Source organism: Polyodon spathula, chromosome 28 (genome assembly GCF_017654505.1).
Source record: "Polyodon spathula isolate WHYD16114869_AA chromosome 28, ASM1765450v1, whole genome shotgun sequence".
In the NCBI taxonomy this organism is placed as follows: domain Eukaryota; kingdom Metazoa; phylum Chordata; class Actinopteri; order Acipenseriformes; family Polyodontidae; genus Polyodon; species Polyodon spathula.
The window spans coordinates 5,538,030-5,826,387 of NC_054561.1; the positions used below are offsets into that span (position 1 = coordinate 5,538,030).

The 288,358-nt window shown below is 38.3% G+C and overlaps 8 protein-coding genes across 10 annotated transcripts; 4 read left to right on the top strand and 4 right to left on the bottom strand.

The window, feature by feature from the left end:
- The first annotated feature begins 296 nt into the window (after nucleotides 1-296).
- Nucleotides 297-5,347, top strand: LOC121301762. The gene is made up of 5 exons (XM_041231360.1): nucleotides 297-400; nucleotides 765-913; nucleotides 1,603-1,751; nucleotides 4,690-4,815; nucleotides 5,033-5,347. The coding sequence occupies exons 1-5, from the start codon at nucleotides 351-353 to the stop codon at nucleotides 5,345-5,347; spliced, it is 789 nt and encodes a 262-aa protein (XP_041087294.1). The 5' UTR covers nucleotides 297-350.
- Nucleotides 5,348-7,267: 1,920 nt separating this feature from the next.
- Nucleotides 7,268-58,262, top strand: mylk5 (myosin, light chain kinase 5). Its single transcript, XM_041231647.1, is given in 27 exon segments — nucleotides 7,268-7,350; nucleotides 7,461-7,629; nucleotides 13,072-13,203; nucleotides 14,250-14,457; nucleotides 14,695-14,734; nucleotides 15,931-16,066; nucleotides 21,690-21,855; nucleotides 26,966-27,008; nucleotides 31,713-31,837; nucleotides 41,785-41,901; nucleotides 42,936-43,088; nucleotides 43,895-44,041; nucleotides 44,323-44,484; nucleotides 45,328-45,366; nucleotides 46,686-46,813; nucleotides 47,298-47,451; nucleotides 47,732-48,057; nucleotides 49,476-49,532; nucleotides 49,534-49,553; nucleotides 49,968-50,171; nucleotides 50,703-50,920; nucleotides 51,328-51,451; nucleotides 52,027-52,179; nucleotides 52,595-52,724; nucleotides 53,475-53,571; nucleotides 54,334-54,474; nucleotides 57,152-58,262. Coding segments are annotated over 25 exon segments (3,468 nt in total). The 5' UTR covers nucleotides 7,268-7,350; nucleotides 7,461-7,629; nucleotides 13,072-13,086; the 3' UTR covers nucleotides 57,415-58,262.
- A 7,415-nt stretch (nucleotides 58,263-65,677) lies between these two features.
- On the top strand, nucleotides 65,678-123,349 carry LOC121301763 (formin-like protein 1). Its single transcript, XM_041231361.1, has 27 exons — nucleotides 65,678-66,576; nucleotides 85,175-85,258; nucleotides 90,937-91,020; nucleotides 92,059-92,132; nucleotides 93,302-93,385; nucleotides 95,445-95,588; nucleotides 96,491-96,599; nucleotides 96,903-96,979; nucleotides 97,205-97,298; nucleotides 102,281-102,355; nucleotides 103,963-104,073; nucleotides 104,772-104,921; nucleotides 105,310-105,411; nucleotides 108,011-108,224; nucleotides 109,275-109,418; nucleotides 109,600-109,713; nucleotides 112,732-112,853; nucleotides 113,924-114,126; nucleotides 114,487-114,721; nucleotides 115,003-115,071; nucleotides 115,683-115,763; nucleotides 116,114-116,243; nucleotides 117,152-117,315; nucleotides 117,421-117,522; nucleotides 119,784-119,888; nucleotides 120,008-120,122; nucleotides 121,552-123,349. The coding sequence occupies exons 1-27, from the start codon at nucleotides 66,415-66,417 to the stop codon at nucleotides 121,653-121,655; spliced, it is 3,252 nt and encodes a 1,083-aa protein (XP_041087295.1). The 5' UTR covers nucleotides 65,678-66,414; the 3' UTR covers nucleotides 121,656-123,349.
- A 3,649-nt stretch (nucleotides 123,350-126,998) lies between these two features.
- zgc:161969 (uncharacterized protein LOC569044 homolog) lies at nucleotides 126,999-147,695 on the bottom strand. 2 transcript variants are annotated; one of them, XM_041231776.1, is made up of 5 exons: nucleotides 147,449-147,695; nucleotides 142,468-142,525; nucleotides 141,605-141,835; nucleotides 132,216-132,367; nucleotides 127,000-131,145 (listed from the first exon to the last, which is right to left on the bottom strand). In XM_041231776.1, the coding sequence occupies exons 2-5, from the start codon at nucleotides 142,514-142,516 to the stop codon at nucleotides 129,427-129,429; spliced, it is 2,151 nt and encodes a 716-aa protein (XP_041087710.1). In that variant the 5' UTR covers nucleotides 142,517-142,525; nucleotides 147,449-147,695; the 3' UTR covers nucleotides 127,000-129,426. The 2 variants fall into 2 exon arrangements, with proteins under 2 accessions (XP_041087711.1, XP_041087710.1); XM_041231777.1 differs by lacking the exons at nucleotides 142,468-142,525; nucleotides 147,449-147,695 and having other exon boundaries at nucleotides 126,999-131,145; nucleotides 132,216-132,528; nucleotides 141,605-141,686.
- Nucleotides 136,994-139,267, bottom strand: LOC121302004 (myb-related transcription factor, partner of profilin-like). The gene is made up of 2 exons (XM_041231778.1): nucleotides 137,886-139,267; nucleotides 136,994-137,491 (listed from the first exon to the last, which is right to left on the bottom strand). Exons 1-2 carry the CDS (start codon nucleotides 138,388-138,390, stop codon nucleotides 137,037-137,039), a joined length of 960 nt encoding a protein of 319 aa, XP_041087712.1. The 5' UTR covers nucleotides 138,391-139,267; the 3' UTR covers nucleotides 136,994-137,036.
- Nucleotides 147,696-150,654: 2,959 nt separating the features above from the next.
- On the top strand, nucleotides 150,655-159,638 carry si:busm1-163l24.3. Of its 2 annotated transcripts, none has more exons than XM_041231725.1 (6): nucleotides 150,655-150,739; nucleotides 152,745-152,928; nucleotides 153,910-154,013; nucleotides 154,398-157,151; nucleotides 157,627-157,835; nucleotides 158,969-159,638. In XM_041231725.1, exons 2-6 carry the CDS (start codon nucleotides 152,745-152,747, stop codon nucleotides 159,036-159,038), a joined length of 3,321 nt encoding a protein of 1,106 aa, XP_041087659.1. In that variant the 5' UTR covers nucleotides 150,655-150,739; the 3' UTR covers nucleotides 159,039-159,638. The 2 variants fall into 2 exon arrangements, with proteins under 2 accessions (XP_041087659.1, XP_041087658.1); XM_041231724.1 differs by lacking the exon at nucleotides 150,655-150,739 and adding an exon at nucleotides 152,059-152,171.
- Nucleotides 159,639-160,525: 887 nt separating this feature from the next.
- On the bottom strand, nucleotides 160,526-212,362 carry vat1 (vesicle amine transport 1). The gene is made up of 6 exons (XM_041231519.1): nucleotides 211,785-212,362; nucleotides 201,370-201,577; nucleotides 192,777-192,947; nucleotides 182,319-182,408; nucleotides 174,291-174,532; nucleotides 160,526-164,870 (listed from the first exon to the last, which is right to left on the bottom strand). The coding sequence occupies exons 1-6, from the start codon at nucleotides 212,163-212,165 to the stop codon at nucleotides 164,775-164,777; spliced, it is 1,188 nt and encodes a 395-aa protein (XP_041087453.1). The 5' UTR covers nucleotides 212,166-212,362; the 3' UTR covers nucleotides 160,526-164,774.
- An 18,158-nt stretch (nucleotides 212,363-230,520) lies between these two features.
- On the bottom strand, nucleotides 230,521-258,704 carry rnd2 (Rho family GTPase 2). Its single transcript, XM_041231309.1, has 5 exons — nucleotides 258,367-258,704; nucleotides 257,798-257,885; nucleotides 240,739-240,848; nucleotides 233,540-233,674; nucleotides 230,521-230,864 (listed from the first exon to the last, which is right to left on the bottom strand). The coding sequence occupies exons 1-5, from the start codon at nucleotides 258,508-258,510 to the stop codon at nucleotides 230,616-230,618; spliced, it is 726 nt and encodes a 241-aa protein (XP_041087243.1). The 5' UTR covers nucleotides 258,511-258,704; the 3' UTR covers nucleotides 230,521-230,615.
- Nucleotides 258,705-288,358: the final 29,654 nt, after the last annotated feature.

A 288,358-nucleotide genomic window follows, 5' to 3' on the forward strand; every position in this document is an offset into this window, starting at 1 on the left:
CCAGATCAAGATGAATGTCTGTGACACAGTAACTGGTGCGTCTTCATATAGCAGTCAACAGAATCCTTTTGTAGATTTTCTTCAGCGAAATGTTTAAATTGAATTAAAAGTGGGGTTGAATAGTAAAGGCTAACTTTGTTATACTGAAAGCAATGCCTCCCTCCTCTTCTCATCTCTCTCCCTGCATGGCTTCACAAAACAAGCCACTTGAAAGTACAATATATTGTTTTGTTTTTTTTATGTATGTTGCAGTTTGTATCTTTTCTTTGTTTTTAGTTTCCTCTGACTTTGCCAAAGATGTTAATTCCAAAGATGTTGTAGACACAGTGTTCTACACTGTGATAACCAAAATGGTTGGAATGGGAGCGCTTTCTCACAAGCAAACAGGGGAGATTGTCAGGTGAGCTAGAAACTGTTCTGTTTTATTTCTTGCTGCCATAATATATAAACTATTAGGGACTGTGTTTAATGTTGGTTGATATTTTAGTAATTCAGCTAAAACTCTACTATTACAGTAATGTTGCAGTAATGTTTATTGTATACAATTACCATGGCAGTAGGCAATTTTTACTAAATTATGTTTTAATGTTGTCTAAAAATACAAAAATAAAACATATCTAAAACTGATAGGCTTGAGTTAATTTTTTGCAGATTCTCTCAGCCCTCCCTTCCTAGCGACTGCATGCTTCTAGATGTTAAAAGGTACTGCGCTGGTCTTATCACGATAATAAACCTATTTTCTTTGTTTTCTTTAACCCTATTAGATATTACCATGCAATGTTCATGAGAACACTAAAGAAGAAGCTGATGAAAATCGAGGGAGACCACGTTATTGGAGACTACTCTAAAGGGGCCAGCCTCTTGGGATTGACTGACAAGCAGCTGCTTAAATACCTAAAGCCGCTGTGTAGTAGTAAGGGACCTTTACATTTCCATAGCAACCTGATTCCCCGTGATTGACTTCCACTGGGTACATGGCCATACAAACCCCTTATCCAATTCAGACAAAACTCGCGCGGAGGCACTGTTAGATATTACTGTGATACAGTTCATTACCAGCCACAATTTCATATAAATCACCTCTTTTATATAGTTTCTAAGCAGATTTATTGGCAGTGCTCTATATGACGCTGTGTTTCACCATTACTTCTTACTGTGCATTCCCACATTCCCAGATTGTTCTTAGATAGTTGTGGTAGGCCCTTCACTCAACTACACTGGTTCTTGAGCACTGACACCTGAGAAAGTATGGGGGCTCCCTGCCTGTCAATGTATAGAGGGCGTCTTGTCTGTCTACCTGTATATGGGGCACCCTGACTATCTATCTGTATATGATCATGACTGCAATTTTAACATTTGGCCCAAAAGAATATATGCATGGATATCTGTATGTAATGTTGGTAACCACCCAGGTAACCCATAACAAGATAGAATTTAACATACATTACTAAAATATGAATATGTAGCACACCAATGTGTATATGGCTAGAATAAGAATACTCACTATATATAAGGCCACCATCTGCAGTATATTTCCCATGTATATTTGTGATAGAGTTGAAATGTGATGGCTGAGTTTGTTACCTGTTGTGTGTGTGTTAGGTAAATCACGCAGCCCGTACTCAGTGTTGCCGTGTCTGACAGCAGAGGCACGGCCCAAGAGGCTGCTGAGGAAACCTGGGTCCAGGCACCCCGCCTTGGATCCAGAGGGTGAGCCTGGGGGCCATATCTCACTCCACAGGAAAAACACGGTAGGTCACCAGACTAGCAATGGTAGCAGTGCCACCCAGCACTATCCCACCTAGAAACATTTCTGTGCAAATTAAAGCCCCCCTCAAATGTGTTGCTGTGTTTTCTTTGTTACAGCTGTAGATACACTGGCGGTCACCTTAATAATTCCACCTCTTACTAACAGCAAGCAATCAATCAATCATTAATTTTATATAGCAGCTTTCATGATAAATTGCCCCAGAGCGCTTTACATAGACAAAAACGTGACTAATATTAAAAGTAACAGTAAACAATAAATGTGAACAATGAACAATCATTTTATGATGATTATAAAAAAGTATTTTAATCTAGTTTTAAAAGATAGCACTGAATAGCTAATCATGCCCTCTTTAAACATATGCAAACGATTTTAGTGAAGCTATCTCACAAGCGCAATCTTGCTTCAAAATATGATCAATTTTTGTCAGTGGGGCCCAGTTTTTCCCACTCAAGCACACTGCTCACGAAATATCTCGGTATCCCTGAGTAGATCATTGTCTCCTCTTTAAATATATACAAATTATTTTAATCAAAAAACTGGTCCCACAGCTGCAGTGGTATCCACAATATTATCAGTTTACTAGCCAGGTGGAATGACTGTGTGGGAGGGAATAATGAAGAACAATTGTCACACATAGTCAGTCTGCATTGGCTGCAAATTGATTTTTATATATATTTGTGGTAACACTTTACCTGGTAATGAATTGGCAGCTCAGCCCATTGAATAGAATGGAAAGGCAAGGGGTGGATGTGAACCCCAAGCCATACATTTCCAAGACAAATGTCTTTCCATTCAACTGAAGAGCAAGCTCTGTTGTCAGGCGGTGAGTATATACCTGATCGCAGTGTTACCAACCGCTAGGAGGAGGTCCATGACAACCTGTAGGGTTGAATATATTTCAAGAGAAGATGATTAGCTGGTCAGGAATTCCAAGATATTTAGTTATTAAAGGATCTGGGTGGGATAAAAGAAGCAACACATAAAGCAACACACTCAGTCCGACCCCCAGTCATTCTGTTTTAAGGCAGATGACACCATCATTTTACGTGCATTATCAATTCACTACGTTCATTCTTATTCCCTCTGGGAGTTGTCTTGAATTGCATTATACACAGACTAGTCAAACAAGTAGAGACCTGCTACTGAAGTCCGCAATGTGTAGCTCCTGGAGCACTCTTTGAGTGGTAATGTGTCTTGTCCATTAGTGAAGGCTTCAGTGCTTTGGGCCAGTGTAGAATGTCTGGTGCTTGTCACAATATTTTGCACTGGATCCACCATGACTGAAGAACCCTGGCATGTCGGTAAATGCAGCCACTGCGTTAAGGGTCAACGCTCCTTGTACAGATCCTTCTGCTCTCATGCAGCTTATATAGGTCTAGATGATAACGTGACGTGCCACATGACCGCATACATACAGACTGTGCTATTTTCATTATGTTGCTGCAACAAAATGTTTGAAAAGTTGTTAGTGTATTTGTGCTGTATTTTTGGTCCCTTAATTGATCCTTTGGACTGTACATTTTTGAGAGGGTTACTGAACACACTACATTTTTTTTTTGTTTAGTTATATATATATAATATTATAATATAATATAAAATTATTCAGAACCATCAGGACCGAGTTTAAAATATTGCTGAATGTATCTTGCAGGTGGCTCTATCAGCTTTAACAGTCCACGTTTGTTGAGTAACCCAAGAGATGTTGAATAATATTAGAACTGATATAGAGATCCCTGCACTGACCCACTAAGACCACGGTCTGTGATTGTCAGCCCTGCTCTGTGTTTTGTTGTGCTTTTACTTGTTTGTACAGTCCTGCTGGCTCGGCCCCACTGACCTATCTGTGCTCCAGAGTGGTAGCAACACAGTCATTCTTATTAAAATATTACATTACACGACTACGTTGGCTGTCTACATTAATTATGCAGCATTTATTCACAACATCTTCTCGTTCTGGCATGATTCTAACATATGCAGGGAGGTAATAAATTATCTTACAACATTAGAAATTGTAGAAAAGTCGTTTCTTTTGCTGTTTTCATTGCATTGTATCATGATTGAACCATGGGACTGATTAACCTTTTTTCTATCACCGTTGCAAGTCGAGCAGTTGGCAGATTCTGCCACGAGGGGTCTCCCTTCTCCCAGGAGTGAAATTCTCCATTTGTGAGCCAGTTTCTTACAGATTTTGACAATCATAGTTGTTGTAATATATATATATATATATATTTATTTTTATTTCTTTTTTTCTGTTTTGGGCAGTACCTTATCAGATATCAATCTCTCTGATATCTATTCGGCCAAACAGAATATTGCTTGTATGCCATGATCGTCACTAATTAACCTATGTTTCTTTACTAACCCTTCTTTTTTTTGTGTTAATTTTTTTTTCCATTGGTGGCACAGATGCAAGTTCTTCGAGAGCCAGAGGGGACCCCCGGCCAAATCTATCTTAACATCTCTATCATTTCATGCTTCCCCTGGGTGCAGCACACATGCACCCTGGGCTTGGAGGCCGATTGATTTGGTCTTGCTTTCATCGATGCCAGTTCTTCTCTGTCTGGCCGTGCCGATCTCCCGAAGCGTAGGCGTTCCTTATTAGTCAGGGCAACTTATTCTAGTTTTCCCAAATGTATCCTCTATCCTTCTCTTCATTTTCCCCTTGGGGGACGTAACGCTTGGGCCCTAGCCTTGGAGACCGATCGGTGCGGTCTCACCTCCGTGAGGGCGGGTCTCCGCGAGTCAAGGGGCAAGCATGTCATCTTCCAAAAGTCACAAGCACATAATTCCTAGTTCAAGTCCCAGGGCTTACTCCTCACAGCCCTTGCTTCTGTTCCATCAATTAATACAAAAATCATTAAGTATTTATTAATTGATTTTCTGCACTGTTTTTATTGGCAAAGTTGTTTTGCTTTCAGGTTATTGCGATGAGACCAGGACCCAAAACGAAAAACATGATTAGCCCAGTGCAGGTCAAATTAAGAATATCTAAGAAAACTAGAAATACAATGAGGTACGACAGCATGGCTCTAATAAGGAAAAGGGTAAGTTATGTGAAAAAAAAATAATAATATTGGCCATATTTAATAGGATATTATGATTTTCGTTGTTTTTGATTCCGATTAACAGTGATTTAAGTAAGTTACAGAAACTTTTTTTTAAATGCAATGACACTGGTAAGCAGTAACTTTATTATTTATAAAAAAAGACTGCATACAGAGACATTACCTTGTCTGAGCTCTCTCTCTCTCTGCCCGGCAGGTCAAGGAGGGCAGTAACCAATACCTGAATGAGCTGTTTCAGAGCAAGCAGAGGGACACCTCGAAATTGTGGGATGAACTGGGAAAGTGGAACGCCCCTGAGGCACTGGAAAGCTTTCAACAGAACTTCTCCACCTACAGCTGGAGTTGGACTGGCTGCCGTAACCTTCTGGAGATTGAAGACCTTAGTCAAAAGCTCTTCCTCCCATTCCACACCCAAATGAGCAGCCCTTCACCTAGCACTGCCTCACACAGCCGCCCTCTGAACCCTGCGCGCTCCACGGACCAGGTGGAGGAGATCAGACAAGTGGACTGAAGACTGTCATCTTTGTTAAAACGTAGATATTTAACATTCGATAAAACATGCACAAAAAACTAAAATTAGCCATGGCATTTTATTTAGTTACGGTAGGGTATAAAAAAAGGCTTGAATGTTTTGTTTAAAGTCATTTTCTGCACCACCCCCCTTCTGAATTGTGACATCCAATACTTAAGAGTTCACAAAATGCTGAATTTACTAATTTACCTTTCTTGTTGTTTATAAATACTTTGAATATAATTTTTGCCTCTGTCATCAAATCCTTGTGTGGTGCTATAGAGCTCTGAAACATGTCTTATCTCTAGTGATCTTCTAGTTGTGGTGCTATAGAGCAGGGGTTCTCATATGTTTCATGTTGTGACCCCCCTCCCCACACACACACACACGCACAGTACATTATCATATGAAATTACTGTACATACTATATATAGAGAGAAGACATGTTAGAGAAGGTCTTTGGGGCCATGGCGGGGGTTAAACATTATGTTGAAGAAGATCATCCAGGAGAAGACGAATACAATGAACCAGAAGATACAGAGACAAGGGCTAATTTTTAATTGAACAAAATGTAGAGGACATCAATAAAGCTACATACACCCTGTACAGCCAGAGGATTGTATCCACAACCTTGGAACAGAAATGGCCTCTTAATTATTTAAATAATGGTAATTCTCTGCTCTAGTGGTACCAATAGAACCACCTGCTGTAATCTCTTCCTCCAGCTCTTGGGTCTTTCTCTTCTGCAGATTGTGCCTTTTGTGTTACAAGGTTTTGTTTTGATGTCTGTGAGTTTTGTAACCAGTCTTCTGGTATAACTGGTTGCTAAAACTCTCTTTGAATGGAAAGTCAGTGCCACAGCAGCACTTTGTAAAGTGTAAATTCTCATGGATAGATGTGTTCCTAGTAAAGGTGAAACCCTCTCTTGGCTGCTGCTCCCTGACACTGCTGAGGCATTGCAGCCTGAGTAGAGTGCTAGCTATGCTGTGTATTAAACTTTCCAATGCTCAATTTACTTGAGGTTTTAAATTAAAAAGCAGGTACAATCTCAGAGAGAACTGCAGAGTAGCACTAATGTTTAGCTGTACAGTAGTAGTCTGAACATGAGGTATTTGTACGCTGTCTTGTGATTGGCTGGGTGGACAATTGAAATTCAGTATACTGTGGGTGGAGGTCATTTGGCTTGTCATTAAATCCACTTGTAGAGTACACAAAGCCGAATGTAGTCAAATAAACCCTAAAGATAGCAAGGAAATGTTACCTTTTGAATCTTTCATTTTGACCCACTCTGACAATTAAGTGGATACTGTTTAATATCTCCAATACAAATCTAGGACAGTTATTTGAGCTGCAAATTAAAGCCATAATTGGTACCTTGTGACCCAGTTTTTATGACTGAGAATTATAGATATCTACTAAATGCAGTTTTATTATCTCTAACAGTACAACATCCCATTAATACAACTCAAAGGTTTTTTGAATACATTTATTAAATATGGAGGAATTTATATTAACATAGAGGAATTAATATTAACTGTAAATACAATGTTAAGAATAGCTTGTTTTTTTGATTTTGGTAATGGTAATCTTTAAATATATTTTGTGATCTTTAAATAATTGTGTTTGTTTATGTTACATGTTTGCATTTGTATCACTTGTAATATTGGCACTAAATTATACTGTAGTGCAATCCCTGTAGAAATACATGAAATCAATCCTTCTTGTAGGAAGAAATTGGCCAAACAAAGAATTTAATCATATGTTCTCTAAACACTTTGGCAAATCAGAAGCAGCAGGTCTTGTGCTCTGAATTGTCTGTGCTGTAGGGTGTGTTAGGCTCCTTGTTGTTAAATTCCAATAATTTCATAAGGCTCAGAAGACCATACCTATCTCTTGAGAAATACCCTCTTCTCTGAAGCAGTTTTGTGCATGCATGTGAAACAGCTCAGCTGTCAATGCCAATGCATGCACATAGTCTCACTCTCTGATTTCCTTCCCAGTAGGTGGGTTTCTATTGGAGGATTGAATGCAAATGTAAACAAGTTTAAAAACACTAAAGCAATTGTATTGTGTGCTAAAGCCCTGCCTGTTTTTTTTTTATTGCATTATTTAGCGAACTTTGAACAACATGCCTTTGTGCGCGGAAAGAGGTGGGAATGGAACAGACTCTGAATGAGGACAAAAAGTGGGATCAAGGAGAATCCTGATTTCCTACCTGTGTTAGAGGAAAATAATCATTTTCATCACTAAAGTGCCAGCAGAACCAGCAGCTCCTTCTGAATGTAAGTGTGGCTTTAATCTATTTTGTCCTATTTTCTATTGCTCTTTTTTGCTTATTTAATAGTTTATAACATGCAAACAACCAACATGTGCTTTATAAGTATTTAACCTCAGTGTGCCAACATTTGTAAGGCTCATATAACAGTATGATAACATATATGTGATATTAACTATGTATTGTGTTGAATATATTGTATTTTCTAACGAAACAGGTTTAATAAAACAAATGCATTACAACTTTATCTTATAGATATTCTAGTATATATATTATATATATTATATATATATATAATATATTTATATATATAATATATAATATAATATATATAATATATATATATATATATATATCCTAATCATATGATGACCTACTATACATGTTGAAAAACTAACTAGTTGGGTGGGAACTAAAATCTGATGGCTAGCTAATATGTAGCTTAATTAGTTATTAGTCACCACATTTTCCATAGAAATGTGTGTTGTCATGGAATGCTTCGGTGTATACAAGGCGTGCATGGAGGGCAAAGTGAAAATATGCCTCATTCCAATAGGGTGGCTATGCAGTATGCTGTTCTTCATATGTTCACATGCCCGTACTATGATATGGCTTTTTATTAAATAATCTTTCCCCTATAAAAGTTTCCCATATCAATAGCATGGCGAAGTGCATAGCATAGCATAGCAATAGCATTTTATAGGTATTGTAAAGCATAAAAAAACCACAAAAATCATGGTAAGCTATGGTAAATGCATATTATAACAATGGGGAAATCACAGGGAAACTGCTAAATTACTGTACAAATTTACCATGGGGAACTTTGTATGGGTTAAAAAAAAGATAGTTATGAATGTGAGACATTAAAAAGGGACACCGTGACAATGCTCTCCACAATCACAGCTCCCAGTCTCATTGTATTGCAGACTGTAATAAACTGCAGCATTTTCACTTGCTTTCTTCTTCCTGGTCCCTGAACTCTGCTTTGACTTTTATTGATGTTTGCTAGGCTTTTCCTGTCTTTTTGGAGGTGCGTTCATAGATGTATGGTACCTTTCTTTCTTTCTTTCTTTCTTTCTTTCTTTCTTTCTTTCTTTCTTTCTTTCTTTCTTTCTCTTTTAAAATGCACTGTCGATTATTAAGCCTTCCAAAATAAACAGGCTTTTTGTACTTTTAAAAGATCAGTAAACATTGTATTAAGCCAAGTTCAAATGAGAATTCTAGTTTATATATAAAATAACAAGTAGAGCGAATAATCCTAGGAGGAGTGCATTCTAGATGTTGTATTGTTGCTGGATGAGAGATGTTCTGGGGTGTGACAGCTGGACATGCACCTGCATAGAGCATGCACTCCCAACACATCAAAACGAGGGCTTTCACTTTCACTCAATAACAACATACAACATTTTGAAATATATAAAAAAAAGAACTTCCCGTTCAAATTTATTTTATACTGGTTTGCTATATCGTTAAAGTTATTTTAGTTTCCACTAAATAGACACTATCTGAATGTCACTGCCACACAAAATGACGGTACAGTAGTTTTCAGAAATATTGGGACATCCCTGCTGGTTTGTGGAGCTGGGGGTGGGACATTTGCAGCCTGTTTTACACAGCTTAATCTGCAGACTAAGAGCATTCCTGAATAAGGTTAGAAGTACAGAAGAAAATGCATTCACGAGAGGAGGCTCGTCTATGTTCCTAGTAGATGATTGATCTCAAAATGTTGTCAAGTTGGGTCCAAGTGACTAGGTAACCCATTCCATCCCCTCACTACTCTGTGTGGACGTGTCTCCTACCCTCTGTCTGAAGTCTTTCCACCTAATTTTCAGTTGCGTCCTCTGGTCCTGGTTTCTGTTCTGTGCTTTAAGTGTTTCAAGACTTCAATGAGCCCCTTCCCCAATTATTCTTGTTCTAGGCGCAATAGATTCAATTCTTTCAGCCTATCTTCATAGCTCTTTTCTCTCTGGCATTAGTCTGGTTGCTGTTCGTTGAATTCTCTCCAGAACCACGCCATCTGCTTTTCAAATGATGTTAATGAGCAAAGCATCTCTCAAGAGCAATACCCCAAAATTGTATACATTTTCTAGGAATGATGAACAACTATGTTTTCCATAGTGATGGCAATGCATTGATATTGTACAGATGTGCCAAAAGTTTGACATTACCTATGACACTGTGTAACATTTTTTTTTTTTTTTTTTTTTGGTTCCTGGGTAGTAAGTGTTATTTCCTAATTGCTTATGCCTCAAAAGTATAGAAAATGGCTATTATTCCCCACAAACTTTGCTTTTGTGACCAGGACAGTGATATTTTGAAATTTACCTATTTTCCAGAACATTCCAGATAGATTCAGTTCTGAGTAAACTTGAAGTAACTTCTAGAACTTTCTAGAACTTTCCAGTAATATAAATAGTAGTATAAATACAGGGGCCTTAAGCCCACCAGTTCAGTTTAGTTCCAGCTGCCTAAGTGGATACATATCTGCATTTTTCTGAGATGGCATAAAGAGGCTGCAATGGTGGCATTCCTGATGGGTCTCCAAGGCGGTTTTACCAAGTTTCCCTGCTATCTTTGCCTTTGGGACAGCAAGGACACCAAGGCGCACTACCACAGGCGGGACTGGCCACAGCGGACCGAGTTCTCTGTGGGGAGGAACAACGTCAAGTGGGAGCCACTGGTGGACCCCAGGAAGGTGCTGATGCCACCACTGCACATCAAATTGGGCCTTATGAAACAATTTGTCAGAGCTCTAGATAAGGAGTCGGCAGCCTTCAAGTACCTTCAAGACTTCTTCCCTAAGCTGTCTGAGGCATAGGTCAAAGCCAGTGTCTTCGTCGGACCACAGATAAAGAAGATCCTGGAGTGCAATGAATTCCCCAAGAAGCTCACTAGTAAGGAGAAAGCTGCTTGGAAGAGCTTTGTTGCAGTGGTTCGGGGCTTCCTGGGCAATCACAAGGCCGAAAACTATTTGGAGCTGGTTGAAACTCTGGTGAAGAACTACGGCACAATGGGCTGTAGGATGTCCCGCAATGTCCATATCCTTGATGCTCATCTTGAGAAATTCAAGGAGAACATGGGAGAGTACTCGGAGGAGCAAGGCGAGCGCTTCCACCAGGATATACTGGACTTTGAACGCCGCTACCAAGGACAGTATAACGAGAACATGAGGGGAGACTACATTTGGGGGCTGATTCGTGAAAGTGATTTACAGTATAATCGTAAATCCTGAAAAACTACTCACTTCTAAATCTGTTGTAGTCATTTTTGTATTACTTTAGTATAAATACATGTTAATTTGGATTCATATGTTGTTTTTTTCGGACTTTATGTGAATGAAAAGACCGTTTTCTCATTGGAAATAGGTACATTTCAAAATATCACTGTCCTGGTCACAAAAGCAAAGTTTGTAGGGAATAATAGCCATTTTCTATACTTTTGAGGCATAAGCAATTAGGAAATAACACTTACTACCCAGGAACAAAAATTGTGTTACATAGTGTAATTGTAGGATTGAGACATAATTTAAATAAAAACACTGTCTGAACATAATTTAGATATTTTATTTAACATCATGTAATCCAATAAACTACAAAATGATGTTGCAAAGGTCTAACGGAGGCCATAACAGTAGTACAGTGTTTCATGTTAGATTTCAAAATGTCACATTTTTCGTTAAGTACTATGGAAAACTACAAAGCATTATGTAATTTGATATGTTAACATAACATTATTCAGCAGGTTTCATTTGACTTTATGAAGCAAAATTTGTTAATTCTATAGCAAAACTTTTGGCTGCGATCTCACTGCGATATGGACACCACGGGATACAGTAATGATAAAGTAACGTGCTTCTGGTAAACACTGCAGTAGTTTGCCTCCACTTTCACTCAAACAGTTTTTTTTTTTTCCCCATTGGGGTCTGTCCTAATTGATGAGCTGTGTTTTGAATGGTAATTGCTAATGGGGTGTAAGTGTACGGCACATTTCATAACATTACTGGATATAGCAATTTTATTAATATTATAAAACCTAATATTGGCTTTGGCTTGCCCTTACAAAGTAGAAATTAGAGCATGCTTGGAGGGTTTGGGCATGTGCTAGCTTCTCATGCGAATAGACCTGTTTCCATTGATTTTATAGGCTTTAAGGCAACTTGAAGGTATTTGAAGTTTATTGGGTTGTAGACTCAAGTAGACGTTTCTTTTTTTACTCCACTTTACTACTTGCCAATGCTTTCCCAGTGTGCTGTGCTTTACTGTTTGCCAATGCTTTCCCAGTGTGCTGTGCTTTACTGTTTGCCAATGCTTTCCCAGTGTGCTGTGCTTTACTGTTTGCCAATGCTTTCCCAGTGTGCTGTGCTTTACTGTTTGCCAATGCTTTCCCAGTGTGCTGTGCTTTACTGTTTGCCAATGCTTTTCCAGTGTGCTGTGCTTTACTGTTTGCCAATGCTTTCCCAGTGTGCTGTGCTTTACTGTTTGCCAATGCTTTCCCAGTGTGCTGTGCTTTACTGTTTGCCAATGCTTTCCCAGTGTGCTGTGCTTTACTGTTTGCCAATGCTTTTCCAGTGTGCTGTGCTTTACTGTTTGCCAATGCTTTCCCAGTGTGCTGTGCTTTACTGTTTGCCAATGCTTTTCCAGTGTGCTGTGCTTTACTGTTTGCCAATGCTTTCCCAGTGTGCTGTGCTTTACTGTTTGCCAATGCTTTCCCAGTGTGCTGTGCTTTACTGTTTGCCAATGCTTTCCCAGTGTGCTGTGCTTTACTGTTTGCCAATGCTTTCCCAGTGTGCTGTGCTTTACTGTTTGCCAATGCTTTCCCAGTGTGCTGTGCTTTACTGTTTGCCAATGTGTGCTGTGCTTTACTGTTTGCCAATGCTTTCCCAGTGTGCTGTGCTTTACTGTTTGCCAATGCTTTCCCAGTGTGCTGTGCTTTACTGTTTGCCAATGCTTTCCCAGTGTGCTGTGCTTTACTGTTTGCCAATGCTTTCCCAGTGTGCTGTGCTTTACTGTTTGCCAATGCTTTCCCAGTGTGCTGTGCTTTACTGTTTGCCAATGCTTTCCCAGTGTGCTGTGCTTTACTGTTTGCCAATGCTTTCCCAGTGTGCTGTGCTTTACTGTTTGCCAATGCTTTCCCAGTGTGCTGTGCTTTACTGTTTGCCAATGCTTTCCCAGTGTGCTGTGCTTTACTGTTTGCCAATGCTTCCCCAGTGTGCTGTGCTTTACTGTTTGCCAATGCTTCCCCAGTGTGCTGTGCTTTACTGTTTGCCAATGCTTTCCCAGTGTGCTGTGCTTTACTGTTTGCCAATGCTTTCCCAGTGTGCTGTGCTTTACTGTTTGCCAATGCTTTTCCAATGTGCTGTGCTTTCCTACACTTTGCTTTGACCTTGCTATCCTTTTGGATGGCTCAGCTGGTCAACCCCCTTCAGTGTAATCTTGTCCTGTTTCGTTAGGCACCTCTCGAGACAATGTATAGAATCAGGAGGACGCAGAGCTTCGCTGCTTGTCCAGAGGCACCTTTTTTCCTTCTGCCTCCTCGGAACGCATCAGTTCACAAAGGAGAGAATGCAACTTTCTATGTTAAGGTAGGGTGAATCACTATGCAAGTCATTATTAACTGGAAAGCTTGTGAAATTGGCAGACGGCACATGGTACCCTCACATAGTTAAATATGTCTTTTAATATAAAGTCTTTAAGGGAGGATTTTAACCCCCTCCCTGCCAACCCTATATTCCCAACACACACACACACACAATTTACATTTAGGGCTTTCTGCTACCGCTCACAGACACAGAACTCCTAGATGGTTTCGAAACTGGTGGTTTTAAATGAAATGGTGTGAAGTTCAGGTTTGATGGTTGTGAAGGATACATCCTGCCATCCTCCTTATTAATTGTAATGTAATTCAATTAGCATTTGAGGGGTGTCATGGAAAAACTTGATAACCCACAATTTCACCTAATTTCCTTAAAATTGCAGCTCATGTACATTTCAGATTTTAGAAAGGGTTGTATTTGTTTTTTAATAAGCAATGGTAGATCATCTAAATAAAATGATATACTGGGTTATCAAGTTGTTTTTTTCTTGGAATAATTTGAAATGTTTTCCTTACCTCTGCATATTATAGTTCATATTATAAATAAAGTCAAAACTGGGAGGCATGGTCAACCGGCCAGGTCAGAAGAGAGGAAATTAGGGTATTGGATTGCCACAGCTAACCCAGTTGTTTCTGTTTGATTATTTTGTTTTTTTTATTGTTTAGTTTTGATATATAAAATAAAAGAGAACTCTGAGAAGACAGCTCTGCCTCATGGTTTAAATCACTGAGGTCATGCCTCAGACACACCTGGATAATTGAGTTTAAATCCCAGCAGTGCTTTTTAAAATGTTTTTAAAAGAAGTGATATCTGTTCAAAATTATTTCACATGTACTGTACATAAGTGGTGACCCTGCATATCACTTGGACATTTGTTTTAGATACCACATGTTTATATGGCTGGTCCCTTTACTTTGTCCTTGTGAAATGTTGTTTACAGATGCAGCTCCTATCATTGCTTGAGGTTACAATTTGCGTTGCGTAGGTAGAATGAGGGCTCTTGTAGAATGACCCTGTGTGCTGTTCTGATTCAGGTCAAGGGTCACCCAGAGCCCGAGCTGTGCTGGTATAGAGAGGAGGAGGCTGTGCCTCAGGCAGGGCGATTCCATCTCGAGAGAGTTGGCCAAGGAGCCTACATCTTCACCATCACTGAGGTCACCGCTGCGGATGCGGGGAGATACCGCTGTGAAGTGAAGAACTGTGCTGGTTCCCAACAGAACACAGTCAGACTGGACTTAAAAGGTGAGATTGGAAAGTACAGGCTGAATGATCTAGAACTGAGGAACTGGGAAGTACTGTGGTCACTCTGGTAAAGTGGTTAGAGATGAGAGAGGCTGTATGGTTTGTATGGACACTTTACTAAGTGTGGTATATACAATGATTGAACTGTGATTCATTCTTTTGCTTTGCTTTTCCCATACACAATAGAGAACTTATGTGAGAAAAGTATGTTGATATCTGATTTTCTCAATTTTTCAGACCAAGCGAGCACGACAAGAATGTTTCAAAGCAAGCTGAGGTATGTGTGCTTGAAAAAGAATATGGATACATGATTGGTGTTTATTTTTATTTTCACTCTGCCGAGATTAGTAATGCATATAACAAGTGATGTTAAATGTGCACCTATGCTGCTAATATAAAAGTTTTTAACATTGAAAACATCTGAATAACAATGACCCGATCTGAACAGTAGCCTGTCCTGTTGTGAGTAATGATCTTCTGCCCCGTTATCACAGAACATGTGCCGTGTATCTTTGGTTTTACAGAACACTGCAATACTGTATGTTATATATGTAGGTAAAGAGGTTGAATTATATCTTTTTAGGAGATTTCTTGATTGGGAAACTCATTTAACCAATTTTACAGTTGTAATTCAATTACCCATTGGTCCCTGTAACAGGGCCAGGAGCCCTGTACATGAAATTGTATATTTGTTTTGTATTATTATTATTATTTATTATTATTATTATTATTATTATTATGTTTAAATATGAAGGAGAAAAGCCGTAGTTTTTCTGGTTTGGCAAGGACGAGTGAGGTGCCGTCCGCCATGATGAGTTGTGTTTTAAAATACCTTGTGTGAATGCATGACTGTCAGCTAGTAATTATTGAATTAGCTGGCAGTCATGCATAATAATTCCACCTGTGCAGACTATAGCCAAAGGGGTAATGAGAGAATGAATAGCCAGTTAACCCTTCGGGCATGATATAAAAGACCTGCAGCTTTGGCTGAAAGCCGTGGGTGTTCGAGAGGAGGAACGAGAGCGAGCAAGCAGAAAAAAAGAGTTTAAAAGTAAAACTACTGAAATATAGGGGTAGTGAAGCCCAGCCTGACCTATGTGGTTTTTGTGTTTGAGATTTGCATTATTTAAAACCTCTATTTTGCTCTGTGAGCAAGTGTTTTTGTTTCAACCTTTTATTTTATTTCTGTTTGAAAATAAATGGCGCCGCAGTGCCATTGTTCCGCTGTACTTGTTTGTTTTCCTTCCTGCTTCTGGCCTGACGTCACCACACTGCCATCCTTGCCGCAGTCCCAATTAGAGATTTTACTGTAATCTAAGCCTAAGGATTTTTAAAAATTAAATTAGTGCAACCTCGCACTGGTCTATTTCATTGTAATGAAACATTTGCTTGTTTTTACGGTCATCTAGTTTGCGAATGGTTGTGTTTTCTTTTGCCGTAAGTATTGTTTGCATTGTTTTTCCATACTGACAGACGGATACAGAGCTGGGGAGAGAGCCATCCCCGATTCGTCACAAAGCCGTCCGGTCAGGCTGTGAGTGAGGGGGAATGCGCCGTCTTCAGAGCCAGGGTCACTGGGAGACCCCCACCACAGGTTACATGGCTAAAGGTAGAATCCACACTCTGGTCAAATCATTCCTTAACAAGAGCTTGCTGGTGCTTGCAGGAGAGCGAGCTTGATGTTTAGTAGGGCTGTGTAGAGGATTCAGCACAGCCCCAGTGGCTTTCTTCAATTACACCTACGGTCAAAAGTTATGCATCACCCTATAGAATTAACTCATTTTGCATTACGAAGTCGAATGAAACCTGATGAATAATGTTACGTTAATATATTGAGTTAAATTGTCTCAATCCTAAAATTCTAGTTTTTGCCAAACTTTTGGCTATACTTTGAATTAAATGAATAAAACTGTGTTATGACACTGTAAATCCTGTGTTATTAGTGCACCATTAATTTAATTAATCTTTCATGTTTCAGTCCATTTTATTATGAGGTTAATCACCTTGTAGAATTGTATTTGCTGGATACAGTATTTTTCATGTAGGAGCTGTATGGGAATTAGTTCAGTTTGAACCATTTAATCTTGCAAATTTGTACTTTTGTGTGATGGCAGAATATTCACCCTTCAGTATCTCCTGTGACCTAAGCTGTTCTAGGATTATGTGAGTCTTTATTTTCCAGATCATAAAGACCTAACACTTTGAGATATTGTCTTCATATTATTATTTTGGCTATAGATAAGGGAGGGTTGCCAAAGAGAGTGTTTCAATGGAGATAATTTGCTACAACAAGCATCCCCGACTAGGACCAAAGTTTTAAACAGATACCTACCCTAAGATGTCCTGTCTGGTTGGGATAGTAGACAGAGAGAGTGGTTCATTTAAAAACATAAGTACATTTACGAATGACAGGTGACCATTCAACCCATCTAAGTTTGTCTACTTCCTAGTAGCTGATTGATCTCAAAACTTTGTCAAGCTCAACAACATGACTAGGTAAATTGTTCTAATCCCTCAACACTCTGTGTGAAGAAGTTTCTCCTTCTCTCTGTCCTACGTCAGCCTCCACCTAGACAGATGTTAGATAGAGAATAGAGATTTATGTTAACGAAAGACGGTGGTGTTCTGTGTTCTTTGTTATTTTCCTCTGCTTGTGTGGTATTCAAAGTAGTCATGTGCTTCTACAGACAAGTGTCACTGTTGTCCAATGAAGAGAATAAACAGTAGTTGTACTGTATCTATAGATGTGCACAGCGAAATGTATTATGCAGAATTATTTTAATTTAAAATGTATCCTTCAGCTAAAAGTGGAAGTTCAGCTATCACTCAGTAAGGGGCATATCTACAGCATAAACCTTTACATAAATTAAGAAATAATAATTAAAATAACATGTTAAGGCTATGTTGATACATAATATGTGTACTCCAAAATGGTAATTTTGTCTTTACTAAATTATAAGGTTTTAGATATGTGCTCTATTCACCTATATATACTCTGTTAGTTTTGTGTTTATTGGTTTGAGAAGTGTGCAGTTTTGATAACAGTAGTTATAACTCTGGGTGGAATACATCCAGGCTATAAAAGGGAAGGGGTTTCAGATGTTCTACTTTTGGTCAGGCTCACTTAAAGCCACGCTCCCTCCAGATTTCAATGTGCCAGTTGCTTTCTTCTTGTCAAAGAAAAATGTAGATGATTAGATTGCAATTTGTTGACATTCCTGTTTCTACACTGGCTGTACCCTGTGTGTGTAGTTAATGCTCTCTATGGCTATGTTTCCATGAACAAGACGAACACATTTCTAGCGATATTTCTCACAGAAATATATGCAAATATTATTGTACAAAAACAGATTTCCATCATTCTAGCAACAACAAAAAAAAAATGGTTATCGCATAAATTATATTTATCGGAACAGAAAAAAAACATTTGCTCACTAGACTAGTGTATAAACTCTAGCGAATAACCAACCTCGCTGAGCATTCTGATCATACTGTCTCCAGATATATTTTTTTATAATATTTGTTAGTGCAAGAATACACATGCTTTCACTGTAGTAACCACAAAAAAAAAGTTGCATACATTTTGAACCTCATGAAAATTAACCTAGAAGAAACATATATTGACTTTATCATTCAAACAAAAACAGAAAATATGCTAAACTATTAGCTTTGATAATATCTAAGTTTTCTATACATTTTTTTTTCTCAAGAAAATTGCCCCATCTGGCTGTTCTTTGGGGGATTTTTCACAAATGTAGTTGATCAGTAAATAAAAAAAAAAAAGTTTACACGGCAACTGAGCGCAACCCGCGGTGCTCTGCGGTGTCAGGTACCTCACCCTCCACGGTACAGAACCCCCTGATATGTGGGGGGTGCAGGGACAGCAAAAAGTTATCAACAATAATTATTGGATACATACAAACTCACAATCAACTTTACAAATGCAGTCTCTATTACTGAGAAATTATTGCAATAAACCCTAGCCACTTTTTTCTTAAATATGATGAAACTGTTCTCTATAAGCTATAGTTTGTTTAATTTGTTATTTGCTGGGGATTCCAGAGTGAGCATCTCATTGACTGATGCTCCCCAGGTTAGGGAGGCAAAATTGTCAGGGACTGTTTCTCATCATCTCGGTACAGCCAGCCCTGTCTAGGTGCAGGTTGAACTCAAGCAGACACCTTCATGGCTGGACTTTTGTCCTCCAGAGGGCAGTAGCTCGCTGACATCAAATGTGTAAAGTAGCAATGGAAAAAACAGGCCAAGACATTTTCCAAGATGGTCATTAAAAAAAGAAAATACTGTAGGACAGCAGCCTATAACCTAGAACAAACATGTTTAAACTGTACTTTAATCTAAACAAGAGGCTACCCATAACGAAGAAGAAAGTGCTTCTATACAAGAGGCTACTCATAATGAATAAAGTGCTTCTATGAGGTCGTCATACATATATTCATCCAAAAGTACAGCAACCTGATACGCAGAATGCAATACAATGGCTATTCTGTAGTGTGACTTTCAGACTGGATTAACATAGCCTTTCATTCCTATTTACAAATCATCTAGAAATGTGATGCACTCTTATTCATGTAAAGGGCCTGATTGAGACAGATTGTTTTATTCTAACAATACAATGAAAGACAAGCAAAGTACACACTACGGAGAGACATAGAAGATCGTCTGTGTGTTTTTATTAATTAGGATAGCTAAGCGACAGGCTTAGGGTTAGAATTTCAATTGCACTTGCTTGTGTACAGGGTATTTGGAAAGTCAAACCATTTCCAAACCATTTAAAATCTTCTTAACAGATGACTCAGATTTTCAAGCTTTTCTTTTCTCTATCTCTGTGTCATATCACACTTACTTAGTGGGAAGTTTCAGTGTAAAAAATACAAAATACTTCATCTGAAATGGCCAAGTAGACACATCTAATCTATCAAACAAAACACCAAACCTTGTAACTGCAAGAGAAAAAGTAATTAATACTTTCTATTAAATTAAATAGGCTTTTAAAACACCATACAGTTCCTTTGTATATTAATCATTGCTACCTCATAATAACATTGTTCAAAAAAAGATTCAAAGAGGCAGGAATAATGTATGTATATGTTACATTTCTGTGTATTTCATCAAAAAACTCTGCTTTTGTAACACAGAGAGTTGGAATTTCTTTTTCTTTGCACTTTGGTGGACCCTTGATAAGATAGTTTAAAGCAATCATCCATGATAGCAGTAAGGCATCAGTGTATTATCTCCTCTGTATTTACAATTCTTGTACATACAGACTTCTATCAAACGTACCGGCAAGAACAACCTTTTTTTTATGTCTACAGTATAATGTAAAACTGCATCATGGGAAATTGATAAGCTCTGCAAGATGGTCTTGAGCAGTTGTCAGTATGCCTGTTCAGTAGTCGCTTCCCTCTGGAACATTGGCTGTTGTTTTAGGTCGGCCTAGTCTGGTAGCGGCAGTTGTGTGGCTCCTGACTATCATGCATACCTCATTCCAAGTCCGATACCTCCTTCCTCTAGACGCTGGGACCTCTCATACATGATACTATCTATGATTGACAAATTAGCTACACCTGACAGGTGATGAATCATGTAAACCCCTAGGGGGTGCTGTTTGTTCCAGGATGCTGTACATGCTGTGGGTCATGAAGACATTTACATCTGTGGAAGGGTTACGTGTGTCTTTCAAAATTTCAAAACACTGCTGTATAGAGTGCAGTTGTGTAGCACCCACATGCTTTGGTGCCAGTGAATTGTAATTGGTTTGTAATTGGGCTGATTTCTGGGAAATCTTGTAGTAATTAGCAGGTTCCAATTCCTGGCACTCATTATCCTTTCTTCCTGTTTTGAATTCCTGTTGCATTATTTGGCACAATCTGACTTTCTTTGGTCTCCTGCATTAGTGGGAAATTACTCATTCTTGATGACCCTTACTTAATAGCTGGGAACCAGACCTTCCATACTTTCTTATCAGTGATGTGATGATGCATGTTTTTGTGTGTTTGTGTGTAGGGATGCTTCCTCTATTGCAGTCCCAGCATAGTGTATGCTTGTGTATGTGTATGTGTGTTTTTGGTGGGAATACAGTTTCCCTCAATGTGCCAGTTAGATTGCTCTATTCCAACACTCCAGCACAGTGTGTGGGTCTGCTTGTGCTGTTGAGAAGTATCTTGGCTAAAGTTCTCCACCTCTAAATAATGTACCATCATTTTATTCCCAAAAGAAAGGTACTGGGAAATTTTGACTGGAACGCATACTTTTAACGTCTTTAAATTACATTGATAAATTTGAACTATACAAAATTGCTGTATCTCGAATGGCTGAATAGATTCCTCTGAACATGTGGGTTGCTGTGTGTAGTGAGAGGGTGATGCAGGTGCTCCAAACAAGGACAGACACAGAGTTCACGGTTCACGGTTTAATCCTCCAACCACTTTCACCGTTCAAAAATAATAAAGCTGGCTCTACCCGACAATGGGTATCGCCAGCCCAAAACGAGAGGTTACAGTCCCGAAATATTAATACACAAACACAGACACAACACAGACAGACACGTCTCCAGATAGTGCTCTTAGTGTAGGTGCGGTGCTTGAACAGTGATGTTGGTTAAGTGCAGGTGCAGTGAAGTCCAAGTGAATCGCTGGCCCCAAGGCTGCAGCTCCCAGCTCCATGCTCGATCACTCTGCCAACAGAAAACACACACGGTTGCAAAACAAACACCCACTTAACTCGGTCTCTCAAAACACAGTCCTCGTTTCCTCCCATCAACCACAACAAAGGAACTGATCACGACGTCACTTCCCCCTAAAGTACCCATAGCCCCGCCCCCTCTGACAGCTAGTTCAATCACGTGTCCTCTAATTCTTGAATGAAACTTCGCTCACCGTACTAGAGTGATGACTCCTGGTACTGTGACATCGTCCCTTTCCTTAATGGCTGGCTTCCGACTACCCCCGGAATGAACTGCCCAACCATGCAGTACAGGGCAAGTAATTCCTGGTGTGCAGTACTCTCACAGGTCAAGAGGGAGATTGTTGATCCAGATTAATTTGCTCTTTGTCACAATTCCACACCTATATGTTGGTGTCAACTTACTAGTGATTGTGTTGCACTATGTCAATTGGAGGCACATTGACATAGCAGATCCCCATTGTTAGACTGATAAAATCAGTATATGCTTGTGTCAGATCACTGAGCTGCACTGTCTTCTTCTCTGGCAGGACTCTACCCTGCTGGGCACCTCCCCTCGTGTGCGGCTCTTCCATTCAGCAGGCTTCTTCGTGCTGGAGGTGCTGGAGGTGCAGAGAGAAGATGCAGGACTGTACACTTGTGAGCTATCGAGCCCCACAGGCAGGGCCAGCACTACAGCACAGCTAAGAGTCTTAGGTATGGAGGGAGCATTGGCACCCTACACTTAATATAAGATCATGTTTAACAAACACAAGTATTTGTTCATGACAAAATGTGGCAAAGTGCCCTGTCCCTGTGTGTATTTTGTGGTGTATGTTGTGTGTTAATGTTGATGTATAGTCATTGGTACACAGGATATAAACGGGTCTGTGTAACACAAGTGTTTAAAATGTATATTTGTATTTAGGCACGAGGATTGCACAACACTTCACTTGCAAGTAAAATGTATTAAAATGTGAGCACGGGGAATTGCACTTTATTAATTCACGTGCAGTTGTACCGCAACTCCAATTGAATGATTGATTAGCAATCAAGTCTCGGTACAGCTGCATAAAAGCAACATGTTTTCACTCACTCGGGGTTGTGTGTTCGGTGAGTGGAGAACAGGACTGGAGACAGAGGTAATTGTAATAATAATAATAATATTAATAATTTAAAATAGAAGCTCACTATGTTTTGTCTGTATAGTCCGTTTTGTTTGTCTTTTTGTTTTGGCTACAAGTGCCGTGTCCTGAGTCTTGTTTGTCTTACAACTTTTTATTTTCTGTCTGGCTGTTCATTATTAAATGCTGAGCGAGACCATTCACTCAGCTTCACCAAACTCCACCTCTGTTGCTTATTTCCTGGTTCCTGGTTTCTGGCCTGACGTCACCCACTGCAGCCATCTTTGTGACACAAAAGTATTGTCATCTTTACGTTAAAAGTTGGTAAAAATGTAATAGAACTAATTCAGAGGTATTTGTTTCCAACATCTGTTGAAAAAAAATGTTTTGCCAACACAGCAGATGATGGTCAAGACAAAGGAGTTGGATTCACTTTTGAGAAAAGCACTTTTTGCAAACTACAACAAAGGACATGGCTACAGAATAGTTTCAAAGAAATATAGACTACCAATCCACAATCAGAGCAATAATTAACCTCAGAAAAATTTCAAGTGAAATGCTTGAAAGATGTGGCTGTCCAAAGAAAACTACGTGGACAGCAGTTAGAAGAATTGTCAGATCAGCTAAAAAAAAATCCAAGATTAACAGCCAGGACTTAAAGAAAGATTTAGAACCATCAGGTATAATAGTGCACGCAGGAACTGTACAAAGGACAGAGATCACAGAATAATATTCACGTAGACCTCACTGCAAGCCACTTTTTAAAAAGTTCATAAAACAAACCATCTACAATTTGCCAAGAAATATGAACAGAAATCTGAAGCATTTTTCAACAGAATTCTCTGGTCCAATGAGACTAAACTATAACTTTTTCCCACAAAACTGGTGACAGTATGTTTGGAGAAAAATGATTGAAATTCTTCAATTAAGAAAACCTGGTACTTACAGTTTATCTTCCAACATGACAACGACCTAAAGTTTATGGCTAAGTCAACTAATAGAAATGCTTTTGGACTGATCTGAAAAAAGCTGTAGCCAAACATTGTACATCCAGTCTGGATGAGCTGAAGGAAATATGCAAGACAGAATAGGCCCAGATTTCACCAAGATGTAACATACTCGTTAATAATTATTATAAATATCTGAAAGCCTGTGAGAGGGTATCCCACCCCTGTGTGTATTATACATTGTTTTGTATTTGTGTTGTATTATTATTTAAATGTATTGTTTAGTTTGTAAAAACACAATGTTTTTATTATTGTTATTTTGCAGCATGGATGTGGTTAAAATTCCCTATCCATGCTAAACTCATGTAGAATGTGAAGGTCTCCAGATTGATTAGTTTGTTGCTAATTTGGAGACGGTCACATGTATAAAAACCAGAAGCTTTGGCTGAGTGGTGTTGGAGTGTTCAGGAGTGGACAACAGAGATGGTGTTTGAGAGATCTATCTATATAAATACAGAAAGCAACTGCTGCCTACCTGATCGCTGTACCAGCACAGTATTTGTTTTGTGTTCTGTTTATAGGGTTTGTTTATTTAGGCCCTTGGGTCGTTTGTTTTGAGTTCAATGTTTGTTCCTGTTTTGTTAAAAAAAAAAAAAAACTTTATTTGTAACTAAATCTCGCAAGCAGTGCATTCATACTCCAGAGAGCTGTTTGTGTCTGTCTTCCTGGCCTGACGTCACCACCCAAAACTATCCGTGACAAAGCCATAATAAAAGCAAAAGGAAGACACACAAAACTAAGGGTAGCAATACTTTGGTGATTAACTAATTGTTTTTTGATGTGTATTTTGCTTTTTGTTTTTAAAAAAAGTGGTTAAAATTTACTGTATAAGCATAGGGTGCCAATGCTTTTGTCAGCAACTGTTTCACTCAGTTGTGAGGCAGAGTAATGAACTGTACGGGATGAACTTGGAATGAAGATGACTTTTAATTGCACAGATTACAGGCTCAGATTACATTCTCGGTCACAAAATGCTGTTTGTGTTTATGCTTGCTTTTTTGTCCCCAGCTTGCAACGCTCAAAGACCTCCCAAAATGTTCCCTGTTAGGCGACTCACACATTTCTCTTGAGAACGGGAAAAAACCCAAGTGTATGGAAAGACATAGAAGTCTCTGGCCCCAGCAATTTGATGGCACATAATAGCCCTGAAACAGCCTTGTGGTTAAAATGGCATTTGTTGTGTGAGTTCAAGTGTGGAATTCGCTGCTCTAGCTTAAGAGTGCAATGATGTATCATTCCTTAATATATTCAATAATGTCATACAACTGCTGTGCACTTCCATTCACTGTTAAGTACTTAAGTAGAAAACATTTAATTTAAAACAATTATAGCTGGTACTATTCTGGTTTAAACTTGCACGCCTAAGCTTTCTGTTACATTTGCAGTTCCTAAATGATTCCTCCATGTTGCGGGGCAGAAGATAAGCCCTGCACATAATTAGAGGGGACGGGGCTAAGCCCTGCATGTAAATTAAATATGTTGCGTTTATTGTATTATGATTTAAATGTATTTTGGGTTTATTTAGAATGATGTTTTGGTTTGTTATTGATTGGTTTAAATGTGGTCTGGCAGAGGCAGTGTTAGCAGCTCCTCTCTGCCAGACCGCCCATGCAAACAAAAACCCGGTGCAGAAGGTGACCGTTTCCAGAGTAATTAATTGATTAATTTATTGCTAATCCAGAGATGGTCTCTGGTTTAAAAACCAGCAGCTTTAGCTGGTCGGAGTGGGTGTTCAAAGAGGAGGATGTGTGTGTGAGAGCCAGTGAGAACAAGGAGAAAACAAAAGTAAAACAGACTGCATGGTAGGATCAGTGAAGGGTACTGCCCAGCCTGACCTACATGTTGTGTTTGTTATATGTAGTCGTGACTTGTTTTTGGTTAAACTTTTATTTTGGGTTTGTGAGCGTTGTTTTTGTCTAAATATTACCTTTTTTTTTTTTTTTTTTTTTTCAAAAGTACCTGTCTCTGTCAGCTTTCTGGTCTGAGAACGTGGCAGTCATTGGGGAAGCATCTTGTTGGTTTATGGCAGAAATGATGGTGTTGATGGAGTGAAGAGAAACTCACTTACCCAAGAAGTACAAATGAAACAGACTACCAAAAACTAAAGATTGCAAACCGAGCCTTCGTTAACCTAGAGTAGCGTAAAGCAGCAAGGCTACACAAGGCAAGGTCGCTGTGTGGGAGCAACAAGCTTTTATTTAGTTGTAAATATATATTGGTTGTAGTCCAACTATGCCAGCTCTAAAATAACAGGACTAAAATGTAGAGTTTCCAATTTTTACTGACACAGGTTATCTTAATTTTGTTCACTGGAAACAAGGGGGAAAGTACAAGTCATGGAATAATTGACAGAGAAAACTATTAAGTGATAAAGAGGTGATTTACAATTTATTTAAAACAGAGAAGGTAAAATAGTAAAAACCCTAACTGTGACCCCAAGCTAACTTGGAGAAGGCTCCTGATTAAACCGTCCTTTTAGTCTGGAGATTCTTTCTTACAGGAGGCAGATCTTATTTCCCACCCCTACAGGAGGTGGACCCCAGAACACACCCTTTAAATGTCTGGAATATGTCTTACTATTTCCCTTATGCCTACTGTATCTTTAAAATCGCACTAGTAAATTACAGCAGGATAAAAAAAAAGGTTAAAAAGAAATAAAGATTAAAAGAATAAAAATACTAAAATCAGTTAAAACTAAAACAAGCTGCACATAAATACAAGACCCCACTGTCCTTGTAAAAACGTAGCTAAACAGTTGTCTTTAAAAGCTGCTGGTTGCCTTAACAAAAAAACAGTACACACACACAGTTTTACTTCTTCCTATTTCACAATTCTGAGCGGTTACTTTAAAAAGTCCTTCAAAGTTACAAGCAGTACGGGCTACGAGGACTTGTCCACAGCTCTTCTTACAAACTCAAAGCAGGCATCAGTAACTCCATAGCTGGGGCAGACAGACAAGCACAGATTAGTAGCTTCTCTAAAAACAACAAATAAATACATTAAAATACTAATCGTCTTTTCGTCTCTAATTTTAATAATTTCATGCTTCTATATTTAGACATCACCTTTTTATAAAAAGTTTTTATTTCTATAAAAAGGTGATGTCTAAATATAGAAGCATGCAATTATTAAAACGAGAGGTAGTTCCGAAAAAAGACGAAGCCTGAGTAAGTTTGCTCACCCACCTTAAAAAGCAAACAGACAAGCAGCACAAATCGGCAGCGAATGCACCTCATTTGAGCCTGAGTACATGGTCGGTCTCCTTTTCACAGTAATAACGAGTGTAGTGTGGTGAGGCATCATGCTGAAAATCACTACTGTTGTTCGTGTGTTGATTGCTTACTGTTTTCATAGATAAACAGTATAGACTTTTGCTCTTATATAGTATTGTGATAAGTACATTGCATACTCAGCATAGACTCAGCATAGGCTTATGATATAGTATAAACACAGTTTGGTCATACTAAGTATTATTTGCTTTATTCCTGTGCTTTCAGCATACCAGCAGAACACATTATAAAGGGTGTGTGAGATATGCATGTTAAATAAAGTTGCTCAATGCATGGGGAGGGCAATGCACAATGTGCTTGTTATACTGTGAGATTATGTTACTGTAAAAAGAGTGTACAATCCAAGACCAATCCTAGACACTAAGACCACAATCTCTCAGCTTTATCTTTAATTATTGTCTTTCAGATCCTAGCACCTCAAGCACGAATCCCAACAGTGTCCGGAAACAGTAAGTGTGATTTCAAAGCACTAACACACATCAGGGGGGTTGTGAGGCATAGGAAGATTTACATTTTGCCAGTTTAAATAGCCCCATTGTATTTGACTTTTCAGATATTCATAATTATATCTTTTTTTTTTTTTAATTTACTTTTCTTTATTTTAAAGCTGCAAATTATTTTAACATCGTAGTGTGGTAGAACGAGAGCTCTGCCTATAAATAATTGGTGTTTTTTTGTTTGTGTTTTGGTGGTGGTGGTTGGCAGGGGTGGGGTTAATTCCTGTCCCTGCCAAAAACACGTGAGAATGTGGCTGCTCCTTAACAGAATAATTAGAATTGAGAGCAGCCAATTCTAGAGGGAGTTTGGTGAGTTTTTGTTCTGTGTGTTTCTGTTTGTTTGAAGATCAGTTCAGTGAAGGCGAATTCCCAGCCTGACAGCAGTTTCTTGTTTAAACCTTTTGTTTTGGCCCTTGTGCCCTTTTGTTTGATGTTATTTTTGTTTATTAAAATGCATATCAGCTCTTAAACTTAGTCTTCCCTGTGTCCGAGTTTCTTTTCCTGCTGATAACACCTGGGCCCACAGTGCTATCCTGTGGATGCTTGGCCTCCCCCCTCACGTGCTGGTGGAGATGCGGGCTTACCCATCATGGGCTGGGGACCCTCGGGCTCCCTCCTTTCTGGGCGCTGGACCCTTGGGCTCCCCCCTTCTGTGCTCTGGACACTCAGGCTCTTCCCACACCTGCTCTTTGGGCTTTGCATGCCAGGAACTTAGTTTTTTTTCTCCAACGTGTGCGACTCTGGGCATTCACACCATCCATGCCCAAACCACTCAAAGTCCACACCAATCTGGTGGGACAATGGAGCAGTCCAGTCAATGGTGATGCTCATCCCTGCAGTACACACATCAATCCAGGGCTCCGATGTTGGGAGGAGTGTAGGGTGCTTCTGCTCCTTCGCCCGGGAGTCCTTTTCCCTCTCCTTTGGGCAGCAGGCAACGCCGGGCAAATAATCTTTACACAAGCGGCACCATCCGTCTTGGTTCTCCCAAGAGTCAACAAAGGTATCCAAGTCATTCTGTCACAGTGCTTGAGATGGCATGGTGCAGCCAGACGACGAGATCTTGTCTTGCAGCTGGGGCTCTTTTCCCTAGTTTTTTATTTTAACAAACAAGTGCACAGAGCAAAAACTCACCAAACTCCCTCCTTCTTAATAGAGCCCTGGGCTCTCCTTTTATAGAATGGGGCTGCTCCCAATTAGCACCAATTACTCAATTAAGGAACAACCACATTCTTGCATGTTTTTGGCAGGGACAGGAATTAACCCCATCCCTGCCAACCACCACCAAAACACAAACACAAAAACACCAAATATTTACAGGCAGAGCGAGAATACATAGTTAATTTTTTCTTTTTTTTATTTCATTGCCTCATTGCCTGCGTTTGTGTATCACCATCCATTCATGCTTTGCCTATTCTCCAGTTTGAACAAAACTGTTCTTTTAAACACAGTCCTTGTTTTGTCTCCAGCGAGATCATTGTCAGGTGACCAGAGATAAAAGACAGGGGTTAGGTAGCAGTCCTAAATGTTTTTTTATTTGAAAAAATGTTTATTTGAATAAATAAAACATTTGAAAATTTGAGTATGAGGCTCACAACAAGCAATCACATCTGAAACAACACAACAATAAAGCAAGAATGGGGTGCAATAAAGTAAAACCAATGGCCAGCACAACACAGCAAGGATTACAGTCTGTGCAAGGAATTTGAGGAGGTAATAGTGCTCCTGACATTATTATTAATTTTGGATGATTTTTTTACGCAACATTTTTTTTCTATGAGGAGAGTAAGGGGACGCTTTGCCCTGAGTCTGCAGGAAGCTCTAAGGAAGCCCTCCAGAGAGAGATATTTGCCCAGCATCATGTTTATATTGCACACAATTCCCCCTCTGCACTCTGGCACCACCCTGTCATTAAGAAAGTGTGCATTATACAGTAATATGATCTGTTCCTCATCTTCAACAGAGAACAAAGAACAAAGAAAGGAACCAGTCTCTACTCACAGTCATAAACATAAGAACATTTTCTGACCTTCAGTGCCTAATAGCTGATCATTACATACATTAGATAAAAAAATAAAATTGAGCAAGAATGTTACAGGTAGTAGAGGTCCTCACAACCCCTATATGCGGGTTACAACAACCCAGTTAGGCTCAGGTGGAGCCCTCTCACCTCTAAATAAGGGAATATTCTTCATTGACTGTGGCAGGGCAAAGGGATAAAAGTGAAAAATAAAGTCTGGAGAATTAATCAACAGTAAAAGTATTTCAGTAGCACACACCCCACTCCGGGGCTGTACATTGAACAAATCTATCATTATGATGAAAATGTTGTATCAACAGTATGTACAGAATAGTATAGATAAATTAGCTAAATGTAATGAACGGCCGGCTCCCTTACCTTACCAAAATAATATTAGGCAGTCCAAGATGAATGTTAATCTGTGAAAGAGCCTGTGAAACCACACACAATCTCGCAATTTGAATCTCCAGATAAATGCAAAGAAGTGTGACATAGAGCAGGGTGCAGGAATGGACAGACAGACACCTCCATATATACCCACAATCTGATACGTTCAATAACTTATATTAAATAATGTTAATACCAAGTTTAATGACAATTGGATAGGCGGTTCTCCAGATATAAGCACGTACTGCCACCTCCACTGCATACTTACCTGTGAGTCCAGGAGGAAGTACAATATGAGTTAAAGGTTGTTTAGGGGGAAACCCTGAAACAACGCATCAAGTACAGTACCAGGAAATCATGAGACACAGTATGGACAAGCTTGATGCAGTTCCTTCAAGTTCAGTGAAGTGCAGTTCTTTCATAAGCAAGATTTTGAGAAATGGTTTAGTTCTAAGGGCTGCTAAGAAGTGGTTTTAGTTCTAAAGGCTGATAACAGCTCTTCATGCTGCAGTTTGGGCACCATTTTCCGTTACCTTTTTCTGATCTTCACCTGCCATTGCTTCCCTTGTAAAAGGTTAGCAGTTTACCATAATTTTGCTATTACTTTGCGTTAGCTTTTTATAGGTTGGGGCACATGTACTGTACTGTCCTAGCGGCTCTGTCTGCAGAGAGAGGTCAAACACTGTTTACTGGCTTGCTGACAAGGTCTGGATTATTGAACTTTCTGCTGTTACCACAGTGACATTGACCCACACACACAGCTATGTTTCAGATAGCACAACAGAAAACTTAAAGAACACAATGTGGTAATGTGGTCGGCAAGCCGAAAAGCGAGGTTAATAATTTACTGCAACCTCATACTGTGAAGGCTTCAGGGGCTGCACTATACCAGTCCCTGTCAAACCACTGCAGCCAATGTCAACTAGCATTAGTTTTACAGACAGATTTAATGTGATGGTTGTGCTTGTTTCTGAACCGATAACCCTTATATGCTAACTTTGCATTTAACACCTGATTTCCTCAGCCAAATTCACTTTACCTCTGGCATTTACAATACTTTAGTACTATAGTAGCACATGCCTATACTTTCACTAAAACATACTATCCTGATGTGCTGTATACCACAACTTTGAAAAGGCATCTATATCAGAAATACTTGGAAGCTAAGGGATAAAGTAGTGTAATACTTTTTTTTTTTTGCTGCTTCCCCAATTATTGTAAAGGCAAATATTATATTTTACAGTAGAATTAATTTGTTTATAAGGTTTTGAAAATACAGGTCATGCTAAGGGAAGTGTGTGTGTGTGTGTGTGTGTGTGTGTGTGCGTGCGTGCGCGCAGAGTATACAGGGCAGTGTTGAACCAATGGTGTGAAAACAATACCACATGATAAAAAGGCTATTAAAATGCTAGTAAGCACAGGTTGAAAGGCATTCGATCTGTGAGCAGTCTCTGACAACACAGCCATGGGAATGATTACAGGGCTGAATTTACTGAGCTTTGCTCGGTCCAAAGGTGAAACACCTTTATGTAAATAGAATAAAAAATATTTAAAAGTTTGAAAACTAGAAATAATATTGCCGCTTCTTTATTTTGCTATCTGACTATATATTGGGCGTACTGCAGTGTAAATAGAAAGAAACACATCTGTGTGAATGTTAACAGTGCATTATTTACAGTTGTACGTGTTCTACCATCTCCCTTATTACCTAAGAATGGTACAAATATAAGATAGTACAAAGCAGAACTAATGGATTGCACATTGTCTTTTTTCCTAGTCTTTTTAGCAAAAAAAAGTGTAGTGTGGATCACAGGCATAGTAAATCTTGCCCTGCAATAAAACCTTAACCAACTAGTACAAGGGGACACTCGGAAGCTGTTAGCTAGAAATCTAGAATATGGGTATTGGGCTGTATTCTTGAAAAAAACAAACCATGTGTTCATGATTACTGGACTGTAGTTGGTGGCTGAGTATTCTCTGGTTTGCTCTCTCCCTCCTCCCCTTCTGCTGTTGTCAGAAACAAGTCTCATCTGGAACAGGCTCAGAGATTTTCTTAACGCCCCACAGGGGTTTATAAATATGAATGGTTTCCTGTGACAACTTCAAGTATGAAAGCTAATGAGAACTACATAGTGGTGTGAACATCTATGGAGGGTAACTAATGCTACAACGTGAAGCACTGAAACAGAAACGCGTTTTTACTGGAAACCTTTCTGTTAATGAGAAATGAGTTTTGTGTCCACTTTCAGGATCGTTTTGAAAAGTCCCACACACCCTGCAAGGGACCAACGGGACAGAAACTCTCTGGATGATAATAATGGTACCATCTCAACAAATACACAACACAAGGCAAAAGAGGACAATGCTCAGCCAGGTAGGAGACTCAAGCAATTATGTTATTAGCTGTGTGTTTAAAACTATAGAGACTGGGACACTTCTAATGTAATAATTAAACTAGTGCTCCTAATTACTGAAAGAGTTTACCACAGTATGCTTGCAGTTTTACAGTGCTTTCACAGTATTTCGCATTTAGCATAGTTTACACTGGTTCGCCATGTTATTAATTAAGAGGAATGGTAGTTCCTTGCATCAAGTTATCAGCGAAATGCAAGAACTGCCTGACTGTATATACAGCAAGGGTAGTTCACGTGTTTTCAGGGTACTGGCACAGCAAAAGTAAGTCAGCCAAAAGCACCATTTCACTTTTAATTTGTAGTTCCCAACACTCTTACAGTACCTGTATGACAGGGTAGCCGAGATGGTGACGTCAGGCCAGGGAGACACACAGTCAAAGTACAGCAGTTGTAATATATATATATATATATATATATATATATATATATTATATATATATATATATATATATATATATATATATATATATTAAACAAAAACAGTGCTCACAGAGCAAAAATAAAAGTTTAAATGAAACAAATCACGAAAACCATACAGGTCAAGCTGGGCAATCACCTTCACTGTTCCTATATTTAGTTTTATTTTTAAACTCCTCTCTCGCTCGCTCGCTCCCTTCTCTCCTCCGAATAACCCACCCAGAGCAACGAGAACTGCAGGGTTTTATATTAGCAACCGAGGGATTAACTAGCTAGCAATTATCTGATAATCCCTTGGCCACATTCTGCACGGGTTTTCAAATTATTACTGTTAGAGGATGAGCTGTTGACCTCTCCTCTACCAGAACACACTTAACAATAACAAAACAATAACGCACGGCTACGCCATCATATATAAAAGTACATAAATTATAATAAAACAGATACAAAATAACACACACTAAACATGGGCAGATGGGTACTCCATTCTAAAATAAATAAACTATCCATTTTTAAATCATAATACAAAACAAATACATTTTACAGCAGGGCTTTGCCCCACCCCCTTTTCATGTGCAGGACGTCCAGCCCTACCTACCTGTCATGCAGTAAGAGAAATAAGTCACCAAAGTAAAGTAAAAATGTCTTTCTCCTCACAACTTATTTTTTTGCAGACCTCAGGCACTTATGTCCATGCATATGTATATTACAGGACATCCAAGTTTAATGACAATTAACTTGTTTTGTCAACATGGAAATATACTAGAGAACGCACTTATAGTGTTGTATATGTATATTAAATGATTTATTTCTGTTTTATAATTAAACATTTACCTCAAAATAAAAATCTGTCTTTATGTAAACATAACAAAAAGTCTGGCATACGTGGGATTTGAACCTTTAAACTTCAGTTTGTAAGCATGCTGTGTTACTGTCATCAGTGCTACATGATTAATTGAGACAAGCAGTATTTTGAAACATGAAGTTAGCCAGCTGAGAATTCTCGGGACTTCATTATATTTTTGAGATTTTTCGAGTCATCATTCATCATCATCATCATCCTCATTCTGAGATTCTGATCATGAGCTCTGAAAATTTTTGGTTGTCTGTTAGTGTAACGCTCATTGTGGTCCCTATTGGTGCAAGGAAGTACGGTTTCCTCTCTCGATAATGGTTGATGAGAGTAACGCTATTTGTGGTCCCTGCTGGAGAAAAAGGAACATAATTTCTGAGAATTAGCTATGCTGAAGGATAGGTTATATATTTGGTAAAAGTAAAGCATAAATAAATAAATACATTAATATAAGTATTGAAATAAATGGATACATGTACATTTATGTATTTATCTTGATATGTATTTATTATATTGTATAAACAATGTAATTTAATACTGTATGAAATGAAAATAAATATTCAACAGGTCTTGTTCAATTGTATATTCTTGAAAATTTTTGTACGTTATCAGAACTGGAGCAATTTTCCAGTGAAGAGTAGGCAAAAATGTCACCATCCTACTGTTTAAAGCTAGTAGAGGCCCATCCAAAAAGACTCACAGTAGTAATTGCTGCAGAAGGTGTTTCTACCAAATACTGACTTAAGGGGCTGAATACTTATGCAACCAGTAAATTTCATTTTGTACATGTTCTTTGCAAGTTTTGATGATATTTAATCTCCATATAACAGCGTTCAGTTTAGCCACTGCAGCTTTGAATAAAAAAAAAAGTTTGTTTTAAAAGCTGTGCATAAATTATTTGTAATTCAACAAAATGTGGCATTATTGGTAGGGGGTGAATACTTGTGCAAACCACTTCTTAGGAAACACTTCTTAGATGTTGCCACCGCCTATGAGAAAGGACGTCAAATCCCAAACGTGTCGTTCAATTATTCATACTTTATTCATTAAAACAACGTAAAAACAGGTACGCTGACATGTTTTGACATGTTGTCTTCATCAGAGCGTATTGAAAGCAGGACTCATTAGATCTATTAAATGCACCTGGTACACGTTGTCATTTAACACCTTATCCCATTACTAGAAATAGTAATCTAGCAATCAAGGCATTCAATTCACATTGCATATACTTAACAATCATATTAATCATTATTATTGATTCAACATCATGCAGTTGTCATATTACACTAATTCTCTCAGAAGACCTGTTGTCGCAGGTATAGGTTCAGTTATGGAACCACTATGTCAATATACTGACTTTTATTTACAACCTTTTGTCCATAAACTCCATTCATTTGTTTCTGATACATGTGATGTTCTTAGGGTGACCAGAAGTCCCAATAAAATCAGGATTGTTCCGATATTAGGGGCTTTGTCCCATGTCCCGATTGAGGTACTGTCGGGATGCCGACCCGGTGAAAAATGTGAACTTTTGATTTTCTCATTAGGAAATTCTGTATGTGTCTCGCGGTGCAACAGCATACTAGTTTAGGGCGTGTTATTTGATTGAGTTGGTTGCATCTATGCAGCTATCCAATCACGTTAACCTGCAGTCATATGATGCTGGATGTGTCTGGGGTACAGACATGCGTATACATGTGCTTCAGCGCGGTTCTACTGGTGTAGTGTCCTGATGGCTGGTGTTGTTGATGGACCTGTCACTTAAAAGCAAAAAAGAAGTACTGAATGGAGTGAGAAAAAAATGGATTCAATCATATGACTGTGTTGCAAAGGCATTTTGTAAATTGTGTAACAAAGAATGTGGCATCAGACACGGAGGCAGGTCGGATGTGAAGCATCACACCGGTGGGATACAACGTTATTATTATTATTATTATTATTATTATTATTATTATTATTATTATTTATTAGCAGATGCCCTTATCCAGGGTGACTTACAGTTGTTACAAAATATCACAATTCAAAGTATCGCATTGCAAAATATCACATCATGAAATATCACATTACAGATAAGAACAGTTATAAAATGCAATAAAGTCAGTACATATGAGTGTGACAAAGTGGTTAACAGTGTGCAGGTGATCAGTGAACAGACAGAAAATTATAATCCAGGTGCAAAATTGTTTTAATGATTTGTATGTCCAGTGCCTGATGGTAAAACAAACATTAAACAATAAATTATTTTAAGGAGCACATCGGCTTGTATTACTTAATTTGTAATCCCCAGGTTTGTACTGAAATAAAGTCCTGTTTATTATACACCCACACAAAACACATACACAAGTCAGTTTAGTGCATGAATTAGTGCTTGTGGTGCAAATACTGTTTCTTCGTGATACAAGTACAGTGGTATTCTGGGTTTGTGCTGGCCCTTGGCGACAGCTCCGGAACGTGTTAGCTGTCTAATAATAAGACGACACAATTAGACAAACAAACAAAACACTCACGATACGTCTAGACAAATCCTCAGGTCCTTCCGGGTTCTTTTCCAATTACCAAAATGAAGGAACAGATTATCATGACCCCTTAGTAAACGATTGCAGCCGCTCCTCCAATCCGCGGCTACCACATCATTTCCCGTCTAGGTCGATTAGTTAATGTACCAGAACTCCGCCCCTTTTCTAAATGACCGACTTCCTTTTAACCCTAGGAACAAAGTGTCAAGCCAAGCAGTCCAGGGTACTCTGTTCCCGTTACTTAGTAAGCAAACTTGTTAAATTCGCAGATGACACAAAAATAGGAGGCATGGCAAACACTGATGCAGCAGCAAAGGTCATTCAAAATGATCTAGACAAGATTCAGAACTGGGCAGACACATGACAAATTACATTTAATAGAGAAAAGTGTAAGGTACTGCATGCAGGAAATAAAAATGTGCTTTTTAAATATCATATGGGAGATACTGGGAAGTAATGTTAAAACTGTAAATGCATTAGTAAGACCTCATCTTGAATATTGTGTTCAGTTCTGGTCACCTCGCTACAAAAAAGACATTGCTGGTCTAGAAAGAGTGCAAAGAAGAGCGACCAGAATTATTCCGGGTTTAAAAGGCATGTCATATGCAGACAGGCTAAAAGAATTGTTTTGAACAAAGAAGACTATGCGCGACCTAATTCAAGCATTCAAAATTCCAAAAGATATTGACAATATTGACCTAAGGGACTTTTTCGACCTGGAAAAAGAAACAAAGACCAGGGGACACAAATGGAGATTAGACAAAGGGGCATTCAGAACAGAAAATAGGAGGCACTTTCTTACACAGAGAATTGTAAGGGTCTGGAATCAACTCCCCAGTAATATTGTTGAAGGTGACACCCTGGGATCCTTCAAGAAGCTGCTTGATGAGATTCTGGGATCAATAAGCTACTAACAACCAAATGAGCAAGATGAGACGAATGGCCTCCTCTCATTAATAAACTTTCTTATGTTCTTATATACTTAGCACCCTCACAGATCGGGAGGGAGATTTACCACCAAGAATCATTGTCTTTCTGTCAAATAGTACATATTTGCTTATAAGAGTAAAGTCCATTAAGAGCAAGTAGTAAATGCAATAAATGGATAAGAACGATTTCAAATAAGAGCAATTACAAAGCATGTGAATACGGTTACTTTTAGTGCCATACAGTCCCATATAGTTGAGAGTTGTGAGGTTTACAGATGCTGTCTGAAAGGTGTGTCTTGAAGGTGGTCAGGGACTGAGCAAAAGTTGCAAAACTGCAAAACTGCAAAACACAGTACCCTTGTGTGACAGGGATGGCTTTGTGGTGACATCAGGCCAGATGCAGCAACAAGACAGAGAGACACTCTAGGTACGCTACAAAAATAAAAATAAAAAGGTCACAGAGAAAAATTTAAGTTTCCACATCTGAGCAACTGCTTGTGCAACAAGGTTCCCGCATCTACAAGTTTAATTTTTTTATGATAACTGAGGTGACATGTTTTTTTTTTTTACATTTTTATTCCATCTACAAGGTGAATCATTTTTTTTTTTGGTTTTGACAACTGAGTTTTATTTTATTTTTTTCCCTGTGTCTACAAGTTTAGAGTTGTGTATATTTTATTTATTTTTTGACAACTGAGGTGATATTTAATTAAGTCGTTCAGGAGGTTGCTTGGGAAGTAGAGCCCGGCTCTACTTCAAGCAACTGGTTGCAGGGACGTCCACATATATGGTCTTAGGCTGATCTTAGTACCATCGTAATTTAAATAATGAAAAGAACAATACTTTTTAGAAAACTAACAGTATGTGTGAGTCTGTTAAGTGTATTTTTTATATTTAAATTAAACTAAAGGTTTAAACTGGGACACAGTGTGGATCAATTAAATAGACTTCAGCATCTTTCCAGACACAAACCAACAGACCCAGCAGTAAAACATACTGCAGAGCTTGTCTAAAAAACACCAAAACAACTGGAGTTATTTATTAACGCAGGCCTGTAATAAAGCAGGTTTTGAGTCTGCTGTTTACTTTTTTCTGGAATGTTCATTTAACCCTTTCCTGCCTAAATCTGATCAGGGGCAGATTCTGCCTTCGTAAACTTGAACTTCAACAAGCTGGACATTGTCAGACATCATCATCTCTCTGCCACTTTTTAACTTGAGATCTGGTGGGAAATTCAGGTGAGCGACTGGGACCAGATGAAAAGGAGCACTGAAGTGATACCAGTAATGATAACATTACTTTTGACTGGACCATGCAATACTCCCTGTGTAATGGATATCCTCCTAGCAGCTGGAATAATAATTGCATCAGCCTAAGACATTTCCTTACCTCTCGATTACAGAACTTTTTAGTTGATTGGTAAGAAGTTAATCTTCGAACCGTGAGTTAAAAAGTACCAGCATCTGTGTCTTTTCACCTGGACTGATATCATTGAGGCACTTACTCATCAAGTTTTAAAACCACAAAGCTTGTTTCTGTCTTTTTTTTTGTAACAGTTGCCTGTTTTCTAAGTGCAATAAGACCCTCCAGGGTGGGCAGGAGTCAGGCTTCATTACGCCCTTGGGCGGTCTGGTATTGCCCAATAGCACCCACCCTGTTGGGTCTCATAGCTTTAAAGCACTTGACTCGAGTGATGCAGCTACCCTCTTTCACCAAGATGGCGCCCCCCCAAAAAAGTGACTCGTATCACGGTCATGTGATCTTAGTAAAATAACCCTTAAGTTAGCTCAGTGCCTTCTAACTGATGGGAGGCTGAATTCCAGACCAAAACCGCCTTGACTCATCACATGGCTGAACTTGTTAACTTAATAGATAACCAGCTGATTGATGAGAGACATTTCCTGGTGGTGCACACGCATTGGAAGCAGTGCCTGTTGGGTGCCTTCTTGTCAGAGTGGCAGTCGTATACCTTTGAGTTTGTTTTCTTTTAGTCAAATTCGTGGTACAGGTTTTATCTGCAAGCAATAAATTCATGGCTACTTCGCCCCAGACAAATGTGTTTTTATTATTGTTTTTGCCACTGTATGTTTACATTTTGAAAGTAGATTGGGGTTCTTCGATGCTATGGAATTATTTAGCCATTTCATGTTAAAACTGCCACTAAGATACTAAAGCAATGCTTCAGAAGAAAGAGAAAACTTGAACAAAGCAAATGTAAACAAATCAAAGATTAAACTTGCAGACATATCAATAAACACTTAAGGAATATTTGTTGGGTGAATTATAAACAATTTGGGAGGAATTCCCACATTGAAAAAAGGGCATTGTTTTTGAACAGCATTCACAAGCTATGGTTAGGAAGCACTGCTAGTTCCATAAACAATATAATTATTTGCTGCTCAAAGCAAGGCTAGGAATTAACCATTTCACTGCCACGTGTGTTTTATTCCATCTCCGACACCATTTGAACTATTTTTTGGTATTCATGATTTGTTAACTGTATTTACAGTTGGGAAATGTTATCACTGAAATACTGTAGGCCTTTGCAGGGTTAAATAGCTGCTCAACAGCCATCTCATGCAGCTAGAGCAGGGAACCCTATTGTTGCAATGTTGGTAAAATATGTTAAGGCACAATTGCATCTTGCAAATACATTGCCTGCTAATCATTGCTGATGAAGGTCAGGGAAGAATGACATACCACAAGTGAAACTGCTTACAGGTACAGTTCAAACACATTCTATCACAAAGCCACCTGGCAAGAGAATAAGGATCACTGATACAGCGGTACAAAAAGGGTTTGGCTAATGCAATGTTTAAACAAGTCAAGACTTGTATTCTTGAATTCCAAACTGGTTATACATTCTGAAAGAGGCCTTATCAAATCTGTGTGTGAGAGGGGCCCTGAGCAAGAGAAAATGCCTTGTCTAGACGAATGTACAGTACAACATCGGAATGGCTTCACCTCTTATCAGTAGTTCACTGACGAAGCACAAAGTTAAAATCATCTGCTATTCATTGTGATGTCTTGTCATGGTACACTATACCTATAAAAGCTGTGTGGTAGAGGCAGGGTATGTAGTTTCTCTAAACTAATAACATGAATCACTTTAAATTGACTTTATCCAGCATTTAGGTTCAATTCAATTAACCTTTTTTTATGAAAAGATGCATTCAGTCTGTACACATGCCGAAGTTCCACAGAAACGATAGCAAGAGTCTTGGACTACGTTACCTGAATTCACATTGGCTAGTCCAAGATTAGCACTAATCTGGGTCTGTGAAAGCAGCCATAAATGGAGCAAACAAGGTGTAAAATGAGTTGAAACTCTCCCCGAAGCTGTCACTTAATGATTATCAATTACCAAGGACATTGGGGTCTAATTTAGAAATATAAGCTTCTTAATACCGCTGTCCTGAAATTTAAAAGCCGGTATAATGAAACACTTTATAAAAGTTTACCAAGGTAAATTTGCATGGTAACTTTGCAGTTTTTCCATGCATTTATCATAGTTTATCACGGTTTTACCTATGATTTACCATACTTTACCTCTTTACAATACTAAACTGTACTTTATTACACTTTGCAATGCTTTTACTAAGGGATTGAAGTTTATTGTGTTCAATTGCGGGGTTAAGCACAGGGTTGGAAGAGAGACCTTGTCATCTGGGTTAGATCATTACGACAAACCCCATTGTGACAGAATGGAGCTGTAGAATACCCTGTAGCAGGCTTGGCAGGGAAAAGGCTAATGCCAAGGCTTTTCAAAGTGGAACTGTGTGTGAATCATTCCCCTTAATTGGAAGGTCCTTTTACTGATGAACACGTCCATGTAATTACCACTACAGTAAAGTGTCTTGAGAGATCAGTCACTGGGAGAGCTTGGTGTTTATTCATTTGTTATAAATAAACATGTACAGAACCACTTAACCTCCAAGTCTTTTTGAAGCTGACATTCTTATCTTGATGATTTTTCTATTGCTGTATCTGTGATTTTGTTTGTGTTGTTTACTCCAAGGTAAACAAATGGACTGAGAGCTTTCTGGGTAGTTTGTGAAATACTTGAGCCCTGCTCCTGCGTCACAGCAGTGCACAAAAGAATAACTTACAGTGACCAAAAAACAGCAGTTTAACTGTGATAAAAAAACATGAGAGAGAGAGAGAGAGAGAGAGAGAGAGAGAGAGAGAGAGAGAGAGAGAGAGAGAGAGAGATGTTGACATTGACATTACAGTTTCACTGAGACTATATAGATAACAATACAAAATATAGAGGGTACTGTCACGGCCTAGGCTGGCTACTGGCAGGAATTAGACCCAGAGACAGAAACCTGCTGTTTACGTGCGTATGCGCATGTTTATTAAACACCAAAACAAGCAGGAACAAACAAAATACGGCACGGGGGCCAAAATAAAAGGTTTAAACAAAAGGTTGGGCATTAACTTTCACTACCACATTGCAAAACGTTTCAAAACAAAATCACTATCACTATCACTATCACTATCACTATCACTATCACTATCACTATCACTCAAAAACTCCTCCAACAAACAAAGGATTTTGCTTCATTTTTATATATGTGGCCACTCCCCAGTTAGCACTCAGTTGCCTAACTGGGGAATGGCCACACCTGTGATTGCTGGTAGGGACAGATTTAACCCCATCCCTGCCAACCTTGCATCCCCAACACACTATTTACACCATCAGGGCTTCTGCCCTGCCGCACTAAGCTATATCGGTATTTACATATTTATATTCACATATCTTTGCTCATAAATCAGTTTTAACCAGTGATCGGGTGCACATCTGGTCTTCCTGTGAACATTTATTTTCAACACTACAGCGTCCAAAAGGTGAATCAAAGTAAAACAGAAGTGACTAAAGATTGTAAACACATTTCTATAATCTATTGTAGTTCCACATATGTTTTAAAATGAAAATAAATGGTTGCTTCAACATTATTATTTAGTCATTTAGCAGACGTTTTATCCAAAGCGACTTACAGACTTGAAGTGAACTATGTATCACAACTGCTGGTGCACAGTCACTTCCAACAGGACATCAATCTTACATTTCTTCATGTGTTTCTTTCCAAACTCCACATTAGACCTTTATATAAATCAATATATTAATGGCTACTGTAACATGGCTTCTGATTATCTAAAACTCCTTCATTCTTGGTGCCCCCTTTCAGAACCCCCGGTGTTCACTCAGCCTCTTGCAGACTGTACTGTGGACGAAGGAAGTGACATCGCTCTTCAGGGTATTATCACAGGAACGCAACCCATTCACATTTCCTGGCTTCATAATGGTGAGAAGAGCCTCTGAAACCATGTTAATGTTATACTGTCATCCTCACACTCAGGGCTCTCTTTGCTAACATTGCCTGATGTCTGTCTTCTGTTATACTTACCATCAAGGGTCTCTGTTAAAACACTAAAGCCTTAACTAAAAACATACTCGCAATACTGTTCATCCATGAATCTAAAAAGAAGTAGCCTCAGATTACATTTTCAAAATGTCCAGGGCAGGCCAGACCTCTAATGCACAGACCCCTATATGTCTTTGAGATACATTTCATACTGAACTCTGTGCAGAGCTAAATGCTAACATTTTTCCAATTGCTACTACCATCTAGACCAGAGGTGGTCAACCCTGGTCCATTAGTAACCCTTAATCATCAATTTCTAAAGACTTGGAACAATTTCATTTTGACAAGTTAAGCAGTATATTTTTTCAATTTAATTCAATTTGTTCAATTAAGTAATTAAGATCATTTGTGACAAAAACCTGAACACCCTGCAGCTCTCCTGGACCAGAGCTGACCGTGCCTGATTTAATTGACAAATGAACTTGCTAAATTGATCAACAACTTACATTCTTCAGAAACTGATGATTTAAGGGTTACCTATACAACCTGCTGGAATGTGGCTGTCCAGGACCAGGGTGGACCACCCCTGTTCTATACTACGGAGATGCATTAACAAGATCTGAGAGAAGGAGAAAGAAAGTACTTTTAAAACCATGTGGCTATTTGTAAATCAGCGAAGTGGGCTGGATAATTACTTTCTGAAACTTCAGCCAGCTTCAGCAGAAACATTGCTTGGTGTCATTTTTTAATTTTGAGCTTGGATGGTCATTGTCATTTGAGAAATATAGCTGCTGTAGGCTACAATTTGTGTTCATCTACTGACCCGTGCTCTGGTGTCTTCGGGAATTGCTTAAAGTAACTCCCTTCTTCATACTAGCAGACTTCAGTTGGTAAAAAAACACTTCAGTTGGTCAAAATGAATGCAAAACCAATATTACCCATTGAAATAAATTAGTTACACATCCTTTCTCCAGGTGAAACTGTCCAGTTTGGCAAACCCTTCTTCCAGGGAAATGAGGCACGCCTGGTGGTGAAGGAATGCCTGCCTGAAGATGCTGGTGCCTACACCTGTGTGGCAGAGAACAGAGCGGGGAAAACATCGAGCAGTGCGGCTGTGTGTGTGAGAGGTACATCTACAAAAATACTGGAAGAAGGGGAGCCCATTCGGCCATTCAGTACTCGTCTGGTTCCTAGGAGCTGATTGATCTCAAAACCTAGTCTAATCGGGTCATTAAGAATCCCAAAGATTCAGCATGAACAACTGACTAGGTATCCCATTCCATACCCTCGCCCCTCTGTGTGAAGTATTGTTTCTTTTGTTGAATCTTATGTTCCTTTTTGATTCTGCCTCAACAATATGAATAGGTAACCCGTTCTATACCCCCATCAGCTCCCTGTGTGAAGTGTCTCATATGCTCTGTCCAAAGTCTGTCTGCACTTAATTTCCAGCTGTGCCCCCTGGTCCTGGTTTCTGTGCTGCGCCTAAAGTATGATTTAGGCTTAACTTTGTCAATTCCTTTGAAGACTGTAAAGACTTCACTCACCCTCCATTCTTCATTGTTCCAGGCTAAATAAATGTGGTTCTTGAAACCTGTCTTTGTAGCGCATCCTTTAAGCCTTGAGTCTGTTTGCTCTTCATTGGACTCTTTCCAGGACCACAATGTCCTTCTGGTAATGTGATGCCCAGAACTGAAAACAGAGGCTGAATTCCATTCTGATCACCATCTTACAATGTTTCCCAGCTAAAATGAAAACTGAATCTAATAAGAAAAGAAAAACAGGAAATGTCAGCACCTGCGAAGGAACCTCCTGCACATCAAAAGAACAAAAGACAACACGAAGAAATAAACAACATATTGAGAACTAATTGATATGAGCTGTTTTCTCGTTCTGAACTCCTTCCTAAATCATACATTTTTTCATTTAACGGCAGACTTTGAAAGTATCTGCATGGACCGAAGCATGAAAATAAAGTGTGCGGCCGTGAACGGCAGGTCAAAGGACAGCAGCCCGGTCTCGGCAGCATTGCCCCAGGCCTCTGGGCGCAGCAGGGGAGATAGGAGCCACAAGCACAGCAAAGGTAAGAGATGGTTTAGAAGAAGCAAACTGATTACAAATTAGTCATTTTTTTTGATTAGGCTTTTGATTAGCCTGCCAACACTTTGAACACCTGTTTACCTGAATATAAAACCTGGAGTATTCACATCTCGTAAGACTATCCTGTGAAGGGTATTGTATTTGTTCAGCCTCTGGATCTGAAATGCTATTTGGTGTTATTAATGCTGGCTTTCATAAGCACCTCTAACTATTGTGCTAGTATTTAGATCCTTGATATTCTGAAGAAAATGTGTTTACATGCAGACTTTGAAAACGTTGGCATGGACAGAAGCAGAAAGATACAGGCATCTGCTGTAGACTGCATCACAGAACAGAGAGGCAGGTCAAAGGCCTCAGCAGCACCGCCCCAGGCCCTCGAGAACAGCAGAGTGCGCAGTGGCGAGCCAGGCCTCTGCCTCAGGACAGGTGGGACAAGGTTTAGTCTGAACTATATCCCATAATCTAATGTTTACCATACTTCATAATCATCAGATAGATACCATTTATTACAAATTCTGTGTTGTGGACATTGTTCCTGAATTACATAATACTTTACATTACTTTAAACCCTGCAGTTCACCTGGAGGCAAGGAGTGCGGCTTGTTATGTTGAGGACAATCATCCTCCCCCATATCTGCAAATACAAAACTTCACCCACGTACTTCCAGATTGACATTTTGACATACAAACAGGTTGATTGTGGTTATGATGGCCGTGTTCACAAACCATTTAGTTTGCAATTACAAAAAATCTAACATTGCAAAACTAGATGCATATGTGAGCTCTTATATTAATCGTCTGAATTATTATTTGAAGATTTTAAAGGGCATGTTTTCATTTTAGAAAAAACAAATAGTAAATGCTTTATGAGTCTTGGTACTCCTAATAACTATAGAATGTCCCAACCAAATCTCAGTTTGTATTACATTTTTGTTTCCAGATGATACTTGTATCTATTTCTTTTCAACTATCGTGTCATTTACATACCCAAATTAACTTGGTTACAATGCAGAGGATACAACAGTGGAATTCTGTAGATCAAGAATCATAATTTTATACTAAAAATAGCAGCATGTTTCAGTCAAAGAAGTCTCAGGATGAGAGCTGTCAGCTGGGGGATCTATTAGCACATGCTTACATTGTTAACAACTTTGTCCAAGCAGCAATTAGCCTACCACATCCTCAGCCAAAGATTATTCAATAATAGCCAGCTTCTGCCCAACCCCCATTCAACTGGTTTCAGTATTACTGTGAGGTCTGTTTTCACAGGTTCTGTCACACCAAAGAGGAAACCAACTTCAAGTTCAGGTAATTGTGACTTTGTTTTCTTAAATGTTTTTTTAAACAAAGCCTGAGTGGAAATGTGAATACCAGCTGCTGTTTTCAAGATGAAGCAGATTGAATAAGTTAATGTTGTTTCATTGATAAGTGTGGAAAAGTAACAGCCTGCCATTTTCAGGGGAAATTTAAACCTGGACCAGAAGGTATGTAACATTACGCTCAAGTAAAAACAAGATTTCATTAGAACAATGAAAGAAGCAAAAGTGAAAATAAAAACAGTCAAGTAAAATTAAAGTCTGAATTTGTACATGCTTGAAGTAATCCTGCTTGCAAGAAAACTGAGAAGCATGTTAGATTTTAAAAGACAGTTTTCAAAAAACATAATGGAATGTTGCTTTTGGATAAACCATTCCAAGTATGTAAACATAAAACATATAGCGCTTATCAGAGACTGATGTACAAGCTCTGGTTTCAGTTTAGGTTTAGTATCAGTTTGACTGCTTGGTTGCTGTTATAAATGGTGTCCTCTGTCTGCAACACCATGCCATTACCTGAGTTCTTTGTTTTGGTTGAATCACCCCCAGTTGTCAGGCAGGTTTTATTGTTAACTACATGAATCCATATTTTTATGCGGAGACCCGCAGGCCCAAACAACATAACATAAATATATTTGCGGTTATGTATCCTGATATTTTCTCCCTTAGCTGCATTTACCTGATTGTTAATATTAGTTTTTTGTTAGTTGATTGACACATACATGGGTTTAAAATTGTTTATAGGCATTGTTTATGTCAACATTACTTTAATAGATTACCATAAATTAACTAACCAATGTCAAAAAAACAAACAAAAAACAGCGTTTTCTACAAACACATGCTCCATTGAGAACGCCAACTAGGGTCACTGTCTTAACAAATGGTAGTTGTGACTTGGAAGACTGGTGTTCTCTATTGGAAAATTGAAAACATCAACAACTAACCCAGAATGTTTATCTGCTCATGTAGGTTTTACAAAGAGTTGTGAATCTGCTCTGTAAGGTAGCATGCATACTGTAGGAGTTACTTCATGTACAACAGAATGTATAGGAACTAGAAGAATATGAATGACCGTATTATTCCTAATTGTTCATTTTGAGATGCCGCCTAAAATATTTCCAACAGACATGCACTGCAATCCTGGAGTATTTCTTAAGAACTAAAGCTGTGCAATGTACTAGCTGGTACTCGCAGTTTCTGCATCCGTGCCATGTGTTTAATCTATTTCGGTGTCATTTTATTTGACATGTTGGAGTACAGTTTGACATGATCCGAGAGTGCCCTCTAATGCTGGGGGTCCTTGTTTCCCAGATTCTCCTCTGCGGTTGCTGGACCTGCAGACTCAGGTGGAGGTAAGGGTCGGAGAGCAAGCAGAGCTGAGTTGTCGGTTTGACGCTAGACTCCCTGTCGCCGCCTGCTGGATACAACAGAAAAAAAAGGTACAACAAGTGATCGCAGACAAAACATTCACATGTTCAGTATTGAATAAATATTGTAAATGCTGTGTTCTTTTTTTTCTTTTCTTTTTTTTTTTTTTTTTAAATCTTGCTTAATATATAAATAATTAAATGACAGTCTTTTTCACTGTCTTCAAGCCAAGACTTCTAGTCGAACGTTTGTCATTAATTTTTATCAAGTTTCCTTTTTGAAATATTTTTATTTCGACATTAATTGCATTAGTGCATTAATTGCATTTGTGCTATTGTTTTGCTTTTGTATTATACAATACATTTCTTTTCTGCATCCACTTTGAATGCACCATACAATTTTACAAACAACTTACTTTTATACACAGACCACAAGGACAGGGAGATTTGGGATTTTCCCAGGAGAAAGACACATACTGTCTTATGGGAACATAGTGGAAAGAAGACATTTGATGCGCTGGTTTGCTGGTATTGAATGCAGTGTCCTGTCTCCCAGATCAGCGATGGCCCCCGCACACGGGTAGAGACGTCAGAGCGGAGGAGCAGGCTGCTGATCAGGGACGTGCGGCCGGACGACTCTGGCCGTTACACACTGCTTGTGCGAGACCGCAGCGGCCACGCACAGCACCACATTACACTCACAGTCATTGGTAAGGCACGGGCTAAGGATGGCATTTCTAATGAACAGATTGTGTAAGTCGACAATATGCAGAACTGTAAAACGTTCAATAGTGTTAAATTGGGAAATACTAAAAGACACTTCAATGACAAAAACCTTTCTCCCTGACATATATTTTTCATTATAGACAAATCACAGGCACATTGTCCCAGCCATAGTGATTGTATTACATGGGTAGTTTGCCCACAGTGGAAAATCTATCCCATTATCAATTTGAAGATTCTAAGTATTGCATGTTTGTTTTGTCTCAGATCGCCCCCAGCCCCCCGCGGGCCAGCCCTACATCTCTCAGGTGAGCTCGGGCTCCCTGACCCTGTCCTGGTCTGGCCCCTGCTACGACGGGGGTAGTGCGGTCACCCGCTACAGAGTGGAGGTGAGGAAGGAGGGTCCGGACGGCAAGGGGGACTGGACGGAGCTGACTGCCTCCTGTAGTAGCACTTCGTACCACGTGCGCACTGGCCTGGAGCCCCATGCTGAGTACCGCTTCAGAGTGCGAGCCAGCAACAAGGTCGGAGAGAGTGAGCCCAGCCAGGAGTCGGACACCATCAGGATGGACAATGTGGAAGGTATAGAGGCTGTGTACTGTATTGCATACTGGCAAAGTGGTGCGCAGAGTGGGGAGTCGGTAAGTGGGGCACAACTATGACTAAAGGGGCAGTTCTGTAAACTTTAAAAGATAGACCATTTTAAATCGATACATAAATGACTGATTAGTCCAAGTTCTTACATTAGCCAGATTTAGCTTAATACATAAATGTTAACAAACACATTCTTAAGACAGAGTGCAAGCGCAGCTCTGCATCATACAATTCCAAATGAAACGCATCAATGGGCGTGGGCTTGCATGTTTAAAGGGCTGTGCACACCAGATGTGAACGACGCGAGTGATTTCAAAATACTTAACTGTTTATTTAAATGGAGTAATGCACGCCGCAAGCGTGAGGGGGGTGCACAACAAAATGTATGCCAAAAAAGGGGGCTGGCATTTAAACAGTGTGCGCACCATTGTACTAGCACACTATAAAGCTTGGATATGTCTCAGTTATTTGGTCACTCCATTTGTGTTCCTGATGCCTCCCCCCATGTAGGGTACATACAAATCTGCCAAACATTTTTTCCCAATTTGTGACTGATGGCTAGTTCAGGTATACTGATGGAACAAACCCACGTTCTCGATCCACTGGCACTCCATTGTACTCCTTCCAGGTTAAACTGTTTGAACGCATAGCACAGTTTTTATAGTCCATGGTTACAGCTTGGACTATAAAACGTTTTACAGCTATCTATCCTGTAGCCTGTGATTGCTGTGAAGGCTGGGCTACTGTCCTATTTTTGCCATGTTATTGACCCCACTCCTTTTCAAGCACAGCATTGGTTAAGTAGAGAAGTGTTCCTTTAGCTTTTCATAAAAGATGGTTAGGAGCTGAGGGACAAAGCCCTCCATTTTGTTTTATTTGTTAATTGCTAGAAGGCTTCGGAGGAGCTTCCCACTCCTCCACAGGTACAACTGGGGGCTACTTGATTAACAGGGAGCCACCATCTTCCCATGTAGGCAGCTCTGTGGCTGATTGACACTTGTTAGGTCTGTCACAGACATGAGAGTTGGAGCTTGTGTGAGAGGAGAGAGACTGGAGCCCAGAATCAGCTCCAGTGTGGTGCTGACACAAGCTAACAAAGAAAGCTAAGAGCTGTGTAAAAGGAAGACAGGAGGCTTGCCCTCATTGTTGTATTAATTCGGCTCATGAGCCTAGGCTTTTGTTTATTTTACAAAAGTGTTCTTTTGTTTTATTTAGCCTTTCTCGGCCAGCCTGGATTTAAACGTACAAAATCACTTAAAGCTCATATGTGGTGCTGTGTGATCTCTGCCTGCCTTCTGAAACACATGTCTGGTTCATGTGTCATCACTTCCTGCTCGGTCCTGTTTGTGTGGAAGACATCTTGTTTCTCCTAATATGTCCTGTGTGCCTTGTTTCAGAGAAGCATGGAGAGCCTCAGCAATACAGCTGGATCTCTATCAACACCACTCAGAAGGTGACAGACCTGTATGACCCAGCACTTGGAAAGGCTTGGCGTGTGAGTAATACCAGAGCAGGGCTTTTCAGTGTGAGGAATGCAGTCTCCCTCCCACATTCCCCCCCCACCCCCCCCCCCCCCCCCCCCACCCCCACCTAAAGTAAAAGTTTTTGGGAATGTAAATAAATGATACTTTAGTACATGAAGATGAAGTCCTGATTGAAAGCTGCTGCAGAAGTAGTCGAGGAAACTAAACTTGGGTTTCACACGATACATCCATTCCCAAACTTTCCGTCATTTCAAAATCGTTTAGTTTGTTCAGCAAGCAGAGAACCGTGAAAACCGGATTCCATTTCTCAAACCCCAAGTGGCTACATGTGCTAGATGGAAGATGCAGCGGTATGATTTGTATGTTTTATCTTCAGTAAACGTCCTGTGTCTGAGTTGCTGATTGCTGTGTCTTTGACTCTTCAGAGGGAAGTTCGGACAGGTCTTCAAGCTCCTGCACAAGGAGACTGGGAAGGTCAGTGCTGGGAAGTTCTACAAGGCACGCACCTCCAAGGAGAAGGCGAGCGCCCGGCGGGAGATTGAGCTCATGAACAGCCTCCACCACCCAAAACTAGTGCAGTGCCAGGCTGCTTTCGAGAACCGCAGCGACATTGTCATGGTGATGGAGTAGTGAGTAGAAACTGGTGCAGTGCCAGTCTGCCTTCGAGAACTGCAGCCACAGTCATGGTGTTGGAGTAGTGAGTGTCAGGCTGGCAGGAAGGCAGCAGTAAATGTTGTATTTGAGCTTTGAGTATTGAGTGTATGGGGCTGCCTGTCCCTCTGTATGTCACTTTAATTTTTTTTTTCATCTAGAGAACCCCTTATAAAATTCTGCTGAGGCTTGTTTAGTAAACTCTCTTTTTTTTTTTTAAGCAAAGTTACTTTTTTTTTTTTACATCTGGAAAAGCAATTATAAGGAAATGTGATCTGGATGTACTTTAGCACAAATTATTGTGAGTATCAGAATCTGACAGTAAATGAAAGTGTCTGTCCATCTATCTTTTCAAATTTTTTGCACATGCATATTTTTGTATGGTTCAGTAATGGAACCCAACTTGCTTTGAGAGTTGAGGTGGTTGAGGGATAAGAGGGAAGTTACAAAGAAGCATTTGTAGTTGAGCTGCATCTCCTGGTCCGTGTCTCCTGTCTGTTTCTCGACAGCATTGCTGGGGGGGAGCTGTTTGAACGGATTGTGGATGACAACTTTGAGCACACGGAACCCACCAGTGCATGCTACATGCGTCAGATCCTGGAGGGGGTACAGTACATGCACCACAGGAACATCGTGCATCTGGACCTAAAACCTGAGAACATCGTCTGTGTCAACCGCACCGGAACACTCATCAAAATCATAGATTTCGGTCTGGCCAGCAAGCTGGGTAAGACCGCCTTGTTGACGCATCATCAATTGCATTGCCCATAAAAAGATGGAGAATTAATTCCTCTTGTGCCTTTTTGTTTGTTTGTTTGTTATAACCACCACGGTGGATGTATTGTCACTCTGTAGCATTTGGCACATGTCTAGAGAACTGCTAACTTGTTTAACACAAGTGTATAATAATCTGGAGGTGTATGGAGGCCGTTTGCCTGTTTTTTTTTTTTTTCATTTATCGAGAGAACTCCTTGTCTAATTGTGATCAAACCAGGAGGGACAAGCCTTAGAGCTTCTTGCTAGTTTGTGCTTTTTGGAGTCTGTTCAGTAAAGGAATGTTATTCACTATGACACGATATTTCATAGCTGCTTTATAAAAGTATTTTAATGTACTTTGTAATGCACTGCTTCCAGACCCCAAGACCCCCCTGAAGGTGATGCATGGGACCCCTGAGTTTGTAGCTCCAGAGGTGATTGCTTTTGAGCCAGTGGGTCTGGTCACAGACATGTGGAGCATTGGAGTGATCTGTTACATCCTGTAAGTGAATAACCACGATTGGGTAGAGCTACAGTATTCTTTTCATTCAATTCCTTTTCCTTTGAGAAGAACTTTTGGTTTGTTTGATGCTGACAATACCTCTGCTTGACCCGGACTGAACACAGTTTACTGCTAGGTTACAATTTGAGAGGATTTGTAAAAGCAAAGCCTGTGGGGGATGTGGTTAGTTTGTGTGTGAGACGGAGTTTATATTTATATGCTGAGGAGTTGCAGAAAGATTATTGTTTTTTTATAAAAGGTAGCTGCTGTTGTAGGAGATTCCCATTTTCGTGAAAGAGACATATATATAAATTAGGTGTTCATGTGCTTTGATCTTGTACTGGGAAGCAAAGGGATACAGCAAAGGTAAAGTAACTTGTTTCTTGTAAGCACTGCAGGGGGTTCTGTAACGTTTTAACTGTAAAACTAGAAATAAACACTGCTGGGGGCTGCTTTTTAATGCTATCGTCTGGTGGCATTTTGCCCCTAAACCGTCCCTAAAATCCTCAGCATTCATGTTTGTACCAGGGAGGTACAGAGACTGAGCTTCTCACTCTCTGCCTCTCCACCTCCAGTCTGAGTGGGGAGTCTCCATTCCAGGGGAGCACTGATTCCGAGACACTGGCACTCGTGACAGAGGCACAGTGGGAGTTTGAGGAGGAGAGCTTTGAGGCAATCACAGATCAGGCCAAAGATTTCATCAGCCACATGTTGAAGAAGAACATGAAGTGAGTCCCAGTGTGAATACAATCTGTAGTATCTCAAACAAGCACGATTCGAACTACAGCAAAGTCACAATGAAAATACTTGCATCACTGTTGCAAAGCCTAGATTCATTGCTCCTAAAGACTGTACCACAACAGGACAGACCTGATAATTACAGTAGCAGTGTTTGATTCTGTACACTTAGGACAGAGGGAAGGAGACACTCCTTCGCACAGAGAGGGGTATAGAATGGGCTATCTATAGAAGCTGAATTAAAAAGAAAGTAAACAGAACTATTTAAATGGTATCTGTTGGCTTATTTTTGTCGTCTTTAGTGTTTTGAGAATTCCTCCTGTCACTAATAACTTGTTAGAATTGTTCAAAGTCTTAGCAATGTGACTGGGATTCGGACCACCTGTTTGTCTCCTTTGTCCCCAGACACAGACTGACCTGTGACCAGGCACTGGCTCACCCCTGGATGGAGACCGTCAAGACCATGGACCCACGAGCCACCAAGAGCCTGTCCAAGATGAAGATGAAGAAGTTCCTGGCTCGGCAGAAGTGGCAGGTATCAGAGTGCAGCACCAGTCCTCCGTGAAACAACATGAAGCTAAAACTGCAGCCAGTCTAGTGCCTTCCATGTTGGAGCATAAGAGAGAGGAAATGCATTTCAAATACATAGATTACTAGTATAGTTTTTTTCCCTATGATCCTAGCCAGGGCAAAATTCTGAGCTATTTACTCCAATCAGTACTTTTAATTCTCACAATAATTTCATAAAGGAAAAGTCCAATAAAGTTGTCAAATTGCAATAAACAACTGATGTTTAATGTAGGGGCTTATAAATGCAGCATACAAAATTCTTGCCTACGAATCATTCACGTTGTTTACTTTCCAGTTATTGTTTTGTTTAAGTCTTTTCATTACATCCTTGAAATGTATGTAGTTTAGTTTTTTAGAATTATTGTCGACTAAAACCATTACAAGATATTTCTAGTTTGTTCCCCGCAGAGACTTTTTGCATTATCAATGTGACACTAAGGGTAAGAGAGTGAGACCAATTGTATGGCCTTTGGCCTTCAAACCTTGATCATGCAGGGATGATTGAACAAGGGTAGAAGAGAAGACTAAATTCAATTTAAGCGTTCTTTGCAATGAGGGGATATATCATTATTTTCTTAATATCTTAAGGTGTAACTTGTGTTTTTTGGTTTCTACATCTCCCTTTTTGGTGTGCAATCCAAAAATAAACCTGTAAGTCACTGTCAGCACCTCAGCTGGGTGGGACACTAATAATGTGCACCTCACGCTCTCTCAGAAAACAGGAAAGGCTGTGCTCGCTCTGAAGAGGATGTCTCTACTCTCCAACAAACAAGAGGGTGCAACATCACACTGCCCCCCTGTGGAGAAAGACGGTACGGCAGTGTCTTGGTATTCATTCCTCGTTCTGATTAACTGTATGCAGTGATCGCTGTAATGGTGACTTCCAGGACTGGTGCAAAATTCAATGTGATATCATTTGAATGCTTTGGGGTGAAATAAAGAAAAGTTGTGCCAGACAGTCCTTCTATATTGGTAATATCTGGGGTACCTCTGCATCTGTGGGATGGAGTCTGATTACAATATTTTAAGATTATCAATTCATGGATACCAAGATATTTCATGAGCAAGGGGCCTGAGTGGGAAACATGGGCATTGAAAGTTCAACCCCTAGTTGTTTTGCTGTATTTCCCTAGAAATTGATAGCATGTTGGGCTACCGCTGGCAAAGAGCATCTCCTGTGTTGAGGTGAAAGTGCTTTAACAGACTTGTTCTAGTAATTTTAAAAACAATGTTTGGAATAAGAACTAATCAGAATGATCGCAAAAACATCACAGTGACAAACGCAGTAAAAACAATATAAGAGCATTACACGTGAAGTGCTTTAAAGCAATAGGAATACTCCTTGGTTCAATTTGAATTGGTAGCTCAGGAGTAAGGTTGAGCGTGATTTGTGCTGATTCCCTTTTATAAAGGTTTCCCATAGTAAAAGTAAGCATTGTAAAGCCCAGGCACAGTAAAGTGTATTTAAAAGCATGGCGGACTATAGTAAATGCAAAGTGTAACCATGGAAAAAGCAAGGTGGGGGGAGTGCAAATGTAAACGTTTCTAAGGATGGCCCTGTCTCTGTCTTTCAGAGCTGCAGCTGAGCCTGGAGGAGGAGCGTGCCCTGCACTCTCTGGAGCAGCAGCTTCGCTCCGAGCCACGGTTCCTCACTCGTATGCAAGACCTCAGCAAGCCCGAAGGCTCCAGCGTCTGTCTGCAGTGCCATATCCAAGGTAGCCCTGCCTCAGCATTTCGTTTGGTTTCATTTTACTGGCAGTTATATGAGCATTGTTCAGTGTAACTCACTTTGTGGGTATACCATTTTAAATGCATTTTTTTAAGCTTCTTTTTCTTATTTTTAAGCTTCCATTAAAAAAAAAAAAAAAAAAAAAAAAAAACTTTTTTTTTAAATTTCATTGGTGATATATGTACATAAGAATGTAAATTAATTAAATCTAGAACCAACTAATCTCTCAAATATCACACTGTACACACTGCATGGAAAGTGACCTGTGCAACTACACTTAAAATATACACAATCAGCACTTTTGTAGTTCAGAGATTGATCTAGTCAGAGCCAACTCATTCTGTCAATGGTTATTAGGTTTTAATAAATACATTTGAAAGAGGATAGTTTGACATAACCAGATTGTCACTTAGATGATTATGGAAATATAATTTTAATTGAGGTAGAAAATGGGGTTGCAAATGCAATTAACTTTTTCTGGTACAGGCGTGGAAATGACTCTGATACGAGCAAAGACTAGAGATTCTATATTATTGGATGGTGTCTCGGGTGATAAGAAGAACATAGTTTACAAATGAGAGAAGGCCATTCGGCCCATCTTGCTCGTTTTGGTTGTTAGTAGCTTATTGATCCCAGAATCTCATCAAGCAGCTTCTTGAAGGATCCCAGGGTGTCGGCTTCAACATTACTGGGGAGTTGGTTCCAGAACCTCAATTCCCTGATGACAGCAGTGTCACAGTACAGCCTAATAAGCTTTTGTTTTTCATTTTAAAAGCAGGTAAATCTGACCGCAGAACATATTGCAGCAGTAATTTCCCCAGAGCTGCTGCAGCACTGTCACATGTTTTACTGACACTGTACTGTATGCTAGAGAGGTCTGTGAGCTTGGCTTTGATCCCCTGACTCAGTGTGGCTTCTATGTTGAGGTCATGTGAATTTCTGCCTGATGAACACACTTTCATATATCCATTATAGAAATGTGTTCCAGTAAACATTAACCATATCGCTGCCACACTTTGGCCATATCCATGATGCAAACGATGGCTTCTTTCGACTGCTCATATCTCAAACATTTTGAGATACCTACTTCATATTCAATGTTCTGGGAACTCCTCGGGTGAAATCCAGTCCAATTCAATTTGACCACTTGGAAATGTACCGGGACGTTTCGTCAGTTTGTATAGCCACAGTAAAATTTTGTCTGAACATTCCAACAGTTAACGACATAAATGCCCACTAGCTTCTTTGTGAATGAAAGCTGAGAGGTTTTTAAATCCACATTTAAGCTTTTTAAATGATAATCAAAGCCAACATTGACAAGTTCACCTCATTTGACCCCTGTGTTTGGAATTTCTGACAGGAAATATGATTCTTGTTCATATCTTCATGACTGTTAAAATAAAACACTCCATCGCTTGTTCTTTTTATGCAAGAGGGCATAAAACATTAGAAGGATTTGTACTGGCACCTATTTTAAGATGGAAGACAGACAAATCTAAAATAAATATATTTATATAGTGCATAACTGATTATGCCCTGAATTGATTCTAAACATACAACTACTTTTAAAGAGGAAGTATTTTCACATGGTATTTTAATAGATTTTACAGTTCCTTCATTCTGAATGAATCTGGTTGTGTTGCTCCAATACCCATCGTATCTGATCCTGCAAGATACCATTCTGTTAACTGAGGGACCTCTAGCATGTGCCATTTATACAGGCTGCTACCAACTGAAAGGTACAGATGGAAAGTGATCAATGCACATTTTATGTGTCTTAAGTAGTAAATTCAGCTATTTGCAGGTCAGAATAGATTGAGTTGCAGACAAAAAAACAGGTGTTGAAGACGAGTGGGGTATTGCTGCAGACCAGAAGGCAGTTAAAGACGCTTTAACATGCTAGCTGTCGCGAAGTTAACTTAAAACAGAAAGAAAACAAGGGATTCGTATAATTACTTTACACTTAAAAAAAAAAAAAAATTAAGCCATTTCTGTCTTGGTTTAAGATGAACTTGTATGCAAAAAGAGGGCCCCTTGTGGCATATCCAGTAAAGGCGCTTCGCATGGGGTGCAGGATGCACCCTACAGCTTGGATGTCACCGGTTCGAGTCCACGGGAGCTGCCCGAGGACGGCGCACAATTGGTCGAGCGTCGCCAGAAGGCGGGAGGATTTAGGTCGTCCAGGGTGTCCTCGTCGCACCAGCACCCCTGTAGTCTGGCCAGGCACATGCAGGCTTGCCTGTAAGCTGCCCAGAGCTGCATTGTCCTCTGGCGCTGTAGCTCCTGGGTGGCTGCATGGTGAGTCTGGAGTGTGGGGGGGGGGAAGCGGTTGGCTATGACACACGCTTCAGAGAACAGCGTGTGTTTTCCTTCGCCGCTTCTAAGTCAGCGCAGGGCTGGTAAGAGTGAGCTGAGCCTAAAAATAATTGGACATATAAAAATTGGGAGAAAATAATAAAAATAATTGGCAACGACTCAATTTCTATTTAAAAAAAAAAAAAAAAAAAAAAAAAAAAACACAAACCTGTCGGATAACTATGGCATGGAGTGAGAAAGCACAGTAAGAACCGTTTTTGTGTATAGCCAGTGAAAGTAGATGGGGCTGGCTGAGTTGGAAGGCTGTACTGTGTTGCTCTCTCTAATGTACCACCCATTCAATCCAGGCTACCCTGATCCAGAGGTGCTGTGGTTTCGGGGTGAGGAGCCATTGAGAGAATCCTCCACAATAAAGATGGAGTATGAAGAGGACGGAAGTTGCTCTCTGCTCCTATCCAACACCTCTCCAGAGGACACTGGGCTGTACTCCTGCAAGGCCACCAACAGCCAGGGGGAGGCAGTGTGCTCAGCTAGACTTACCATCTCCCCCCTGAAAAGCACCAAAAACAGGTATAGCCCCAACGAGCCCCAAAGAAGTACACGTCCATAGTATATAATATTTAATATAAGCTCTTGAATGCATTTATAATTCAGCACATGTCTGGTCTTGGGAATTGGAAATTCTGCATGTTACTGAAATCAGTATAAAAAAAATATATCCTGCCACTTAACCTGTATGACACTATATGATTGACGTAGTAGTAATAGTATGGTTTGGCTCTGGACAGTCAACAATGTCAAAGTAGTGAAGGCATTAATCTTGTCCCTGTAGTTCTATGTATGCATCCTCAGGACAGGTACAATGTGGAAGAAGAAAAAAAAACTTATTAACCAAACTGTATGTGGTTTAGTTCCTTTTGCTAGCACCAAATTCAATACAGCAGCTATTTATATATTGAATGAACAATACTGTATGTAATGCGATGCACAGATTAAAGGCTTCCTTGACTTTCATGAGCACTTAATTTACCCCAAAGGTTTCTTCCCCGACCCAGTACTCTCCACACCTGCTTTACATGCTCTGACCACTGAGCCACTCCATTCCATTGTCTAGCAAACTACTTTGCAGCACTGCAGTATAACTATTGAGTCACAGAATTGTCTTGTGTCTGCCCAGCAGCTGACCCGAACATCCCTTCACCTAAAATTGCAAAACAAATTAAAATCCTCATGCCCATTTTTATTATATTAGAATGGCAATAATAACTCCTAGACACTCATGTTATCGGTGGTATTTTCCTGTCTCTGGTGTCTGTTGGAGGACTGTGAAGGACCAAGTGCAATGTGATTTGTTGCTGCAATGTGATGGAAAGGTTGTAGAAACCACATGTTTACTTATTTTTATTCAATAATCAAATATATAATTGTATGGGGAAAAAATGTAACAAATGGTATAAGGATAAAAATAAAATATTATTTACAACTCCAACTTGTTTTTGTTTTTTATTTCTCATACAAGATAAAAACCTGCATTTTAATATTTTTCTAAGGTTGATTTACAGTCTGGGGTTGATTATCGTGTATAGCCTTACACAGTATGTACAGGTTTATTGTGTTTCATTTCTTCTAAGAATTTACAACTTCAGGTATGTCGCTGGCAATGCACTTTCTGCATCATCCTTGCTTGTAATTTTTAATATATTTTGAAAGCAAAAGAGTGAACAGCCCTATAACGGATAAGAGATGGGACAAACTGAACAACAACTTCAATTAATATATAGAATCTTATGTGCAGACCTGCACATCTCAAGGCGCTGAGCAACAGTAAGATATGTGACTGCTGATTGGAAATTCACCATGTACATAACAAATAAGTTACTACAAACAAATGATTATATATACACTTTACCCAGAGTGTGCAACAAATGCATTTTGCAATATTGTTCTATTTGCAGAATGTTCTGTTTGCTTCCTGACCAGTGCATGCTCCTTTTGCAATGATAAGGTAAAAAGTATCAAAGTGCTTTGCAGTTAACAAATTGCATTATGTGTGAATCACTGCTCACGTGACGTTTAGCAACGCAGTAACTGACATTGAACTGAAGAGTCCCAGAGAGTTTGCTTTATGACTGCCCAATGTCCTCTGTAATGGAGGTATTCTAGACAGACATAGAATTTAGTAAGTTAATAATTGTGTTCAATTCCGATCTCCAGCCAGGAATCAAATACAAATCAGAATTTTGCCTGTATCACACTGACTGGCACGATTACTAACCTATTATTGCCTTCATGTTTAATAATACATCTTACCCTTTTGAAAAAAAAAAGGTATGCATTGGGACTTGTGCAAGTATTTGAAAAGCATGAAGTTAGTTTAATTACAGTGCTGTGTATAATTAGACTGACAGTATTGGGGAACATAGTAGTTGGCGTGACAACGAATGTGTTGCCCTTTCTGCTAAGTTGTTGCACAAGTTTGTATTTTCAAAACGTATGGTACGTTGAGAGTGTCTTTTAGATAATATTGTCATGTAAATAGTTCTGTTTTCACCCAGAGTAAATGTTTGTTACCCACTGTGTTAGGTCATTTGACAGCACAAATCACATACTACAGATTAATAAGTAAAATCTTTTCATAAAAAGTCTGCTTAGCTTATTCTAAAATGATCTGCCCCACATCCTACCGTTTTAAAATGGTTTCCCTAGCGTTGCATTCTTCTGTAGGATAATGTTAAGCAAGAAAAATGTCAATTGCAATATCAAAGGAACATTAATGTTTTGTTTTTTTTTCCAAAACATACATTTTCAACCAGGAAAATTTCTTTACACCTTCCGACTTCGCCTGTCTTAATTGTTCCTTGGTGTCGGACTGACCTATGGCACACCCGGTCCGCTCTGTGGAGAAACGCAGCTGCTTTCTGGCTGGAAGAAGCTTCAAGGAACTGCCTTAATCCACAGTTTAGTGTTGCTTTTCCTTTAGCACAATACGTCTACAACTGACACCCTGCTGCTCTCAAAATTCAAATGCAACATTCCAGAAGCGGTGATTCCCAGAATACAGAAATTATTTTCTGTGCACATATCTATCAATTTCATTTTGAAAAAAAAAAAAAAAAAGTACAATGTCTATCACATGCCTCTCCTCTACTCTACTGGCCAACAATGCAACAGGGTGTAGGGAGACACAAGGGATTGGGGGTAGGAGGGGGCAGTGTGGGGAAGAGAATGGTAGGCTCTTTACAAGGGTCTTGTATTGAATGCGAGCGGAGATAGGTAACCAGTGGAAAGCGCGAAGCAGAGGGGTAGCATGAGAATAGTTCAGAATGTTGAATGAGCTGAAGGGGGTGGATAGCTGAAGCAGAGAGACCAGCATGGAGAGAGTTACAGTAGTCCAATTGGGAGAGTACAAAGAATTTGGACGAGAAGTCGAGTGGAATAAGCAGTGAGAAAATGACAGATTCAGTAGATGTTGCTAGAAAAAAAGCGGCAAGTGCGTGACAGGGAGGAGATATGTTGAGAGTAGGAGTCAGAGGGGTCAAGAATAACACCTATGTTTTTAGTAGGAGATGGAGAAAGAGGAATAGTCAAGCGAGACTGAAATGGAGAGGTCAGAGGAGGGAGAGATCAGATTTGTTTGAGGTGATGTAAATGTGTCTAAGTTGAGGTGAGAGAGGAAGATTGCCATGGTGGGCAAGTCTGCTGAAAACTGGGAGAATGAGTCCATAGGGGGAAGCAGCGAGAGAACAGAGGTGAATGGCTGGGTAAATGAATAAGTTTTCAGGTCCCGGTAATGTATAAACTATCTGCAGTAATATACCAAAAACGTTTTTATTCACTGGTATGTAAATATATTCATAGGTATTGTGAGGGTGGAAACCATGGGGGGTGAGGAAAGGATACCAGGAGTGTGGGGTTCCTGATAAAATAAGAACATAAGAAAGTTTACCAACAAGAGGAGGCCATTCGGCCCGTCTTGCTCGTTTGGTTGTTAGTAGCTTATTGATCCCAGAATCTCATCAAGCAGCTTCTTGAAGAGTCCAAGGGTGTCAGTTTCAACAACATTACTGGGGAGTTGGTTCCAGATTCCCATGATTGTCTCCCAGGATACTGTCACTATATAGGTAATTTTCCATTTTGGATCTTATTATAGTTTCCATAAGTTTACATATAATAGAAGTCAGGCTTATTGGTCTGTAGTTACCTGGTTCGGTTTTGTTTCTCTTTTTGTGAAGAGGTATTACATTTGCAATTCTCCAGTCTGTCAGTACAAGCCCTGTGTCAAGAGACTGTTGCATGATCTTGGTTAGTGGTTTGTAAAGAATCTTTTTTCATTTCTTTGAGTACTATTGGGAGGATCTCACCCTGACCAGGGGATTTGTTTATTTTAAGGTTGGTCTGGGGAGAAAGAAACAGATAATGATGAAACATTAAAGTGAAATATCGCCTGAGACCATAGCCTGTTATACTTACCCAGTCTTGTGAAGCGCTTCCTCTGCAGGACTCCTGAAGGAACAGAGTCCACCCTGTGAATTTACTGTGACAGCACCAGACGATTTACATGGGGAAGGAAAAACAAAGCAACAGAGTTACCAGAACTTCAAGGGGAATGCAATGGACAGACTTGGAATGTACAGCCCTACCAACCCTGAGGTCTTGTGAACCAGATTGTGCACGCAGATACTGGACTGTGTACAGCCCTACCAACCCTGAGGTCTTGTGAACCAGACCATCCACCCACATAGTGGACTTTTACTAGTAATTTTACTACAATATACTACACCCTGCAGTATATAAAATAAAAATATGGTTTTTACCGGTTCTAAGGCAAGCTTCAGCAGAATTAACTAGGGACAAAAGAAAAAGTGAAGCTAGAACCCAGAGGGCAGGTTTTCGTTTGTTTATTATTTTGTTTATTTTTCTTTCAAATAAAAACGTACCTTTTGATTCTGCTGTTCCGTCTCCTCTCTGCAAAGGCAAATCCTGGCTACCACGCCAATTATAGAACTCATAACTAACAGTATTTAAATAGAAGAAAAAAGTACCTGCAATAGGAGTTGAATTTCACTAATGAGAAGAATGTTCTCTATAAAGCCAGACTATGCTACATTTGTTATGATTTTTCAGCTGTGACAGAAAGAGACACTTATTGCAAAGAGGGAATTTTTTATTATTTTTTTAACTAGGGGAAGTCAGGAAGTAATTGGGGCAGTGCGCAAACAAATTAGAAGCTGATAAAAGCCTGGTGTGTTAATACAAAAATAAATGTAAAAAAAAAAAGTAAACGTCAAAAATAATAAAGACAAACTTGCGTTAAAAAAATAATCTTCAATGAAATGAAAGCTTTAATCACTTAAATGCTATTAATTGACAGTCGTAATTTATCATATATATATAGATATATATATATACACACACAACACCACACATACACTATCATATAATATATATATATATATATATATATATATATATATATATATATATATATATATATATATATGGTATTGCTCAATTCTATAGCAGTGTTTTCTTTTACTTATGGTTAATTAAAACCACCATCTGTTGGAAGACTAAGGCGTTGTGCATAAAGTATTTAATTAGGTGTAGATCTACAGTATTGTACACATTTTCACATCTCCACCCTCAAGAAATAAGCTTAATACGATTCCATTACCAATAAAAAATAACCCATTCCACATTGTTTAGTCCATGTGTCGTGGATAGGCTTCGTGGTGACGTCAGACCAGGGAGGAGACAGACACAGTACAGGGATATGGAAGCGCTGAAACACACGTTTAATAAATGAACACAATAAAAGATTTAAACAAACCAAACAAAACAATTTTACAAAACGGCACAGTGGCCAAAACAAACAGACATAAAACCAAACAAGTATCGTGCTAGTCTAAACTAGCACGAGTAGCATTTGTACTGATCGAAAACCATGTACTCTCAAAGCAATCTCTAAGTAACAAAGCTCTTCTCTCCTATTATCAATTCTAGAGGTTCTCCTCCATGCAGCCCTTGCTAATGTCCTATGAACTGCCACTGGTCATATCATAGTCATAGTGTACTCACTGTACAAACCATTCCATTAGAAAAGCCATTCCCCTTACCTTATACTCACAGGGATTATTTTGTTGTTGTTGTTGTTGTTGTTGTTGTTGTTGTTATACTGATTTAAAAACAATGGCATTCTTATAAATTGGACTATTCTTTTGTTTTGTTTAGTCATTGCATAATATAACTCAAGGTGTGAGTTTTTAATGAAGCCAAATGGCAAGCACTAAAACAACAGTACTACAGTACTTTAAAATCAAAAAGTGATATTGTAGGGCTGAATTTAAAACTCCAATTGTTCAGCAACATTGAGTTGTAACATTTCTGGTTTATAATCTTCGGTGTAAATCTACATTTATGAAATGGCTGACTCAAATTACCAGTGCAGGTTCCTCTTACTGTCTCCGCTCATTGTTAAAGTTTATGCAGGTTTCAGTGTTGCATGACACACCTGTCGAGAACATGGTCCTGCTACTTCTCATATGGTAATGGTACCTAGGAATCAATTCTGTTTTATTAATCTAAAACGAATTCTGTGGTTTGTATTAGTCAATAAAGCAAGAGGGAGACAGCACTAGAGTGCTGAAAATTGAGTGTTTCAGTGATCGCTGTTCAGGTGCATGCCAGAGTGACAGAGCTGAATGGAGTGTTCTGTTATCCTGGACAAGTGCTTCTGAAGTGTGTTGGCTTCAAATGTAGTTTTTTTTTTTTTTTTAAATACATTTTGACATCTTCATTGTTTAATTACAGGTATAGAATTATCTCTTAATCATGATATTTTAAAACTAAGCTTACCTGGTAAAAGCAGAGCCATGTGGTATGCAGGTCATACTGCGCAGGTCTTGGCTGTGCGGAGTTGCCAGTCTTCCCTGGGGATTCTGAAGAGAGCATCACTTTGGCTCTGGTGCTCCCGTGGGTTAGGGAGGAAAAACCGACAGGGACTGTTTCTCCTCATTGTGCTACAGCGAACCCTACTGGGTAGGTGCTCAATGAGCTCAAAAGAGGACACCCGCAGGGCTGTCCTTTGTCCTCCAGAGGTCGGTAGCTCATTGACATCCTATGTTTGGGTTATTATGTAGCACAGGTGATTTAATATGTATACTTGTATTTAGTCATGGGTGTTTCACAAATAGTTCACATGCAGACTGTGCCTGGACTCAACTGAATGATTGATTAGCAATCGAGTCCCAGCACAGTTGAATAAAACAGGCACAAATCTCTCACTTGGGGTTGGGTGTTCAGAGGAGAGAGTGTGAGACGGGAGAAATAAATATAAGGAAAGTAAAATTGCTACTTATGCTGGAAGGACCAGCACAATAGTATTCACTGGGTTTTTGTTTGTGTTTCTTTTGGCCAACATGCCATTTATTTTGTATCAGTGTTTTGTTTTGTGTTTAGACCGTTTATTTGAAATAAACATGCACAGCAGCACTTCACTCGCAGCACTGTGTGTGTGTGGATCCATTCACTTCCTGATCTGATATCACCCACACACCATCCTTGCCACATACAGTATGGTGTCAGTGTGTGGGATAACTGCACCTCTACACAGGCCAGGAACAGTACTGCGGGAGGAATTTTTTTTTTTTAAATATCCACTCTCGAGTTCATGAGTGTAAAAGAGGGAGCTGGCTCAGTTGTGAGATCGGAGGATGCCCACTGAACCTTCAATTCTCCTGAGCTGTGTGGGCAATTGATGTGGCGAGGGGAAATAATGATTGGACATTCCAAAATGGGGTAAAATAATTGGGCACACATAAGATGGATCTTGATGAATCCCAGGATACTTGTGCGGCTTCTGATGAGCTAGGGAATGCAATTGGATTTATGTTTTATTTATTTATTTATTTATTTTAGCTAAGTACCAACGTGGCCCTAGGAGTTATCAGACCATATCAGCAGGACCTAGTTTAGCCAAGTCTTTCCTGGCTTGGGTTTTACAGTATGAGCAATCCAAAAATGTGAATGTCTCCAAGGGAGAAAATGTATACAGTTATATGTCCACAAATTTTAAGAATTGAAAAGTTTCAATTTCTGCAGTGCCCATCCTTGAAGGGGTTAAGACTGCGCTTATGAAGAATGGGCTGCACAACCAGCTCCATAGTGCTCAATATTACATAACTTATTAGAACATTTACTGGGTCAATTGCATCATCAGTGTTCTCATCAAATGCCTTTGGACTTGCAAGACACAATTACACAATGTCAGTTTTACTTTTCTCATATTATTTCAACCATTCACAGACTTGACAAAATGAACTGCACCTCGAGTTAACTCATACCGATGCTATAAATTGTAATGCACTGCAATAAAACATAGAGAATATACTTGGTGAATGCACAGATAAAATCCCTGGATTAATTGCTGCTGTAGTGCAAAACTGCCACTATAGCTTCAGTTGCCACTGCATGTGGCTTAAATAATAACTTTAAAATCAACACAAATGCTCATACATGATGAATATACTGAACTAAACAATCTCATCAGAGGCAAGAACTGTGAAATAAATGAACTAGGAAAAAAGTACTAATTAAAGGACCAAGCGCATTATCAGCTCTCAGTTATGTTGACAGTGCTGGAGAGCTGAGTCAGAGAAGCTCGTCACTTACTGTTCTTTCAAATCTCCCCCAGATTCAACCAGCAGCACATAGCTCTGTCGAATCCAAAGGGAATACATCCTGCAGCATCACACAGACACCCTGCAGGCACTAAGACCCAGAAGACACCTGCTCACCTAGTTCCACTGTCCCTGCTCATGTTGCCTGTGCTGCAGCTTAGTTCCCATTTCCATTAGATGGCTGTGTCTGTACTGTACATCCCTGTCTGTCTCTGACACTCTCTCGCTACCAGTGAATTCCCTTTGACCATGGATCGTGGAGCTGCATGTCAGGCTGCCTTCCCTGCTGCTGCTCCATCCCTTCTTCCTGGTGCAGTAGCAGGCCTCCCTGAAGCATGCAGCCCCCTTGCAAAAGTCTGCAAAGAGACAGCAGATGAAGTGGCTGAAGCCTATGTTTGCATTTGAGCTTGTGGTAACACACAGGAAGCAAGCTTTTTTTTTTTTTTTTGCTGCTTAGTTGGATATATGTTTTCAACTGCTATTTCAACGTCCTTAGAGTGTGTAGAAAGAAGACTTCCTCTTTGCGTATCGGATCTGTTGCAGTCTTCATGATCTATCATTGACAATTGGAGTTCAGAAGCCCAGGGAAGGTGATATTGAGAGACAGTGTTGGGTGGACATCTGTTAAAAAGATGCATGTTTCAGGATTAGGAGACAGCCACCTGCAGATGGGAGATAAAGCACAAAGAGTTTAAAATGAGTAGAGCTACAGCAGTTATGACTTATGCAGCTTCTTACAAACTGTTTTGAAATACACCACAACATTTATTTTGTTCAACCTAATTGATTTTTTTTTTTTTCATAAGTTGTTTGGCTGATAAAAAAAAAAAATTACTCAAGCTTTCTCGTTTTTTTTTTCATTTTTTTAACGGACAGCTCAACTTTAAGAGCAAGTTTAAACTTTGGATTTCGGTGCTCTAAAGAAACTCAGAATGGGCAACGCAGCTGGGAGTATAGAAGCTTTCTCTCAGGGTAAGGAGGTCAAAACCCCACCAGCCGCGTCAGTGGCTTCTCCTCCACAGAAGCAGCCAGCACCCCCCAAACTGCCCATGCCTGCTGTGGGCGAGCTGGAGGAGAGGTTCAACGTTGTCTTGGTGAGTCCAGGCCCCACGGGGGGGGGGGGGGGGGGGGGGGGGGGGGTTGCAAGACTTGAAGATACTATGAGCTCTGAAAATAGGTTGAAGGGACTGAATTTAGCCTATTACAAAGATGAACTGGAGGCGACTTGATTGAAGTCTTAAAAGTTAATCTTTACAATACTTTAAGCGTAGTGGACCCATTTGGAAATTAAGTGGAGTCTTAGGGCAGAGGGTAGGTGACACTGGTGAGGTTATAAAATGGGTTGTTGTTGATGCTGAATCTTTTAAGACTTAACTTGGCAAAGTTTTGAGATCAATCAGCTACTAGGAAGTGGATAAGCACTGATGGGCCGAACGGCTTCCTTTCATTTGTAATCTTTTTTATGTACTTACTTGCTTAGTTAGAGAAGTACAGTGTGTGTGTGTGTGTGTGTGTATATATATATATATATATATATATATATATATATATATATATATATATATAGTGTACTCATAGTAAACCTACAGCACATGTTTTATTCTGCTTGTAGCAGTGGATTTCTATCTAGAAAAAATCAGTAACAGTTGTTTTCTGTTCTCTGAAGCCCTAGCAGGTGTGTGTTGGGTGTGTGGTTTGTATATTTATATCTACAGAAATTCTGAACTCAGAAACTTAAGCTCAGAGACCAAAAGATGGCACATTGACAGGACAGAGACATTTTAGGGATATCCTTCAAATTAATTTATAACCCTCAAATGTTCATGCAGTTTCAACAATGATATGTGCAAAGGTGTTGGATATACGGTACTCATGAGGTTATAATGATTCATTACTGTTTCATAATGTCTATCTTGTTCAAGGTTCTTAGCAGTGGTATGGAAATGTGTAACATATTTATACTAAAACAACTTTTGTAATCAAACTGCAAAACCATAATTTTACATATTTAATACTCTTTTTAAATGTTGCTGTTTTGGGTAACACTTTAAAATAAGTGTCTGTAATCCCAATGTAACTAACATAAGATTTCCTACTGACTTCAAAATTAATAAATAAATTCCTGAATTTAAGTGTCACAAGCATGAATTCATGACATACTTTTCATGACATCATAACATTTCCTCTAATATACATGAATAATCACTAATAGACATTATTTAAAAGTGTTACCCTGCTTTGTTAATAGCTGTACTCAGCACAAGCAGTTCTATAACTGAATTGGAAAATTACACTTGTATACCTTTTGTGCATGTTAAGTGCACAGTACTGTACGCCATTTAAAAAAAAAAAAAACTTATTTCAACTAGGTGTGGCAACATCCTGTAAATGACAGTTGAACTCTGTCTGTCAGTACTATTCAGTTGCATACATATTTTTTAAAAACATTTAATTTAATTATATGTTAAATATAAACAGCATATGTTAAGCAGAATATATCATTCACAGTACAATAGTTTATAGTACCATAATATTTATTGAACAATACAGGAGGGTAGCCCACAATAGTTATGATTATTGATCTGCTTGGGACTGGACAGGAATAACTTGTGACCATGTGGTGTCCCTTTTGGAATGTATCTAGTTAGGCAGCAAGAATGTACAGACAGGATAGTGGTACCCCCTAGAAATGGAATGTACCATCTGTGTACTTAATTCAGTTTATGTGCATTAAATAGGAATATCTTAAAGAATGTATTCACATTTTCTATTCTTATAGCTTGAAAATAATGGCAACAAAAAGGCCAATTGTTCAAGTAGAAAAAGGTGTGTCTGCTCTAGTTTTTCAGTGCTTTGGGCCACTGGCCGTTTTTTGCTTCTTGCCATAAATTGCATACGTCTGTAGGCTCAATCACGCCAAGCTTGGCACTGGAGTTGTGCTTTCAAGTTGATGGTTTTATGGAAATGTTACCATTCTAGATTCTATGAGAGACTGCCTGAATACACATTCAGTGAAGGAGGAACAGTTACACTGTTCCATTGGAATGGGAAGATCATTTGTTAGATTCTCAAAGCTGTTAACTGCAAATTGTCATAGTGTTATTTTTGTCTAAAAAGAATAAAACATGATTTACAATTCTGAAACAAATAATGAATTTCAGACTACTCAGAAATCCTTAAATGAATGTTGAGTTCTTTATTTATGACTTGGGAGCATTTGTGCTATTTTTAACATACACAAAAAACAATGTTGATTTTGATACCTTTGTGTGACCAATGCTAAGCTTACATATTTGTGAAATAAAGACATCAAAATCATTGTTTTTCATTTCTTTACTCTGTACATCTGGACAGCTACCATGCATTTTTAAAATGTATAACTAACTAAATGAGAGAGGCGCTGGTTGAGAATTATTGCAAAAAGATGGTTTTACAACATGGCAACAGTTGCTTGACAGACTGACAATTTGGCTTTAAAGTATAACTCTTGACCGATGTGAATGAGTGGTGTACGACTGCTGGGATACAGAGCAGCTGTTGATGAACTTGTCTAGTCAGTTCTTAAAGGATCACGATCCAGCAGCACAGTGAGGCTTGGTAACTCATGCAGTGTCTCCTACTCTGGGTACTAAGTCTTTCTCTTCTCTGTGGTGCGCCTGAAAAACTGACTAGAGTTTGCCTTGTCAGCCTCAATTCAGTTTCCCCTAAAGAGACAGTCCTGTGTTATTATAATCTTGGACAGGCTCGGAGGAAAGCAGCATGTCTAGGGCGGCAAATTCAGGGGGGCGGCAAAAACATTAATAAAATGAAAGCAAGGAATCTCCATGATGTGCAAGCACCGCTCCTGTGACATTTAGCTCCTTGGTAAATGGCATTGCACTGAAGAAGCCTATCCAAACACGCTCTTTCGCCTGGTATGGAGTGATCGATAGTAAATTGCATTGATTTTCACTGTTTTTCACAGACATTGATTTTCACTGTTGGAACCAAAATTTGGTCCGTTAATAATTTAAACCTATGGTTATTTCCAGATATCTTAAAATGATTTAGAGATATCTCTAAATGAACGGGAAGTTATGTCGAGATATCTCTAAGTGACAGTTTGGCGTACCATACTGGCAAAACATTATTTAGAGATATCTGTAAATCAAATGGAGACATCTTTTTTCATTTTTAGATATCTGAAAATGAAATTAAGATATTCTATCTTCAAAAGGGATTATTTACATATATATCATATCCATTTAAATATATCTGCAAATGATTTACAGATATCTCTAAATATTTCAAGATATTTTAAAATGCAATTTGAGATATCTCTGAATGATAATTTGTCTTGCCATAGCAAACTGCTTCTAGATGGTAATTGATGTTGTATTTTTGTAAAAGCATATTTATTTGATGTTTTAGTTTTTCCTCAAAATGACAGTAGGAAATTTGGGCTGCATATTAAATTCAAAGGAATATGGTATTTAAAGTGAGACTTATAATGGCTTGTGCCATTCAAAACCCCAAATCAAGTCCATGGGAAGCTTACTACACAACTGGAGTTAGTGGTTTTGATCGGTTTGTGTCTGCCATGTTTATAATGACCCTTAAACTAATATCATTGCTGTAGATATCTGTAATATAGTAAGCATACTAAAACACTGGTCTTTCATAACACCCCCCTCACAGTTTATACGCAGATCATTCTGAAACCTCTAGGAACGGTGCAAACACTGCAGACAGATTTGTGAACTTGCTGGGCGTGGGACATGGAGAAAATGAATAGCTGTGAGCTTTCACTTTGAAATCATGTCTACTGCAAAGCACACTGTCAATTAACTCACTAAGTGAATGTACCCTCTCTATTTCTTCTACAGATATTTTAGCATACATACATTCCTTAATGCATGAGGCTTGAGGCAAACCAAAAAATCTCTTTCTGAAATAAAATATACATTATCACGCCGAGGTCACACATATAATAGGATTTGACACATGCGAACAGACTGAAATCTCTAGCGCTGGTCTGAATTCTCTTTTTGTTTTCCTGCAAGTTGGTAAAACTGGATATGACAGAGAAATACATTCAGGCATACTTTACTCATTTGAGTCAGCAACAGTTACACCACCAGCACTTCCTGTGTGATGGGGAGTGAAGCTACTAAGAATACCCCTTAGCTTTACCATCCATTCCGTTCTCAGAAGGAAGCATCCTCACAGATGTTCTTATGCTACTCCCTGTAGTGCAGTCTTGTATCAGCTACCCTGTATAGAAATGTGGAGATTGCATCTTCAGAATGGGGTCAGATCTTTGCTCAAAAGAGAAAGCTTCATTTCCACTGCCAGACATATTTCTGGTAACCTTTAGTAATGAGCTATGCCAAGGATTGTCCTTCCTTTCATCACCCAGTGAGAATACAGTCTGACTGACCACGGCTCAAAAAGGAAAAATCTACAGTATATGTGACACAGTAACGTTGTATAGGTGTGTACTGCTTTAGAGATGGAAATACTACTTTTTACAGGGGTATTGCTATTGAAATATACTTACCTCTTGTTCATTTCCATTTGCTGTGGCACATATGTAGTTTTCTTTTTGTTGTGTAGTCTTAACATAGGCAACGACTATTATAGCGCAGTTCGGTAGACCTTCAAAGAAACCTCTTTTTCTACATAACAAAATTAACAGAACTTTCAAGTTTTTTCATAACAAACGCTATTATTTTCAAATAGCCTGTTATATCAAATTAATATTAAGGCTGCTTTGTGATGTTTGCCCATCTCCTGTACTGTAGTGTTGATTTTAAGATCCAATACCTTAAGTGCAGTACATAAACCAGGGACACATTGGAAATTCTGTGGAGAAAGACTTAGGACAGTGGAAAGGAGATACTTTTTCACACAGAAAGTGGTGAATGTATTGAAAGGGTTACCAAGAATCATCTAAGTCCTTTAAGACCAAACTTGACAATGTTTTCAGATCAATCAGCAACTAGAAACTGGAGTGGCTGTGATGGGCGGCATGCTGCCTCTCGTTTGTAAAAGTTCTGTGCTCTTAAGAGTTTTGAGGAATAGAAATTGGGTATTGAGAGTAGGGAACTGAGCTGGCCTGGACTGAAGAAGGGCTGTTGCAATGTTATGAGCCATTGGTAGAATGGAAACATCTTTATATTTAACAATTGTATCACAGTTATCTGAACCAATACACCTACAGTATCTGTGAGCTATGTATTAAGAACTCTGTGCAAGATTTTATAAAACTGTATACGTTCAATAAGTGTGGAAGTATGGTCATCTTGATGGGCCCTTTATTAATATTTATTGGGAAAATTAATATAATAATTAATTTATTTGTGATTTAACAACAGACTTTTGTAAAATGAAAAGCTTAAAGAACAGGACCAAATTGTATACAATATCTGGTTACCTTTGCTGGTCAATACTAAAGTGCATTTTATCAAAGTGGAAGTCACAAATATTATCAGGAGCCAGGTTAATCAGATAGTTTGTTTTTAAATCAGCTATTCCCTTATAAAAGTTTACCACAGTAAATTTGCATGGTCATTTTTCTCTTTCCTGTGCTGTTCCTGTGGTTCTAAGAGGCATTTACATTGTTTACCCTGGTCTGGTTATTAATATGGCTTCTTTGTCAAGTGTCTTAAAAAGCCTCAGTACGGGTAATACACTGACTCACACAGCCCAGCCCCTCCCCTGTATTGCCAAGGGTTCGGACTCACACAGAAAATGCAGCTGGTTCTCATCTCTGCTTGTAAACAATTACATCATGTGCTTCTGCTTTCCTGGGTACATGCAGCTCAGTGGTTAGTGTCGGGCTGCAATGCGGATGGTAGTGGGTTTGAGTAGCTCATTGGTTATGTTGGGCTGCAGTGTGGAAGATAGTGGGTTTGAGTAGCTCAGTGGTTAGAGTTTTGGGCTGTAGTTTGGATGGCAGTGGGTTTGAGTAGCTCAGCGGTTAGAGTTTTGGGCTGTAGTTTGGATGGCAGTAGGTTTGAGTAGCTCAGTGGTTAGAGTTTTGGGCTGTAGTTTGGATGGCAGTGGGTTTGAGTAGCTCAGTGGTTAGAGTTTTGGGCTGTAGTTTGGATGGCAGTGGGTTCGAGTAGCTCAGTGGTTAGAGTTTTGGGCTGTAGTTTGGATGGCAGTGGGTTTGCGTAGCTCAGCGGTTAAAGTTTTGGGAACGGTGTGGAAGGTAGTGGGTTTGAGTAGCTGTGAAGGTTTATTTGTTTTATTTTTTTATTTTTTTTTAGCACCTCACTTATTTAAGAGAATCATAGAAGTGAGCTCTGGATTTATTGAAGTATGCCTGTTATATTTAACTGGCACTCCCCTATAAGAATCTGTGTCTTCATAGGAGGTATTTCCAGTCGCTGCACAGGCCTTCGTTTGCTCTCCCCTCCACACTGCAGCAGGCTCCAATGTGACAGGCTTTGATCTCTGAGTGGCTCTGTGTTGTAAACTGAAAGCTGCCCTCAGTGCATCATCAACACTCACATGCCTGTATTTACCAGTGAGGTCACCAAAACACAGTTTATTAGGTTGTTCTTTAGATTATACACTGCTTTTTCAGTCTGTAATGAATTTTGTTTCCACAAGGTGCTAGATTTGAAGCTCTTAAGTATTTGCAATCAGAAAGCAGTGGCTGAGGCCTCTTAGAGATAATATCAGAGTGCAGTCTCCATCCAGTCCTTGGGGTAACACTTTACATTGTGTCTCTAATTACTGTGTATTTGCATAGTAGTTACATTGTAATTGTGTAAGTATGCATGTATTTGCTATGTTATTATGCATAGTTACAATGTACTTAACCTGTACATCTTTTTGCACGCTATATGTAAGTACACAATTATATTAGAAAAGAGTTAATGGGATTATGGTTTGGGCTAGGGTTAATAGCGTATTCCTTCGAATTTAAGACACTGTCGAAATTAAGACGCAGCCCAAATTTACCACCCTCAATTTGAGGAAAAAGTAAAATATCAAATAATTGTGCATTTACAAAGATACAACCTATGTTATGCTGTTGTAGCTTACAAAACTGACACGAAACAGTTTTGCTGTAGATTAACCACAGAGTTTGTTTATTGTGCTGCGCACTGTATAATACTTAAGATGGCGTCTCTGTCGTACACACACCACCACTCACTTACGACATCACACATCCTGGCAACAGCAAGCATGACATCACAGAACATGTAACCCAGCAACCACAACAGCATTGAACATTGCTTGGTATGTCTAAAAATACAGGGGTCTGATCAGAATTTCCGATCTGTCCAGGCCGGTACTATTTGTTAAAAATGCTGAAATTATAAATGTTTCCCTTGGAATTCCTCAGGAAGCGTGGTTTGTTTTTTCTCAACAGTTTGTCACGTGGCTGCTTGTGTATTCAGGCAGGCGTCTTTGTTGACTTTTCTCGGCAGTCAGTGACGTTGCTGTTTGTGTAGTCTGGTAGTCCCGTCTTTTGTTGGCGATTTTAATAGACGCATCACTATACTGTACTCAAATTTAAGACTAGGTTATTTTTGTTAAAAAAGCATGTCTGAAATTCGAATATGGTAGTTAGGGTTAGCGCTAGGATTAGAGTTGTACACATTAAGTACATTGTAACTATGTCACATTGAACTGAGTGATGTAAACTATTGTCCACTGATAGCTCATTGTGCAGTTCTGAATGAATGAATAAAGTGCGTTTTCATTTTAAGAATTGATATCTGGTGCCATACTACAGCTATGGCCAATAGTTTTGCAGCATCGAAACCATCACACTTAGCCTCAAGAACATTGCTATAACATCAATATATAAACCACCACCAAAGTACCATAGTGGAACAATTTACTTGACTGCTGTACACGCACAGGGATATAATTAAAATAATAATGACGGCATCATAATGGAACCTGATGCTGGTACCTGATGCTAAACAGCTCAGATCATTTAACAGTAGCTGCTGGAGAACAGGATACAACCCAAACATTTGTTTCGCGAGCAGTGGAATTAGCCAGATGTGCAAGAAAGCAGTACTAGAGTTCCTACCTCATAGCGGTCACCAACAACAGTGCAAAATACTCCCGCAGACGTTTCAACCTGAAAAAAGCCAATTGGATAGCCTTCACAGAGGCATTAGAGGAATCAATCAGGGACATCACACCCAGCCGTGACAATTACAACAGTTCTGTGAGGGCTGTGACAAGAAGTGCCTGCCACTTTATTCCAAGGGGCTGCCGCACAAGATATATCCCAGGCACATCGAGCATAACATCTGACCTGTATGCTCTCTTTGAGAGAGAATACCAGCTCGACCCCTTCTCATAATCCACCACTAACATTAACACTAACAGCAGCCGTCTTTTCTGTTTACATGTTAATGTACGCTTAGAACCTAAATAACTTACATTATTTATCTTTCAACTAAAGCCTCCCTTGGTTATATGTTTGTAAGTTAACACATCACATTATGTCAACCAAATGTAAATTTGATTCTGTCTGCCAGCACACCCTGTTGTTTGTTTCAATAACGTGAATGCCTTCAAATCCTTCATCAGCTAAAACAGAGTGAAGAGACAGAAGTGGCATCTTGACTCACACCCCCCCCCCTCCTCCTTTTTTTTTTAGTCTTGCACAATTAATCAAGTGTGTCTCTGAACTGGTGACAGGAAACTGAAACTTGAGGGGAGGAGGAAGAACACTGTGCAGCAAGGTAACCACAAACCCCTCCTTCATCTGTTGAAACAACATAGGGCCAAGCTTCCTTCCGTGAGATCACAACCTGTGACATCCCCACCCAACCCCACATTGGCAATGTGATAAAAAAAAAAAAAAAAGCAGTTAGGAAAATCAGATGGGCTCTGCACATGTTCTTTTATATATGTTGCACCCTTATAAAGTGTATATATCCTAATCCCAGGGGTTAAAGGATTGAGTTATGAAGGTACAGTATATTAAGAGAATGTAGTTAATCTAGGACAAAGAACAATGGGTGGGGGGTTGGGTGCTGGTGGGGGGGTCTTGATTGTAGTCTTTATATCTTAAAAGCAGTTGACAAAGTTAAGCCAATACTTGAAGAGCAGCACATCAACCAGGACCAACGAGCACGGTTGCAAATTAATCAGAGAGAGATTTAGTATAGAGGGTAGCCTAGGAGACACTTCTTTACACAGAGAGTGGTTTGGATATAGAATGGGTTACCAAGACATGATAGTGATGCTGAACCATTACGATCCATTAAGATACAATTAACCAGCTACTAGGAATTAGACAAGCACTGATGGGCTAAATGGTCTCCTCTCGTTCTTAAATTTTCTTTAAATTCTTTGTTCTTAAAAATGACATTCCTGTGTATTATGTAATATAAAAAAGCAAAGTTAACACTAACTAATACTTTAAGTGCAGTACAATTAAGTAAAGATAGACTTAGGACAGAAGGAAGGAAAACCTTCGTCAAACAGAGTGGTAAGGGTATAGAATGGGTTATCAAGTCAGGTTGAATCATTGGGATTCTAAAGACCAGATTAGATTAGATCAATCAGCTACTACAAACTGGATAAGCTCTGATGGTCTCCTCTCATTTTTAAATATATGTTTGCTTTTTTTCTTAAAAATGGCCTTCAATCATGCACTAAAGACATCAGATCTGATGCTTTGACAGAGGGCCGATAGTAGATGCTTTGTTGAAAGGTGCTTCCAAGCGGGATTTGTCAAATTACTGATACTTCACAAAAATGATGACTCGTCTAGAAAAGACTGTGCTGCAGATGTGTACTGACACTTCAGTGTTTCACAGAAAGAGTGATCCACTACTGCTGCATTTTTCATCTTCTAAGGCAAGGGTGTCACTCAGTTTGATCAAGAGCCTTATTCTTATCTGATATTTGATTTGCTGGACTGTTACTATTGATGATAATTGGAGGTTTAATGGTGCTAGTCAAATACATACCCAGGAGACTTACAGTAATGTGGGGTGTTTGGGGTGTTGTCTTCAGGGTTGTTAAATGACTGGTATTTACCATTATACTGTTAGATTATGAGACTCTCCCTACTGAAGTGGCCATAGTTAAATAGTTATAGTAATTGTTAGATAATCAATCAGTCAATCAATCTTTATTTTATAAAGTGCCTTTCATACTGGACCACCATCACAAGATGCAGTAACTAAAAAAATAATAATAATCCATAATACAGAGAAATACACTTTAAATACAGAGAAATGCATAATACATGATATACAGCAAAACAAAAAAAAATGCATAATACATAATCCCTGCAAGGGCCATAAGCTGTGATGTGCAGCCAGCACAAGACGATGTAGTTTGTTCTAGTTAGTAATTATTCTGACTTGAACAATAAATGCTATGGTAGATTTTCTTATACATTATCACAGTACCGTGTGTTACAATCATGTGTCACCTGTACAACATGATAAACCCATGCATGGCAATTCAATTAGCCACGCACCTTTAAAGACACACCCGTAACATCAGACACAGATTTCGAGGAACAATATTTTCTTGTGGAACTAAAACTTTAAATCTGAACCAGCAGAAGTAAAAAATAAAAATACAATGCCACCAGTCACTAATTTGTACCTCAACATTGTCCCATTTAGAAACAGATCTTAGTATGTAACTGAACCCTGCCAGGCCGCTCCTCATTTTAACCACTGCTTCAAATGTACGAGAAGAGACCACTCAGTCCATCTACAGTAAGCTTGTGCGGTTTCTAGGAGCTGATTGATCTCAAAACTTTGACAGTTGGGTCTTAAAGGATCCCAGTGATTCAGCATCAAAACATTAGGTATTGATTAGGGTTAGGGTTAGGGTTTTGTCAAGTCCTTCTAAGATTTTAAAGACTTCAATCATGCCCCCCCCCCCCCCCCCCCCCCCCCACCACCCCCCCCCCCCCCCCCCCCCCCCCCCCCCCCCCCCCCCCCCACACCCCCCCCCCCCCCCCCCCCCACCTTTGTTTTCTTTGTTCTTGGTTAAATTCATTCAATTATTTTAGCCCATGTGTTTCGTGATTCATCTGTCATTATTAAGCATCCCTGTGAGTAGAGCTTATATGTAAATCCATTAAAATTAACTGATAATTTCTAATATTGCCCAAGGAATTTCTAAAATTCCTTGGGCAAAATCAATGCCATATTTGAGTCATGTCACTTTTGGTTTCTAGTTGATGAAGACCTAATGCTTTGAGATATTGACTTCATACTCAGTGTCCAGTAGAAAGGAAACGTTTCACTGCTACATGTTGGCCATATCACTAATATCCACATTTTAACATATCCATTTTACTTCATCTTCACAAACTATTATATCTGATGTGACTTTCTTAGATTATGCCCTGAGAGGGATGCTTTATTTCTCTACACAATTATTATCTTTTTATCTGTTCTGAAAGCAGAATTATTTAAATCTCACACCATAACTCAAAAGACGCACACTTAAGATATGGTTCCTCCGTTTTTCAACCATCTATTTATCCATGCGTTCGGTTTATGAGAGTTGCCATTCTCCTTACTCTATGCCCTCAGGGATGCTTTGTTTTGTTAGAACATAAGAACATAAGAAAGTATACAAATGAGAGGAGGCCATTCGGCCCATCTTGCTCGTTTGGTTGTTAGTAGCTTATTGATCCCAGAATCTCATCAAACAGCTTCTTGAAGGATCCCAGGGTGTCGGCTTCAACAACATTATCGGGGAGTTGGTTTTTTTTGTTCATCCATGTCTAGTATTCATCAGTTCCCTATTTGTACTGTTAGAATCAAGGTGTATTCCAATCATATGTCAGTAATGTTTTTGCATAGGAGTGTCAGAAACAGTCAAAGCTGAAATTGTGTATCAGATATGTCAAGTGATAGCCTAAGAAAAAGGTAATGCATTACTGTAGGTTGGGAGTCAGGCTCTACAGGGCATGAACTGGATTAAGACAGTCATTTGACAAGCTAAGGTTACATTTAAATGTGAATATTATTTCGGCAGAGTGTGGATACAACCAAGATGACAACCCATTGGTCCAGAGCAAGGGTTAAAAAATCTGAGCTTCAAGGTCCTGAGGCCTCCTGGGGTTTTTGGGTAATATTAATTAATTACCCAACGAAGAGCTGGAAGGAGCTTAAATTGGTTCAATTGTAAATAAGGATGTGCAAAAAAAAACCTGGAAGGCCCCAGAATTGTGTAGCCCTGGTCTAATGGGACCTGGTTCATTGCGCACCACACCAGAAGGGTGGTGTAACCATGGTGTTTGAATAAAGAAGACATCAGTAGTTGGTCTGCATATAATAACTCATTTCCCCCCACAAGTGAATGGGACTCCTTCCTTGTTAGAGAATTGCAGTATGGCATCCCTTTATGAGGGGCTAAACGTCATACCGCATATAAATGAATATACTTCTGCTGTACACAGTCTCACAAGGCTGTTGATAAACCTTTTCAATTCGCAAATTAATATTACATTCTATAAAGGTACTACTTACAAACATAGGGATTGGATATTTCACTTGTGGATGCTCAATAATCCTGGCCAGGTAAGCTTTAAAAAAAGTGACCCACCTTATCCCTTTCATTAGCTTGGATACAAGTCACAATCCTTCACACAGGTTCTAGCTGTTATTATTTATTTTATCGTCTGCCATTAGTTCTCGTTTCGCATTCAAATATATTTTTGTTGTAACCTACTATACCCCCACATTTTCCAGATTTCCTTTTTTTTTTGCCAGTTTCCTGGTCAAAATGTTTAATCAGTATTAGCGAAAAGGCTGTTGTAATTGAGTGCTTTAAAAAAACAGTGTGTGTCATTACATTCTTAGAATATATCTGTTGCCTTTTGTAAGCAAAAAAAATAAAAAAAGAAGTAGTGGTGCATGCTTTTGTGCTGTTAATTTTTGTGCCGAAATACCTGAAAAAAAATCCATGTCAGGATCTCACCTTGACAAGCACCCGACAACTGATTTTCAATAGCAATGCAATAGTTCTGTATTAAGAGGAAATGGTACTATGGGCAATCCTGTAGCTATAATATGTATGAACCAGAAGGACAACAGTATCACTGTTTGGCACTGTCAAGAGGCTGGCTGAGTGGTGACGCCAGACCCGGAACAATAACACACAGGACAGAGACGTGGAGTTTTGGTGAAGCTGTAAATAGACAAACAAAATGAACAGACACTAACAGACAGGGCACGAGCACTAAACAAACAGACACTAACAAACAGGGCACGAGCACTAAACAAACAGACACTAATAAACAGGGCACGAACACTAAACAAACAAGTACCGTGCTGGGCCTCCAGCATGACGTAGCAATTGCTTCCTTTTTCTCTCCATCTCTCTCCCGTTCTTTCACCCTGAACACACAACCCCGAGCGAGTGAAAACGAGTGTTCCTATTTTGTAAGTCGTTGATGAGTCTCTTCAACAGAGTGCACCTCATTAACTTTTTGCTGTTCCAATATGAGAAGGTCTTCATTGGACAATTCCTCAGAATGTGATGCCAGCAACTCATCAACATCCTCTGGTTCCACTTCTAAGTGGTGTTCTCTACCCATATCTACAATCAACTCTGCTACAGTTTCTGTAGAGCCTTGGAAGTCAGAAACAAAATAAGAGCACAGTTTTCTCCACATACCATTCAAATTTGATTGATTCACTTCATTCCAGGAGTCACCAATGTTTTTCACTGCATAGTAGATGTTGAAGCCTTTCCAGAATTCTTTAAGAGTTGGCCCACCTTCAACGTCAGTTCCCCTGATGGCCTGGGCAAATGCTTGCCTAAGGTAATAGGCTTTGAAGGAGGCAATTACCCCCTAATCCATAGGCTGTAGCAATGAGGTGGTGTTGGGGGGCAGATAGACCGCTTTTATGTTTGGGTGCAAGTCATCACTCTTGCTTGCATTGGGGCAGAGCCCTTAACATGTTCCTTAACCCTTATCTTATCTTTTATGATTGTCACCACCGACGTACGAGGGGATATCCGAGGCTCGATCAATTTCGGTAGCCGTGTCACCTTTTTCAGAATGCTTGATAATGTTCAACTTTGTTTCCACTGTAATGGTTCTACGTTTATTAGAACCTGAACTATCTCCCACAATTAATTTCCTCTTATCAGGCATTGTTAAGGGCAAATATATTCTAAAAAAACAGTTACATGCATAAAAAAAAATAAAAAAAACGCTACGTGACTGAATCAGGGCGACCACGACAGGTACTGCGGTTCGGACACTGAGTATGCTCACATGATGCATGGCTCATGTCTCGCCGTGTCGTAAATGCCGTATCGATGGTGTAACATCAAAGCAGGGTAACAATGATAAAGAGTCATAAGTGTCGTGCGTCGAAGTGTTGTAAGTCGAAGAGCGCCTGTAATAGTTCTGAAACCTGAGATGCAAATTATAACCTAAAGTCGCTACAAATTTATGTTTAATATATGGAACATGGTAGTAAAACATGTAAATCCCAGTCAGATACATATAGTAATTATGAAGTCTTTATAGAGTAGATCACGGTATTTGGTTACAGAAATCAAAACCCAGTACTGGCTAACAGGGTTATATCTTTACATACTGTATGTTCAGTCCATTCTGATATAAAGCTACAGTTGTAGAAAGTTTACAAAGTAAGTAGGGTGCATAGTTGTCCTTGAATTCAAGTCTCTTGTTGCCTATCCCAGTTTCGCAATAGGAAGAAATGTAAGAGCAAAGCTAAATGCAGGAACGTGCGGGTGCCTGTGCTTATTTTGGGAACAGAAAAGGGCCTCAGGCTGTTGAAATGCAGTTGGTTTTTTAAAGCTGTAATATATAGGACAGATTCTCTGTATTAATATAGAACGTTTGAGTCTGTGCCACTGGGACTGAGACTGCAGTCCCTGATCAAACACTGGGCTGGGCACTTCTGTACAGAAAGTTCAGTACAACAAAGCTGGAAATTCACAAGGGCAAAGCAGACAATAGTGATACAGAGCGTATAGAAACTATAACACCAGTCCTGTGTGCAATGTGTCTGATCCAGTAAGAACCTACAGCAACCGTTGTATTATTAGCAATTTGATAGATTGAATATATATTGATAATATATTGTTTTATCATCCAGAACCCACTCATGGAATTGCATCATTATAATATACTGTCTATTCAGCTGTAGCTTATTCTACGTGATTAAGACATCATGCAGTACTGCGCTGGCAAATTATCTACTGCAGCGTGTTTTAAGTGGCTGTATGGAAATTTAAACAGAACGGGAATTGGTTTGGAGGGCAAAATGATAGTCAATTATATTTAAATATTGTTGGCCACAGAAGTTAATGAAGTAGGACGGTAACTATTGTATCGCATTACAAAGCAGAGTGTATTAGTGTAGGGGGGGTAGGGTGTCAAGTGGATTCAAACAAGTATAGGGGGGAGCTGAGCTACAGTGGGGGCAACTACGCTCAGGCTAAGCCACCACCACGCCTGCAGTATTCCAGAGCAAACTTAAAGAGCAACTCAAATGTAATGTTCCCAATGTTGCCCTAGTTTAACAGCACATGTTCTTTCATTGGGAAAGAGTAATGCATGAACCACAAGAAAAGCAGAGGGCAAGCAAAAATGGAGTTCAGCGTTTTTATTTATAAGATCAAACATGCTTTTTGCATTTACAACCAGTGATTTATATCAAATTGATCATTTTGCAGGGCTTCGTAAAAACAGAGGCATATTAGTTAACAACAGCTACACAAATTACAGACACCGTCGTTCACAAGTCACAGGTTATAAAGCACTGCAGGGCACCTCAGCAGAATAAAACAATACAGACTTAGTTACACCGATGAATTGGAGGTGCTGTTGAGGACTCGATCAACAAAATGTATTCAGATCAAAATAAATCGGAGTTCCAATTTAACAAAGAACAAAACCTAGGGAGTCCTCAATCATCTCCATTGGTTAAATAATCCTATTCTCACAGCTGTTAAAGGAACTGGATTTTCAATTTACAGGCTAAACAATCACATAGGGGCCATTCTAGATCTCCCCCTACCCTTCTCACTACAGTCAAAGTCGATGCTGGGCTAAGAATGTAGCAGCAGTGGCAACACATGAGCTACAATTGCTATATGCAGATACGCACCACTGCCAGTATACACTACAGTTCATAAACTTCACACACGGCTCATATGAGATGCATTTTGGGACATAATTCACCCACTGATATTCACATACACTGTATACTAAAATGCACACAGAACATATTGAGACATATGCACTGTATACTGAGACGTATAGACTATATAGTGAGACTGCTTGGTACTGAGATTGAGCATCAAAAAAACAAAGCTGGCAACCTTTATTTAGCTTTTGTGCGGACTGGACTGAGATGACGTAACTGGAAAACCAAAGGCATTTATTTCAGTGTATACTTCCCTTAAAATCCACCTTTACTCAATCTGCAAAGAAGAAAAAGGAAATTATGTCATAACGGACTGTGTTCAACAGGAAGTGATACCAGAGGCCACAGCCTCTGCAGGCCAAGAGATAATGGCCACCTAACAGGGGGGAGTAGGGATGAGACTGGATTTCTTTAAACTGTAATTGTGATTCATATTTACTGAATGAAGCATTCCATACGTCGTTCCAGGGCCAGCGTTAGGTTTTTGTGGGCCGTGGACCTCCAGTGGACTCCTCACCATCACCCCCAAATGAAAAATAAAAAAGGTTTTCATAATCAGTAGTCCCTCGCTAAACTGGACAAATAGAATATTAATTTTTTAATACATACAGTAATAAAATCAAATGAATACCTGTAGCACACTTTCTTTTTACTTTATCCTACCGGTAACACAAAATAAATCATGCTGCTGCATTTTACACATCACTGTACTGTACGTGAATGTAGTAAAAGATTATTTTAAATTAAAACTAAATGATTTTAGTGTATTTTCTTTTTTACAGTAGCATACTTACTGCACAATTAACAGAAAAAAGAACAGACCATTTACAAAAAAAATCTTTTTTAAATTTACATATAAAATTTGAGTGTGCTTATTGCAGTTTTTTTTTTTAGATTTTTTTCTTTTCTTTCCGTTTTTCACATCCAGTTTTGTGTTTCTTTTTATTTGAAGGATCCAGAGATTTGGCAGCTTTCATTTTTGATGGTTTTAAATCGTATAATTGTAATAGGTGTTTAGGCGATTTGATAATATAATACGTTATGATAATGAGGCTCGACAAAATGCTTGTCAAATGAAAGTCTTGATTGTTAGAATGTAAATGTGTCACATTTGTATAATTGTATGTTGAGATCATGCTTTCGGCTTTAAGAAAGAAGTGGGGAGGACAAAGCCAATAGGGAGTGAGAAGATGTGGGACTAAGGGAACAGAACTCTAGCAGGAAAAGAAAAGAGAAAAGGGGAGAACCGAAAGGTTTCACTGCACTGCAGGCATACAGTTTATTCTAATGAAAACGAAATGCTTCTAGCCCCAAAGGCTGCTTGAGTAGGATAGCTGGCAAACAAATAGTACATTTACTTATATTTGCAATTTCATTTCTGTATGTATGTGAGCCTCCCACTGGCATCGGGGCCCCTGGCACTTGATCGGGTTGCCCGGGTGATGATACCGACCCTGTGTGATTTATATTAATGAAACCATAGCTATTTCTGGTAAGTAGTAGGGCTTGTAATTTTCGGGTTTTATTTTTAATTAGATGACTTCCCTTTAAACAAACTGAGCTGATTCTGTTTCATAACTAAACCCAGAAAAAAAAAGCTGTTAATTACAAAACAATCTTTGTTTTTACCTTCATATCTTGCCTGCGTCTAATTCTGGTCCCCTTAAATTTTATTTGAAACAGAGCTGACAAATTAACGATCCTACTTTTAACTCGCATTTTTGCAGTCACCTAATTTAAAGTTGTGCTTTTGTTATTTGCCCCACTAGTTTAACAGAGATTTTTAATCATAAAAATGAATACCCTTTGAAGAGTGTACACCAATAGCAAGTCCTTCAGTATTTCACCAAACATATCATAAAGTATTTTGTACAAAAAATGTATTTCTGTATTACAGCGTCCACACTTCTGACAAACCACACTACCTGATGAGATTTAATTAGAACCAGGTTCTCCGGTTCTTGAGTATGGTATTAAATGTTGTGTAGTGTGAGCGCTAACCATACAGAACTTTTAAACCGGTTTAAAGGCAACTAATATGGTTTAACGCAGGGGTGGGTTCTTCCAGTCCTGGAGGGCCAGTGTCCCTCCTGGCTTTTTTTCCAACTTTGCCCTAAATTACTTAATTGGATCAATTATTACCAATTATTGGTTAATATAATTAATTTAGAGCACAGTTATTCAATAAATAGTATTGAGAATCATAAACAGAGTCATTAAGCAGCAATTTATTAATTTATCAAGATATTAATATGTACAATACTAGTTTTACAAATATAACCCTAAAATAACTAATACAATAGGTCCATTTTCATACTGAAAAATAAATTAAAATAAAAAAAAATAATAAAAAGCAACCAGTTTGGTTTGTGTAGTCTTCCCATATGTCAAGTAGGTAGTGGAGGAAGGAGATGAGTGTCACTGGATTGCATTTAACTACAGTATTTTTGGGGGGAAATTACCTTGACATCAGAAATCTTATAGTTCTCCTATTGGAGAGAGAAAATGGGTTTCTTTTTAATAATGTCCATATTTTTCTGTTTTATTTTTCCAGAATTCAATGAATTTGCCTCCAGACAAGATGAAACTCCTCAGCCAGTATGACAATGAGAAGAAATGGGAGCTGGTTTGTGATCAGGTAAGATTTGTCGATGTGTGTACACAGGATGCGCCTTAAAACAAGAACAGTTATTATAGGAGGATCTTTCAGCCAATCGGAGTGAATGTTTCATCAGCTCATCAGCTGTATTCTACATCACAGAGAAACCCAATTCATGACATCAGCCATAGCATTTTACATTGTATTCTTAATATCGGTACAGTTGACGTCACATGCTTTGAAAAGTCAATACCTGAGTCACCACTCGGAATTCCATACAACTGCAAGGTCCATTCAAAGTGGTGACATCACAATCAATTGCATACCTCAACCACTTAACAGTATTATTAACAATAACGCAGTATATGAGTTCTAGGACTACGAGTGTCTGTGTACCGGGATATACACATTCCCTTTCAGCCTCAGTCCTTAAACTCTACTGTCCATTCCACGTTTAACAATATTTAGGTTTAAAAAAATGTAGGGGTTGTTTGTGACAGGAAGAGTTGTAATTAGTTTTCTGAGCATGTAGACATTTCCAAGAAGGGCCCTTGACATTTATCTTCACTTCCCACCTGTTCGCCCTCTAAAGTGTGTCAACAGGAGCTATTCTGGATGTTATTCACTTGATTTCTAAATGTATTGGATTGTAAGACATTCATTGAATCAATGTAATGTAAAGAAAAAACTGGAATGTAGTCATATTTTGATGGTAGAAGCCTTAAAACTAGGCATGGGAATAAAATACGACAATTTAAGTAATATATACTTCTTGTTTAAATCACTTTGTATATCTTTTGTTTAGTTTTTTTTTAAATAATGTTTCTCTCTGTCTTCTCTCTGAAGTGTGTATCATTAACCTTACACTCTGTTCAAGCAGAGATGTGTGAGAGCGACAGGTAGTGCTGGGTGTTACACTGCCGTTATGGATTCAGTTCTGTCCCCTGTCAGTTAGATAAGATGAGGTTAAAATCTAAAACCACAAATGACGCACAAGAAACCATCTCTTTTGCACTGTAGTTTAGACACTCTGTGCGCTCTATAGAGGCCTCAGAGACACTTAATATCTCTGAGTTTTAAAAAGTCACTTGGATGTAAATGCAACAGAGAATGATGCACAACATCTTCCAAGACCACACTGGCTTGAATAATTGAGATATTCAAACCCAGAGCAAGTTGTTCTTGAGAATAGCTTTTAGATTTAAGTATGACTTCTAAGCAAACAGTTTTTTTTTTGTTTTTGTTTTTTACCATGGTAACAGATATCACCTGTAAACAAACTGGTTTGTACCATGGTAACGGATATCACCTTGAAATAACACAACTCTGTCACTTCCTCCTGATTCTTGTCTGTGATAGAAACAGATGATGACACTGGGGAAGTTTCCACTGGTTATTTCTGTAGTTTACAAAACAAAGTGTTCTTATTAAAAATTAGAATGTAATGCTTTCCTGTTAATATCATAATCTACCGCATTAATGGCACTATAGACGTAAGACATCTTTATTTTTTGTTGGGTTAATTAACAGTAATGTATAAAATACTTTAATTCAATGACAACAGTTTGATTTAAAACGGTTTGAGATTCACTACATATACGAGAGTGTGGACTCCACCCCTGAAAGCTAGAATGGTCTCTTAATGGCCACATTTAGAGGAGTGCGCGTTTGCTAATTATCCATGAATGAGAATTGCGCTTGCAGAGGTGTGAGTGGCAAATTAGTCGCATAGGCAAGAAGCAAATAAACAAATAGAAATAAATAACATAAAATAAAGACATTTACAACTTATGTTCAACCATAAGAAATACTCTTAATATGACATTACATTGTTATACTGGGTTAAAGCAGTTAAATACTTATAATGATCTTGCAGTACATACAGTTATTATACTGTTTCATTCTTTTGCCTTGTGGTTGGGTAGCTTGACAGACAAGGCTGGCTCTCAGCGTACCCAGGAGACAGGAGATTGCAGCTTTTTTAGTTAAAAAATCATGCAAAATAAAGTACTGGAGCTGAAACAATCACAGGGCTGAACCATGCAGAGCACAACCTGTTGTTCCAGCATGTATCGTGAACAAGAGCCCAGGACAAAGCCACTGGCTCCAATCATTTATCCCATGTGAGTGCGACCACAATCTTCACATGGATTCTGCAAGGATGGGAATTTAACACCAAATGTACCAAACTTATATTCGAATGTGACTAACTTTATTTACAACACACTGACACTAGGGGTGGCCAAAATGGGCCGTTCCACTCCTGGTTTTTGTTCCAAGCTTGTTCTGTTGTTTAACTGAACCCATTAAAACTCCATCCAGACCCTATATTTTTACATGTACAGGGCTTCAGCCCTGCCCCAGGACCCTATAGTAAAAATAAAGTAAGCCATTGGAAAGAAGTGAAAGTCATCGTAACTAACATAACGCAATACATTTCCCATGCACGCTTTTTGTTTAATTTTCCAGTAGAATGACACAGGAGATCAGTATTAACCCATATTCATATTTACCACAGTAAATCTGCACAGTAATATGACAGTTTTCCCATGCTATTCCCATGAATTTATCATTGTGTACCATGGTTTTCCATGATTTTCCATGGTTTTCCATGATTTTCCATGGTTTTCCATGGTTTTTAACCTCTCTGGGCTTTACAGTGCTTATCAATGCCTTGCTGTGTTTTTGTTGTGCTTTATTACACTTTGATATGCTTTTACTATGGTAAACTTTTTATAAGGGAATTATTACTTTTGAAATTCTACAAATAACACAATTTCTAAGAATGCTTCTTAATTTTATGTAAAGCTGCTTACCATATTTAAATACACATTTTGTACAGCAGAGAAAAACTAAAAATATACATTCTGCACTGAAGCGTAGCAGATTGAGCAGCTGTCAGTCTGGTGTCATCTGACTGGACCACAATATGTTAAAACATGAATATATAAATATAATTCACAGCATGGTACAAAAAATCAAATGAACAGCAAACTGGTTTTAATCATGCTCCAAAAAAAAAGAATGTATTATTTTTCTGAAGGAGATAATGTGTGCATAAGCTGCAATATTGTATCTTTTTATATGACTGTCATTTTAAATAGGAAACATTTAGAAAACCAGAAGCCCTGGTCCATATTGTTTTATAACGAGATGTAGTTTACATTTATGTATTTATATCTTGTGGATTTCAATAAAGGACTCTGGCAGATACAGGCATTGCATAAATATGAACATTTTCTTTCCTGAATGACTAACAGCAAAACTATATTATTGTAAAGCTTTTTATTTAAATACTCCATTAATATAATCCAAATTAGTGTGAAAATTTAAAAAAATGGTACATCTTAATATATTGACATAAATAACTAATGTATGGGTTCCATCAAAGTCTGAGTGGCCTCAGTGTTCATTTTGTACCTGCAAAATGCTTGTCTATGCAGCCCACTCCATATTAATTATGACTGCATAGGAACACAACATTTTAATAGTTTGCTCTCATCTCTAGATGCCATGTATGTGTCACTAATGTGTAGGTATTACTGTTCCGAAGGCAGCTATGTAAATGATGTGTCACAGACAAGAGGAAAATCCTCTCTGAAAAAAGAAGGCGTTCAAGTATTACTTCTTTACAGGAGGTTGTCACTGACAGAAAACAATGGAGTCAGGTTTAAGCACTTGATTATGGTTGACAATGAGCCAGAGGGAGGGGTGGGGGTTCTAAAATTTCCCCACACTTAGTGTTGTAAAACTTGAACACTCCCAAATACAGACTCAAGAGTTTACTACTGAGACTAATACCTTTCATATACTGACCCACGGCCCCCAACTTAGCAGCATTAGCCACATCATCATAATGTTAATAGTCTAAAAGGCCGAGACTGTACCTCTGCAAAGACTAAAACATTCACAAAAAAGTCTAAAATTGATGTATCTGTCAGAGAGGAGAGATTAAAAATACCTCAACCCCACCTGGATTTCCTTTGCTATTGTTAGATCTTTTTCTTCAGAGACCTATATGAATTTTGAGCAGCTTTCAGGATCAGGTGTTTGTTGCTAGGTAACCTGAAGCCTGTGTTTTTATTAAGGCCATTTTGACGTATTGAAAGCTACGCTGTTAGAGACAGTTCTTAATTTCCTTTTTAATTAGTTTTTAGAGAAATGTCATATGCTTGTGTCTTTTATTTTCACAATTACCTGCAGAATTTACCCGTCTTATTATCTTTCAGTAGATTTGCTATACTCAACGATAATAAGATGTTTAGTTGACCGACACCATCTTTTTTTGGGTTAATCTGATCATCCTCTACCTTGTCTGGATAAGCTGGATGTTTTAGGGCATCTTACGTTACTGGGGAATTGCCCTTGAGTTCATCAAGACACCTATCCACAGTTAGCCCTCCTATTAGGTTTCAGGTCTATTTGACCCGAGACTAGTTTCCAATTAGCTTAAATGCTATTTTTCTTTTAATTTTCTGTATAATATTTTATAACTTTTTCTAAGTTGTGGTCATGAACTTATACACAGAAAACAGAACCTTTGAGATGTTTATTTTTTTTAGAACAAGTCATATGTACAAATAAGATGTTTCGGGTCATTGTGACCGGTGGCATTTATCTATGTATATTTGTGTGCAGGAATAAAACAAACTTCTTTAATTTGTTATTTGATTATTATTATATTTGTATTATTATCTCTGGAAATGGCTGCACCATTCTGGAGATATTTATAAACAAAAAAACAAACAATATATATCTACAATTTTAGATACAGTATTCTACAGTATTGCAACAGCATCTCACTGGTAAAGACACTCCAAAATGAGGAGCTCCCAGGCTGGCAGTCAAAGAAGTTTGATCTCAGCTCCTGGACTAAAAGAGCATACAAGAGTAAAACCTTTGCAAATAAAAACAGTTAATCAATTTAAGGTTGTTTAAATTAGTTTGAAATTGCATCGGGTCAATATGACCCAAAACATAACAGATGTATCTAAATTCTGAATATAACAGGAAGGTTAAGCCAGAATAAAACTTACAAAAATGATCAAGCTGTCCTTTATCCCAGCAGGTATAGGTTTATCAAATCAAGCAACATTTCAGATAGTGCACTCTGATCCATTATAGAAGTGGTACCTTTGTGTCTGACAGGCGAGAATTGCAGTTTGAAAATGATGACGCTTATTACAAATAAAGAAAAGGTTTTTTAATTTTTTTTGTTGCTGTTCCATGAATTGAATGACAAAAAATGTACTGTAACGGTATATTTTAGGGTGCGACATCTACTGCAGGTGTAAGAAAAATTCACGTTTTTTTTTTTTTACACCTTAAATGACAAAACACCAAAAAACGAGCACTCTGAACAACAACAGGGTCGTCACTCCTGTTCATGAACTTAGGTGGCCCACCACTGGTATTGTTCAGGCCTGAAGATTATGTTAAAACATGGCTGGGCAAAGGTCAGAGGCAGCTATCATAGCAATAAGACATGAAACCCACAAACAGATGAAAACTTGAAGCGCATAGATGGAAGCTATTGTAAATCAATGTCAGTACATTAGGTCTAGAAATTAAAATGCTGTCCCCTTAATTTTAAGATCTGGTACCTCTGATGCCACTGATCTCCATAGCAGGCTCTCTTGGGGAGGGGAGTTGACTCCTTCTCAGGGCGTGTGGAGGAGAGCAGGTCTCTCACACTGACTGTGTCCTCTTGTTCTCAGGAGCGCTTTCAGGTGAAGAACCCCCCTTCTGCCTACATCTACAAACTGAAGAGTTACCTGGACCAGGGGGTGCTTGGCCGCAAGGTGGGTTGTAATCTGTACTGTACTGATCTCACTTATAAAACATAGCAGAACCTGATGTGGTGCTGCTGTCTGAAATGTCTTTGTATCAGATAGTGTCATTAAAATTGGCTATACTGTGTAATTGTTCTTGCTTAACAATATATTATAAAAAATACATTAGAGGGTGCTGTGTAAGATATAGGCTGATTTTCAGCCATTTAAGATCTTGGGTAGCCACACCCTATTGTGGAGTGGATATCAGCTTGTATCATGCAGCCCCTATACAATATTCTCTCTCTCTCTCTCTCTCTCTCTCTCTCTCTCTCTCTCTCTCTCTCTCTCTCTCTCTCTCTCTCTCTCTCTCTCTCTCTCTCTCTCTATATATATATATATATATATATATATATATATATATATAGTGGTAGATAATATTATATATATTATAATGCATGGTATGCATGCATTATGCACAGTACAATAATTCCTGCTTTATAAACCAAAAGCAACTCTACTGTAGTAAATAAGCAAAATACCCTACTGTCCCTAGTGCACTGTGAATATTACACTAGGAAGGGAATTCCAGACATAATGGCTAAATGTTGTGACTAAACTGTAATCCTAATGGTAATCTTAGACGGCTTAAAGAGGTGGCTGTAAGAATGTGAACATAAATGGCAACACATGATCGGAAAAAATGCCCCAAGTTTATGGTATTTTAAGCAGGTGTGTTATGTTTGTTTTCCTATATTAATAGAGAGGTAGAAATTGCATATAGTAACTTTTCATAAGGGTGTTCATACCATCCTTTTAGTTTTAGTGGTAATGCCTTGATAACCACAGCTAGGTGGCTAATCTGTAGCTATTCCCCAAGCAGTGACATAGCAGGGTATAGATTGATTAAATGCTGCATGTCACTTCCGAGGTACTGCAGAAGTAAAGGAAAGCTGTCAGTGTGCCTGCCAGCGCCTGACTGCAAACAGTGCTACTGTCCCTCACCTTTTCATGGTAGCTACATTACCAAAAGAACAAACACAGAACAAACCCTTTCCTCTGTTTCAGTTTAAGAGACTGGTGCAGGAATCAACACAGGTTCTTCGAGAGCTGGAAATCTCCCTTCGAACTAACCATATTGGGTGAGTAGTGGACACTGAACTGGACAGAGATTCCCAAAGCTCTTTACTCCAGATTGCCTAGCAGGATTAGTTTTCCTTAGAAAAAAAACAACCCAATCAAGTAATTTGATTTTAGGGCTTGTAAGTAGTTCCTGTCCCACTCAGACTTACAGCTCTGGCCAGACGTTTTGTATCACTGTATAGAATTAACTGATTTAGCTTCATGAAGTTGAATGAAACCTGCTGAATGATGTTACGTTAACATATTGAATTACATACCGTGTTGTAGTTTTTCAAAATCTAACATGAAATACCGTACTACTGTTATGGCTTCCAGCTATCACTTTTGTGATATAATTTGGTAATTTCTTTTATTACGTGATTATAAGTAAAATATCTAAATTATATTCATATCTGTTTTTTTTTTGTTTTGTTTTGTTTTCCTAATTATATCTCAGTCCTAAAATTCCAGGTGGTGCAAAACTTTTGTCCATAGCTGTAATTTAAATAGTCCTGTACTACCTTATCAATTCTCTCCCCTAATATGCTGAAAACCCCTTTTTGCTCCCAACTGGTTCATTAACCCAGCCGGACCCTCAACAAAGAGGCAGACTAGTGTCATATAAACAAAACTTACACATGTCAACATTTTGCTTCAAATCTGTGGTCTTTGTATGACCAGGAAATGTGCTTGTCTATTGTTATTCCACCACGTTTACTGTACACTGCATTAGTAAGATTAAAACCCAGGATAAAGAAAATGATCAAAACATAAAAAAAGAATTATCAACTGTATCAACAACAACACTTTGTTGAGCAAATTTTTGTGAATTGGCCTGTCGGACTGTTTCCCTAAACTCTACAATGCTTTTTCATAATATCACACTTTAAGATCCACTCATGTGTAAAATATGTACAGCAGTTCTGACAAAATAATGCTTTCTAGTGCCCCCTTTTCCAATGCCCCTTGCTTTGGCTTCCTGCAATGGCTGATCCCTTACAGCCCCCTTTTCTAATGCCCCTTGCTTTGGCCTCCTGCACTGGCTGATCCCTTACAGCCCCCTTTTCCAATGCACCTTGCTTTGGCATCCTGCACTGGCTGATCCCTTACAGCCCCCTTTTCCAATGCCTCTTGTTTTGGCCTCCTGCAGTGGCTGATCCCTAACAGCTGTCCCTCCCTCTTTCCCCAGGTGGGCTCAGGAGTTCCTCAATGAAGAGAACAGAGGCCTCGATGTGCTGGTGGACTACCTGTCCTTCGCTCAGTGCTCTGTCACGTGAGTATACTGCAGCTATTATGTTCATCCTCAAGAAGCAATGGGCAGGCAGAACAAGGTGCTGGGTCAATGGGATCATTTTAGCCTCATGAACCGTATTAATTAAATAATGAATAACATTAGCATGTAAAAAGTAAAATGTAGTCTTATGCATTTACCGGTCTGCAGAAATCACAGGACAATATTGATGACTGTATGCTAGCGGTCTTGATGTTCCTATGCATCATATTCTATTGGGTTTCCAGTACACAAAAACAGAATTCATAATCCTTCTAGGTATGTGATTATATTCAGAATATTTTGTAAGCCATACATGCAGCACAAGTGACAAGTATTCTGTGGTTAGTGCCTGTGTCTAACTGTATGTTCTCTCACTGCTAACCACTTTTTTAAACTGTAAGGAACAAAAGCATTACTGAAACAAATTGACTTGAGTTTCAAAGTTTTAAATGATAATATTATAAAAGGAAATAATAGTCAATTATCCTTCATGTGTCTAGTTTTATAGCTTACTGTCTTTTATGTACCTGTAAAACTCAGAGAAGTATGGTAAAGCATATTAAACGACATTGAAAATCATGGTAAACTATAGAAAATGCATAGTACAACCAGTGGTAAACTTTTTAAGGGAGTCAGCACTGTCTTAAAAGCAGTGCTGATCAGTTCAAGAATCATGTTTCAGAGTCTGCATTCTGTGGCCCCGATAGAATGCAATATCTGCTGAAAATCATGGCAGCTGTCATTTGTTGTGACGGAGGCTTTTTGTAAACAACATTACACTGCAGTGCTGCACAGGAGTTATTGATAAGAGAGATCGGTGATAGTCAATGCCGTGCCTGTCACAGCAGGGACACTGGCACACTCTGCACATTTAAACTATGCACAGTAAAGATTGCACTGTTAAACTGCTTTAGTAATTGATTGTATACAACTGCTTTTATTTTGATATTTTCATGTGTGCTTTAGTGCCAGATAACACATTGCCACTGTGTGTCTAAGACCACATTTTACTGTTTTAAAGACCACATTTCTATGTGTAAGATTCAGTAAGAAAGCCTGTGCTTGAAAGGCAGGGTAACGTGTACATTTGTGTGTCTTTCACACTGAAATCATGAGACTTGACAAGTGTGTGATGTATAACTAACACAAAATTGTATATTACCAAGTGCTGATAATAAGATAAGAACAAAGTTAAATAAATTGATTCATTGAAAAACACATTTATGGTCTTTTAAAGTGCTTGGTAGTAATTTGAGTGAAAGAATGCAAAGCAGACAATGATCAATGAACATAGAGGCAATATTTTAAATATTCATTCCTTGAACAGTTTTGGCACGACCCTTCCATGCAGAGCTAGCTTCAACGGCACTATATATCAGTGGTTCACTGAATGACTTTCTATTGCATTTTCTTTCATTTAATTGGCTGCATGACAGCCTTTAGTTCTGCACCTACTTCATCTTTTTTGTTTCACTTTGCTCAATAGCTTGCTGGCACCTTTACAGTTAAAATATATTAATGGAGTCTCCACATCAAAATGCTAGCCAGTAACGAATTACTACAGGCAATACACCTTCCATGTGCGCAGACCTTCACATTCATTGGTAGCACTCATTGTAACCTTGTCAGCCTTGCCAGCTGACTGCAGATCTCTAGGTTGACTCCCAAAGTTTAAGATGGGACACATCTCCCAGTTTAAGTGATTGTCGAACACAAAATAATTCCCTAAATCTTTCCAGTCATGCGCTTCAGCTGCTTCCCCTATTAACTGAGGAAGTGTAAGCGCAACAGACTCCCTCATGAAAACAGAACTAGTGTAGCACCAGACATCATGTTTTCAAATTGAAATATGTGTTTGCATAACATTCAAAACTACACATTTGAGAACTGTTTAGCAAACGGAAGTGCTAACCAGATAATATTTACTAAATCGTTTTTTAAGCTACAATCACTTTAAAAAGAAATTGCAACCGTTTGTATAGAATAGGAGGCATAGATCCTCTTGTGTTCTGTATACTCTGTTTTTGTTTATTTCCTTGCCTCATATGCGTCTCTGCAGATTTGACATTGAGAGTGTGGATAACGGTGGCCCGATTCCTGAAAAGGGAAAGCCCCTGGACAGATCAGTTGAAGACCTGAGCAAGAGTGCCGGCAATTCCCCCACCCACACCTCGTCCAAATCTCCCCGGCAACTCACCATCAGGTGAGTCAGGGCATGAGGGTTCGGTACTCGTTGCAATATCACTATTTAATACAGTAGAGCCCTGTTAATCCATACAGACTGGGATCAAATTAGTATAAAACACGGAATAACCGCAATTGAGTTTACTGCTTGGGAAATCCAGGCGCTATTAATTGAAAACTCAAAAAAAATGCAATAATACAAATAAAATATAAAGTCCCAATAATGGTCAAAATATATACTGCATTGCTTGGAGACAGAAAAAGCTGGTTTAAAAAGGCACTGATCTTGCTCTGAGTCTTTAATTGTCGTAACTGCTCTTCATATTCAGACTGCCAGGCTAAGATAGTTTTAAGTCTGCTTTCTGATCGCTTGTCATTGGTTTCAGTAACTACAATCCAGTACTGCCCGTTGGTTTGCACACAATTGAATTGAATTAAATTAAATGATGACCATCCACATCCACACTGATACGCTGATTCCTGCATGAATAAAGAACGTGAATACCCGCTTCTGCATAGAGCATGTGATTTCTGCACTAATACATTTTGATAATGTACTGTATTAAATCGCACAGATTATCAGAATACAAATTATTGAAACACAGGTTAACAGGAGTCAACGGCATTAGTTTGGATTAAAGGGTTTCAGAACTGTCGTTCTGTCTGGTGTTTTGGATTTTAGCAAGTCATCCTGCAAATCCCCTTCAATGAAAAATGGAATAGGAAGTCAATTACAAATGTGTGTCTGTTATTTTAAATGCTATTCAAATTATCCTCAAAATACTTTCTTGAAAAGACAAAGAGTATACAAAAATTCCAATTGAATCCCCGCCCAGGTGCCAGCAGAGCTCAGTGGAATACAGCTCAGGTGTGTTTAATATAGTTCTGTTTTGACGAGTCTCCTTCTCTTCCTCCCCTCAGGATTAACTCAATGCACAGCAGGAAGGCCCTGCGCAACTCTCGAATTGTCAGCCAAAAGGACGACGTCCATGTTTGCATCATGTGCCTACGCGCCATCATGAACTACCAGGTATACCACAACTAATGGAGGGGCAGCAGCCTTGGTTTCTAGTTAGAATAGCCTACATATCTTAGAATATCTACACATGCTGTAAACAGCATTAACTAGTGCTGTACATATGAAAAATACACACCCTGTTAAATCCATGATACTAAACTTAATTTAGTATAATATTATTCTGGAATCATTAATATGATTGCCAGTTGTTTAAATGTAAGAGGTGCTGTCTGGCGTCGATGGGAAATTTGGGATAGCTGATGGATTTGGGTTGCAACTTGTAAGCAGTAAGAATGTGTTCTCCCCCCTCCCCAGTCAGGATTCACCCTGGTGATGACCCACCCCCGCTGCGTGAACGAGATTACGCTGAGCCTCAACAACAAGAACGCCAGGTCAGTGAGCACATTCAAACAATGCGAGTTTCAGTCTGATGTGACAAGAAAGTCCAAGTTTGGGTGCTTAGAACAGAGGTCTCATTCCAGGAACTTGCAACAGGTCAGCTTTGACTGAGTGCCAGTTTAGAGTGGGTGCATAAGGGGAGAGAAACGTCATACAAGGAAGGAAAGAGCATTAAATATTGTCTTCTAGTCTGCAGATGGTTTGTCTTTGTTTTCCAGGACGAAAGCGCTGGTGCTGGAGCTCCTTGCGGCGGTGTGTCTGGTACGAGGTGGACATGACATTATTCTGTCCGCCTTCGATAATTTCAAGGAGGTGAGTGACAATTTTCAATCATCTGTATTCATAAAAAAAAAAGTACAGACAATATCAAGTTACATTTTTTAAATACAGCATTTATTTTATATATATCAGCATGAGATCCCCAATATCAGCGACACAGCATTTGCTCCAGAACATTATGACCATTTCAAAATAAGGTTGAATAGCAGACCAAATTAATCTTTTGGAGTACGTGCTTTTGAAATGCAAACTTAGTACCTGGACCGCACAGCTTTTAAGCTTTCACAAGCTACATTCCCTGCCCAGATCCTTAGATCTAAGACACGCCTCGCAGTCCTAAGATCTAGGTACTAGGCCAGTCTTGGTGCTAAGACGAATGTGTGGACTAATGCATGCAAAGAATGAGGTGGTTAAGATTCTAGCCATTCCTCACAAGTGTGGTGGTTCTCCCAGTGGGGTGAGCTGACCTCCCTCAGCTGTTCCTCAGGCATACACAGTGGCAGCACCAGGACTGCTCCGATAACACACAACCAACTTCTTGTCCCTCTCCCTGTAGAAGTGAACAGGTGTGGAGCTTCACTAGCCACTTCCCCTCTCATGCACATGCGCTTTCATGAATGGATCTATTTTTATTTCTATGACCGAATTACATTCTGTAGCGGAACTAAATTCTGCTATTCCGTCCTGGGCTTGTGTACTCTCTCAAAGTGAAGCAAGCAAAGGATACTTGGCCTATATTTTCCTTTATGAGCAAATTACAGGCAATATGATCTCTTGAGGTATAATATAGTATAGCATTGAACTGTCTGAAGGGAGCGATCGATAATTGTTTTTCATTAATAGCAGAGAAACATATCAAATTCGCCTTTATCAAAATAAGAAAAGACGAGAATGATTACAATACATATTAGATTTACTTGAATTATTTTGTTTCCTTATAGTTTACAATTTTCCACCCTTACTGGAAAGATAGCTTGAAAGCTGGCGGTTGTAATCCTAGATATAAACTGTATGTAACCTCACACAAGCTGTTATTGAGTGAAGTGGTACAAATGAATTGATTCTTTTTCAATCCAATTACACTTATGGCACACAGCCAGCTTTCAGATTGTATTAGATTCCCAGTGTTGCACAGCAGACATCTTTGAATGCTTCTGCGCATTGTAGCAAAGCTATTCATTTTAATTACGATCCTAAACAGGAATATAATGCAGCACATTCAAACAGATTAAACTACCCAAATATTCTTTCTTAGTAGGTAGGGGTATGATGTGTAATATGATACGTGGCGCAATATGCGGGTCAGGACACAATTGGCATTGCGGTACATGCGATGGTCCTGATGGGCTGCTTGTGTGATACATAATAAGATCATTTCTATCTTAGGGTCTAGGAAGAGTAGACGATGTACCACCATGTCAGCAGTACAAAAAGAATAAGGAAATGCCAAGATATGATGCTATGCATGTAAGAATAGACAGTCCCCATAGCTCCTTCTTGGAAGTTTGAAGCTCCTGGAAGAAACGGTTAATTTGGGAATGTTTGAGTCATTTTGAGATGGTTTATACATTTTTAGGTGATTGTTCTTGAAGACAGTCACATTCCATAAGAGAGGGGATTGTCTGAATCCCAGTGCGTGGTGGATAGCCTGCAGATGAGGTGTGGGCAGATGCCAGTGCAGGGCTCAGGTTTTAGTAAGTGAAGACGGGCGCTCTGGGGTATTGTGCTGGGCTACAGCTGGCAGGTGACACATCTGCATTATTTAGTGTGAGGAGGTGAGCTACCAATAAGGGTGCAGGAAGGGAAGGGGGCTATTGGACAGCTCTGATTTTTTTTATTGGGCAGGCAGGGTGGGGGCAGACTGTCAGAATGTCTCAGTCCTTTGGATTTAGTTTCACATTAAACACACATTCATCAAATTACAGGGAGTATTAGCTTTGTGGATAAAGTGCTAATTATAGTATATAATAATGTACTCCTCAAGTTTTACCTTGGGCTTTTCAGACCTCCTGGAGACATTCAAGTTTAAATTGCAAAAAAGATCAAGTCACCTCGGTGATGCAGTGCTTTTGAATATTCAAAGTTTTGCACTTGCTAAATTGATGATTAAAGACTGGGGCGACCCCGTCACTGAAGGTGAATTTTACTCTCTAGTCGTGATTTTATGCAGCCCTAGTTTTTGTTGCTAATGAATACCAACATTTATCTCAATATTCGATAGTTGACAGCAAACACTGTTAGCCATTTTTTTTTTTTACTTTATTTGATATAGTAAAGTGAAATAGACAGATTGATTGAAAGCATAGGACAGCAGGAAGCAGGCTTAGTCTACATTTAACAGACAGCATTCAAAGGGTGTGTATGCATATTTTCTTTCATCAAGCAGAAATAAAGGGTAAAATACATAAATTAACACTGTATTTATGCAATTTCTGGTGGATTGATTGAAACAGAGTTTGAATGATAACATTCAATGTCCTTTACAAGAGATTAGGGACCCCATATTGACCAATCAGGTTAAGGGAAAGCTCTGATCTATTTTCTAATTAATCAATAGTGCCTGTCTGTGAAGGCTCTCCCACGTGGTAGTTGACTGGGGCTGGAGTTATATGTACAAGGTCAACATCCATGCGGTACAGCCTTCATCAGGAGAGCACTGTCACTATTAGAAAATGATTTTCTCATTATTTTCTTTAAAGAAACACTTTAACCCTACATTTACCTTGAACTTGTAATGATTAGTTGGGTACCCTTCCTTTGAAAAATGTTTAAGGAAAATAGACCCCAAAATTTTCATAAAGGATCACATACATAATTAGAGGGAAAAAAATTACTATATTAAACAAATAACTGCTTATTCAATCCCAGATACCTGAATGGAGCAATATTACTGAATTGACTTTGTCGCTGTTTAGTATTTGCAGTCCAGTAAATGTTAACTTTCAATATGGCAAATCAAAATGAAAAAGTGTGGATTGATTTGATTCACAGTTGATGCCGTGATGTTCCAGCGGGCATCTACTGTCTGATAGAACTGATAGAGCTGGAAGCTGATTGGCTGATGATACTGAGTCGTTTTCAAATTGTTTTTAAGACCAGCTTTACAAAGTGTTGCATTCCGTACATGCTTCCACGGGCACTGTAATGAGAAGTAAAGGAAGATGGATACTTTATTTACCTCCATTTTAAGTTTTCTCTGTATAGAAGATTTAAAGTGAAAAGTGAAAAAAAAAATTATCCTGTAATGACTCAATGACACAATCCTTCACAATTTGCAGTTCAAGGACAACTAAGCAATGTTTTAAAATTCATTCAGTTTTTAACGATGTAACCTTGGAAGTGATGTATAGTTCATAGTAACCTTTCAAAGAGAGCTCTCGGAACGACACTAGTGATTGAAATCTTAATATATATATATATATATATATATATATATATATATATATATATATATATATATATATATATATATATAGGATTTGTGATCATGCAGCCCTGCAATATGGTGTAGCCAGTTTTATCTGAAACCAACAGGGTGATATACAATAGAATGACCCTTTGTGCTTTTTTTTGTTAGAGTCTAATTCTTAGAGCTGAGGGACTGGGAGATAAACAGTGTAATCTAGTGGTTAGAGCTGAGGGACTGGGAGGCAGGTAGTGCAGTCTAGTGGTTAGAGCTGAGGGACTGGGAGATAAACAGTGTGGTTTAGTGGTTAGAGCTGAGGGACTGGCAGGTAAGCAGTGTGGTTTAGTGGTTAGAGCTGAGAGACTGGGAGATGAACAGTGTGGTCACGTGGTTAGAGCTGAGGGATTGGGAGATAAGCAGTGTACTCTAGTGGTTAGAGCTGAAGGACTTAGACAAAAATAGCATGGTCTAGTGGTTAGAACAGAGGGACTGGGAGGAAAGCCAGTAAAAACAGCCCAACAGCACAGTCCTGCATCAAACTCTAGTACTGGTCTGACTGCATAGGTATCAATGGGAGTTTGCCCCTCCACAGTTCCCGTGGAGTTATGAAGAAGCTGATGCATTCATTACTCAACGCTGCCTGTGGGCCTGGCTGGTGCAATGGTCTTAATCTCACTAAGCCATTCGGACAAACCACTTGCTTCAACAGCTGCTGATTCAAGCTTATTGAGAAATCAAAGAGCAGTGAGTGGAAAGTGTTCTTCGCAAGGGCAGAGCACAGGAAAGTGCAATAAAACTCTGTTACATCCCTGCAGCCTCCTTTTTTAATTCTGTAATGTTAGTGTATTTAGAAGATACTGCAAGGTTTAGCAAAGATTGACTAACAACATTAACAATAGCAGGATTTTAAAGGAAAACATCAAAAGGCAACCTGCTGCAACATTACCTGCTTATGGTTTGTCTTCTTTTGCTAAGACTATAGTATAGGGTCAATTCAATTGATTTAAACTGTGGCAAATCTAAATCCTGCAGTCCTTTGAATCACTTCATAGGACCCTAACATTTTGCTATTTTTAGACCTCTATATCCAAAACATTCAGCGTGTACAAAAACCGTAATAATAAAAGATGCATCATTAAAGTATTGTTGTTCAACGTTAGTGGACTTCACTTAAAATACATTTTCAAACAAGATTCATATTGCTAGTGATAAAGCATGAGAAGACATATTAGGAGATCTAAAAGCAGCCAATATGCCACCTTGTGGCGAACTGTGGTATAGCAACTCAGGGTAATACTAAAGTTTTTGTTTTCCCAAGCAGAGTGGATTGACTGTGATGTCAGCACACCCGAAGAATCAATGAAAGCTGATACTGAATACACAGTATTTAGCTCAGAAATCACAACAACAATATAAACAAAAAAACTGTTTAACATTAAAACTGTCCAAGTGGTGATGACTTGTCCCCTCATGTGAGTGCACTGGTTTAAGTAAACAAGCAGCTGTTGCTATGGAATTAAATCTTGCAGGCAGGAGTTCTAGCCAGTATAAGACCCGGTCTGCCTATATGCAGCAGTGCACTGGCCCATCTCTGTCTGTGTCTCGACAGGTGTGCGGCGAGAAGAACCGATTCGAGAAGCTGATGGAGTACTTTCGTAATGAGGACAGCAACATTGACTTTATGGTGAGTGGTCACATACTGGCCAGATATCACTATGCACCCATGGCAGGTCCTTCACAACTAATTACTTGCTCTAGTGCACTGATGCTAGTGTAAGGATTATTGTCAAACAGATAACAAAACAATAATGATCCATGATGTGAAATGTAACAGAAAAGCCACAGCACATGTTGTTATGTCTTTTTTTCTTTTTAATCGCTCTTCCTGCAGTGATTTAGAGGAGAGATCTCAAACCCCAGTGCACTAGAGCGGACATTTTGAAAAGAGCTTTGAAACAGACTTTAAAGTTTTAAGTGTAAAAAGTTGTCAGAATGTTAACAATGAAAAGAAAAATTACAGGTACGTTATTTAAAGTTGTGGCAACACGTGGGGACGTTATATTTTTCGGAATCCTGCTACTTTATCTTTAAGTACACAGTTTCAATTGTTTGCATGCCCTTATTAAAGTTTACTGTAGAAAAAGCACAGCAAAGTGTAATAAAGCTAATGAAAGCATAGGTAAGCATTGTAAAGAACAGAGAGGTATGGTAAAGCATGTTAATAAACATGGCAAACCAGGGTAAGTGCATAGTATAATCATGGTAAAAGCATGTTAACCTGAAAAAAATACAGCGGTAAGCTTTTTTAAGGGTGTGTTTGTCAACTTGGATTGTCCTCCCCAATATGTTAGAACATTCACTCCCTTTCATGTTAAACAGACAATGGTAAAAAAAGAAAAAAAAAATGAAAAAGGGAACTTTTTTTTATTCAGAGTACTTCCAAAATGACCCTAGAAGGGAGTGGCACAGTTTCACACATTACGAAACAATAATCCAATACAACTGTGGCAGAGCAAGAGCTCTGCCTAATAAGTGTAGTTCTGGGAGCTAAGATGGCTGTCCAGGACAAAAACTACATTTCCCAGCAGGCTGCACTCGGCCGATCTGTCCAGCAGTTAGCTGGGATTTAGTTCACCTGATGCTAATCAGGTGAGATATTTAAGGCACTGCAATGGTGTCTCTTTGTCTGTGCTAAGGCTCAGGTTTAGGCTCAGGCTTAGGCTTAGGTTTAGGCTTAGGTTGAGGCTTAGGTTTAGATGTTAAAGTAGGTATATTGTGTTTTTCTTAAAGAAGTGTGTTTTGTGGTACTGGTAAGCAACTTATCTGCCCGGTTATAGTTAGGAACCTTTTTTTAAGTATAGTTAGTGCTCATGAAAAGAGCTAGGATTTTGTTTGTGTTTTGTTTGTTTTGTCATCATTTATAAAAGTGCGCTTTAGCGCTTAAACCTGCCATCTCTAACCTGGTCACAAAAACCCATCGCATATTACAAATCTAAATGAAAAACAGACAACATACTGCAAGCCTCAGGATTCAATTATAGCAGATCTAAAATAAAGTTGGAGAAGGAGTTTGATGCTGCAGGGGTGGCCAAACTTGTCCCTTCCAGTCCTGCTCCTTGTTCCAACCCTGTTCTGAATTGTATAACCAATATATCCACATCCTACTGTAGTAATGTATCTCATTTTACCTGTTAAACCTGGAGTGGAATGGCTCTCCAGGACTATGATTGGACAGCCCCGCTCGGCTGTACCACGTTGATTCAGTCTCCTAGCCTGCTGTCTCCTCCCCAGGTCGCCTGCATGCAGTTCATCAACATCGTGGTCCATTCTGTGGAAAACATGAACTTCCGGGTGCATCTGCAGTATCAGTTCAGTCAGCACGGGCTGGATGAGTACCTGGAGGTGAGCTCAATTCATATGGGTTCTGTTTGTTTGAAAACAGATCACAATCTGTTGGGCTTTTTTCACATTTAGTGATGAATGATTTTGCCCCATCAGCTGTGCCCCATGCTTCAGTATTTTCTGCTTCCTGAGATGACCTCTTACAGATTAACCCAACTGTGTCAACAGGCATATTAAAAAAACATACAAACATGTAATTCTTACTACCATGGGGAACTGTGTTGAAATAAAAGGGTTAAACTACCTTTTTACCTTTTGTAAGGGTGAGAATCTAGCCCTGCGAGTTTTCTGGTGTGAGACTAGTTCCTATTACTCACCTAGAAGAATCTAAAGAACAAAATGCTCTGTTGACAGTTTATCCTATCAAACCAGCAGGGGCAGGGAAAGCAGGTCACTGTGACATTCTCAGCTTGTATCAGCAAGGAAACAAAGCTTCAAGCTGACATGATTTGAGTTTTCTTTTTAATTTGAAAAAATGTGTCACATTTATCGACACTGCCATCTTTGTGTCCTGTCTCGAGAATGCAGTGATGTGGTTGCCTGTAGGTGGCGTACGTTCTGCCACTATCCCCTAAACCAATTGCAAAGCCAATGGTGTGCACACTGGGGGGAGGGCGAGGGCAATGTGGTTACAGTATAATAAATGACATGTGAGGAGCAACATGCTGCTGATGATCCTGGTGCTGGTCTCTCAACAGAAGCTGAAGCACACAGAGAGTGACAAGCTACTGGTGCAGATCCAGGCGTACCTGGACAATGTGTTTGATGTTGGGGCACTGCTGGAGGACGCAGAGACCAAGAATGCCCTGCTGGAGCACATGGAGGAGCTGCAGGACTTCAATACGCAGGTACTAGAAACACAACGGCACCACCTGCAGCTTCAGACTGCACGGTGTGTGAATGACCTGAACCACACATAGCAAGCACTGAGTGTCTCTAAGTATTGTGTACTTAGATAGTAGTTACTGAGTAAATACATGTGTACTTCCACATAATTACAATGTTATTATGCACAGTTACACTATACTTAATATGTACACAACAAAAATTGTGTTTATATTATAATCTAATCATTTATGGGATACAGTGTACGCAAGTGATGATAATCTGTGCCTACTGAAAACGAACACCTACTGACTTATAATAACCGACTGCAATAACTGGGCCAGACCTATCAAGCCCCGTTATTTAATTGGAAAAGTTGCTTCCTGACGTGTTGGTTTCCCTCCCTCCCAGCTGTCAGACAAGTTGCAGGACAGTGAGAGACTGTCAGTGGAGAAGATGGCAGAGATGGAGAAGCAGCTGATCCAGGCCACGAAGGAGGTGGAGGTGCTGAGGGTGAGGAGAGAAACACAGTCACCAGGCAAACAGTCAAACCTGCCTACAGCAACAATACGCACAATACTTACTGTATGTACAAAGCTGAGGTCGGGCAAGCGGTGCCTGGAACAAAGTGCTTTGGGTTGGCGAATAGGGCTATCCAGTGTTTATTTACAGTAATACACACTTTCATGGAGGTTCAAGCAGGTATACACAGCCCTGTCCAGTTTCCTGTAACATATAGGTGGCTGTGTGGTCCAGTGGTTAAAGAAAAGAGATGGGCCTGGCCTGTCACATATGTTCACTGTGTACAGTTACAGGGGGCACCGCCAACTTGATCTAATACTGAAAACTCTGGGATTGCAGAAACAGGAAGCTATCACGCTTTATACAAACTTACAAATACAGGACTACTCACATCTTGTCAGAGGCCATTTCCTTATCCGTCTTGTGTTTCTAAATGGAAATGGCTTGTCGGCTGGCTTTTATTAGAGGACAGAACACTTCAAGGCTGTATACCTAGGGTTGTTTCTTTCAGAACTCAATCTTAAGTTATTTTATCTTGCTTTAAAATGCAAGTTATTTAGGGAATTGTTTCAAACATTTGACAAAGTTTATTTGTTCAAGATTCAGACTTCATACTCAACCACAGTTTTCATAACAATCATACAGTGATGACTCTTCTTTGTTGCTGAGGCTGATTATACACCCTGTTTGGATGATTCTAATTACTCAAAGTGTCCAAGAAGCATTGGATCAAATTAAAAATGCTGGACACAGTCTAGTTTCTGGGTCTCAAAGTAAGCATTGCTAAATCATCTCCTGCACTTAAGATAGCATTGTAAGGTGGCCATTAAATGTATTTATCTAAATGCTATAAGTCACAAAAATTAAATGTTAGAACTTGAAGCTACTGCACTAACAAGTAACTATGATGGGATAGGTGTTACAGAAACTTTTGTTACCGGAGAGTGATGGAGACGAATATAATATTAGTGGGTATACACTGTATAGGAAAGACAGGCAGGACAGAAGAGGTAGAGGGGTAGTGCTATATTTAATAATTAATAGTCTTGAAGCCCAGGTGGTAAATCTGGAAGAAAAAAAGCAATGCAGAACAGTGTGTGTCAGAATAACGGACAAAACAAACATTCAAAGGGCATAATAATAGGGGCATGCTACAGACCTCCAAATTCAGATACTGACCAAAATAATCTGTTATACAATGACAATAGAAATGCGTGTAGCAAAGGAGAAGCCATACTAATGGGGGATTTCAACTTCCCCCTTATAAAATAGGAAAACCCAGCAGGGAGCACGACAACCGAAATTAAAATGGTAGAAATGACAAATGACAGCTTCCTAACGCAATTTGTCAAGGCACCAACTAGATGGGGGCATGCCTTGATTTAGATTTAGTCTTCAAAGACAGAATAACTAAAACAGAGTTTACGAACCATTGACAAACTCAGATCACAACATGGTCTCATTTGAAGTGCTTTTTAAAACCCCATAAGTAAAGCTAAAGTTTACAATTTTAAAAAGGCAAACTATGAAGGAATGAAACAGGGACTAACATAAGTAGATTGGAGTAAAATAGAGAAAACATCCACAGAGAAAGGATGGCTATTTTTCAAAAATGTAGTACTAGAGGCGCAAAACAATTACATACCAAAAGTAAACAAATCAAAATCTAAAACAAAATGGCCAAAATTGTTTAATAGAACAATGAAAAATATATATTCTGAGAAAAAAAGGCACTTTACAGAGCGTTTAAAAGGGACCAAGAACAAAGTGCATGGAAAAAGTACGTGAAACTGCAACCACAAGTCAAAAAGGAAGTTAGAAAGGCCAAGCGAGAGATAGAAATGAACATTGCCAAGGAGGCTAAAACCAATTCCAAAAAGTTTTTCCAATATTAACAGCAAAAGAACATTCTAAGAGGAAGTAAAATGTCTAAGAGATACAAATAGCAACATCGTAGATGAAGAGAAAAATAGCAAATATAAATGATTACTTTTCACAAGTTTTTACAAAGGATGATACGGACAACATGCCTCACATGTCGACCTTTTCCTATCCAGTTTTAAATAACTTTAGCATAACAGAATCAGAAGTGTTAAAGGGACTAGGAGCTCTTAAAATAAACAAAACCCCTGGGCCGGATGAGATCCTCCCAATAGTACTCAAAGAAATTAAAGAATTGATTTACAAATAAGATAATGCAACAGCCTCTTGAGACAGGGTTTGTACAACCAAACATAATACCGATCCACAAAAAGGGTGACAAAACCGAACTTTTTTTTTTTTTTTTTTTTTTTTTTTTAAGGTTAGACGGTATAAGAAATTAAATTGTTTTGACCTGGACACTTTGTTAATCAGGCTCTTTGTCCCAGTGAGACACTGGGTATATAAAATGTGGTCCTTAGCCTAACTGGAGAGCTATTCTCAGCCTCTCTCTTTAACTGGGAGCTGTTCTCAGCCTCTTTCTTTAACTGGGAGCTGTTCTCAGCCTCTCTCTTTAATTGGAGAACTGTTCTCAGCCTCTTTCTTTAACTGGGAGCTGTTCTCAGCCTCTCTCTTTAACTGGAGAGCTGTTCTTCCCTGTTGAACCCAGGAGAGTTTGCGGGAGTCGATGGTGCAGGTGAGCGTGCTGAAGCAGCAGGTGGTGGACAGGAAGCAGGTGAAGCAGGACTCCTCAGAGCTGGAGCAGAAACTGGCAGAGTTGCAGGACCAGGGCCTCCTCCGCATGAACAGGAACACGAAGGGAGAGCTGGCCATCGAGGTCATCCCCATCACCGTCATCCAGGCGCCCCCTGCAGCACACACAGGTTACTATCACTATTACATCTCACTGATAGCCAGTGACAGAACTGCAGATTAGCTGCACATGCACACAAAGAAAGATAGAAATAGTCTATAAATTTATAATGATTTGGTTCTGGAAGGTTTGGAATTTCTGCAAGGTTTTTGTGTCTGTGCCCTGAAGATTTTCTGCTAATTTATTGTCCATTTAACCCCAATGAAACCCAGGTTACCCTTATAAAAGCAAAGTTTAATAGAGCACAGATAAATCATTGTTAAGCCCAGAGGGGTACAGTAAAGCATATGAAAAAAAGAAAAAAAAAAACATGTCAAGCCATGGTAAACTAAGGCAATGCATAGTATAACCATGGGAAAAGCAAACTGCAAATCACAGTGCAAATTTAGAGAGGAAAACTTTTATAAGGGTCAGGAAACAATGCAAATATTCACCATCTCCTTTTCAAAACTAAGCCAAATATTTTAATATGCTGCACATCCCACACATGCAGTGATATCCAAAATGTTTTCTATATGCTACCAATGAGAAAGACTGATTGGGATATGTGTTCCTTTTGATACCCTTTTTGTTTTTTGTGCTAGAGTGGCTGCCAAAGCTGGTGAAGTAAACCCCAATTTTAGGGGGAAAATAACAATATGAAAGTAGCGTAGCTTTGTTTCCTGTCTGATAGTCTGCAGCTTCTGAAAGGGACAGAGTATTTATATTGTGAGATTTCAGGTCTTTAGTGTAATAACAAAAGTATTGCTTTTGAGTTACAAAAGTCTCAGCAGTCTTTAATCAAGTAATCCATTAAAAAAAAAAAAATCTCAAGAAAAGTGGGGGCAGGGTTTAATGGACTTGGGTTCACGGCACAATGCTAAACTGCTAGTCTTTTTCAGAAGCATTTTTGATGGAATGGTTAGTAAGCATGACAAATAATGAAGTAGAAAACAATAGAGAATCATACAGAACATGTAAAATAGAATATTATATGGGTGATACAATAAATACTAGGAAGATTATATAAAGGATCCATTTAAATGATCAATTTTTAAAAGAACAAATTGTTTCTGCACAGGTCCACCACCCGTGACAGCATCACAGGCTGTATCAGAGGAATCCAGCAGCCCACTGGCACTGACCCCAGCTCCTCCTCCTCCCCCTCCCCCACCACCACTGCCTGGAGACTGCCTGAGAGGTGTGTGGGAGGGGTCCATCGAGGGTGAGTAGGTGTAGTCATGGGGAGGGTGGAGGAGGGGGAGGAGTGGGGACGGACCGAGTCTCCTCGTGGGAAGGGTCGTTTGTGGTGGGACCCGGGGGGGGGGTGGGAGGGCCCCACCCCCACACCTCCCCCCTCCCCGGGGAGGAGCCCACCAATCGCCCGTGAAGATGGGTGGAGCCAGCACTTCTGACCCCTCCCCCTCCCCCACTACCCAGGTGGAGCCAATGGGGGTCCCCTCCCCCTCCCCCTCCTCTTGGATTTTTGAGTGGCAGCACAGAATCACAATCTGTTTCAGGTAAATATTATATCTCAGTTATATATTATGTTAGACACACTTCTTCAGGCAACAAATGTTCTATATAAGTGGATTCTCATTTTAATTTTGACTTGGGAATGGCAGTTACAATGGTTTGTTGCTCAAGTTTAACTAATCTGTTTGTTATTATCTATACTAGGTCGGTCATACCTCTCTGTCTGCAATCTGTATACACTTGCCTGAACATTATTTTAGTCAAATATGAGTCTGAAGGCTACCCAGCCAGTGTGTGTATTGGTTCTTATTGCGGAAATGTTGAGGTTCATATTACTGGGATAGCCGGTCTTTAGCAGCAATGTGCCTGGGAGTCAAACCTGGGCTCTCTGCTCAGACTGAGACCAGCGCAGACCCAGACCACACAGAGCACTGCCACGGTAGCCTGGGTGAGAAAGCGGAAAGGGTACAGTGCATTCACATTCCTTTTCCAGAGAAACAGTGCCTTATAGCAGGTGAGAGAATCCGACTGAAGAAAAACACATTTGCAACATACCCAAGTATACCTTTATATTCCATTGCAGCCAGCACTCTGGACTTTGAATTAAGTGGTCTATTTTTAAAGCGTCCGTAACATATGGTGCTTGAATATCTTTGTTTTTCTTCATAAAGCTGTATGTTTATTATTGAATACATTACTCTTTTCATAATGAGTTGAATAACTGCAAATGTTGGCTGCAAGTGACACAAAAACTTTTAGTACCCAATTTGAAGAGAAACAGTGTTCTCTTATAATATAACATTATAAAATAATATATCTTTTGATGAAAACTATTTTTTTGGTATATGGAATTGTGACCCCAAATTTAACCATTTTTATTGCATACGTTTCAACTGCAAGTCTTAATTGTTTTACAATCATTGGATCACCTGAATGTCCTTGGTGTTGTGCCTGAAGGGTTAAAGATATAAAAGGAGGGGGTTAAATTGACCACAATATTCGTTCTTTTTTTTTTAATTAAAGCCAAGATTTCCAATGACTCTTGCTGCTGTAATAGTAAGTAAAGCACCAAAGACACTTAAAACCTGTTATAATGTTTATAAGCATCACTTGGCTCATTGCTGGCATTAAAATAAAAAAGGAATCTTAATTATATTACAATAGTGCAGAAAACAAATGTCCAGCGCTCTTGTGAGAATCATATTCACAGTCTTCCACTAATACTGTAGTTCAGTGTACAAATAAAGGTATTTTGAAAAGACCTGTTTAGCTTATTGCTGGCATTTACAATAACAATAAAATATGAAACAGCAATGTCATGGGAGAGCAATCCCTTTTACAATACTCCTCAGATGAAGTTTAGCATTTTACTGACACACAATAATGAGGATAAAATATGAAACACTTTGATAAAAAGGTGTGTTGACTGATTTGTTGCTCTACACAGGTTCACTGCTGTGTACCCGATTGTAATTTACATAGAGCCCCTTTTAATGTAAACGCATTATGAATCATGCTAATTTTACCTTGCTATATGCAAAATGTAGTAAGAGGTATGTCTCCAGACAGAATGTCTTTATGAAACAAATGATGTGTAGTGTAGTGACTACATCCTATACACAGTAAAGCGATCAATTTTCTTTAAGGACTGTATTGCTAGAAAAATAGCTTTGAGCTCATTTATTCATCGTCAGATAATAATGTAATTTAATTATAAAATGGTCATGCTTTAACATTGTTAATTATAGCTGTATTAAATGCAGATAGAGTGGAAAGAAATCAACTAAACAATAATGAAATACACAATTAACAGACAGTTTCAACAGACAAGTGGAGTCACGTGATGCATGAAGTCAACTTGGCTGGGGATAGTGCAAAAAAACCAAAAAACAATGCAGAAAACTGGAGCTGTGAGGAGAAAAGGACAACATTGCAAATCCCATTCTAAAAATGCCTAATTCCCTTCCCAATGCCTAATTCCGTGATCCCGGAAAATCACTAACCCTAGATTTTGTTCCCACCTTTTGTGCAAGTATCCTCCCTTTCTGGTGTGATCTCCCCTTGTATAGCTAGGAGTCCTTTAAACATAACCATGGTTGTTTCGTATATTTCTAATTATTTTCCATTGTCTAGAGTGCGTGTTACTTTCTGATTGGCAGTGTTTAAATATTAACTGAGGACCAGTTACTCTCGTCAAAGAACAAATACAATTAGGAGACTCACACACCCAGTCAGAGATTATGTCAAAGTCTCCATCTTTCAATGATTTAAACGACATTTTTAGCCGCCATTGTTTGCAATATAATCAATGCCGTCCAAGAAACATAAACAACAACAGATACTAGGAAGTAAAATGAATTTGAAAACAATGGCCGAGTTGATTAATGACCACGGCAGTAGAAAACGAAAGTACTATGTGTAAATGTAAAGCAATGTTTTGGAAATGTCTTTTTAACATCACTAAATCTATTTAGCACAAAGTGTGCCTTTTTATTCTTTATATTTCAACGAACGCCTGGTGGCCATGCCACTAAATTAGTGTAACAATTCACTGTTATCTTCTTTCTAACATTTCTGCAAGACCGATAAACAAATTGACTTTTTATTAGTTTGAAGCAAAAACGACTGTGAGCTAGTGACCCTAAATGCATGTATCTGACTCTCAAGCACAGGATGAAATCACTGAATTCAGTCACTGTAAATTAGTTTCTTGTAAAAATTAAAGAGACGGGCACGTGTGGTGGACTTGTGTAGAAACAATTTGGTTTGGTTGATGGGCGGAGAAAATGAGGGATAAAATCTTTCTAAAAAAATGAGTGTTTTAAAAAATGTATTTCTTTGCAAATTTGCGGTCTCTTATATGAACAAAAACAATAAAATGCCTGCCTGTCCAGAACCAAGGTTGGAGGAAGCTCTGTTTCTATGTCTGGGTGCTCTGTGTGGTGATGTCAGCATGCGTTTGGAGATTGATTCTGTTTTGTTGGTAATGGCTCGAAGTTAAGCCTGGAGTCTCATATTGTATATATGACACCATGGTGACGTTCATTCTCCTTCATTTCCAGTGAAGTCTAAGAAGCCCATCAAGACCAAGTCCCGCATGCCGCTGTTGAACTGGGTGGCTCTGAAACCCAACCAAGTAACAGGGACCATCTTCAATGAGATTGATGATGAGCACATCTTAGGGGTAAGGCACTCAGATATTGTTATTATTATTATTATTATTATTATTATTATTATTATTATTATATTTATTATTATTATTATTATTATTATTCAGTGCAGTATGTTATTATAGGTTAAACATATGGACAAAGGAATAATGGTAGAGCGCTGAGGTTTGGATGCATAGTTTTCACACTGGTGTGATTTTCAGTGCTAATTGTCATTAGCGGATTTTTTGCACCAATATTGATTTGGAGTAAATAGCTTTGAGGATCTGGTCCAATGTGCTCCTAAACTGCCACTATAGAAAGCAGAGCTGCATGCTTTAGCTGGGAGCTGTGCAAAGGATAGAGAGCCCAAAGCCAGCAGGGAGTATTAAATGAGTTAACTGGTAAGGTCTCACTGCCTCATGCCAGTCCTTGAGATTTAAACACAAGAACGCTATGGTTACCAAAGATGGTCCTTTTCTAATGCAGCCGCTTTTTAATAGAATAATTTTCCCCAGGGCTGAAAAACTCTAAGAGCCTTTTCACTCAAGTTATTTGTTTTTTATGTTTTCATTTTACAATATACACATATGTATTTTATGACCAGGTTTGTGTCTGCCAGAAGCATCATCAAATGTAATTTAAATACAGTACATTACAGGTGGAAGAGTAAGCAAGTCCAGTCCTTGCTAATAAGACTTGGCACAAGCTGCTGATCGAACTGCATTTCTTAAGTGGAAATGTGGTTTGTTTGCTTAGTAAAACAGTTTTTATTCCTTAGTCACACTACTGCTACAATATACATTTTACTTTTATATGTGTCATTAAGTTTTCTATACATTAATTGTGAATCACAGTTTTAAACTAAAAGGTGAATGAGATGATTATTGTACTTGTCTTGCAGTCTAGGTGATAAATCATTAATCAGTTTAAATGGAGATTCCTATAGAAAAGGAAGATGGGCTTCAAATGAAGAAAGCCATTGGAGATAGTGAAATATAGTACTTGTACTATATCATCAACATGGATTCATCATTAATTCTGAACTAATTAATTATCGAGGTGCACTGTGCTCACTTTCTGCTTGCTGTGTCCTCATCAACAGGAGCTGAACATGGATGCATTTGAGGAGGAGTTCAAGACCAAGGCTCAGGGCCCCTCTCTTAACATCAGCACCATCAAGGTCAAGGCTGTCCAGAAGGCACCCAGCAAAGTGACGCTCATCGAATCCAACCGGGCCAAGAACCTGGCCATAACGCTTCGCAAGGCTGGGCTCAACGTGCCAGAAATCTGCACTGCCATCGAAACGTAGGCTTACAACACATTTTTTTACATTATGTTTGTCTAGTAATGCTTTAAGTTAGGCACTGATTGACAGCTATAACTTTTTTTTTGGTACAATTAGAGCTTGTTGCTTTCTTGGGCTGGTGGATTGCCCTTTTGTAACTGTTATACTGTGAGTAAAGTATGAGGGATATAATAGGCATGGAAAGAAGTTACTGTGGAAATTGATTACCAGCTTATATACAAAAAGGTATTAAATGTTACATATTAAATCATGAATAAATACTGAAAAGTTTGAATCTCTGAAGGGGAACATTCCGAATTTGTGTTGCATTGCCTCAGTGATGTCCTCAGAGTGCTGAAGTCTCTGCGTCCGGTCCCCAGGTTCAACATGCAGTGCCTCAGCCTGGATTTCCTGGAGCTGCTGGCACGCTTCATCCCCACGGAGTACGAGCAGAAGCTGATCAGCAAGTACGAGCGAGACAAGAAGCCCCTGGACGAGCTCTCCGAGGAGGACCAGTTCATGGTGCGGTTCAGCAAGATCCCCCGGCTCTCTGATCACATCAGCATTCTCACCTTCATGGGCAACTTCAAAGACACGGTGCAGCTACTCAAACCTGTGAGTCAGGGTGGGGAAGGGGGGTAGGATTTCATATTTAAATATGTCCAGTGCTACCTCATTATAGGCAGAACCAGGTAGAAGGCAGCATGGTTGTGGCTCTCATTTGCCCCATAATGCCACTGCACTTTCATTATTGTTATGAGGTGCAACAAATATGGCATGCTCTCATGACTATGGCGTTATAAAGGGGCAACCCTGTATTGTCATGTTCTTAACAATGCAGTTTAGCTTAAAGAATATGCAGTGCACTGTAACTTACCTTTTCCCATTTCTTTCAGCACCTCAATGCTATTATTGCTGCATCCATGTCCATCAAATCTTCTGCCAAACTGAAAAAAATCCTTGAGGTAAGCTTTACAGCAATCTTTTTTTTCCAATTTCCAATTCAAGATGATGGTGTTCAACTTGATCATGCGCTTAGCAAAACTATATAACTACCTGAATAGTCAGGTGTAGAATTATTCTTGAACAGGGCTCTGCAGAAACTATACAGGGCTCACCCCCTGTAGGCTGGGACTGCTAGACTCTAGCCCCTCACATTTTTCCACCTTTATCTTTTTATAGTGGCACTGCTTGTTTTACAAAGTGCATGTGTAATAAAATAAATAAATAAATACAAACATAAGAAAGCCACAAGTGATGACAGGCGAGGTTCAAGCTATGAATATTTTAAAAATGATCTGGACAAATGGTTCCATACTGGCGGAAGGTGACAATATTAAAACAGGTGCAAACAGAGCATTTCGCATAGAAGAACAATAACCATGTCTAACCACCAGGGAAGGCAATTGAAGGAACAAGAGAGGAGACCAAATGTCTTTCTTAAAATGTGATTGTTAGATATGTACAATCACCCTATAACAATTTACAATATACCCTATATGTATTTTAGGGCTGTAAAACACAGACACTCATCATTTTCCTATGCCTAACGTGGAATTTTGCCTTTCTATTGCAGATTATCCTGGCTTTTGGCAACTATATGAACAGCAGCAAGAGAGGGGCAGCATATGGCTTCCGGTTACAAAGTCTCGACCTGGTAAGAAGCAAAGTGAGGGGTCCTGAGTAAACAGGGATTATCTTTACACAGGACAGCTCCAGTACTTTGAAAGTGCATGCTTCTTATACAAGGGTAAACAGTGGCTGTATTTTCCTCATGAACAATAGTAGCTGTGCAGTCTTAGAGTCTAGTTAGACAGGGGCCCAATGCGCCACATTTATAAAGGAGTGGCATGTGCCATGTATAAAATATGCAAAGAGAACTGTCCTCCACCCTACTTACAGCATAGCAATGGATGTAATGGATTCCTCCCTAATCAAATGTTTCATCTTGTACCAGCATACATATATAAAGTACTGTAATGTTGTAATCTCGGTTTCCCCACCTAGCTGCTGGATACAAAGTCGACGGATCGCAAGCAGACGTTGTTGCACTTCATCGTGAACATCATCCAGGAGAAGTACCCAGAGCTGAGCAGCTTCTACACAGAGCTGCACTTTGTGGACAAGGCAGCAGCAGGTAAAGAGCCCCTCTCTGCTTTCTTTCAGTTACTGCTGACTCTTTACAATACAAATCAAAGCTTACAGATGTGATCGTGCTAGTCTTTCAGAAACTCCTCTGTGTAGCACTGCTTTCACACAGAAGAGAAAGATGTGGAGGTTTGTTAGAAATAACACAGAGAGCCCCAGTAAGTATTTGGAACAATACCACAAACGTTAAATTAGAAAACATGATATATAACAATCTGAAAATGTATATGCAATGCATGCATTCAAGTTGAAGGCTTTAAGTTGTCCCCCCCCCCTTAAAATAAAGAAGTATTAGCAAATGAAGCATAACTATTTGAAAGATGCTGTCTCTTTATTAGTGTTTTCATTAGAATATGATGTAGTGTTATTTTTTTCAAGAAAGATTGTAAACATTACCTAAAGCACAGTGTGAAAGTGTGTTAAATCACTGATAAGCATTGTAAAGCCCAGTGTATGAAAATATGATAAACGCATAGTAAAACCGTGGGAAAAACATTGGAAAATGCAACATGACTGCATATTTACTCTTCTAAACTTTTTTAAGGGTTAGGCTAGCCTTTCTTTATCAATTTACCTCTATTTCTGTCTCTTTCCTTACTTGCTGTATGTTGTTCCTCCTCTTTTTCTCTTATTCATTTCCCAAATACTTTCCTTCCTTGCTCTTGTCCTCCTCTGTCCTATATTACTGTTTGTCTCAACTCCATTACACTTTTAAGATCCCTACCTCATTCTCTCTTTATCCCCATTCCTTACATTTTTAGTCTCTTCCTTTTTCTCCTGTCCTCTATACTATACCTCCCTCACTCTAAAGCCCCCATTCTCTTCTGTGCTTGTATCCCTGCTCTCTCCTCTCCTGTGTATACCTCACTCTCTCCACACGGTTCTGTCTCCCTGCAGTGTCCCTGGACAGTGTAATGCAGGACGTTCGCTCCCTGCAACGTGGGATGGAGTTGACCCGGAAGGAGTTCATGGTGCAGGACGACAATGCCGTGCTGAAGGGATTCTTGAAGAGCAACAGTGAGGTCCTGGACACATTGCAGGCAGACTGCACAACTGGCCAGGTGGGGATCCCTGTGCTTAATACTGTGGGATGCATTCTTCAGGGTTTTACAATAGTGTCCCTGTCCTCATGGCTGTTTAATTGTCATTGCTTTTCTCCCCTGCAGGAGGCATATGTGTCTTTGGTAGAATATTTTGGGGAGAACCCCAAGACAACTCCGCCCTCAGTTTTCTTCCCTGTGATTGTACGATTCATTAAGGCTTACAAGGTAAGAGAAAAAAACACAGTGTACTTATTTTACTAGTCTGTGCCACATTGTAAAGACGTGTTTGGACTTAATGGGGAACTTTCCCCAAAAAGCCATGGCCCCATGTTCTATAAGCAGGGGTCTGGAAAATGCATAATATTTTTTAAAGAAAGTCTCATTTGACAATGAAAAAAAAAAACAACCAATTCATGAAACCGCCCTTTTATTTTTTAAAAAAACTCACAAAAAACACATTTCTATTCACATTATATTCTATTGATCTAAGTTGCCTAAAATGTGTTATCATTAATAGTTCAACAAGAACATCATCCAAAATCCAAGGAACAATTTAACATATAGCCTAGCTACTGAGTCAACTCTTTAAAATGTGCATTGGAACATTGGAACTCTATTGAAAATGTAACAAACTTCTGATAGAAACAAGGACCATTTAAAATGGTCTGTGTTGGCTGCAAAATAGATTTTTTAAAAACAACCTTGAATGACAAATTCAGCAACATTTTCAAGTTTTGCGAACCTTTAAAATGTTGACACATCAATTAAAATGGCCGTGTAATTCCCATAGCCTATTTTGCTGTCTTTAATCCCAAAATATTAAAACATGGGAGAAAGGTTAACTGCAAACCTGAAATGTCAAAACCAAAGCTTTTGTGTTTTTCTTTATATACACTGTACATTTCTAGTAGAATGTAGAAATGAATAGCCTATAAACCTAAAAAAAATACTGTATATGAAGACTTAATGATAGCCTGACCTACTGCTGTTGTGTGGTTAGAGTCAAGATGCAGTGTATCTACTAAGTACAAAATGTACAAAACACTGTTGTCTTGATCATCACTGGCCTCGTCGCATACAACACAGACTGACTCAGAATCACTCATTTATCCTTTTAAATATTCTTCCTGTGCTGCATACACTTTAGGGAGATACTCTCTGTGTCACTGTTAGGTAGGGCTGCACAATTTGGAATGTTTTTTTATTAAAAAAAAACTTTGTAGTATTTCATTGACCAGCTGTTGTATCGGTATGTTTGCTGCACTATTTCAAACGTGTTGACATTACTTTGTACTCTTTTTAAACAATCCTGTAATTGTGACCTGCTTTATTGGTAATTATTTAGCCTGAACTTCAAGTTTGGGTTTCTTGTTTTTGTGTACTGCCCTGTCAAGCTGCTTGTCAATAGTACCTTTTCTTAGATGATCCAAAGACACATTCCAAGCTGAGCAAAACAGAATCCCACCATCTGCCTGCAACATCCTCTTTTCATAGCTCTGAGCGAGATCTTCTGTTGAAATTAATTTATGTGTTTTAGATTTGTCAGCTGTCTGCATTTTTAATGTTAATATACTGTAAGCTAATAAATCAATATCTATAAACCATTTTAAACTTACTCCCTCTGACTCGTATGTTACGTCATTGTACACCATGAGGAAATCATGACGCCGGTATTTGTTTGACCCCGTTGCTGTAATAACCAAACGCACAGCAATGACGCCGGACCGTGTGCAGCTACTGTTGCGCTGCTTCTACTTGATAAACGTATGAAATGATAAATGTAATGTAAAATACTGTAAGGAAAATAAAATGCATATTTTTCACGGTAGGCGGTCGAGTACACAATTTCCGTGAAATTCGTGATATCGTGAATTTTCCTGGGCCCTAGTTATAAGGAAGTGTTTCATGGTTTTCCCTGTCAGTAGTGTTTGAAGTTAGTAAAAGCTCAGAAATGATAACTTTTTTTTAAAGCAGCCAATGCAAGCGTTATAACAATATATACCTCTTTTTCCATTTTCCATGTAGCATACCAAAATAAAATGCATCCATCATGAAAGATAAACAATACAAGTATAATGCTATCACCACGTATATCACCGTGACCTACAGTACATACACCATAAGGACATACAAATTGTAATCTGGCATCATCTGTTTCCATTCTATCCATGAGAGTCCCAGCGAGTTTCTAGGAAGGAGGTGTACAAGGCATTGGATGACAAGCGATTTCCGGCATCTCTTCCTTTTCTGTAGCCAGGAATTCAGCCTTTAATTATAGTAGTTATCCAATCACATTCGTCTTAGTATCACTCACTAATGACTATTTATGATTACAGTATTAGGATAGTGACACCTAGAGAAAAATGTCATATTCGCTCGTCCAAAATGCATATGTCTATTACACTACCATCAAAATGATCCCCAATAAATTATTTTGAACATTTACCAGAGTGTTATACAATGACTTTTTTTTCTGATTTCCCCAGCAAGCAGAGGTGGATATTGACCTGCGAAAGAAGCAGGAAGCTCTGTCCAGTGAAGCAGGGGAGGCTCCCCCCACCCCTGACAAGAAGGAAGTGCCTGCACAGAAGGTACTCACTGCAGCGTCTGAGTTTCTGAGACTGACTAAAGGAAATGTGGCTGCCACTCATGGCTCACAGTAGAAACAAGCCTGACACACCTGACCTGTCCTGTTTCATGCCTGTTGCAGCCCCCCAAGGTGAAGCTCCAGCAGATGGACCTGATTGCAGAGCTGAAGAAGCGGCAGGTGAAGGAGCCCCTTGTGAGAGAGGGGAAGGACGGTGCCATTGAGGACATCATCACTGGTAAGAGTCCATCGAGGGCTGTGTGCAGGGGGGGGTCAGTGACATCATCACTGGTAAGGGTCCATCAAGACTGGGTGCGGGGGGGGGGGGGGGGGTCCATTTCATTAGCAGGCGTGCTAAACTTTATTAGGGTTGTTCAAGGGGCAGGATACCTGCACACCATAGGAAGAAACACATGGGCAGTGGGAAAATTGAGAACTGTATTGCTTCAGCTCCCATTTCCCACTGCATCAAGCTAAGGGCCTGGTTTTCAGAGATTTGTACCTGATAATAGTGCTCTAGATCTGAAGCAGAACACATTATTGTATTTTTATAGTTTTGAAAAGCAGGCCCTCAGTTGCCTGTTTTCCGTGTGACTCTGGCGATTCTGATGTCGTTTTCTTACAGACGCTATCTGTGAACTGCTTGAATGTAAATTGTTTCTGTGTTTACTATTTCTCTCTTTTCTCTTCCTCTCACACATTTTTTTCTTATCACTTACTTCCTGTGGCCTATTTTCCTTCTCTCCTCTTTCATCTCACTCTCTGCCTGTCTCTGTCATGCTTTTTGGATTCCCCTCTTTTTCCTTTACATTAAATTTGATCTCCCATTATCTCCCCTCTTATCATCATTACTGCGTACGTTCCTTGTTTCCTGTCACTTCCCTTTCTCTCTTGCTGTTGCTCGCTGTCCTCATTTCGCTCAGCTTTAAAGACGGTCCCCTTCACGGCACGTACCGGCAAGCGCTCTTCACGTCTCTTGTGTGACGCTCCCTTCAGTGACGAGAGCCCCCCGTATCTCTAGGTAATTTAGGAGGGTTTTCATCTCGCTCTCCAGCAGACGTCCATTCATATATCGATCACTTTGGTTACATTCACCATCTGTTGTTTTTGTTTTGAGAAGTAATGATATTTTGCTTTGTAAAGAAGAAAATTTTAAGTATATAAGAGAGTTGTCAAGCGTTCTGATTTCCAATGTCAACATTTCAACATGGAAATTAAAAGTGACTGCTTGTGAGCAGCTTTCATTAGTAATTTCTGTCAGAGTTAAGATGCTGTATTTGCTGTGAATTCATAAAAGCCTCCACACACCATTTCAATATATGGGCAGCTCCTCAGTATACTCATTAATTCCATGTCATTACAAACAGGTTTTTTTTTTATTAATACAATTACCACAAGATTCAGCATTATTTTACATTAATTATACTATGTACAAACCAGAAAGGAATTTTTGAAAATAGGCTTTAATCTAATTTCCCCTGTAAATGGGGTAAAAATGATCTATCAAAACTCAACAAAACAGAACAAGAATAGACCTCTACTGGCAATTCATCAAAACCTCTTCAGGCCCCAGTCCTGTTAATTAGGATCCTTTCAAAAGAACAAAATGAATTGCAAACCTTCGACTGCCATTGATTGTGTTAATAAATTTAAATCTCCTCCCCCAGATTTGCGGAATCAACCATACAGGCGAGTTGATGCAGGCCGACGCAGTGCAAAAAAGCGATCGAACGGACAGCAGCTACAAGTCTCTTCGGATATCTCCTTATAACTGCACTCCAGTGCAGACTGGGAAACATGACCATCCCACCTGACGCAGCTCAGAGAGAGAGAGAGAGAGAGAGAGAGAGAGAGAGAGAGAGAGAGAGAGAGAGAGAGAGAGAGAGAGAGAGAGAGAGAGAGAGAGAGCGAGCAAGCGAGCAAGCAAGCGAGAGTGAGAGAGAATGTGTATGAATACAATGGGCTGAAAATACATTGTTGAAACAATTACTTCAACACACATCTTTTACTTGTGTAATATCCATTGAGTGCTCCAAGACTTATTTTTTTTTTGCAGAGCTATATATAAAATATATATTTCAAAGGTCAGTAGGGTGTTGCTTTGGACACCCCTGACCCACATAAACACACACAATGTCTACATCAGGGGTGTCTGTCAGTCCTCATCTTTGTTCCACCCTGTTCTGAATTGTTTAATTGAACCAAACCTCCACCCAGACCTGTTAAACCTGGAGTGGCATGGCCCAGGACTGAGTGGACGCCCCTGCATTAAACTTCTTAGGCAAACTTCAAATCAGGCAACTCTAAAGGCTCCATGTCAACGATGATCATAAAGCATGTAGGAGCAAAAAGCTTGAACAGGGGAGATTGCATTTCAGTGAAATCACAGCAATTTCATAAGAATTTTTTTTTTCTGCTCCTCAGATACACACCTAAATATCAATATGGTTTTCTTCAATTGCTGCAGATCTTGAGACACAGAGAACGGGCCCTACATGAATAGAGAGGCTTGAGGACTTCAGCTCTCTTCAGACTGTTGTCTCTCTCACAACCAATCTGTTGGTAGAATTGTCTCTTAGTTAAGTAGGTTAAGGATATGAAGTGGTCCACCCATGGCAGTTGAATTTATAATTTGAACCTCTCAGGGTGTCTCAGATTCAGGGATCACATGGATCAGTTTTGCAGTCTTTTTGAATCATTTGATGTTTCTCTATTGTACAGTTTTCTTTTTTTGAATAGCTTTTTTTTTTTTACTCCACGTTCTATATTGTGTAGTTTCAGTCCGTCTTAATTGGCACATTGACCCGTTCATTTAGAGTTTGCTGGTGGCAATGTTGCATGTGCAGATGTTTTTGTTTGTGGCAATCAATATTGTACTTTTACTAAATATTGGGATATTACTGTTTTGTTTTTTTTAATTAAAGTATACCAATGTTTAGAAATCTTGTATAGACAACACGTTGCAAAGTTGTCAAGTCAATCTGTTTTGGAGTACCCCACAGACAATTCTGTTTATTGAAAACCAACAGTTAATAACTAAGCCAACATAACCACCTGCAAATTGCTGAATTAATTAAAAAAAACAACTTCTATTTCCTTTGAAAGGGATCCTTTGAGAACAATACACCTTTTGACTTATACAGCCACCCACTGCTGCACAATTAGCCTATAGGCCTGCTGATCCAGAAAAGAAAAAAAAAATGAAATAACATCAACCAAGCTACAGTAAAAAGCAGAAAGAACTAGATAACTAAAAGGCGATTAACTGCTTGAGCCTTATCTAGGACTAGTCACATTTTAGAATACTATGCAAAGTAGGTTTGTTACCATTAACCATAGACTATTGCACTAGCATCCTGAATATTGAGCACTGATGGGGATGTTCACTGGAAGGAAGAGTTCTGCTTCCAAACCCTTGGTTATCATTCTATGTCCTGCAATTCACACGAATACCGCATTTGAAGACAGAAGACAGTGATGCAACTGCAATACTAAACGTTTTATTGTTTAATTCCACACAACAGTCAAGTTAAAAAATATTTCTTAAACTTATTCAGATGCTGTTTTCAGATCTCCCACCTAAAGCTGTTCTATAAAAGTCTTGGTTTCCTCTCGTTCATAAACTTTCTTATGTTCTTAATACATTTGATTCATGTTTATTTGCCAATGTTTAAAATCTGAAGACATTTGTCATATATAATGTGTTGTTCTTAACGTATGATGCAGTACAGTTCCTTTTAATAGCTCCTTTCCCAATAAACATTTAACCTATGAAGTAGCATTTGTTCTATAAAAATACGCTTTAAAATATGTTTCTGCAGCAGGGTTATGACCGCTGAAAAACAGGTCGCTTCTATAAGACACACAAACTTAGTACTGACAGTAGCATGTAAACACCCAATTACTGCAGCAATTCTAAAGGCTCCAATACACTGAGACTGATATGAAGTATAATATTCAGTAGTTTAAACAGTAATGATGGAGAAGCAAATTTTATACAACAGACAAGTGTTGGGGATAAGAGTGTTCTCGTGCTTCATAGCCACCACAATACCCCAATCATCAATTTTAGTATTATTCACTGGACCATGGGATGTTACTTTTACTATGTTTCAACGACATCAGTCTACCCATAATATAAAAGCCTCTATTCCCTTGCTGCATAAATATACTGCATGTTTCACAAAAGAAACTAAATAAACAAACATCAGATTATAAATATATATATATATATCAGAGGATCAATCAGATCGAATTATTTATTACTGGATATATATTATATTAGATATATATATATAATATAATATATATATAATATAGAGATATAATATAGAATATATATATATTATATATCTGATAGATGACCTGCATTTATCAAACTTTTACAGTGTTGGCTGGTTGTCATTTTCACATTTTCGTTTCCAGAATCCTGTAAAACTGTATGATTAAGAATCTGTTTCTCTGTTGTTTAAAACATGTTGTTGCTTACAGCAGTGCTCCTGATTACAAGCTGTGTCCTGTAAATTTTAAGACTGAAGACGAACCCATCCCTAGCTCAAGGAACTGGATTGCATTGCTAGTTTTTACACATATATTTATAAAACTATATAAAGAGAAAAGGTACTGCTACTGATTTCACTTATTTTTGAGCGTTTTACTTGTTTTTGTTTTACTATTAAAAATATTCATTTTGATACAAGACAGGTGTATGCTTGCATTTTTATTTCTGCACATCTTTTAAATTTATTTATTTAACTTAGCGTGTCCAATTATAATCCCCCCCCCCCCCCCCCCCCCCACAATTTTCTCCTAATTTGGAATGCTCAATCGCTTTTCTCCTGACCGCAGCAATTCACCACATGGCTCAGGAGACCTGAAGATTCAGTGGGCGTCCTCCAATCCCACGACCAAACCAGCTTCCTGTTTCACCCAGGAACTTGAGAGTGGCTGTCAGTGAGCTACCGACCTCTGGAGGACAAAGGCCAGCCCTGCAGGTTCTGCTCTGAGCTCACTCTGCACCTGGTCAGCAGGGTTTGCTGTAGAGCAATGAGAAACAGTCTGTTTGTTTATCCTACGGGAGCGCATGTGATGTTCCCTTCAGAGTCCCCAGTGAAGACCAGCCTACTTTGCACAGACAGGATGTAAACCTATCTCCACCAGCACTGTGCAGGTTTCCCAGCGGAGAGCTGGATCACCTCCCTGCCTCCACCAGCACTGTGCAGGTTTCCCTGTGGAGAGCTGGACCACCTCCCTGCCTCCAATGGCACTGTGCAGGTTTCCCAGTGGAGAGCTGGATCTATACCTCTCTGCCTCTATTGGCACTGTGCAGGTTTCCCAGTGCAGAGCTGGCTCTCTACCTCCCTGCCTCCACCAGCACTGTGTAGGTTTCCCTGTGGAGAGCTGGCTCTCTACTTCCCTGCCTCCACCAGCAATGTGCAGGTTTCCCTGTGGAGAGCTGGATCTCTACCTCCCTGCCTCCACCAGCACTGTGCAGGTTTCCCTGTGGAGAGCTGCATCTCTACCTCCCTGCCTCCACCAGCACTGTGCAGGTTTCCCTATGGAGAGCTGGATCTCCACCTTCCCGTCGTCGAGATGGTCAGGCTGAACTACAACTGGCACCTTGGCATTAAGGGGACAGACCAAATCTCCCAGGTAGCCAGAATCAAGGCCAAAGTATTCTTGATTTCAACTGATCTTTGTTTAATGGTAATAAAAATATATTTTTGTCTCTGTGCCTGCACGACTGCATTTAATCAAAATGAACCACCATCATTTATTGAAAGAATAAAAACAAATTGCAGGAAATGTCAATTTGGAATAGAATAATGTTGTGGAACTCATGTTCATGTCCTACAATCCTCACACAAATAATCAGTCGAGCCTATGTCCACCAGCCAGATGATTGCTCCTAATTGTTATACAGACTAAATTGTGCACATTGACTGTTTGGGTTTTTTTTTTTTGCTTCTTTTGGTGTGGTGGTTTAAGTATCTGTTGGATGTTTTTGTCTGATGCCTATGTTTTGTAATTTAACAGCTGCAGTTCATGAGCCTCTTGGCCATGCCTCCATTCGAAACGAAAATGCATTTTCCATTGACTTACCTGCTTAAATAAAAGACTGTGAAGCCAGCATTGATGAAAATATTCTGGTGAAATTTTAATAAACTTTAATAAGCAACCAGTACAACCTATTGCACATATATACTGACTGCTTAACATGTTACTGAACTTAAAATGAAATGAGTAGATGCATATTATTAACGTTAGTAAATGTTGCCTTATATACATGATATTAACCAGCTTTGTACATTCACTTTCTGTGTTGCCTGTATAGAATGTGCCTTATTTAATCTGGTGTCCCAGTTACCTTCTTATACAGTTCAGATTTTCTTTTGTACATTTTATTTCTTTATATAGTATTTTGTATGTTTTTGCAATTTACACCATAATGATAACCATACTTTTCGGTTTGATAAAATGCCCTGCTACTTAATATAAATCCCTACAAGTAGACACAGTTTCAGGAAAATCCTCCTTTATATACATTTATGTTCTACTTCTGTAACGGAAACAAATCAAATCAAATCCTGACAGTCTTGTATTCAACAGAAACACAACAATAATAGCATTGCAACAACCTGAATTGCTGTGGAAATATCCGCTTTGTCACAAAGCTCGCTCTTTATTTGATAAAGTAACATAAGCTTTTCTCTCTCCTATATTCTCACTGTGCAGGCACGACCGTGATTCTAGAGATGTTCTGTAAAGGGCTGTTTTGTGACACCTTGATATGGATTCCCTCCACAAATAAACATTCAGTATAGCGCTTGCAGAAAAAAAAATCTTTAGAAAGAGTTTCTAACAAAGGCCTCTACCTTCAACCTGAAGCTTCAGAAAAGCCAGTTTACCAGATCTGGCCCCTTTAACCAAAAAGTATTTATGCAATGCAGTATTACATACAATAACAAGATTGCGTTTCAACAAAAGATAAATGATATTATAATAACATTTAGACAAATAATTAAATAGTCTTTGCAATAAAACCATAGAAGAAACAAAACAAGAGTATTCCAACAAAGTTTGGATTTATTTTCATGATAGGACAGAAAACAGTTCCTTTCTGAGGAAAGGCAATGAGCCAACTGTCTATTTAGCCATTTACTATAGCACCATCAGGTTTTGACAAACAAATAAATATATACACTTACACATTTGCCTCACTGGCTCACACACTGGAAGATGCTTGACAACATATCTAGTTTCCACAAGGCCTGGCTGACCAAGGGGCACACTTTGCAACCACATCCATGGGATGAGCACGTAAGACAGCTATTACAAACTGCCATTGTTAACAGATATCTAAATATGGGGAGATACTGTACCATCTCTTGTGCAAATGTGTGAGCACATCACCTAAGATCTTATCTTCTTTGTTGTAGCGCAGAACAGCAGGCACAGGGTTCTCTCAGCAGCATTCCTGAGGAAGAACGCACATTGTCGTGCCATTTCACAGCAATGATGCCTTCACTTGATTTGACATCCCAATAGCCACAAGGTTTTTTAACCATTTGCTTAGAAGGAGGCAGGTCTGCATCAACCATTCTGTTTTCCCTTACAGTACCTGAACAGTGCAAGTAGGTAACAAAACACATGTAAAGAATGTGTCACAGTGCACAACAATCACAACAGATTTTTTTTTCCATTGGAAAAGGCATGACAGAGAAATGGATATATTGCCTGAGGTTACCAGCCTGTGCACCCTTTACCAATACATCATCAACTGACGTTATGCATGGCAGGAATGGCCAGTTATGTTTCCCTAAACGTGATAAAACAAACCACGTATAGAAACAATCAGGGCTTTCAGCCTGTGATGTATTGTCGTTGAAGTGGATAAGCCATTACATCTGCAACTTGTGGCACCCGAATTTGGAAAGCCCAGTGGATTTCAATTAATGGCAGACTACCAATGCCCAGAAGAATACCAACACAAATTCTTATTTCGTTGCTCTTGGTGGTATCTATGTCCATTTGCTTGGCATACGAATTTGTATGATCAACAATGTGGTTCTACGATTTCATTGGTGAAAATGGCATATACTCAGCTGGAGTTTTGACTGCTATGTATTTCAAGCAACGGTTCAACAGGTGTGAAAAGCGGAGAGTGTTCCACTCCTGAATTGACAGCCTTCGCTGTTCTCTTGCTGCAGAGGATCTTCCTTGTCAATAGGTAGTGAAACACAGCTGGCCTTTCCTTGAGAAGGTAAGGTTTAAAATAAACATGTTATATTGTGTTCTGTGTATAGATATGCATTTGGAAGGAGTCCAATGTTAGTCTGGTTTCAGTTTCCTATTAAATGGGCTTAAAGGGGTCCAGTGCTGAGCAGAGGAAAGGGTTTCTATTATTTAGGTCCATTCTATGCAAGATTGCTGTGTCAGCTAATGTGAAACAGATGTAAACCAAAACCTGACGTTTCAGTCTAGAATGCTATAGGGTTAAGACTGCGCATGTTCAGAGCCAAATTAAATGCAACTCAAAGCTCACAGGAAAGTGCTCTTATTTGAATTGCCCAGGTGAAATAGACCAAACAACTTCTCTGAAGCCGCCTGGAAGGGTGTACAGTAGTCTCAGCGTATAGGAACACCTCCTAAGAGAACACTGCGGCTAAGAGAACAACCGTGTGGTGAAACTGATTTTCCCCATTGTAAATGCTCCACTTAAAAGAACATGGCTTTGGCACTGATAGTGATTCGTTCACAACTGATACAGCACTGCTTTATAACCCGATAACTCATCAGCACCAAACTTAAATTCAATTGGTTTATTCAATCTTTCCAGAATATATTACAATTTCCACGAGTGCACTGCATCGCTATCGCTACAAAATGGCATGTAAACAAACGCAGAAATGCACCTGAATCAGACAAAAGTCGCGAGCAATTTGGTGTTTTTTGTTCTGGTGAATTGTGTCACGACATGTAATACATATTTATTTATTGATTCATATTGTATCTGGTGGTCAACTCTGTCTAAGAGACTGCAGGGTATTATGTAGGAGCATTACATCTTAAACTGGACTATATTGTCGTGAAATTATTTATTGTTCCATGAAATTATTGGAGATTGTGACTCAGAACTTGAAAAACAATAGAACTGTGAGCAGGGATGTTAATAATATTACTTGGAAAAAGTAATACACTATTGTATGCTAGCTCCAAAAAGTAATCTGTTACATTTTACCGATTACTTTCTTATAATAGTAATATTAGATTACTGAGTACTTTCATTACTACAAATAAAGAGCTACCAATAAAAAACACACACAGTTAACTCAGAGGTCAAGTATTATTATTATTTGTATAATTTAAATCGTGTTTCACATTTACACCACATTATTATTTTCTTTCAGCATAAACCATTTTTTGAAAATAATTAATTATAACTAATTGGTTTCTGTTAACGATGTGCATTAAATCAAATATTTCTAAAATAAAACAAACATTAAAATTGAATAAAATACTTCTAACAAAATTACAATCATTTAATTAACTTCCCCTTTGTTGAAACGTAGTAAAACCATCTTCTCAAACAAGACATCACTTAACTGGTTTCTCAAAGGCGTCAGCACCCTGCCCCCAATGCTGAACATGCGTTCAACAGGGGCACTGGAGGGTAGAGGGGTGTTGTAGGTGATAAACACTTGCTTGATTACTGGGTACTTAAGCACACAGGACAAGGTTTTGTCCCCATCCCTAAAGAACTGGAATACTTCATCTTCTGAACCTAAGGATGGCTTATTGCAGGAGTCAAACTGGAAGAACTCGTCATCATCAGTGTCCATTTCAGGAGCTTGTGTCTCAGACACAGTGAGGGAAGTCTCACTGAGAAGGTAGCCGTATGCCTGTTCTGCACTCTGCTCGTTCATCCAGCGCATACGGAATTGAGGGATGGTTATACTGGCAAGGATTAATTTACAATCCTCAAAGCAGGAGCCAAACCTCTTTTGGAGAGCTGCCAAAACTGCATCTGCCATAGGTCCTGCACATTTGAGTTTGTGCTTCACAGCCCCAAGCTTTGTCTGCAGCGCTGAGATGGTTGGCAGGAGATAACCAATGAAGCATTTAGATTCACCCTGCAAGATATCAAGAGCACAGGCAAGAGGCTCCATTACACTGCAGTACTCATCCAGGAAAGTGAGCTCTGTTTCTCCCAGCCTTTCCACATTCAAACCATCACAAATATTATGCAGAACTTCCTCGGGAATGCTTCGCATCTTGCTGCAAGCACGGAAAAACAAATTCCATTTAAACTGAGTTGTTGCCTTCTCTGCAAAGAGTGCATAGACCTGAGGTGACATTTTACTCTTGTTCCATAGAGCACAGCATTTTGCAATGGTTGACTGGAACAGCATCTTTAGGGCCAGCGGACCTGTGCTCAGAAAGTCATGTGCATCTTTTGCTGCTACCAGGTTAAGTGTATGGGCTGCACACCGCTGATGTGGAAGACTGAATGTTGTTGCAGCATCATCAAGGTAACCCTCAGTGAGAATATGGTTAAGGTCTGAAAACATGACTATGTCTTCCTCCTCATCTTCTGGTGCCTGGTCTCCTTCAGTCTTAGGAAAGTTTGCAAATTCTTTAAAGGACTTAAAGTTGTAGCCATTGTCTGTTATAGTACAACATACTTTCGTGTGAATTTCAAAAGCTGCATGAATTTCTTCAAGTTTTGCTGCTATAAGATTATAGGTGTGGGGCCCTGTAATTCTACAACATGCCAAGGCAACTGAGTGGCGCTCCACCGAATTACCATCAAGCCAGTGAGCTGTTACACCTAAGAAACTCCGACCATGCGCTCTCCAGATGTCAGCGGTTGTACAGACATTGTGGACTTTTTCAAACTTGGCCTTCAACTGGACCTTCATGTTTTCATAAGCTTGCTCAACTCGTTCAGCAAGCGTCTGGCGGCACATAACCCTGCAGTTAGGGGCAAGACCCTTCACAAGGTTGATAAAAGATGGCTGCTCCACAATGTTGAATGCCTGAGCATCTTCAATGATGAAATCCATGATGAGTCGATCAACTGTTTCCTGGCTTGGACATGAGCTGAACTGGTGTAATGTCGGCTGCACAGGATGCCACTGGACAAGCTTTATATTCTTGGAAGCCACTGCCAATGAGCTGTCTAATGCTCTGTCATCATCCGTGTCCAGCAGCGTCACACTGTGTTTTCCAGTCTTCTTGCAATATTCAGCGTGCACTCTCTACAAAAAGAATAAAATAAAGCAGCAGAATTAAACTTACTTAAAATAAAAATGTGTTTAATATGTTTCTGAAAACCTCCCCCCCAAAACATAATTTGATCCAATTTTGTTTTCAGGTAAAACTATTTTGTTTACTTTAATTAAATTTTACTGTAAGATTTTAAGTTGGTTTCTTATAGCTGTGGATGATTTTGAAAGTAGTATGTGGGACTATTACTGTGAAAATCAGTTAAGCAATTAAGCGCTGCGTTGGAACGAAAACCAGCAGACGCAGCGTGCTACCAGGAACAGGGTTGTGTAACATTGATTTAGGGTAAGGCAACATTGTTTATTAATTTAATTAATTTAAATAATTAAATAAAATAAAAACTGTATTGGCCTTATACATTTGTCCATATAGGGTTATATTGCAAAAACAACAACAAAAAAAAAAAACTTTGCAATCATGCAAATTTTTTTTTTTTTAATTCCTTAACCCTCCACCATACAAAGCAATTAAATACATTTCTTTATAATACAAATATAAAATTCAGGTTTCAAAACAGAGAATTAAAACTTTAACAGCTCACAAAATAAATACCCAATCGCAGCGCAGAGTAAAGAACCATGAAACTTCACAGTTTCTTTGAGGCAGTGTAGTGTTCATTTTATTACATCATTGTAATCCATGTAACATAAAACACTAGTCTGTTTTACATTGTACATAATTAACTGAAAAAATTATAATGATTATTTGTAACAGATCAGTAATGTGTAAAACATTGAATAGACATTTAATCTGATTTTAGTATTTTAAATATAATCATCTTTTACTTTATCAAACAAAAACCACAGAAACATAATATAATGTCCTTTCTTCCACATGCACCATTTTTTTGTAAATTAGATATCAGTAACTTTAGCTTTCTTTCCTAAGGTTCAATATAGTGTGCTTTATGTAATTACGGAAATAATGTACCTGCTAGCCACACTCTTATTAATGAAGTTAAAAATCAAACACACTAATAAAGTCTATTGCATTGTTTAGAGCCCTGCTGTCATCAGTAGTCACAGATGGAACATAGGCCTACCTCAAGGTGTTTCTTTAAATTGGATGTTGAAGACTTTGATGTAGACAGCACCTTCTCTTTGGGTCGACACAGGTTGCACTCAACAAGTATATTCTTGCCTTTCTCTTCTTTGAAGGTAAAGGCATTGCGAAATCTCCAGTGCTGGAATCTAACTGCAAGACACATGGTTGCCGACTGCCATAATGAAACATTTGACCTCCTCAGATGCAGGATGTATGTTTTTAACAAAGCTTTAAGTTAGGGTAGGGTATGCAGGCTGAGGATTTGCTAGTAGTAGAACCAGCACCTTTCATCAACAAACCATTTTAGAAACCTAAAAAGAAAACAGCCCTGAAGTTAAAACAAGAGTAAGAGAGCTGTCAAAATCTGTACGAAGTTAAAACGTCTGTAATAGAACTTATTGACAGAACCATAGAATATAACCATCCCTAAGTAAAGCATTTGCACTGATTCGGCAAGAGGTTAAAACAATGTGGCAGAGAAAGTTACATTTTTGTATTGGACAACACTGGTAATGGAACTAAAAAAAAAACAAAGAATAGAGCTGTGTATACAGTAACTCATGGTGTACCTTCTCTATACAGAAGAAACCTAAAGCCCTATGACCCAATGCATCAGCCATATTAGAACAGGATTCAATGTCATGGTAACCAACACATCTAGTATGCAGGGCCTATATAGCTCTGTAAATACAAATGGCTACCTCACAGGGTTTCTGACAGATGCAACAAACTGGCACAAAAGGGTTCCTTTTTCTTGTACTAGACATGTACTTGACCAAGAGAATCACAGAATACACATGTGCACCAAGTATGAAGCAAATACCTTAAAGCATTAGGTGTTTATCAACAGTGCCGCTAGATTCTGCCCCAAAAGTTGTAAACTGAAATAGTTTGAGATAGTAGCAGTAGTACAGTGAATGCAGTGTGAAAGGATTCTTGCTCTAATGTAGAGTGAGCGCCGCGTGGAGATTGCAGGAATGGCCTGTGAAGGCTGTGTTGAGACTGAGCGTGGGTGTGCATTGAGAGAGGTGTGTGGAGCACGTGAAGGATGCGTTGAGACTGAGTGTGGGTGTGCATTGAGAGAGGTGTGTGGAGCAGGTGAAGGATGCGTTGCATTGAGAGAGGTGTGTGGAGCACGTGGTAGAGCGTGGGTGTGCATTGAGAGAGGTGTGTGGAGCACGTGAAGGATGCGTTGCGGTAGAGCGTGGGTGTGCATTGAGAGAGGCGTGTGGAGCACGTGAAGGATGCGTTGTGGTAGAGCGTGGGTGTGCATTGAGAGAGGTGTGTGGAGCACGTGAAGGATGCGTTGTGGTAGAGCGTGGGTGTGCATTGAGAGAGGTGTGTGGAGCACGTGAAGGATGCGTTGTGGTAGAGTGTGGAGCCCTGGGGCTGCAAGCTAAAGCCTTGTACAGCTCTTCTCTTTAGAGTGTCACTTCAGCAGTCTTTTTTTCTTCATCCATTTAAAACCACTGTATACCCGCATATTCACACTATCTATGCTTCAGTTCAAAATCAATAAAATCAACTTGATTTGCTTAATATTACAGAAAGAAATGTACATTGCAAAGCTATGAGTTAAGCATAAGAACGCATGTTACAAAACAATGAATTTGTTATTTTCAGATTAAAAAGGGTTGTTCACATAATTTAGTAGCTCTCTTTCCATGACGCATTCCTTAATCACCAATTCCATTATATACACAGTGGTGTAGTGCATAAAAAGAAACTGAGTGTACTTTATTTTAACTTTACAAAGGGGCAATACAACTTTTTGTTAGCATGGCCCAGTGTAAATATAGGTACTATCCATGTAATACTAATATATATATATTGTAAGGTAGCAGGGAGGGGGTTAAAATCCTTCCCTGCTAAACTTGTGAGAATGCACTTTTGGGTCTAATTGCTCAATTGTTTAGTAATCCCACCAGCTTTGTGTAGGGACTGGTTTCTTGCTGATGTGTGAACACTGACTCCAATCTCAGACATAGAACTTTGCAGATCTCTCAAGGTCATTGACATCCCGAACCAGTTTCCTGCTTGCCCGGCTGCTCAGTTTGAAAAGACGACCTGATCTGGGTAGTGTCTGGGTGGTATGACGCATGTTCCACTTGTTAATTATGGACTTCACTGTGCTGAGAGGGATAATCTGCTTTGCTGCTTCTGCTCTATGCCTCTCTACCACTTTATCCCTGACTTGTTTCGAAAGCCCCTTGGTCTTCATGGTTGCTTTGTTGGAGTTGCAGCTTGAAAGTCTTTATATACCTGAGGGAAATTATCTACAAGTTAAACCACTTTGCGTACACACAGGCTGAAACCATTTCACTAATTTTGTGACCTTTCAAACAAACCGTTTGCACCTGAGCTGATTTAGGGCTGCAGTAGCAAAGGGGTTAAATACTGCAACTGACAGTAATCTGTTTTTCTCTATAAATCTTACTTAATTATATTCTATATGCATTTTTTTTACTTTATCAATGTGGAGTAGTTTGTGTAGATTCTACATGTAAAGTCTAATTTGAAAGCGTTGTGGAGTACGCTCAGGTGCCAACAAAATGAGAAAACTTTACAGGGGGTTGAATACTTCTGCAAACCATTGTACATAGAAAAATAAGATAACGTAAAAGTCAGAGGATGCATCATATTTGAATAAACATCTTCAGCCAGATTTTCATGACAGTGCAAAGTATCGGCGCTAGTGCAAATTTGGATTGTGCTCAGGTTTGGAGCTCAGTCAGCGCAAACTTTTTTTGTGCTGGAAAGCGATTTTAGTGTTAGTGCTAGTGCCAGTGGTCACACAACTTTTGCGGTGTGGTGTCATTAACATTTATTTGTCACCAACAATTCTTCAGACTATAAATAGCGGGCGTGAATAGCAAATGGTGAAGGACACAGAACGTACAAGGGGTAGAAGGAAATTAAATGTGTAGAAACAAGAGAAGAGGAGCATAAAGACAAAACTTAAGAAGCAAGCAAAGTGTTCTCTTAGCCAAAACGTTAAGACGGAGTTGACCACTAGACACAAGAATCGATAAATAAATAAATAAATAAATATGTATTACACGTCATGACGCACGTGCATCAACATGAGAAAAGCAATAGACAAGCGTATGATAATAAACTATAATAATAAAGTAACAGACAAACCAACGTTAATAAACTGTCAAACTAAATTAACACACCACACCTACACACGTTAAGAAATTCAGCAGCAACTCTATATTAATTATGAATATCTGTACAGGAGCAATATTCAAGGCATTATTTAACAGAATGGTGAAGCAACTCACCAGAACTGAAAACACCAAAATGTAGCGATGAGGTGCACTGGTGGAAATCCGAATACAAAATGAGGCAATGATCTGGACTGCGTTTCTGGAAAGATTTAATAAACCAATCAGTGTGCCTCAAGACTCTCTCACGATGACAAGTCACATTTGAAAAAACTGAATAATTTGAATAATATCAGTCCTCAGGTCAGCAATATTTTCATGGCATATTGTGTTTTGTACAACATTGCCATATGCAATGGATGTCATATTGACATTCCACTGGACACATTACAAGCTTTTAGGGAACATGAAGCAACTCTTCGCGTTCCAGAGATATGCTCCAGTTGTCACTACACAGAGACAGATCAAGCCTTAATTAAGTAAGAGATTGGTTGAAACGAAAACCAGTAGCTCTCCAGGACCAGGGTTGGAGACCCCTGGTATAGAAGGTATGTACTATTGGCTACAATGTAGTTTAGGGGTCCCTGCTATTAGCAACAGTAAATATGAGATGTCGCTAATAGCGGGGACCCTAAAGCACATATACCCTATATTAGTACTTTAACCTCACCAAATTGCAATGCTCGAATGCATGACAAATGCAACTTCAAAAATCTGCCAAAAATCCAAAATTCATGAATACCAAAATGTTTTGCTTGATTCTTGTCGATCTCATCAACATCGATCCAACAATATATTTAGGTGATTTTTTGAAGCCCCTTGGTAGAAATACCAATCATTCTAATTTCAGAAGGGGTTAATGACCAGCGGGGGGTACTTAAGACCAAAATTTCACAAAATTTCGAAGGTTCTTACAACAATACTAATTCTAGGACCCCCATCCCCTGAAGGCTAAAGGGCTGGGCTGAAGTTTGAATAAAACTTGCCAAAAGTGAGGTTAGGTGCTCCTGGTATTTTTGTTCTCGAAAGCCCTATTCAGAGTCAAACGAGGAGCTACACATGATGGAAGCATCTAAGTTGAGCCCAGGGTGATTTTTCTGGTCAGGGTCACTTTTTCACTTTAGGTTGACCTTTGCCACATCACAACTCGAAGGGGAAATACAAAATAAAAAAACAAGTAGCATTTCTGAACTCAGCAGGCCCGAAAACCCCCAGGTGAATTTGTCTAGCAAAATCTGAGACGTGGAAAGACCCATTATCAAGCCTTTGAGGAAAACCTGCTGCCCTCTGCAAGAAAGCTGAAACTGGGACGGAAGTTCACCTATCAGCATGACAATGACCCAAAGCACACAGCCAAAGCTACAATGGAGTGGCTAAGGAACAAAAAGGTAAATGTCCTTGAGTGGCCCAGTCAGAGCCCCGACCTAAATTCAATCGAAAATTTGTGGCATGACTTGCAAGATTGCTGTCCATCAACGCTTTCCAAGGAACTTAACAGAGCTTGAACAGTTTTGTAGAAGAATGGTCAAATATTGCCAAATCTAGGTTTGCAAAGTTGGTCGAGACCTATCCCAACAGACTCACAGCTGCAATTGCTGCTAAATGTGCTTCCACCAAGTATTAACTCATCAGGGTGGAGATTTATCCAATTAGACTGCAGCATCACTGGTGGGGGCACGGGACAAGTACCGCTCGGCCGCATCAGCCAGTCTGGATAGGTTGTTGTTTATTCGGAACAGGCTCTGTTCCATTCCTACAACGCGGTGTTCCAGTCTTCCAAAACGGGAGCTGAGGTTACGCCCAAGCATCCTCAACTCCCTCTGAAGCATGCTGAAACCTGACTGCTGCAGCCGAAGGAATGTCTGATGACCATCAGAGTTCTCCTCCATGGTATGGCGTCGGCGCCGGGATCGAGGAGCTGTCACCAACTCTCTCCTTGGACTTGGCAGCACTGATGGACTTTGGGCAGGAGATCTCTGTGCTGGCCTGATATAATTCTCCTGTTGACCGGTCGCCTCATTCTCCCTTTGTTCTTCCCTTCTAGGGCTATCAGTGTGACGGAGGCGAGTTGGGTATTCCTCCCCCCTCCTCTGTTGTATGGGATCTACAGATGAAATGGCAAACAAAACAAAGAACCAACATTTTGGCTGTGTATTTTATTTTATTTTGTGTTTATGTAACTTAATTGCAGCAATCCAATATACATTGAGCTAGTCATTATGAATTGTCGTTTTGCAATACCCCACTGTCGTACAATGCTTTTCAGAAGTTCGGTTTACAATCAATACATACTTTGAAAAAAAAAAAAAAAAAAAAAACATGTCGAACACACATACAATAAATTTAAAACTGTAAGGGAACAAAGTATATAAGCCAGTTACACCATAGCAATAGGGCTTTTTAGTATTGAGTAATTATTCTCCCCCTACACCGGCTGGAAAAACCAACAGTTTAAATAACATTAATTATACCATATTACATGAGAGGAAAACAATTACCTGCAGATGGAAGACCCGCTTCTTGTCCTCCAAAACCCATTACACTCTCCCGCTGAAGGGTGGATGAGGCGATCTCCTCCATGGACATCAGTGGCTGGCTTGTGGAGGGACCCCCACCTGTAGATACTGCAGCCTGGCGTGCAGATGACAATTTGTGTTTGCTTCTCCGCCGGACATCGTTGAACCTCTTTCGGCACTCTTGTGCAGTTCTTCGGATGCCAGATGAAGAACCATTCATGGATGCAGCTATCTGTTCCCATGCCTCTTTCACCTTAGTTGCCCTGGGTGCTCGATGTTTTGTGCCATATATTATTGTTCTCCTTGCTTCAACCTCCTGCAGTAATATGTCAAGCTCCTGTTTCGTGAAGCGTTCCTTCCGTTGTCTGCGAGTTGCTCGCCTGCTGTCAAATTCCCCTTCATGCTGCAATGGTGTCTCTTCCATGCTGGATACTGATAACATAGAGCTAGTGCTGTTTACTCTTTTTACTGTCTTACAATTTGGCATCAGATTTCCCACTCTGCCCTGATTGGCTAGCGCAAAGACACAAAGACGCAAAGTCAGATTACGCTTGCGTCGGGTGGTAACCCTTCAGCGCTACCACAATGACTTTGCACGTTGCGCTTGTGCCCATGTTATCAAGATCGGGCACAAGATGTTTATTCAAACATGCTACACCCTCTCACTTTCAAGTTATCTTATTCATGTATACATATACCCTGTATTGATTACTGCAGTCTGTTTTGTATAACTGTAATACACAACTTTACTTACCATACACAGGTAACCCCTTTTCATGAAGTGACCCACATCGGTTCGCCGTAAAATAAAACAGAATTTTAAAAGAACAAACTAGACTGCTAAGGGGCAGGGGCAAAAATTACAGCCATTATTAACATTAGATGGATAGATTATGTTTACAATTAGGCATGCTTTAATTCAAAGGTAGAGCACAGCACACAGTCACGATAAAGAATCAATCGCCAGAATCCGGTATATCTGTGTTTATTCTACCAAGATTGAATATAAAACTACTACTACTACTACTAATACCACTACTATAAAACTAGTAATGTACTGAAACAAAATCAGACAAAAACAAACCAATGGAAAGAAAGTGGAAATTAATGATTTGTACATAATTATACCAAAAATACTGACGCTGAACAAGTGTTGAAATACTTAAGTCCTGGGTTCAATAAACAGTACAGTAACTGTATTATAAAACACTGACTAGGCTGTTAAACAACTCTCTTCCCTCTCCTCTTTATTCCACGGCCCTCCATTTACATCTACTAAAACACATACTGCTGTCTCTACTGCTGCAGTCCATTGACCAGAATAAAAATGTTGCATGAAGGTAGTGCTAAAGAGTGGAAGGAAATAGGCAGGAGAGCAGCATGTACTGTATGAACGGTGTGTATAATTACACCATATTTTTATATATATATATATATATATATATATATTATATATATATATATATATATATATATATATATATATATATATATATATATCTATACACATATACACACACACCACCTTGTTAAAACAACAGTAAAAGATACCTGTCAAAATCTTTACGAGGTTAAACAATGTGCCACTAAAGGAATAATGCACTCCAGGGCGTGTGTTGTGCTGGAATAACATCATGCCTCGGGTGACTGGGCACGAGGCTGTAGACAGAGTGCGTCCAACACCTGAGGGGTGAGGCTATCCCAGCACAACACATGCCCCATCGTGTATTATTCCTATTGCACAATGGCTCACACTGTAAAAATAGCAAATATGACTAATTTCATGTTTAAAAGAGGAATGTGGAAATAACATTACGCCTCATAAAATCATTCCTCTTTTCCAATTACAACTGTAGTAAAGTATTAACTATGACGTTCTAATTATTAATGTTATGACTCAGGAGCGGTTTATTTAAATGTCTGAGCCCCACGTAACTGCTCATGTCATAGGGCTCTCCAGAGCTCTGACAGAGCCATATAATTGTCGTTGTTCTGACTTGACAGTTTTCAAGTCCATATCTGTGTTACTCTCCCTCACCCAGTCATAAAAATCATTGACTGCACAGTTGGTTTGTTGTTTCATGTGTGCTTCAATTCTGTCTGATTCTATCTTCTCTAGTCACTTATATTTGATCTCCAGGGGCCGGTTTTTCAAATGTTGGTAATCTGATTTCCGCGATTCATCTGGATTATATTGTGCAATTGGGTTTTTCAAAACATCGGAATGCGATTTGGATTACGGTGTTCCGGATTTCTTTTTGGTAATCCGATTGCACTTTTAATCACGATTACATTAATCCAAAATACGAGGATAGCGGAGGTGGATTTAGCTTTGAAATTATCACAGAACATCGATATGTTTGAACTGTCACAGCAAAACACACTCTAGATGTCCAAATATAGTGTTAGAATATAATATTTACATATTTACTTGTTTTGTATCCATGCAAGCAAAAAGAAACACATATTTAGTGGTATAGCTTTAACAAAAAAGCATACGCAAAAAGCATGTCTAAAAAAGATATCCTTTTTTCCAAAGTTTTATTTTAATTCAATTTTGATTTAGTTATTTAATTTCAGCTAAGTGGATATAAATAAAATAACCATTATTTGCACATGTTACATGTGCACTAACATTAAGTGATGCAGATTTTGTTAAAAAAAATAATAAAACAAAATACAGTTGTGTAGTAATCATTATTACCACGATCATATTACTTTTGTTAAATTAAGTCAGATCATAAATATGGCCTCTTTTAAAAATAAATAAATAAATAAAATGAAAAAAAAATTGAGAACTAGATTATTCAAAAAACTGGATTTCGTAATCCTGCATAATTGTTTATCTGAATTTAAATGTAATCCAGCAGTGACATTTTCTGAAAAGCCAGATCAAAATGATCCAGATAAAAGTAATCTCGATCACAAATAGGATTACAAAATCCGGATCACTTTGATCCAGATTAAAAGTTCTGAAAAACTAGTCCCAGGTGTCTTTGTTGTCTCATTTAGAACAGCTATCCGGTCTCCTGGCTGCTCTGTGTTTGAAAGTTCTTTGCCAAACGTGGTTTCCGCAGTTGTCATGTTGTTTAAGGTAAAAATCACTTCAGGAATTGTGTACTTTATTCAGCGTTATTGACAGTTGTGGCAGATTGATATGGCTGTCTAGGCTTTTGGTGAGGAGGTTGTCGGTACTAGATCTGTGACATCACGGGTCTAATGCAAGGCTGACCAATCTGAGCTCAGCAATTTTTCTTGCCACTGTATAATATAATTTTAACTGGACGCCACCTGTAATAGAACTTATTGACAGGATCATAGAATAAAACTGTACCTAAGTAAAGCATTTGCATTCATATGGCAAGAGGTTAAAACAATGTGGCAGAGAAAGTTACATTTTTGTATTGGACAACACTGGTAATGGAACAAAACAAAAAAAAAAATCAAAGAATAGAGCTGTGTTTAAAGTAACTCAAAGCGTACTTTCTCTATACAGAAGAAACCTAAAGTCCCATGACCCACTATGGCAGCCATAGTCGAACAGGAATCAACTTCATGGTAACCAACACAACATATTTACATATACGCTCTGCATATTAGTGCTACCTTGATACACGCAACAGACTGTCACTGCACTGGAAATCCTGTAAGTTCTGGATTTCTACACCTGTAACAATATTGGCTTGCAATGTTTAACTTACTTGTTGTGCTGGTAGAAGACGTTTGTCTTCCGTCCTGTGCTAATTCACCATGATTCAGAGAAGGGACCTCCTCTTTAATTTGAGCAAGCTGTACTTCAAGCACCTCCTCTTTAACAGTAGGGTCCTCATGTTTAATGCAGGGATATTGCAATTCAGATCCATCTTCAATGGGATTGGCTTCCTCCAGTTTAAAACCTTCCTGTATATCAAGGGTTGATCCATCTTCTGCACCTGTAGGGTAACGAAACAAAATAGCTCAGCAATTTTATTACATCTCTACAGTGGGTGTTGCTGTATATACAGGTTTTGACTTCCACAAGTTTGGAATGTATTCACTTTGGAACATAAGAAAAGTTACAAACAAGAGGAAGTCTATCAATGTTTGTTTGAGTCTAGAAGCTGTTTCCTCCCAGAATTTAGTTTCATCATCTTTTAAAGAAGACTCAGCAACAATTATGTGGCTTGATAATCCACTCCAAACACTCACTACTCCAAAATCTACTTAGTTTCCAACTGTGACCTCTAGTGTTGGTCTCTGTGCTGCTCCTGAAATAGGGACAAGGGTGAACTTTGTTAACTCCTTTTAGGATTATTAAAAAAAATCTATCAAGTCTGCCATAACCCTCCTTTGTTCCAGAATAACTAGTCAATTCCCTCAATATTCTTAACTTTTACTTTTCAGCATTGTGATTAGTCCAGTCTCTGTCCAGAGCCACAATATATTTTTTGTAATCACAAAACCGAAATGAAAAGCAGTGTGCTTTTTATTATACCACAATTATAAAATATGTATATCCAATGAAATATGGTCTTGCCACACTCCTAAATGCAGAATGGAAACTTCCCTCCAATTACGTACTTACATGTTCCAGTGCAGGGCAGTTGATCATCTTCTGCTTTAACGTTTTCCATCTTAGCAACCTGTGTATTGAAGGAAAACAGTTAATTACACTAACTCTAATTATAAATTATAAAAAGAGGGTTGAAAATGACCTTTTATCCATTCCTCAAACGGATGATCATTCCTCAAATGGACCAATGTTACCCACCACCTCAACGTCTTAAATTCCTTTGATATCGCATATGAAAGTGCATTAAAGTGTTTTCGGCAGAATCCCAAAATAGCAGCTCAGTTCATTTATTTTTAAATGATGGGCCTATAATGAGGAGCAATGAAAAAAGGGCCCATGTTTGAGATCTCAGAGCTTTCTAAGTATTCAAGATACTGCCTTGATACTTTCTGCACCCGCATACTTGCCTTGCTACTTTAATAATATTAACTATTGGTAGGACGTAAATGTAGAAAAGAGGGAAATTTTCTGTACTTGCAAGAACTCCTGAATCACCGTAGTTATCACCACCTCTGTAGTTTCTCCAGGTTATCTAACAGCACCAGTATATAGGCAATGCCAGTGGCACAGGGTAAATGCTTTCAGTGTTATGAGCCAGAAATTACATCAGGCCAGAAATGACATCCCTTCAGCACCTCAGAACTCAAAAGGGATAGCCCACATTTTTGCTTTTAATATATCATAAAGCTATTTTCTTCTTAAGTCTGGAAAAAATTGCTGTAAAATGTATCCTTCTACTTAAATAGAGCACGTTTAGGGGGGCGGCTCACAAGTGGAGATGGCAGGTTCGAATGACCAGGGGTTCCTAGGAGGCAGTGCAGTATTGGCCGAGCACTGCCTGGGTAGTGAGGCCTTAGGTCGGCAGGGGAATCAACCGTTCACCACGCACCAGTGACCCCTCTGGTCAAAAGGGCGCCTGCGGTTCTGCAGTGGAGACATCAGATCTGTGTTGTCTTACGGCACTATAAGTCTGGTGGCATTGCTGTGGATCCACAGTGCGAAAAATGACGGATTGGCAAGAGCACGTTTCGGAGGACATTTCAGGGGGTTGCAGAGGTGAACCCGAACACAAATAACAATTGGGCATCCCAAACTGGGGAGTAAACCCGGGTAAAAACCATTGGTGACGACTAATTGGTGGTACCACACTAACATTTAATTTAATCTCGTGTACGGCCCACCAATCTTTGCCGGTGGTTACCATCAAACACCTCCACACCGTACGTCAGTTGCAACTGTTGTTGACATTAATGATAAATTTATAATAGTCGGTTTATATATAAATATATTTTGTCATATACATTTGTCAAAATTGTTTGCATAACTATTTCTGAGATAAAGTCTATCCAGGGCAACACCGTTGTGTCTTTCTTTCCAGAAAGATCCTGACGGAGATATATTATATATATATGAAATATATATATAATATATAGTATATATATAAATTTCTTAAAGAATCATGTGCCACCAAAGGTGCATTCATACGTAGTTAGGGTGAGATAAATGATTTTATATATACACACACACACACACAATACTGTAGATACTACTACAGTATTGAGTTCCAAGATGCACTCTGGGGGCTCATAACTCATAGGGACAAAATGCTAGAAAAATCTACTTGCCCCCTCACCATCCCACAAAACACACATCCAAATAGAATACCATTTTACTTTTACTAAAGAATAAACACAATCAATTAGTGATTAATGATAATTTTTGCTTCAGGAAATCAAAGAAAATGCAATTTAGTCCAAACAAAACTGACCCCATCTAATTTTTGTGCATGACACAAACAAAAACAATAAACTGAAAAGATTCAAACTATGTCACACTTTTAGGTAGATCGCTGAATTACACTTATGGAGACATTTCTAAAGAAAAAATAATTTCTGCATACATTTTTCAAACTTATTTTTTTACATTCAAACTAGGTAATAGTAGGGCATATTTCATCATAGAGTGAAAACGTTATTCTCTTAATAGTCTTCAGATTCCCAGCTGTTTAGAAAGGTATAATACTGTATACTTTCAGTAGATATTTGTCCTGATACACAAGTCGAAAGTCACGTTATGTCAGTCAGACCTGAGGTAGAACGCTCACTGGAGCGGAAGAGTTAGAGGATTGGTTTCTAAACTACATTACCCAGAAGAACAGCAGTGACGCGTGTTTAACACGTTTTAGCTTTCTATATGGCCATTGGATAATGAGAAATAATTTTGTTTAGTGGGAGACTGAGGGTACTCAGCGGAGAGTGGTCACAATCCACTATTGTTTACAGAAATATTGATGTACTGCAAAAAAAAAAAAAAACTACAAAAAAAAATAAAAAGAATGAAAGTCCATTAATGTTCCGTTAGATGGAGCTGCGAGCTTGTAAATACCTGTGCTTTGTCTCTCCGGCTCAACCTTCTTAAAACGCAAACGCCTGCATGTAACACGTTTATCAAACCTAGTGCACAACTGGATAGACACACAGTAACTCTGTTTCTAGATGGCAGAACACACTTTATTGTCGAGGAAACTGAACACATGTTTTATACTTTATTTCTTCAAGTCTACTTTATCTAGAATCAGTACTAAGACATTTGATTCTGAAGGAATTAAAGTGTTACAGAACACCCTGCAAAGTTTACAACAAACGCAGTACGTGCCCTTAGCTGTGTCCCGTGTTGTCCTTATCGCATGGGTTATATTTTTACCCATACTGCTGACTCCTCTGAACTTTTTAATCACACATTATTTCTCAATTTTTCTGGCCAGAAGAAAGGAAAAAAAAAAAAACTCTCCATAATGCTGTGTCTTCTGATCTTACATTGTTGCAGGACGGAGCATGATATGGCAAGCCAAATGATTTAGAGATATCTCAAAATGCATTGACTATAACTTGAAATATTCAATGTATCTGTAAATCATTTGCAGATATCTTTAAATTTCAGATATCTGTAAATAATACATTTTGAAAACATCTTCATTTTAACTTTGAGATATCTAAAAATGAAATAGAGGTATCTCAAATTAATTTACAGATGTGTTTAAATAATGTTTTGCTAGCATGGTACACCCAACTGTCATTTATATCTAAATAACTTCCTGTTCATTTAGAGATATCTGTAAATCATTTCAAATGACTTGCTGTGAAAATGCTCTCTCTTTTAAATGGACTTCCTCTTATCTATCGCTCTATTCATCATACTGTCCCTTCCTATCTCCAATCCCACTCGGCTCATCCTCTACTGGGTGACTTGGTATGCCTTCTCTTCACTCTCCTTCCTCCTGTGTTCCCTCTTCTTTCGCCCCCCTGTGGTGTAACCATCTAAAAGTTATGCTCAGGACTGTTCAGTCTTTTACTGCTTTCCGCTGTCATCTCAAAACCCACTTATTTCAACCTTGATTTGTAAATTCCTATTTATGTATCTTTTTTGTATTTTCCTTTATTTATATTTTTTGTATATATTGTATATATGTGTTTATTTTGTATTTTATTGCACGTAAACATATACTTTTATATTTTGTTGAATTTCTGTAAATCGCTTTGAATAAAAGCATCTGCTAATAATAATAATAATAATAATAATAATAATAATAATAATAATACTATCTTAAAATGATTGAGATCTCTCTAAATGAGCAGGAAGTCATTTCGAGATATCTCCAATTGAATTTCGGATATCACAGAATTATTTAAGCACATATCACAAATATTCTGAGATCTTAAAATGATTTAAAGACATCTGAAAATGCATTTTAGATATCTCATTTAAAACTAAATTTAATTATATCTGGAAATAACTTTCAGATATCTCCAAATGTATTTTAATTATATCTTCAAATGATTTAGAGATACTGTATTTTTAAATAGTTGAAGATATCTTTAAATATTTAGGAGGTATCTATAAATGATAACTTGGCTTGCCATAGCATGAACTGCTACAATGCAGTGTACATTCCCAAGTAAAAGTTTATTTACCTATTATTTGTGAATAAAGAATACAAAAACGGAAAATCTGTTACAGCAAAATGATTTGAAATGGACAACGTGACTCAAAGTTAAACTTGTGAGTTTCTTGCAAACACTGCATGTTCTACAAGTTTTAGTAAAGCATGCTTCAATGTTGTGTTTGAAGATAAATAAGACAGAGCAGGTACGGTGAGAAAACTGAAAACAGCCCTCTAAAAAGATAAAACTGTACAAATAAACTGCACTTCTGTTTTAAAAGCAATGGCAGAATTCGAGCATTTCTAATGCAGAAACCAGAGATCATGGTAAAGAATTTGTAAATTTTTGCCGCCCTTCTCGTGGGACTCCCATTGGCCGCGGTAAACCTCAGATGTGCACAGGTACAGTATCCCATAATCCTCTCTGTTTTACTAAACTTTACAACAGGCGCTGACCTGCCGTATAATACAAAATACTACAAAAAAGGAAAAGGCAAGCAACAAAAATATGTTTGCGGGACATTTGTGACAGAATTAGAAATATAAAAAAAAAAAAAAAAAAACACAACTTCAAGGCTTAACGCGATTTTTTAATTGTTATCAGTCGTTCTAACACAATGTGTGCTGTTATGCAAGGCTTGCATTTTGCATTGATATTACCAGGGGAAGCATGCTGAGAATCAAGCTTGGGAGTTTAATGAAACCAAATAAGTGATTAACACTACACATACCCAGGTATAAACTCATCATGCGGCTGACTGTGCATACGAATATGATACTAAAAAGATTTCCGATTAGCCATCACACACATGCTCAGTATGTGTTACGCAAATGCCCATACATATAAACACTTCACGGGTATAATTACTACACAATATGAACAGCTATGCATTCTGCTCCCCGTTTTACGACTGGGCTACGCAAGGTCAACATGCTTATTATGTTAGCAATACTAGTAACAGTCATCCATTTCTGATATGAACATTGTGTTAAAAACTAAACTCAGGGAATCCTTTTAATTTCACATAAAAACAAACAAAAAAAAAGTCTTACGTCTCCCTCCAGAATGATGGTTCAGTGGTGGTCCTTGGTATTTATTAAGCGCTCACCAAAGCACTAATACTGTATCTTCACTTGTAATTCAAAGCCTATACGAAGATGTGTTCCCGAAAAAAAATGCAGCACAAAAAAGTCTCCCACAGCATTGCTCCTCCCGACTCCTCCCAAGGAGCTGCAGAATTCAAAGTTTCGATTGGTTCATCTTATCCGCCATCTTCGCCAGGAATCCAAGGATAGGGTATGTCCATCAATCCCATGATTCAATGTGTGTAACCACTACAGGCGCCATTATTGGAGCCCACACAGGCGCTGGAGAGAAGCACAAAGCATTGCGCAGCAGCAGAAGAAACCGACTGTGTTTACAATTCGGAATTATTTGAAACAATTTAAGAACCAGTCTGTGATTTGTGACAGTTGAAATTGATTTCTTAATTCTGTCATGTTCTATATATTTGTTTCTTGTTTATACTCTGATGTCCTGTTGTGTTTAACAGATACATTTGGGTTATTTATCTGATGTGTGATCATATCCCGGATACTCTTGTCCAGACTAGTCCATGCCATAGGGGACACTGTAGCTAAATGACAACCCAGGACCTTCTCCAAGGTACTAGATAAATAAGTACAAGATTAAATCGTGGCATTCGAATACAATTCTGGCTGCTTTGTTCATTAACTGATCCATTGTTTTTAATTGCTCATCAGAGGCATATCAAATAAAAGTATCATAAGTAAAGAAAAATTACAGCTCTTTACAACATGATTTCTACTTTGAAGTGTAAAGTTTTTTCACTGTCGATAAAGAAAACCCAGTTTTTGAGCTATTTTCTTTGAGATAGTTAAAATATGCAGATCAAGCTTCAGGAATGGATCCAGCCAGATCAAGATACGTATAACTATCCAACACTTCAATGGGCTTTCCAGTCAATGAAAGAAGATTAAGTCTTGTTTCAAACTTTTAAATGTAGGTAGAAAAAACGTTATTTATTTATTTATTATTAAGTAACGGCTTTAAATTCCAAAAAACATTGTTGCACAATACAGAAAGCCTCCTTTTTTAAATGATGTCTGTGCTAGAGTATACGGTAGTATAAAGCACTATATCATCTGCATATAGATGACAATGGACTCCACTCCGATTCTGGCACAGATCAATATTCAGTGAAAAACAGTGTCAGACCCAGGATAGAGCCCTGTGGTGCACCTTTGTTTTATCTCTAAGATAGAAAACAACATACCTCCTCCCTTAACCTGTTGTTGTCTATTTGTTAACTACTAAACCAGTCAATGTCTTTATCAGACAAGCTCAATTCCCCCAACCTATGACATAATACATTTGTGGTCCACAGTATCGAAAGCCTTGAACAGATCAGTAAAGACTGCAGCTGCCACCTGCTTACTATCCAAGCCTCTTTAAACATCATCATGGTCCTTTAATCACTGCTGTTCCATGGTCTGATGTAAAACCTGACTGGATTGGGGACTGCAGCTGATTCGGCACCACCTTCTCCAAACAGTGCCATAACAGGTTGGAGGTTGCCAATTATTGGTCTGTAATTGGCAACCTCCATTTGACAGCCTCGCTTATGCACTGGTACCACACATGCAAGCTAAGCTTCCACAATGGTGGTATGGTTCCAGTATGTATGGACAGTGTAAACAAATGCTCCAGAGGACATGAAATAATATTACTAGCCAATTTTAGAAAGGCTCTAGTTGATCAGCTCCAGCTGATCGCGTTCTGTTACCCAGAACGTGCTGCGCCGGCTGCTCTTGGCTTCAGTCTTTCTGTTATCAGTCTTTTTTTAAATGATCAGCTTGTATTTATATTCTTAGCTCAGTTCTCAGTTACGGTTGCAATTCATGAATGAACAGTTTTGAAAACTTTAACAATAGTAGTGCTTAATATATCGTATGTATGTTTTACTAATATCCTCAAACTTTATTACAGATATCTAAAGATCATCCCAAGGAAAAAAAAGTCGTCCACCCCTCCCGTCCCCTCCTTTGATCGTAGAAATAATAACACGTATGTATTAAGGAGGGGTGTCTCTTAATAAATTCAGGAGACTTTTTAGTCGGCTAGATTGCATTTAAGTCTGCGGCCGACGTTACATCCTGTGCAGACGGAGCGTGGACAGCTTTGGTCGAGGAACTGCAGAGCAGACGAATCAAATATAGAGACGGAGTTGAGAGAGGAAGTGAATGCAATCGAAGTTCCCGTCGTGCAATTCATAATTTACAACATCGTGCGAAAAGGTATATTTCAAAATAGTCACTGCTATAAAGAAACAATACGGAATATCTATAGGACTATTTAGAAGTTTTCCTTTTAGATGTCTAATTAAAAGCACAACTTGGTCTGACATCAAGGATTGTTCAATGACAGGAAGATAGAGATCAGGTATGAAGTCACGCAAAATATCAACGCTCATGTTGAATACACACAAGCTATTTGAAAGCGATACCTACCCCCAACAACACAACAACTCTGCAGAATACAGGTACCTAACTTCCTCTCTGTACAGAACAATTCACAGGGCTACTGACATTCTAAAATATCATTTTCATGAACTCAAAATCGCTCCAAAATGAGACGCTTTTCAGACACGGGGCAATTTACAAGAAATCAAAAAAAAAAAAAAAAAAAAAAAAAGTTACAAAGCACAACTATACATCAAGGCGATTCACAGCCCCTGCCTAGGTGACAGTAGCATGTGCAGCGAGGATCGTATCTGGTTGACTACACCCCTCGTTGTCTGCTAACGCTCCTGCAGTGTTTTGCAGCCGCGGCTACTCCAGTGCATGTACCCCTTGAGAAGCTGCGCGGTAGTGACAACTTGGTGAAGTAAATACCGGATGAGGTTACCCAGACTGCGAACTTGAACAGGGGCAGCGCATATAACTATCCCCTATAAACTGTACAAAGGCATAAGCAGGCACACGCAGGCACAAGCTGAGAAGGGCAAGTTGTCACACTTTGCACTTGCCCAGTACAGAGCGAAATGCTTATTTTGAATTAGAGGTGGAGGTGGATGAGGTTATGCAACATCGGCATAGATTATGCGGTTGTTACGTTGAGCATCGGCATGAATTTCGCCTTGTAAAATTAGTTTTTCTTTTTCAACACCATAGACATTAGAGCTACTGTGAGAAAAACAGCTCAAGATAAGTGGTGCCACCTAGTGGTTAAACATAAATAACAGTGCATTTTCACTTTCTTTTTCTTGTAAGTGCGTTTTCATTTCCTTCTGTTGAGCGTCAGCCAGGGTATATGTATATACGGTATGTACATAATCTATTTTGAAATCATACAATTTTTTTTTTTTTTTTTTTTTTTTAAAGGCAACCGATTGTTTACAACTACGCGCATCATGATTTAAATTCAAACAGTTTCGCCGAGCTAGTGGCACAGCCTAGACACTTTAAAGAAAGTTTGTTTTGATTTTTTCGCTTTCTATGTAGGCTACAACACCAGGGATAATTCTTAAGTAGGCCCAATTAAAAAATAAAATGCGTGGGGTTTAATAATTATAATAGCATGCACTGGTAGAATGAACAGATGGTGTGCCGTGTTTCAGTAAATCATGTTCCGTACTGTACGTGGATGTCGTCCATATTAATTAATACAGTCGCTTTTTTAAAGTGTTTATTTTGAGTCGTATTTAATTTCCTGTATTTTGTTACTGGAAAATGTTTTATAAACTGCGAAGATCTGGGTGCACACGGAGTTAATGATATAGTATACTGTAGATACTGAATTGTATTAGGATCAATGAAAATCGAAACTATTCCCAACTGTCGCATGGCAACGAACTGGGAATGCAGCTCTCCACACATTATACCGTTGTGTCTTTGTTATTTACACTTCACCTTGAATACAAAATACATGTACCCACAGTGTGTGTGTGTGTGTGTGTGTGTGTGTATATATAAATACATTTGCAACTGCTTTGTTTTTCATGGCATCTGATACATATTTTATATATGCGTATTAATGTTAAGATTTAATTTATTTTTTAAAATCTCTTAAGTTGAAACTATACAGTTGCCTCTTAAACATTGAAGCTTTCAAAAAGCTCAGGTCTCGTAATTTATGACGTCACAGAAACCCTTGATGAAATTATTTTCCTGTAACTCACGCTTGCCAGTCTTTTTCTATTGAGAGTATATGTCCGTCTGTCTATAGTATATCACACTCATTTATATTTTAGGGTTCTCATTCAAAATGTGGACCTCAACACACACCCTTATGCCTGCATCTGTCACACTGTATAAAGTGAACTAGATAACTGCCTCTAGACTCGCCTCACATTTGGGTATAAATCAGATAACATTGATTTTAATGTTGCATCTGTTTTCATTTGTAATATACTTACCCAGTTGTGATGAAACTTGGCAAGGACAAGCTTCAGCACTAGTTATTGAGTATCAGAAGCTGGACACAGATGGAGATGATCTACATATTTGGCCACTTTATTAGACCCTGTACTTCATATCAGGTTGGGACACATTTCCCTGATCATAGCCTTGAGATGATGTGGCATAGACTCCACAAGCTGGAAGGTGTCTCGAGGGATGCCCCTTAGGGCACAAGTACAGCCTTGTTGGGTGGTCTTCTTTCACAACTATGCTTTAGTGAGATACAGCATTTGTTCTGCTTTTCATAGTGAACAGCAGAGGGATGTCAACTCCAGCCAGTTAGAGCAGCCCTAAGGTAATGGCCTGGAAGTGGATGTGGGTTGTATTCGTTTTTCATGATACTTTGTATAATACCTTAGTTGTAGCAAATGCTTCTCTTTTACCTCCCACTGGAGATTATAACCCCGCAAAGGTGATGTAATGGAGGCAGTGGGATGTCTATTTATGTTCATCACACTTCACAGATTTGTCCATATATCTGGTAACCCTTTATCTGATGGTCATGAAACATGGTAGTAGCATTATTTAGCATAATTTATTGAACTATCATATTCTGAGTATATAGGGGTGTCTGTCACACTAAAGTTTTGCATGCACTGCTTATCCAATTGTCCTAAGCTTGGTCATTCTTATTCTTTACTATTCTGTAGATACTGCTGTTGATATAAGCAAAGAGCATCAGCTTAGCCACCATCCTGATAGCTCTAATTCTGAATATACAGCAGTGGCAGGGGTTGCATGTTAACTGACAAACTTCTTCATCCTGAATCTGCCTCAGTTTGTCCAAACTTTGTAATTCTCCTGGTAGCTAGCTAACACAACTCACTTCAAACCCTTAAACAAATCTTTTCATGTCACTGCTTTCCAGATGGCAGCAGATGGGAAAACAATTTTGGTGGAAGGGCTAATGACAGATATTTTAGAGGATAGACTAGCAGACAAACTGGCTATCCACTTTTTAAGAAATCGAAATGGAGGTGGAGAAATAACCAACATCACATTTCCCAAAGAATCACCTGGGACTGCCCTGATAACCTTTGAAGAAAGTGAAGGTAAGTAAAATGTAAACTGTGCTTTAGCCAAAAAATTGAAACTGGGGCATTTTCATATTGTATTAAAAAAAGGCTTTTAGTTTAAACCAACACAATAACTGCACAGCTCAGCACTCACACTAGCCCGGCACCCAGAATTACTTCCATTAAGTATCTTATTGAAATGATCAGCAGGGGCCTGGTTGTTTAGAATCCTGTTCTTTACTCCGCAAGACAAGGATTCATCTGTTTAAATCTATTTATTGAATTGGATTGCCTGTTAGTCTTAATATTTCAGATGCTTCTACCTAAAACACAAAATCCAGAAAACTTAATTTTAACTAGACAAATCACGGCTTGGATTGCATTACAAAATAAAAGGTTGAGTTTGGATTTAAATAAAATAGGGTCTGCAAAATATTCAGTGGTTCCTGCTTATTCTATAATGACATCCCTAAATTTAAAAAGGCATGTCATGTGCAGACAGGCTAAAAGAATTGAAACTATTCAGGCTTGAGCAACTACACAGCGATCTGATTCAAGCATTCAGAATTCTAAAAGGTATTGACAATGTTGACGCAAGGGACTTTTTCAACCTGGAAAAAGAAACAAGGACTAGGGGTCACAAATAGAGATTAGACAAAGGGGCATTCAGAACAGAAAACAGGAGGCACTTTCTTACACAGAATTGTGAGGGTCTGGAACCAACTCCCCAGTAATGTTGTTGAAGCCGACACCCTGGGATCTTTCAAGAAGCTGCTTGAGACTCTGGGATCAATAAGCTACTAACAGTCAAAACGATCAAGATGGGCCGAAAGGCCTCCTTTTGTTTGTAAACTATGTTCTTCTCTTTAAAATTTGTTTTCACTCTTGTAAATAATGTGTTGCACATTTCCACCTGCCTGAAGATGATGTACTATATATCAAATGTCACAATAAAAAAAGAAAATGTCTAATATTTATAGATGCATGTATAAATATATTGTGTTTATTTTTGAACAGTGGCACAGAGAGTCTGTCGCATGAGGACTCACATATTATCTGTGGATGAAAATAAGTATGAAGTCCAGGTTAGCATGCACTGCACTGAAGTCAACCCAGATGAGGTAAAGTGGAAATTTACTCGCCCATGGTAGAAATGAATTTGCTTATTTTTTTTCTGAAACCAAGAACAGCGAGTAGAATACTGCAGTAAAATTGGCCTGATCAAATATAGTGGCCATATTCCTAAAGAAAGTGTATTTCTACTGTACATGAGAAAGGGTCTTGTGTAACTTCTTGACTGCCAGTCACTCATTCTCTCCAGTAGAGATAGCATTGAATAGTCAACTAGAATCTCCAGAGTCAACCTCAGAAACTGTTTTATCACACTACCGTGCTGATGGTAGCAGATTTTTGAAAATTGTTTGGAGTTTTAAACCATGATCACAAGAGTAGCTAAACCAATGATTTGCTGTGAGATCTTCAGCTTCTAACTCTTGTCCGATTAGATCTTCCTCAGAGTTTCTATGCTAATAGACTATCGACGACTTCCAGATGGAAAAAGGGTGATTAAGCATCTGAAGAAGAACTTCCCAGACGTACAGTTCAGCTTCGAGAAAGAGGAGCTATGCAATGTAAAAGGGGCGTTTTCAGAAATACAGGATCTAGCCAATGAAGTGCTGAGCAGCTTTGAGACTGGAGAACCAAAGGCTGTTAAGAATAAAAAGAGTCAAGGTGCTGCTGGAAGTGTATTCAGAAATGGTGAAAAAAAGACAGAATCCACAGCATTAGCTCAGCCATCTGGCTTTGACACTCAAAGTCCCACTTTCCTTATTGACAATGAAGATTTACATGTTGATAATGGAAGGGGTGTGGTAGCCAAAGATATGCTTGAGGACTACTCACTGATCATGGATTCTGACATCTATAGATACATCCAGAAACACTGGAATGATAAGTATGTGCAGGTCCTGTTTAAGCACAAAGTAGAAGTGGTGGATGTTACCGCCAAAGATATTACCACGTTGTACCTGCAGTCCGAGACTTCAGGGAGCCTGATCGACTTGCAGCAAGCTCATAGGGAACTGGGGAACCTATACCAAGAGTTAGAAACCAAACTACGCAAAGAACAGATACCAAAAAAGGAGGTATCATCTAATATAAACTGTCTAAAGAAAGTATCCGAGTATCTCCAGACTCATTTCCCCCTAATCCTTTTGAATGAGGATGACACCAACATATACATGATAGGCAGCTCTTGTGATGTCTCAGAAGCCAAGCAGTACATTCAGGATTTAAAAACTGAGGAGCATTCATCAAGATTAGAGAGACAGACTTCTTATCAAGGCTTGCAAGACATACTCCATACAGACAGCACAAAACTGCTGGATACAAATTATAAAGATTTGAAGCTTCCTGGTACAATAAAACCTGAAGTTTTAAAAGACTACACCTTAGCATCTGGTTTGGGCAGCTGCAAAGAACCTTTGATGAAGGACATCTCAAAGGGATTTCAGGCGTTTTCAAGCAGCGGTTTATACCGGAAAGGTCTAACAAGTCCTGATCGAACCAGCGAGGACATACTTAAGAAATATGAGGGAACTTCCACCATTAGTAAAATCAAAGACCGAAAGCTCTTCCAGACTACTGGACAAGCCAGAAGCACAGGTCCCATAAAACCTTTTCAGATGACAGCTTCATCGAACACATTTCAGCACATGGACCTGATAGGCACCAGAAATTATCTGTATGACTCAACCGCAGCCAGTACATCACAGACCTGTGAATTCCAACCAGTGCTCAGAAGAGCCAACAGCTTTTCTGGCATTAGCCAATCCAAAGAGGACAACAAGTCTGCTGGTTTGAATGAAGTGACAGAAAGCAGAAGTAAAAAAAGTAACAGTGGTCCAAAGAAAGAAGATCTCTTTTGTGAGGATATTTCAATGGCTAGGATGGCATGGCTTTATATAAACGATATCTATGGCACTAATATTGCAAAGCTGACATCAGCTGAGGGAATTCAAATGAATGAGACTGTCACAGGTAATTCTACAAAACTTGTAATCAGGGGATTTGACCAAGTTAAGGTTAGCAATGCCAAACGGGCTATTTCCATAATCTATTCAAAGGTATTAACAGATTTTGCAGTTAAAGAAATTTCTCTCTCTCAGATGGGTATTACAGATTCAGATGACATTTTGAGACTATGGTGCTCTGAAGTAGAAAAGCATGGAAATGTGAAAATAATCAAATCAACACAATATCTTTGTATAATGGGCCCAAAGGATCAATGTTTAGAGCTAACAGATCTTCTGCAAGAACTTGTCAAGGACAGAGCTTTGAAACCCCAGCCAGCATACACTGGAGGTTCTCTCTTTTCCTCCTCATCTGTGACAAAAACACATCAAGACAAGGAGCAGAAAAGCATATCGAAAGTAGAGGATTATCTGAAGGACCAGGGTTGTTCTTTGAGTAAACACAACTCGCTCAAAGGAGGTCTTCAGCAGGTCAAGCAAACCAATAGTGCAAACGGAGATAATGTGAAATACACACACAGCACACAAACCCACAACCAGAAAGAACCTGAAAATCAGACTCCAAGTGATGTTCAGAAATCCCCCAGACTTCAAACAGCCATGGAACAAAAGGACCAGAGTAATTTAACTTCAAAAGGGAAGAGAGATCCTACTTCAACCTTGGATAAAGATAAGGAAAATCCTCCGTCAAGTGTTAAGAAACTAGGAAACGAACCCGGTGTAAAAGACACAATCAAACCAACAAAAACCCTCAACAACAAGGTAATCTCTGAAAGCCATCACAAGAAAGCAGATCTAACCATGGCTTCACATGCACATAAAACTGACAGTTGCCCACAGTCTTTACCAACATGGGCATACAGTACTCAGACAAACTTCCTCAGAAATGATGATTTAAACAGTTCTGTTCAGGAGGAAAACTCCACTCTCAGGCTTCAACTTAGAAATCCTGCAGTCGGCCAGGATGCACAAGACCTGAAAGAAACTTCTCAAACATGCATGTGCTGTAAAAAAGAGCTGGGTCAAAATATACGCACCACGTGTGGCCTTGCTCTCTGTACAGATTGCCAGCCTGTGTGGCATGCATCGTGCAGGGTGTGTTCTGTATCCAATAACTCTGGTATCAAGGGGACTATGAACATCTCTGAACTGAGTACCAGCTTAAGTGGATTCAACAGAGACACAACTCTGAAGATAACTTATAACATCACAGATGGTATTCAGAGTGTAAGTAATTAGATGCTTGTCTTTCATTTATTTCATGATCAGTATTGCAAAAAAAAAAAAAAAAAAAAAAAAAAAAAAAAAAGTGCCAAAACCAATGTACCAGTCTGAAATCTTTTTCACTGGTTTATATCTGATGACTCAGCCCTTGGCTGCTCCCTTTCCAGCCTTCGAGCAGTCAGTAATGTAGGCCATTGTTAGATTGAGTGTAAGAGTAGTCTGGATAGGACTTTATTTAGCTCCTTAAATAATGTAATAAATACTGCACATTTTATGTGAATGTATTTGATTTGAGATGACTAGTTCTTCTTTGCAGTCTTGTTCAATCAATAGAAGATAATTATCTTATATTTTGAAAATACATTTTTATATTACATTTGATTCCAGGCCTCTATTGTCATATTGTATTTGTAAATACAGTGCAATGGTTGTATTTACTGTATCTATTATAATCTTCATTCATCTTTCCTTTAAAAAGACAGGCGATCCAAACCCTGGAAATCCCTACAAAGGGGGTCAGTTTCAGGCTTTTTTGCCAGCGAACGCTAAAGGGAAGGAACTGTTAAAGTTACTGAATAAGGCATTCAATCAAGGGCTGACATTCAAAATTAAAATGTGCGATTCTGGAGACACAATAACATGGGGCCAAATTCCACATAAAACCAAAATGGAAGGTGGAAAATCACTGTAAGTACAGATCGTTATTTTAAAAAGAGACTGTTATTGATGCCTTTAGAGCCCAGTTTACAACACTTAAGGATTTCTTTTGTTAAAAAGAACATTTTGGGGGCTACCAAGTGGCGCATCCAGTAAAGGCACTCTGCGTGAGTGCAGGATGTGCCCCATAGCCTGGACGTCACCGGTTCAAGTCTGGGCTATTCCACAGCCAACCATGGATGGAAGCTCCCAGGAGGCAGCGCTCAATTAGCTGAGCGTCGGGGCGGGTCTAGGTCGGCCAGGGTGTCCTCACCAGTGACCCCTGTAGTCTGGCCGGGCGCCTGTGGGCTTGCCTGTTAGCTGCCCGGGAGCTGTGTTGTCCTATGCTGTAGCTCCTGGGTGGCTGCTTGGTGAATCCACAGTGTGTAAAGAAGTGGTCAGCTGACAGCACACACTTCAGAGGACAGCGTGTGTTCATCTTCGCCGCTCCCAAGTCAGCGCAGGGGTGGTAGCAGTGAGCTGAGACTAAATAATTGTCCATTTCAAATTGGGAGAAAATAAGTAATTGGCAACAACTAAATCTATTAAAAAAAAAAAAAAACTTATAGGTGGTTAGAATTGTATTCAGTTTTCACAGAACTGTTAGGGCTAAGAGAATGTTTAACAAAAAAACAAACATTAAGCCTTTAAAAGGTTTTGTGAGCAGGACTCCTATGAACAGATGTGTAGTAAAAAAAAAAAAAAAAAAAAAAAAAAAAAAAAAAAAAAAAAACTACCCAAGCCTCTCAACCTCCACTATCATTGCCCTATTAAAAAGCAGAATAAACAGGGTGTACTAAACCAAATCATTCTCACACCTGTGTATCACTTACATAATTTGGTTTCCAATTCTTGTTTTGTTTCTGTAGTTATTACATCTTTGAAAACTTATTTAAAAAGTTTGAGCTCGGCGTGGTTCAGGGCAATATTTCTTCCACTAGAGACCATAACAAGGTGCTTTTGCTTACACATTACTATGCTTTTATATGCAGCCCTGTGTGCTGTAGACTATGCATTAAACTTTAGGCATGGAGTGAGTGATATTTAAATAAGACTAATGATTGCAATCCCAAACCCATGGATTTCAAAAACAGTGATCCAAGTTTCCTCCATTTTCCTTCTAGCAATGGATACCCAGATTCCAGCTATCTTGTTCATCTAACAGAAGTTCTTACGAAGCTTGGAATTAAATGAAAAGAAATGAAAAAATGGGTTCTATTGCAAAACCAGGAAAAATTGACCATTTGAACCCGGAAGAAAGTCAAATCTACTTGCAGTGAATTTGGCCAGGTTTTGTTAATCTGTGCAAGTGCAGTGTTTGCTCCCATTAAGTAAGAGACTATAGAGAAGCACCTCAAAACAAAAATGACCTACTGTACTTTAACAATTTATTAAATGTTTGATTTTTAAAAAATGTAAAGTTTAAGTCCAACCATCTTTAAAGCAATACCTGTCCATACTGTACCTGCAAAGCCTACTGTGCAAGGTTGAACAAATTAATGACAGCGGGGTCTATCTCATCTAAACAGACAACTACCCTAAAAATATATAAAACCCAATAATTTTGGACATGTATTTTGTATTGTATTTAATGATGTTAAGGTGGTCAATAAATGACACCATTATGTTAGTTACAAAGCCTGTATAAGGTTAGAAATAGTAAGGTCAGTTTTCCTATGCTTTGACATGTTTTTAATATGCTTTGCAGTATTTCTTTGGGTTTTACCATGCTTTTAATATTCTTTATTACAATTTGCTATGCATTTACTAGGTGGAAACTTTCATAAATGAAGTTTGGGGGGGGGGGGGGGGGGGGGGGGCTGGTTGACATTGTAGTGCAGTGTTTGACCTTTAATGTAAAGTCTGCTACAGCTTGTGTTTTTTATATTGTTACTAATTAAAGATTTAGAAATAATAAAATAAACTTAAATTCAATAATGACTAGGAGTCTTTCAAGGTGTTGCCTTGTACTAGCGTAAACAAAACAGAGCTGCACTAGTAGTGCTTGCACTTAAGGATTTATCTCTAGGTTTTAACTGTGTGTGAGATAGTCAACAGTATACAACATATTCTAAAGTTTTAGAATGTACTGTACTAAAATCAGAAATCATGCATATTTTCTATAGACAAAATTAAACTAGCCTACAGTATTTAATTACATAAATCAATTCTAGTAAAATATGTACCTCATGCCAACTTACCTGAATGGTAAAGTTGCTTGCTGCTACTGTGTGCTATGTCAGCTCTCACTTTATTGTAAGTTTTTGCACTCTGACATGAGCACGCCGATGCTCCTGCTACATGGAAACTTTGGTGCAGACACAGGGTTATTGCAAAGGAACAGTGTTTCCATGCCTTCGTCTCAGGGAAAAAAGGGCATTTTACCTCAGTATCGTACTGAATGAAAGCAGCTGGTTGGTGCTTAACTGTTTGGCTTGCAAATGATTTCTTTAAGCTAGTATAGTACCAGGTAGTGATTCTAAATCCAACCTGCACAGTTGAGACCCATGAAGTGAATGTTAGTGCCAAAAGGGCAAGATGTCCAGCATGGAACTGTTCTGTTAGCTGCAATCAATTTATCTAGTAAGATTTGTGCCCACAACTTGAAATGTCGTCTTAAAAGACAAGACAACCGAAATGCCTTCTACTGGAATTTCCTACACAAAAAAAAATAATCCACATTTTATTATGCTTTTTATTAATACTGGAAAACATGTAAGGCATATGGTAACATTAGGCAGAAAAGCATTACAGGTTCTAGTTCATGTAAACAGCATTGCTACAAATTTTGTTCAACCTGGATACGAAGCACGAAAGCAGAATTTTTCTAAAAGTTAACAAAGTAAAGACAATCTTTGAATTACATCGTAGGGTTCAAATTACAGCATGAAAGCCAACGTTTATCTTGATAGGTAAAAGAAACTAGACCAAAAGATCACAAGTTGCTTTATGTTTTGTTGAAACAGAACTGTAAATCATTTGTTTTGTCTAGCGCTTCATTTAATAGTAAAATCAGAAACAGCCAGCCATCACCAGGCTTTCCAATTACAGACCATATTCTTTGCAATCAACTGGCACTACAGCAAATGCAGTGTAATCACCTTATGGCAGCTCCGATATAAAAGAATTGAGATTAGAGGTAAAAAAAAAAAAGTGTAGGTGAAAGTACATTACCAAATGAAAAGATGTTTTGAAGAAGGCTACAAATTGGAGACTCTTGGGTCTCAAAGTGCCTATTAAACAATAAAACAAACCAAACTAAAAATTAGGTCTGAAGCTTTCCAAAGCTAAGTTCAAATGGATTGAAATTTCACTATCATGTCTGCTTGCACAGAAACATATGCACTGCAACGACTAACTGCATGTGGGATTGATACTTAACAGAAACCACAAAATCCTTAATTTAACCTTGGATCTGTAGAATAGATTAACACATGTCTAGATGGAAACAGACCATGCATAAATAGATCATGGCCTTAAAGTTGAGGTGTGTTTAATTTACTGCAGTAACAAAAAGGCATTGCAGGTTAAACAAAGCTTGGTGATGACTTAAGTGTACATAATCCAGTTTTACAAATAGTACCACAGATCCACACCTTTTAGAAGCATGTAAAACCTTTGAAATAGAAATTCATGGGATTTATTTTCATTTCTAAGACACAATATAAAAATCTGGTCAGTTGGCACACAGGTCTTAATTTTATTTATGTATTTTGTTTCTAGAATGTTTCTTTGGTCCCTTGATGTAGATCTTGAAAAGTAAGGTCAGTTTGGTAGGTTTTGGTATACCCAATTTCAGAAATGCAAATCAAGGGCACACTAATATTCACTTTTCGAACCATACTCATGTTCATGTCTTGAATCCTGAGTGACAGAGACAAGTGTTGAGGCACACATTACTCATGGTGCCACAGGTAAAGCATCACGGCCATCTGAGCCCTTGTGTTTAATAGCACAACACACAAGCTACATTATTCAGCAGCTTAATTAACAGAGACGAAATACAAATGAACCCAAAACATCAAATTGTGGTAAACCGGGTATGAAATCCATAAACTGGGTACACATATAGAAGATAATAGGCAGATAGAAATATAAATGCAGTTTAGGAGTTTAAAAAAAAAAAAAAAGTGGACCAGTAAATGTTTTAGAGTCAATAAGAGACAGTGGATTTTTTAATTCTTAAATCAATTTTAGTACAAAGTTTTACAAAACGGGCAACTGTAGTAAGGCTATGACTTGAAGTACAAAAACAACAGAAGGCACAGTAACCTGTTCTCAATGGTTTGTTAGCAATGCAGCACTTATAAAGGACTTCTTTATATCAAAGGCTTCTCAATACTCCCTTATAAAAAAGATCTGCCACGGATTGAGCCGGTACTTAGCAAGCCTCTTCAACGTTTTACAATTTTCATTTTGGGGACTAAAATAGGTGCTCATTATTTTAATACACTGGAAACTATTTACTGTGGTTGAAAATAAACTGATGTAGCGCAGGGTTGAGCAACCTGAAACTTTTCTACACCTTTCATAAAATTACCTGAATTCTTACAATGGTTAAAATTTTACCTGTAAAAGCTCAAAATGTAATTGATGTTATCCTAACAAAATACAGTGGTTAAGTTAAACACTTAAGGTAGTCTTTCTAAATCATATGGACTCATCACACATGTAGGTGAAAACCAAAAGGAGGTTCAGCAATTTTGAAACCATGTAGAATGTAATTAGAATTGAATACAGCCAAAACTTTGGGATTATTCTGTATAAAACATGGTCAGTGGCAGTTTGATCTTTTTGTATAATAACCTCAATGCACTACTTAATGACTTTAAAATAAACTGAATTCACATCACTCTACTGATTCTAGAACCATAGTTATTTTTGTGGGATAAAAATTACCAGAGCTTGACCAAGACTTGCAATCTCTTTCAGTAGCGCAATTCATTTTCTGAACAGATTTAATACTTCTTTGCAAAATCAGTGAAAATGTGTTGCTCATTTATGAAAATAGTAAACGGGACAGAATTCTTTGGCAAAATACCATGAGTTGTTACAAAAAAAAAAAAAATCAAGATTTGTTGTTAACTGGTTAAATGATATTTCCCAGGGAAACATATGCACCATATACTGACCGAACATGACCTTAAATTTCATGAAGAAAAGCTCACTTGTGTATCCTCTTTTTAAAGTCTGCAAGAACATAAACATAGGAGCCACACAAATGCAGATATTTAAAAGTAAGCTCTCCACTCAAGGATTACGTTATACAATTTGGCACCCTTAAAACTTACTGAAAATGGTTTTGAACCCCCCTATCTTCCTTCCTTTTAGCTTCGTCATCAAGAAATTCTCTGCAAAACCACAGGTACAAAACACTGTAGTGCAAGGTCAGCGATGCAAGCGAAGTGCAAATATCAATACAAAACTGTCCAAACACAAGCACCAGGGCTCGGACTCACAGGCAAAGTGAAAATATCAATACAAAACTGTCCAAACACAAGCACCAGGGCTCGGACTCGCAGCCTAATTTGGTTACCATTAAAAAAGGCAGGCAGGAAAAGCATTTTCAATGCAAAGCATTTTCAAAGGCTATATGTAGCAACAGGTGGATGCTTAAACCTGGAGAGAAGCTTGATATATGAAATACAACATTTCTGTAAGGCATTTAACTCATTTGTAATCCAGATTACTGAATTTATTTTCAGGGGCCATTATTATTAATAATGGCCATTCATGAATAACTGAAGTTACTAGCAGAGATCATGTTTAAAATTGTAGCTCCAAGCTGTAACCAACAATAGACAATTCATCAGCTGTGAATGACGGAATAACCAGGGAACAGCTTTGCATGGATTTACTGGAATGCATAGTCCGAGCCCTGCACAGTAAAGCACACATACATACACACTCACACACCAATGCCAATTTTCTTAGTGGTTCACAAAACTAGATTTAATCCATTGCTAAACATTAAGGACCTGAAAGCAGAGAGCAGCTTTCTGGGAGCATGAAAAAATACTATGAAAACAAAATGGATAATATTTTCAGTGTTAAATACAGGATGTAGTAATTAATGCCACCTGTTTGTGGTACATTTTTCTGTTTTTTAGTATTTGCGAATAAATTCCTCCTTTTCAACAAGTCTATTTGGCAGAACCATGGCTTTTTTTGCGACAACTGCCAACACAGCTAGGGTCTGACTGAGTGAGCGAGAGTTCCAAAAGGATCTCAGTGTTATGAGGGATATTAAGTGCAACACAGTTTCTGTGGTTACAATGAACTGTTGCTAAGCCAACACACTACATTCAGACTTCTGGTAGCAAAGTACACTTGCAGAAAACACAGCAGCATTTCTCCGATATTATATATCCAGGTCACTGGAAATAGATTTCATTTGAAATGTTTTCAGTGATTAATTCTAAGAAAGGCTTAGCGCACACAACTATGCATTGAGAAATTGAGAGTATGCCAATTAAAAGTGAGGATAAAATGCACTCTTACAAATAAAGTCAGTGAACTTTCACTGTGTCTGCTTGTTTTGCATTCTTTCTAGCACTTTAATGTTATACTTCTAAAGTTATTTTTTAAATTAAACAGCAAGGCATGCATACGCCTTCTGAACATTGATGTTTGCATTAGCACATACCCAGTGATATGATTTTATATATAATATATATATAGCCCTTCAAGACCTAAACGTATATATCAGTTAAATGCTTCTATTCAACTTGATTGAACCTCTCCATGCACAACAATAACACTAACCAAAAGGTATGCAGGGGCAGATTCAATATATTGTACAAAGTGGCTTCCTATGTATTTATGGGGAGGGTCTTTAGCATTCATATCTGTTTCCAGGTCCTCAAAGATCAGCAAATGAAACTGATCACAACTGAACCACCTTTTGTAGAGGCTGGCTGTGTGGCTGCCCTAGTTCTCCTCCTTCTTCTCTTTCTCAGCCTCAGGAACAAGAATGACCTTTCCAATGTTCTTCCTTTCCTGCATGTGTCTCATCGCATCACCCACCTGAAGAGAAACAGAGAGAGAGAGAGAGAGAGAGAGAGAGAGAGAGAGAGAGAGACACACTGTCAGAGAGGCTCAGATGGAGCTCTGCTTTTGAGTGGCAGGACAATACAGACTATCATAATGAAAAGGGACAAAAAGCCTCAAACTAAACAATCAGGAATCAAAATCGGGAGGTGGTTAAATCTGGCACCAAAATCCTAATCCAGTCCGGGATTTTATTCCAATTTATCACCAACAGTTTATTGCATTGCACTTTAGTGTTTTTTATTATACGCACATCAGATGTAACTATATAGGGAAGGGATGAAACAAATGGATTGGAATGGGATTTAGCCATTCCTGATAAGTCATCAGGAATGGCTAAATCCCATTCCAAGAAAATGTATTTTAAAAGGCTATTGCTCCTTTCAGATAAGAGTATTCACCAAAGAATGTCTGCAAAACAGATTACTCCTCAGGATCATATTTCTTTGTAATTCTGGCTTCCTCCTTTCTGGGTTTGCCACTCTTTCATTGGCTTAAACTGCTGGAATGGGGTCTGTGGAAAAGCAGTGTGTAACAAAACCTGCTTTGGCTACAAATGATCTTGGCACGTTCACTGCTCTACTCGTGACAGTCAGTCTGGCTATAGAGTACAAAACATCAACATTTTAAACTGTCATTTCTTCCTCTTAACACTAGGGGTCATTATACAGTTCATGAAAGGAAAACTTTAAAAGGGCTACAGAAACATTCAGTTACAGCAGAACATCGTTAATGCAATATAAGATCTAACTAAAATATGAGTAATGCCGTGAAAAGTGTTTGGTTAGTAAAGAACGTCACTGTACTTCAAAAGGACCAAAATATTCCAATTACCATGGAACAGTCTTTAAATGCAATTGTGTTTAGACAGTTTCAAAATTAGTTAGGATGGTTGCACTTGGTTTTTTGGCCCCATTTACTGCTTATATATATATATATATATATATATATATATATATATATATATATATATATATATATATATATATACATTATATATATATATATATATATATATATATATATATATATATATATATATATATATATATATATATATATATATATATATATATATATATATATATACACATATATATACATATATATAATATATATATATATATATATATATACATAATATATATATATATATATATATATATATATATATATATATATATATATATATATACATATATATATACATATACATATATATATATATATATATATATATATATATATACATACACACACACACACTAAATGAACGAACACCGAGTCCAGTTTCCTCTGCAAGGCTGTGAGGCTTCAATGTCTTAAGGGTTGCGATGAGAGGCACACAAGCCTACATGTCTTCCAGCTATGGCTATTATGCATATAGTCAGAAAAGGAACAAAGGAATAGAAAGCTACAGAAAGATACATGCTTAGCTGTAACTTCTATTATAGGGATTCAGAGTTTCACTGCTCAGTGCTATAAAAGTCAGGACGTTAGAGCTACAACCAGCTTGCCAGAGGATTCTTGCCGTTAACGTTGTATTTAGATTGAAAACATTTTCCTGTCCAGCTCCTTAACTTGGCTACACATCAATCCTGCCCTTTGGAACAGTACAAGAGAACGAGTTACTGTTGTAGCAAATTCCTATTTCACGCTGCTAATGCAATAAACCCCTTTAAAATTATGAACTGCCAAACACAGGCAAGCTGCTCCTGGGCGAGATTATTTCAAACCACACTGAACATTGAGGGGTATACAATTATTCTGAAGAGTGGCAGACTTAAAACAAAGGCCATCATTCAAACAGGGCCCTCACTCACGTTGTACCGATTTTGACATAGTAATCCACTGAATAGACCTGCAAGATGTTTGATTTCAGAACCTTTGCCCACAAAATGCCTTTTAATGATCTATGCTGTGCAGTATTTTAGTTGCCGTTTAGATCAATAAACTATCTGTGTGACAGATACAGACTGTACAGTATTTCAATTTGTGAATAAAAAACAAGGTGATCATTTGACTAAACAATAACAAACCATGATCAGATGCAGAGTGCAAATAAGTCCACATTGACTTAGGGCAGATGGTAGGAGACAGAGTGGTGAGGGTATGGAATGGGTTACTTAGGCATCATTATCACAATAATAAAGAATAATAGATGCCAAACCACTGGGATCCTAAAAGATGATTTGAGATCAGCTGTGAAGAACCGGATGAGCACTGATGGGCCAAATGTCCTCTTAATTTCTTATGCTTCGTATTAAAAAGAATCAAAGAACACAGCAGTGCTGGAGTCCTTGTATCTCCAAGTACTCTATAGGCACACTGTTGGTTGGCTATTATATAAAACAAATGTTGGTATTTGTTTTGTTACAGCCCTGGATTTAATCAATTTGGCTAAGCAACATGCTGCCGTCGCTATGAACCCTAAACAAAAATGTAACAGGTCGACATACCAAGACCTACCTAGCTGAAGAACTTCTGGTGACAACAACATGCAAAATATCAAATATTTAGGCTTTAACACCAAACCTATGACAGCTCATGAATCTATACGACTAAGGCTGTATGTTTCACGTTTTTTCTATGAAAAACTACTTTAGTGTAATATGTAGTTCCCTATGAAAATTCCCATTCTTGAAAGTATACACATGAGGCATAGGAAAAGTCTGCCTTATTGACACTGTAGATCACAGGTCTGTCAAATATACTGCAAATGTCATGGATATTACATTTTAATAGAAAACTAAATTGAATTAAATGCAATTGGTATAGCGATAACAAAATTGATCTAACACCTCAAATACATCAGGCACTCAGGGAAACAAAAGGATAAATCAAACCCATCTCTGCAACTGAATTACCCAGCGAGGGAAGGGGGGGGGGGGGGGGGGGGGGGGTTAGGAAACTTGACTGGTTTCCAGGCTAGGGAACAAAATACAACAAGGATAGTTAGTATGTACTAATATTTAATTGGTAAATTGTTGTTTAAAACCTTAGTTCTCATTGTAATGCTTTTAATGTGATAGTAAAGTGTGTAACTCTTGATTTTCAAAACTTATTTCGTTGCATGCTTTATAAAAATCATCTTTCTAAGAGATTCCCAGTATTGATCTATTCACTCATGTTTAACAAACACGATTTATGAGCTTTGAACAGATCTGTAATGTGGTTGATTTTTGGTCTGTTGCAATGTGTAAATGCGCCATGGTTCTCAGAGAGCGAGATTTAAAATGGGTTTATACATAATAGGACACTTAGTTAAGAGTATTAACTAACTGTCTACGATAGTCCCTAGCAGCTACACTGTATTTAGGAACCTTGCAGCCAGTTTGAATGCACTAGAGCGCCACAATTTCTTAAAACATCTTCAAAATAAATTAAAAAATCAATCCAGCCCTATATTAGGACCAATATGGTGATTCTCATGTATTTGTGCAAATCTTTTGAACATGCCAGAACATGCAGCAGGTGCTCCTGCAGTCCACAGCTCATTATTGAGAGTACAGACCTACTCCATTTATTAGATGGGGTCTGTTTTCTCTCCATCTCTGCCATGGACTACCAACCAGGCACTTCCCACTCAACATTATGTTTCTTAGCAACAATATAACTAGCGCCAGACAGTTGCATCATTAGAGAGACTAGAAATTATCCCAGCAACATTCATGTGATTAGAGTATAAACCTGCCTAATGCTTGAAGGACATTCAGTCAGAAAAAACAGTGAGATGTACACAATATATCTAAGAAATCTAAAGGGACTGACAACATACAGAACTGTGAAGAAACACTATTAACATTGATATGTATTGGCAAAGTGCCTACTAAATACCCTTAGTGTGTCACTATGAAATAAGAAATGTGTTTATCTTTGTTTCATGTGCAATTAAAACCAGCGCCTCCCATGCAAATCAGCTTGTTCCATTTACCCACATTTCAAGACCTACTGTAACAGCATTAGGGAAAATGCAGCAAATCTTGTTTACAAAAAAAAAAAAACACACCACATGCTGTATTACATCACTAAAATTGCTAGAAGGTTTTCTTCATCACAGAAACTAAGAATTAAGACATTACTAGGTTGGTCTTGGGAGAAAAAATAAAGTGACAGATTATAAAACATGAATAAAGAATTGCATCCTCAAATGTATGTAGAATCCTGCGCAGGTCCAATTTTTACCACCCAAACCCAGTCTTCTTACCCGCTTTCAGATCTGCAACCCAACAAGTCTTTGTCCTTTACACAAAGCCTCAATAAAACCCCAGTATGCCCAGAGCTACACAGCTTAATATTCTGCATCAACATGGACAGGTAACATTTAAACTCCTTCCCTGTCCTAAATCTACCTCCATTTCATTTCCAACCATGTCATCCTGCCCTGGTTCATGTGCTGCACTGAAAGTATTGGGTAGGGCCAACTTGTTTTGAGATCTTGTAAAAATAGAATTGTGGCAGTGTTTAACAGCAGAACTTTGCTTTAAATGATCTTGATAGTGTGCTTACCTACCTGGCAGACACCCTCTCCAATTTACTTTTCAGACAAATATAAAAAATTCAGACAGGGCTATTTTTAGGCACTCCAAACAGGGACATGCTGATAAGATACCGTCACAAGTGACACTAAAACCTGTCTACCCTTATACAAGGTGCAGGCACCTTTGAGTGATAGGTGAATGTGACAGATGGATGGCTCTTTGATAGAAACAGAAGTTTTTTGCAGGTATCAGGCTTTTAAAGACTAGAATCACCACACACTTGTGGTGGCTTTGACACTGGAGCAGAAACTGACCCAAGTGTCACAGCTACTGGAAGCAGGCTGATCTTTGGCATGCAAATTGAACATTTGTGAAACAGTGTTGCAACAACTGTACTGTTTTAAAAGAATATAAAAGCCAACAGAAATACTAAATGAATTGTTAACACACTGTTCTTATCTGAAGAGATACCAATCCAAGCCAAAAAATTCATGCAGTGAATTTGGAAGAGCGCTTACAGTAGTGTTTCATGGTAATTAAAAAACTAACCTTGGCAAGTAAACAGGGCGTCAAACCTGCTTGCATGGGGGATTTTTCTATAAAACAGAGGACAGACTTCATCCAAGAATGTTAATTAATATGACAGTATTATATTTAACATGTTAATTATAGCCTGAATTTAAATAACTGGACTTGTGGATTAGTGGTTTATTCAAAGCCTTATGATAAACCCCTACAGTTTTTATCCAATATTTTGTTAACACACATTTGTACATGAAGTTAAACTGGCCCACTGACAACACACTGAAAAGGTAACAGGTGTTGCATATTAAAAACCATCATTCATTTATATATATATATATATATATATATATATATATATATATATATATATATATATATATATACACACACATACATATATACATATACACACACACACACATCATTCAACTCGTTATACACTGCCTATAGAAAGTCTACACTCCCTTTCAAACTTTCACCATTTGTTGCCTTACAGCTTGGAATTAAAATGCATTCAAGTAGTTTTTTTTTCTCATTTAAATCTAAACATCCTACCCCACAACTTCCAAGTGACAAAATATTCTAGGAAATTTGTAGAAAATTAACATAAAAACTGAAATAGCTTGTTTGGATAAGTGTCCACCCCCCTTGTAATAGCAATCCTAAATTAGCTCAGGTATTACCAATCTCCTTCAAAATCACACACCAAGTTAAGTGGCCTCCACCTGTATTAAATTGTAGCGATTCACATGATTTCAGCAGTTCCTGTAGGCTCCCTCTGCTGGGTAGTGCATTTCATTGCACAAAGACGCTTTCAAAAGAACTCTGGGAAAACAGATCAGTGGATGGGTATAAAAAAATATATATATCAAAAAGGCCTTGAATATCCCTTTGAGCACCACAAAGACCCTGCCTAGATCAGGCCGTCCCTCCAACCTGGATAACTGAGCAAGGAGGAGACTGATCAGAGAGGCTACCAAGATGCCAATGGCAACTTTGTAAGAGCTACTGGCTTTTATGGCCAAGACTGGTCAAAGTGTGCATGTGACAATATCCCAAACACTCCACAAATCTGGCCTGTATGGTAGGGTGGCAAGTAGGAAGCCATTACTCAAGAAAGCCCACCTTGAATCCCATTTGAAGCATGGTGGTGGCAGCATCATGCTATGGGGATGTTTCTCATCAGCAGGGACTGGGACACTTGTCAGGATAGAAGGGAAACTGAATGGAGCAAAGTACAGAGAAGTCTTTGAGGAAAACCTACTGCCCTCAGCAAGAAAGCTGAAACTACGATGGAAGTTCACCTTTCAGCATGACAAAGACCCAAACCAGACAGCCAAAGCTACACTGGAGTGGCTGAGGAACAAAAAAGTGACCCAGTCAGAGCCCCGACCTAAATCCAATTAAATTTGTGGCATGACTCAAATTGCTGTCCATCAACGCTTCCCAAGGAACTTGACAGTGCTTGAACAGTTTTGTAAAGAATGGTCAAATATTGCCAAATCTAGGTGTGCAAAGTTGGTAGAAACCTATCCCAACAGACTCACAGCTGCAATTGCTGCTAAATGTGCTTCCACCAAGTATTAACTCGGGGGGGGGGGGGGGGACTAATCCAATTATGATCTTTCAGTTTTATATTTAATATATAATTTTTCAATAACCCCCCCCCCCAATCCCTTTTAAGTGTGGAGTATGTGTGTAGATAAGTGGAAAAATCCTCAAATGCATGAAACTGAGGCACTGACAAAATGTGAAAAGTTCAAGGGGGTGTAGACTTTATAGGCACTGTATAAAACACAAACATTTCCATGACACCTGCCTATTCTGGTTTGTCATTTAGTTTATGTTTTTTGTAAAATGCAATACAGGTCTTGCATACATACTGTCCACCTTTTTTCCTCATCTTTAAAATGTAAATGGTACTGTAATGCCCAGGATTTACAGCATTTTGCCAGGTTTAGTATACCAGTACAATAAGATACTGAGGTAGCCGCAAGCAAAGGGGGCATCTGTTTAAGAAGTTAAAACAATGAGCAGTACATTGCTGAAACAAGATAACAAAGCTTACTAAAATAACTTCCAATTGTTTTGAATGTGTTTCTAAATGTTAATTCTAAGTTTTGTTTTTTTAAACTTGCAATAAAGCAGATGGGGAATAAACCTGAACTAGATGGGGAAACGCTTTCGTTTGATTATGGCTGCTGTTCAGTCGTGAATGACTTAGTAAGTGAAATAATCTTGGTTTTAAAGTAAGTTTTGTGACCTAGTTCTATTTGAATCATGTTACTTTTAAGTGTATGGTTTTCTACATTGTTGACCGAGTCATAAGAACCCCTTTATTGCATCTTGCAGCTTGATCTGCAAGTCATTAGACTAGATCATAAAATAGTTACAACATTTAAGCAGAGATGACAAGACCGCCTTTCACTTGAACTTTAATCCAGATTCCCAGTGTGCCAAGCCAGAGGAAGTGTTTTGCTTCAAATTGCAAAGTATTAACTCAGGCTTGGCCTGCCAGAAGCAGCCGTGCATGGAGACTCCCTTGCTGAACGCTGAAGTCCTAGGTAGAATGGATCATGCTTTACCAACTTTCTAGTGCTTCTAAAATATTACCAGTAATATTTCTACTTCATACACAATTTTCTGGCCGTAAAGGGTTAAAATAAATATTAGCTAAACAAGTAGTATGAAAATGCTTGAGTATGTCTGTGTAAGCCATGTTAAAATACAGATAGGTAAATCAGCGCTTTACAAGGCTATCACACTTTGGCTGCGTGTCGACAGCATCTTGTGATACTTTGTTTACTTTTATGAATAGAAGTTCTGCCGCATGCACGCTCTATTTTATCTTGTTTGAGCATTACTATAAAAAGCTGTACTTTAAACTACGGGCCAGAGAAGCATCAGATTGCCTGTAAACTGTTCTCTCCAGATATCTGCTTGAATAAAACTACCTTTGTGATAGACTCTTGGAGACTGATTTTCTTTTGTCCCTACAGCTGCATAGTGTTTATTATTATATATTTTTGTTTACATAAAGCTAAAGTAAATTGCTACATTTACAGTCAACCTGCATTTACTCTTTGTTATTGCATTACAATAATTAGATCACAACTAATGCAAAGGCAGTTACCATGCCCTTGTAATGTGTTTGTGCGTTTATCGCTTTAAGTAGCAGCGTTCAGACTCTGGACTAGCAATGTATTTGTATTCAGTTGTTTGAAATGAAAAAAGGAATTGAAGCGTGGGTTTTTAGATGGAATCAAATTGCCGTTGCAAGTCATTTACATAAATTAAATTCAATGATTAATAAAACTGTTCATATAGCCAACATGGATTAAAAAATAAACAAAAAAAGTCCTGTCTGACAAACCTTGGACAAAGAGCCTTTGAAATCACACACCAACTTCCAAAAGACCTTTGACAAAAAGCTGTACGAAGACTAATCCAAAAGCTGTAATCTGTGGGAATACAAGCAAGTACATGCATATGGATACAAAACTTGTTAAACACTGGAAGCAGAGGACTTGTAAAAGAGGGGAACCCACGTGCTCAGTGGGGAGCTGCAAGGCTCCATGCTTGGACCTCTTATGTAGGCCTACAATCAACAATTTAGATCTGGGAGCAACCAGACTAGAGTACTGGAGTAGAACTCTTCCATCAAGTGGAGGGGTTGCACCGTGCTTGTTTTTGCAGCAGAGCTGTCAACTCCCGAGGCAGTACTACAGCATCTCGTTGGTCTGCGACTAAATGTTGTAGTCACACCCCGAAAGGGACCATGCTTGAATTGGAGAGAACAGTCAGTCCGTACAGCAGAAAGCACCCGATGTCTGTGGTGCACGGACACCAATTCTCCAGGTGGTTCCCTCGAAAGGAACCCTAGCTTGAGGCAGCAAGGTCCTAGGGCTGTTGTCAGGCTTGTGGCATAGCCTGAGGTCTTCGTTTCTGCGGCAGTACTTTTTAAACGTTGCCACGGTGCGCAGCCACAGGACTGTTATGAAAACCTCATCTGGCTGTGGTAGCAGCCAGCTGTGCTGGTCTGTGGCTGCTGGGGACTTGGGCGCTAGTTTGCCACTGGTTTGTGCATCTGAGGTGACCACTTGGACAGAAGACACCTTTGTACAAACTTGGTAGTTTTATATGTTTGTATTGTTTGGCAACTTGTTGACATTTTCATTACAGTTGTTTACTATTGCACCATGTGGTTAAGTTGGTTATGCTCAGTATAGAACTATAGATTAAATCAATTATGGTAAAATTGTCCCAACTTCACCACAGGCTACCTAAGAAATTTAAAATTGTTTTATTGTTGAAAAACACCCCCATAAAAACCCAAGCGCTTGAAATGTTTATATATACAAGTTTTGTTTTAGATGAAAGTATTTGTAACCTGTTGGAATGGCCAGACAGAGTCCACTCTAGGCTTGATCTTGCCCTGCTTGTAGAGGTCCAGTATTTTGGACAGGGCACCTCCCACCAGTTCCATCTCCTCGTCCAGGTAGCCCAGGTGATACCCACACACCGCCTTGTTGGACTGCAGCAGCTGCATGGCATTGATGCTGAACTGGTTCCACCAGGTCTTAGCCAGGGCCATCAAATTCTTCTTCTGCCCAGTCAAAAGGTTTGCAGCACCTGAGAGGAGACAAAACAGAAACGTACATTTAAACAAAACACACACCCCCATCCATCCATCATGCACTTTAACATTCCTGTCTAAAAAAACAAAACAGCAGCATTGCAGTTAAGTTTAAAATACTGGATGACCACCAGATGGCATTTGTTGACTATTAGCACACGCTAATGCCTGCGTTTCCTTTAGTCATTTATTGATTGACTGGAGTTTAGCTGTACGATACAAAATTGGCAAAGCAATGAGAAACTTTCAAATGAAAAATGAAAACACTTTGTACTTGGTACTATTTCTATATTAGAAAGCGCAGCACGGTTTTCATTTTAATGGGTCTGTACAAGTGTAGTTCTTTTTATGCAATATCATTAAATCGTTGCCAATTGTGCTTTCTTTACAAATCATTTTATTTAGAGGTAAAAGAAAACCAACCATTTTTACCATTTGCAACTACCTGGAGCAGGTACCAAACAAAAGTTACATTTTACTGGAATCATCCTATAAAATGTACCTTGACTAAAAAGATCATTGAAAACATCTTAAAGCTTTCTCCATCATGCAGAAACATAAAAAGCCGTTAATTTTTATACAGCACCTTTCATAGTGGACCACCATAAAAGCGCTTTACAAGATACGAGACTAGGGTGTGTGAACTATGTATCAGCTGCAGCGTCACTTCTGTCTCGCCCAAAAGACTGAGCACAAGGAGGTTAAGTGACTTGCTCAGGGTCACAGTGACTCAGTGGCTGAGTTGGGATTTGAACCAGGGACCTCCTGGTTATAAGCATGTTTAACCACTGGACCAGTGCAGCATATGAAGCAACTTCCTCAAATTGCCACTCGGATAAGAGATTTTGATAGGGAGGCGATGGCAGCTCAGTGAAATTACTGCCAGTGTGGTTAATTATTCTTGCATGTGTAAGATCTGTTCTAAACCAACACTCCCCCCCACTCCCTTAATGCTAACCAACCTTTTAACCAAAAACAGTTTGCGCTACACTGAAGTCTAAAAATGTAAATTTAAGTTTGTTTGCCTGAAACAACTTCAAGAACCACATATGGTGCAAGTCAAAGACTGTAGGATTTTTGCGGGCGACTTGTCACAGAATTACCCATTTGGGGCCGACGTTAATTTCTGATCAGGTTTTGATATCGTGAAAAGCATTGGGTTGTGTTCTCAAACAAAATTGATGATCGAACTAATAAGCAAATTCAGCACATTGGAGCCCTGCCTTTCACTTCTTCCTTTACTGTTAGGTTTACTCTGCCTTCTACCAAAAATGAGAAGTACTGTTTAATGCCCAAATGTTAGATAATGGATTCTTTCTTTTTTTAATATATTTGTTATTGCCCTTTATCAAGCACTGCAGTCCAGTACACTGCAGGTAGTTTACATGTAAAACGTGACAGTCTTCACTGTATATGAGCCTGGTTACTGTAGCTGAATGCATCCACTTTGTCCCTGCCTCCTAGGCAGAACCCAGTTTAAAAATGAAAGCCATGTTCTCTTTGACAATATTTGGGCTTGAAGTAGAAAGCTATCCGAGTTACAGTATGGACAGGAAGTGAATTGTTGCAGCTACCCTAGTGATTCTAGGAGGGATAACAATGAACTTCCTGTCTGTACTGAAGCGCATTTCCTTTCAGATGTAACATTGTATTAAGATCAGTTCAGGATGAGGAGCAGTTTACTTACAGAAAGGATTACTGGGCTGACCCCTAGGTTTTTATATTTGTATACCTTATGAACAGCAATAAACATCGACTGTCTCAATACTAGCCCACTGCATAATATTTGCAGTTTTTGTAGCGTGAATGTACTATTGGTCTTGACTCACTCACATATATAGTACAGACTTCACACTACAAGGCACTGAAATCAACTTTGGGGATTCTTAACTCAGAAAACCAATTGCCCTCTGGCACCAATATTGCATTCATAAATTACACAGCACTCTAAACAGGACCCTGCAGAACAGTTGTGGTGAAAATCACATGTGTGTGTCTGGCTAAAACTGACCTGCATTTTAAAAGAGAGAGGGCCACTACAAAACATTTTCAAATAACTACTGTACATGACCAGGTCTTATTATCATACACTGAACAGGTATAGGGTAGCACCAAATAGTAGATTACTTTAATCAAAGTGGCAGTTGACCAGCTGTGTCATGTGACAGTTATGAGTTTTCAAAGCAGTATTTTAAATTACCAGTAAAACAACAAGTCATGTTTGTGTGTTTACACCAGTAGCAGTATTTAAAATTGTATTCAGCTGTTTGTGAAGCATGTGGTTTCATCATATGGCACAGGCTAGGATGCAGAGCAAAAAAACTTAGCATTGTAATCAGAACATACTGTTTATGCTACATACAATAAATAAATTGAAGGGGGTCACAAGTCAAGTTAGCAATAAATATCTGCTTAACGATCAGGCACGTACAGGGAATCATTTGCTACACACTATCCATGCTTCCAAGAATATTATATTAAGATATCAAAAAAGTGACTGGTCCCTGCAAACAAAGGCTATACCCACTTCACTTTAGTAATTCAGTATGTGTGTTTTGCTTTATTTATTTATTTAAACCAGGGAGTGTTCGATTTCATTTTTTTTTATCCATAAAATATAAAAAATTGTGTTGTCCACCCTGTGCCTCAATGATAAACCCATACAGTTGGAGAAAGAGCGAAATGACCCAAGTTTGACAGACTATCCCCAGCAATGAATAAGCACTCAAACGCCTTAAAACAGCACAACCCATTGTAGTGCTCTCACCATTAGCCCTTCACTATCAAAAGTGACATTTGTCTAAATCCCCTCTCCATTTAAAAAGAGTGGGAGATAAAGCCTGCAGTCAAGAGTTCCATCTCCCTCCTACGTGCCGAACACTGCTCTATCTGTAGCCATGGGACAAAGGGATCGAAGACAGCTTTCTGCCAAAGAAAGGGGATATGCTACACACATGCATTCCAATTTCACTGGTATGAAACAGCAATTGTTGGTTTGTACATACTTTTGATAGTAGCTCAATGAGCATGTAGAATTATTTGGCAAGCAGTTCTTGCTTTCAACAACCTTGGCCAGCTTACATTCATCATGCATGCTTCAGCTGCCTACTGTACATCATAACTGCTTAACATCACAAGCAGGGGTCACGTGATGATGTCAGAGTGAGCAAACGCAAGTTGGGAAAGTGTCTAACCCACAAATACAATATAATAATCTGGGCATTTACAGCATAACTTCCAAACCCAATGTAGTTGGTCCAAAAGGTTTACATATTCTGCTCCTTCTCCAGAGATAGGCTTGGTAATACTTTTAGAATTAAAGATGGTACAGGTGTCGTTGCAGGCTATAATACAGGTGATGGCTGAAGAAGTCACTCCCATAAAAAGTAGTGTAAACTGTTCAAGAATGGCAATGGTGGAAGACTGCATATCATACAGATAAATCACAGGGGAAAAAAAAAAAAAAATTATGGCCATATATACAAAAGGGACTAAAAAACTGGATTAAAAAAAAAAAAAAAAAAAAAAAAAAAATACAAAAAACCCCACATACCCCCACTATTCAAATTATTCATCCCAGGCACCCTGATCATGTGGCACAAGATGGGGCGGTTCACTGTGACTTATAGCCAGCAAGGTGTAGACCAGGGCAGCATAACCCTAAACAGCTTTGGTCTTGTGCATCTGATCCACAAACATTTTATATAATCTATCTATATCAGAAAATAGATCATTGTGCCTTCAATGTCACCATCTCTGATTTTGCAAAGATTGCATGAAAATGTTAAGTTTGCTGCACTAGGATAGGTCTGTCTTCAGTGCAGCAGCAACATTCCAAAACACTCATTCAAGGCTCTCTCCTAATATGGTCACCTACTGGAAATACACAAGACAGACCTCGTTTTGGTCAGGTCTGAATTGAGTATATTGATACCAATGTGGGCAATTTCCCAGAAGGGAGGTACTACCATCACATTGAAGATGGAATACCTGTTTAACAAATGTTACTATTTTAATATTATTGTCTAACATGGAATGTTAACTGTCTTAACACATGTTAAAAGGGGAACAGTACTAACCTACCTGAACATAAAAGCAGAATTTTTTTTTTTATATTATATCTATCTATCTATCTATCTATATACACACACACACACACTTTCAAAATAAATTTGTTGAAACAAGATGTATACAGGCTCAAACAGCCATGGCTGGGGTCCTCTTAACATAATATATGTGATCTATACAGACTAGCTAGGACAGCTCAGAACCAGCACTGATGCTGCATTTAGGTCTGAATTGCCTATACCGTCCGAGCAGTCATATTTTATGTAGTCTCTGAACCACCTTACTCCTGTGTGAAAGGCTGTGCAGGTACTGAAGCGCTATAGTGGGTGTGGTTTGAAAATAAACACCCCATGTGACTGTATACCTGACGTGTTGGGTATTTGTTACACCCTTTAATTTTTTTTTCTTGATCAGCCAAGGTAGTAATCCAAGTCTGAAATAAATTAAGGAATTGTTAACAAGGTGAATTCTAAAATAGAAAGGACAGTGACGCTATAATTTATTGGTGAATCGCCATTGCCATGACAACAACAATCTGTTCCCTGACAGGTTTGAAAGTTGTACTCGCATGATCCCTTTGCTGGGTGAAAGGATGACAGTATTATACTGATAGACTACAATTTTGTGCTGTGTATGGGTATTTTAAATAATTTAAAACTTCTCTGGAGAGGGCTCAGCAGCAACGTTTGTGTGAAAGTGGCTTAAATGTGGAGTATTAATACTTTTTGCAAAGTCATTAAATGTGGCAATCCAGAAGGAAATAAGTGACAGTGAAGGAAGTCCTGATATTACTGGCAACTGTAAACAATCATCATCTCATTCTGGCAAAGACATGCGCGGAATGTGGTGGACCCAGGGTTCTTTGTTAATGCAGGGAAACATTTTGTAGTTGGGAGACCTGCCTGTAGTTATAGGGGAGATTAACTCAACCCAGAACTTGTTTCTGGATAAACCAACACCAGAGAATACTAAGAATCCCAGTAACTGTAGCGCTCTCGCAGAACTAAGCAGAGAGGTTGGCCTGACCAACATGGTGATTAACACACCTCCCAGAAAGGTGCACAAAATGTCATCTACAACCAATCATTTTTTAAACTCCAAAAAAACTCTAGTGATGGGTGTCAGTAAATGCGACACAGGACTTCTTGCAATAGCTGTGAATGTGGATCTTATAATGGGTGTGGGGAGGAAGCCAGACGAAACACACATTAGTATATTATAGGACTCTAGCTCAAACCAGTCATACTTCAAAAAGAAATGTAATTATTTATTATTAATAACAAAAAGGTTCAACACAATACAGCTTTGTGGTATGGGAAGCTTTTAAGCATATATAAAAAAAGGGGTGAACTGATTAAAATGACATCCAGAAATAGATTTAGAAAAGGTAAGCAAAGTTGAAAGACAACATTAAGGAATCGGAGACAACATATGTTTGTAATCCTTCCGCAGAAAAACTACTCAAATTTAACTATTAATTGAGTTTAAATTACCCCCCCCCCCCCCCCCCCAAACAGAATATGCACTTGTGGCAAGGATAGCGTCACTGGCAAGGCTGATCCACCATGTAAATCACTTTATTCACCACAGCACACTTCTCACAACACCAGCACCACATACATTAACATCAACTCTCATTCAACCAACATCTAAACTCAACACCCTTTACATTACCCTGTGACTGGAGCCTAATTAAATCATTGTTTCAGCAGGGAGGAATTTCACTAGCCCCCACCCCCACTACACTGGCAGGGCTTTTAACCCCGTCACAGCACCATACAGATTAAAACAAACCAATTACAAAATCAGGAGAGAAAGCAAAAAAACTAAAACTACTACCATGCCAACTTAAATACAGAAATTAAACCAGTATTCCAACAGTTAGAGGAGACTGGACAGCTACATACAGACCATGGCTAGCTCACTAAAATTACAAAAGGTCCAGTTAATAGAAGGGAGTCTTTAAATGGCCAAACTTGAAATCTTATCATTTTGCCTTCTTTAACTCAAATAGCTTCTTTGGAGAGACAAGGAATAAAAGACCAGAAACATTGAAGCAAAGATCTCTCGCTCTCTCAAACTTAATACACTGGCACACACAGGGCTAAAACAAACTAAGTGCAGGCAAATAACTTATTTAGTATGACAATTATCACCCCCCCCCCCCCCCCCCCCGATTTGGAATAGCCAATTATTTTTAGGCTCAGCTCACCACTACCACCCCCGTGCTGACTCTGGAGCATCGACGACAAACGCATGCTGTCTTCCGAAGAGTGTGCCGTCAGCCAAGCCCTGGTGCCTGGCCAGACCACAGGGGTAGACGGTGCGCGAAATAACTGCTCCATCTTCTAAAAATGTTTTCTACAAATGACATCACTCAGTATTTAATCAAGGATGTCCAGAATGGTTGTTATATTCAGTTGCTTGCAAGTTGTATGCATATACTATGTTAGATATTTCTACTTTTATGAAAGTACCTTTTTAACACACACACACATTTATATATATATATATATATATATATATATATATATATATATATATATATATATATATATATATATATATATATATATATATATATACATATATATACACACACACACACACACAATAATGTTGCATATTTCAAAAGGTAAGAGGAGAGAGATTAATAGATGGACTTCAGTGTGTTAGAGCCCATTAAGTAAGTGTGCTTCCTCCTTTGAATGAAATATTTCCTTGGCAGAGTTTGCAAATTCAGTTCTCTCCTGCTTGGTAAAGAAATTCCACCCAGTGCTTTGTTTGGATGCCATTGTTATGTATTCATAAGAGAATTTAGTGATCAAGAGCGGCGCTTTATTGTTACAGCCAAACAGACGCACATGTCTCTTGCGACTACCGTCAAAACCCAGCTAGCTCAATTTACAGTAACAATAAGTGCTGTACTATTAGTTTTAAAACTGAACATAAGCCATGTTAACAGCAGCAGAATATGGCAGATAGGTCACAAAGAATCCCACAGCATGATTCGCATTTATCAATAACCATTTAAAACAGATTTTATTATTAATAATGTTTAGATGTCTCCAGTAGTGAAAAACGTTACACAAGTCTACAGATCTGAAATGACTAAATCTATACTATAGTATTTAAACATCTATCATGCACTTTAAACAATGCGATTTTTATTTACTCATTACCCAGGTATTTCACAGTGGGTACCCAGTTCCGGATTTTCCACCTGTGACAATTAAAGTCAGGAGCTGCTACTGATATACAGCAGTGTGCAAATTTATCAGATCAAGATGTGTCATTTATATTCTTTATATGCCCACCTGCATGAAAGCCTCTGGGTGTGAGAGAGAATTTCAATTTTTGGTCAGTAACCAGTGAAATGGAAACGACAGGCACTAGTGTGTAAAAATGTTAGACCACTTTGTGCTTTAAAAAATTAGGCATCTTAAAACAACTTCTAAAAAGTCTCATGCATTCTACCATTTTTGACTGTTCATTTTCTCTTAATATTTAACATTAATTGCAAGTGTGGCCTCAAAGTCCAATTAGATGAGACATATCACTAAAATCTGCCTACTTGTGACAATTTTACAAGATTCAGTTAGTGGTTTGATTTAAAATGCACAAGACAGATGCAATGGGGTGTTCCAACACAGCTGCAGGCTACTGTAAATAAACCATAAGGAAGTTCTGTGAACAGAAAGATGCAGTCCTCACCGTATGCAATGAGTTTGCCCATCGGTTTGAGGAGGTTAAAGGCCTTACAGGTGTCAGATCCACCAAGGGGGTCCAGCACAATATCAACTCCTATAGAAAGGGGCGAGAAGAGAAGGTACATTAAAACAAGATCCAGGAGAAAGAACAAATACATTCCTATAGGAGGCGCAGAGCAGAAAATAGTTTGGTGTGAGATCGGTTCAAAATCAATAGTTATCATATTCACCAAGTAGAGTGTGACCAACATGTGAGTCAGCGAAATAGCTGAATGAAATGTAAGATTACAATTATAGTGCCATTTAACAGACACAGTACTTTATAAAACACTGATTATGTCCAGGTAAAAGTTTAAATGTAGATGCATTGACAGGAGTGGAATGTGTGGGTATTGCAATATAAAATTTGAAGTAAACACACTGGGTAATAAGTCAAAAGAAATGTGTATGCACATTACCAATATGCAGAACAAATACAATACATCTCCCACTGCATGGTCTCTCTCCAGGCTTGCATAGTTGAATTATTTGGGATGTAAAGACATCTAACCTGAAACCCCAGTGTCAACACAGAGCAGTGCTTCTTTCTAAAACATTGGCCTGGGTCCCAGCACAAATACACAAAACATTACAGTATAAAGATGTTTTGTATCATTTATTTTCACTTTCCATGCAGCAATGTAAACCTGTCTGTGCAATGACATTGGAGACTTCAATATTGTTGTTTTGCCTGTTGAATAGATATAGTACTGACATACCTCAACCACCCAAACCCTTGTGAGATTCAAAATCTGGTGCCTAGTCTGCTTTGTGTATTGCCTGTATAATAAACACCAAGTTTTGTGACTTCAAACACCACCCATTAATTCAACGATCCAGTCAAGATGGTTTGAGGTTCAATTCAAAAGACTGGGGCAAGCAAGAAGTGATGGTCTGAAGGCATGCTCTGAAATCTGCTCCAAAGGGTACAATTGGGTCTGAAAATGGCTAAAATCATGTTATGAGAAGGCTAAGAGGAGACTGAAATCAGCTCTGAAGAGGGCCTTGTTCCGTTCCCTGCGATTGACTGAACCAGGAAACTGCATTGACCAGCAAACAGGTCTGTTTTATTATTTCGTTGCTTGAAACCACGGAACGAAGTCAAGCAAGAAGCCAGCAGCTGTTCCTCTGAAAGGTCCTGTGGCCCGCTACAAAAGAATTGCAACAAGAACACGTACAAACTTTTCAACTGCAATGCATTCTTTGAACCAGGGTTAGCAGATTTAAAAATCATTGTTTCATTTACTACCTATTTTATATAGTTTAAGGAAAAGACATGAAGTGTGTTTTAATTTTTGTTTATTAACAAACATCTTAAACTCTTACTGTCCATAAACTAAAACTGTCGTTATGGCTGTCTTCGGATCACAGCGCAAATGTTAGTGAAGCACGAACTGTGCTTGCAACACAAATGGAGTGAAGACAAAAAAATGTCTGCACTGAAATGGTATTCTGAAGAACTGCCTTGTCTTCCTGTTATACAGCGCCTGCCCCATCATTAACATATCCACCCAAGCGATTCCGAGGACTGTGCAGTACAAAATGGACAATAGAGCTCTGTGTTGAGACCCGCTGAAACCAGGTTTATTTAGTGGCGCGATCAGGAACTTTAACTGAACACACTATAAAAAAGCAAGAGCAGTCTTAAGTAACAACTGCGTGACATAGAAGAAAACAAAAGAATGACTGGAGGGGGATTTCTCTGGCATACTCCATCGCTAAATTCTTGTAGTTCACATTTAGGATACCAGAATAAATAAATTTGCTTTATTTATGTGTTAATTTAAGATTGAGTAAACTTAGTTTGCTATGTAACTATAAACAAACCACCATTTCCAACATCCTTAATTTAGTTTGGAGGTACTGTAGAGCTACAACTACAGTACTATAAAAATTAAATAATTTTAATACACTGATATTTTTTACATTTGCTTATGTAAAAAAACCAACGAATATTATATATATATAGTTAGTTATCAAACAATATCAATGTTAAATTATTAATATCAATTAATATATATATGATATATATATATATATATATATATATATATATATATATATATATATATATATATATATATATATATATATATATATATATATATATATGTGTGTGTGTATAACAATATATAGATATATATATAATATATATATTATAACCATTTAGGTTTGCACCATTGTCAGTTTGGTAAATCAACACGGTAAAACTAATTTGATAAATTAGTTATTGGAATGTCGGACTCCGCTCTGAATGGGAAGTTGAATTCATTCAAGCATTTTGATATGAAATATGACTGACAAACTAGAAACGAGTATTGAAAATACCAAAGCAATACACACCACTTTGTGATTAACCATTATTGATATCTTAGCCATGTATGCCAATAACATTGTGGTGATTGTAATCTTTTGACTAAGGAATCAATGAGCTGTATACCTTTCATGATATCTATAACCAACAGCCTTTTCTTTCTGTAATATTAGATTAATTGTGCATCCTTTTTATTCTTAAACAAAATCTTGTTTTATACTTGACAAGTTGTGTGAATGTCAGTTATTGTCAAGGGAATCTGAGTTTTACATGATCCAGAACTTAAACTTGATATGCCTCATTTCTTACAATGACGTCCGAGTGGGCAACTACAGACTAATTTATATTTCAATAAATTGTATAACTAATTCACTACACCAGAGTATCCCAAACAGCGAACTTACTTTACCTTCTTGCCGTCTTTAGAAAATAATTGCCAAACATCGGAATGCACTGTATTTGTAGCTCAGTCGATATAGTATTTGAAACTCTAGCACAACGCTCTTAACTTGCTCTTACTTTGAAGACTCCTCCACAAATCCAATATCAGTAAACTCACAGGGGGCAGGGCGGGGGGGAGGTGGTGAGATCAATCGTTAGCGCACGTTCAGTGAGTCAGACCGGGGGGGGGGGGGAGAAGCTCTGCACTTAATGCAAATAAAATTGCAGATTCAAAATGGAAGAAAAATATAAAAAAAAAAAACCTTTACATAAAAAGGATACACAGGCTTGACTAGCAATGGTTGTCAATTATCACCCACCTACTTATTCCAATTGAGCAGATTTCCACTCTGGAAGGCATTCACACAGGCATAATTAGTTGGGCATAATTTCTTACTTGCTTTGAAGTTTCATTGTTAGTTGCTATAGTTATCTTGAGGCTAATAAATTTTTATATTGTAAACATTAAATGGCACACACAATTAAGCCGAGGCGAGTAAGGTGACAAAATGGTTATAGTGCAGACTACTTTGGATTTATAATAACATTGCGAAATAGAAAGCAAATGTGCGTTTCCAAGATATGTACAATATCTTTCATACATGTATAGGCCTAATCAATCTACATACCACATCACAACCAAAAAATGCTTCACATACTGGTAGAGTGTTAAGGTGAAGGGTTTCGCCCACATGAAGACCCTAACTATTTCACAGCCGTGAAAACAGTCACACAGACCGTGAAATTAATTCTTAACCGAGAAAATGGTCTGTTTACTTTTACCCTGCACTTAAATCCAATTAAGTTGTGTATTAGTCCAGGCTCCTTAAGTGATCAACTTCAAAAAGAAACCTGGACAGGATTTACCGATTGACACAATAAGCGCTCTGGGCTCTCCTCACTGATTGGTAGATATTGGTATCCTGGGAGATCTGAACTGATCTTGAGAGTGAACATTTCACAAGTGTCCAAAATGGATTAATCTACAATAAATTTTGCATTCTACTGGTGGCAAGCCATTTTGCACAAACTAATGTTTCATTACATACGTTGAACTACAATCCAGCGGCATTTACTCAGGCAGCAATCAAAAACAAAAAAGGTTGCACACAGTGCATTGCTTCAAAACGAAAAAATAAATAATTCTGAAACAGCAGCATGTGACAAAGTAGTAAATGTTAAATATTAGTTTAGCTGAAGACTGAGGGCTATAGTTGGGACTGATTTAAAAAAAAAACAGATCAGTAATGGTTTGAAAGAATGTTTATAATTCAATGCGATTAAAATGTAAAAAAAAAGGCAACACTTGTTAAATGTTTAACATTATTACTTGGTTAGACTGTTGAGTAGCACACAAGCTGCTTATTATGAAACGCTGAAAGTATTTAAACAAACAATGACAAGTTTAATTAAAAAAAAAAAAAAATTCTAGCCTACTTCAGACGTAAAAATAGGCTTGTGTTATTTTGAAACACCACTGCTTAATAACTAACAAAATGTTAGAGTTGGTGTTGAACTTTAAACTTGTTCATGGCCCCGCAGCAACAGTAGCCTAACTTAATATAAAATAACCCCCCACCCAAACAGACATCAAAAACTAAATATTCTACCAACATATTTTTACACAGTTATACCAATTTCAATCAGGATTACAGATTCTAAAATTATTTTGCGTCTTTAAAATACAAAAACAGACATTTGCTTTTCCATTTAATCAGCGTTTCAAAAACCCACATTTGGTCATTTTACTAAGCATTTTTAAACTAATAAACTACTATGCTATAACAAACATCATATTCATCATGGTAAAGTTGAGTTCTTGCCTGTAAACAGCAATGCATTTCACAACTCCTTGCCTGCAGCTTAATGTTATTTACATTATCGCTGATAAATTGCGGTTTGCGGTTCAAGTTACATCTACATATTAAGTGGAAGCTGAGAATATTTAAAAAAATAACTTCTTATACCAACACAGTACTGGCATCATTTTAGTAGCACAGCTATTTATCCTAATTATCTCATTTGTGAGAAAACTTCAAAGTTTATAGAAATATTTAAATCAGGGGCCAGTTCTCAAAAAAAAAAAAAAGGATCTGATCGGAGCTTGAGTGCTCCTTGAGGATTAAAGGTCATGACTTTGTAATTCCATGACTCAGAAGCACGTGAATAATATGACACTTTGCCACACTGCTCACTCATGACAACATTGTGCCAACAATTCATTGTTTTGAAGGATTGCTGCAACAATAACCTCTTTGGATCTTTTAAATTAGACTAATATTTTATTTTTTAGATAGAATAATCTTCACGCATGCCCCAGCAACAAAAATTGCCCAACTCCCCCCCCCACTTTTGAAACCAGTTACACCGCTGCCTTACATCCCTGTGAATACGTAGAACAGGATTTTAAAAGTATATTTCTTAGTATTATTTCAGAAGTGCAAATATATGTATAGGTTTTAAAATTTACCAATACTTACATTTTGTAAAAAAAAATACAAGTGACATTTTCTTGATATCTACATCTCACTGGGTGCACACACTATGTATGTGTGATTTTATATATATATATATATATTATATATATATATATATATATATATATATATATATATATATATATATATATATATATATATATATATATATATATATATATATATATTACATCTATATACATATATATATATATATATATATACTTACATATATATATATATATATATATATATATATACATATATATATATATATATATATATATATATATATATATATATATATATATATATATATATATATATATATATATATATATATATATATATATATTTATACACATATATACACACACTACTATATATTACATTACACACACTAATTTAATAGATTTCCTGTTTCACACCAGTCCCAGAACAGTATAAATACTATAACCATTTATTGGAATCTGGGCATATGATAGATTCTGCAATTCAGCTTGCATCTTTGTTTAGTGGTTTTGTTCTTTGAATATTAAAAAAAAAAAACCCACAAACACCACAACCACCCTACCGGTTGTTCAAATAAGCCCATAAGTGTATTACTTATGTTTGCATGAAAAAAACTTAAGCTTCATCAGTTGGTTAACCCGGTCCTCTTTCACATGGATTGACGTTGCTATGTGAATTTGTCCATATGAAGAAATAATTCAGCATCACAGAATAGGCAATAACTAATTGGGAAATAGTTCTTCTGCATTTCTCCAAAATTTGGAGTTCACTACAATTCTCTTTTGTATAGTGTAGTTGATATCCCTCCCTTTGGTTTTTGGTTTGCTTACTGTAAATCAATCTAAAAAACACAGAAGGGGCTCTTTATTCAAGCATGTTGTGGGTCCTTACTGCTTTCAGAAACATGAGCCATTTAAAAAAAAAAAAAGTTTTATTCTGCATTGATCAGGGTTGTAGTAACTCAATTGTTCAAAAGCTTAGTGCATAGTTCTGACACACTGTATAATTCTTCCATCTGTGCTGTGCAACTCTTATGCAAGTACTCTACGTATTAATCCTGCAACTTGTACATTTGATGAATTAATGTTACAGCTTTCAAAGTTATACCCATCAGTATGCAGCACACCAGGTGGATATTGAAGCATGCAATCTCTCAAATGTTGAGTTTGTTGGTGCATCTACTTGTTCTAAAACGGCAAATCAAGGTAATCCTCTTTAAACGCATCAATTTCTAAAATGGCAATAATTGTCCCTTATTAGGGGGGCGTTCTCTAATGGACCAGAATTATGGGTTGATTAGTTTATTCTTTTGATAATAGCTGGAGTGCCTACACAGACATCTGGATGTTTAGGGCTGAACTGCAAGTTAAACAAAACAAAAAAGACACACACAAGGTCGAGCCCTAGTTATTAGCTACTGTACTGTTTTTATCTACATGCCACAAGCCATTTCAACCCACCCCCCCCCCCCCCCCCCCCCCCCCCCCCCCACCCAAAAAAAAAAAAAAAAAAAAACACCACCACACAGTGTTGGTTTAAAGCCGTGCGCAAATTTATGCCTGTATCTGCCGAGAAATCAGAACTAAAATTTCAAATGAAGTTCACCTCATATGGCTCTATTCCTTCAATGTGTTGCAATACATCTAGTGTCTCACACGCATAGGGCTGTGTGTTTGAATGAACTCGAGTACATCTACAAGTTGCTGGACCTGTATCCTAACCTCAGTATTACGGACTTGCGTCTGCTTTTGAAAGTGCCTGTCACAGTAGCATCAGGAAAGAGAAGCTTTTCTTCCCTGAACACAGAAAATATAAAAACACAGGTTTATTTTCTACAATGGTCGCAGGGACTTTAACTTGAAGATATCATTTGTGTGCCACAGTTTCCAAAAAACAGGATTTCAACTGAATAAAGCGAAAGGTTAGTTTCTAGCAGTCTTTTTTGTGATTGTTGTAGTAAAATGCAACACGTTTAATAGTGTCGTTGCCCGTTTGAAAGTCATGGCATCGTAGTACTGCTGGGAAGAATAGGGACCCCGAAAATCAAGCTTCGCATGGGGCCACCGTGGGACAAAACCACATAACACTAACGAACTGGCATCTCAGCCCACAGAAATGAATGGAAAGGCAAGGGCTGTACGCGAACCATATGCAAGTGCTCTAGTTTAGAAATATGTACATGCCTTATGCTACTAAATCACAACAGGTTTAGCCTGAAAAAAAAAAACCTACAAAGAGAAACATAAGATTTGAAACTAAGCAGACAGTCAATTCGAGAAGCAAAGTTTCTCATTAGAACCATACCATTTTTACATTGCTTCAACATTTGCGATTTTAACAGAAGCATTGGGGAATTACTTTGTAAACTCACTTCTGTTGCAAACCGTGATACGATTCGAATGCATGTTGTTTGTTTTACATGTTGAAAATGACAATAAAGTGGCACTTTGAGATTCCCCTGCCTTTCTACTTTGGGAAGTAGTCTGCCGTTTGTATTGCCTTTAATAAACTAATTACTTCTGTCCACTCTACAATATGTTCTGTGCATGCACACAAGGCAAATATGAAAAAGTGAAGATATAATTACTTTTGACCACTTGATTCTATATATTTAGCACAACCTCCATATACACAAAGATTATGTATATTATGTAAGATTATTCAACCTCTGCTAAAAAGGTCCTTACAAATTTTTATAAAAATCGGTCAAGCAGTTCTCTATAATCCCTGGCTGAATGTGTCCTTGGCAAGAGAGCACTGTTTATATTAACTCACACTCAGTCGGTTACAGGTTTCCTTGTCTCATGGTCGTAGTACATTGTGTTACTGTATTGAATACAGAGCTGTCACTTAGTGAAAACACCAGGTTGAGCTGCTAGTAGAGTTGGCATCGTTAACAGTTACTGAACTCCATTCTTTATCTTGAGAAAGTGTATTTCCTGTTATTGATGATCTCTTTTAAAAAATTTAACAAACTTAATACAAAACTTTTTTTTGTAAAGTAGGACAGACAGGGCATCTTAAATTACAGACACGTATGACCTCTAATTAGCACTCATTTATTTCACAAAGCAAACAGACTATCTACTGCCTTGAAGCAGAAAAATATAAAATTCCAGCACTAAAATCACCACAAGCTTGTTTCCAATAAGTCAAATTATTAACCGGACATTTGTAATGGCTTTACACACATACAATATCACACACAAAAATTAAACTTGTGGATGCAACTACCAAAAGGAAAAACGGAAATTACTTTATTATCCCTCTAAAAATAAAAAATTACAAAGTCTAGATAATACAACCTACTACTGCAATCAAGTAAAAGGGTTAGGCCATTTCTAGGACCAGAGGAAGCAGTTGGAAAGGAGAAACCTCTTCTTCAGAGTGGTGTGGGAGGATATCTAGGCCATGGTGTTGAGGCAGAATCACAGATCCTTGAAGAAAAACTTGTCAAAGTTTTGAGATCAATCCGCTTCTAGGAACCATACAAGCACAGATGGGCTGGCCTCCTCATTCGTCAATTCTTATGTTTAATTCTACATAATCTTACTATATACCACGTTGTTACATTCAACATGTATAAATTCATCTTTATCAATTTAGATGCAGTTGATTAGGTTGCTGTGGGATGGTTAACATAATATTCATGATAAATACGGGGGGACTATATTTGCACAATGGTCTGCCAGTTTTTATTTATTTATTTTTTTTTTTTTACTGTGAATATTGTATTCGTTGGCAGATCCATTATTGAAAAATGTTTATGGCATAAGAACAAAACATCTTAAATCAGTCAGTCACTCTGACATGTGGGGTACAGCTGCACTTGTGAATGTGTTGCTTATTAAAACACTTTGAAGATGGGATAATTTTTTCCAGCATTACAAAGCAGCTTAGTAAACAAGGGCCACACTAAAAATAAAATGTCCCCCCTGGTTTCTTCATTCCTAGAAAAGATAACATTTTGGGGTCTAGAGAGATGTCCTGTCAAATTCTGCCATGATTTTGCATGTTCATATATCAAATGTATACACATGAAGTTGAATTACATATTTAATGGTATTATTAATGGAAAAATATTTGCTACTTCAATGCTGTACTTGAAGTCATGTATGGGAAGATACCGAAAAAAAAAAAAACACACAAGTCATAGCAAAAGCAGAGATTGGTAACTGGGAAGGTGCGTCAATGCGAGAAGCTTCTGGACGATTGAGTTCAGGTAATGGAAATAAAATGGCAGGCATTTACCAGTTTATCACACTAGACCTGATAAACAAAATTGTGCATTAATATGTTCAAATTTAGGTTTGAATCATCATTTCTAAAATTGATATACTACTGGGGCAATGTGCAATTGAAATATTGCGTCATGAACAAATCGGCCGAGAAGGACCCAAAAAAAATCAGTGTGAATTTTCTGAAGGGGAGGGTCCAGTCTGCAAAATGCCTTACAGGCAGTTAGTATGTTAACGTCGGTACTCAAAGTCCATTTTTCTGATCTTTCAGGGTCAATTTACAAGAGAGAATGATCCAGGCTTTTTTCAAGCCTTTCTGCTTTAAAATCACAAAAAATACAAGTGCAGTTGGGCGTTCTTATGGCTTACTGAATACATGTTTACTTTCAAACAAGATCGACAGACTTTAAGCTTCATCTCTGGCTGGTTGAATAATTAGACCCCCCAGTATTCCTCAATTAAACTAGCCCTTAAAGTCTGGCCCAACCAAGCAAACTTCCCAGCATATTTTTCTTGAGCAATTCTAGCAATAAGTAATACATTAAACTCCTCCATTACTGTATGACATCCAAGACGGCTAGAATACATTGTGGTGCTAACATTCGAAAAGATTCTAGAAGCAGCACTCTGCATTAGATCAGTGCTACAATTAGCTACATGTTGCATCTTGAATACTGACTTTTAAACCGTTTTTCAAACCTATGAAGTTGGATAAGATTAGATTTCAAATCAAAATTGAACTCATAAATTTGCCGAACGGGAGTTACTGAGGAAACAGCACTATGTTCCTACAGCTACAATTAGCACTTATTTTTGCTAGGATAGGTATGCAAGAACCTCAGACAAATACAAAAAAGGTGTAGAAGTAGATGGTCAAATACCAACATTTAAGGCATTACATTCAATGAAATTTGGCATGCATGTTTAACATAGGGGCATACCTTTGGGAGAAAGTTTTCGGATTTCATCTACATAATCCAAGGTCCTGTAGTCGATGGTGTGGGTGACTCCATTCTCTTTGATGGCATCGTGCTTGGAGGCAGAGGAGGTTCCGAAAATGGTCACGTCCTTCACCGTCTGGCACAGCTGGGTGGCAGCAATTCCAACACCACCTTTGAAGGCAAACAATTTATAATTGTATAAAATTAAAACATCAAAATTAGTCTTAATCTTAATTAGTTGACAAAGTTAACCCTAACCAATACTTTAAAGCACAAGCAGTAACAAGGGCCAGAGGACAAAGTTGGAAGTAAAGATAAAATTGTAGTTAAAACAGATATTGGGGTGCAACTAGTAGTTTAAAGTAATACCAGGAAAGGTTAAAAATAAACCACTCGGTAGGAATTCCAACATCTAAATCGCTTCTTAGGGAATAATGAAATCCCAGGTATGCACAGTTACGTTGGCAATAAAGGCTGAACAAAAGCAGTTGTAAAGAAGTGCTCCACATGGACAAATTGACAAAAAAAGTCAATAAAGTCAGTGGTGGAGCAATAGCAGGTGCAGCTGCACTCTGACCCACACAAGCAGAGGGCCCTGGGGGGGGGGGGGGGGGGGGGGGGTTTAACGAGAATATCCTTTACATTTATATTTAAATATGTTATACATTAGTATCACTGTAGCTGCCAGTGTGCAGTGCCAGTAATTCAGACTGTATCCTCCCTCATTTCAACAGCTAGCTCTATTGTCTTAATTATCATAACCATCCCCAGAGGCTGGTATGAGACTTCATGGAAGGTTTTGGGGTACTATTCAGCACAGACATTTGCAGTTGTATTCTGCGTGCACGATTCATTCTGTAGTTTAGATGGAAGCTGTTGGACGGGGCTGCAGGCACCAAAATAAAACTACAGATTTAAATTTAATTCCCACCCCCCCCTGCAAATGTCTGTGCAGAACTGGGAATTCTGTAATCACAGAATTGGGGAACCCTGGCAGGGTTAGTGATTAAACCCGTTTATGATTAAAAATTAGTGTAGTGTTGGATGTAAAGATATACGCAGAATAAAATAGGAGTAAAAAAACGTTATTACATTGAATATGCATGCTAACATTGACAATTTAATAGTTAAACACTAAACACTTGATTTGGTATGTTTGATGTTTATAAATAAGGGTTAAAAATTAACATTTGGGGAGGGGGCCCACAATAATGTCTTGCAGTGGGACCTATCTTCCTCCGCCACTGCCAATAAGCCCCATGCATTCGATGGCCAAGTGTTGAAACTGCTCTATGAGCCGATGATACAAAGTTGATATTTTGCTCCAAAAAATGAATTATTCAAGGCATGAGACAGATGAAAAGTAGAACAAATAACCACATCTCCCATTATACAGTAGAACCTCAGTTACAAATCCTGGGAACAGAGGTTGTTCAATTCTGAATACGAGTTTAATGGTTTTAACACGTATAACCTGCTGTCTACACCCTTAATCTGGCACAAATGTTTATTTTTATATAGCATCTTTCACAGTGGACCACCACCACAAAGCGCTTTACAAGATATGAGACTAGGGTGTGTGAACTGAGTCACTTACAACGTCTCACTGAAAGATGGAGCCACAAGGAGGTTAAGCGACTTGCTCAGGGTAACACAATGAATCCGTGCCTGAGCTGGGATTTGAACTGGGGACCTCCTAGTTACTCTGGACCACACAGCCTCCAATGATATAGCATAACAATGCAATATTCATATTGTTTGAAATGTTTTAAAAATGTGTTGCACATGGGGGGGGGAATGCAAAATGTAACTGTAGCCATCGCAACACCACTCCATTTTCTTTTAGAATCTGTAGCTGGGTCAGCAGGGGGGGGGGGGGGGGGGGGGGGCTATCACATTCGCACCATGTGTGGTGTAATCCTCCCAAGACAGGGTTGTTCAAATCAGGTCACCAAATGCAACCTTCAATTTTAATATGGCCAGTAGATTTTTAAAAGTCCCCATGTTTGACTAAACATTAACAGCATACAACAGAACTTAGGTTCTGTAATACAAGGCTTTCTGCTTCTGTCAGAATATGCACCACCATGTTGATCTCAGAGCCAATCCTTCCATGAAACCAGTCCTTTTCTTGTTTCCATAGTAACATGCACCTGCCAGTCAAGTTAGGGTAGAACAGTGGAAATTTTCTTTGACTGCAGTTCAGAAGAGACCTCTATTGCCTACTTAAAGAAAATTAAGAAACTAAAATAGCAGGTAGATTCCTCTCACACCAACGAGGAGGAATGAACGGAGGGGTGTGATGAGTCAGTCCTTATGGCACAGACGGGGGATTAAAATAAACTGTACAGCTTTTAAATTCTGTGTTGCAGCGCTACAGGCCATTGTGTTTCCCTGACTTGCTCATACGATCAGCTTAGACGCCAAGGGGGGCGGGGGGGTTGTGGAGAATCCACATCTGGCCAACTATATGAAAATGAGAATGTAACAATTATATCCAAAACCCGCCTGCTGCAGTTTTACAGAGCACTGCTTCTGGCATATCAGTCCATTCTCAAAGCCCTGCAGCCGTTTCTGACCCACTTTTGTCCCCAGTTTTTAAAATACTAGCATTGTTTGTGTCTCTCTTACGAGAGACACAAACAATGCTAGTATTTTAAACACAGTAATCTTTGCAGGTTTGGGAAACTGGGGTATGACAAGCCTACCTCAAAAAAAAATAATTAAGGAAATGGTAAATGTTAGAAAGTTAAAGTTCGGTGTGATTTTAGTGCTCTGGGCTTATTTTAGATTGTCTTTAATAAAAATAGTCATTTTATTGTGTAAAGGAGTCACAAAGCTAACTCACATGATAGATATGGAAACGCGAGCTTGGAAAAAAATCTGAACTTCTAGTTGAGCAGCTGGGAGTAAGATCAGCGAGGGTTATTGGCATGTTTTTAACACAGCTGCATGCTGCTCTGTCCAGATTGGGCGCGACATTGTTAAAAGGAATTTCACGGGGGCAGTAGCCTGAGCCCCCAGTGTTGGAACTGCAGGTCACACCAGCGGTAGAGCAGAGCAGCGATACTCCAGGCAAGCTACAGCTACTTGCCTGGAGTTTGGGAAACAGCTACAACTTACAGCTCGGAGAGATTGATAAGAATGAACTAAGGATTGTGTGCAAAGATTAAAAAAAAAAAAAAACGTAGAAAATCTTAAGGAACTTAACACAAAATGGCGTGGACGGTCACGTGTAGAGCACCTGGCTGGAAGTCTACCACTGAAAGAGTCGGGGAGAGACGACAGTGCAGTTTTGCACACCATTTTGGCCACTAACTATTATTCAGCCTGGAGCAGAAGACAACACATGCCTGTATTGCAAGAATAGATAAACTATTCCATTGTTTTCTGTATTGCCTTAGGTTACAGCCTCTGTTCTGTGTAAAAAAAAAAAAAATATATATATATATATATATATATAATATATATATATAATATAATATATATATATATATATCTATATATATATATATATATATATATATATATATAGAAAAAAATCTGGGTTTTGACAGTTTCTTTGAGGTCAAGCACTCTAAGGCTGCATTCAAACTAGGTCCATTTCAAAACTGAACCGGTCTGGTTCATTTAGTTTGAAACAATGTATCAATGTGCTTGCTGTCCACATTTATCTGCGAGCAGAGACAGAGTTCATTTGAATGTGAACTCAAGTTTTTTTTTTCTTGGTCCATTCCATTTTTTTTTTCAGGACCGAGTTTGTTTGTGTTCACAATGTAGTTTGTAAGCGCCCCCAGCTCGTTTGTGTGAACCGGATGTTTACAATATCCTGCAAGGCATATTGAAAGATGGCAGTTCTTGAATTATTGCTCCAGTTTTTAATATAGCATGTTTTAGATGCTTACATATTGCTGTGGAAGAAACCCTGGGGGTGCGTTAATTTAATTAACACATTTCTTGAATGCCTCCAGTAGAATGCAGTTTACGCAATGCTGCACGGTTCTCCGAATGTCGCATTAAACAAAAGTAAATTTGAGAAGACTATATGAATATATTTGGGTAGTTTTGTCAGTTACGGTTTCAAAAGAGTGGCAGATTATACCACAGTTTACCATAAATCCGGTATACTGTGACATACCTAGGGCTACCTATATTCACGCTACCCTAGAAATCCCAATATACATCATTGTGTCACTACCCTAATTTTGTGATGTTTTTATTTAGTTATTTAAACAAGAGCAGCTAATATTTCATAGACCAATACATTTACCTATCGTCGCAGTACTACACCTGCCTTTGAGTGATGATCATAAGAAAAAAAAGTGGCCTGGCCCAAGACTACAAATTAGTTCTAAATAAAATGCCGGACAGATGACAGCAGCCAATTATCTAGAATTCTGTTTCAGTCAAGGTGAGAAATTTACATTTACCTAATAGTGTACCCAGCACCATAATGAAATAAATGAGTCGAGTATAAAAACTTAATCTGTGTTCTATTCCAATGAAGAAAACAAATATGCCACCTGCTTCAGGCATGTTTAAGACTATTTTCTCCTCTGCTAGATTTTCTATTAAAACATGGTCCTACACAGAGCATAAAAAGTCAGTTTTTCTCCACCCTTTCTTGTCCCGAGTCAACTGTACAGTAGTAACAGATAATACTCAATATAGCATAATTCGGTCACAGTTGATTCTATTTACTTCAAGGAAATTAGTTTGCATTCTTTACTAAACCAAACTGAAAAACTCTATCGTCACCCCATACAGACTGACATTCAACGTGGTTGCTATTCTGTTCCTGATGCACACTTAAAATCAGCACTGCCCTGACCAGATTTACAAAGAAAATGTATTTAGGTGCAATGGAAAGGCTGAAATAATATGACCTTTAAAGCAAAGCGAGTGCAGGCAGTTCAGGGAAAGGTTAGAGGAAGATCAGAAGGGATCCACCAAAAAACAAATGCATTCCAGCTGTGACTTGTTTTTTTTTATATAAACATTAACTGCTGCAGGATGGAATGCGAATTAAGGATACAGATGTGCTTGTGTAAACAAGTAGAAAGGCAACCCATACAGATGAAACAATGCACTATTGTTCTGACACTGTAGTGTATTAATGGGGATATTCATGAAAAATTCATAAAGTAGGGAACCAGCCCTGACAAACCTCATTCTCTTCATCTGTCCTGCTTTGCCTCAGTTAACCCTTTCTTTTCTTTAAGTAGGACCGAAACAGAAAATAATCAATTCAGCTACATCAAGGACTAAATCACACATTACATTTTTTCTAATTGGAAATTGGTAGCTTGCAAGTTCTTAAATCTAGGCCCCAGCAGTATCACATACAAAAGCTATTTAAAACTAGGAGGTTATTTATCTAGCTGCATCATAGGAGACAACATCGGCCAAAAAATAATATCCTGTCTGATGACCCCCCCAAATGTCTATGAAGTTATTGCCAGGATGGATTCTAACAAACCGAGTATAGTATCAGGGATTCAATTTATTTTTTCTTTTTTTGGGGGGGGGGGGGGGGGGGGATTGGTTTATTAATCGGCTTAAATACCACTCAAAATACATCAATTTTCAGTTTCTGTAATAAACTGCATGCACGTTTCACAAATATATATACAAAGGTTAACTTGGCACGTTGAAGTGGGGATGTCCACATTTTTAATTCAGACAATGTAGAACTCTGCATGCATTTTGAATCAGAGAATTGAGAACAGATTTCATATTACGTCCCATTATCGCCTGCCTATCTATCTATCACACTAATGTTGGGGTTCGGATGTGGTGAAGAAATAATTTATCAGCAATTCAGCTGGATGCAGACCGAATACAAGACCCTTCAATAACTATTAGTGGAAGGCAAACACCAATACAGTACTGCAAAACCAGCTTAATGCGAACAGGAGAGTTTAATTGTTTCACTTTTTAGCGTTTTAAAACATTTTCATTTATCAATTTCACTAATCATAACTGATATTTTAAATATTTTTACATGAATTATTGAAGTTTGTAAACAAATGTTAACCTAACTTTGAAATAATTACTGGTCCTAAACAATAGTCAAGACAAGAGTTGTTGGGTGGGGGGTGGGGGATTTTTATTTTAAGCCCACCCCAGTGCATTCCATCTCTCCCTCTCCTAAACCTCTCTGCTGCCTTTCACACAGTCAACAACTCTGTTCTCCCCCGCTGACATGGGGGACTCTCCTGGTTTTCTTCCAACATCTCTGATCTCACGTACCAGGTATTCTGACGTGGTTCATCCTCTGCCTCTTCCTCCCTCCCCACCCCCCTGGGACCCAAAACTTCACCAAATTACACCTCCTTTTCTTCCACTACTAATCTCTATTCCTCTTGAATCCACCACCCTCTCTCCCTCATCATCTACCATAAAACCTCATTTTCAAATCAATCAAATTCTCCAAAGACATGACAACATGTGCAAAATAATTACTTCCAGCTGCATGTAAAGTTTATTTAGGAAATATCTTGACACAATCAGATGAAATATACTTTGCTTTGTTGTCCATTTCTGGTATTTCACCTCCAATGCTGAAAACTAGATTTTAGCAACCTAAATCACAACAATGCAGCACCGACTTTATCCCACCCCCTACTGTACAGGTCCAAGAAAAGCCAATACAGAGACACTTATAGGTTGATTAAAACACTGTCATTTGAACAGTAAACAAGAATGTTGTTAACGGCTTTGGAGTATTTTTTTTGTAAATGTTATTGGTCTAAAGACTTTTTGCCTAAGTACAATGCACACAGGACGGCAAAGGAATAATAATTAAAAAAAAGCCCATCTTTATATGTAGATACGTAGTTTGCGTTGCACAGCAGTTAATTTAAAACAAAGTTTCTTTTCTGTCACTCCATACTTGTCCAATATGCACTGGCCCCTAAAAACAGGTAAATTTCATTATGACCCCTCAATTTCCAGACTTCCACAAAAATTGCGATTTAGGTAGACCCCTAGTTAGTAATGTCTTTGCACACTGTAGACCTTATAAAAGCAGTTCTTTGTTAGAGAAAGTAGTAAATGGTTGACATGTAAAATAAAATATTGCCAAAAAGAGCAACGTTTAGAATAGTTTTTTTTTTTTTTTTTTTTTTTTAAATAGGTCTTCAGGGGTGTTTTTTCCCCGCCCCCATTAAAAATAAAAGCTTCAAGCCCCAAGTATGACAGATCTGGCCTTTCAAAAATACCTTTGACAAAGTGCAGCAGAAATTTCCTTAATCTGAAACTGTTGAGAATTCAAAGGTGTTCTTGCATGTGGACGAACAGCCAGTTAAAACACAGGAGCAGATAATATTTGTAACTTCTAGTTGGGGCCATGTATTAAAACAAAGTGCCACAGAGATTGGTGCTGGGACCAAAGATGGAGGCAAAGTTCGAAATTTTGTAAAACCTGCATACGACAAAGCTGGGGGAGGCAGACGCCCAGGAAAATCCAAAGGGATTTAGACTATGGATGAAACATGAAAATTCAATGTATGTACTCGTCAAATGTAAAATGCGACAAAATGAATAGAATCTATACTTGACTTATCTTTTACACCACAGGTGACACAGGGGCGACAAAATAAATTGGGATTTAATCCGATTTGGTCAATTTCCCAGTCGTCACACGAAAATCAGAGAACAGCTTCAATGCACGTGGGTCCAGCAGGGCGAATCTGTATCCAAAAATGAGGAAAAAATACTTGCTGTGGAAAAATACCCAAAGTTATCACAAAGATCGCAATTATTAAAAAAAAAATTGAGGGAATATGGGCGTCCATTTCAAAAGGCACTGGCCAAGCTTGGTATGTATGATTTATTGCCATATATGTTGAAATACTGCCAGAGTAGGCACTCAATTACTACATCATGTTGACCAATATGTACCAGTCTTGATCAGTTTCGTCAATAGCATTTTGTAGTTTTATTGATCTGGCAGTTTTCCTAATCTGTTGCATCTGACTGTGGTCACTTGTGGTGTGTAAAATAGCAGTGCTTTGTGGTCTTTACACTGCATTTAATTCTGGTCCACACAATACAAAAAACCAAAGGAACAAGCAAATCCCAGGGCTAGAAGTTATAAATATAGGTTGGGTTATTTTCCAAAGTCCTGTATACCAGGTGTCCACAAATGACACTGACCATAATACTGCTTCAATTATGAGTCAGTGTACAAATAAGATAATATTTAGCATTTGACAGACATTTCATCTGTGGTTTATGCCATCCACTTGCTGTCAAATGGGTCCCCTCCACCCCCACCAGATAAAACACTTCAAAAGTCAAACTCTAGTTTTGACTGTTTAGAACTTTGAACCCCTGGCTAGCGAAGAAACTTAATAGGATACAATAGTATAAGGAAGTATACAAAGATCATTTGTTTCATATAGTTTTACCTTATTTAACCACAAGCATCTTCCATTTGTGGTGTGTATCTTCACAACAATGCAATATGATTATCAATTGTGATGTGCAAAGGTTTCTTTGCTAGCAAGGGTTTTACCAACTTTGTCACATGTTTAGATTGAGCGTTCTGAAGTTCTGGGGGATTCACTTGAATATAATATATCCTTACCTGCTGCCATGTGGATAAGTATGCTTTGGTTGGGTCTTAGGTTTCCAAAGTCAAAGATCATCATGTAAGCTGTGATGTAGTTCACTGGAATGGCCGCTGCCTCTTCAAAGGTCATGCCTTCAGGCATCAGGAAGGTGTGGCTGGTTAGCACGGTAACCACTTCCTGCCACATGCCTGCCCTGTTCATTACTATCACCTTATCACCAAGCTGAAAGAAAGAAAGAGGCAGGCAGGTGAGGAGGGAGCAGCAACAGGCAATGCACAAGATATTCTGAATGCTGGCACAAAGCTAAATTCAGACTACTTACTGGATTATTTTATTAACAAATATTACCGTTTTCACATTAAACATCTGCTTTTAATTTTAAATGTTCCCAGTGTTCCTCTAATAGTCAGATCACAAGAACATCTTGGCATGCCGATATCAGTATCCCCAAAGCCTCTGTATTCTGCTTTGTTGGACACTTTTAGATGAAAGGCTTTTGATGGTTTGATATGCTGTGGTTAAAATACAGGCAAATCCTCAGGCTGTGTTTAAGCAGATACAGCCCGAAACCTCTGGTATACTTTTCAGTATACCAGAAAAAGTATTAAAAAACACAAAAAAGTAATTCAAAAAGTTTAATTTTGGATCAATATTTCTGGCTTCTTTATTTCTGCACTGAATTGTGTAGATGCTAACTGGTTAATCCCAAACTGTTTCTCATTTAATACCCCTCACAGTGCATACAACCACATTAGAAGTGTTTAAAAAGAAACAAAAAGCAAAATTAGAAGGAACAATAAAACTAATAGATTTGTTTGTCACAATCGACATCTCAAAAACTGTTATCCTTTCTCAGGATAGGGCAGATTAATCTCCTTGTACAACACTGTTTCTGCTCTATTTTAAGCCAATACAAATAGGGCAATTTCAAAAACAAACCTTCAAGCCTTTGATGTAAAATAACGTAGGAAAATGGTATGATCTCCAGATTTGTTAGTGGTGGTTTGCAAAGCATTTAGTGCGTTTTGTTCAATCATGAGACACATTGCAGTGGGATCTGAACCTCCATACCCAATACAAGTAACATGGCTGAACAATCACCACAGAAAACACCCCTTTCCTCCCGCTGGAATACAACCGACAAACAGGAAACGGTTTAATAGTGACCCAAAAAAAAAAAAAAAAAAAAAAAACACACACACAACTTCAGTAGATTTTGTTTTCACAATTACACATAAAATACTAGTAAATAAGTTAGTGGTAGCCAAAGCCAGCTATGAATGTCAAAAGATGGCAAGGTACTCACTGCAGTAAAACTGAAGTCAATGCGATATGCTGGTTTGTTAAATGCTAGAGGGCATTATCTGACTAAACTGCTTTGTTACGGATTACGACAGTGTTTCACCAAACGATGCCACACGCTAAAACTTGTGAATACCAAAAGCACAAAGCTCACATTGAGCTGAAGTATTTGTAAAACTGCCCTGATTTGGTAACAGCTCAGATTTTTACATATGTACACAATGCATTTCGTACTGAATCAGATTGCACATAACATGGGTTTCCTCATCTAAATTGTTTCAGAAAATATGGAAAACATGTCTTTTGCACATATTGTTATACAAATACAACTTTTCATCAGAAGCATGTGAAGGTGGTTTATCTTTTCATAGCTCAAAATTATATAAACTATATGAACAATTCAGATATATTTATCATCTAAATCAAAGAAACTACAAATAACACAAAAAAAGTCTCCCAGAAGCCATAATAGTAGTACAGTATTTCTTGTTAGATTTCAAAAGGTTACATTTTTCATTAAGTATGAAACTACAAAACGGTATGTAATTCAATAAGTTAATGTAACTAGTCACCAGGTTTCATACGACTATGAAGCAAAATTAGGTAATTCTATAGGGCGATGCAAAACTTCTGACCATAGCTGTAGATTCACAATTAAAAATATGACCTAGTGGCAAAGTGGCTGAGTGGATGCAGGTGCAGGGGTGATGCAATGCAGGAATGAAACGGGACAGGTTTGTAATCCTGTTTGGAAGGGTTTGTTTTTTTAAATGCAGGTCTGATGACCAAAAACAATAATCCCCAGCAATACACAATGTGTACTGCACAGGGTAAACAATAACAGGATTGCAGTCCCAAAGAATAAACAATAAGTATCCGCCCCACACTAACATGGTCACCAGTCCTGGGTGTGTGCAGTAGTGCTCGTGGTGGGTGATACCGTTTATTTTGCGACAGTAATGCAGTGTTGTTCCAGCTTAGTGATGGCCTTTGGCAACAGCTCCGGAATAGTGTTAGACATCTAGCGATTTACAAACAAGACAAATTACACACAAACAAACAAAACTCATTATACTGTTTCTGTATTTTCAGGGTCTCTCACTGTCCTCCTCTGTTCATAAACACAAAACCAATGCGAAGGAACAGATTGTGCTTCTCTGTCCTCTTATGCTATCACACATGACCCCTTGGTAAACGAGTGAAACCGCCTCTCCAATCTGAGGCTGCCACGTTGTTTCCCTTCCAGGTCAATGCGTTATTGCAGCAGAGTCCCGCCCCCTTTCTAGCCGGCTAATTCCCTTGAACACTAGGAAAGAAGTGTCAGGCCAGCCCGTCCAAGGAACTCTGTTCTTGCTGCTTGGCAACCAACAACCTAGAATCATTTTATTTCTGTCACATCCTCATATACCATATGTAAAATTTGCCCCTAGCGATTTATTAAATACTGTCTGCAAAGAGAAAAACTAAAATAAATGGATTATTCTGCCGATTTACATCAGCAGCTTAAATGGCTGCTGTTAGTTATTCGAACAACCAAATACACAAATCCCAATGTCACTGAAAAGTTCTGTGTGGTTTATTAAATTAGCGCAAACACTCACCATGAGTTTATTTTAACCTTCAATGGCTCTAGAGTTAGCCAGAAACCACCGCTGAACTTCACTGCAGCTGGATAAAAGTTTAAGAATATGATGCTGTTACTGTTAGCTGGGCTAAAGAATTTTTGAAAGACAGCCCTACTAGGTGACAGTGACAGACGAATGTGACACTTCGATGAATACTCATAGCGTAGGATTAAGCTTGTTAGACAACAATTGATATTGGCTCTCAAAATGTTCTCTCTGGCACATACCCATGTGGTTTGAGATATACGTCACTTGTAACACTTTGGAGATTGACTGTCACCGAGTTCTTATTTTTCCCCACCCTCCACGGTGAGTGACTGTCGGATTCCAACAGAGATAAAAAGTGCATCTTTGTCTTGACTGTTAGACCTGCTGTTAAATTCTCCTTGTGAAGAGATGTCATTTTTGGCTTGATTTGCAGGAGTTATATTTAAGCTGCTCGTTTCTCAGTTCCGAGTCCTTTTGTTCTCCTTCCCTTTGAGCCAGGTTTATGGTAATACATTTTTGAAAAGCAGTTAACCTCCATTAATACCTGACCTTTTGTGCATTGCATGCATGACACGTATGAGGTCTGTCGCACACACTGGCAAACCTGTTCTGTGCAAACTTATCACTTCAGCCAAAAAAGTATGATTAATGCAGACAATTGTCAACAAATACTGTCAGAACTTCAAAAAAGGACGAGTGTTTTGACAAATATTTTAAATTTCCCACAATTGTTTAATGTAAAAACATTAAACACAATTGTATTCTTAAAATAAAAATTAAGTAAAACGCTAGTCAAATATTTGTTTTCAAAAAGTAATAAGCCATTATACTGCTCAGAATGGAGGCAGAGACAGGATAGCAACAGGGGCAGGGGGGCGTGGCCTCTGTGCGTGCCTTTATATTACAACAAGACATGTTCAAAGCAATAAAAATATCCCAGGAGTAAAGAAAACATTGCGTCTACCTTAATTCACTGGGGTAAAAGTAATTACAAAACAAAGGATGCCAAATAAGTGTTCTGCGATACCTCATTTAGGGAGCATCGATGCAACAGCGTGCACAGTATCACGATATTCGATATTAAAATCGTGATACTTTGGATCTCATGGCCATTACATGTTAAATGACAGTCAAGTTTTGTTTTTTCTTGCAAGTGCATAAGAGGCGAATACAGTTAATGCTACAGCATTCTGTAATGCTTGCTGCTTAGTATTATTTAAAATACATTTTAGTAGCTCACTAATTTGTATATTTCTCCTAATTTAGATTATCCAATTATTTAAAACAGCACAGCTCACCACTACCACCCCCCTCGCTGACACACCGTCCTCCAAAATGTGTGCAGTCAGCTGACTGCTTCTTTTCACACTGCAGACTCACCATGCAGCCATTCCAGAGCTACAGCATCGGAGTTCAGGTGAGGCGGTAAATAAGCACAAAGTATTTGTCATTTCTAGCGAACATATCCCTTCGAATATTTGCCCCAGCACTACTAATCATACTTTGGTTCAGACACTAAGGAAGTTGTGTGCGAAAGTGGTTTACTCTCACTTATTAAATTGTATATGTAAATGTAATTAATGTAATACCCAACTATAGTTGCAACCTGGCCATACATCTTTACAAAACACATGTTTGTGAACAGTGCAATTTTTAGAAGAGGTCAGGGGCAGTGTTAACTCAGACTGTAAAAAACATACCTTATTTACTTTTACAGGAATTTGAACATTCAGATGCCATCACGCACTGGGGCGTTTTTTTTTTTTCCTTTGTTAACAAATCATTTGGCAATGTGTGAATACTATAAAATCACACATTAGATGTCCCTCACATGCAATGTTCAATTTTAGTATTTGTATAATGCATATTACTTAAGTTATTACATTATTGCATTGACATCCCACAGACAGCCTAGGTGTGAAACCAAACTTCACAGGCTGCATATCCAGAAACCTAGTTTAACCTTGTTTCTAGTGGGTCGCACGTTACCTGGGTTTTCAAATAGTTTTAATATGTGGTACCGATCTCATCGTGGCGCGTAGGGCCGACGGGGAAGTTTTTGAAGAGATTAAAATGATTGCATTCTGGCATAATTTTGGATTGTTTGAGAATGTGCTAGGACTAGCAGTGGTCTGCTTCTAGTGTCTGATAAACTACCCCATTAGAGCAATGAAGGAGATTTACTTGAACACTGCTCACAGCAAGGCAAGATCAACCGACTGTTGGAGCATCAAGGGCCCTGCAATACAAAACTGGCTGAAAATATGTATGGAATTGGTGACCGCATCTTTAATTGTGCACAGCTTTGATTACATGTTACTGTTTATTTCAATAAAGACACATTTAAATTGTTTGTTCTCTTTGATATTAAAATACAGCACAGCCATATTTTCATTAGCACAATCAGAGCTAAATCTAGTAAACTGCATTTCATTTAATACCCTCTCTCACATTTATATAATATATATATATATATATATATATATATATATATATATATATATATATATATATATATCTATATATATATATATATATACACTTCCTAATTACACTTCCTAATTACAGTGGCAAGTATTTTTATGCATTCCGTTTTCACCTTTCTGGTCAGTTGGAGAAATAAATTTTGGTTTTCCCTACAACTGACCCTGCTTTACAAAACCTCACACTACATTACTGTTTTTCATTATGGTAATGTCTTAAATGACCGTGCTTGCTTCTGTGGCTGAAGAGATATTATCAGCCCATCTATCGAATCTGCTGCGCAGGTAAATCTTAAACTCCAGAAGGAAAACAACGCTGCGACAGACAAACTGTTTGTGGGACTCGAAACTATTTAGCCACTACGATTTGACTGGCAAAATATAAGATTGCTACAGTAACAGTTTCACTTCCTTTTTTGGACTATTGAGCTATTCACACATGTTTGGTCAACATCACAACTACTGCACGAAACTGGCAGTCGCGTATTCTGCGGTTGTTAATATAACACCTCTCCAGTGGCGGACATAGGGTTCACAGAAACAGTAGGCAAATTATATTTGGGGGTCCAAGGGTCGCTTAGGCAAACAAAATGGCGTATTCTTACATATCTGGACACAAACGTTCTGTTAGCATGCTTCTTTTATTATATGAATCCTTGATAATGTACACACTACTCAAAAGTGAGATGCAGAGTTTAAGAAAACAGATAAAACAGGTTACCGAGGTACAGAAATAGAAAACTGAAAATGTTTACAAACATAGGTTTCATTATTTATGATTGGATGTTTTTAATCGTTGTAGAATATAATAGCCAATTTTAAACTCATTCATTTTAGGAATGGGACAAAAACATTTGGAGAAATCCCAGTGGAGGGTATAGTTATAGAAGCTAGTAAAACCTTTCACTTGTCTGCTGGCTTTGTTTGTGAAAAGGGCCAACTTGACCCTCACACCCGCCCAAGATGGTGGTGCAGTCCGTACGACAGGAAAGCCAAAGGTCTGTCATTTTGAAATTAATATTGATTATGGGTTGGGCAACTCAAACAATGATCTGACACATGGTTTGTGGTTAGTGCCAGAAACGATCAGATACAAAATAAATGAAATCTTCAGTAACCCGCCCACTCAAGGGACAGCTCTTTGCAGAACAGCCAAGGTTCTCCCTCCCACCACTGCCAGAAGATATACTACTGAACACAACACACTCAAAACATCTATAAAAGAGACAGGAACTATTTACACACTGGCTGGTGGAATGAAGGAGCCTTTAATACTACAATAACATTTCAAGCGAAAACAGACACTCTGGGAGTCTGACCCTGGCTTGTACAGCTAGGGAAAGCACTTCAATGCAGTGTTATTATTCAAAAGAAAAACGCCAAGTGACGACTTGTCGAGCAAAAGCATCAATAACTTTGCCAAAATCCAGTTTTTACTCTGCTCTTGGTTGCAGAAAACTACACCAAGACCTGACAAACTATGACCTCCCACTGCTGAACAGTTATCAGTTTTAATGTGCTTCATTACAGAGTATGATCTTTCACAAGCAGCTGTCAAGACAGGTAGAGTCAGAGCTAGGGCATAGACACTTCATTAAAATTGTGACACATCCTTCACCTTTTTAATGAGTATGTTATCACACTTCTCATTCTCCATTTTCTTTCATACCTTGATCACAGCATGGTTGTATCCACAGTGATGCTTTTTTTTTTTTTTTTATCTAGACAGAAGTGGTTTGACAGCATCAAAATAAAAAAAATAATAAAGTCTGGTTCAGAAGCACTGTTGCTGCCTGCACAACTGCAGTGTTCCTGGGATAAACATCTCTCAATTTCTGCAATAGCAGAGTCTACTGCAGGGAAAAAAAAAAAAAAAGTAGTCTCGTATGGCCTCTTCTGAAGACCAGACCATACTACTTCAATGACGGTCACATCTTCTGTGCTTCAGAGTTCCCCAGCCAAGTACCTTTTGTAGTATAAGAGGCACGTTACATTGCTCACATTCTGATGCAGTTGTGTTCCAGACCTATTCCCAACCTTTCGCAACTCCCTCAATGTGTCCTTCACTGCTTGTTTATAGGGAAACAGCAGTGCCAATGGTTGTGCTTTGGCTCTGTAGATGGCTGCTGAGATTTTCCCCTTTGCTAGTCGATTCAACAAAACTTGGACACTGTTGATAAAGTTGACTGAACATATTTTGTAAAGCAAACCTTCTGCTTCAACCGATACATTAGGATCATGAGCAGAGGCAACAGAAGATCAATCACTGCAAATGTCTTCAACAGCTCATATCTGCAAGCCCACCGTATGTCAGAGCCTTTTCAGTTCATGTGGGCAGAGTTAGGCCAATAGTCTTTAAAACCAATCATTTGCAAATGAAAATTAAGGCAGCATCTGTTAGGTCTGGCAAATCATTTGAGATTCTTGCTGGACTGACCAGCTCCTGTACGCTGAAAAATGGGTCAGTTTTGTGCAGTATTTATTCTTGCAAGCACATTTTAGAGAGCCTGCTATTTTGATTTTAGTTGAATGATTATAACCCCTCCCATTTGAACGAGTGTGAACAATCAAACTGTGGAAGCAGAACTGCAAGCCATGTGCCTTTTAGCAATGCTATGAAAATACATATGATTGGCATCAGCGCTTCCCATTTGTTTAATGACTTAATTTTCTGCTACCATGTTTCACCTGGTGGCAGAGCTAATGAAGTGCAGCCAAGTCAGGTCAGAAAAAAACAAGGATTGCAATAGCTGGCTCTGGCTACCACTGTAGGAGACAAACCCCATTGTACTGTACTGCATGGCATTCCCTTGAAGAAGCAAACACCAGTTTATTGGCTTCTCAAACATGCAATAGAAGGTTAGTGAGGAAGTGGAAATAATCTAGCACCTTCATTTGGACAAATTCCAAGCATGAATAAAAAAAAAAAATCTCAACAAGGCACTTATTGGTGGCATATCCACCTATTTTACTGTAGTTTAGACAACATCCTTTAGGGGAAGATAGAGGTACTCAATTTAGCCCACACCAAAGAGACCTGAATGCTTTCTCTGCTGGACAGTGTGAAATTCATTTTCCACCATATCATCTCTCTGTACTGCAACTTACAAGCGAGCGAAGAAAGGTGGACATTCTTGCATTGTTAGATCATCATTTTTAGCAAGTTAATTGTGCTACTATTGACAGTTGTTGCATCATGAAGAGGGTTAACAGTTATTAAATTGTAGAAAAGAAACAAAAAAAAAAAAAATCAGCAAAGCTGGCCAGAAACCCTTCCAATGCAGCAAGTAATGCACCAGGTTGTTTGATTTGTCAACAAAAACAGAATTGTTCCAGATCGGTAGCATATAGATGGAACCGCACCAATAGAAAAAACTAACTTGCGCAATCTCTATTTATTTTTAAATTAAAAGATGGGGGAATCTGAGGGTTAGGCGGGATCACAAATAGCATTCGGTTACAAAGGAACTGGTCTTTAATTGACTGCACTGAAGAAAAATGGAGTCACAAAAATAGGCGGGGCAGCAAATAAAAGCCCTCCAACCAAGAGACAAACCTGCCTAAATGGTTGAGGGCTGCATTTCCCAAGGGTGTGGATTTGATATTACACAGCATCTAAAACTGTACTAATGTTTTTATTTTTTATGTTTTAATTTTGAAGTGGTTATACCATTTATAAATACATGGTATGGCATTTATAGTATGATATACTTCTCCAAAATAATGTTTCTAAAGACCAGTATTTTGTCTTAAATTCATGTTAAGATTATTTATTTCTACAGATCGGTTAGAAGTGGGAGAGATTTAACCCCATCCTCAGTCAATCTGCCCCACTGTATCAAATACCAGGTCATCTTGCTTGATCGTTCATTCTTAAATTGCAAATCACACAAACAGTCGAACACACCATTCTTAGTAAAACAGCCTGTGATCCTTGAAGACTGAAATTGTATACTGTTCTTATAAAAGATGTTACAACTACACTTACAGAACTGTAAACGCAACACATTGATTTGCATCCATTGTACTGATGTGCAAATCCTCCCTGTGATGCAGAAGTATTAGATTCGGGGGTTAGGATAACAAGGCGTTACCTACCACTGCTGCATTTGTTAATGCCAGAGCTTGGAAATGATGAATTATGGGTGTGTTTAGACTACAAAATTATGCATTCTGGGACTCAGAAATTGGGTCATATTTCTCCCAGGGTGTCGGGACAATCCTGTGCTGTTCAAATATTTAAACTTGTCTATTTAAAACGTCCTGTTGAAACGGCAGCCGCCCAAATTGCAAAAAAAACAAACACACACAACTGCTTTCTAGATTTTCAATATAAAAAAAATACCACTTTAATTAAAAGTGCTGTTCAATAGATTTATCCGTGGCCGATAAGGGGTTTCATTGTATTTGTCATTAATAAAAAAGACAATTACAGATGCTGCGTTCAGCAGTCCTGATAAAACGACGGTAGCGTAAAAAAAAAAAAAAATTATACGTACATTGCATAGTATTACATTGACAAAAAAAAATTAAATATCACATCTTAAATACAAGGTAACCTATTAACATTGGAAAAGGCAGCTTTTTGACCGTTCCATTAAAGATTGCATTAAGTTCATTTTTTAAATGTAATAAAAATAATCAAATCGAATTCAACTGCCAATCAGACATGCGCAGACCAACACAGACCTTTGATACAGACGACGGGCGGTGGCTACTTATTGAACACAGTGGTATTCAAACATTGATCAGTTTACATGTATGACTACTTTACATGTATGTTTACATGTATGACTACACGCTTGTATTTGGGTCGAAACTCTAGGTTATATTATATTATTATTATTTCTGTCAATGCCTGCTGAACTTTTGCCATTAAATTAATAATGCATTTTTGCTCCATCTAAAATATTTAAGTGAATTTAAATGAAAAAAATAGTAGCCCCCGGTTTGTTCTGTTACTTATAAAACAGAGAGGAATAACGGCAGTGAGAGCATTTTCCCGTACATCCTAGAGAAATTAAATCTTACCTTTCTGTCGGTCACTCCCTCTCCCAAAGCCTCCACTACCCCCGAGCACTCCATTCCCGGGGTGACGGGCGGGGACGGAAGCCTGTCGTAGAGACCCTGTCTGCCCATCAGGTCAGCAAAATTCAAGCCACACGCTTTCACCCGAACCAGCACTTCCCCGGCTTTCGGGACTAGCTCTCCTTTTTTCACCTGCAGCTTCACCTTATCGTAGCCCCCGTAGCCCGAGAGCACCAAGGACTTGTATGAAGCTTCATCCTGGGGCTTCTCAGCTTCTGGTGCAGACGGTGGCTGCTGCTCGTTCTGCTTGCCTTCATCCGGCTTAGTATCTTGCTTTTGTTCTTCAGTTTTCGGTTGCTGTGCAGCTGCTTCTTCTCCAGACATTGTTATTTATTTTTTTGTAAGGTTAATAAGGTAATTACTTTTTTTTTTTAAAAAAAGAGAAACGCAAATCACTGACAGCGTCCACACAGACTTGTAACTCTAAAGTCTACAAAACAAGTGAGCGGTGATTAGACTGTTTCTGCTTATTGGAGCCACTGAATTTGACAGCTGTGCGCTATATAGAGCGGGCTCTAATAGATAGGACTCGTGTCCGACGAGAGAGTGAGAAGTAATTCGTGGCAAGCGGATTTCATTGGTGGAGAACCGGAGCCAACATTAAAGCAGCCGTGCATTTCCCCCGTGCATTAATTATTATTATTATTATTATTATTATTATTATTATTATTATTATTATTATTATTGTTTATTTATTTATTTTACAGACTACAATATTTTCACTCTAAAGAGCTCGTGTTAAAAGATTGTAGTACAAATGTTCTGTAATGAAGAGGCCGACTGATCAAGTCAAACGAAGTTTCTAAAGTTAAGCTTTATTCCAGGTGTGTCAAACTCCAGTCCTTGAGGACCGCAGGGTTTTCTGGTTTTCATTCCATCTTGAGCTCTCAATTAACATAATTGATCTAATTAGTTGTTCAGTTGGGCATATTTAGTATTGTTCAAGGTCTTTTACAGCTGACGGTTTACAAAATGCACTTGGATCAAGATATACTACACTGAAACATTTAAGGCCCAGATAGAAGTGTTAAATTTGTCCAATTAATCAAATAATTAGACTAATTAAGTTTAGAGTTCGGGTACAACAAAAGCCGGAAGACACTGCGTCCCTCCAGGGACTAAGCTTGACACACCTGGATTAAATGTATCAACCCAGTGGTTCTCAATCCTGGTCCTGGAGGACCACTGCTCTGCTGGTTTTTGTTCCAACCAAGCGCTCGATTACAAGTCAAATTAAGCTAATTATTCGTTCAATTAAGTAATTGAGAGCTTGGTTGGAACAAAAACCAGCAGGGCAAGATTGCGGACCACTGTATCAACCTATTCATCTAATAACTGTCTAGATCAGGGGTCTCTAATCCTGGTCCTGGAGGGTCAGTGTCCCTCCTGGTTTTTGTTCCAACTGTACCCTAAATTACTTAATTGGACCAATTAAGCTTCCAATAAGAACTAAATTGGCCCAATTAAATAATTTGGGGTACAATTGGAACAAAAACTAGGAAGGACACTGGCACTCCACGACCAGGTTTGGAGACCCCTGTTAGAAGGTTCATTGCTGCATATCACCAGATTTATATTGCACCTAATGAATCCCCCCCCCCCCCCCCCCCCCCCATTGTTTCTTGCTAATACTGCATTTGTTGTGTGCTTCTCTAGGCAGAACGTATGTATTTTATGAAACAAGTAGTGTGTAGTGTAGTGACTACATCTTCTTTACAGTAAGCGTAAAGCGATCAAATTTTGTTCAAGGAATGTATCGAGAGAAACATGTTTCAGCTTGTTTCGTCATTGTCTGATATCGGTGATGTAATTAAGAAATTGAGATGGTTTAATAATGTTAATTACAGCTTTAAAGGCAGGTAGAGAGTAGCAAGCCTAATTATAAACATCCTGTCTTGCATTTTGTATTTACCCACAGACGACTTTTTGATTAAAACATGCTAAATAAAAAATAACATAAATAAAAAAAACAACAAGAGACTTGCTGTGCCTTCTACCATCATCCAAAAGTGGGCACTGATAAGCAACAGAATGTCAATTTTGTCACACAAATGAAGGGTTTTGAACTTCCAGGAGCAAGTAGAGAGCTGCTTATGCTGCCAGCATACCACATTGCCAGACTCTGGGTGGTTTAGAACCCCCTTTACCATACCAGAAAGATTGCTCTTTCTCACCCTTTTTAGGGTGATTGCCCCAGGGTCTTTGTATACTTTGAACTCCCAAAATTACCATACCCCTAGTTTTGAAAAGCTCTTTATTTAAATGAAAGATAATACTTTGGCTTTATATAGCTCTTTTTATCCCATATGATACTAAAGCTCTTTACATGCGACAGCTGTTCTGTGCCAGCACAATGACACAGCAGTTAAAGTGGAAGAAGTAAAGAATTGTTTAGCCAATTGAAATACAGAAGGAAATTTAGGTAGGCTAGATTGTAAGTGCCTGAATTTAAATTTAGCCATTATATTTGGACAGTCCAACTGTTTGAACGTTGTTTATAGCCTACAGTTTATCAGGAATAGATAAGGAATATTTTATCAATATAGTACAATAGTATTTATGCTAAGTTGTTGAAAGGCACTGGTCTCTTAAAATCCATAAGTGAAAGAGCTGATATAGGCCTTCTTTGTATGGTGAATAAAAGGATGTGTGCAAGGGTTGCATGGTGGTATGTGCGTGCAGGGGTTGCATGGTGTGTGCGTGCAGGGGTTGCATAGTGGTGTATGCTTGCAGGGGCTTGCGTGTTGGTGTGTGCGTGCAGGGGGGATGCATAGTGGTGTGTGCATGCAGGGGTTGCTTGTTGTGTGTGGGTGTATGTGGAGGGGAATTGGGGTGCAGGTTTGGGGGGAAAGACGGGGGCAGGGGAAGCAAGGGCATATAAGGGGTTGCATGGAAAAAGGATTGGGGAAGACAAAAACATGAGAGAAGCTTGTGTTCGGCAGAGATCGCGATAGAGTAATGTATACACTAATTTATTTTCATTTTCCACTCCCAGTTCCCGTTCCTTCACTTTATGATTTTATTTTGTTATTATTGAATTACTGTAAAAATAAACGGCTTGAGCCTTAATCTAATCACAGTTGCAGTCTCATTTCTGTCCCAAAAAGAACCCAAAATGCTATAATATATTGATGAACATTATATAAGAAAATGAAATGTCCTTTTATTGGAATAACATGTTCCTTCTCAAAAATGTGTTTTAGTATTAGCTTTAATAAAGGAAAACAACTGATTTAAAGCATTATCATGTATATTTCAGTGCAATGTAGTTTCTTCATTTTTGCATTTAAATTTTCTTTCTGTTTCTTCATAAAAATAGTGTTTTCTGGGAAGAGTGAAAAGATACATTAACTTTGATTCGTATACTAAGAGTAACTCTTAAATGAATTCACGATCCAGTTCTCATGTACTTTTCTATGGTAAACTGAGCATGCATTACTTAGAAACTCGGTAGTCAGCTGAGCAGCATATCACAAAAACTGGGTTCGGAAAAGCAAAGCAGCATTATAATTTGGGGCATTATAAAAGCAAAACTGTGATTACTTTACAGATAAACTAATGAATCCTGTAACACAACTGTAATAGTTGGCAGGAAATATATTTGCAATAAAAATGAACCATGCAAATGATTATAGATATATGCTATTTGAAAGAAAAAAGTAGATCACCACAGAAAGGCAATTCTTACATCCGTGCATAACATGACAATTTATATAATGTAATAGTTACCCATAGTTTGTTTAGAAGCTTTAATCAGTTCTTATTTCAGGAAATGGTTGAGAGTTCCACGCTGCCCCAGCAGAGTGAGACTTTATGATAAAGGAATACTGCAGCTAACAGTTTCTGCTCTAACTGAGGAGTTTAAGCGCGCCAAGGTCCGACTGGAAATTACATTAGTAGATTCAAGCGACAAATGCATAGGGGAGGAAGCACATGTGCTGAAAACTGGAAACAAAGTGGGCCACAAAGAAAGCCATGGAAGATGCAAAGGCAGCCCTTTGAATCGGTGATATTATGTAGTAAGTTCAGCATGGAAGAGGGGGTCTTGGTATCAGTTCAGCTCCTCCTGCATGGCACAAGGCACCCCCAACGCAATGGAAGCTGGTAGCCAAGAAGGTGCAAAATCAGGAGAGGAAGATGACGTGTGTAAAGGCCGTTTCCCAGGCCAAGCAGGGAGAATGGATGATATGGGAGAGTGTGGAACAACGCAAGATCCGCTGGCAAGACCTATGGACAATGGAACAGAGCAGGATCAGTTTCCTCATCAGATCAACATATGATGTTCTCCCATCGCCACAGAACCTAAACCTCTGAATGGGTGAGGATCCCTCATGTCCTTTGTGTTCATCACCTGCAACATTAAGGCACATTTTGACAGGATGTAAGGTGGGTCTTAGCCAAGGACACCATGACCAGGTGCTGTGATGTTTTGCCTTAGGATTGGAAGACAAGCGTAACATGACCAATAAGTTGCCACCAGTTCCATCAAAGCATTACACACAAAAGACAGTATTCCTCCATCCAGGAGAGCAACCACCAAGAAAAGGTGTAAAACCAAGCCTCATCCAGGACAACTGGAAGCTGCTAGAGACTGTAAAATGCTGGCAGATGTTTATTTTTCCATCTGTGATTGCTACCACTAACCTTTGACCAGATATTGTCTTGTGGTCTGGATCAGCATGTCTTGTTCGCCTGGTAGAGTTAACAGTGCCATGTGAGGATGCTGTGGATGAGGCGTATGAGAGGAAGAAACTGTGGTATGCTCAACTAGCTGCTGAAGCAAGCAGCAAGGATGGAGAGTCCAGGTTTTCCCAGTGGAGATGGGTTGTTGAGGATTTGTGGAACACTCTAGAACTCGGTTTCTCAGGGATGTCGGGTTCAGTGGCCAGGATGCCAGAATCACCCTCGAACCATCTTGAGATGTCGTGAACTAGTCAACGAAACACAGATGATGGAAAGCGCCCACTTGAAGACCCCAGAGATGTACCCTACTTAGCTCAGTCCAGATGGTTGTCATGCTGATGCACTGGGGAGACCACACTGTCATTTATCCCCAGAGCCAGCATAAAAAGGATATCCTAAAAAGACAATTGGGTTAAAATGTGAGATTTTGCCGCTTTAGACATCAAAATTAACAGATTGTGCAGTTTGAGTGCATCTTTTCCAGAATTATTTGGACTGTGGTAATGTAAAGGAGTTTAAACATTGTATCAGACTGACAGGTGACAAGCCCTTCCGCTTGTCCTATTGCAGACTGCCTCCCGCTCTTTATCAGAAATTAACGCCAAAGAGTGCCACATCAAGCAACGGTCAGCTAAGTTTTTAGGTCACATTATTTTTCAGGAGGGAGTATCCAGCGACCCAGATAAGGTGAAGGCCATTGTGGATACTTCAGAAGTTGACTTGACGGAGTCTGATAGGTTGAGTCCATTTCCAGGAAATATGTGCTCTTTCTTCGGTATGGTGGTTTATTATCAGCATTTCATTGTTGCAGGAAAGAAAAATCCTGGGATAAGTAAGGGTGAGAGACGTTCAAATTTTGAAAGGGGTTGTAGACTTTCAATAGGCACTGCATACTGTGGTAATTGGTTCAATGGGGAACTGCTTCTATATTAGAAACATGTGTCAGTCCATATGCATGAAAGCACCATCACTGCAATAACTTTCATTCCAGACTGTTACAACACAGTTACAACACCCACTTTGTTTAATGCAGTTATTGTGAACAAGAATGCCCTGTTGGGGTGGTGTGGATTAGTTGTATTTAAGTTAAATTGTGCCAAAAAAGTGAGTGTAACATGATACTATATAAAAGTACAGTAGATGTAATTATGAAGTAATAAATAACTTCACATTTTACATGGACATGTTACAGACAGTATATGTAATGCTTCAATTTGAGATTCGATTTCCATTCCTGTTAATTAAGCATTTGCGCCCTCAGGAGCTGGCATAATCATGTGGTAATGCTTGCCTTATGCAGTTACATGCCTGAGCCAGAGGCGAGGGCATTAACGTAACAAGAAGGGCATTATCACACGATTAAGCCCGCTCCTGAGGGCTCAAATGCTATTAGAATATGGATACATTAAACAAAATTAAAAAATGTAGTTTTTCTAATAGTTTTATTCAAATTTTCTCTGTTCAGGCTCTTTGATTTAGTCCAAGCGATGGATGCTGTAAGCTACTTCCAGTTGTGGTGTAAATAAAAACTTAATAAGGTACCGTATTTAATTAAAATATTCTACTTAATTACAGCTCTTCGTACCCTGTTTTGTGAAGTGTTTGTTATTGATAACTTTTATTAAAAGTTATTGAATGTCAGTCTGCATCCATTTATTTTACAACTTGTGAATAAAACCACTGCTTAACACTATTTTCGATTGAGTTTAAAAAACAAAACAAAAAAACAAAAACGTTATTTGCTATTCTGAATTGAAATAGATACAGTAAGGACAGCTAGGAAGTAGAAATTGACACTGCGTTCAGAGTGTGTGTACAATAAGAACCTCGATTTTCTTCCATCAATCAGGAAAAGGTCAATAATATCAGAAGAGAATACAGGTCTGCAGGATGTTTTTTTTTTTTTTAATGCAGATTGTTTTGGAACAGCGAATAACTAAATTTGAATACTAACATTCAGACGGGGCTTAATCGTGGTTTAAGCTTGCCTGATTGACCAGTCAGGTTACAAGAAATCTCCTATCCATATTCTAATTGACATTAGACAATTACGTACTATAAAAGTTTATGAAATGTCTCATTTGATATACTGACAACATATGTCACTATACATTTGTAAAGCCATTTTTAACCAGGCAGCCTTTTTAAAGTCCTTCTATTTGTGTGGGTTATTCTAGAAGGCCTTTTAAAGTTCTGTTAGAACTACTACTAACATCCCACTCCATAAGTCAGGACCCTGGCATAGGAGTCTGCTGGCCGGAGGACAACAGGGCAGGTCTCAGCACACCTACCCCTCTTTCATGCAGTGTTTTTAACCCAAACATACTCACCCTCCGAGTAATACTGAATGATCACCTTAAGGTCATAAAAGCTCTGTTGTTACTCTGACACTGTCTGCACATATTCAGAGGTAGAGTGGTATTTGTTATGGAACTCTAAATTGAATATCAAATCAACTGGCATCACAATTTCACGACCAAACAGGACATAGTGAGGCCTGCACACTACTTTGATATGCAAACAGGACATACTTGAGCAACTCATCCCAATTATTCTCATTAGTGTTTGCAAAAGCTGACAACACAGTTCCTAACGTTTGATTAAATCTTTTCATGAGGCCATCAGATTGGGGATTATAGGGTGTGGTGCGAGTCTTATGTATCTGCAAAAGATTATATACTTCTTTGAAAAGGGTGCAATCAAAATTCTTTCCTTGATCTGTATAGATAGTGTGGGGTGTCCCAAACCTCAATATAAATTGTTCTAATATTTTGGCCACTGTGCTAGGCTCTTTGTCGGGGATAGGAAAGGCTTCTGCCCACTTTGAGAAATAATCCACAATTACCATGTTATGGCGGTGGCCATTTGAAAAAATAGGCAAGGGCCCTATAAGTTCTATGCCTACTTTCTCAAAGGGGCAGAACGCTTGTACCAGGCACATGGGAGCACGAGGGGTAGTACCTGTAGTTTTGTACATATTACATGCCTCACACTGTTTAACCCACTGCTCTACCTCATTACCCCAACCATGCCAGAAAAACCTACCTTGAAACTTCCATCTCAATTTGGCTACCCCCAGATGACCACCTGTTATATCGTTATGCAAGGACTGCAGGGCTACTGGTACTAATGACTTTGGTAAGACCACCTGATATGCCAACATCTAATTAGTTGGGCTCTCTACACACCTCTTCAAGATGCCATCTTGAATAGTCAACAGCTGCCACACTCACAGAAATTTGCATAACCCAGGATGTGCTGCCAATATTGGGTGTAGTTCCAGTCCTTCCCTCTTCAACTTCATCAAATGTTGCAACACAGGATCTTGAGTCTGAACCATGCATATGTCCCCCACCTCATCTACTTCTTGGTCAATCTCTTCAGGAATTACTGCATGGACTGGAACCACAACAACATACAGTGGTCGGTGAGACAAGGTGTCTGTGTTATTATGTAGGATAATGGAATACTGAAAGGGGGCCAGTCGCTCCAACCATTGAACCACCAGACTACATTCACTTCAGCCAACAGTTCTTTCTTAGTGGTGCAGTAGTTGCGTTCCTGCTTAGTTAAAGCATGGCTAGCATAGACGATCACTCTCTCATGCTCCCCGTCCATCTGTGTCAGCACAGACCCAATGCCGGTATTACTAGCATCAGTATCTAGCAGAAACTACTTAGTTGATACTGGATATGCCAGAATTTATGATTGAATCAGACATTGTTTGAGCACATTGAATGAGCTGGCACTCGCCATTCCAAGAAAACCAGGTGCCCTTGTTTGTCAGTTGATGAAGAGGCCCAGCTTTGGTCACAAAGTCTGTCACAAAATGTCTATACTATGAAGCTTAAACCCAAAAAGCTTCTCACATCGGTCTGGGTCTGGGGAGTTGGCCATGACCAAAACGCTTCCACCTTGCTAGGGTCCTCTGCTACCCCTTCCCTGGAGATCACGTGTCCCAGATACTGAACTTTAGAGGCAAATAGCTGGCACTTACTGGGTTTTAGTTTTAAGTTGGCCCGTCCCAGGGTCTGAAAAACCTCTCCCAGTCACCTCAGATGTTCCTCAAATGTCCTGCCAAACACAATGATATCATTCAAGTACACTAAACACTTAGTCCACTGCAGGTCAGTCAGCACGAATTCCATTAAGCCCTGAAACATACTGGGTGCATTACAGAGCCCGAATGTTAGGACATTAAATTCATAAAGTCCATATCTAGTACTAAAGGCGCTCTTCTCTCGGTCCCGGGGTATCCACTTCGACCTGCCAGGTCCAGAGTGGAAAACCATTGTGCACCAGACTGGGTATCCAACGTGTCATCTATTCGAGGAAGGGGGTAGGCATCCTTTTACAGCTACCTCGTTTTTCCCGTGATAATTGACACAAAATTGAAATGTCCTATTTAGAACTACTGGCACTGCCTAAGGACTACAGGAAGGTTTAATGATGTTACCGTCCAACATTTTGTGAATGTGGACATTCACTTCTTCCTGCAAGTGGATTGGTGTCCACCAGGAGGCCATTTTAATAGGTCTGGCCAAACCAGTGTCAATACGGTGGCAACACAGAGAGGTCTTATCATGGTCATGGTCGCCTAAACTGAACACAAGTAAATACTGTTGCAGTTCAAATTCGACCCTCTCATATTGAGTCCTAGACAACTCCTGGTTATGTAACCCCAGTTCTTGTAATAGCCCATCTATACTAACGACTGGCCTGTCACCCTCCAATTGGTCAAGCTGCACCACTGTGGCCCCTATGGTATACTACGCGTGATTTTAACTAACTGTTATACCTTTAAATTAGCAACCTGCACTCTTACTTCATCCCTCTTAGGGCAGGTTATAATTCTGGCTATACTTTTCAGTAAAGAGGGGACTGGTCCTATTATCCCCTCCTGCTCCTGGGAGTCCCACCCCTTTATTTCCGCCACTATCAGCATCTCTGTACGGTCAGGGACGATCATGTCTCCCTTCACACAGATCTGTTTTTAGGAGCGGTTCCCCTGGTTTGTTTTAATTTATATGGGTTTATTTGGTGGGTTCTGCATTACATTTATCGCTTCAAGGTATCGATTGTGCTTCGTCCTGCTCTGAGTTCTGTCAGGAGTCTGTGTTCTGTCAGCTGTGCTCTGTGTTTACATTAGCATCACGACTGGATTGGTTCTGTCTAAATTAATTGTGGCAGAATGTATTCACGACCTTCTCGTTCTGGCTTCCAGTGACTCCCTGTGCCATTTATGGTAGTGGGTTGTCTTTCAAGGTTAGAAATTTCTGCTGTCTGTCTAATGCTTGTCTTGATGGCGTCCATTGTGGTGCGGGCATTGAATCATGGCATAGCATGATTGAATCACTGCTTGCTCTGTGCTTGGTTGTGTTTACTTGTTTATACAATCCTGAGCCTGTCGGCTTGGCCAGGCTGACCCGTTCAGGCTCCAAAATTAGTAACAATACATTAGTTCATACTAAAATATTTCATTACTCATTCTCACTGCAAGCTACAGGCTCACTGTAAGCTTTGCGTTCACCATAACTACAGGCTCACTGTAACATAGCAGACAGAGGATTAAAATCCTCCCTGCCAAACAAAAGTGAAAACGTGTGTTAATTGTTTTGTTGTTAATTATCACCTGCACCTGGCTAGCATTGTAAATTAGAGCCAGGTGCATGGTATTTAAGGAGAGCAGTCAGTCTGCTCAGGGTTGTTGTGTGGAGAGCCTGATTGATAGCGTGTTCAATCAAACAAAACAAAACAAAAAAAAGGTACCTTGTGAAGCTTTTTTTTTTTTTTGTAAATGTTTGTTTTGTTTTTATGCCAGGTAAACAGCTTTATTAACAATAAATGGTTTGCTATCTGTACTAAACAGGGTGAGTCGGAGACTATTTTAACATAACATGTACACATTAATTTCATGTATGACACGCATCTGTAACCTGGAGTAGAAAATGACACGTATCTGTTTATGAACCTGGAGTAGAAAATATGACACTATAGAAGTTTATTTTCTTAAATGTTTGTGTTAAAGGTCATAGCAGTGTTTATTGATTAATTTTATATGTGTTTGAATTGCCTAAAAGCCACAGGTAAACTTTTTTTGTTTTAAAGTATTTAAATGAATAGATATATTTATAGTTATTTTGTTATTATGTTGGATATTTGTTTTGTTTCAGGTTGTAACATATGTATTCCTTTATTTATCTGTTGTAATTGCCTAAAAGTCATTGGTAAATTTTTGTATTTTACAGTATTTAAATAAAAAAATCTTTATTAGTTAATTTCTTTAGTGTTTGTTTTTCAGGGCAGGATAAGTGCCTTAAGGAATAAAAGACAAGCGTTGAATTGACAACAGAACTGGCAGAAGGGACAGGTGTCATTGTTCATCCATCAACAGTCTAAAGCACCTTTGACCATTGTTCCATAGTCCAATTTTTGTGTTCTTGTGCATATTTCAGCCTTTTAATCTTGTTCCCCTTTCTTAACAGAGGTATTCTTACTGCAACACATCCTTTAAGTCCTGATTTCAAGAGTGATCTTCGTACTGTTGATTTGATGGACAACGACACCTGTGCCTTCTGCCAGTTCTGTTGTCAATTCAACGCTTGTCTTCTTTCTATTCCTTAAGGATATTATCTTCAAGTATTGCTCATCCTTGTTAGACAGCTTTTTGGGTCTTCCAGTCCTGGGTTTGCCAATTACAGATGATGTTTCTCTGCACTTACTGATTATGCTTTGCATACCACACCTTCTTATGCAAGTCATGGTTATTATAAAAGTAGAAAACACTAGTGGAGGCTTTGAGTAAATTGTTGATGTTCATAATGCATCAGAGTAGAAAAATGCAACCTGTCTAAGACTTTTGCACAGCAGTGCTTATGAAGAGATTAATACAGTTTTGTGTTTTGTTTTGCAGCAACAGTGGATTGGACACTAGAGGGCACTGCTCCACAGAGTTTTAGGTTTCCCATTGAATATGCGTTCCAGGTTTTGAACTCAATTATGAGAATGTGCAGAAGGAATTCAGGGTTTGCATGATTAAAGGCAATTCAGCTGGACTAAATCAAAACCCAGCACATTTTCCACAGTTTGGCTTTTGTGACCTGGGGGAGAGCTGCATGTTTGAGAGTAAATCTGTAATACAGAAAGGGAAAAAAACTAAAGTGTGCTTGCTTGTAAGAAAACTACTTACAAGAATTAGAGTTTTTCAGGGGAAAATTTATCAGGGGATAGCTTATCTGCCCTGTAATAAGCTTGGGAAATTGAGTCTGTGTTCTATAGCTGGCATTCGTTCAGTTAGTTCTGCAAAAGGGTTATTTTTGGTTTGTTTCTTGAAGGACCAGATGATCTGATGATAAAGATCACCATCTATCAATTTTGACAGATGGGATCTAATATAACTACTGGTACCTGACAATTATTAATATGGAATATTGGTAAATTGAGAAATTAAAAAAATTACAAAATCAGTGCAGCCTTACCACAAATATATTGGGTGTACTTCAGCTATGAAAAGTATTTGCTGTAAAGATATTTCAAGATATTTATTGTCATATTTATTCATGCTCTAGACAGAGAATGCACACCCCCTGCCAGTGATATAAATACAACATTAAGTTTAACTTACTTTGTTTAGTTTTTTCGAACTGAGTTTTTGAAGGCCACGAAGCGTTCTTCCCCTATAGTTTAATTTTGAAGAATGACTGTTATGTATTTGCAGTGTTACTGTTGCTGTTTACTACCACATGGGGGCAGTACAATGTGTGAAGTGTGCATATGTGTATGGGTGAACTGGTTAAGAGTGTAATGAAATGAATTCTGTTAAACAGCCCGCTCCGCGTACGTGTGCCTAGTTTATGATATTGACAGGTCCAGGGGTACATAACATAAACTGGCAACAAGAACTCTATACTGAGCCAAAAAAAAATAAAAAATGTGATTGCAGAAATTTTACATTAATCAAGAGGCTAGTTCAGACAGGGAAAAGATGATAGCTACCATAGGACATATTGCTGGAAATACTGTGGCCAGAGCGCCACAAGGGGGAGCTGCCAGCTATGAGGAAGGGGGGGGAAGAGGTCAGGAGACCACCTTCCCCTATAACGCTTTCGCTGCTGGAAATTCGCTGCCCGGAGCCCCAGAAGAGTGAGCTGCTGCCTACAAGAAGGGGGGGTCCGGAGACCACCATCCCCAGCAGCCATTTTGCTGTGGGAGATACTGTGGCCGGCACCCCATTAGAGGGAGCTGCTGGCTACAGAAAGGGGGGGCAGAGGTCCGGAGACCCCCTCCACCAGCAGCAGTTCAGCTGCTGGGATTGCCTTGCGTGGAGGAGCCAGCCGGTACACGGCCAGCTTGGCTGTGGTTAGTGTCGGGTTGTGGTAACCATGGTCAGCACCAATTGGTGCCCCTGTTTCTGGACCGGAACATGGACCAGGACTTTGGGACTCAGGGGGAAGTTGGCCATTGGGGCCAGGGGTGCTGTGCACAAGGGGTGGGATATGTAGCAGGGCAGTAGAAAAGCCCTGCATGAATGAAATGGGGTGGGGCAAAGCCCAACTGTTTTAAATGTGTTGCGTTTTATTGTTTGTGATTTAGAATGTATTGTTTATTATTTAAAAGAAATGTATTGTTTATGTTTATTTTAGAACGGGGTACCCCTCCGCTCCTGTGTCTAATTTGTATTAATTTATGTTATAATATATAATATATGACTGCAAAAAAGCTGTGTTTTTGTTTTGTTTGACAGCGTGGATGGGGAAGCCTCATCCACACAGAAACTTTAATTAATTGGTTAATTTGTTGCTGATTGGAACATTTTAATTTTATTTTTGTGTTAAAATGAACGCCGTCGTAGCACCTTTTTGCACTGCAGTATCTAGCCTGTGTTTGTTCCTGCGTCTGTCCTGACATCACCGCATTAAAGCAAATGTATCCCTGAATCCAGAACATACACCATCCATGGCCAGTACCATATGCAATCAGACCAAAAATGGAAGCAGAATTGACTCGTTTAGTGGAAGCTGGAGTTTTTTCACTGTGGCAAAATGGTATGCAGTATGCAGATGTAGAGGTGATGTGATACGTAACAGAAGACAGAAAACAAAGTTCATGGTCCAAACAGATCTTTATTTTGTTGGTAATCCCAAGATGGCCGACTTCCACCTTTCCCTGGAATTAATTATCACACCATCCAGTCCAGGGCACACTGTTCCTTTTACATAGCACCCTCACAGGTCGGGAGGGAGATTTATAACCAAGAATAATTCTTTCTCTGTCACAGTCATCTATGGATTGGACACCAGTTGTACCAGTTGTGAAGAAAAATGGTTCTATAAGGATATGTGGGGATTTTAAAGTAATGGTAAACCCTGTCCTGTGTGTAGAACAATATCTAATTCCATGCATTTATGGTCTGTTTGCTTCTCTAGCGAGAGGTCAGTGCTTCAGCAAACTAGATTTGTCCCATGCTTACCTACAAATGAGGATGGAGGAAAACTCACTATCACCACACAAAAGGAGCTCAGTGATGTTGGCTCCCCTACAAACAGTACAAACACAGAGTTACATATCATTTGTTTAGGCTACGTTTGTGCCACTATGGTTTTTAAGATATTAAAGATTATTTTTATGGGAGTAACGTCACTTAGCCTCTTGCAATAACGTAATGATTACCATCTCTATATATCAGATCATTGAAAATATATAGTGGCAAGGTGAAATTAGGAAACATGCTGGAGCAACATGGATGAGGGACACAGCAGACAACTTTTGTGGAAGAATCTAGGGGAAAAGTGACATTGTAATTTGTATTGTACACAGGAAATTGTAATGTGTTGATCTCCCTTTTATCTATTAAAATACTATTAAAATACTTATTCTATTGAAAGATTTCAAGAGCCAATGCCACAAAGTGTTTATGCTTCAAAGAACATCACTCTACCTCCTACTATTGTTCAGGTATTAATAGTTGAAAAATGGTTTAACATGGAAACGAAGTTGAAATCATAACTACAGCTATAATTACCTCCCAAAGAATAATTACATACCCACCTTATATAGTAAATCCTCTCCCATTGTGCGACCCCCATCATTTTCACATTTTTTTAATATTTAATGTGGTGTAAATGAAGCTGCAAACTGCAACGCTACAAAATGTTCACAGATTGTCAGGACCCATATGTAACCTTATCTTTGATTATTCAGAAGCTCTGTTTACCGTAAAGAACATCTACCTATAGTACCCTACTGAATACCTCAAGGGACCTTTTCTCCATTGTTCTAAACACATTTCAGTACAGGCCTTTCCCCATGGACTGACTATTTATTTATTTTTTATTAGTAGTCGAAAATTGATTTTACCTAGTTTTTCTCCCAATTTGAAATAGCCAACTGCATTTTAGGCTCAGCTCACCGCTACCACCCCTGCGCTGGCTCGGGAGCGGTGAAGACGAACACACTCTGTCCTCCGAAATGTCTATCGTCAGCTTCTTCTTTTCACCCCGTCATGCAGCCAACCCAGAGCTAGTGTCGGACAACAACGCCGCTCTGGGCAGCTTACAGGCAAACCCGCAGGTGCCCAGCCAGTCTACAGGGGATGCTGGTGCGTTGTGAGCCAAGGACACCCTATTTGACCTAAGCCCCCCACCTGGGCGGCGCTTGGCAAATTGTGTGCTGCCCCCTAGGGACTCCTGTCCATGGAATAGCCTGGACTCAAACCGGCGACCTGCACTCCAATCGGAGCGCCTTTACCAGATGAGCAACTTGGGACTAATTCATTCAGAAGTTCCCATCACGTAGAAATAGGGACAAGACACTAAAGTTTACATTTAATGTTGTGTACCACTAATTTAAATTACTGACAAAGACAAGGGTTTTTCAATACATTTCATTCAGATATTTTATTCAACACTGTAAATTTAGCAATCTGGAACATTTGATACAGAAAATAAACCTCTGTGCATAGTATGGTAAAAATCAAAGTTAAGCAGTTTGTTCACAGAAAGGCATCCCGGTAATACACTAACGGCAATGACAGATTAAGTAGGCAGTAGGATACCAAGGGCTGGTCACCCATCACTAGTTTACCAGGGTTCATAAAAACAACTAACATTTGATAAAGGGACCATTACAGGTACTAGAGAAACCCACTAATCCCTAATACACCGCAGTAGCAATGCTGTTGTAGGCCTTAATTTAATAAAATGAATGTAAAAAATAAATAAATAAATAACCACATACAGTAAGCAATCCCTCAGCTAGTCTGAAAGGCCAAAGAAGCTGTGCCGATGCCCTGACGGAGTTCTGTGCCGTTCCGTTTTGTTTCAATGGCCCTGGCTTTCTTGTTTTGATGTGTCTTAACATACAATTTGCAATTAAAGATCAGGAGGTGTACTTTTGTCTCAGTAAGATGACAATCTTTTCGATTTGTTCCTGGAACGTCATATTTAAAATCAAGACAAAACAGCACTGACCAACCCCCTCCTGATGCAGATGCTTTAAATATGCATTTCCAAAATGTACAAGAATACAGTACAACGTCACAAAAACAATTTCCATTCTGGGTCACAAAAGTAAACAGTCAATGGCACGTTCTGCTTGACAGATTCATCAGTTTAGGAAACAGTTTTGCTTCAAGAAAACAGAAAATACATTGTTTTCTGGGAGCTAATTTTTATTAGCAATTCATTAGCTAGATGAAACTAACTTGACTGGTCAAATCATCAAATGTGGGGCCACTGAAGCCATTAGAGCAGAATGAAGCTGTTTGAAAAAAAAGCTGGCCTTCCAGATTGATGTTTGCTTTGATTCGAGATAAAAAAAAAAAAGAATACATAAAGAAGGGAGCATGTTCATGATATTCACAAAGTGTCATGTTACCTTGTATCCAATTAGCAATGTCTACTTCTGCTTGGCTTCCCTTACAAAATGTACAATATTTTTCTGGGAGTGAATCTGTTTTTGCACCACAGGAACATTTATTCTTAGTGAGAAAGCTTCTCGGGCATGTTACTACGTACTTGCCAAACCTTTCCCACGGTCTCTAAAGAATACAAACTATGACAAACCTAAAAGGTATGTATCTGGCGATGTGCGTGTTGTGCTGGCAGAGGTGTGACCCTGGCATGATGCCTGGTCAAGCCATCTCTCTGCCAGATGCAATAGGGTCTGATCACTTCAACTTAACAGTCAGGCGCCTTTTTCTAAAGTGTCTTACAGATTAGGCTGTGTGAACTATGCATCAGCTGCAGAGTCACTTAAAACAACATCTCACCTGAAAGACGGAGCACAAGGAGGTTAAGTGACAGTGAGTGAGCTGGGATTTGAACCGATGAAGTCCTGGTTACAAGCCCTTTTCTTCTACCACGGGACCACACAGCCTCCGTATTGCTATGGCAGGACCATAAATTTGTATTTAATTCAGGCATAGGTTTAACAGGTACAATGAAGTAGTTAATTGCTTTAGAACCTATAGGAGGTCTAATTGGTTCCATGAAACAATTGACATCACTCAAACAAATACCTGTTCTGGAAGGTGAGAGCTGCCCATCCTTGCTCAAGGAATGTATTGTTATTGTATTTAAAGTTGTCACATACTGATGAAATGATCTGCATCTATATTTGAACAGTATAGAATAATGATTCATGTAAAGTATGCAGGATGAAATACAGACACATAAAAGGACTAGCCACTGTTATTGGGGGGATTGGCCATTCAAACCTACCATAAACCAAATTTGGCTTGTGGGTTGAGTGGATTGTGGATTCTCCATAAAAACAGACATACAGTAGGTTACAAATGAATATGGCCTTAGTGCAAATGCAACAGGGGTAAGGATTTACTGGGGTGTCAAAATACATTCTCCATGATTCATTTAGCAAAACAGTTTCTCATCTGACATCAGGCGGACTCTAACAACTTTCTCGTTAAGTACTTGGATGCACTCGGGTGAAATACCATAGTAAAAGGCCGGCACTATACCTAGTCAACTTTTAACACTTAAGCTTCCTTTATGTTATTTTACCACGCATATAATTGTTTAAATATGTCCCTCTTAAATAAAATAAAACAATACAAAACAGTTTCAAAACGAAAGGCACTCAACCAAGAACTTCAAAAAACAACACTGACCAGCCCATGTATCGATAGATAGCTATATATATATAATTATATATATAGATATATATATATATATATAATATCTATATATATATATATATATATATATATATATATATATATATATATATATATATATATATATATATATATATATATATATATATATATATATATATATATATATATATATATATATATATATATATATATATATATATATCTATATAATATCATATCTATATAATATATATCTATATAATATATATATTTAAGTTTTTCCAAAATGACAGCAAAAACTAAGTTGGTTTTATTTGGATCAAGCCTGCTATCTATGTGACTGATCCAATAACAAAATAAATCATTTCCAATGTAATAAGATTCAGAACACTTTTCAACAGCTTGACAAGCTTCCTTCACCAACCACTCACTCCTGTGCAGTCACATGCTTTTTTGTTTTTAATACACAATCACTTAAAATTGACAGTAATATCCTTAGCTGAAGTTCATTCACTGGTTTGGAAAACAAAAAGGCAACAGAAAAAAGTTCACATCATCTCTTCTTTGCTCCACCAGTTCACAGACATTCCTCACTTGTATAAACTTTCTTCTGATAAGTTATTTTCACAAGCAGCCAGCGTTGCAACAGTCATTCAAGTCACCTCCACTTTAAAGTCTGGTTTAGTGTGGTTAATGGCCCTGCTCCACTGCACTACTGACTCACATACGAGACTAGACACTTTTTAGGCCTAGTGGATGACGAAAAGCCCTGGTTAAAAAAATAAAAAAAAACTGAAAAACAACCCCCCCCCCCCAAAAAAAAAAAAAAAAACAAACAAAAAAAAAAAAAACACACCACCACCAAAAAAAAAAAAAAAACGCAGGCTCAACCAACAACCTTTCTTCTTTTCTTCCTTTATGTCAGTTTGGCTGAAAAACAAATAATAAATACAGATCATTTACAGCTCACTGTTCCTTCACATTAGAGAGCAGCTTTTGGCACGGTCCTTCCTCATTTCTGTATTTTCCAACAAATCTGTCCGGCCCGGCATTTGGGACACCCTCTTCAGTCCTCGCTTAGAGTTGCTGCGCTTTAAGTGTTTGTGCATCTTGTTGACTGAAGCCAGCGTTGTTACATGGAAGACATCCCGAACACTGTTCTCAGAAACTTTGGAGGAGCATTCCATGTAAGCAACCGCCCCGATCTGTCTCGCCAACGTGCTTCCCTGTGAATTAGAAATAAGAGGAAGAAGAGTCGTTAGAGTGAGAGAGTGACAAGCCAAAATGTCAGCTCACACTGTGAAAAATAAAAGCATGCAATGCGTCTGTTGCTCTGTCCACTACAGGAAGCTCAAGCACAGCATGAAACACCACGGAAGCAGTAACAATTAGGGATGTGACGGTATAACATTTTGACAGTATGGTAACCATCAAAAAATATACCACGGTTATCCGCATACCACGGCATGATGTCATTTTTTTTGTAATCCGTTTTTAAATGGCTATTTAAAAGAAATACACTGTGGTCAAGTCAGTTTTTAACATAAATAAATAAATTAAAGTTTTAAAACAAATCTTAATGTTAAATTGCTGCAGTTAAATTTCTGCTACAAAACTTGCTGAGAAAATAAAAAGTTTCCATCAATTTGAAAAACAAAGTATTACAGCAGAATGCCTGTATTTAATTATACCACCCTAAGGAACTGGTCTGGCTTTGAAATCTCCATTTGCAAATGAAAAAGGAGCTATACATTGTACAACGAATCAAATTACAAAGACAGGGGGTTTTTTCAATAAATTTGCACACACCTAACATGCATAATGGCATACTGAACGTGTCAATAAATACAAAAATATGTTAATGTACAGCAAGTTATTTTAACAAGAAGGAAGTTCGTTAGTCAGTGTACTGTTAACAGCAACACGACTGCATACTTATTTTATTACAGTATCTGACTTAAACGGAACAGCAAGACGGACATGTTGCAGATATGAAGATTTACATTTTAAATCTTTATTAGGCAGTCAGGCACTGTCTAGCTCTGCATAAAAGAAAATCCAGAATTCAAATGTCCTCTTGTGGAGGTATTTAATCACAATGCATACTGTATGTTCTACTTCGTAAAGATTATGGTGATTCATCTAAAAACAAGTAAAAAAAAAATAAATAAAAAAAACGTGGTCAAAACGTGCTTTGTGTGCTAAGAGGCAAAATAAAAAATATTTTACAAAGAGGGGTAGGGTATCTACAGTAAATCAGTACAGTTTACATATGATATTGAAAAACTGAATTGATTTATATTTTCCCAGGCTATTTGGCAGCTTACTTAAATAATATACATAATAATAAAGTTGTGTATTTACTGTTCATAAGCCATTTCTCTAGTGCGATTTTTTAAGAATATATTCTGTGGTATAAAGGTATAATCCTTATGCAGCTATGTGTTTTTTATGATGCAGTAGCAATACGGTATGATCTTGGCTTCTATACATTCTATACATGTCACATAATTTATAAATGACAGTATAAAAACTACCATGCAAATGAAACCACTGCACAAAATCTCACCCAGAGTTTATGCTGTACTGTAATCCTAGAGTTCATGCACATGCTGATAGCGCCCCTGAGTCAATCAGCTACTACTGCTACGAAAACAGAATCAAATATTTGTATTCTCGATTTTGTTTTAAATGTGGCGTTCTATAAGTTAGATTTATTTTAAGGTTTTCCATCCGACGTCACAGTTAGCGAAAGCATAATACAGTAAATGTCGTCCCTCGCAGCAGGTGCTAATACGACCAGCGATAGTTTGAAACCACGAAAGCCCGCCCTTGCATAGTATTGCTTAGTGCCAACTGGTTGAAATGCTAAATGCCAGCACTCACACGGCAATTGGCTGAAACATTTGCTGCATCACTGTCTTGCTCATTCATAAACTAAAATAATTGGGAAACAAACAAACAAAACCCCCAAATGCCAGTGCGGCTCACCAATGGACAAACGGTGAACACAAAAACATGCCGATACCGTGAACTCAGTAATCTGCGATTTCAAAACCGTGGCAGTTTATACGCGGTTTACCGTAAAACCGGTATACCGCGACATCCCTAGTAATAATGGGCCCTTTCGAAGGGACATTAAAACAAGGCAGATTAGACTGGTTTTGTAAGTGCTGACCTTTCCAAGTTCTCTTTTAGTTTGCTTGCTCGTGGTCTGTAAAAATTCCCATTAAGCTGACCCAACCCTCTTGCTGTTTCTATATAAGAAGGCATTCAGTTTTAAGTGATCCATATTTATGGCCACTTGACTTTTGAAATGTGCAATGCACTTCCAAGAGCTAGACATAAAAGCTATTTGAAATTCATTGTGGATTTTATGAAGTACTGATTGCCCATTACTGGCTTTGGAGGAAATTGTCACAAAAGTTTCAATGTCAAGTTTTTTTTCTTGATAAGCCTACTTATTATTAAAGTGCTTTTTCAAAATGTTTTAGCTAACCAAAGAAATCTGTGTAACAGATAAGTAATAATCATTATAACAACACTGGAAGATTTCTTGTTTAATTCGAATACTGTGTTCATTGTGGTAACTGCATTACCAAAAAGACATTGTTGCTTTGCAGTCACCAATATAGAGCACCCAAATTAATTCCAGGGCTTAAAGGAATGCATATTTTTAAATGATTTGTGACAAATAAAGGACCCATGCTTAGTCATTTGGTGTTACTTAAAAATGCCCTTGATGGCAGTCAGATGGCTTGCTCATGCAAAATAGTTTTTAGATATATTAACAGCAGACACTTATTTAGTAAACAAATGGCCTATTGGGGTAAAATGGGCAAGAAATCCCACAGGTGAAGTCCCAAGGTTCAATTCCATGCATTGTTTGCTGTATTGTCACCTGTTCATGAGTGACTGGGATTAGCCTTTGTTTGGAGAGCTCCAGCAGAGTGCTCAGGTCTGTTCTCATGTCCAGTTTGCACCCGACCAAAACCACCTTGGCATTGGGACAGAACTCTTGGGTCTCACTCTGCCACTGCAGGAAAAAAGAAAGATACACAACATTTTACACATCATTATACTTATGTTATATGCAGACTGTTGTATACCGCTGTACTTGAATTATATATCAAATATTTAATTAGACTTTCCCTTTCAGAGAAACATGGAAACCATAAATAATAATAATAAAAAAAACAATTGCACTTTTAATGAAGCAGTGATTTCCTCTCCAATTTAAAATGTCCAGTAGTGATCCCACAACCTAGACAATCTCCTCCTTACACAGAAGAGCTCCAGACGATGTCAGCAAGATACTGACCCCTGGAGGACAAAGCCAGGCCTGCAGGTGTCTGCGAACAACTTCATTGTTTCATAATAACAGGGCAAGCACTGTATGCAAAACTCTACAGTGTGAAAGCAGAAATAAGCACTGGCCCTTCTAGAATATATTGCCAAAACAATAATTCTAGAAAATCAAATAGTAAGTAGTGGAAACTTTTTCAATATATACTTATCAGTACAAGTTATATTTCTATTATATAAACTACAGTAGCAGTACAGTAAGTTGCTAGATTTCAATAGAAAACTAAAATGACAATTGGGAATTTTATGAGCATGACATACCTCCATTATGCCAAACATGTAAAACTGTGTCAAACGATACAGGTGGATGCCTCCTTATAAACCTGCATGTCGATACTCGTACTAACTTGTACTAAAGAATGTCCACATAATTGGACAATTACAGATAAAAAAAAATAATTGTAACTGGGAACTAACTGCAGTAAATGTGTTTGTGTGTGTGTGTGTGTGTGTGTGTGTGTGTGTGTGTGTGTGTGTGTATATATATATATATATATATATATATATATATATATATATATATATATATATATATATATAGTGCCTATAGAAAGTCTACATCGCCTTTCAAATTTTTCACCTTTTGTTGCCTTATAGCCTGGAATTAAAATGCTTTTTTTTTTTCATTTATCTACACATCCTACCCCACAACTTCCAAGTGAAAACAATATTCTAAAAATATTGTAGAAAATTAATTTAAAATAAAAATAGAAATAGCTTGGTTGGATAAGTGTCCACCCTCTTGTAATAGCAATCCTAAATTAGCTCAGGTGTAACCAATTCCCTTCAAAATCACACACCAAGCTAAGTGTCCTCCATCTGTGTTAAATTGTAGTGATTTACATGATTTCAGGGTAAATGCAGCAGTTCCTGTAGGTTCCCTCTGCTGGGTAGTGCATTTCAAAGCAGACTCAACCATGAGCACAAAGCTGTTGAAAGGCACAGATCAGGTGATGGGTATAAAAAAAAATATCAAAGGCCTTGAATATCCCATGGAGCACGGTTAAGACGATTATTAGGAAGTGGAAGGTGTATGGCACCACCAAGACCCTGCCTAGATCAGGCCATCCCTCCAAACTGGATGACCGAGCAAGAAGGAAACTGACCAGAGAGGCTACCAAGAGGCCAGTGGCAACTTTGCAAGCACTACAGGTTTTTATGGTCAAGACTGGTCAAAGTGTGCATGTGACAACAATATCCCAAGCACTCCACAAATCTGGCCTGTATGGTAGGGTGGCAAGAAGGAAGCCATTACTCAAGAAAGCCCACCTTGAATCCTGTTTGAAGAATGCAAAAAAACACTCAGGAGATTATGTAGCCATGTGGCAAAAAGCTTTGTTGTCTGACGAAACTAAAATGGAACTTTCTGGCCTAAATGCAAAACATTATGTTTGGCGCAAACCCAAGAACACCATTCCTATTGTGAAGCACGGTGGTGGCAGCATCATGTTATGGGGATGTTTCTCATTGGCAGGGACTGGGACACTTGTCAGGATAGAAGGGAAAATGAATGGAGCAAAGTACAGAGAAGTCCTTGAGGAAAACCTGCTGCCTTCTGCAAGAAAGCTGAAACTGGGACGGAAGTTCTCCTTTCAGCATGACAGCGACCCAAAGCACACAGCCAAAGCTACACTGGAGTGGCTAAGGAACAAAAAGGTAAATGTCCTTGACTGGCCCAGTCATAGCCCTGACCTAAACCCACTGACACAACAAAATGTGAAAAAAGTTCAAGGGGTGTAGACTTTCTATAGGCACTGTGTGTGTGTGTGTGTATATATATATATATATATATATATATATATATATATATATATATATATATATATATATATATATATATATATATATATATATATATATATATACACAAACACACACACACATACATACATACATACATACACACAAATACCTTTCAACTGGGCATTAAACATTATTTTACATTTACTGTAGTACTAAGCAATACATAATACACTTTTCTATTAAGATGGAAATAACTATTTTAAAATGTTGACACAGCAAGGTAATTTACACTCCACAGGTCAGCCTGTGAGTATTCATTTGTCAGGCAGCCTGGGCAGGTGCATTGTGCACTCTTTAATATGCAGGCTCTGGTGCAATGTCATTTTATGTGCTTCTGTGCCCATTGGAGCTGCTAATTTCAAAGGTAGAATTTTTTTTTTTTTTTTGATACAGGAGTGAAGTGATTAAGTGCCTAACTAGAAGTGACCCCCTCACAGTTGCTTTACTTGCCTAATGTGACCTCAGCTGTTGAAAGGAGATTAACACAGCAGGAAATGTCATCAACTCCAGCTAGCCCCCTGCAGACCAGATAAACAGATAAAAGCAGTGGCTTGGCTGTGTCTATGGGAAATCTCTGGACTCCAGCCACACACCACATTTACTTGTGAGAATGCTGGGATTTTGTCAAGATGACCTGACTTAGTATTACCTCAAGTTACAATAGTTTAATGGGGGTCCATACTATCATCTGGCAATGCTCACCCAGTTCTTAGTAGCTGACTGCTCTCAGAACTTTATCTAGTCTGTTCTATAGGATCCTACTGACATACTACACAGTATGACACATATTCATATATTCCAGAATTTGCACTGCATGGAACTGACAAAATCGATCTAATTGAAAAAAGAGGATGATCAGCTCAAGGATAAGGCAGGCTTGAGAAGAGGCAAGAGATTATGAAATGCAGTACTGTGTATTTGAGAAAGAAAAGGCGCATTACATTTCACACCGCAGACTGCACTACAAAGCTGCCCCTTTTCAAGACATTTACAGATTCCCCACATTAATGTCTGCACTACATGCATATTGATTATGTGCCATTTGACCACATATACACCACCCACTCGATATATCATGCGTGTCGGGGGTCCAATATAAATCCACCATATATTGAGGGCCGGGATACAGCGAGAGAACCATAGAAAAACAAATAGGCTGACAAATAAATACTGTATACCACTCCCTCATTTTATCGGGTGCGTCAGGGTCCAGTATAAATCCTCTACGCAACCTGCTTTTTCTCATTTTTTGTGTAAAAAGCAGCACACCGTTTTAATTTGTACAGCGGAGGGCAATTGCTTCTCAACAACTTCAGTCTCCAACCAATTTCATGAGTCTTCCTCTTCATTCTCAAATGCACAAACCCGGTGCAATGAAAGAATCCATTCCCAACGTCAACATAGGAGGCTTGTTGCTAGGGAGCTGACGTCACTGTCTTGTGGTTTTTGCTAGTGCATTGCTGCTGCACATTGTTGGCTAAAATGAAAGCCGCTTCAGCAAACAGATATTTCATTTGCTTTGTGTTATTGTGCAGTACATGATATGATAACAGTATAAAATTAATGCTTTGTTTTTAATTGTTTTCTATATTGTTATTTGTGGTGTGCAGTACGAAATTAACCAAACAGTAATTCTAAGAGCCTATGTATATTGCAGCTAAGGCATGTGCAGTTAGACAGTAAAACTACATCAATCTAGCTGAATCTGCAGTATAGTGAGGGGCAATATAACGAGGGGTGGGTGTATTACTTTTCACACATTAAGTAAGAAATGTATTTTATAATTAAATAAAAACAGTGTATTTGAATAAATAAAAATAAAAAAAAACAAGGACCTCATTATTTGACAGAAGCAATTTGTTTATTTTAATACCTGTACAAACCCCTTTTACGAAAAACAGACACAATCAACTTGACATGACAAAAAAAGAAAAAAAAAGCAGCAGCTCATTTGCAGTATGGGGCAAAAAAAAAAAAAAAAAAAAAAAACACTCAGTATTACCCCTTAGGGTTTTAAAAAGTCAACTACAGTAACTCTCTTTTGTTCTATGCTAAACAGACTTGATTAACTCAACCTATACTAAAAGTTCTTCTTTTTGCAGTGTCTTTTTTGTACTACAACAAGGTATTTATTAATGTTTTAAAATGTAATTTACTGTATATGCTAATGGATTGCAATCACCCACCTGAAACTGCACGCTTCACAATCACGTGACATGCCATTAGCCGACTGTCACTTCTCTTTTTGACTATTAGGAACATAATTAACGAGAAAGCAGGATTCCACGCAAAAAGTCCTTTTTGCAAAACAATTTGCGCTTTTGCGTGATTCAAAATAGATTGTTGTGTTGGAAAAAATGGGTTTGCAAGTTGTTCTCTCGCATGGCCGTCATTGATAAAAACAATACACACACCCTGCACAAACATTTGTTTGACCCATGGTCAGCGCTGTATTAATATTTGAACGCTGTGACTGCAACAGAATCCTTTTTTTTTTGAAAATTGCAATAAATAAATAAATACATTTCTGTTTAGGCTAGACAATTGTTAGCTTGGTTTGTTTTTATTCTCATTAATTAAAGAGAAAACCAGACCATTATTCTTGTTTTTATATATTTTTTGAATAGGGGAAGTTAGCAGGCAGTGTTCCAACATGGGGGTAGTGGTACAGGCAGGCATGAACGTGTTTAAGTTCAACGCTAACCCTATATAAAATGTTGTTCCTGTTATTAAGCAGTAGTGTAATTGGAAGCAGTGATATTTAAAAATAACAGAAGCCAGTTTTCACTTTAGTGAAGAAGGCTACTATATTTGTTTTCATTAAAAACTTGTTTATTGAAATGAATGTTTCACTTTCATATTGAAGCTTGTTGTGTACTACTCATTCAATCAAACCAAGCAGAGTAGGAATTAGCTTGTATCGTTCAAAACGTTTTTCAAATCAAGTAAGCTTATTTCATTTGTGTAAAAAACAAAAACAAAAAACACATTAGAGTCGCCGTCCTTCTTTCGCAGCCAGTGTCATCTTTATGGCACGTAAATGGTAAATGAAATGTCCCTGGCAGTGGACTGTCTCTGTTTAGCGCACGCAAGAATAGATACAACTATGTTGAGAATTGTAAGAAAATGTATTTCAGAGCAAAACATTTAATTACATTTTTAGCTGTCATAGCTGAAGAGGTGCTGGAGTATGCCTGTCAAGCCCAAATAATGCATCTTCGTTTCGCAAAAAGTTGTGATGGTTATATCCCGAGAGAGAGAGAGAGAGAGAGAGAGAGAGAGAGAGAGAGAGAGAGAGAGAGAGAGAGAGAGAGTTGCGGTCGATTTCCTGTGTTAATTCATGTTCATTTATTAATTTCCGCAGCGCTGTGGTAACTGCAGTTTCTCCGTAACTCTTTTAGTTTTACTCACTTGCGATTTTAAGCAACGCAAGCAGAGTTGCGAGAAAGATGAGAAAATTCACAAGACTAAAATCTGAACAAGTGCACTATGGATTGGACCAGCCAGTGTGTCACAGAATTACTGTCACTGTTGTTCACTGAGAAAGACACTTGCAGCAGTGTATTTAACCTTCAAGTTTCACCTTTACATGATATAACCTCTTGTTACTGCATTTCTGTACCACAATTTCACAACACAAATTGCTTCTTGTTGGTTATACACATGAGCATGTATTACTACATGCCTCATTACAGGAATGACAAAAAAATATATGAGTAATGCTTCATAGTGCAGATACATTGGTGCATGGCTATACCACAAAGTTACAGCATATAAATAATCATCTAATTTACCCCTTATAATTGATTGCATGACTTTATATGGTATGAAGGTGAGGCTGATTGGTTTGTAATTCTTCCGTTCCACCTCATCTTGCTTCCTAAATATCTGGAATGTATTTTCAATTTGCCAGTCAGCTGAGGCATCCGTCATACTCTCGTATCCTGTTTATCTTCATTATTATTATTATTATTATTATTATTATTATTATTATTATTATTATTATTATTATGTAGCTGAAAAGATAATGGATGTGGAAGTGTGGAATCACTAGAATGGCCATTAACAACATTTCAAGCCATTTTTATTATGGGACATAAAATGGTCAAGCTGACAAAAACGAATTCTCATGAACCTTTAGAATGCTTGTAAAATAGAGATTTGGGTGCTGCATTTTTTTATTTTTTTTTTAACATGTTTGTAGTTTGTTTTTGTTTAGCCCTGTCCTAGACTTGGCTTGTGTTTTTACTGACTTTTCTAAAAGCTTGATTTAGGTCGAGAAAAGGTTTCAAGACAACTGAGAGAGTGAAGCTCTCTTCTCCACATTTAGAGGAACTAACTAATTATCTCCGATTAGTAAGGCTCAGATGCCAACTGCAGGTCACAGTGAATTCAATTGTGCTTGTTTTCTGTGAAGTTAAAATGTCATGCACAAGCGACTGGAGGATCTGTCATTAGCCCCAGTGCTTCATGAGAAGCTCAATTGCTTAGAGACTGGTCTGTGTACCCTGTTGCAGGGCCTGGTGCCAGTGGTTCAATTTCACACCACAAACACTGCAAATGTCAGCCCACTCACTCAAGTGGAAATATCCATACTTAAGACACTTGCACTGAAATACCAATTGGCTACTTTGTAAAGCACAGGTTGTTTCATTGCATGAGCTAAGATGATGATATTGTATTAACTAATGCTAATAACATTTGACTTATTTTGTAACTGATTAATGGGAATCCTAAGACTTTTTGACAGTGAAACAGTCCACATGCGATTACCCTGTACCAGAATTTTGATTACTGAAAAAATACACTGACGTGATTTACAGCAAAACATGCTGCTTTATTTTATCAACCCCTTTGCAGCTGCCATTGGCAATGTTCGATTCCTCTAGCGGTGTCTGGGTTGCTGCCAATAAAGCCTGAGCATTCACTGACCTTCTTAAGTACACTGTCAAGGGTCTCTGGACGGCTGACATCAAAACAGATTAGAACAGCATCCGAGTCCGGATAAGCCAGTGGGCGAACGTTGTCATAATATGCTGAACCTGGAACAGAGCAGAAATGCAGATCAGAAACTGTATATTTTGTTATAATACAGTAACTGAGTGGTAATGGTACATTGGCTCATTGACGGCATGGGGAAAAATGATTTGCTATGTTCAAATAACATAAATGCATTGTTTAGAACAGAACATAAAAAAGGGATTGCTACCATCCTCCCCCCACCACACACACACTATAAATTAAAGTACTTAACAGCTATTTTTTGTTTAATTCTATTATTTGAAGTACTCATGCATGATAGTTACCAAGTCACTCTTTAAATGGTCTAACATTGTGCCAATCAAGAAAGAAAGTTGAGTGAGTGAAGTAGCCCAAGTAGGTTTTGATTTGAATGTTTTTGACATCCCTCCTATGCCATTAGCTACTGTAAGCTGAACTTCAGTGCCATGGTGAAGAATGAAACTGATGTAGTCATTGCACTTAAATGGAAACTTCTAAAAAGTACAAAGCTCTCCAAATGAAAAAAACAAACAGGCTAAGTAAATCAAGTTTGTGACTTGTTGTTTTTAGAGGTTTTCTTCCTTCGTTTTAGTGCAGAAGCTCATAGCTGCACACTGTGTCCTAGCAACCCAGTTTACTGTCAAACTGCCTTTGTGCTCAGTTCCCAATGAATAGCATTAATGCACATGGTAATCAGAAAAAAAGAGAGGTCAGTTTGCAATGGAAAGAGGGGACACAAGTGTTTCTTCATGAGAATTCTCACTTTGAGTGCCAAAGCTTTTATTTGGAGCTTGTTCCCTAAGCGACAGCTGCTTTTTGGTGCAGCCCCTGTACCCCCAAGCAGAACTATTAACCCTGGGAGAGCTGAGGTCCGATGGGAAGCTGGCTTTTTCAAGGGCAAAAGCAATTAAAAGGCAAGCAGTTTAAGCCCAGGTTTAAATGGACTGGTGTGGTCTGTTGGTAGGATGCAGGCTCAATTTATTCTGTCCATTTCCTAAACAGAGCTGTAGTCCAAGCTCCCCTAAACACATTCCAGACTCCGGTAGTCAGAGATAAATGTAGTACCAGATGCCTCACAAATCCCTGTATATTATTTCTATGTAAAAGTATGTCTTACAACAAAAGGATTCTCTTATAACCATTTCAGAACACTTTACTGCCTCTCCTAATGTAACAACAAGAGGACTTGTCATGAAATAAGGGTGGTCTCTACAAAAAATGCTGCCTCGATCTGCTTACATGGGCTCCTGTTTTTATGAAGTTTAAATGTTTTGAGATGCAACCAGGTTCAATGTAGGCAAGTTTCAAATTAGGGGTGTGCCTATTTATTAAATGTGTTGATTTCAAAACCAGAAAAGCTGCACTTCCCTCACCTTTACAATTGAGTACAAAACAATGGCAATTACAGTCTGCATCGAGCGTTTTAAAAGCCGACTGGAAACAAACTTTCCTCTCATTCAGAGTAAGCTGGCCGCGAATGCCGTTTTATCTTATATTTGATGTTATCGACATTTATTAATAATAATAATAATAATAATAATAATAATAATAATAATAATAATAATAATAATAATAATAATGGGCTATGCATGTTTAAGCAGCATGTAGGAGTTACAATAACAATAATGTGGAGATGAATGTTTAATAAAGCTTGTTGTTATAGCTTTGAGATCTGTGATAAATAAATAAATATTTAAATATATCAGTACTTCTATTAACTGAATTTTATTGCCCTGGATCAATGGGAATGTGTCCGTTAGCTAAATATGTTTCTCCTGCTCCTCCAATCCCACAATTCACTGCAGAGATTAAGCATTTTAAAGGTAACTAAGAAAAGTAAAGAAAAAAAAAAAGACTTTATAACAAAAGGTAAGAAAGAATCACTTATAAAATATAAATGAGTTTTAGTTTGATCACAACAGGTTTGATATTAAATAACACTGTCAGACTGTTATTGACTAATATTCAATCACAGTTTAAACAAGGAACTGAGGGAACACGTTGTTTTGTGTTGTGTGTTTATCAGTGTTTGGTGGGTACGTCTAATCAAGCTGACAGTGTATTTGTCATGCACTCAGTACTGTCTGAAGCAACTGGTATGTGACAACCAGTAATTAACACCTTTCACTGTATTTAATTAATACCTAACAACTTCCAATTGCTTAAACGAAATTGCGAGTATCGGCACACACCTAACTGGCTCCTCGAGTTACTACAGAGTTTCCATCTAAATCTATATGTGATTTTTAGTTACTACACCTTTATTCAATAGCACTTGCATGCTCCTGCAGCCAGTATACAGCCGAGAGCTTGTATTGTTTGCATGCACTTTATTTTGTATTCTGGAAACAGTTCTGAAATGATTATTTGTACTCAATCTACACAGCTCCCATCCCCCTAGATTCAACCAGATGCTCCTAATAAATATAAATCAGTGACAGTTACCCAAACCAATAATACAGGCAACACTGGTTCCCAGCTACAGTGTTACAGTACATAGGTAGCCAAGCCTCTTTTATATGTTTCTCATTTACAATTCTAACTCTGGTTCCCTGATGGAGTCAATCTTTATGTATATCTACCTGACACTTTGCTAGCTTTTTCACAATTAGGGTCCTTTCCTTACATCGACACTGGATGTCAAGAAGAAAGCTTTTCTGCAGGTTCAGGGAGGCAAATTCACAGCTCAGCATCTCGTGATTCCTGGAGCTCGCTTTTGTTTAGTCCACTTTAAAAGGTTTACTTTCAGACGGGTGCAAATGAATCCAGGATTCACTGCGGATAAGATTATCCTATTAAATATAAACTTTGTCCCTGTGCATAAGCTGCCGGTAACTCCTTCAATGTTCTTATACTGTTGAAAGGAAAAAGAAGTGCTGAGCAATATAGATTCGTTTTGAATTATGTTTATATTAAGTTGTAATACTTTGACCTTCTGTACTGGCATGGCGTTCCAGTCGTAGGTAGCATTATATATATGTGTGTGTGTGTGATGGAGTGTCCATTCCTAACTGGATTGGAGGCTTTAGGACCCTGGGCTTAGGAAAGGTGCACTCCGTCTTGATAAAGGTGACTAAAGGTGAAGGTATTAGGAGGCCATGTTGGTGAAGGCCTCATAAATTGTATAATGAATTGTGTAACGATGTAGGCTAATTGAATTATTGTTTGACTTTCAAAAACACAATGGGGGAAATGTGTGACTGAGACAGTGTTGCAGAAAGAGAATGAAAAACAGAAGAAGAAAGAAGCTGTGATTAAACCAAGGGAGAACGTGTATTTGTTTTGGCTGGGCTAAACAGGTTTACAAGGCTCTAATTGTTTAGTTAGGAGCCTGGGGTGGATTAGGGTTTGTTTTGTTTAGGTTTGTGTAAAAAAATAAAATAAAATAAACACATGATGAGTTCTGGTAAAAAGGTTTTGTGGAGTGATTAAATAAAAATCAAACTATTTGGTCACGCTGATAGTCGTTACATTTGGAGAAAGTCTGGTGAGGCATACAAAGAATACCATACCTAACTTCAAGCATGGAGGTGGGAATATCATTCTATGGGGCTGTTTTTCCTCAAATGGATTCCATAGCATACTAAAAGTTTTGGCCAATCATCTGAAACCCTCCAATACAAAACTTGGTTTAAAGCGCAACTGGATGTTCCAACACAACGACGATCCAAAGCACACATCAAAATCTACTTCAAAATGGTTAAAGCATAATAAAATCAAGGTTCTGGAATGGCCTAGTCAAAGTCCCAGTACTCAGAATCCAAAAGCTAATTTTGCAAAAAAAAAAAAAAAAAAAAAAAAAAGCTGAAATAAGTTAAAAATTGCTATAAAAGATTTTTCCTATTATTCTTTGTTTTCAAGATTTCTAGAAATTAAATTTCCACTGTGGTATGTAAACTTGTGACTATAGCTGCACATATAAAAAAAGTATATATATACCACTTACTTTTGGGACACCGTGTGTCAGCACCAGCTTGTGCAAACTGTTGTGTAATTTGATATGTTCTTCTTACCCATCCCACAGTGCCTGAGCTGTGTTCAGGTTAGGGCTTTGGTCCATGCCAACTGAAGAAAGCCCAAATTAAGATAGAACCGCCGTACCTTTATTATATCAGAGAGTTTAGCCCTCCATTAGTGGTTAGGATTTGCATCAGTGCCATGTCCCCTATTATAGATGCTGATGTGGTGTCCACACTGTCATTGAGTGCTGACAGACAATGTAGTAGACAGAGGTGTGGAGGCAATGAAGGTTTTAATTTATGCAGTGATGCTAATCAAACCAGACAGTGGTCTCTACCATGACCCAGTGCATACTGGAAGGCAATGCATGTTAATGGCAGTCAAGATGTGCACCACCTGTCAATCATGTATTATTTATTAAACTGGAAAGCAATTCTACCCCCAAATTATAAAGTGCTCATGTCAAAAAGGAAATGTCCTCAAGAGGTTCCCTAAGTGCCTACTATAATCACGGGAGACTGCTGGAGATAATGTTACAGGAAGCGCTGGGAAATCAATAACCAGTGCGACAACCCAAGACCAGGAGTATATTGATTTTGTGTTTCATTTGTTTTTGAGAGACCCGTCTGAAATACTGAAAGCTGATGAAAAATCTTCCAATAGCCCATGGTCAGGTGCAGCCTCTGAAATGCCTGCATCATGTGTGGTGCACTGCAGGTCAGGAAGAGTCTTCCAGATCCCAGTGGACCTCAATCACAGAGCGAAAGGAGGGGCAGGGTGTCTGCTGAATGAATTTACACAACCTTTAGATCCTGGGAAATGCATATTTTATGTCTATATGTAGCATCAGCTACATTGACGCAGCAAATTAATTTTCTGTCTGCTGCTCTTAATTGAGTGTCAGAATACCTGGCCAGGTTAAAGTATTTCGCTATTCAATTGCTAAATAAGCAACTTTGTCCTAGCTGATAATGTGGGCTTTTCAGATTCATAGTATTAGGTGAAGCCGTATCAATTTTGTGTCAATATATCGTTCTATTTGTTTAATGGGTCATATCTGCATTGGTTTCTCTACTTTCTTATCAGAGTGATCCTTTCCTTAACTTTCACATTGAAATCCTAATTAGTTTCAGGTGTTTTCTAATTGACTTGGCAAAGGGCTTGTTAGGCTTATTCATTTTCACTACTGCTTTAAGTACCTTAATTGTGAGCTCTTTAAATATGGCGATTACTTCCTTAGAGGGGGTGGGTGGTTTTTTGAAGTGTGTTTTGGAGGAGAGCAGTGTTTTTTGAGGGAAAGTTTGCTGGTCAGCTAAGAAGAGACAGAAAAGTCCTACTTGTCTGGGTTGTTAAAAACAGAACTGTTAATCTAATCTACCATTTTTACTGTCTGGAAATACCAAGTTATCTAAACACCTGATTAAATACAATTATTCACAGAATACAATTACTCTTTTTACACTCAGTGCAGTGGCAGCGTTTAATCCAATTATTTTCCCCCAAATCTTCCTTTTGTCTTCATTTCCTGACTGCAGCTCCAAACGCGACAGGACCGAGGAAAAGCTGGGGGAGATCCTTTATTGGGCAGGGATATTGATATTTTTGCTGCTGGATTGACTCTGTTGTTTTCCTGTTATCAGAGTTAAACAAGCACCTGGTACAGAAGCCTCATTTTGATTTTGTTTTTGGTGTTTGACCTGTTCTGGCGTCGATTTCTCTGGTACCAAAACAGACCTCAGACAACAGTTCGGACACTTTTGAGTTATTTGTTTTTGTTTTCTGGACATTCATTTTTCTTTAAGGAGAGTGTTTGCCTTCCTAATGGATTATTTGTTGAACTTTTGAATCAGTACAATATCATTTCAAAGTTATTCATAGGATATATCTTTAATCTGTAACATTGGCCGATTTAATCAATTACTTTGGTCTGTTCTAGAAAGTTACTCATTGTTAAGTTTTCATCTATGCAAATACTGTTTGAAATGTTTCTTAATCAATGCTTGATACTGTTTTTTATAATTATAACAGTCATGGTTTCTCTCATCTCGCCTACTATTTGAATCCTGTTGATGCCATTTGATTTAATGTCTCGTCTATTACAGTTTGTGTTGTAAAACAATCCTGACTTCCCCAGCATTTTTCTTGGTTCTGTCGCACAATCCTGCTGTTTTGGAGATTTTATATATTTCAGAGTAGTTATATTTATATTTTTGTCACTAAATACTGCTTATTTGATGTTGCGCCAAGGTTGTGTTTGTTATACATTTGCTCCTTGGGGATCTTTGGAAAAGATGTACTATATGTTGTGTTTTACTGACTCGAAGTTTTATTTATTTTATAGCACACTAAACTGCCATTGCAATAAGACAGAATATTGTTGCCATATGTGAAAATGTGTAGATGCTTTGGGAGTAATATTGCGTGCTTTGTGTTTTGTTTCCAATGATGCTTACATAAGAAATTAGGCAGCGTTTGTGGGTCGAGTTAGAAATATGGCTTTTTTTTTTTTTAATTGACCACACTGAATGAAGGTGTTTTGGCTTTTCAGACAATGTTTTAAATTACATCATTACAGTCACATTAGAAAGTATTGGAAACCGTTGTGGCTCCATGGGTTTCATTGGCTGAAACAGGAAACGGCTTGAACCAGTCAATTCTGGATGACTCTGGCTCATGCCATCTTTCCAACATTAATTAATCACAAAATGCTGGGCAGTAACATTCTTTCTGAGGGTGTTGCCAAGGCGGGACCACTTCACAGCCTTGTCTACTTCATACCTGAGGAGAGCAACAGATTGCAGTTAATGTTCAGTGAACACCCTCTGCAATGTATCTTTATTGCAAGGATTGCAGAATACCACAGAGTACCCTGGGCCTGGTTTGGTAAAAACGTTGTAAAACATATAAAGTGCTTTATGCTTGCAAGGGATTGCACAGTTCCTTCATGTTGTGAGTTTAAGCTGGGTGCTGCCGCTAAATGATCAGAGCTAGCCAATCAAGAACAAGCGCAAGGCAATATCAAATGCAAATTAAAGGAACTCGATCCAGTACTTGAGGTGGAACACAGAAACCAGGGCTAGAGGAAACAGCTGGAAACTAAGTGGAGATAGTTATTAGGACAGAGGGTAGGAGACACTGCTTCACACAGAGGGAGTTATTTTCAAAAGGAATATAAAGGTGCATACCATTGAGAGTGATTTTTGAGTAATTTTATGGAATTTTTGTATTTGAGAGAGAAAGTAAGTTGTAAGGTTACATGCTGGTTTACTGGGTAAATGTATACGCTTTAGAAGTGGTTACATAATGAGTTTTTACTTTCATGGACATTTCTCAAGTAACTTTATTCTTTCAAGTAACTACACAGTTATTTTCAAAACCTACTAAAGACTACTATGTGCAAATATACACCATCTAATATGAACGTGTGTATAATTATAGAATATATAATTTAAGAGATGATGACCAAAAGCCTGTCATTCTTCATTTATAATTTTTTATGTATTGAATTGTTTTAGTAGTAGCCACGCTGTGTGGATTCTTTTTCTAATGCCCTTAGTGAGGGTTAGTTGCAGGCCTACTTTTAATTGTTATAAAAACCAGCTTCCCTTTTGGTTGTTGTTGAACCCTGGTTGCATGCGTGTACTTCAGTCTGCACACGTCTCCCAGTTTTCTTTTAAATCAGTATGTAAACACAGGCAATGAACGATTGCTCCACTCATTTCTGATCAATCATTTTACTTAATATAGGAAGAATAGCTGCAAAGTAGCACAGTACTATCTCAACTCCCTCTCCATTCTGACCTGTATCGAATCCGATACAAACATGACAAACTTCTAATAGATTTTCCTGAACCTCTGCCCTTTGTGGATAATACGCAACTAATTATTCTTTCAATTGTTTCTCTTTTCATTGTAAAAAGACGACAACTGCATTTTTAGGTTTATTTTTCTTTGTGTCCAAAACATGTGTCCAAAGCCCCCTGAACCTAGAGTCAGAAATGTTTTCTTTGTTTTAATGAAAACTTGATACAAAGCAAGGGCGTGCTATAATCCCAAAACAAAACTATCCCAAAATCCCTTGAACTACACAGTTAGAAATAAGGTAAACCCTAATCAGTCACTGCCAATGTTTTAGCAAACTACCCAGGGTGGTGCTACGATTATTTTATACTGAAACAGAGATTGTTAGATTTATGGATCTGGAGGGCTTCAAGACACTTGGCGTCTTGGTAAGTGTAAAACAGCTGTTTATCTTCTTTTGTTTTTCGCAGCTTATGGTATGATAATGCTATTACGGTTATCATTTTGGGGTCTGAAATATTACTGAGTTACGTTTTAACAATAGATACTCTATGTGACTGGGTAATGGATTCTTTCACACATGGTAACTCTCACTTACACATAAAAATGACACTTTTTGTAAAAATAAGCCCCAGTGTTGAAAGTATGTAATGGGTTATCTAGTCATGTGGTTGATGCTGAATCACTGGGATCCTTTAAGACCCAACCAGACACATTTGAGACCAATCGCACTGTACAGCATTGTCTGTATTAGGCATGCAAGGGCACTTTGGACACTTCCTAAAAGCTGTATTCAGAATATTGGGATATGCTCCATTACACACTACAAACTCCAATGTAGTTTCACCCCCAATGGCTCCAATCACATCACTTATTTTAGTATCTAAAAAAACATAGTTTTATATATTTTATTTATTCTACATTAACCCTCAGAACATATGCTACAAACCACAATTGCTGATGGAATTTTATGGGTGTGAATGTTTATTCATGCTGCTAAAATAGTCAATAAGGGTCACCCTTACCTGAAGAAATGTGCCCCCCTTTATGTATGTCAGGAAGAAGTTCTATCAAATGCATGTACATGAAAGATTAAACAGATTTAAATGGATAGATAAAAAAAATATTACCATCAATGTAGTTTTATTGTCCCATTTGTGCCTGTCCCAATATTCTCTTTAAATTATTGTACAATGTCCTTACCAAGTGTCATCATCTGGATAAGCCATTCTCCAGCTAACATAAAAATCAAGTGTGATATAAGTACAGAGCATACAAGGAAACTTCCGTTATATTCACTGGGTCACGGATAGTAACTTTCAAAACTGCTTTCAAGTGTGTTCAACGTTGCGTGACAAAATCAGCTTCCGTGACCTCCACTGGAATGTAATTTAAAAATACACTATGAATTAAAACAGTAAATACTGATGATGTGAAGGCAGGAATCAGAGAAAATGAGGATGGAGTGTCCTACAGAATGCCCTTTCACTGAGGTACAGACGAGAAAAACAAGTTTTAGCATTTCCATAAGAATCAGTTTGCAACAGCAACGCCATTGTGTTTCCCTAGCCCAGCAAAGGGGAGGGGGGAGAACTAAAACCGCCGGACTGGGAAAAAAGGCAAAAGGAACAACACGGCAACTATCCCAGTGACAGGCATCCGGAGGGATGTCTGGGAAAACTAGGCATCCAGTCTTAAACCTTAATTTAGCAGAACCAGCGCCAATACTAAATGCCAAAGGCTAAAGCTCAAATCAGAGCCAAAGGAAATGTACGAAACGTTTTTTTTTTTTTTTTTTGGTGAATGGCAACGCCTTTATTTAAAGCAAAGGAAAACGCCTTGGAACTGAAACACTGTTTCAGTCCTATGTTTAGGAGGTATGAAAGGTAGCCCTGCATAACACACGTCTTGAACCAGGAAATTAAACGACAACAGTGCACACCCTGCCGTGACTTAATAATAGTTTTTTCCTCATACTTCTTTGGTACATGAGGTAATTTCTTAATCATTTGTCAACAATTAAATGATCCATAAGTATTAAAAGAGTCAATAGTGCTGAATTTAGAAGCAACAAAATAAACAAAAATTCAATAGCTTCAAATAGAAGGCTTTTTTGAGGACTTTGAATAAAACTTCCAGTCGTAATGTTTGTCATTGAATTAGAGTTTCTTTACATGTTTCTAAACAATGCAGGGAAACACCATTGTAATGTTCAAAAACCCGAATGGACATTACATTGGGTTCCGTTCAGTAAAGTTGTCCAGACTATCATGTCTTTGTGAAACCAGAGGTATATTGATTTTCCATTGGGTTGTTGGGGAGGGCAGGGTCTTATACCTCTATGTGCTGAAACACTATCTCTCTTCACCTCCTAAATAAATCAGAAGGCTTGCGGTCAGCTCATCAACATGCAGCTGACTTCATAAAAGACAGCTGCTGGACAACCTGGCCCCTGCCCTCTGGTCAGCTGAGGCCATATTTAGGATCAGGAGGTCAAGCCTGTAATTCTGAAGCTGGGAAAGCGTTTCACAAGGGTGGTGATTTTAAGACTTTGACTAAAAATGTTTTACATGAATTACACAGGGCACTATTTTCAAGTTATTAAAACTCTCCAGCATGCACAACAAATCAAATGAAAGCACACAGTATGTCATTTATGAGCTGCTTGTCCAGCCATTTAGTTTTTTAGATTAGCATTATTTTTCAGACTACCATATTACATAGCACCAGTATAACACAACCGGGCCTCAAGCCCTAGTTGCCAGTAGGGCCCTAATTTCATGCTGAGTCACAAACTTTGTTATACAATAAGTCTAGAAATGTTGCATGAGTCATATCTGTATTTATATGTACTGTGCATTTCTTAGTTTATTCCCACAGTATGCACCAATTGTGTGAAAAGTTAGGACGTCAAAACAAGAAATGAGTTTGGTTGATTTCTTATATACAATTTATGACAGAAACACCAAAGTACAATACAGCATATACCAAGATTACGATACTTAAATAATGGCATAATTGCTAATCTTCTGAAAAACACACGTTTCCATCTAATATAAACAGAATATCCAATTCATCTGAATTTTAAAAGAATGTATATATAATATATATATATATATATATATATATATATATATATATATATATATATATATATATATATATATATATATATATATAATATATATATATATATATATATATAGTATATATGTGCGTCACATACACATACAAATGTAATTTCCACAGTATTTATTTTCAGCATAACCATTTGAAAATTATCCTGGGGTCAAGCTGCACCACAGCCTGTAATTCAGCCCTCAATCTCATCAACATTCTTCGGCGCTCTCACTGAAGAGGGCTGGCTGTTATCAGAGAGAGGAGGCTTTCTCACACAAGAGTCTTCACCACAAACACAGCCTGCCACAATGTTTACTTAGCAGCAGGACTTGTTTACTCTGTTTACCATCTTAGATCTCAGGCAAGTCATTTAGCTGTTGCTTTCAATCAAAATACCGTTACCCTGCAACCATGTAAACATGCCCGTCTGTCCAAAACCTACAGACAATGAATTGCATGCAATTTGGCAACAAGGCCTTCATTCTCTGTTTTTACTGTAATTCTTGGTTTACAAAAGCTACAGGTTGGTATTTACTAATTTTCCCCCAAAATGTGTTCCCTCAAGCATGTGAAAATAAAGATTTACCCCAAGAAAATCCATGAAATTAAAAAGCAATTTTATTGTAATATGAGGCTGTTAACATAGTGAACCCAAGTACTGACAAAAATTAACTTCACCAGCTTCATACAGTTTGCATTCACAAAGAACAGAAGCAGGGGAGCTAGGAAATAATGGCTATTTTCAAATCAAGCATTCTGCATCTACTAAGGGAGAGAGCCAATAAAAAAAAATACAGGACAGACTTTATTTTTAAGTTCTACGGTGACATTCAATCAAACATGTTTTAATGTCAACACAAGTTGCGTCCTCCCAAGTCTTGCCTCATAGAGCAGGGCAATAGTGCAGGTCATAAATCTGCATCTAAAGGATATATTCACAAAGCCTTTACCCCTGTGTGAATGTTCAAGTTAAAACATGTTTAACCGCAACTGTGATTCATGCAACTGTAAATTGTATTAAAGCAAACAAAAGACAGAGATCACAGATGTACTCCATAATCCAACTGCAATTATATCATCTTACTGAGGCATAGTATTTGGAACAAAATTTGTTTTAAATCTAAGCTATCCGTTTTATTGGCTTGGTTTACATGCAAAAATTAAAATGTCACACTGTTTTCCCATCATGGAAAACCCGTTGGACCCGAAATGTACATCGAAGTTAGGATCCCTCTCTTTCCTAGGAATTTAAGTTCAACTGACCTGAATTAATTTAAATTTTGGCCCGCCCATTGTAAATTTTAAAGACAATCACAAGGTCAAACGCAAGTGCGTTGACGACTATAACACGTCGATATATATATAATTATAATATATATAGATAATATATATATGATATATATATATAGTATGTGATGTAAGGGGTGATATGTTTTTTAAATTCCATTTCAGTGTGGATAAAAAAATCAAACTAAGTTGTTAACTGCAAGTATGCTCATAGTTAGAGACCTTTGTTTCTCAAATACGAAATAAAATGAAATGCAACATATAACACAAAAAATGAAATGTAGCTATATAACAAAATAAAAATAATTGTAAAGCAATCAGAGAATGACATTTTAAAATGGGAGCTTTATACAAAAAAAAAACACTTTAAATAAATACTTGCAATCGTAGTTGTCAAGGCTCAGCTGTTACCATGGACACGGTCTGATGGGAAACAGAAGCTCTGACTAGCACTTGCGCAGATGCATAATTTGAAGCAAGTTGTTTGGGAATTAAAATTGTGATGAAAGAGAAGAGACGTTTGTTGCTAAAATGCCTAAATTGTGCATAAAACACTGCAAAGAATTTCTCCTGACTTCTCTTGGCCAACCGTTTAATCCACTGGAGATAGCCACTCGGGCATTACTGGATACAAATACGTTGAAGGAGTGTATTGTGAACCTGCCACTGCTGAGGGAAGTGGAATTAAATTATTTTGTTTTGTGGTACACGAAACGAAGCGACAGTGTGAAAGACGCACTTAAGAATAATTTTGACGTCGCTGTAGATATTATTGACATGCACTTTTGTGCTCAGGTTCCAGAATGCCAGCTTATCTAATACCCTGAATTCTTGATTCATGTACTCTGTGGTTTCCGTTGACTGAACGTGGATTTTTGGAGTTTTTTGGGGTTTTTTTTCCAAGGTATTCATTGATTGTAAGTGACAGACGACAAACCATGAAAAAAGAAAACAATGTTCTGTTGTATGCTTGCGTTTAATTCTTAATTTGAATATCTGTGCTAGACTGACGCTCCTTCTAAACACATGCATACAATATCCAAATTTTCTTTCAGTAACCTGCTTAATAGGGAATTATACAACATTCTGAAATAAGTAATTGTTTTGTGTTTGTTGATTTAATATCCTTCATACTTATTTGTTATTTTATTAATGTGTGTCTATAATAAAACAATTTGTGAAAAATAAACTGTAAAATTATAAAAAATAAAAATACTTTCACAGGGCTTTACTCGTAGCCTTTGTATATCTCTTTAGCACCTGATGGTCACGTCACTATAGGCAGGCTATTTCTCTACCCAGACATTTAAACAAATCACTGATTGTTTGTTGGACAAGTCAGTCCTAAAGTTGTTCATGGATACCAGCTGTAGCTTTTTTCTATAAATAGCACAAACAAGAACGCAAGCAGACACTGAAAACAGGAAAAGAGTTAGTCTTGCTCACATGCAAAGTTTAACCGACTTTTCTTTCCTCTTTACATGGATTTTTGCACCTCCGTTTTCGAAAAACATCAAACAGCACTTTGCTGGTCACAGTGTTTGCAGCATTAAATGCCGCATTCTCAGGAATTTAGGCATGTTTTCATCAGTGTAATGCAGGGGCTAACCACATGTATCCAGTCTTGTTTTCATGAGAAGGGCTGCTTTTGTTCTTCTAGCCTGGTTTGTTTCTTACTAAACCCAACCCATCCAGGAGATGGCCTGAACTCTCTGCAGTGGGAAAAGAGATCTCTAAGACACTCGGCTCTGATTTCTACACCAATCGTTCTTTCTGTCTCTGGCTGTTCTATTGATACAGGAATTTGTCTTGAAACTCTTTGTGGAGTTACAATGCCCCATGGCCTGGGAACTGTGCTCTGAGGGACAGCAGGTAGTCCTGGGGACACTGGCAAGCCTGGCAGTAGGGTCCTAGTGCCTGCAGATACTCTAATTACAGACATGAAGTATCTCTTCAAGGCTTTTATTAAGACTACTTGGGCAATTACTAGTCTTTGATAGAAGCAAGTACAATCAAAATGAAAACAAAATGATGTGTTTTAAACATGACCAGTGTTTAATGAGCACAGACAGTCTGGTTAAATTACCGTATCTTATTTTAATGCTCAGTCTTTGTTTTATTACAACAGTAACTCCCTGGTCATCGGTATGGCTTTGTTAGTTCGGCATTTCTGGGTTAAGGCTAAATGAGATCATTTAGTCAGCTCTCAATACACATTAAGGGACCAGCAAAAAATGTACCTTACAGTATTTCTTATTATCATGAGTCTAAGTCAAACTCATACTGTCAGTTAATTGAAGTTACAGTAACACTGAAATCAAATTTCAATTATAGTACAATGAAAACTATTATACATTTAAAAGTATGTGCATTTTATACAGTACAGTTGCAAGTGAAATTAAAAGGTATACATTGCAAATAAACTGCACTTAAAACCTCCATATCCCATTCTGATAACAGGCATTTTCAAAAACAAGGCATCCTCAGCATCAGGCAAATATGAAACGCTGACGACTTGCATCCACAGTTTGCACTTCATAGGCCTGTATTGTATCCCAGTATATCAGAATGGTTGAGAAAGTGTTCGTGGGAATGCTGAAAGTTTAAAAAAAATTAAAAACACCATAGTCACTAAGGTATTATCGGATTAGAAAAAATCGTGTTGTGTCATTTATAAAATTCTCAGTCTACTTTGTGGTCAAGCATGTACTTGTTGGAATGTTTACAAAAAACGTAAAGTTTACTTGTTGGAAATATTTCAAGACAAACTTTCCCTGGCAAAAGAAAATCTAATGATTTTTTTTCATTCGATTTTAGTGTTGCTAACATAGTTTACTACTTACCATATTTACATATTTTTATTTAAATGATATATGTTTATTTAAATGATATTTTAGCATATAATAAGAATAATAAATAATAAATATTATATATAATAATAATAATAATAATAATAATAAGGTGTGCATAAAGAGTCACCTTATAAAGGTGAAGCACTGCAGTTGGTAATGATTTAGTATCTGTGATGCAACAAACAAAAACCTGTACATCAGGAGTTGAATTCAGTTTATAGAGAAAGAGAGGGGAAAAAAAGACAGAAGCTATTTTGTAAATTTACTAGCACATGTGTTCCAAACTGCACTGAAAGAAACATTTCTTTTAAGTATGTTATAAATATGTTGAGGTGAGGTCGGGTCACAGGGAGCCTTTTGTGTGTCTTGAAGAATTTAGTGAACCAGTCAAGCTACAAGGCTAGACCCGCCCCTGTTAATCGCTAATTGATTGATTGGGTTCACTGTTAAATAAAACCGAAATCCTACAAGTTATATTCTACTTGCTACCTCCCAGTCACACAAAACATACACAAAAAAGTAGATTTTTTTTCTAGCATTTTGTCCCTTGCATACCCCTGCAGTTACATAACGCCAGCAACTACCCACTGCTACACTGTAACTCCCAGTAGTTACAGTACCATTCCTCTATAGCACTAATTATAGAGTCATTGTTATGGGTTTGTCTTGCTCAACTAACACACCTGAGGCAAGGGTTGATCTTTCATTAGAAAAAACAAACAAGCAAACAAAACTGTGAGCATTTGACCCACAAGCCAACAGCTGGCTACTGCATAAACACAAACAGGCATCCTCCATATTCATGCAATGAACTGGCAAAACATCACAATCTGCCCTGGGGCAAATTAAAAGGGCTTGAGATGCTTCCGATGCCAGTGCTGTCATCAATTCTCAATCTAGTAAAGGGCAAATGTATATTATGGTTCAACATTTGAAACTGTTTTATTAATAAAAGTGGACAGTATGATCATTCGCATGTTACATGACAAAAATAAAATGGGCAAAAACCCAGCAAAACAATCTGACAGACATTTTCAATAGCTCAGCTAGAATAGTAGAATATAAAACACTGATACAGCTGTCAATGAATTATACTTTCTTTTTGTATTTCTATGAATAGACTAAAGTGATAAGGGAGAAAAATACAATGTCATGATAACAATTAAAATATTTGGGCACTTTCTAAAACATGAATAACTTTTGCTGATTTAATCGACCCTATCTGAACCTAGAAACAATAATGCAGAAAAACTGGGCTCTTTTTTCAGTGTCATGAGCGGGGAATGTTTTCTGAGCGTCAGAAGGTGTATAATCTTGACAAGAGTCAAGGATTAATATTTTCATTCTATTATAAGATTTGTTTGTTCTGTATTTTCACTGTTAACCACCAATAGGCATTTCATTATTTCTTGTAAGCAAATTGACAATTATTCTTCTGACTCGGTTATCCTGACAATGAATAACCAAGTCTTTCTCTGAGGTTTTTAGCCACATGTGGTTTAAACTCCAATGCTACATCGAGAATCACTGTACATTCCAGCTGAATTCCATATTCGACTGGAGAACCAATTCTCTGCCAAATTCCCATGTTTGAGAATACAGCCTATGGTCTTTTCCTGCATTCCATTTGTTTCTGCATTTTAGTTGGGTATGGTGAACAGCAAGAAAACGTCACTGTAGCTGTGACTAACAGACTACACATTTAATAAAAACACACCTGTGACTAATAGATTACACATTTAACAATAAGCAGAGGTGTGTGTTTAACAGACTCAACGGGCACTAGGACCCAACACGCAACCCCGCCATCTGTCTGATGTTTAATTCGGGACATCAGGGATCCTGTAATTTACAGGTTTTAGGGGGCATAGATGTCAATGCCATTAGTAAACACACTCTGCCTAATAGCGTTCATTATAATATAGAAATATCCACTCTGCTGATATGACACGAATCCAGTAGATCCCTACCTGAGGTATCCCACATGTTCAGCTCAATCCTCTGTTTTTCAATTTCAAAACTTGCAGTGTAGTTTTCAAAGACGGTAGCAACATAATTCTAAAAAAAAAAACAACAGCATTTTAAATGACTAACATGTTTTTACTAATAACATTATACATGTTATTAAAATAAAAAAAGTAAATAGTACATGACAGACATGAATTTTAAAATCCACAATATGTTGCTTGATTTTGTACTATACGTTATTACGCACTTTCAAAAAACAGGTGATTTTTTTTTTCTTTCTTTAAGGTATCTGGGTATTGCATTATTGTCAATAATGTTTACAATAGGCTAACACGATGTTATGATTATTAAAAATTAATCGCTGATAAATTGCTGTCGGTTAAACCACTTTAAATTAATTACACCGTAATGCACTGATGGTAAGTATAGCCCGGCTAACATATGTTATTTTTGTATTTATTCAAATTCTCGTTAGTAATGCGCATCTCAATTACAAGGGCGCACAGTCCTGGTTCATAAAATGTTAAACTTCTTAAACCTACTGACTTAGTGTTGCAGATGTCGTCCTTACCTCGGGGTAGCAGTCCTTTGCAAATACATGTAACAACGCAGTTTTTCCACACTGAGTATCCCCAACCACAACAACCTTACAGCGAGTCATCTGGCTTTCCATTGTGATAAGTCGGTGCCTAATGTTGTGATGTATATTCTTCATTTACAATCCACAATTAGTTACAGTCTGTGATATCTACACGCCTATAATGTGAAAGAGACGCGAGCGGCATGAGAACATTAACACCACTCGTCCCCGCTATAGTGCACTACAGTCTGCATCTGACTGCTGTTCAAGCTGCTTGAGTTTGAGCGACTTCGTTATTGGCGTCGCCGCCCACAAGAAGATACTTCCAATGAAAAAGGCTTCTGCCGGAGCTATTCGCAGAGCGAAAACTGCAAGCTCGCACAATCGTCTCCACAGTGTGTCATCACTGTCATGCACCGTGGCAAAAGCCGGTCTTTCCAGTAGCGCCTCATACATTTAACAAGGCTCTTTCTCTATGCTCAGTCAGAATAATTTACACTGGTGCTAAGGTATTCTCTCAAGTGATATTTAACTATTTAGCTGGTGTAGTAACAAAAATTGACGAGTGTTCCACATAAGTAAAAAATGTAACCTGCAAACACACGTCATATAACTCATGTATTAATGTCCTCCACATTATCATCATATTTAAATGTCCCAATAGGGCTGGGTATTGGCAGTGTATACACGATACTTATCGCGATAGGGTCACAATACAATACATTAAATTAAGCATGAAACATAAAAATCACACAATTGTCTAATTTGCTTGTGCAAGTGTTTGCAATAAGACTGGTAAAAACATTTTTTGGTTCAATAAACACACACCGCTCTTATGCATTACATGTTACTGTTTATTTTTCAAATAAAACTAGTTTAAATTGCAGTGAGTTGGTTCTGCTATTTACGATATTAAAATCTAAATGTTTACACAACACTCGAACAGGTTTGGTCACCGTTTGCATGAAACTGGTGTTATCGTATTCTGCTCGTATTAATACAGTACAGCAACTATCTGCACTTACAAGCATTTCTATTCTATTAAATTGATAGTATTAGTATTACTTACCGTACTTCTCGGACTTAAGTCTATTAAGCCCGACGTCATAGCGCATTCGTAAATATTGACACATGCTTTTAAAGAGAGAGGCAGCCTTTTCAGTTACATTTGCAACTGTTTTAGTCCCAGTCTGGAGCCCTGAAAATTCAGGCAGGTGTGGCTGCTAGAGTACATGATAATAAATAGCATCCTCTAATTATTAGTGTAGACACAAATCAATGCCTGCTTATGCTTATGTTCGCAGGCAAAGTGTTACTTTAAAAAAAAGTTCGATTACAGGGGTCACTGTATTGATAATTGTATCGTCAAAAAAATATCACGGTTCACCAATGTGAATAAATTAATCAGCACATCCCTGTGTCCCAGGCTGAATATCTTGGAAGTCAATGGGGACATGGTACGTCATTTAAATAGCATGCCCGATGCCTGCCTACATTACATTTAAATAGAATGAACCATGCTTTCTTTTTACATTTCATTTAAATAGAATGCACCATGCCCTTTTACATTTCATTTAAATAGAATGCACCATGCCCTTTTACATTCCATTTAAATAGAATGCATCGTTTCTTTTAACATTTTATTTAAAAAGCATGCACCATGCCTTCCAACTATTGGTCTGCTCGGGCCTAAATTTAAAACCCGATCCGAACGCGACGCGACCAAAAATCTGAACTCGACCAGAGACTTTTGAAATACTTGCATAGCTGACCTGACCGTGACTATCTCCACAAATATAATCCTAACATGCTCTATTGCAACTAAGTACCTTCAGTGTAGTATGCCTGGTTTCAATTTAAAACCGTTAAATAAAAAAAAAAAATTCACTCAATTAATAATATCTCATTTACTTCGTTTCCCAGTAATCCAACACTGCATCGTTTTAAAGGCCATAAATACCCACACTGAAGATGCTCTTGCAAATTCACATACTCATTTTGGACAAGCTTATATCATATCAAACCACTAAATTAACATTCAACAACAAATACTATACCACAGCTATGGCTAACAGCTACAGGATGAATACATCACGTTTCAGTGTGCCACTGCAGAGATGAATATCCCCTCTTTTTGCTGTCATATTGGACTAATATTTTGCAAGATTTGCATTGTACAAGGCCACGTGGACTTTTATTATCGCTGAATACAACGATGTAGTAATTTTTTCCAAACAGTGGATTTAGTTATCATTTCCAGCACCGCAACGCTCCACTGCTGCACATTCTCTTGTTGATAGTGGGGGGTTTTGTTTTGTTTTTTTTAAATCCATTAGCCTATATACAGATGAATCCGCTTTTATCATGATTGCTGTGCAGGTATAATTTATGATATAAAACGGGTCATGATATAAACCGAGTTTCACATTTGCTGATGACAACACACTACCAGTGTGAGAAAAAAACCAAAAAAAAAAACTAACGGTGAATTAAGGAGCAGTGTTTTTAATACTGTACATGTAGTCGTTCTTTACATTTAAACGAATGCATATAGTTTAGGACAAATACGTTTTGTGTCATTAATAGGAACAAACAGTTTGTATCAATCTAAAAATGGCAAATAATTGTCAGCTGATGAGAGCTATCAGTTAGACGCTGCATTTGATGTGTGTTTATTTTTTGTGTGCATTTGTTTAAGACTGGCTGTCAAAATTTTGTGATGTTGGTGTTTTGCAACTAAACTGTATGCCATTAAGACCGCCCACACAGCATCTGACAGGCTGCACAAAATGACAGTTTATCAGCCGAGATGATTATTGGTTGTTAGTAGCATTGGAAATTAATTACACCCTGTGGTTACTTAGTAAAGCCCAGCGATGTAGCATTTGATATGCTGCACAAAACGAATAAGCGGATTTGTGAGATGGTATTAAAAGAGGTAATTTCTCAAAGAACCTTTTAAAAAAATCGTGAAGCAGGAAGTGAGTTTTAGGAAGCATTTGCATACATTGGAAGAAAAAAAAATACATACTTAAAATTAAAAACGCCCATAACTCACTCACTGAAAACACTGACCCAACCCTACCTGTGTCAGGTAGCAAGGCTCTACTTCCTACATTTCATTTAAATAGCAAGCCCTGTGCCTTTTTACATTTCATTTAAATAGCAAGCCCCGCGCTTGGTCTTTGCTGTGGGAATCAAAGTTGTTCTTCCAGTGTGTGGCATAAAGGCCCTGAGTATCAAAGCTTTTCCGACCATCAGGGAGGGATTTTCTGACTATTTTTTCGTGTTCTGAGCAAAATCTAAAATGGGCAAGAAGGATGAGAACAGTGGCAAAACTCCAATTCCGACAATATGAGGGATGTTATGCAAATGAAGTGGGTACCTGATTAACATACTCCCTGGGTAAAAAATCAAAAGAGCTGATGTGACCGGATTTAGAATTTACTCCTATTTCAAAAAGCCCTAATGAGGTGGGAACATATTTTAAAAGCTCTGTGATGAAATAAATTAGTGTGGAAGTGTGAAAAAAGCCAACTAGGTGCATGCAGCAGGTAAGATTAAGTGATGCTAGTGCTTCCATTGATCTGAAACTAGAGAACCAATCGAGTGGGCCTACAGAGGTGAAGCTGGACAATTATCCCAAAAGTTTGTTTGGCAAGCAAAATCGATCACTGTCATCTTCATTGTTCGATCAGCTCTCAAATTCTCACAAGATGACTGTTCAGGAAAACAAAGAATACGCTCAAAAAATGACTGATTTTCTGCTCTATCTTTTTTCCATGCGGGACAACATTTTTGTTTCCTATGATGTACAGCGTACACTAGGCGTAAAGCCTGTTGAACTGACAAGCCTGAGTGATACGAGCTGGGTGTGCAGGTGGAGAAATGTCAATGCATGCAAGTCTAATTTCAAGGTTATCATCCAATGCTTAAACAAGCTCTCTCAGCCTGGAAGTAATTGTAATTTTGATGAGGTGGTTTGCTGCACCAGGTGCAGGAAAAGATTTGTTCATCTTTGTTGTTGTTTTTGATAACTTGCTGTCATTAATTCATGTGGCTCACAAGGCTCTACAGTCTGAAAAGACATTGCTCTCCACAGCAGCAAAAGTATGGGTAAATATGAAAAATCGTGCAACAGCGTCTTGGTAGATATCCTGCAATATGATAAATGTAGGAGTCATGATTGAGGGGGACAAAGACGAACCCGTTCGGCAACTGAGGAAGACCTTAAAACTCAGAGACTTTGTTATGCAAGCTGTGGTGAGAGAGAGAGCGAGAGAGAGAGAGCATCTTCCTGTGAACCACAACATAATAAGCAAAAGTGTTGCCTGCCAGATTAAGAATCAGTGCAAATTTAGGGAAATCAGAAATACAAATAGCATGCACAGATATTGAATCATGTGGACTGGCTGCAGGATTAGAACATTTAAGATCCACAGTGACAGCTTCAGATTACCCCAATTTCTTCAAACCGCTTCGGTTAGCTAACATAAGTTAACACAATCCTGAAAGCATAAATAAAAAAAAAAGTACATTGGCATTTAGTGGTATTTAGATACGGTCCATTGCAATTGCTAATACTTTATTGATAATAATAACCGTTACTGTGGCCACAATATAAAAACCAGCGGCTTTTACTGACCAGGGCTGGGGGTGTTCAGAGGTGTAAAGAGAGAGCAAGACACTAAGATACCAAGCTAAAAACAATTGCTCTGTGTTTGTTTGCTTTATTGTCTCTTTCTTTTGGCCATCGTTCCGTTTTGTTTTCTAAAGTGTTTTTAATATGTTTTATAATAAATCCGCTCACCAGCGCTTCACCCACAGTTTTGTTGTCAACCTCTTCCTGTTCTGACGTCGCCACAAAACCATCTTGTGACAGCTCTATAGAAGTATAATTGACACCACGCCGGTGTATCGCACTCTTGGGTGCTGAAAGAGTAACTTAATATGATCTTTTAAAAAAGTCTGTGAAATGCGCATTCCATTCCATATGGAGTGTATTATTATAATTATACACAACTATGCAGTGTAGAAAATTTTTAGAAAATGCCTAAAACAGTAAAGCTTTAAAATGATAGTTGAAATATACAGTACAAGAATGCAGCACTCCTCTTACTCGCCTGCCCCCGCCCCACTCATTGCCATTATCCATACACCAAGTAGCAATGAGCAGTTTAACCCTGATCCTGAACTTTGGCCACCATTTTTAAAAGAGATGCGATGGTACAGCTAGGCTTGTAAGATTTGACGCGTCATCCAATTAAATATGCATTTAGTTGCAAATAAATGATTAGGCAATGTTATACATAAAAATCTGTGGATTTATTTTTCTAACACATTATCTCTTTATTTAAATGCTGATATTAGTTCGCCAAATAAAAAGGTTATTTTCGTGTATCAGTTGAGAGATTCAGCGATAATTTGCTCATTGCGAGCCAACCTGATTTTATTTTAGTTTATTCGTGATTATCTGTGTAAACGTGTTTTAAAACTTTGCTACATAGTCTACTTTTGACATTCACAGGAATGTGATGCTTATTTAGCTGTTCATGTTCATTGGTTTATATTTGATACTTATAGCCGGATTTTCAGAAGTCCGGTACACTTCAGGGGAGGGGAGGCATCTCACCCTTTGCATTTTTTTTTAGATGTCTTTACTCAGAGTTCCATGCAAGCCAGCTGAAGAAATGGAAGAATGTGATTGGCTAGTAGACGTGCCAATCATAACTACAGAGGAGACATGAGCAGATCTGCCTCCTCCGAACGTACAGCAGTGACTGAGTGGAGAATCTGGATCAGACAGTTGCCTTTGCGTTAAAGCTGCGTATTTATTGTTATATATAAATCATTTAATAAAGGGTATTTATTTCAAGTGCATCCTCTGACAAGTTGCTACTGGATTCAAATCACTTACTCAAATCAATGGATAAGGTAGAAATGTTCAAAGATAACTAGCTTAATAATATCACAGCAACAACTGGAAACTACATTTAATAAAGGTAGCAGTAATAACATCATATATTTACATTTGATACAAGGCCAACCAAGTGGTACAAAATTGCTAATGTGGCACCTATTGAGTACTGGCAAACATTCATTGGCTCTCAGCAGCTGCAATTCTGTCACTCTCCCATCTATATACTTCTGCATGGCCAGGCACTCTGCATCACTGCTCTTGAAATATTTCACGAAATCACAAGTTCTTTTCCACTTCAAGAACGCATCTAGAAAAATGTTTTTTTTTTTTTTTTTTTTTTTTAAACAAACCGTTTATCTCTGGGATGCTTGATTTTTATAAAACAAATCCTTGTGTTACTGATTTCTCCCCAGTTATTTGTATAATTACAAAGTAATATACTAGAAGACAATAACAGAAATTTGCTTTTATTGTCAAGATTTAATTTGGTTTTCTGACATAGAAATAATGAAAATTAGTTTTTATAAAAAACACTGCCTCTAATAACACTGTGTAACACAATTTTTGTTCCTGGGTAGTAAGTGTTATTTCCTATTTGCTTATGCCTCAAAAGTATAGAAAATGGCTATTATTCCCCACAAACTTTGCTTTTGTGACCAGTATAGGTAAATTTCAAAATATCACTATTTCCAATGAGAAAACGAGCGAATTTGTGTCTTTTCGTTCACATAAAGTCAGAAAAAAACAACATATGAATCCAAATTAACATGTATTTATACTAAAGTAATACAAAAATGACTACAAAAGATTTAGAAGTGAGTAGTTTTTCGAGATTTACGATTATACTGTAAATTTACAGGCCCTGGGAGCAGTCACAGTGACGACCACATAGAAAACAGGAAATATTTTGATTGTATAGAATGGTATTCTACTTTATTATTTTTATTTACTAATCTGCATTGTGCTTAGCTGTAATTAGATTAGTCTCTGCTCTCTGCCTGAGTGAATGACTGACAGTCTATTGTTTTTTCAATAAGCCTTTTCAAAGGCTGGTGCCTGCTTGCCAGCTGTGCTGTTTTACCAAGAAGAGAATATATTTTACAGTTAGCACAGGAACTTTGCAAGAAGAATTTGGAACAGAGGGAGACTGCCAAGCATGCACCCACAGCTGAAGCTGGCAACCCCGTTGAGAACCGCATGAGACGCTAATGCCAGGCTGGCAAGTGCAATAAAAATAAAACTTTGGACAGCTGTGCCCTGTGCAGAAAGGCAGTGTGGAGAAGCGCATTATCTGTATTGATTGTGAACAGCCTTAGACTCAAGGTAAAAGAATATCATTTTATCTGAAAAAAATAACTTCTTGTGCTGTACACCTGACAGGATGCAAATCTGGTGGAAGCTCTGGCCGGTAAATCAAAATAGAACAGAGAACAAGAATATAAAGAAGGAGAACAAATAGAGTGCCTGTGTTTGAAACAGCAACAGACGGAATTAAATTTACTTTTGTGACGTGCCCGCACGGGGACAATTGTACATTAGCTCAGAGGGGATCCGGGCAATCCTACAGTCCTTAATGTGAAATAGGGGAACGTCATTCACAAATCACACTTTGCATAGTAGCAGAGGTAGCCAGATCCTGCGTAAAACAGCATTTGTTTTGCAGTTTGGTTTACAGTGTTTTATTTTGGTTTTGACATTAACATTTGATGTCCAGCACTGACCAATGCTTAAGAATTGTGCCACAAAGAAAAATAACCAAATAAAACAGTGCTCCTGTGAGGCGTTTCAAGCGAAGCACCTGGCTCCACCTCTATCGCCCACACACACTGCCCCTGCTACAAACAGAAATACATTTTTGCTCGTACCTACATGTAAACATGGAATAAAAATACAATTACAAAAGGAATATTGTGGAAAAAAAGGTGTTACTGTAAGAATTGCATATTTCATCATTGCTGTTTTTTTTTTTTTTAGAATTTGCACCAAAATAGCTTTATAATAACTGTGGTAATATCTGTTTGTAGCTTCTCAGAGTGCTCAAGGGTCTGCAAGCGTGGCTCTGCTGATCAACTGAATCCTTACCTCTGTTTGAAGCTCCATGCCCCAGCATTCCATTCTGTTGTCAACCCCCTTTCAGGTCAGAGGCTAAAGACACTAAACATTTACAGACCATTAATTTAGCAGGTTGTTTTCTAATTTAACATCATTAAAGTTACATTGAAATGTTTGTTGTGGCAGGCCTAACGACCAATTAAAAAAAAAAAATGTATTCAGCAATATCTACAAACTGGTGAGGTCAAAGTTCATCGTTCAATTGCCCATGTTCTGTGGCTGAACATTATTACTGCTTCATTAAACATCTTCCTACTTTCACATTAAGAATGGCGAATACTATCTAGACGCATTTGTATTTACTTAATCATTTATCTTACAAATGTGTCTTATTAAAATGGGTAGAATTGTCTGAAACATCCTGAATTATTTAATTATTTTAATCATTTTAACCTTTAATCAATAAATGATCCAATTTACATGATTGATTAATCAATGAATTACATGTGTTTGCTAGTGATATGAAATTGTATTGCAAGACAATTATAACTAATACACAGTATTAACAATGCTTTTTACTACAAATGTTTCATCGTGCCAGCTAATGTTTAATATATATATATATATATATATATATATATATATATATATATATATATATATATATATATATGTGTGTGTGTGTGTGTGTGTGTGTGTGAACTGTGAACTGTAAGCTCTGCATTATTTGTAGTATTGAGTATTATTGAGTAACTTACATTAGGACATTGCAATTACAAGTTAGCCAAATTGAGTAATTAACATTTTTAATTAGTGTTTGTTGTGTTTTATGGCTTGGGAGGGCTCACACCTGGCTGTTTTTTAATTAGAACATTTAATTGGAAGGGGAGGGAGTGCTAATTAAAGTAAGGGGTTTCTTTTTCTTTTTGGGTTAAAGATGGGTTAAAGGGGACCATGCCTGTCTGCTTGTTTGGAATGTCAAGATGAATTTATTTATTTGAGTCACTCTTGTTTGCAACAGTTCATTAATTGCATTTTGTGAGTACAAGAAAGTAACATTTGAAAGTAAAAACAAACAAACAAAAAAAAAAACCCTGTCCAGCTTTGTAGGTTTCTTTAGTCTTCTTCAGCTTAAGTTTTATTTTGTAAACAATAACTATATACGCTGTAATTAAAAGCCAGATAAGTAAAACAAATAAGCAAATCATGTTTACAGTAAAAGCTGTTATATAATTATTTGAAAAAGCTCCACGAAGAATGGATACAGCTGAATAAAATATATGGAATGATTCTGCCAGATGTTTATTCTGCCAGAAAAGAATGTTCTTGAGGGTTCGAGCTCATATTCTTCGTACAGTTGCTGCATTTGTTCAGTTCTTATATTTAAAACAGTATTTAACGAGGAATTTATTGCTATATCAATAACTGACAGTACATACTGTAACGTGCCTAGTGTAACATACTGAATGAGAGTGGATTCAGTTGTCATATACAGCCATCAGAAAATCTAATATCTTTGAAGCAGTGAATGTATATTTTTCCAATACTTCATGAAATATTGACTTTTTATTACTGTGAATTCAAATAATGGGAATGAAAGAATTGCATGCAGCATATTTCATGCAGTTAAATATATATTCATGTTATATATATTTTAATTAAAGAGTGGTGAAATAAGCAACCTGGAAACACAGAACGTAGGAAATAAAAAGTTGAACTATCTGAGTTGAATTTACAAGATGGAACTGATCAAAGAAACCCATCGCTGGTGAGGTTCCTGTGCCACATGCTGTTCATCACAGACACATATATAATACATATTCAGTATGTGTATACAGTATATAATGTACTGGACTGGCATGTCTATCACCCAGCTGAAATGAGTGTGGTGGTCTCAGCTGAGCCCTCAGTAGACATGAGTCCACTTCATAAACATACAATTCAACACAACAGGTACATTTGCAGACAGTCTCAGGATGAGAAGTCAAGGATTGAATGTGCATTGAGAATGAGCAGCTCTACAGAAGGAGGCCCTCCAGGGCAGTGTGAGAAAACTCATTCTGGGGCGGCCCATGCTCTACCTGCATTGTGGATGGGGGACTTCAGTTCCCAGTGTTGTCCATCCAGCACCTTTCACAAAAACTAAAAAAAAAATCAAAAAATGTAATAATAATAAAAATAATATCTGAAATGCCAGTTACTTGTATGTATTGTAACCAAAATGTACTAATATGTCTACAATACATTGTAATAAGAATATATAACATGGTCACAAATTGCTTTTACCCTGCCTGTTCAGCTGTCATCTTGGGGTGCTTGGGGTCCTTTCCTTACTCTGGCAGGGTTGAGCAGCAGAAGTTTCCCAAGCTACTGCTGGAGGGTGATCCTAGATTGAGAGTGACCATCTTGCCTCTCCCTGCACCTTATCAGTGGGAATCACTGTTGAGCGTTGATGGGAACTCATCCACAGCCTTTCCCTCTCAACCTGTGGGAGCATCTGAACCAATGCCGAGCTCCCCATGGGTCCCCATCCAACGTGGGCAGGACCTGTTCCAAATGGTTTAACTTTGTCAGAAACATTGTACAGCTCAGTCAACCTTAAGGGAGGATGAATACGCTCTCAGGAATGTACAGTGGCACCCATTAGTAATTGACTGGGGTGTGGGATGTTTATTAATATTAGGTGTCGGTGACTATGCCACTGCTTCTTATGATTACATATCTCAAACCATTTATGACGCATTCTTAATGTTTGCTGGCTATGTGAAGAATAGGGCTGCTACATTGCCATGTGCCATTTCAGTCAAGTGGCATCATGGTATCTTTACAACCTACCAGCATTAGGGAGGTGGTTTCCTTATTTAATTTATTTCATTTTGGAGCAATATAGAATATGCCCTCATTGGTATGGCATGTCGTCCTCTTACAGATCTACCAACAGAATCAATGTATTGCAGCCTATCTCGAATTCACCATCTTTGAACTGGAAGACCTTGCCCTCAAATGCCTTCAGCAATACCAGTATGTGGATAATTGTTGATAGCTGATAGAATTATTTGATCCAGCTTATTTGGGTGTAGCACCATTTCCTGTCAGACCATAACATTGCTGCTGATTGTGGAGGGTACAAATATTGATTCCTAATAATTTAACTATTGACATCCATAAATTAGTCCCAAACTGATATCTTCCAGCTGTCCGTGTTTAATACATTACCTAGGTGTGTTAAAAAACAATACATGTGTTACGGTAAAAGTCTGAATATTGGCAAATCTCAAGATTTACTGGTAAATGTCGACATTTACCAAGTAAATGCTCAAAATAAACATGATAACGCTGTACTTCAGACATTTACCGGTAAATCTTAAGAATAACCAAGGGCCTTTACCAGTAATCATTCAGTAAATGTTCGAAAAGCAAATAATGTAATATTGTCAAAACACTTGTTATTTGAAGTTCTGACTATATTTATTCACTCATTTCTAACTCTATGGTGTGATTTTGTCTGCATTAAAATCATACCCTAAACTTAAACTTTTTGTTGTTGTTTTGGCTGAACGGTGATAATAACAGTTTGCGCAGAACAGATTTACTACAGTGTACGCGCCACAGAGCTCCCATACAGGTCATCACGACAAATTCAACAACATTTTTCAAGTTTTGTAAAACTTTTAAAATGATGTTGACACACTAATGAAAAGGAACGTGCAATTTCCAGATTTTGATGCCTTTAAAATAAATCTTTACACGGGAGAAAAGTTAACGGCAAACCTTAAAGACAAAATCCAAGTTTTTGTACTTCTTTACATTTCTAATACTACATAGAAATAGTTATTAAGTTTTAGAACCACAGATATCTAACTTACTTTAAAAATGCACATTAAAATAAACTTCTGGGACTTTTCAAAAGACTTTCAACAGATCAGCGCCAACTACCATGCAAGCTGTTAATCAAATGTAATAATCTGTAACACTTTTGCTGGGTTAACATGGAAGTTTAATATGAGTGATTTGCTGTTTCATGGGTAATTTATTATTGAGAATAATCTACTCTGGTTTAAACCAAAACTGCACTATGAAAGACCCTTGATATTACAGGGAAATAACTGAACATACCTGAGAGGCATAATAGTGTGCAATTGCCAGTCACTGTGGATAGAATCAAGCTGGGTTTTAGGTTATTGTGTAGGACCAATTCTGATCATTTGATTTTCAGAGCCGTTTTTTTTTTTTTTTTTTTTTTAATAAAAGTAATCAGAATCATAATCAGTATTGATGATAGTTGGATGGTATCACTTAGTTTCTTATCCAACGACAAACTGGAAGCATCGGCCACTACTGACAGTTACCCTGGTTGCAGCACAATAGCTCACTGAAGATACATCTCCTGTTGCTTTCTTCATCATTGCTGCTTTAGCTATTTATAAAGCCTTTCACTTGATACATCTATTGTTCATTAAGAAAAGCACTTAAGCTTATTACTGAACGGGATCTTATTACCACCGGGAAAATGCAAAAAAAAAAAAGGATTCTCTTAATTATTCATCAGCTTTGTGCATTTGAGCCATTACCAGCAAGGTTGATGCTTTTATTAAAGCAATAAAGTAGTACAAAAGCAGTGCTATTCAAACATTTGGGAATACATTTTTCTTGGAGGAGTAATGTATTTATGAACAGCTGCATTGGAATACTATCACAATATTACATCTACAACAATTCATGTAATTAGGTTTGCTTATTTGTCTTACAATCTTTTATAAATAACACACACCTGTGTATTTTTTGAAAATAAATATTCACATTTGTACACAGTACTTTTTTTGTGCTGTAGTTGTTTCTTACACTGGTATTTTTTTTTTTTTTTTGTTTACTTACCATTTTTGGATGGCTACTTCATGGAAGAGACCCGGTGCTTCCCCTCTATCCACACCGGAGGGAACGTGTATGAACGTGATTTAAAAACGTAATCAAAACAGCTACTATCCCCAACGCTCTTAAACAGGAGTTTTTTTATATTACTTCCACTATGGGGAGGTAGAAGCAGGGAAGCGGCAGCTAGGATTGGTGGATTTAGGGGTAGATAGGGAGTGGAACCAGCGACTGAGAGGGAGTGCATAGGTTAACTGTGGTCTGAGATTTTTGATATGGAGTGTGCTCCCTCTGGCTTTTTTCTTTGTCATTCAAAATGTTGGTGTGGCCAATCATCCTGTAAAAAGAGCACAACGCTTAGATTATCTCTTAAGATTTAAGGTTGATATTGCATGTTTGCAGGAAGCTTGTTTGGTTTCAAGTGGTGTTGCTAGTTTTTAAAATAAACATTACAAGGAAATTGCAGAACTATCCTGTAATATTTTGCAGTTTGTGAAGTCCACAGAGATCCAAAATATATTAATCTCAGACCACACCCCTGTGTCATGCTGTGGCAAAGTGGCTGCTGGTTGTGAACAGGTGTAGCAGTGATGCAGTGCAGGAATAATCACAGACAATTTGTAATCCTGGTGTGCCAACCAAATAATAAGCTCTGGTGATGAATGGGTGATACAATTTATTTATAGTGACTGTGGTGCAGTGTTGATCCTGTTTTAGTGCTGGCCCAAGGTGACAGCTCTGGATACGTGTTAGTCGTCTGGTAGTTTACAAACACAGACAGACGCGAACAAACAAACAAAACACTCATGAATATATTTTTAAACACAGCTTTCTCTGGGTCTCTCAGGGTCCTTCCAGTCTCAACACAAAAACCAAGCAAAGGAATAGATTGCGATTCTCCGGCCCCTTTTATGCTGTCACACATGGCCCCTTGATAAACGAGTGCAGCTGTCTCTACAATCTGCAGCTGCCACGTCGTTTCCCTTCCAGGTGAATACATTCTTGCAACAGAGTCTCGCCTTCTTCCAGACTGACCGACTTCCCGACACTGGAAATGAACTGTCGGGCCAGCCTGCCCAAAGGACCATACTTTCACTGCTTTGAACCCTCACAGGTAGGGAGGGAGATTTACAACCAAGATGCATTATATTTCTATCACACATGCACTTTCAATTTTTCATTCTTTTGGACAGATCTAAGACTCGGTTAGCCACTGCTGATGGCAACATGAGATACAGGTGCCGAGGCACAGTTGTTTGAGTAAGATCAAACGCATATTATGGCATTTCTTCCTAGGATAACTTTCATTCAATTAATTAAGATATATTCTTGCTCTGATTTTTTTTTACTTTTAATAGTTTATTGTATCTTGTTGTAATATTCTTGTTATTGTTTGTTTCAATACAGACCTACAAATAATTTTGAAGTAATAGATTTCCAAAAACAGTGGTTATGGTTGACAAAAAAGGAGCTGTAGGCTACATCATTGTTCCTAAGGAGGTGGTCTTGGTTCGTTTGGCTAACGCACCGAATCTGGTTCGCTTGCTGAACGTCAATGTGAACAACTGCTGGACTCGGTCCTTTTGCACATTATACAAGGTAACCTGACTACGAAGTAAATATTTGCAGTTTAGTTAATATTCTGAGGAACTAAGTAGAGCAAAAAACAAAAAATGTCTCAAACTACTATAGGATTGTCAGACACATTGGCGCCCACAGCAGTACGCATTGTGCGTACCATTGGTTTGCAGAATTTCAGCTTCATAAGTGTTTGGACTCACATATAATTTTGTGCAGTCGGTTTAATTAGCTAAAAATATATTTTACAATGTATTGTTATCAATATATATATTTTCAACAAACTTACCATACATTTAAAATATATTATGTTTTTGCCTTACATTTGTCTTACATTATAAACATTATTTATGGGTGCTGTGTAAATATATAAAATATATTTAGCAAAACACTGGTGTAAATATTTTGGAACTGAATAAAAATACATTTACACTAGAACCACTGGAGTTATAGGCATACCTAGAACCTGACAGCTATATTAAAAACAATAGAATTATAATAATGAAAGGGCAAACAATCTGATTAAAGCCATGGTTTTATCCAGCCATGTCACAAAGCATCTGCACAACCAACATAATGTAAAGAAGTGGGCATTTGTACAGAAACTAGTTAATATACTAAAATGCACATATACCAGCCGAATGCATACAAATATACATTTAAAAAAAATATATACAGGTCTATATACTGGTATATTATTATATAAAACTGCACAAACAAAATAAGTAACATAAAAATGAAAATAAATGTGTTTATGCAGCCTATAGACATAAAAAAGCATGCAAACTAACTGTGAATTAAAAAAAAAAATGGACAACTGTGTTCATAGAGACATAGTTGAAACACGGTAACAAAAATAAATAAAGGAAATGTGGTTTACAATCACAACAGCACAACATGTTCTCCAAGAAGCCAAAGTGTTCTCCTAAATTGTTTTCATTGTTTTCTCCACACGATTTGGGCGCAGGTAATGTCTTGTTACTATTGCATTTGTCAGCTGTCACAGAGGTCATTCTAGTTTCATTTTTAAGGTGATCTAATTTTTAATCCTTAACCTGGGACACTATGGAAATAGTGTGAATAACTTCCAACTTCCAGATTACGGGGAATCTCTAAGGTTTTATTTTCACTTTGCCAATGTTTGGTCTAGTATCATACTGAAAGTGAATGCAAGGACTCATGGTGATATTCAGAGTGGCATCTTTTTCTTTCAAAAACTTTTTTGTAAATAAATTATATAATTGTCTTTGTGATTTGATTTCCACACAGCAAGTATCTGTATTACAATATACAGTAGCAGTAGCATAAAGCTGGGAGATTCTCAATTCACAAAAAAATATATATTTTATTGCTGATTGTTTAAATGGTTAATTCATAGAATCAATTTAAAAAAAAAAAAAAAAAAAGTTTTTACCATTTAATATGCCATAGTATTTGTTCTGTATATTATTTTCCTATTGCAATTTGACAATACCAGCTGCTTTCTAGACCGTTGACAAATTAATCCCTTGAACTTTATTAAAAATGCTTGCATCTGCTAGGGAATTCCATTCAGCACAAAACAACAATATATCTGCATAGGGAAAAGATATGCTTATTAAAAGTGATTTTAATTTGTTTAGCATGGGTTGTTTAATTCATTGTTTACAAAAGCTGCAAGCCTTTGGGAGGGCCTTCTGATTCTAAAATAAATTATGAGAAGTCTTTTTTTCAGCTGAACAAATTCTTCTTACAACATTTTACATTATACCATGTCACCAACGTTTATTGTAGGGGCAAATTTTGTTGTAAATATGAGTATATGTACAATGCTGTGTTCTGTACTGTCTGATAAATATTTATTTTAGTACCAAAAAATAAAGATGCTTATGATAAGACTAGTACTGGTAGTGATATTGATTCTGATCATGCTAACTCAGCTCATGTTGTAACAACCATGGAATCTGAATCCTGTAAAAATGCAAGCACCATTTTGAAAACAGCTGCTTGCAGAATTGTAATGGGCTGACCTGTGACAAGGGCAGCAGTAACATGATTTGTCAGATTTGTCTTGCTAAGAAAAACAAACCACTTCTGTTGGATGTCAAAACTTTAGGATTTGTAAAATGAGAGAAGCATCAAAATGCTGTTCTTGAGAATGAATCTACAATGAAGGAAATGCTCAATCGGGCAATGAAAAACAATCATAAAAGCTCTTCAAACTGTGCACTTCCGAAAGAGGACACTCCTTATCCAAAGGATACCAATTTTGGGGGTTTCATGGAATGCAGAGTTTGGGAAAAAGGTATATGGGAGGAAATGCCACATACGGATCACACTGACGAAATTGAAGACACTTGTTACAGGGTAGCCTTGTGGTCCTGATGTTACTTAGCAGGGAGAAAGACACAGAGCGCTTGCAGTTTAACCCTAATGCGTACTTTAAATCCACAAATAAAAAGGTACAAACACTAGACAAAACACAATTAACACAACAAACGGCACAAGGGCCAAAACAAATGGTTCTACAAAAACTCACGAATGTAAGCACAGGACAGCATGGCACCCTCTTCATACACTTGTGGCTGGAGCCTAATTAATCATTAATCATTTACTCAATTTCCAGCTCCAATCACGTTCTCATGTGTTTTGACAGGGATAAATGTAACCCCCTCCCTGCCAACCCAATATTAACTTGGTTAGACTGGCTATATTTTAAAATAATCCCAATGTTTGTATTTTTTGAAAACCAGTCTGTGCATCCGCTGTCCAGAGGGCATTGCAGGTCCATGGGGTACGATGCTTTGCATTCCATTGAGCATTTGAAGCAGTCTATAGCTTCTGGGAGCCTCTTGTCATGATGTTAGAACAACAGAAACATCAAAAAAGCAGTGGAATTTTGATGTTGATGCTCATGGATGTTATTCCTATTCTGACTCAATTAAATATGATTTTATAGAAGACAGATCTGGGTTTTACTGTTCTGAAAGCAGCCTTGGAAACAGCCAGGCATCAGTTCAATCATTAAGACTGTTAGATGCTCAAATAGTTTTTCTAAATTAATATTTAGTAAGAAATTTCAGCTGAACTTTATAAATATGTACATTTCTGTTATATTGAAGATAACAAATTATGTTCACCTTATGGCTCACCTGGTAAAGACATTACCTTGCAGTGTACAGGGTGAGTCATACAGTCCGGGGAGCACCCTGGCTGGGCAAAGTTGCTGGTTGTCTGTGGGGATTCTTTAGTAAGTGTTGCATTGGCGCTCCATTGGGTTAGGGAGGCAAAATGGTCACCTCGCTGAGATACAATAAGTTCAAGCAGCCACCTGCGGGGGGCGGTAGCTCCTTGATGTAAAGAGGGGATTAGCTTGGTGTGGGACCAGACAACACTCACTGGACTTAAGTTCTGTATTCTCTATTTTCAGACTTTCTTTTTCTCATGTAAGCTATGAAACATGTATTGAAAGTTGGAGTTTGCAAAACAATACAGTATCATAAACCACAATTTACAAACTGACTTGATCAGAAGGGTTAAAAAATTAGCTCTTTGCAAAATTTTATTAAATGTTTCTTTGTCCTTGAAAATTATGTCTCCTCCTTGCTGCAGACAAGTCTCCCACGTCACCTTGCCTTTTATATAGCCTACTGTCTGACTGCAGCAAATTAACTCCTGCTTTTCAGAGTTCTTAAAATAATGAAGCAAATGCAAAGCCCGCAATTACCGACATAAATTAGACAGAATATTTAATAGATCTCATTTGTAAAATCCCCTCCTGTTATTTTTGTGAGTTTTGTTTTTTGCTTTATTTGTGTTTGAGTATTTGTTATTTTGCCCAATTTTAGCGTATCATTTTCGTTCAGAAACGCCCCAGAATTACATATCCATATACAGAATTACAATGCATCAAGGGCGAAAGTGCAGAGACATTGCCCCCGCAAATCATATCTTAATTATGTGTTTATGCCTTTGCGTGTGTTTTAGAAATCCCATCCAGGAATTCAGAACCCTCAGCACCCATTTTACTATTTAAAACAAGTGTAATCCTTTTAAAAATCTGGGCCTCAGATTGCTTCAGATGCTAGGGTTTAAACTTTCCTAAACAAACAGTGCTTCATTACTCCAACAGATGGACTATTTCCATCTCCTCTTTTGACACACAGCGCAGTGTTGCGTAGCTCTGGTGGAAGTGGAACATGTGATAAGATGTTTTAATTAAGAGAACAAATTAATACTATGATAGATTTTAATTAATTTGGCTATTATTAGCGGCAGCCATAATTTAAGATGACAGAAGGCTATGCCCCTTTGTCACAAAATATAAGACCCAAATATCAAATGGGGGGTTGGGAGGGACACTAGTACAGGCACACCAAGCGGAAGACTCTGGTGTTGTAATGGAGTCATTAGAACAGGCACACCAAGAGGAAGACCCTGGTATTGTAATGGAGTCATTAGAACAGGCACACCAAGCGGAAGACCCTGGTGTTGTCATAGATTAATCGCTGTGAGCATTCACACAGTTCAGGTAAAGCAACCAAAAGGGCAAACAGAGTGCTTACCTAGTGGTGAGCCATCCTAAATGTGACCTACAGTACTTGAGAGCAGCGCCGAGCCACTTTTAGTGTCAGAGTCGGCTCATGCAGACGCACGTTGTGAGCAACGGCCCCAGTGTCAGTGACACAGCCGTCTCCTTAGTAAAACGTTGGTAAACACACTCACCTGAAACCAATGTATTAGCAATGCCATGAGACCGGTATTAATTTAAAAGGAAAATGGAATACTATTTTCTATACAGTTTCACTGATGCACAAGGTCCTGAACAATTATCTTGATAACCACTGATACATCTTAAGAACCCAATGAAAGCCAGGAGAAATAAAGCTTGGATAGGTGTATCTAAAATATTAGAATAATAACTGGAACAAAGAGTGTATGCAGCTGTGCTAGGGTAGAACAGAGCCCTGTTCAGAATTCATTGCTTCCTCTTGCCAGTTCAACTCTCTCACTCACCCATGCGTATCTATATCTATACCTTTTAAAAAAGAGAAAAACCGATCTAGACCTTGACTCATTATTTCAGAGTAAATTCAATAAGTCCTTACAAATCCCTCTCTTTCTTTCATCAAATTTGCCTGTCGCAAGGTGCTTCCAGTTCAGTTTGTAAAGGAAAATGGAACTATCGTCACTGGGCCACTGGTTTATCTTTTACCTGTTCAGATCCTGTTCAGATCGGGGTTTCCAGCAGCGAACTACTCAGCTCATTCTTTTCGAATAGGAGCTGCTTCATTGGTTTCACATTGCAGAATTCCAGACCACATCAAACAACTCGGTTGGTGGTCATCAGAAGCATATCAATTATATATCAGAACTGACGTCAATGTCCTTAAAAAGACTTTTGCGCAATTCAATACTTAAATCTTTCCTGCGGCATTGGGTGATGTCCTGCCTCATCCAAATGGCCAGGTACTGGTCCCTCAAACCAAACAGGTTTGATGCCAAATTGTTTTCCAGTCAATCGCATTCTTTGCATTTGCATTATCATAAATAAAATCTTTAAACTCATATTCTGTGTCGGGGTGGGGGGTGCTGTCCTGAACTGCTAAATTGTATATTCTTTTAAATGAAGACAGATATATTTTGAACTTCATTTTAAAATGATTTTACATTCATTTAATATTTTGGGCTGTTTTTAGATTGGCAATAACTTTTTCGTCTTGCTTCAATAGTTAGGTAATAACATCCATTGTACTGAACGTATTTGCTATTTACCAATTTTTCCGACCCTTCATACACAAAATTGCAAAAAGAGAGAGAAATAAAGGAGAAAGGATTGGAAAAAGGAGTAGATGGAGTTCATATTCTGTACTGCTGTATTAATTTTTTTTTCCCCAGTTCTCATTATAAAATCGTTCTTGCATTAATTCAAATCCAATGAACAGAATGCAGTTAAGGTAGACTCATTCAGGTAGATCCCTGTGCCAACTGGAAACCACGGATAAAGATCTGTTTGAGGTCTGACCAAATATACGCTTATATTTACTCTACATGTATAAAGTTATTTAAGTGACCCAAAACACAGACTGTTAATGGGTCCAAAGATGGGAGAGATCTTATGCTTGTATTAGGGTAATGGCAAATGTATATTTTTGCAGTTGGCATTTGCAAATCCGGACATCATTGTGTTTCCATTCTAGATTTTTATACAATGTAGCTATGTTAGTTGTTAATTAAAAATGGCAAAACAAATCTTATGTAGTGGGATATGTGGGCGAGTAGGGCAGTCTACATATATTTACTACCACTATTTAGAAAACGTACTGTACTAAACATTTTGACTGGATTTTATATAATTAACCTAAAGTGCAGAATTTTAGCTCCATTTGTAGACTACCATGGGGATCAGAATTGCTGAAGCTGCAGTCTTGTATATAGTATGTAGGCACGTGATTATATATACAGTGCGTTTCCCATGTGCGCATGTGTGGCTCCTAGTAACTGATCTCAAAATCATCAAGTCGGTTCTTAATGCACTTACAGCAAGCATTAGAATTCCATAAATGTGATCTGCTTTGCACTTCCATTAAAAACATACTAGAATATAAAAACGTTTTGCGAATGAGAAGAAATCAATCAGCCCATCAATGCAAGTCTAACTAATTGTTTACAGTTAGTTCTTAAAGGATACTAGTGATTCAGCATCAACAAGATAACTAGATGAATTACCATCATCCCCTCTGTGAAAAGAAGTGTCTCCTACTCTCTGTTCTAAGTCTATTTCCACAAAATCTCCAGCCATGTCCTCACGTCCTAGTTTATGTGCTCTACTTAAAAGTATTAGTAAATGTCAACAGGTTTTAAGATTTTAGGATAAATAGTTTCAGTTTTTTCAACTTTCAATCTTTGTAGCCCGTTCTTTTAAGCCCTGGGATTAGTCTGGCTGGACTCTCTTCAGGGTCACAATGTCACCTCAAAGAAGGCAGCACAGATTTTAAATACTTTGGTAGCTTCTTCTGTGCATGGCCTTAAGCAAACATCAGAGGCACAGATTTCACTATGTCTAAAAATTTGCATTCAATGGTTATGAAGTCACGTGTTTCGAAGGATTTAGAAGATTGCATTCTCCATATAATGCAAAATCATTATGCCACATTTTTGCACAATTGGTCAAGCACGTATATCCCTCGTTAAGTGACTATGCAGCACTTCTAGCAGGGTCAAAGGGGTTTTTCTAATGACTGATTCTGCTATACTCAGCTTTCTGGGATGTTTAAGTTGCTGCTAACTACACTGTTGGGAAGAATATAGATGGTAATGCAGTGTTTGAAATGAGCTTTCTTTTATTTTCCGTTATAAAAATACTTTATTTACTGCAGTATTGAATAAAATCGACTGATTTCTACTGTGTTTACTGTAGTTGCTACTGCAGTATTTACTATTGCTTATAACATATTGTAGCGATCTCGGTTCCCGCAGGCAGGAGCATCACACAGGGCGAGGCAATCAACACACAGGCAGAGGGCTGGCGCGAACCCAGGACCTCTCGCACTGAAGCATAGCGCCAATACTGCTGTACAAAAGAGCCTCCTTTGCAAGGAGAGTATATCGGGCTTATGTCTTTTGTATGTGATTACGTCACCTACCAGCCCTGCTGCTGCCTTCCCCCGTGCATGCTACTATGTAACTGAGGTGGATTTGCCAGTAGGCAGGAGGATGGTGGGAAATGTGGTTCTGAGAGGTCTATGCAGGTACATGGGAAGCCATCTTGAGGTAGGGAATGCAATTGAAAAGTTTTAAAAAGTGGTCAAAAAAAAAAAAAAAAAATAAAAATAATAATAATAATAATAATAATAATAATAATAATAATAATAATAATAATAATAATAATAAAGACACCTTACATAAACAGTTGTAGCAAAACATGGGAACATGTAACACAATAAAATAAAAAAGGTATTTATGTACCCTTTAACATGCACTATTGTCATATAAAAACTCATTTACAAAACATACATTTCTTATTGGCCCTGGCACACAAAGTTGTACAAGGGTGATGTGATGTTTTTGGAATGTGAATCTGCTGCATGGCGGAATCCCTGCCAGTGTAAATAGGGGGTGGGTGTATTTTGTATTTAAGTTTGGCAGGGATGGAGTTCATTCCACTCAGTGTTATATAAAATAAAGATTGATTGATTGATTGGTGCCACCTGTCTGTAATAAGAAGGCAGGTATTAAACGAGGCAAAAAGTTTTGGGCAGCCTCCAGTCTGTGTGGCTGTCATTGTGAAAAGACCTGTGTGGTGTAAAATAGGCAGTGAGTAAACCTTTTTGTTTGTGTTGTACCGTTTATCTTTGGTGACTGGTAAACAGCTTAGCTGTCTGGTCTTTTAGTTCAGGGATTGTGAAAAGTTTTAGTTAGTACTCCATGTGTGAGTTAGGTGCCTAAAATCTTTTGTGTCTGTGTCTGTATTAAAAGGGGCTACGAACCATTTATAATTCCCTATCTAACAATATATAATATATATATATATATATATATATATATGTATATATATATTAAACGACAGTAAACCTTAAAACAACTGCTTTTTCTCACTATATATTTGCCCTGGACGAACCTGTTATCCCATTTATAAATATTTTAATTGAATATAGATAGATATATATTATATATATATATATATAATATATATATTATATATATATATATATATATATATATATATATATTCAATTCTATCCATTTTATAAATGGGATAACACAATCCAGGGCATCTGTGTCGTGTTACATTAACATGCAGCTTTGTTGGTTGAAGGCTACAGCGAACTACAGCCGTATGTTAATGCAGCACAATGGACTCCCTATCGTGTTATCCCTTACTTTAGTACAAGCTGCTGTGTTGAGTGCATGTGAGCGCGATACACAAAAACTCCCTATTAAAGAATACATTTTAGAGGTCCCGAGTGGCTCCACTGGCGCTGGGAGCGCAGGATGAGTCTCACAGTTCAGACAGGGCCAGTCTGTGCAAAGAGGTTGAACTTTGCTGGAGACCTCGAGGGGGCGTCATATTGGCTCTAATGCTCCCGGGGTGGAGGATGGAAAACTGGCAGGGATTGCTTCTCCTCATCGCGCAACAGTGAACCCTACTGGCCAGGCGCCAAGCACATTCAGCGTGGATAAAAAGCAGGGCTGATCTCTGTTCTTCGGGATCAGTAGCCCCGCCCACCTCTGCTCTGGATTGCTCAGCGTAAAAGCAATTCTGGCTTTAGGCTTGTGAGATCAGAGGACGCTCAAACACCCTCACAACATCTGTGCTTTGTGGGGACTCACTGCGGTGCGGAGAAAAACATAATTGGACACTCCAAATTGAAGGGGAAAAAAAAATTTGGTCACAAAAAAGGAATAATAATTTAGACACTCCAAAACTAAATATGACTGAGAGTTTAGACCTTTTTTTAATGTACCGGTACGCATTTTCTTCCTGCTTTTGGGTTTGCAATGAGATCTATAAACCATGCTGCCACTTCCTTTCCGTAGTTAGGTAACCCCTTCCACGGACCATCTGAAGGTTGAGAATAGCTGGTATAAACAACAGGAAGGGAGACCCTCGCTCTTACTTAGATACACTAGCTGAAGAAAGAAAACAACTCTCGTGTGTGTTCTCTTCATTTATCTTTCTATACAGCCCTGCGGACCCTGACCTGAAGCCTGTGAAAAAAGCAATACTAAACTCAAACCAAACGATTTAAACATGATCAACGTTTTGTTCATTATTTTAAAATGTTTTTTTTTTTTTTTATTCCTGTTGAAATTGTTTCCAAAATACGCATTGACATAGATAATATTAAACTGCCGCCACCACTCTATCAAATGCGTATACTGTGTCACTGAGACCCTTTCACCTCATAAGCACTTATAATGAATTGCTGGGTGCTAACTGCTGGTGACAGAAGCCTCTTACTCTTACGCGTTGGGTGCTTCATTGAAGTGAGATTCTCATGCCTGGGCTGTCTCACACACAGCCTCTTTATCTCCTGATAACACATTCAAGTTATCCAAGAAGAGAATCCATATATTTATTATTTAGAAAATCAAATACATTTATATCTGTATCAGGACTACTGTTTTTTTTGTTTATTGTATGACTTATTTATGATTATACATGTGTGCTATAATTGTTAGCCTGAATCAATAATGTACTTCAAATATGGCAGATAAATAACAAATAATTGGAAACAGGGCTGTATTTATAATTTTTATCGCATTTGGAAAAACAATTACACCCTGGGGAGCTTCTCACAGTGCTTCTGCTAACAGATTGTCTTCACACTACATTGATAATGAATGTGTGGAACACAAATTATCATTAGCTCTCATTGTGCTGAAGTGAGCTAACGTAAGTGTGCCAGGCAAATGTTTGTAATGCATTTGGCCAGTCCCCAAATACTGCTCTGCAGATGGTAGCCAGTAGCATTAGTGGATTAGCTACCCACCCACACAAATATTGCATTAATCCCATCCTTAATGAATATTATACATGGTTGAATATTAATATAGCAATAACTTCATTAAAGGGTAGTACTTATTGTTGATAGGCCGTGTGTGTTAATTGGGCAGATGAACTAGAATATATTATTTAAATCTGTAGCATCATATAATAATGATCAATTTATAGCCAAAAAATTGTTCCTTGCTTTTACAATATAGCGCTTACTTTGTGAAATCGGTTTATTATTAAAATACCCAGTACATTTATAAATTAGGGCGACAAGGTAGCTTGGTGGTTAGAGCTGCTGCCTCACAGAGCCAGCGCCAGTTCAGTTCTGGCCTAGGGGTCTATCTGTGTGGAGTTTGCATGTTCTCCTCGTGTTTGCATGGGTTTTCTTCGGCTACCCCGGTTTCCTCCCACAGTCCAAACACATGCTATTCAGGTTGATTGGTCACTCTAAATTGCCCTGTGTGTATGATGCCCTGCGATGGACTGGCATCCCATCCAGGGTGTAGTCCCACCTTGCGCCCTGTGTCTGCCAGATTAGGCTCCAGCTCATGTATATTTCATGGGAATTGCACGGCCCATCATGGTTTATACCTTATAAAATGGGTATTTTAAATACTGCATCCTGATTGGTCAAAACAGGTCACATGGAAATGTTGACATTGCGGCATATCACCATGGGTCGGCACTTATTTTCAAAAAGGGGCAAATCACTGGTAGATATCCATACGCCACTAAAATTTAGAAAAAAACTGAACAAAAAACAGCAGCCATTTTATCACAATAAAAATAACTGACCAGATTTATGTAAATGTTGACCTTTTGGGAAACCAAAGTGTAGGGGAGATTTTAAATGAGTCAGAATTAGACATGACTGATGCTATCATTCTGAAAATGCATAGTTTAAAAATAAAAATACCTTGAAACTTTCAGCTTTTTAAAAAAAAAGATTGGGTGGCTCTTAAAAGAGCCGTTTGTGGTTAAATGGATGTTTTGTTGCCACTGCCCCAGGTCTACTGAATGCCTGTGCGCCTCCTTCAATCAGCTGCATCTCCTGCCCCGCCTGCACATCTCTGTGATCTGTGATGCACAGTATTTATAAAAAACATCTCGACAATTCATACCTTTCTCTCCACATAAATTCGTCCCAGTACGACGGTATCATCTCTTCTGCTGTGCCCAGCATTTTTTTTTATTATTGATTAACACAGGCCCAGTTGTTCTCCACGATGTCCAGTCATAAACCACAAAGTCATTTTGATAAGTGACGGGGCATTCCATAATGCAAGTAATGTCTTTCCCACCACTGTGAAGCAGTAGTGCTAGTCTATTATGCCTCCTGTCACTTCCACGGAAAACAAAGGACGATTAAAATAAAACAAAAAAAAAACTGTACTGCCACCTGATACTGTCGCAGATCTTGTGAAGAAGGGTCTGCATGATTAAAGGCAGACTCATTTGTGCTGTGTCATGATGAAAATGGGCAGTAGTATTTTAAAATGTAATAAACAAACCAAGACGTACTAGAACTATAATGAATCAAATAAAGAAAAAACTGCACTTTCAATGGCAATGTTCAATTAATCATCAATAAATTGCTTTTAATTTAATGAATGCATTTATCCCATTTTATAAGCACAACAAGGCACGTCAGGGTGTGTGATATACTCTAATATCATCACACACGAGGGGCATGGTGATATTAGAGTATGTCAAACACCCTGTCATGCCTTATTGCTTACTTATTAACTCATTTAATCTATCCCAAGACATGCACCTGGGTTAAATACAAACAGGACGCAGTGGGAATGCACATGTCAGGAACTACTGAGCTTGTAAGCAGCTGACTGATATTTGTGTTTCTTGCTTTATAATGTAGAGTAGGTTTTACCAGTTGAAAAGCCATTTGAAAGTTTTTTTTAGATTTGTAAACTAACTGAACACTGTTAGAAGTTACAATACTGTATCGTTTCGGACATTGCATTTGAAAAAGTGAAAGCAATTGCTAGCTTACTAGGTACTGCTCTTATCATAAACGCACTTTCTCTTTTATATTGTAAGTATAATAGTCTTTTATGTTTCTTTCATTAATTTATTTTACAATTTTAGTTCGGAAGGATGGACAAACCCCCACACAATTACCACTTCATCTGATTGAATCATATCATCTAATGAATCCAAATTCAATAATTACCACTAGTATGATTTCCATTACATGAGAGTTGGTGTTAAAACTTCATGCTGATATTGAACTCAGCTCTCATCCAGATAAGCACCAACTAAGACATAGTTTATTTTATTGTAAGCTAATGTGATCCATCTCCATTTCTGATGATTTAAATATCCTTCTGCCTGCTGCTGATGGCTGAAATGTAATGCTGGCTCCAGTGATCAGCCTATTTTTCCTCCCTGGTGCATTAGCACACACAACGGCTACAATGCTGGCTCCAGAGATCAAATATAATTCCTATCACTATAGCCATGCTTCAAGATAAGTGAGATATAAATTCAAGATTATGCTTACCTCCCAATATATGAACATTTTGAGTAGAATATAAGTATAGACAAGAGCTGTCTTTGAATACGACCAAACAGCAACCAACTTTTCAGAGATCTTCAGAGAACAGACCAAACAGCTTGTGTTACCAAGCTGAATGATACTTTGCTGGAGTCTTGCCTCAGCTTTTATTGTACTTTTTCTCCTCTTTGTGCGTCAGAAGACTTAATTAAATCTAAACATTTGGTCTATTTTGGCAGCTCTTATCTTTAAGTGAATAGTATATTTAAAAAGTCCAGGCAACTCCTGTAAAATTAATTGGATATGATCCCATGTCTTCTACTCCTACTCCTACTCTCTTTTATATATGAGGTAATTTTCAAACTGATAACATATTTTCCAGTACCATAAAGTTATCATTACTTATTAAGATATAAGTATATCTATATAGAGAGAGATATGTGTTTAATATATAACACCAGTTCTGTTTAATTTTTCCAGCCTTGGTCTAAAATATATTTACTTCTTACCAGTAAAAACCCCCTTATCAGTATATTTTTAATAAATTTGTTTCATTTCATCTACAAATGTGTGTTCCACAAACTTGGCTTCTCTCTGCCTAAAAATCAACCTGCTTCAACAGACCTTGCACAATTTATAGATAAAGACTCAGAAGGACCCTTCTTTCCAGCCGGATGCACTTTTTAATTAATAAGAAACTCTACTGTAAGCACACTCCCAAATTCGTTGCATTAGATCATACTTCTGCTGGAATTCAAGAGACGCTCGGACTGGTATCTCTACAGATAAGAAAAAGCTTCTATCCTAATTTTATAACTAAGACCACTAACTTGTACTATGCGATACTTCTCGTTAGAGAAGTATAACAGTTTATACGGAGCAAAAACCTTGAGCCAAAGACAGCGTTTAACCAGGAAAATCCCACTTTGGACTTCAAAATTCCCTTATCTCGAAGGTCTAGTACTGCCTCGCTCATGCAGGTAAAAGACAAGGGGCCTTTTTCAGTAAGTCTACTGATAAGAAAAAACTTTATCCATTTACCAATGTTTTTTAATTAGGTCACAGTTTATATTAAATTGTCTCATTTTTAGACAACAGTTTTTCTGTTACAGTAAAATGTTTATACTTATATTTTGTTTCAATTAGATTGGAATGCTTATAAAAGCTGCTGTGTTTAGTTTAGAAAGATGTTTCCCAACTAAAGTTTTTCAGATAAGGAATTTCAACTGTGAACATGTTTCCATGTTAATTAAATAAGATCCTCATCTCTGCCTTTACAGTTGTTCTGTTACAATACTTGTTTTCTTTTACAGCAAAAACTTTACACAAGTGAAACACTTATATTACTTCAAATATTCTTTTTCAATTTACCAAAACATATTTTCTCTCTCCGAGGTTGTTTTTCTTTTGCTCAATTGCAATACCCAAGAGGCTGCTGTGTTTTTGGCATAAAAACCACTTCTTAATTAAAGTTACTTTTTTTCTGATAAGAAACTTGACTGTGAAGACTTTCTCAAGTCAATTAAATGAGATCTTCGTTTCTGCATTTCCTCGTAGGGTTATAGGCCTTTTCATTGGCAGCTCTTAGATAAGGAAAGCTATTTTTTCTCACAGATGTTCTTTTAACCCTTAGCAGTCCATTTATTAGCACCTGTTTATTTCACACACATTGTTTAAAAGTATTTTTTTCACAATAAAACAGGTTTAAAAGGCACTGCATATCAAAATGACACTCAGTATTGCATCTCCAGCCAAGCCCCCCCGTTCACTGTATTTTTCACTTATCTCAATCATAGTCACGCATACTGATAAATCCTCTCCCCCTCACTTGTTTTATCACCAAAATCCTCAATAATGTGATCGAAGTCATTATTTTATTATTATAACATCTCAAAAAGCTCTGCAAATGTCTGTGATATTCTTGGATACGGAAGCAGCTATCTTCTTTGTTTCTGTCCGTGTTATCTCTGTGATGCAGGGGTTATGTGTATTGTTCAGATCCGCCCCCTTTCTTTCGGCTCCTATCAGTCTCATTCAGCCATTGAAAAGTTTTCTCTGCTTTTTCCAGAGAAAAAATGACTAGAGACCTGTGCTTTCCATCAGACTGGAAAGGGGAAATTGTAATGTCAGACCTGGTTCGACATAGGACAGCAAAGGGTTAATCCCCAAATGCCTCCTGTTTTACTATCATAGAGGATATTTAGAACCTTTGGCACTAGGGATTTAGAGAGAACCACCCACCCATAATTTTCCAAATTGATAGGCCCCTCAAGCCAACTCACCAGGATCCCTTGTTGTATTCTCAACTGGCTCCAGGTGTTCCAGTATCCTCAAAGCTGGATTATTCTTCAGTTCCTGGGGTGTTCTCAATTCTCCACGCTCTGACCTGCTGGATTTCTAGATCAGCTTCCTGCACTTGAGCCCAATTCCATCTATACGTCCCTTCATCTGGGGGCTCCCCTTGAAGATGCAAAACAACCTGTTCTGCACTCTCCACCTCTACAGGTTGACGTGATAGAGCATCTGCATTCTGATGTACCTGGCCAGGGCAATGAATTATCTCATAGTC

What these genes read in the sequence shown, in the direction of transcription:
- LOC121301763 (XM_041231361.1), top strand. Translation starts at nt 66,415, where the DNA reads ATGGGCAACGCAGCTGGGAGTATAGAAGCTTTCTCTCAGGGTAAGGAG. An exon ending in AGAGGTTCAACGTTGTCTTG is followed by an intron (nt 66,577 to 85,174) that starts GTGAGTCCAGGC and finishes TTATTTTTCCAG; the next exon opens with AATTCAATGAATTTGCCTCC. An exon ending in AACTGAAAAAAATCCTTGAG is followed by an intron (nt 115,072 to 115,682) that starts GTAAGCTTTACA and finishes TTTCTATTGCAG; the next exon opens with ATTATCCTGGCTTTTGGCAA.
- si:busm1-163l24.3 (XM_041231725.1), top strand. Translation starts at nt 152,745, where the DNA reads ATGGCAGCAGATGGGAAAACAATTTTGGTGGAAGGGCTAATGACAGAT. An exon ending in CTGAAGTCAACCCAGATGAG is followed by an intron (nt 154,014 to 154,397) that starts GTAAAGTGGAAA and finishes TTGTCCGATTAG; the next exon opens with ATCTTCCTCAGAGTTTCTAT. An exon ending in TCACAGATGGTATTCAGAGT is followed by an intron (nt 157,152 to 157,626) that starts GTAAGTAATTAG and finishes TCCTTTAAAAAG; the next exon opens with ACAGGCGATCCAAACCCTGG.
- rnd2 (XM_041231309.1), bottom strand. Translation starts at nt 258,510, where the DNA reads ATGAAGAATATACATCACAACATTAGGCACCGACTTATCACAATGGAA. An exon ending in CAAAGGACTGCTACCCCGAG is followed by an intron (nt 257,886 to 258,366) that starts GTAAGGACGACA and finishes TTTTTTTTTTAG; the next exon opens with AATTATGTTGCTACCGTCTT. An exon ending in GAACATGTGGGATACCTCAG is followed by an intron (nt 240,849 to 257,797) that starts GTAGGGATCTAC and finishes GCTCTGTTCCAG; the next exon opens with GTTCAGCATATTATGACAAC.
- LOC121302004 (XM_041231778.1), bottom strand. Translation starts at nt 138,390, where the DNA reads ATGCCAAATTGTAAGACAGTAAAAAGAGTAAACAGCACTAGCTCTATG. An exon ending in AGCGGGTCTTCCATCTGCAG is followed by an intron (nt 137,492 to 137,885) that starts GTAATTGTTTTC and finishes TTTCATCTGTAG; the next exon opens with ATCCCATACAACAGAGGAGG.
- vat1 (XM_041231519.1), bottom strand. Translation starts at nt 212,165, where the DNA reads ATGTCTGGAGAAGAAGCAGCTGCACAGCAACCGAAAACTGAAGAACAA. An exon ending in CCGAAAACTTTCTCCCAAAG is followed by an intron (nt 182,409 to 192,776) that starts GTATGCCCCTAT and finishes CCCTTTCTATAG; the next exon opens with GAGTTGATATTGTGCTGGAC. An exon ending in GGGCAAACTCATTGCATACG is followed by an intron (nt 174,533 to 182,318) that starts GTGAGGACTGCA and finishes GTCTCCTCTCAG; the next exon opens with GTGCTGCAAACCTTTTGACT.
- LOC121301762 (XM_041231360.1), top strand. Translation starts at nt 351, where the DNA reads ATGGTTGGAATGGGAGCGCTTTCTCACAAGCAAACAGGGGAGATTGTC. An exon ending in CAAACAGGGGAGATTGTCAG is followed by an intron (nt 401 to 764) that starts GTGAGCTAGAAA and finishes TAACCCTATTAG; the next exon opens with ATATTACCATGCAATGTTCA. An exon ending in CCTAAAGCCGCTGTGTAGTA is followed by an intron (nt 914 to 1,602) that starts GTAAGGGACCTT and finishes TGTGTGTGTTAG; the next exon opens with GTAAATCACGCAGCCCGTAC.
- zgc:161969 (XM_041231776.1), bottom strand. Translation starts at nt 142,516, where the DNA reads ATGGAAAACGTTAAAGCAGAAGATGATCAACTGCCCTGCACTGGAACA. An exon ending in GTCTTCTACCAGCACAACAA is followed by an intron (nt 132,368 to 141,604) that starts GTAAGTTAAACA and finishes TGTGTCTTGCAG; the next exon opens with TTAGATTCCAGCACTGGAGA. An exon ending in ATTTAAAGAAACACCTTGAG is followed by an intron (nt 131,146 to 132,215) that starts GTAGGCCTATGT and finishes TTCTTTTTGTAG; the next exon opens with AGAGTGCACGCTGAATATTG.